Here is a 275,229-nt window from a genome sequence, read left to right as displayed (position 1 = left end):
TGGGACCAGGAGAGGATAAACGTCTGTTTTACCCCCACCCCGCCCGCCCTGTCTGTGGTGCCTGTGATAGCAGCCCCAGGAAACTAGCACGGCCACCACGACAGTGCTCAAAGACCCCTCATTTCTAAAGCCAGAGGGCAGACTGTGCCAAAAGTCAGGCCCAAGATTTGACTGTGGGCATTGGAGCCTCAGCCCGGCTCCCGCGCTAGAGCCAGGGCCCTGGCAGCAGAGAGGAAGATCCCTCGACCGGATGGGGACTTGGTGGAAGCACCTGAGATCCCTCCACCGCCAGCCCCGCTGGGGACCAGCTGCCCTCCACCCAGACACGCAAAGGCCTGGCCTGAAGGTCCACCCTGTGTCCCCTCTGCTTCCAGGCAGGTCACTAGGGTCGAGTCTCGCGTGGGGAAATTCTGTCCCTGCTACAGGGAACGTGGAGTGTTCTCCAAGGAGCTGCCAGCCTGGCTGGTGCCAGCAGCAGGACCCAGGAGAACGCGCAGAGATGGACACGGAGGATAGAGAAGGGACAGCAGAAGAGGCCGGGTGTGGGGAGTTTATTGACACGAGGGCACTTCCCACATCCTGGTGAGGATGCCCCCATCCGTCCTAATATGCTGCTGGAACAGCTCCTTGCAGCCTGGCCATGACAGCGGCCTGCGGGAAGCCAGCGGCCTCAGCAAGTCGTTAAGGGAGAGAGGGGCGAGCTGGGCCAGGCTCATTGGCAAGATCACAGAGCCCCCATCTGGTAAGTTTCCCTGGGGGCCCCGCAGGACACTCCTGTCACTAAGCAATAAGAATGCACTGCAGAGGGTCTGGTGGCCTCCCTGAGTGGCTCAGTGTCCTCCCCAGACCAGCATGTCTGTGGGATAACGGGACCCTGGATTTGTGGCACAAGGCAAGTGTGGCCCCCACGGAGCCCGGCCCATCAGAGGCTACACCTTGCTGTCCTGGGGGAGTGTGTTAGCATCTCCTGCAGTGCAACAAATTACCCCAAAACTGAGAGCCGTAACGCCGCAGACATTTATTATGTCACAGCTTCTGTGGGTCAGGAATCTCGAAACTGTGGTCAGGGTCTCTGTCAAGGCTGCAATCAGGGTGTCAGCGGGGCTGTGGCATCTCTAGCCCCCGACTGTGGGGCTCCCCTGTCACGCCCGCCCCTGGCTGTTGCAGGCCTCCTCGGGCCCTTGTGGCTGGGGGGCCTCAGTCACCTGCCGGGGGCCTCTCCATGGGGCAGCTCACAACACAGCAGCTGCTTCTCTCAGAGCATAAGAGGGAGAGGCACGGAAGCCACACTTTTTGTAACCTCCCTGTGGAGGTGGTGGCCCGTCACTTTTGCCACGTGTCGCTTGTTAGAGGAAGTCCTGTTCACACTCAAAGGGAGAGAATTCACCAGGGTGTGAATTCCAGAGCGGGGATCACAGGCCATCCCCTCGGCTGCTATGGGTGGGCAGCCAGGGAGGGTCATTGACCAAGACACTCAAAAAAGATCGGGAGCGAGCGACCCTCACCGACGGTCCAGACCTGAGCCTGGTCTCGGCCAGCTGCGCACTGGAGAGAGGAGACTGCGCAGACCTTCTGAGAGCTGTAGAGACAGGTCTGAGCTGACCTTGCCACCAGGACAGCAAAGGTACCATCAGGTCTCCCTGCTAGGTGGGGGATACAGAGGCAGGGTTTGGTGTCACCCTGAAAGACTTAAGACGCAGGTTCCTGGAAAAGTTAAACACAGCGTGACCACATCACGAGGCAATCCCACTTCTGGGTACACGTCCAGAAGAACTGAGAGGAGGGACACGAAGAGACCTCTGTACTCCCATGTTCATGGTGTGCTATTCACAACAGCCGAGGTGCAGAGGCGACCTGTGTCCGCCGAGGAACGAATGACAAACGTAGCATGGTCCATCCGTGCAATGGAGCGTTGTCCAGCCTTAAAACGGAAGGCATGTCCGACACACGCTGTTGTGTGGACGAACCTTGAGAAAGGTGTGTTAAGTGGAACGAGCCAGACCCAAAAGGACAAATACAGTGAGACTCCACTCATGAGGTCCTAGAGTGGTCAGGCTCACAGAGGCAGACAGTAGGACGGGGGCTGCCAGGGGCTGGGGAGGGGACAGTGAGCTGGGGTTTGATGGGACAGAGTTTCGGTTTGGGAAGACGGAAGGTTCTGGAGACGGGCGGTGGTGACGGCTGTATAATATTGTGAATGTGTCCGGTGCCACTGACCAGGGCACGTAAAAGTGGTTAAAATTCCTTGGGGCTGCAGGTTAGCTCAGTGGGTCCGAGCACAGTGTTGACAGCACCGAGTCCAGGGTTCGGATCTCTGTACCAGCCAGCCCTCAAAAGAAAAAGAAACGATTACAAAGAAATGGTGACAATGGACAGATTCGAGTTATGTATATTTTACCATTATAAAAAATTTTGTTGAAAGAAGAGTTAAGACCCGGGGTGGGTGCCCGTCACATCGCTGCTCATTCACGGGCATGATTCCTACAAAACCCAGATGGATCAGGGCAGATGCCGTGGGCGCCCTGAAATACCGTCAAGTGGCGGGAAGCGGCCATGTCCCAGAGCTGAGTGCCGCAGGCGTGCGAGGCGCAGAGACGACCTGGTCAGGGTGCTGTTCTAGTCCTCATCAGAAGGGACATGGTGCACCTTCCCCGGGGCCGGCTGCAGTGCACACTCACGGCCTCGCCTGTACTTACCACCCCTGCTGTCACCAACAAGCCTAGCATTTGGATATGTGCCATATTAGCTAAGATACTTTTGGTTGCAGGTCACTGGAAACAACCCAAGCTGGCTGGAAGGATCAGGGCATCACAACACTGAATGATTGGATTCGGCTTCAGGAGAGGCTTGATCAGGGCTCTGGCTCCAGCTCTCTGGCATCTCTGTCCTGCCACTCGATGTGTTGGTTCCATCCTCAGGCTACTGCGTCAGTCCTGTCCTCCTGCCGCACGTCCCCCAGAAGGAGAGAGAGCTCCTCCCCAACCTTCAAACTAAAGTCCTGAGTTGCCCAGCATTAGACCACCTGAGGTCATGCACCCTCTGATTCAGCCACTGTGACCAGGGTGTCCCAGAGCCTGTTAGCAGGATGGAGGGAAGTGGGTGACTCACGGCACCGGGGATGCCTGCGCTGCAAGGCTAGATGTGTGAACACAAACTGCTGGAGTGCCTGGCCAGCGAGAGAGGTAGTGGACCCAGGGAATTCTGTCTCCGGAGGCTTCCAGGCCCCAGCCCCACACCTGGCTGGGGAAAGGTTGGGAAGAGGCTTTACCAGTCTGCAGGCTGGAGTGCGTGGCTCAGCGGGGCCAGAGCTGCTCTCCCGGGTGGTCCCATGTGGCCTCTGCCGTGACACAGCCCAAGGAAGGGGCTAGAGCAGGATGCCTGGTCAGAGCTCAGACCTGTTGGAGCCACTCGCAAGGCCCAGAAGGTGGACCTGGAGCAACGATCACGTGGGGACTCAGGAGACTGAACCTTCCAGGAGCAGACAGGGGCCCTGAGTCCTGCCTGACCTTGACTAGGGGGTGGGTGGATCCCCAGGAGGGGGCAGCCTGCAGAGCCCAGAGTAACCAGAGCTCCAGGGATCATGGGAGTCTGGGGCCGAGATGGAGCACACGGACCTGTCATGGGAGGAGAGGCCCGCTAGGGTGCTGGGTGTCCCCAGAGAACTAATCACCCACCTCATCCCGGCCAGGGGTGGCCTCTGCATTGACCCTGGGAGCCAAGCACTGGTCCTCCGATTGCCACCACCTGCACTGGGGGACTCTCAGGGATGGGTGCTGGGGACAGAGGGAGGTCCTGGGCTTCCTGATAAAAGGCATAGGGGGTTGGACTGTCACCTGGAAAATAAAGCCAGCTCCAAGTGCCCCAAGGGCGAGACAGGACCCTCAGGTAGTCACAGGGCAGGAGGGAAGGGTTGGAAGCTGAAAAGGGGGTTGCGGAGACCCAGTGGACCCTGCTGGAAACTCAGCCAGGCCCTCCCTACACTCTGCCTCCAGCAGCCCCCACAACTACAACGATGGCTTCCCCTGTGAAGCCCACTCCCCCAGCCCCCCAGGTCCCATGTGAACCCCACGACCTCATCCCTAAAGTTTTTCACCAATGGCGGCAAGAACCTCCTTTCCACACTCAAATCTGCTGGAATCTTTCCTGCTGCAAACCCAGCAGGGAGCCTGGGCACAGACCCTCATGCTGGACAGACGGCCCTCAAGGCCCGGCCCCTCCTTCCCCGGCAGGTGCTCCGACCCCTCGGATCGGCTCTACGGGCTCCACCCAGTCGTCCTACAAATCCTCCGAGGCCCGATCAGCCCTCGCCCAGGGAGCCCCGGGCTGCCCACGCACTGTGTGTCCGTCCGATGGCCGGCGATCCCCCACAGGCTGGGCTCTGGTCTCTGCCTCCCTCCATGCCGTCAGCCCCGGGCCATGCCGGTGTCCAGCTCCGAGCCTGCCGGGCACTGGGTGCTGGCGATGCTGGTGACTGTACTGGGGCGGTGGCCTGCAGAGCCTGATCTCACACCGGGCCGGCCTGGCCTGAGCCCTGCTCCCACATGGCCTGGCCACCCTCCCTTTGGAGCTGCGCAGTCCCTCTGTGGGCGGCGGCCTGGGCCGGATCAGGGCTCCAGCGTTGGCAGTTATGTGTTTTCCAGACCATTAACGTTCTGGCAAACCCGGCAAGCCCCTCGGCCAGCTTCCCCTCGCCGGCTCCTCCGCCCGCTGCCCGTAACAGGCTGGGGCAGGGCAAGGGGCCCCTCTGCGGGGACGGGCCACCCTACGCCCTGAGTCCTGCCAGGCTCCTGCCCACTGTGGACGGCCGCGTCCTCACCCAGGGCCCACTGGCCGGGGGAGCCCCACCCCGGCCCTGCTGGGCAGCACCCCCATCCATCCGGGCTACACCCTGCTCTGTCCACCTACTGACCTTGTCCCCAGCCAGCCCTGTCCCTGACGCCGAGGCCTCCTGGCCCGTCGGCACCAAGCTGCTGCCACCCAGAGGCCACTGGGGGAGTGACAGGCTTTTCTTAAGGCTGCTGGCCAGCTGGGGGACCCACCCCCAAAAGCCTCCGCATCCTTTCTGCACTCACCTGCCTGCTCCTGTTCACCATTCACTTAGCTCTGCTAAGCCCAGGCCCTGGCAGGTGAGGACACAGAGGAGGGACAGGCCTCATGGTCAGAGGGACGCAGCCAGAGAAGACGCACCCAGCCTGCTCCTCATGGGGTTGACTTTCTAGCAGGGGACACAGCCAAGATGCACACAATTAAAAAAAATAACATCACATAGTGGAAAGTTCTGTGGAGGAAGCGGAATGCCGCTGGCTGTGGGGACCAGGGCAGACAGGAGGGGGCTCTGCAGGCCAGGGCGGGTGGGGCGGTGGGGAGGAGGAGAGGGGGGCACCTGAGCAGGGGAGGAGCTGCTGGGCCGCAAGTTCTATCTCAGGAGGGATGGGGGCGTGGGAGCAGGACGCACGGCATCAGCCTTGCACCTCAAGAGGCCTCCTGGGCTGCAACAGGGGTTTTTGTCTGTCTCTCCCCCGGAATGTGGCTCCAAGAGAGGAGGACCTTGTCCTCGGGTCCCCACCTGTGCTCAGAGAGGGTGCAGCACCCAGCACACAGCAGGTCCTTGGTAAATAGGTGGATTGAACTGGGGTAAGGACAATGTGGTCACTCAGAGCAAAGGGGATGGGATGGGGGCCAGGCCCGGGCAGTGGCTGGCATTGGCGTGGTTGTGACCTGAGCGGCAAGTGATAGTGGCGTGGGCATGACAGGAGTATGTGTGATGGTATGTGGGTGTGGCCTGGGCAACAGGTGACGGTGACGTGGCCACCAGCCTGTCCTGGGCAGGCAGCTCATGTTGACTCAGGAAGGCAAATGGCTCAGGTGGGGTCAGTGAAAGATCAGCTGGGGCTTTGCTTCCTGCTCTCGCTGGGGAAGCTGAGCTGGTGGAATGTGGAATGAAGCCACGCAGAGGAGACCTGGGCTGAAACAGGAAAAGAGGGATGAGCGAAGACATCGCTTGAGCACCTGGATCGAGCCATGCCTGAAAGCCTGCTGTGCCCAGACTTCTCAGTCATGCGAGTCAATACACTTTTTTTTGCACACATCAGTGTGAACTGGGTTTCTGTGCCATGTAATTAAAAGACTCCCAACTAATAAAGGGTCTGTGATCCACAAAAGATTGATAATTTTAGCCCCCTCTTTTTTTATATCATATTGTTCTTTTCTTATTACTTTGTTGGCACAATTAGTATATTAGGAACCTTTAATCATATAGTTTGCAAACATTTTCCTGGTCTGTTATTTGTGTGTATATTTATTTGTTTACAGAGTCTTTTGCCAGGCATATTAAAAAAATATATTGTATAATCAAATGTCTATCTTTTCTGTAATTTATAGTTTTTTATCTTGCTATATCTTTTTAAGGACATGTCCTTCATCAGATCAAGAAATTACTCTTCTACTCCTAGATTGCTAAGGTTTTGTTTTTTTTAATCATAAGTATTGAGTTGTATCACATGCTCATCCTGCAGCTGTTGAGACGACTGTGGATTTTTTTCCTTTCATCTTAGGGTGTAATGCAGATTACAGTCATCAGTTTCCTCCTTACTGATGAGCAGCTTCTGATTTTTGTTCTTCTGAGTGTGCTGAAGCCAGATGCCATTTCTGAGAAGGAAAAAGATGGAATGAAGCACATTTTTTTCTGAAATTTGCTTATTTGGGAATGCAGAACTCATCTATCTGTCTGTCTATCTATCTATCTATCTATATCAGTTTCCTGACATTGAAATCCAGATATGAGCTCAACGGGATCATGAAGTCTAACATTTTTTATATGCACCTGATTTCAATTTATTAATAGTTTATTTAGGATCAGGTTGGTCTCAATTTTCATTTTAGAGTTGAGATCATGCCAGCCTTCTGTGAACATTTTAAGACATGGATTTTTCTGTTCCATGAATGTTCAGTAACAATTCACCCGTAGGCTGGCCGGTTGGCTCACTTGGTTACAGCACAGCCCTGTAACCCCAAGGTCACAGGTTCAGATCCCTGCTACTAGCCAGCCACAAAAAAAAAAAAAAAAAATTTTGCCTGTAAAACAGCTAGATCTGGTGTTGGGGGTGTGTGTGTGAGTTTCAGTAACTTATATTGTGGATATGAGCAAAGACCACCCAAATGAGAACAGAGATTATTTTGTCTGGCAGAGGCTTGAAGACAGGCAGGGAAGGTGGAGCTTTGCAGGGGCTCCAGGCACGCCCCGACGGGAGGCTCTGGGAAGCCGGAGCAGGCTCGGCACAGCGGGTGCTTCTCTGCTACTGGATCGGGATGCGTATTTGGCTTTCTCTGGCTGGTCCTGAGTTGGAAGCAGGGACGAAAACTAGTTACGGATCAAGTCCTAACTGTTCTGGGCCGATGGCTGCAGAGGCTGTGGGGTGGGTGGGGTTCTATTGGCATATGTGGCCACTGTTGTTTATATGTTCAGTCTCTGAATATTTTTCTAGAACATTCCCATTTCCTCTTACCACTCAGATTTATTGGCATAAAGTTGCTTGTAGTATTCTCTTATCAGTTAATCTCTAAACTTCTTTAGTATGTTCTGTCTTTCATTGTTGATTTATGTCTTCTTTCTTTTTTCCTGATTGGTCATGTTAGAGGCTTGTTTATTTGATGTCTTTTTAAAGCACCAATTTTGAATTTTTGTTAATTTCTATTTCGTTAATTTCTGTTCTGGTCTTTTGTATTTCCTTCTTTCTGCTCTATTTGGGTTTACTCTGTTCTTTTTATAATCGCTTGAGTTGAATGCTTAGATAATGTTTTCCAGCCCTTTCAATTTCGTGACACATGTGTTTGAGGCTTCGAGCTTCACTTCAGGTACTGCTTTGGCTGCATCCCTTGAATTTTGATGTGTGTCGTTTGCATTGCTGGTCAGTGCTCAGTAGCTCACAATTCTGCTGTGATTGTCTCTTTAGAAACTAAGTTATTGACGGGGCCGGCCCGTGACTCACACAGGAGAGTGTGGTGCTGACAACACCAAGGCCACGGGTACGGATCCCTATATAGGGATGGCCGGTTAGCTCACTGGGAGAGCGTGGTGCTGACAACACCAAGTCAAGGGTTAAGATCCCCTTACTGGTCATCTTTAAAAAAAAAAGAAAGAAACTAAGTTATTGAGGAGTGTATATTTTAGTTTCTAAGCATATGGCAGTCTTTTTTTTTTTTTTGTCTCCTCTCTTTTTATTGTTGACTGACAATTCAATTGTGTTTGGCATGAGGAATGTGCCCTCTAACACCCTCTCTGACTAGTACGTGATTGATTTTTGTAAATGGCCTGTGGATGCCCAAAGCACATGTGTCTTCCTCGCTTACCAGGTGCAGGTCCTAGATGCATCTATTAGATCAAGACCATAGTGTTGTTCAATCTTCTTCATCTGATAATTTTTAAAAATCTGCTTGACATTAATTTATTTAAAATTTCCTATTGTATTAGTCCATTTTCTTTTGTTTATAACAGAATACCTTAAACTAGATAATTGATTAAAAAACAAAATTTATCTCTTATGGTTTTGGAGCTGGGAAGTCCAAGGTCCAGGAGGCCTTCTTCCTGGTGGGGGCTCTGTACAGGGTCGTGTGGTGACACAGGCAGTCACATCACAAGGGCTGACCAGAGCACTTTCTCTCCCCCACCCTTTCTCTTTTTTGTGACCAGTGGGTACAGGGATCCAAACCTGTGACCTTGGAGTGTAACACTGTAGAGCTCTTTTATTTGCTGTCAGTCCACACCATGATAACCCATTTAACCACTAACCCATGACTCCATGAGTGGATGAATCCATGCATGAGAGCATCGTCCTCACGACCCAGTCCCCTCTTCAGGGCCCCACCACTGGGAATCAAGCTCCTACCTGAGCTTTGGGGGGACAGACACCCAGACCACAGCACCTGTTGTGAGTGTGTGTGTGGTTCTCAGGTCTTGAGTCTTTTGCTTCAGCTTGTCTTGTTAGGTCCACATGCGTGCGTGCTTGTGACCTGTCTCTGGTGTGCCGTCCCTTCACCGTTGGGCAGGGGCTGTGGAGTAGCCTCAGCTTCCACCTGACCAGCCCTCGTCAAGTCTCCCTCGATGGGGATCCCGCCTACAGAGCGAATTTCCATTGTCCCACATTCTTGCCAACAGCTGACACCAGCAGACGTTTTAATTCACACTGATCTGATGGATGTGAAGTGATATGCCCTTGTTGCTTTAAGTAGCATGTTGTGAACAGACCTTTGAATAAAATCTGATATCCATGGGGAGGTTTGAGGGGGGCGTGCATCCATGCAAAAGAAATCATTCTAGCCGATCTTGGAAAAAATATCGAAACAAAATCCCAAAAACTGATGAGCTGATGAGCCACAGGGACACCGCCAGGAGGTGGATTGGTCGGTGAAGCCCAAAGGTCACCGCACAAAGCACCAGGAGTGGCAGAGGCCGCTCCAGCGGCCCGAGGCAGTTGCAGGAAGTGCAGCGCGCAGCCATGTGTCGCAGGCCAAGAGAACAAAGTGAACGGAGCAGAGGGACAGGCAGGGAGACGACAGAAGGAGCGTGCCCCGAGCTGGGACAAAGCACCAGACCCACATCCAGACACAGCAATGCTGGCAGAAGAAAAGGCTTCTCCCGTGGCTCTTTTTTGGGGTGAGGATGTTTTTCCCAGGAGCTCCCAGGGACCTCCCCTCACATCTCATCTGTCAGGACTGGGTCACACGGCTGTGCCACCGCGGACCTGGCCTGTCCCCTGTCTGGGCAGAGCGGTGGGCTTTGGGCCCTGATGACGTTACCCAGGACAGAAGTAGCAAGAGCAGACACGGGAGGGGCGTCCCACAGACAGAGCCAGGCTGTCGCCCAGACCCCCGTTCCCTAACTTGGGGAGCCGGGAAGGCTCAAAAGAGAGCGGACACCAAGAATCAGCAAACACAAGAGAAATGCCACCGCTGTGTGACAGAAGTGGCGATGGTAAACTGGCCAAGTGAAACTGAGGCCCAAAGCTGACAGAGCAGTTGCAGGAAGATGCCACGAGAAGCGTAATTAACCGCATCTCCGGAGACCTGCTGCTTCGCTCTCCCCACCGTGCCTGCCCGGGTCTGCTGCAGCCGAGGCTCGCGGGCCTCGTGGTCACAGGGTGGCTTCTGTGGCCTCTAAAGGCCACGTGCTGCTCAGTCACACACAGCAGGAACAGAGATTCCTTCCCGCAGAGCCGGCAGTGTCTTCCTGGCCCATCCCATGAGCTAGTGCAGCAGAGAAGCTTCCACCCAGAAGCTGCAACAAGCATCTCTGTTCATAACATCGGCCCAGTTTGGCCGACAGGCCCATCCCTGACAGATCACTGGTTTAAACCGTGCTGACTGGTTTAAACCAACAAGAGCCCCTGTGCTGGGAGCTGGGGGTGGGCCACTGCCCTTGAAGCCCAGGGACTAGAAGGGTAGAGGTATATCCCTGAAAAGCTACCAGGTGTTTTTACGAGAGGGAGGTGGCAGGATGTCAGGTGGACCATTTATGCACACCCAACACAAAATAACCCAGCAAGGCAGAAATGAAGCAGGTACGATGATATTAACATCAGACAAAATAGAAGTGAGGACAAAGATAATTACATAGGTCAAAGAAGGATGTTCTTTACTGAAAAAAGAACAATCTGCCAAAAGTATATGACAATCGGGAGTCAACACAGCTCTGATCATGTAAGGAAGGACTGAGATGCAAAGAGGATTTGATAAATCCATAGCCACAGTGAGAACTTTTCTTGGAGCACGGTGTTATAACACCAAAGTCAAAGGTTTGGTTCTCCATGCGGCACGTGTGCTAAAACCCAGGGTCTGTCACTGCGTTTTATTTTAGCCATTCTGATACATATGTCGTGATATAGCATTGTGGTTTTAATTAGCATTTTCTTCATGGCTCATGATGTTAAACATCTTCTTTGGCAGCTGGCTGGTTGGGAATTGAACCCTTGACCTTGGTGTTATCAGCACCAGGGTCTAAACATCTTTCCTTGTGCTTATCTACCACCTGTACATTCTCTTGGGTAAAGTATGTGTTCATGTTGTTTGCTCATTGTCTCATTGCTGGCTTTTTTGTTTTTTATATTATCGGCTTTTGAGAGCTCTTTATATATTCTAGATATAGGTCCTTTGTTGGATTTGTGGTTTGCAAATATTTTCTCCCAATCTGTAGCTTATCTTTCCAGCCTCTTAAGAGTCTTTTCACAGAGCAAAAGTTTTAAATTTTTATGAGTCTAATGCATCCATTTTCCCTTTATGGATCGTGATTTTGGTGTTAAGTCTAAGAATGTTGCTTAGTCCTAGATTCTGAAGATTTTCTCCTAGTTTTTTTTGTTTGTTTGTTTTTTGGCAGCTGGCTGGTGTGGGGATCTGAACCCGTGACCTTGGAGTTATAAGGCTGCACATTCTTTTTTTTTTTTTTAAGTTTTATAGTTTTAAATTTCACACTTCAGTCCTGTAATCCATTTTGAGATCATTTGTGCATAAGGTATGAGGTTTAGGTTGAGGCTCATATTTTTACCTATCGATGTCCAATTGCTCCAGCACCATTTGCCAAAAATCATTTGGGCAAATTTGCATGAGTCTATCTCTGGGTTCTGTATTCTACTCCATTGATCTATTTGTCTGTCCTCACACCAGTACCACACTGTCTCGATCACAGAAGCTTCATAACAAGTCTTGAAACAAGGTAGGTGGTTTTTCCCACCTTATTATTCTTTTTTAAAAATGGGGTTAGCTCTTCTAGTCCCACTGTCTTTCCATATACATTTTAGAATAATCTTGTCTATATCTACAAAATGTTTTTCTGGGATTTTGATAAGAATTGTGTTAAACTTACATATAAACTTATATATTAACTTGGGAAAATTGAGTCTTCCAGTCCATGAACATGGTATGTCTCTTTATTTGTTTAGATTTAAAAAACTTTTTTCATCAGCATTTTATAGTTTTCAGTATAAAAGTTCTGTACATGTTCTGTTAAGATTCATACTGAAATAATGTCTTTTTTTTTTTCTTCTTTTTAATAGCTGGTCAGTCAGAAACACAAATGAAACAACCTAGTGTTTGCAATTGGCATTGGAAGTGGGGGCAGGCTTGTGGGACTGAGCCCTCAACCTGTGTGATTCCTCACTATCGCCAGGTAGTGTCAGAATTAAATTGAGTTAGAGAATACCCAGCTGGTGTCTGCTGAAGAATGTGTCGCAGAATTAATTAATTGGTATTACTAGTTCACACTAGTATGTAGAAACACAATTGATTTTTGTATGTTTACTTTGTATCTTGTGACCTTGCTAAACTCATTGATTAGCTGTAGCAGGATTTTTTTTTTCTTTTGTAGGTTCATTGGGATTTTCAGCATAGACAGTTATGTTTTCTGCAAAGAGAGGCAGTTTTATTTTTTCCTTTTCAATCCTTTTATTTTATTTTCTTGCCTTATTGCACTGGCTACAACTTTCAGTACTACATTAAATAAGAGTGGTGACAGTGGACATCCTTGCTGTGTTCTGATATTAGAAGGAAAGCTTTTAGTCTTTCATCAAGTATAATGTCAGTTGTAGATTTTGGGGGGTTGTTTATCATGCTGAGATATTTCCCTTGTATTCATATTTTTCCAGAAATTTTCTTTTCTTTACATTTTTTTTTGTTTTGTTTTGTTTTGTTTTTTCCTTGTAGTGACTTGGAATGGAAGTTATTTTTTTCTAATTGTGAATGCATGTTTTATCATGAAAAAAATTTTTTTTAAAGATGACCAGTAGGGGGATCTTAACTCTTGACTTGGTGTTGTCAGCACCACGCTCTCCCAAGTGAGCTAACCAGCCATCCCTATATAGGGATCCAAACCCGTGGCCTTGGTGTTATCAACACCACACTCTCCCAAGTGAGCCACAGACCAGCGCCTATATCATAAAATTTTTTATCATGAATTAGACTTTTGTCAAATACTTTATCTGCCTCAGTTGATATCATTATATGATTTTCTTCTTTTCAGCCTGTTAATATGGTGGATTACATTGATCCACTTTGCATTCCACTTGCTCATGGTGCATAATTCTTTTCATATATAACTATATCTCTGAATTCTATTTGTTAATATTTTGTTAAGGATTTTTGCAACTATATTCATAAGGGATATTTGTCTATAGTTTTCTTATTTTGCATTGTTTTTGGTTTTGGTATCAAGGCAACACTAGCTTCATAAAGTGAATTAGGAAGTATTTCCTCCTCTTCTATTTTCTGGAAGAGATTGTGTAAAATTCGTCTTTAAACTTTTAGTATCATTTTCCAGTGAAATCATCTGGGCTGGAGATTTCTTTCTCTGGGAGTTTTAAAGTTACTAATTCACGCCTCATTTTCTTGGCGCCTCGGAGGCGATCAGCTGCTTCTAGAAGAAGCTGAATATCTCCTTCCCAGCCACCGGCTGCCAGAAGCTCATTGAGTGGACGATGAACACAAACTTCGCACTTTTTATGAGCAGCGTATGGCCACAGAGGTTGCTGCTGATGCTCTGAGTGAAGAATGGAAGGTCGTGTGGTCCAAATCAGTGATGGGAACAACAAACAAGGTTTCCCCATGAAGCAGGGTGTCCTGACCCATGGCCATGTCCGCCTGCTACCGAGTCAGGGGCCCTCCTGCTATAGACCAAGAAGAATTGGAGAAAGGAAGCGCAAATCTGTTCGGGATTGCATTGTGGATGCCAATCTGAGCGTTCTCAACTTGGTTATTATAAAAAAAGGAGAGAAGGGCCGAGCCCGTGGCGCACTTGGGAGAGTGCGGCGCTGGGAGCGCAGCGACGCTCCCGCCACAGGTTCGGATCCTATATTGGAATGGCCGGTGCACTCACTGGCTGAGCACCAGTCACGAAAAAGACAAAAAAAAAAAAAAAAGGAGAGAAGGTTATTCTGGGCCTGACTGATACCATGGTGCCTCGTCGCCTGGGGTCCAAAAGAGCTCGCAGAATCCGCAAACTTTTCAATCTCTCTAAAGAAGATGCCGTTCGCCAGTATGTTGTAAGAAAACCCTTAAACGAAGAAGAAACCTAGGACCAAAGCACCCAAGACTGAGCATCTTGTTACTCCACGTGTCCTGCAACACAAATGCTGGTGCATGAAGAAGCAGTGCACTGAGAAAAATAAGGAAGAGGCCACACAATATGCTAAAGTTTTGGCCAAGAGAACGAAGGCAGCCAAGGAAAATCTCCAGGAACAGATGCCAAGAGACGTAGCTGTCCCCTCTGAGAGCTGCTACTTCTAAGTCCGAGTCCAGTCAAAAATAAGATTTTTAAAGAGTAACAAAACAAGATCAATCAGACCTCAAAAAAAAAAAAGTTATTAATTCAATTTCCTTAATAGTTATGGGGCTACTCAGGTCATCTCATTTTGGATGAGGTTTGCTAGTTTGTGCTTTTCTAGGAATTGTTCCATTTCATCTAAGTTGTAAAATTTATGTGTGTACAGTTAGTTGTTCTAAATATTCTCTTAATATCCTTTCGATGGCTGCAGGGTCTGTAGTGATAGTCCCTGCAGTCAGCATTGCTAGAGGTTTGTCAATTTTATTGATCTTTTCAAAGATCCACTTTTTTGTTTCACTGAATTTCCTTGTTTGTCTGCTTGAAATTTCATTTTCGAAATGCATACTCATGTCTTTATGATATGATTTATACTCATATCTTTATTATTACGAATTTATTAATTTTTTTTTGGCGGCTGGTATGGGGATTTGAACACGTGACCTTGGTGTTATAAGGCTGCCTTCTAACCAGCTGAACTATCTGGCCGGCCCTCATATCTTTATTATTTCTATCTGCTTAGTTAGGGTTTATTTTTGCTCTTTTTTTTCTAGTTCTTAAAGTAGACTTAGGTTTTTTGGTTTTTTGTTTTTTGGATAGCTTTTTTTCCTAATACAAGCATTCAGTGATGTAAATTTCCCTCTAAGCACTGTTTTAGTTGTAGCCCACAAATTTTTATATGTCCTATCTTCATTTTTACTCAGTTTAGTGTATTTTTTAAAGATTTCCCTTGAGACTTCTTCTTTTGACCTGTGGAATATTTTGAAGTGTGTGGTTTACTTTTCAAACATTAGGAGATTTCCTTGTTTCCCCTCTGTTATTGATTTCTAGTTTGATTCCATTGCAGTCAGCTACATACTCTGTATGCTTTCAAGTCTTTTAAATTTGGTAAGGTTTATTCCCTGCTCAGGACATGGCCTGCCGTGGAATATGTTCCACGGTGCTTGAAAGGAAGCTGCATCCTGCTGTTGTGGAGTGGGGCTGTGAGCACTGCTTAGGTCCTGCCGGCTGATGGTGCTGATGAGGTTTTCTGTATCCTTGCTGATTTTCTGTGTAGTTGCTCTATAAATTGCTGGGAGAGGGGTGCTGAAGTCTCCACCTAGAATTATGGATTTGTCTATTTTTAAAAATAATGTCTCAGATAACCCTCAAGAGAAAGAGAAAGTTAAAAATTTTACATGCTCAGTAATGAGAGACCACTATTGATCGAAAACTTGTAGAATACAGCCAAAGTCAGTCTCAGAAGAAAAAAATGTGTAGCCTTAAATGCACAACTTAGAATGCATGAATGATTGAAGATAAGTCAAGTGACTAAAAGGATAATAAAGGAATACTATGATCAGCTTTATGCCAATACATTCAAGAAATCCCTTGAAAAACACAAACGACCAAAACTCACCAAAGGAGTAGAAAACCTAAATAGTCCTTTATCAAAGAGATTGACATTTTAGTTAAAAACCTTCCCACAAGAGAAATGGAAATGAATATATATACTAAAAGAAATTGTTTGCCGGGGGTTATAATTTTTTATTTTTTTGTGACCGGTAAGGGGATCGTAACCCTTGGCTTGGTGTCATCAGCACCACGCTCAGCCAGTGAGCGCACCGGCCATCCCTACATAGGATCAGAACCCATGGCCTTGGTGCTCCCAGTGCCGCACTCTCCCAAGTGAGCCATGGGGTCGGCCCATAATTTTTAAAAACTTAATAGTAAGAAAACAATCCAACTTAAAATAAATGGTCAAAATATTTGGACACTTCACTAAAGAAGACGTACAGACAGCAAGTAAGTAAGTGTGAAAAGATGCTCAATGTCATTAGTTACTAGGAAAAATGCAAATTAAAACCATAACGAGACACCACTGCATACCTACTGAAACAGCTAAACTTAAGAAAGATGACTACGCAGATGCTGGTGAATGTGGTGCAGTCGCACATGCCACTGGCCAGGATGTAAAACGGTGCAGCCACTTTGGCAGGTTCTTTGTGTTTGTGTGGAGGCTGGTATGGGGATCCGAACTCTTGACCTTGCTGATACAATAACATGTACCAACCAACTGAGCCAACCGGCCAGCCCATGTTTAGTTGGACGGGTTCTTAATGATATTTAAAAAAATACCATTCTACTCCTAGGTATTCATCCAGACAAATGAAAGTATATGTCTACATAAAGACTCTGCACACAGTAGTATTTATTATCATTTGTAATAACCCCAAAGTGGAAACAACCCAAAAGTCCATCAATAGGTGATAGATACCCAGCGTGTGGTCTATTCATCCATACAATGGAGCAAAGCTCAGCACTAAAATGCAATGAATTTTCAGTCCCTGCACCAGCCAGATGCAATAAATAAATAAATAAATAATAAAGTAAAATAAAATAAAAATAAATAAAATGTAAGGGATGATTGATGCCACAACATGGATGATCCTCAAAATAATTATGCTGAGTGAAGAAACCGGACAGGAGAAGAGCGTGTCCCCTGACCCCACTTGTACAGGATTGTGGACCTGAGCTGACCTATGGCAGTAAGAGCCAATCAGCGTCACCTGAGGGTGAGACGGGCAGGGAGGTGCCCACGGGAGGGGTCTCTAAGGGGCGGGAAGAGCTAATTCACAGATCAAAGGGCACGCACACCCTGTCCTGGAAATAAACTAGCAGGCAGCTGAGTCTGAGGGGCTCCCGCTTGCACGACTGAAATTCAAGGTCAAATGATTCTTCAGGCCAGGACTCAGCAAATGGGGGCAGAAACGGGAGCTGTTGCTTGTACTCCGGGGGTGGCGGTGGGGACGGGCCAGCGCCCAGCCTGGCCAGCAGGGCTTGGGGATAAAGGCAACCGGCCCTTGCCCTCAAACAGGATGGCGCCCCAGCCCTCCCTGAGCGCGACGGTCACCCTGGCCACCCGGTGCCCTGAGAACTCAGAACCCAACCGCCAGGCTGAGCGAGACTCCCGGCCACCCCGGCCACTCCAGTCACCCTGGCCACCCGGGGTCAGGGCTGGCAGGAGCTGGAAGAACGGGGGGAGCGCTCCAACCTGACAGTTCAGGAAGGAAGGTGCAGCCGAGAGTGACCCATGGCAGCATCAAGCCATGCACCCAGCCGGCCACAGGGCCAGGGCCAGGCTCCACGCAGCACCCCTGGCACAGCGGGGGCATCAGTATATCCCCCCCCCCCCACGCCCCGTCTGTCGTATGTCAAACAGCGCGTCCACCTGCACACGAAAGGCGGGGACAGACAAACCCTCAGGATGCCACCTCCAGCGCTTCCCACCGCGTTTTGGGGACTAACATCTCCTGTGGGAAATACTGTTCTGAGGACCAGAGCCTACTTCCACCTCACTTGTGTTTTTCTTTTCTTCTGTTAAATTCAAATATCGTGGGAAATACCCAAGAACGGTGACACTGGCTGTTTTGCGGGGAGGGTCCTGGACCGGGGTCTGGCTGGGAAGGAGGCGCAGGCTTCCAAGAAAACCCTCCTGTGCTGTTTGAATTCCTGTTGTGGTCCACGAACTACTTTTAAAAACAAAACAAAAAGCTATTTATAAATAGATTAAATATAGTCATGGGTTGCTTAATACAGGAACACATTCTCAGAAATGTGTCCTCAGGCGATGTCACCCTTATGCAAAAGTGTATCATGAAAGGAGCAGCAGTGGCTTTCCTGTCACCTGCACTGGCCCTCTAATTATGTCACCAAGTCGCTCCGTGCCTCACTGTCCCCATCTGTTAAGTGGGGATTAGAACACCTCTGCCCCCCAGATTGCAGGTAGGGTTGTGCCTGGCACTTGGCAGACGCTCAGGGAGTGTTAGCTCAATACCGCCCACTGTTATCCTGCTATGGGGACAGGTGGGGATCACTGAAGAATGCAAGAGTTCTAACGCTGACAACCACACTTTCACGTGGGGTCAGACCTAGTTTGTCAAATGCTCGGCTTCCTGTCTTAAAGGTCTGAGCCGCCTTAGGGAGGGTCACCCGTGGGTAAGCCGGGCACCCCTCCTGCATGTGCTCTGCAGTAGGTGTGTTAACGCCAGCACCACCACAGTAACATGCGTCGTGCTGGATCTTACACCTGAGGTCACTAGGCGGTAGGAATTTTTCAGCTGTTATCATCTGTGGGACCACCGTCTTATAAGTGGTCTGTCATTGACCTAAACACATCACTATGCAGCACGTGACTGTAACTCCAGCAGGGGGAGCGGGCCCAGCACGTCCCCAAGAGCCGCTGGCGGGCACGCTCCTGCTCAGACTGCCACACTCACCTGCTCCGCTCTGGCTCCTTGCGCTCCTTTGGGCTGATTTCCAGACTCCACCGTTGTCCCCAGACTGCCCCGCCACCAGCAGCCTCACTCAAGGATCCAAAACCCCACTGAGGCTCGTGGTGCTAACATCAAGGTCAACTACTCGGATCCCTGCACTGGCCAGCTGCCAACAAAAAATGTAACAAAAACAAAATCCTACTAAGTGCGGGTTTAAAGAGCAGGAGCAGTATGGGAACTTCTGATGAGTCTGTATGTCACAAAGGTGTCCCCAGACACATCCTCATGTGCCCTTGTGTCCCCAGATGGCCACAGCATCAGGCATGGCGTGAGCAGTGCTGGCATGGAGCTTAATATTTTCCTTTAATCAAATTCTCTTTTTAAAGTTAAGTATACTTATTTCTCTTCTAAACAAAATATTTAGTGAATGCTATAGTTAATATTTTTATATAACATTATAAATTATCAAATATTCTGTGATCCCACTTTGACAAAGCGTTGTCTATGTGTGTCCGTATCACTTCCTGGAAGTGGCGTGGACGGACATGGATGGATTTTCTAATTTGTTTTTATTTCTTCTTTCTACTTTTCTATATTGTTTGGGTTTTTTTTAAAACAGCTTCATTGAGACATAAATTCACATATCGAGCCCCTTGCCATAACAAGCTCTGAATAAGCAGCCTCTGCTTGTTCTCATTTGGGTGGTTTTCGCCTATTTCTACAAGTTTTATAGTTTTTGCTCTCATACTTAGGTCTATGATCCATCTCGAGTCAGCTTTTGCAGCAGGTGTGAGGCAGGGGTCCAGGTCATCCTCCTGCATGTGGTACAAGTTGTCCCAGCACCATTTGTTGAAAAGCTGCGCTTTCCCCATCCAAGTGTCTGAGCACCCTTGTGGAAATTTCTTGGCAAGTGGTTATCGTGTAACTTTCTGTAAACTATAAAGTCATTAAGAAAAATGATCTGAGGTTGACTGCTGAAATGCTGACACGGCACCAGGTTTGGAACTGTCCCCCTAATAAGCCCAAGTATGAATCAGTCAGCTTCTGGCCTTGGGACCACAGGACCTGCAGGCTGGGCACTAAAGCCCCAGGACTGAACACTGGGGCAACCCACCACTTTCCTCTCCCTCTCAGATTGGTTTTGCCCCCGACAGATGAAGTGTGCGGAGCCGCTGAGATGCACGTGCCCGGGGAGGGACTGCAGTTTCTATGGAAGGGGGCAGGGCTCTGCCGGCTGCACCCCGCGCTGCAGTGCGCAGTTGCCAGGCCTGCCTCGCCAAACCAGACCAGGCACGTCCTTCCCTCCAGGGAGCTCCAGGCGGGGCTGGGTGGAGGGAAGCGGGAAAGGGGAGGCTGGTGAAATGCCAGCTTCCCAGGTGACTCAGGTGGCCATGGCAGCAGGACTATTCCAGCACTCCCAATCAAAGCAGCTCTGAGAAAAACGTGCCCTCGAGTGTGCAGTTTCTGGAATTTGCCAGCCAGAGCTGCCTTTTTGGACTTCCCAGGAGTCCTTGTTCACAGGCCCTCCCCAGTGGGTTTCTAACCTGGGCGTTCAGTGCCGTGTGAAAACGTGAAAGCCTTTGTTTGCTCTGGCCTGAGGGTACTTTGGACCAGCAGGGCCAGTCCTGGTGCACCCTGTGGCCCCACCCCACCCTGATCCTGGAAGCCTGGCCTGGTCCTCTGCTGCTTCCTGTTGACCTCTGACACCCAGCCATACCCCGACCCTGGCCTGCGACAAGGCAGGAGGAACCACGCTCCACACCTGGTATTGTCACCAGAAACAGGACCCAAATCCAGATCTGGCAGTTTTAGGAAATTCGAGGATGGAAAAACAGGCCAACCACCACCCTGGGCTGCAGCCGACCAAGTTAGATAGGACAGGCGGCAGGACCAGACAGACTTGACTTATTAAAGGATGGGGCATACTGGAAAGATGTGAGAAAACCCGTTGCAGCCTGTGACCAGACTACACTCAAAACCAACTCTTAACAAAGTGCACGTGGCAACTGGTGTTGCTTTGCGTTGCTTCACCCCCCATGGATTTGTCACCCCACTTCCCCTGGGTGACGGAGATGCAAAGGATTACTCAAAGCCCATCTCTTCTGAGCAGTGAGAGGCCCCGAAGTGTTTAATCTCCCTTTGGGATGCTCAAGCAAGAGCCATCCCTTCCTTGGGGAATTAACACCGAATTGGGGTTCTCTTCCTGCATTTATTTTCCAGACCAGGAAGTTACAGGAAGAGACATAGGTGGGGTTATAGTTTAACAACACAGGCTGGTAACTTTCAGTGAAACAAGCCAGATGACATTACAGTAAGGCAATTAACAAAAGCTTGATCTTAGCAAACATTCCTTTCTACATCAGTCTCTCAGTATTTTTACATAACAATCAGTAACTAGTCTATCTCTGAACCAGCAACCTGTTGTGCCACAATTCTTTATCTTACACCAGAGACTTATAGCCTGAGGAAAATTTCCAGTCCTCTGCAAGGTCAATATTTGAAACTGCAAGGCTTTGGAAAACCAGGCCCTGTGAAGTACATATGCTTTTTAGTATATTTCACAATTAGGAGATCTGGCACCAACAGGGCATCTGAAGATATTAAAGATTTATCATTAAACTTACATATAGGGCTGGCTCATGGCTCACTTGGGAGAATGTGGTGCTGACACCACCAAGTCAAGGGTTAGGATCCCCTTACCAGTCATCTTAAAAAAAAAAATACAAAAACCTTAAATATAAAGGATCACTATTGTTACATTAAATTTTAAAAAGCTTATTTTTAGAGATGTGCTAATGCATTCCTTTATAAATGACACGGAGTCTGAAATTTCCCTCCAAGCAACCCAGCCAGTGGGGAAGGGCCTGTGGCTGCGCTCCCTACTGAAGCTGAACAAGTGACATGCAGGGTTTTTTCTTTTCCCCAAGCACACACCTTCATGGAGATAGAGTGGCTTTTAGTGTATTCACAGACCTGTACAACCATCACCACTGTCTTTTTTTTTTACACACTTGAAATGCTCCATAAAAGTCTCCTTGCCCCAGGCCCAGGACAGGTGTCCTCCAGCTTGAATGTGGTGCCCACAGGCCATCCACTGTCCCTCCCCTGCCTGCCCAGCCTCAGGCCAGCTCCAACCCAGACCTCTTGGGGGTCTGCAGGTCTGGAGGCAGGGTCTCCCCAGTCTTTGGGGGCTTGCTGCACAACTGGTCAGTGTCCAGCAGCCTAGGGATGACTCCAGGGGCACTTCCTGCAGCTGAGAGGGGAGACACTCACACCTGGGGTGCCCTGCAGCAGCAGGCGCTTGCTGGGAAGGGGTGGCCCTGTGGAGTCCAGGAACTCAACACTGGCCCAGACCCAACTCCAGCATCTCCACCCCCTAGCCTCACCTCTTTTCCCACCAATGCACTGGTTTTTCACCCCACCCCATACCTCCCAACGATTCCTCTGCCCACAGGCCACCCAAAGGTACACAGCTAGGGACAAAGCTCCTTTTCCCCCCAAGCCCTTGGCCCTGTTCCCCATAAAACCTCCAGAGGGCACGGGGGGGGGGGGTCCCACTACCCCTGGACAGTGAGTGGCCTTGGCGTGGCAGGTGAGTGGTATGTAGTGAACAGATGGGCGCAGTTCACAGGTGTTTATTAGCATCTGCTGCAGAGCTGTCCCCCAGCCCTTCCTAGGTGGGAACAGGGCTGAGGGGGCCTGGGGAGGCAGATGGATGCAGCCAACCCTGTTTTTGAGGGACAGGCTGGTTTGGCAGCAGAGCCTGGGTGGCCGTCTTTTGGCTGATGGGCTGCTTGGCAGTCTTATGGGGTGACCATTGTCCATACAGGGAGGAGCCCACTAGGACGCAACTGCAGCCCACCACCACTGAGTGTGGGCCCTGTTCCCCGGGAGCTGGGGCAGGAAGGATGCAGGTGGTGGGGAAATTGCGCAATTCTTAAAGACAGCAGCAGCCAGTTGGTGCTGAGAGGTTTTGGCAAAACTAACCAATGAAGCAACTGGGGCTGGATGTGGGGAGGGGCAGGGGGGACCTCAGTGACCCACACTGCCACCTGGGTCCTCGCCCTCCTGGGCACTCACTGGCCAACTGCCTGTTTGTTCGTCTCATGGGGGAGCAGGGCATCCTGGGGGGTCATAGATGCCTCCAAGAACACTAAAGGTACAGTCCCTCCCATGAGATAAAAGCACACTCGCACTTGCACACGCACCCGCACTTGCACACACACTCACACAGGTTGGGGAGTGACTGCTAGGCCACACCCCCACCCTGCACCCAATCCTTGAGGGAAGCTACTGGAAGACTGCCGGCCCGAGCAGCAGCTCAGGGACAGGAGCAAACCCTGGGCAACAGAAAGCCCCAGGGTCAACTGCGTGCTCAGGGCAGAGCTGGCTCACGGACCGCCCAGGACCCCTCCCCGAGTGAATCACTGGGGATGGGGAGGGGAGGCCACTGTAAACACGCTGCGGGAGAGCCTGGGAGTGGGAAGAGGTGGGAGTGGGGTGGGGGAGGTGGAGGTGGAGATGTGGCTACAGGGGGCTCAGGAGGGGAGGAAGGTCACTGGAATGAGCTCTGGCCCAGGCAGGGTCGGGAGGCTCAGCCAACCCGGCTGGTGGGAAGGGCAGGAGCTGCTGGGACGACAGCAGTTGCAGGCTTGGGTGCCGACCCTCCTGGACTCTTTGGAAGAAGCTGGCACTGGTGGCTGGGCGTGGCCCAGCCTGCTCCCATGGCCCCATCACGACAGCACTTTGATGCCAAAGTGCTTGCGGAGCTGTTCCAGAAACACGAAGGTGAGCACAGTGTGGGGGACCAGACGGATGCCAGCAGGAAAGAGGCCCTGGAAGGAGACGAGAGAGACAGGAGATGCAAAGAGCCCTGGAGGGACCCCCGCCTGCTGCCCCGCCCCCACCGCCCCCACCGCACCTTGAAAAAAGCCAGTGGTCCAAGCTTTGCTGTCTCCATAGCACAGTGGAGAACACCCTGCAGAAAACGCAGAAGGAAGTAGTGAGAAAGCTGACTCTCACTCGAAAGGCAGAAATCAACCCCCACCCCAAGCACCAGCCGGGCTCAAGGCATGGGCACGAGCCTGAGAGGCGAGGAGAGCAGGCTTGGGGGTCAACAGGCAACTACAGAGCCGAGGGCACGGGGGCCACGGCACCCCTGCACAGGGAGGGCAAAACCAGAACCCCGAAGGCACACCCCAGTGACCCGCGGTTGGGAGGGCTGTGAGCAGAACTGTGAGAGCCTGTGACTGGGCAGGTCAGGGAGAAGAGCAAGAGACAGAGACATGGAAACATTGGGAGTCGGGGGGAGCCCGAGGCAGAGGCTCAGCACTGCACCCCCTTACAGGGCCCTGAGCACAGTGGACTGGCCACCTCTGTCAACGTGCCAAAGAAGTCTGATGAAAATAAAAATAAGGCAAAAGACACTGAAAGGCACAGCCCCTTCCCCTGAGGCCAAGGGCTGTGCAGAGATGAGCGACAGAAAGGGAAAAATGCAGCAAATGAGGAGACAGCCCTGTCCCTAGGTCCCCAAGTGAGGAGACTCACCAGACCACGGAGCCCAGCAGTGCAGAGGCAGGAGCACTAACCCAGGCCCCAGCCACAGCCTGGGGACCTGGGCCTGAAGCCCCTGGCCCCACTCACCCGATACTCCCCCTTGGAGTTCATCAGGCGCGTCTTCAGCACGTCCAGGGGCTGGCACAGGAACGTGGCACACCCACCCTGGGGAGGGGGCTCGTCACCAACGGGCCTGCAGGCCCCCCTATCACCACATCCCCACAGGCCAACTCTGAAAAGAGCGCCTTGCTCTGACTCCCAGGAGGTGTCCCAAGGCTGTAGGACCTGGGGCCCCAGGGGGACACCAGAAACCGTACTGGCCTGGGCACCAGGCTGACCCATGAGCTCCCCAGGCTCCAGCACCCCTTGTGTAGCCCCAGAGAGCCTAGTGACCCACCCAAGGCCACTTGTTTCCTGGAAACCTCGCCTCACCTAGGCATCTCAGCCCCCCAGAAGGGGTCAGGGACCCCTGCCCCGCTGGCACTTACTGCAATGAAGCTGGCAATGAAGTGCGTGAAGATGTTGTCAGACAGGAAGCCAGTGCTGAGGACCAGCTGCTTGGCCTGGTCATAGCAGGACAGCTGCAGAGGGCACAGGGACAGTCAGGGCTTCAGGATGGCCCCCAGCTCCAGGGAGAGGTGAGGCCCAGACTGGGGAGGAACTTGCCCAAGGTCACTCACAGGCCACAGTCCTGACCCACCTGTGCACACCTCCCCAGCCACCACAAAGGGACAGCAGGTGGCCACCCAGGAGGGCTCTCAGTGTCCGCTCCTTGCTCTGCGATCCCTCTGAGGACAGAGGTCAGAGGCTGCAGACATTGCCCGAGAGCTTGACCCTTCACAGCCCTACCTGGCCCACGGTGACTAAGGCCCCGCGGCTGGATGCCATGGTCGCGCCAGAGAACAGTTTCTTCAGACCCTCTGCACGAGGAAGGGGTGAGGTCGGACACCCAGCCCAAATTCCTCGGGCCACCCCCCACGGTCCTGCATAATGCCCCTCGCCCCACCAGCGTCCTCAGCCCCCCGACCCCCAAACAAAGCACCTGCTCTGCTCACCTTCACGAGCCACGCGGTACAGGCCATCCAGGGCATGGGCGTAGCTGCCAGTGACAGAGCAGCCATGTGAGGCTCTCCCGGACCACTAGCTCCCGCGGGAGGGTCCTCCCGGGCCAAGAAGAGCCAGACCCCCACCACTGGTCAGGAGACCTCATGGGGCTGAGGGTCCCTCTCCAAGGAAACACCTGGATGCCAGCCCCTTTGGTGGGCTGCCAGCCCATGGCCATGCCCCTGTCCTGCTGGCCCCTTCCCCCCAGTTCACTCCGGTCCCATCTTCCCTGACAGTGCCCCTGTTGGGGGTCTTTATGTCACGTGCCCCTCCACGGCCTCAGTCTCCTCACTAACATCAGGCCCAAAACAGGCCCCGACTCATGACACCACTCTTGGGTGTCAGCAGGTTTGAGAGGAGATGGTTCTGGTCACCCCCAATCCAACAAGGCTCTTCCTGCAAGGAAAGAACCCAAAGGTCTGGGGGATCAAGCGACACCCCCCAGTGATGCCAGCACAGCCGTGCTTGGAGTTGTTCCTGAGCGCCAGAAGCACCCCCATTTCATGAGACTCCATGGGTGATGCACCCTATCGGGGTCCTGACTGGGTCACGGCGGAGCTGCTCAGGGGTCCCTCCTGGCCTTAGCCTCCTGCAAACCCAGCCGCCCCCAGGGGCAGAGCCCGGCCCTGCTACTCACTTGCGCCGCTGATTCAGGGGCAGCTTCATGTCATTCTGCATCCTGAAGCAGAACCACGTGCTCAGGAGAAGGTGTGGGGCACGGCGGCTGGATCCACCCACACCCTGCAGACCCCACTGTGGCGGGATCAGCTGGGCCCCACCCCCTTTCAGCAAGGATTCCAGGGTCCGTGTGGCTTGTTCCAGGCTGAACATGCTGCAGACCCCAGCAAGAGCCCCTGGCCTTAGGGGACAGGTGTGGGCAGGGGGCGCACCAACCTGACGTTGACCAAGTCTGCGGGAGTCCCCACAAAGCCTCCAGTTAAACCTGGGATGACACAAAGCCCAGAGTAAATGTGTGATGACTTGTGCTGTCCCTGGCCTGCCCACCTGCCTGCCCTGTGCCTTGCCCGCTGCCACTCACCACTGATGGAGCCCAGCAACACCTTCTCATGGAAGGGGAGAGCCCCCTGGCTGCCCTTGGTCATGCGGTCCCTCACAGACTCATAGATGGCGAATCGAGTGAGGGAGTAGGTCATCTGGGGAGAAGGGTCCGGCTCAGACGGACAGGCTCACCCCGCATCCCTCGGCCCTCCACACCCAGCCCTACTCGGCCCAGTCATCACCCCGTGGACCATGGGGTCACTGAGGGGTTCTCCCAAGGCCACAGAGCCAGCAGGTGGCTGAGCCAGTTCACAAATCTAGGGCCCCACCCTCCTCTTTCCACCCCTGGGCCTCAGTTCCCCTATCTGTAAGCAGAGCTCTCCCTGTGGAAGGCAGGACCACGCTCCACGCCCACTCTGGGGTCACCAGCTCCCCAGGCCCTGAGGAACCTTCCTCGTAGAAAAGGAAGAGGAAGAAGGGCCGGCCCGTGGCTCACTCAAGAGAGTGCGTTGCTGACAACACCAAGGCCATCCCTATATAGGGATGGCTGGTTGGCTCACTCGGGAGAGTGTGGTGCTGATGACACCAAGCCAGGGGTTAAGATCCCCTTACTGGGCAGCTTTAAAAAAAAAAAAAAAGGAGGAGGAAGAACCTAGGAGTCCCCCAGGGCACCCACAGTGGCCAAGTCCAGGTCTGCAGGACACGTCCAGAGCATGGGCTCTGGGACCAAGATCTGAGGGAGGTGAGGGGTAGGTGGCCCTGGGACGCTGACTTATGGGTGACAGAAAGGAAGAGCTTCGGGAGGACAGGGCCGGGGCTGTGGCTGTACCTGTCTGCACAGCGAGGCGCTGAGGCCGTTGTAGAGCGCCAGGACGCCGTCGGAGCGCACCACCCGCAGCGCCATGCCCGTCATGCGCAGCTTGACCTCCTGCTGCGTCTGCAGGTGCACCTGCCGCACAGGGGGTTGGGGGGGGTCATGCCTGCTCAGGGTAGGGCCCTGCTGGCACAATGGAGAGACCTGGGGGCCCAGGCTGGCAGAGACAGGGGTGGCGCTGAGGCTGCTGCCTGGAGCCCCCCGGCCAGCTCTGCTCTGAGACCTTTTCCAGAATGTACCGCTTTCAGACCCCCACAACAAGCCAGTGGGGTCAGTGCTACCAGTACCCCCATCTAGAGACGGGGAAGCTGGGGCGGGAGCAGTGAGGCCTCTAAAGGCTCTGTCTGGGGACTCCACACCCAGGCCTGGAACCTGCTCCACATTATTGTTTTACGACAGTGACACCACCAGCCAGGCCAGAGCCCAGGAATGTCCATGCATGGCACCCGTCCCTGGGGGTTCATCACTCCCCTTTTACAGATGAGGAAACTAAAACAGAGAGAGGTAAAGCATCCCCTGCGCCATAAGGATTTGGGCTCCAGCAGGCTGACTCCAAGGCCCAGTTTTTAACCACAACCACTCACTGAAGGTTTATGAGGACTCAGAGATAGCGAGGGGGCCTGAAGGAACACTGAGACTCAGAGGCGGCGGCAGAGAGGGCCTTGCAAGGTGGCAGAGATTCAGTGGGGCAGGGGATATTGGCCTTGGCCCAGGGAAAGCGCCTAGGAGCCGAGGGCGTGTGCGGGTGCATGGGGGGTGTCAGCCCTGTAACTTCCCCAACCTAATGGCTGTCACCACTCACAGGCCTCCTCCACCTGTCCTGGCCAGCTGAGGGCTCCAGGCAGAAGAAGGGTGGGCCGGGGACAGACGAAGAAGATCAGAGGCCACAGGCTCCCCGGCCCCAGCCCAGCACTGGCCCCAAGAAAGCAGGTCCACAGCTGACTGTGACCCCCCACATGCACAGGGAGCCACCCAGGGGATGGGGGCAGCAAAGATGCGTGGGGACAGAGAAGGGCTTCAAACCCAGCTAGGCAACAGAGAGAGTTGTCCTCCCAAACTGAGCCGGGCAGGATGGAGGGGCTGGGACGGAGGACAGGGTGGCCACTCGGGCAGCAGCCCCTGTCCAGGCGATAAGTGACTGAGGCCTGAGCCAGGATGTGGGGCAAAGTGTAGAGAGACCAAAGAGCTTTCAAACAGCTCTCAGACGGTCACCCCAGAGGCCCTGGTGAGCAGCCCTCAGGGGAAACCCAGGCCGCAGCCTCCCTGGTGGACACGGTCCACTGCACCCCAGCACGTGCTCCCAGGGACAGAGGGCGGTCACGCTTTCGTGGGTGGTGCCTTCCCTGATCTCCTCCAGGCCTGTGTTCTGCAGCAAAAGAGAATGGGGGACAGCGGGCCAAGAGCCATTGGCCTTGGAGAGTGGACAACAGCGCGTGGCCCCAGAACAAAGCCTATCAACACCCAGAGGACCAGTGAGTGAGGCTGGCAGGGCTGACCCTCCAGGACCCCTTGATGGGGGTGGGGGCTGCGGGGGCATCCAAAAAAAAAGTAAGAAAGATCCAAGGAGTTCCCGTTTGCTGCTACCCCCACCTCTCTGGTGGCCAGAGTGGCCTCTAAGCACAGCAGTGCAGGACTAGCAAGGTTTCATGTCCATGCTTGCACCCAACACACCCACCTGCTAACCGTGCCTTTGCGTGGTGACTATGTTTTCACTAATTAGAAAAGTCAATCCCCTCCCGCGAGGGACAGGCCTAGAGTCAGAGGAACAGTCCTGCACGTGGGATGTTCAGAAGGCCACAGGTGACTTCCTGGACACAGGCTGGCTTTGAGTGGTGGTTAAGGAGGGGAGCGGCCAGGCTGGCTCCACCTTGCCCACAGGCTGCCTGGTGACCACAGCCCCAGATCACAAAGCCTCAGGCCCTTTCTTCCCTGCCTGGTGGTGAGTCAGGGTTAGAAGCACCTCCCTTGGCTGGCCCTGGGGAACAAGGGAGCTCTGTCTTATTCTACCACATAAGCACTTTTTAAAAAGAAAAAGAGCAAAAAAACGCACGTCTGTTTCTTGTACTAAGGTCCATCCACTGTCGGGTGGGGACTAAGAGCAGGCAGGGTCGCCTCCATGTCACCTGGGGCTGGCTGGTCCTAACACCCCTCCCGAGGAAGCGGCCCAGCGCCTGGGTCACCCACTCGTTCAGGCCACGGCCCTCATTTCGCCTCCCACAGTGTGTGCTGAGCGCCCAGTAGCGTGGACCGCTCGGTCCCTGCCCTGGGTGTGCTAGACCCGCAGGTCTCCAGGTGCCAGTACCTGCGCGCCCCACAGGACCCCCCGCCCCCACTTTAACCAGGCACAGCGACTGTTCTCGAATGTATGGGCTGGGGGGTGGGAACGGGCTCAGAGACGCCAAGTGACTCGCTCGAGATCACACAGGCACTGAAGCGCAGTGCGGCGGGGAACGCCACTTGCACAAGGTCGCCGGGTGACCCCGGGCTGCGGGCCGCGGAAACTTCCCCCTCCACACAGCCTCCCGGCGGGCACGCTGAGGGCCGCCCGGGGGTCCCGGCCACCCGCCCCGCGGGGCCGGCCTCACCTTGAGCAGGTCCAGCGGGTGGGTGCAGCAGGCGGCCCCGCAGGAGGCCAGCCCCCCGAAGTACCAGCGCGACACGCGCACCTCGGCCGCCATGGCCCATTCGACGTGGCCCGACCCCGGCCCGACCCGACCCGCGCACCCGCTCCGCGCCCGGTTCAAAGTGCCGCGCGCGTCCGCGCCCCGCACAGCCAATGCGCGCGCGCAGCCCGGGGGCGGGGCCCGGAGGCCACACCCAACGCGTGGCGGAGCCGACGCCTTAAAGGGGCCGCGGCGGGGGCGCGGGGCGGGCTCCCGCCACCCCCAGCCGACCCGGGACCGCGCCTGGTGCGCGCAGAGCCCCCGCGGTTTTCGCCCCCCGCCCAGCCGGACGCGGCCCGAAGGTCACGGCCCCGACCTGGCCCCGCAGCCCTTAGGAGCCGGACACCCCCGCTCCAACTTGCACTCAGTGACCGCCGCGGCCGGAGGCCCGGCTCGCGTGTCTCCCGGGCGGGGGACACGTGCGCGCGGCCTGCGACCCGTGTCCATGGGCCTGCAGCTCCACGTCTGCCCCTGCCCTGCTGTAGGAGGGGAGCGGAAGAGCTCCTTGCGCAGTTTTGCGGATTAAATGAGAACTGGGGCAAAGGGCACGTAGGAAGGACTAGCCTGGCAGCCCCTCCCCCACGCCCAGAAAGCCCGGGGCTCTCGGCCAAGTCCAGCTCAGCTGTGCCTGGCTCTGACCACACCGCCCCAGGCAGCCACTCTGGAGGAGGCCAGGGAGGTGGGCTCTAGACTGTGTGCGCGCCAGGGTCGTGGGGCTCAGCGTCCAGCAGGAGATGCCCATCTGCATCCAGGTTCCCACTCTGATCCCGCCTCCCAGCAAAGAAAAAGGAAGGGCAAGTGTGCCCCTGCCCGAGGCCCAAGGTCGCACCTGCTGGGCAAAGTGAGATCCAAGTCCCCAAGGCTGCTTTAAGGCTGGGCCACACGGATGAGGGACCTGTGTCCTACAGTTCCCTCTTGTCCACTGCTGTCCTCCCCGCCACAGAGAGAAGACTGAGGGTATTGGGAAAACAGCTCCTAATCCTCTGAATCAACCAAAGACCCAAATAACGTGTCCAGCTTTGCCTCTGAGTACCCACTGATTCTCTGGCGGTGTCGGAGGCACAAGATGAGCAAGCAAACCGGCCATGTGTTTGCCTAAATCAATCACTTGGAGACAAAGGAGACTGTCTTCTAGAGCCACAGGTGGACTCTGACCCCGGAGGAAGTTGTCAGCTGAAGGTCTGGGGGGTGAGCAGCTGGCTGCAGAGATGGGGTCTGAGCCCAGAAGTGCTCAAACCTTGGTTTTGTCAGGTGCCTCCTGAGTGTGGCCCATGCGGACAGTGGGCTTTCCCTGGAGATTCAGATGGGTGCCAGGTGGACACTAGACCAAAACACGACCGAGCACAGTGGGCAGCATGGCACTGAAATCCAGGAGGAAACTGGTGGAGAGCACGTGAGAAACACTGCCAAGCCAAGGCCTGGGGCTCAACCAGGCAACCTGGAAACAGCTCTCAAAGCTACAATACACCATGAGAGACTCACAAGACAGTACATTTGTCTAAAAACCCAGAGCTAACAGATCCAACAGAATGTGGAAGTGGCCCCTGACAAAGAAGAGCCACATCTTTTTTTTGGCAGCTGCTGGTACAGAGATTGAGCCCTGGACCATGCTGGTATCAGAACTGTGCTGTGACTAGCTGAGACAACCAGCCAGCCCCAAGAGGCACATCTTAACAGAGATTTTCCAGGAGATTCCACTGTTCTGTCCTCTCTCCATGTTACCCGCACTCTAGGAATAGGAAAGTCATCCAGGCTGAGGTTGAATGGAGCTGTCACGACAGCATCCGCACAGCCTCGTTCAAATAGGACAGCCTGGCTCTGCGGCAGACTCAGCCCGATGGACGTCACGATTCCATCAGAACAAGGAAGCTGTTGCAGGATAAAACTTGTCTCACTCCTCAAAGTTTCAAAAGAGAATGTTTTGTTTTGTTTTGTTTCAGAATTTGGTGCAGTCTCTTGAAGTACTTTTTTCCATCCAAAAAATCTGTGTATAAATTTAATAGTTACCAAAACACTGACGGTGCCCCTGCCCTTGGATACGCAGTGTCAAAAGTGGTTAACAAATTTAAAACACGAAAAGATAAAAATGAGCCCTTTTTCTCTCTCAGTCTGGCTATTTAGGTAAATTATAAATAGACGGAGCCTCACTAATCCAGGCAACAACTACAGTTTTTGATAAGTAATTTGCAGACTCCAAGTTGTAGAGCGTGGCCAGCCTTCCAGGAAGCTTTTTCTTGTCCTGGTCTGTCTCTTAACTGCTCTTCTGTGGCATGGAGGTGACATCACAGCTACTGCTGTGGGCCTGGCAGGGGCTGGTGCGGGCAGAATTACAAGGGGTGACAGGACACGTCCCGTGATGTTGTAAATAGGAAGTTCCTAAGAACTTATGGACTTACATTTTAGTACTTTGTAAAGAATTCTTATATTAAAAAGTCCAAAATGAAGGAAAAGTGGTTAAAAAACAGAAAACTCAAGATCAACTTTATCTTTCTCTCTGTAAAAAATTTTAAGGAAACTATTGATTTCCTAATCTCCAGAGAAGGGGAAAAACAAGACAGGAAACAGGCTTCCACTTCAGCAAGAGATGGGGGCTGCCCCAGGGTCAGTCTCCCTCCTGTCAGCCAGGACTCAGGGAAAGGCCCTGGTCTTCCCCAGCCCTGCAGCTTGCACAGTTTGTCCAAGAGACCCGAAATTCAGAGGAGTCCTGCCCTGGAAAGCCAGGCTCCAAAAAGCACCCCTGCTGCCCTTTCATGTTCTGTCCTTTCTCTTTTAATTAGCACAAAGTTATCTCAGTGACACGCTCATAGAGAGAGTCTCGAGTCTTGGACTAAAGTCAGGTGTCGCCGGGCTGCTCCTTCTGCAGTCAGCCCAGGGGGACCTGTTTTCTTGCCTTTCCCGGCTCCTAGAGGCCGCCGCGCTCCTTGGCTCTCGGCCCTTCCTCCACCTTCGAAGCTGGCAGCAGCCAGTGGAGTCTTTCTCACACCCCATCACTCGGACCCCGACTCTCCTGCCTCCCTCTTCCACTTGTGAGGACCCTCGATGACACTGGGCCCACCCGGATGATCCAGGGTAATCTCCCATCTCAAGGGCAGCTGACCAGCAACCTTAATCCCCCTTTGCCAGGTGACATAACATAGTTGCAGGTTCTGGGATTAGGTCGTCGACATCTTGGGTGGGGGCTGGGGAGAGGGGCACGGCGTCATTCTGCGGACCACCCCTCTGTCTACAGGCCAAAGACCCTCCCATCAGGCAGAGCCCACAAATGCTTGGGGGAGTCCAGGCCCCAGACGCGCCACCTGGATCATGGCTTCTGCCTTCCCAAGCTCTCCGGTGTGGCGAGCTGGCTGCCGTGTCCCGGGGTCCCTCCGGCGCTGGCAGGCGAGGCAGGCTGTGGGTACACAGTGGTTGCCCGCGATGCACCGACTGCTCCAGAGCCCTGGCCAGAGAAGAGGTGGGGAGCGGTGTGGTTGCCATGGGAGCCTGGGTCGGATCCCAGTGTGCTGTCACCAAGAAGCACAGCAGTGTTCACGCGGCTGCGCCGAGAGCGCTTCAGTCGGGACAGTAACGCTTTTCCTGTTAGTGTGTTTTTCTGTCACCGGGACTTAGCACAAATGGAGCGCTCATAAGAATGGGGGTGAGCACACAGTGGGGGCCTGCGTGGCAGCGGTGCAGGAGGCAGACGAGGACAGGGCCCGGACGAGGAAGGCCAGTGAGCCTCGTGGATGGCTGTCCCGCCCAGGAGAGGCCCGACAGGAGCTTCCTCTGCGGCTGCCTCCCGTGGGGTCTCCAGCAGGCGCCCGCCGTGGGGCAGCTGTGGCCTCTGGTGCACGTCTGCCCACTGTCCCCCTCCTGGAAGTTCGGCAGACAGCCCCCTGGGAAGGGCCTGAGGGCTGGCCTCTCAGTCACTGGGTGGTCAGGGCCCACGTGTCCCAAGTGGGACAGCACCTCACAGTGTCAGGCAGGTGAGGATGGGGAGGGTCCTAAGAGGACAGACAACAGATTGGGAAGGAGGAGTGAGCTCTGTCCCCAAATCCACATGTCGAAGTCCTGAGCCCCAGTACCTCAGCTTGCGACTGTGTTAGAAGAGAGTCTGCTAAAGAGGTGATTACGGTAACCGAGGTCACATGGGTGGGCCCCAATCCATATGTCTGGTGTCCTTATAAGAAGGGGAGATCGGGGCACAAACACACACAGGGGGATGACCACTGAGGACACAGGGAGAAAACAATCATCAACAAGCCAAAGGGAGAGGCCTCGGAAGAAAGCAACCCCGCCACCGCCCCCATGACCTCACGTCCAGCCTGCAGAGCGGTGAGAGGACGCACTGTTGTCTGAGCTTCCCGGTCGGTGGTGATTGGCCACGGCAGCCCTCAGTGGTGATCGCACCAGCCTTGCACCCTGCAGGCCACTCCAGCCTGGTGCCCTGACCTTGAGGACCCCCCTCAGCCCTGCCACCTATGTCCCCTCATCTTGAAGTGGGGACAAGAGTTACAGGTATCTTCTAAGTGCTGTGAGCTCCAAACAAGATCACTGAAGCTTCTGGAATGGTGCTGGTGCCAGGGAAGTGCCTGATGGATGCTGGCTGCAGTCACCGAAGGACTTGTCCTCAGCCATGTAGGAGCCTCTGCCATGGTCCCTTGGCTGTGGGGCACCAGCCCAGAGTGGAGTGACCGCAAGCTGAGCATGGCCACCTGGGCATCACCCATCTGGGACCACATCCAGTGGCTCCTGAGCCAAGAGGAAGAGCCCTCTGGCTCCCACCACTGACTCACTGTGCCCTGCCTCGGTGGACCCTCAGGCACACCTGCAGGCTCAAGCTCAGCCACCACCTCCACTCTGGCCTCTGCCTGGGCTCGCTCCTGCTGACCAGCGGACCCCGCCCAGTCCTTCCCATCCCTTCATCTTTAAGAAGGAGCATTCCCCGCCCCCACCCACAGCCACTCAGGTGGCTGCCCCACCCATGCCATCACCCCCTTCCGTCCCCCACCCCACTGGCCTAACCAAGCCTTTTCCTACCCGCCAGCTCAGGCCCTGCCTTACCTGCTGTCCCTCCTGCCTCAGTCCCTCAGCCCAGGGTCCTGCACCAGCCGTGCCGCCTCACTGGGCAGGAGCATCCCCCAGGCTCCTCGGGCTGAGATGCCATCTGCCATCCTATGACATGGGCCTGAGACTCCTGCCACACACTGTGAAACTAAGTAAGGCACACCCTGACCCAGCCGATGGCTGCGTCCACAGGGAGGAGTGGAGGGGGCATCTCCGTGGCTTTGCAGGAGCTTCTCTTTGGCCTCCCTTCAGTGGCTCTTCCGGCCACCCCCTGGCTGAGAGGCAGGGCCCATGGGGGACATGGGGGCAGGGAGGCTTTGCCCAAGAATCTTAGCCCAGGGGGCCCTCCAGGGAGGACTGGCCATGGGGGTGAAAAGACTTGTGGCCCTGAGGGCTCTGTGCCATCTAGGAGGGGTCCTGGGCGAGGCTCACCCTACCAGGGTAGGCCCAGAGAGCTACCCGCTCCCGCCTGCTTTCCACGGTCCTGGCCTTTGCCTGCCTCCCTTGGTCAATGTGCCCCACAGAGAACAACCCCCCTTCCAGCCTGCTTCCCCACCTCTTTAGCAGCTGCCAGGGACAACCAGTTTCCACACCCAGCAGCCCAGAGCTTCATCCAAGCCCAGAGTGGGAGGGAAGCCAACGGCTGGGCTGGCAGCCAGTCAGACCCAGGACCCAGGCCACCACAGGGGCTGTCACAGCACAGGTGGGAAATGTAGCCAAGGATCCAGAATCCAGGCGGGGCACATTCACTTCACCAACCAAAGCCCTCCTGTGCCCACCACGTGTAGGAGCAGCGAGAAGAAGAAAAGACAGCAAAGGAGGGGCACCGAGTGGACTAGCCAGCACCTGTGGGTGCAGCAGGGACCCACTGCAGGGGAAGGGGTTGGGAGTGTGGCTGGATAGAGGTGAGGCACAGAGCTTGTCCCTGGCACTGCGGCATGACCACCTGCAGGAAGAGGGGCCTGGGGCGGGGACAGGCCCTCTGAGGCACTTTCACACAACCCAGCTGGCTGCAAGAGCCCCAGCCAAGTGCAGGACCCCCATTCTCGTGCCTGCGAAGGGAGGAGGCTGGCGACTCCCCAGGCTCTGCAGAGAAGATGACAGAGGTCACCAATGACGACAACCAAAGGCAAAGTGCAACCCACATGGATTCCTGTTGCTGATTAACAAAAACTTTTGAATTGGGGGAAAAAGCAAACGACGGGCTAGCAGTGAGCAATCTGAAAGGAAATTAAGGAGCCCATTCCGTTTTCCACAACACTGTGCAGAAGGACAAAACACCCAGGAACAAATCCAACAAAGGAGGTGAAAGACTCATGTACTGAAAACTGTAAAACATGGCTAAAAGCAAGAAGACTCAGACAGATGGAGAGACATCCCATGTTCTAACACTGCTTAGATGGCAGCACTCCCCAGTGATCTACAGATCCAGTGCAAACCCTATCAAAATTCCAATGGCCTGTTTTGCAGAAATAGAAAAACCAATCCTCAAATTAATGTGAAAGTACAAAGGTCCCCAATAGCCAGAACAATATTGGAAAAGAAGCAATTAGAGGATTTTCACGTCTTAATTTCAAAACGTACTAAAAAGCTACAGTAGTTGAAACAATGTGGTAGGAGCATAAGAATAGACTTACAGACTAACTGAATACAATAGAGAGCCTGGAAATAAGCCTGAAGGTCTGTGACCAGTTGATTTTCCAAATGGGTGACAAGACCATTCAGTGGGTAAAGAATAGTCTACCGAATGGTGCTGGGATGACTGGAAATCCACAGGCAAAAGAATGAACCTGGACTCTTACTTCAGACTGTGTGTGAAAACCAACTCAAAATGGATCAGTGACCTAAATCTAAGAGCTATAGGTATAAAACACACAGAAAAAATGGTTTTTTTTCCATGACCTTGTATTTGGCAATGGTCTCTTAGGTTTGAAATCAAAAGCATGTGCAACAACAACACACACAAAAAAATAGAGAAATTAGACTTCATAAAAATGAAAGACTTTTGTGTATCAAAAGACATTATCAAGAATGGGAAAAGGCAACCTACAGAATTGGATGAACTATTTGCAAATCACGTATCTAATAAGGGTTTAAAATCCAGAATAGATAAAGAACTCTTACAACTCAACAACAAAGACAAACAACCCAATTAAAAATGGGCAATATGGACATTTTCACAATGTTAATTCTTCCAACCCGAGAGCATGGGATAACTTTCTATCTTCTTGTGTCCTCTTTAATTTCTCTCAACACTGGTTTGTAGTTCTCATTGTAGAGGTTTTTCACACATCCTTGGTTAACTGTATTCCTAAGTATTTTACTTTTTTGGTGGCTATTGTAAACGGGCTAGCTTTCTTGATTTCTTTTTCTGCATGTTCACTGTTAGAATATAGAAATGCTACTGATTTCTGTGTGTTGATTTTGTATCCTGCAACTTTGCTGAAATTATTTATCAACTCTAAGACTTTTTGTAGAGGCTACACCGTATACCAAAACAAACTCAAAATGGATTAAAGGATTAAATATACACTCCGAAACAATAAAACTCCATAAAGAAAACAGGGGAAACACTCCAGGAAGTAGGATTGGGTACAGACTTCATGAATACGACCCCAAAAGCACAGGCAACCAAAGGAAAGTAAACAAATGGGGTTATATCAAACTAAAAAGCTTCTGCAGGGGCTGGCCAGTGGCTCACTTGGGAGAGTGTGGTGCTGATAACACCAAGGTCACGTGTTTGGATTCCATATAGGGATGGCTGGTTGCTCACTGGGTGACTGTGGTGCTGACAACACCAAGTCAAGGGTTAAGATCCCCTTACCGGTCATCTTTTAAAAAAAAAAAAAAAAAAAAAAAAAACCTTCTGCACAGCAAAAGGAACAATTAACAGAGTTAAAAGACAACTGACAGAGTAGGAGAAAATATTTGCAAAATATACATCTGACAAAGGATTTATATCCAGAATATACAAGGAACTCAAACAACTTTAAAGCAAAAAAACAAGTAACCCAATTAAAAAATGGGCAAAGGAGCTGAATAGGCATTTCTCAAAGGAAGATACATGAATGGCCAACAGACACATGAAAATATGCTCAACATCACTCAGCATTCAGGAAATGCAAATCAAAACCACACTGAGATACCATCTCTCTCCAGTTAGGATGGCTAATATCCAAAAGATGAATGATAAATGCTGACAAGGTTGTGGAGAAAAAGGAACTCTCATACACTGTTGGTGGGACTGCAAAATGGTGCAGCCTCTATGGAAAATGGTATGGAGGTTCCTCAAACATCACCATATGACCCAGCTATTCCACTGCTGGGAATATACCCAGAGGAATGGAAATCATCAAGTCGAAGGTACACCTGTGCTCCCATAAGTAGTGCAGCTCTATTTACAATAGCCAAGCGTTGGAACCAGCCCAAGTACCCATCATCGGATGAGTGGATACTGAAACTGTGGTATATCTACACAGTGGAATACTACTCTGCCTGCTATAAAAAACAATGACATACTGCCATTCTCAGCAACACAGATGGACTTAGAAAAAATTATATTAAGTGAAATAAGTCAGGCACAGAAAGAGAAATGCCACGTGTTCTCACTTATTTGTGGAAGCTAAAAATAAATAAATAAACACACAAACAATTGACAGGCACAGGGAAGAAGACACAACAATCACAATTCCTTGAACTTGTTAAGACAAGTGAACAGATATGATGTTGATGGGAGGGAAGGAGGAATTGGTAAAGGGACACGAAAATCAACTACATTGTATATTGATTAAATTAAATTAAAAATGGGCAAAAGACTTGAATGGACATTTGTCCAAAAAAGATACACAGATGGCCAATAAGTACATGAAAAGGTGTTCAACCCTATTAGTCATTAGGGAAATGCAAATTAATAAGGCGAAAGATTTATGCGATCTGAAGAGAAACCAGAGTATGGGGAAATGCAAATTAAAACCACAATGAGACACCACCTCACACCTACTTGAATGGCTTTAATAAAAAAAAAAAAGTTAAATAACGGAACATAAGCATTGGGGAGAATGTGCAGAGACTGGAATCCTCACGCACTGTTTGTGGTGATGGAAAATGCTGCAGCTGCCGTGGAAACAGCGTGGTGGTTCCTCAAGAAGTTAAGTGTAGTGTTGCCACATGACCAGCAATCCACCCGAGATGTCTACCTGAGAGAAATTAAAATGTGTCCACACAGAAACTTGTACAGGAATGTTTACAGGACATTATTCATAACAGCCAAAAGGTTCAAACAACCCCAATGCCCCTGAGAGGATGAATGGATACACAAAATGTGGAATATCCATACGATGGAATATTCCTCGACCCTAAAAAGGAAGTTCCGCCACGTACTGTAATGTGATGACTAGAAAACATCACACCAAGTGAAAGAAGCCAGACACACAAGGTCACCTGTACGATTCCTTTTATACAAAACATCCAGAATAGGTGAATCCACAAAGACAGAAGAGATTAGTGGTGAGCAGGGGATGGTGTGGGGAAACGCGAGTCACTTCTTCACGGCTATGGGGTCATGAAAATGCTTTGAAGCCAGAGACGGTGGTCGTGCAACATTGCGAACGCTCCAAACCCACTGAACTGGGCGCTTAAAGATGATCAACTGCTTGTTATGTGAATTTCACCTCCATTTTTTTTTTAAAATCGAGAATAAGTCAACCTGACACCAGAGAATGCAGCTCCAGTGCATGTACTTGGGCCCACCCAGTCTGGATGAGGAGCTCTGCTCATGAGAAACAAAGTCTCTGGAGTCAGCACAACTTAAGGGGCAGGGTGGAGACACAAGATGCTCTGGTCTGTTTGTGTCCCTCCAAAATTCATGCTGAAACAATCTCCAATGTGACAGTATCAAGAGGGGGCCCCTTAGGAGCTGGGTCGGGCGTGGGGGCCCCTCCCTGGTGAATGGGGTTAAGGCTTCATAGGAGGCTTCACGCAGCTGTGGGCCTCTCCACCCTCTGCCTTCCGCCAGGTGGGGAGTATCGACAGGAGCCATGTTGGAAGCAGAGAGCAGCCTCGCCAGACACCAGCCCCACCGGCGCCCTCATCTTGGACTTCCCAGCCTCCAGAACTGTGAGAAAATAATTTTCTATTCCTATGAGTTATCCAGTCTTGGGCATTTTGTTACAGCAGCATGAGCAGACCAAGACACAAGAACTCACCAGGAACAATAAGGGGCCAGGACTCAGGGGACACAGATCCAGGCCTAGAAATGCATATCTCAGACAGGGAGGTGTGCAGAAGCCAACAGCCCCGGCCACCAGCCCTGTGCACTTTTGCAGCCTTGGGTCACTGCTCTGGAGGAAGTCACACGGTGAGAGGCCTGTGTGGCCAGGCTCTGAGGCCTCCTGCCCACAGCCACGTGAGTGAGTTTGGATGCAGATCCTCCAGCCCAGGCAAGCATTGAGATGAAATGGCCGACAGCAAAGCCTCCGGGTTCTGAGGTGCACCGTGCAGTCGTTGTCTGCTGCTGCATAACAAACTACCCCAAAACTCAGCAACTGGAAGCAACAGACAGTTACGCTCTGCCACTGCAGTCGAGGGGCGGGCTTCTTGGACGCAGCTCCCTGCTTGTCAATACAGGAGGCAGCACAGAGCTGGAGGTGGCTTAGCTGCGTGATCTTAGGGTCTCCCAGGACATTGCTGTCAGGCTGTAAGCCAAGACACGGGCCACCGTGTCTTTAGTGACCCAGTCTCGGAAGTGACCGGCCGTCTCTTCTGTCCTGCTCTACTGGTCACTCCAACCAGCGCAATGCCATGTAGGAAGGGGCGACACAGGCCACTTGAGAGCCTGGCTGTCCCACACAGTCTCCGTGGGTAGCAACTGATGGTGCCTCTTCGCACACCTGTTTCTGCCCACTCCCCGTGGCGTCCTCCTGCCCCTGAGGCCGGCCTTCTCGCCCCTCTTCGCTCTCCTCAGACAACCCCACCCTGGCGTCCTTCCCAAGCTTCAGATGCCAGCCACAGCCATGCCCAGGCCTCTGCATGCGGCCACAGCACAACCCAGACCCGCTTGGCATCTTCCCCCCGGGGAGGCCCCGAGCCAGAACCTCTCGGTGTGGTCCGTGTGCCCCACAGTGGGGTTCAGACCAACCAGCACCACCTCCCCCGGGGCCTCTGCAGCTGCCTGGTGGAAACCCCAGCTCCTCCTCGGGTGGGTTCCTCGACTCCCCTGTGAAGTGGGGAGGGTCCCATTGTCCTCCTCGCAGGCTGCTGAGGACTGAGGGGCACGTGTGCAGTGTAGACCCCTGTGTGTGGTCGGCCACATCATCTCCTCAACTGCGCCCCGTCCACCCAGTTGCTTGGGCCGAAAGCCAGTGCCCTTCCAATGCCCCTTGCCCCCCGCCGCCTCCCACCATCAGCAAGTCCGGAGCCCCCCTCTGCCCATCCACCGTGCTCACCACGAACACCACTTGGCTTCCAAGCCCGTTTCCCACCATGACCCCCTCTACCCACATCCAGAGTGACCTGTAAAAACCCAGGTGAGATCTGCCCCTCCCGGGTGAGGGCCAGCAGCCCCCAGCTGGCATGGTGTCGAGAGCAGACCAGCTGCTGCCTGCAAGCCAGCTCTTCCTGGCCATACACTGTCCCCACGCTGTCCCTCTGTCTGTTGCGCACGCTCCTGACATCAGAGGCCACTTTCTCAAGGAAGCCTTCCCTGATCACTGACACAACCTCCTCCCACCCCGGCCACACCATCACACCACCCTGAGACCCCCTGCCATGTGCAAACCCCATGCAAGGGACCGCACCCTCACAGCAGGGCCCACCCTGGTGGCTGCTGAATGAGTGAATGACCTCGCCAAGCCCAGGCAGACCCTGTGGCCACAAGGGCCTTCCTCCCCGTCCACCCCTGCTCACCACTGGCTTCTTGGGCCCCCCTCCCTGGGTTGGTGAAGGAGCCAGCACAGAGGCCTTTGCCTGCCTGGTGCTGGGGTCCCCCCTGCCCATCTGCCACCCTGGATCTGAGGATGCCTGGCTACGCGGCTGCTCGGTGTCCAGCTGTCCTGCAGCGCCACCACGTGGCCACCGCGTACCGCTCCCTCGGCCTCAGCTGGGAGTTGCTGCTGCTTACCCCAGCCTTGGGACCTCTCAGGGGGACAGACAGCCAGGAAGGAGGTCGGGCCCGGCTGCACCTCTCCCTGTCCCCAAGAGAAGTGTCTTTACCCGAACCCTCTGCAGCCTGGCACCCCCACTCTTTTGGTCCCTGAGGGTCAAACCACCTTTCTTCTGTGCTTTCCTGGGGCTCTCAATGTAGCCCCGGCCTCGCTCAGAGCAGCACTCCCCTCCAGGGCTGGCCCCGGCCCCTCCCAAGGACACTTTGCCTCAGGGGTCCAGGCTGCCCGTTGGTGTCGGTGCCCAGGGGTGTCCACAGCAGCAGGTCTCTCCAACACCCTATTTGTGTCCTAGCACCAACATTTTCCGGGCTCACACCAATCCCCTGGGAATTTGCCTTGATTCGTTTGACTTATTCCAGAATGTTCTTTGGGCTCATCCCTTATTCTCTACTCCATGTCACCACCTCCTTGTTCTGATCCTCAAGACCCCACCAGGACTCCTGGTGACTCCACCTTAACACTCTGCGTCGAGGCCACCCAGCACCCTGCCCGTCCCGCCTGCCTCTCACTGGCCCTGGCACTGTGATTGACAGGTGCGGCCCCCAGTTCATGTTCCCTGCAGTGTCCTGGCCCAAGCCAGGCATCGGCATGCACCCCAGGCATGTCACACTCCACGGACAACACATGGACAGAAAAGCACCTATTTAGGACAAATGCTCCTTCCTGCCACTCTCTTGCACGGGTTAAATGGAAACTGCCAGCGGGGATTGGCTCAGGCATGGGCACAGCTCCCAGGCCGGGCTGGTCATTGGTCTTAACCCCACAAGGCCACTGTGGGGCCAATCTTTGGCCTAAACTGGGCTGGGTGGAGCCTTCTTTGGAGTTGAATGGGATCCTGAGAAGGTGAGCCGCCCCCTCTCCACCCAGCTGCCCAGACCTAGGAGGTCCTGGCTGGAGAGGTGCAGACCAAGGCGGCCAGAGGAGTGGAGATAAGGGATAGAGAGTCCTGGGATGGCTTCCCACGCTGGTCAGTCAATTCCTGCACCCAAAAGGCCTGGGGGCCACCTGCACTTCCCCACCCTGCCCAGAGCCTCTGGCATTGGCGCTGCGGGCACCCACTGCACCCAGATGTCCTGTCTGTATTATCCGCTCCTCACAAGCACCACGTTTTCACACCATTTGCCTCTGTGTGTGCATGTCATTTAAGGGCCACCTCAAATGCCACCTCCTTGCTGCTATCTCCCCTGGTTACCCTTGGCCTTCCAATTCCACGTTCCAGCCTGTCTGGAAGCAGCTGGGCTCCTCACTGCCCCTACTGCTGCTGCCCCGGGTTGCAGGGGCTGGAATCTGTTAGCAGGACTCCAGGTTGGTTTCCACAAGTAAGAAGTTCTCTCTTGAGATGTGGAAGGTGAAGAAGAAAGTCTTCGTCATTGTGCCCTGGCAATGGTGGCCGCTTGATGGGCTTTGGTGGGGCATGACGTTGTGCAGTGGCCTCTGGGCACGCACACTTGGGGCTGGAGGCAGCTGTGACCATCTCCAAGGGTTTCCTGCAGTCCCTACAGTCTCCTGGCTCTCTGATAGCTCACCATGTCCCCCAGATCCCAGGGATGGAATTCCCTGACCTTCATTCCTCCAACTCCTTCAAAGATTCTGAAGCCCTTTCTTTATTCTCTGTATTAAATACCTTCCTGCTAAGGGCCGGCCTGTGGCTCACTTGGGAGAGTGTGGTGCTGACAACACCAAGTCAAGGGTTAAGATCCCCTTACCGGTCATCTTAAAAAAAAAAAAAAAAGAAAGAAAAGAAAAAAGAAAAATGACTTCTTAAAGTCCATAGATTGCATTATCCAGCGCTACTCCTGAAAGTACCACCTTTGAAAGACAGGACTCCTGCCCACTTCAATCCTCTCTTACATAATCCAGAGGAACGAAGTCAGAAATGCTAAGGCCCATGCATGACACATTGCAGCCTATTTTAAAGGTGTGCCTGCTCTTTGGGGAAAACAAGTCTGCTGTCACCACATCCAGGCCGACTCCCTGAAGGAGCTGGATCTGAATGACAGAGCAGGAGGCAACTGGGGAAGATTCCAGGTGGCCGCACAAACCTTCTCAAGTCTCCTCCTGTGGATTCGAGGCTTCCTGGCTTCCCTCCCATCACCCACAAACGTGCCCAGTGCACTGCAGCCCAATACTGTCTTCATTAATGAAGACTACTCTCTTGGGCTGCAGTCACGTGAAAAAAAGGGAGGAGGTTCAATGGTAAGAAGCCACCTTAGGACAGTATTTCAGCAGACCCGAGCAAGACATTTAAACGTTTAATCTACCACAGAGCTGGTTAACCAGGTTCATAAACCAAAGAAAATCTTCCTGATGAAATGCCCACCGGTTGGCACTGGGAACAAAAGACTAGCAGGCATCTTGAGGGGCGGGGTGCTTCCGGTGAGGGTGCAATATCTCAGCTCATGGCACTCTGCCTTGGGATCATCACTCCCATCTTGTCCTTATTCTCTTGTCCTGTTCTTTTTTTTTTTTTTTTTTTTTTCGTGACCGGCGCTCAGCCAGGGAGTGCACCGGTCATTCCTATATAGGATCTGAACCTGCGGCGGGAGCGTCGCTGCGCTGCTAGCGCAGCACGCTACCGAGTGCGCCACGGGCTCAGCCCCTCTTGTCCTGTTCTTGGCAGACTTTTCCACTCTAAGAAACCCAAGACCAACCAAAGTGAGTTGACAGGGACCCTCAAGCACCCTCCTCGAGTGGCTTAAGAGGAAAGCACTCGTAAGTCACGAATGACTCTACTGGTAATGAACTGTATTCATGTCAGCATTTTCCATGCTATAAGTAAGATGTTACCACTCCCAGGGGCCGAGGATCTAATGCTTCCAATTAAACTACCAAACTAAGACTGAACCAACTCAAGGACCTGGGCACAGAGGAAGCCACAGATGCTTGAGCAGACTTCCATTCTGAGGACGGACGGCACTGCCTTACACTGTGAGGAAGCTAACACTCTGCATGCAGGAGAAGCTCTACACTTAAGAGTGAGTCAGAAACTGGACATCCACATGGCTTATTCCAGAAATATCAATACACACTTTTGTTTCAGTATATATCACATCTTAACACAGTACTTTAATTTAGGCAACTAATACATGTCCTCCTTTCTCTACAGAACACAGGTAATTGTTTACTATGAGGCGTAGGCTACTCTGAGTGGCCTTAATGTGAAAACCGAACATAGTTAAAAAATCAAGAGCCTACAATAAACTCCCACCTCAGCTCTCCAGCCTTGGTATCATACAGGCATCTTCCTGCTGCAAACAGCATGTGTTAAGACCACAGAGAATCTCACAGCTGGAAATACTGAAAATGCTCTGAAAATTGAAGGAAAAAAGTTCATAGAAAAATAGAATTAAAAGATGATAGGAATCAGAGGCTGGCCAGTTAGCTCATTTGGAGAGAGCATAATGCTGATAACACCAAGGTCAAGAGTTCGGATCCCTATACAGGCAAAAGGAAAATAAAAAAAAGATGATACAAATCCCTTCATGACCTTTTTGAAGCACTCGTGTAAATGACGGTACTGATTACAAGACTAACACGTCTGAAGTGCTTCTGGGCCCCAGGCTTCTCCCGCACTTTATACGGTTTCCTCATTTAACCCTCTCACAGGCACCAATCTGGTGGAGTCATCGGCGCTGTCCTCACCTTATTGAGAAGAAATCAAAGTGCAAACAGAGCAGTGACCTGCCCAAAGTAACACACCAGGCTGGTGGTGGAGCTGGGATTCAAAACCCCATGTGGAAAACGTGGATGTTTCTGCCCCCCAGTGCTGAAGAGGTACCTTCTGGTCCATGTGAACCAAAGTGCTGCTTTGCTCCGGAAACTTCCCACAGTGGCCAGGCCTCCCCTCTGCAGCTGTAGTTCCTTCAGATCATGGGTCAATTATACATCCAGGGCTTACCCCACCATACTGAAATTACATTCTTGGCTTTGAGCAGACACTTAGCTGGGCCAGATCCTCTGGGACTTGGGATGGACGAGATGAGGGCTGGGCTAGAGACCACCAAGTCAGGAGGTCCTATGAGCATGTCCAAAAACAAATACAAGCAAGGAGGAAAGGCAGGCACTTTGGGTCTGGCATGGATAGGTCAGAAGTCCAAGATGGCCTTTCCATACCACATAAAAAGCGTGCGTCTCTAATGCCCCAACCATAACGTGACAACAGCATGAGACGGTCAGCTGTTTGCACTACATGGACAGCCACAAACGTGGCAGGTAAAAACACAGGCGCTGGAGGCACATATGCTTGTGCACGTAAATACACGGCAAAACATTCCGAAGACAAGAGGCACTGGAGAGAATCCTGTTGTGATGGATGGCCCCACCCACCTGGTGCCAGCAGTGTCCCCAGTCTCTGTTAACAATGCTCCCCTCGGATGTGGGTGCAACTGGGGAGTGCTGTGGTGGTTCTGCTCCCATTGAGAACCCCTGGGTCTGAAGTGGAAAGGAATTAAGTTATGGGTACGGGGTGGTGGCAACTCATGAGCTGCCACCCGCATAGGGTTAGAAATGCACGTGAGGAGGCAAAGGCAGCTTCCAGTATCCATGATGCAGCTCAACGTGACCAGTTCCGAGGTTGGTGGTCATTTTCTGGCAAATTCTAAGCACAGTGAAGTGCTCCTCATTCTGAACGTGGGTGCCACTACCCTGAACCACACCAGCCATGCCCCTTCCTGTCAGGACACAAACACAGTGGTCACCTCCCTGTGCATATCATTTCTCAACAGTCCATGTTCCTTAAGGAGGAGCAGTGCCCTGGTGCTCACACTTCCTACAGAGAACTGCATGAGTGGCTCTGTAAGTCAGTCACTCTTTTCAGGACAGCACTGCCAACTACGTATGTCAGAAGTAGAGGCTGCACATGGTCACCGGGCACAGGCACATGGTCACCGGGCACAGAAACCCCGAAGTGTATGAAAGGTCACCCTGGGCTCTGACACCATTTATTTATATCAATACAGAGTTTTAAGCAGGTCGACATCCAAAAAGTATGTGGTTAAGAATTAAACCAAACCTGGAAGGTTCTAAGCCAAAACAGTTACATTCCAGGCACACAGAAGCAGCAGAAACGAAACCAGATTTTCATCCAGCACACACACACGTCTTCCAGTAAACTGACCTGCAAAGAAAGTACACGTCATCAGTTTTTATCCTGCTTCACCAAGTCTGAATATTTAAAACTACTGACACCATGAAATACTCTCCAAAATCTAAAGTCTTCCTTCCACCCAGAACATGATGCGGAAGGTGCTCTGGGGATTATGAGCCATAAGGACCTTGTTTCTCTCCGCCCCTTGTCCTTCCAAGTCTATAAGCACTGCTAGAAGCCAGGGCTGGTCACCTCCCACACAAAGCTGTCACTGGGACTTCCTTACCATGTCACTCCAGGCTGCCCGCTGTACGCCACTACCTGTGGCCTTCCTCAGAAACCCGCCAGTAACAAAGCCATAATAACCCTGAACTCTGACATTCAAAGCCCCCTGCAAACCCACACCAACCTGCATATTCCTACTTGATCTTCCTTACCTTCCCTCTACCATGTATTTCCCGTGCGTGGCCTCACTCGTGAGCTCCCCATGTCCCCAAGCAATTTCATGCTTCCTGCTTTTGGTCACGTTTCATCAGCTGGAAGCAGCCCTTATTTCCCCACGGGGTCAAATCCGCTGAGGGGCCCCACTGAAAATGCTCCTTCCTGTTGTTCCGTGGCATTTACTGACATCTACCTCACTAGATTCTAAGCCTCTCAACACCAGGGACTATGCTTTTCTTTACATACTGCAGTGGATTGAATGCCCCCGCCCCTCAAAGTCACTGAATGCAACAGCTTAGGGTAGGAAATCCTATTATGGTAATTAAAAGGTGGGGCCTTGAAGAGGTGATTAGATTTTGAGGACCATGCCCTAGTAAATGGATTAATTATGGTTGTCAATGGTGTGGTTCTGAGAGCTTTAAAATGAGAGCACGTGAGGGTCTCTCTCTCTGCTCCACCATTCTGCCATGTTAGACCTCTGTGTCACTGTCACCACCAACAGGGCCTTCACCAGATATGGTCCCTGGACTTTGGACTTCCCAGCCTTCAAAACTGTAAGCAATAAATACTGTTTCTTTACAGATTACCCAGTTCTGGGTATTTTGTTATAAGCAAGAGAAACGAACTAATACACACACCCTCTGAGTCATATGATATAATGCTTTCACCATTGCAGGTACTTAAATGTGCTGGAGGTGTCACTTCTCAGTGTGTGTTGGCAACAAAACAAGCATGGACAAGAGAAGGAAGAATGCTGCTTCATGAAGGAGCAGGCTAAATTATAGCCAAGAAAATAAACATAAAATTTCCAGTTACTATGTTTAAATCAACATGAGGATTCTCCCCAGAGTGGAACTTGTCTCAGCCTTTATCAAAGAAAGGAAAATGTGTAAAAGGCATCTGCGTGCCATGATTCCCATAAAGGCGTCAATGCTCCCTCCAATGCATTCCAGACCTGCGCTGTCCAACGCAGCAGCCACTGGCCACACATGGCTATTTACATTAAAGTTAAAATTGAAAATCCAGCCCCTCAGTTGCGCCGGTCACGCTGCAAGTGTTCAGCAGCCACATGTGGCTTGTGGTTGCTCTGAACAGCACAGATATAGACCATTTCTGCCATTGCAGAAAGCTCTGTTGGACAGCACTGCTCTGTACATAGTGATCTTTTGAAATTAAAAGATTTTTGCACATGATCCTCTTGTTTAAAACTCATGCCAGTATCCCACTATTCTTGGGACAAAGACCAAAACCCTCACATGAACCACAAGGCCCTGTGTGGCGTGGCCCTTCCCCACCTTTCCAGCTGCATTCCATACCACTTTCCATCTTGCTTTCTGGGCTACAATGGCTTTCTTTCAGTTCTTCCAACAGCCACATTTGCCAGGCCATGGGCCTTTGTACATGCTGTCCCCCGGCCCTCCCAGCAAACTCCTGCTCATCCTTCAGAGTCCAGCTTAAGGGTCCTGTTTCAGGAAAGCCTTCCAGTCTCCACCAGGCTCCTGGTCATATATATTCTTATAGGACTGTGCTTTCCTTCAGAGCATTCACCTCGGCCTGAATTATACCCTCTTAAGTGTGATCAATAAACCTTGTCTTCCCAACTGGGCTGTAGCTCCCTGGTAACGAGGGTCATGTCTATTTTGTTCATCTCTGTGTTCCTAACACTTAGCATGGTGCCTGGCCAAAGTATCAACAAATATTTACTTAATGAAACAAAGGACATCAACATTGTCCATGGAATTTTCAAAACTACCGGCTCTGTGACGCTAACTACATTTAGTTTCTTCTTTCAGCGTTAAGTCCTGTTTGCAGTATCATACATGATCATCGAACTGCTGCTGGAATGCTCACACCTGTTACTGCAAGTTCACAACCCAGGAAAGACGTCTCTTGGGAGTTTACTTTAGGTCAGGGTCGGGCTGCCTGGTACAAGGCTGCACCCACACCAGGCAGGTTCAACAACACAGGAGCCTTTCCCCAGACCCTCTGCCTGAGAACACTCCATACTTTACATACCTGGGTCCCCCAAACTGAGATCACTCGGAAAGCTCTCATCGACGAGGAACACGAGGAAATCATCACTGCATCCCTTCACCCAGTCATCGGGGGGCTGGTTCTTTCTCATTTCCTGTGGAAACCCTGGGGAAAAAATAGTACAACGTGCTCTAAAAGGACAAAAGTCACTGATGCTTAGCACAATCCCCGGAAGCCGAGCTAACCCTGCGGGGACTCCCAGGCTCTTCGGCGGCCACAGCGCCTCCCACAACCCCTCCCTCCGATTTCGGTGGCCGCATTCCCTTTGTCTCCTCCCGTCCAAGCCCCGCTGCTACAAGGAGCGCAATCCCTGCAGTCCCGGCCCCGCGGAGAGCTCCGGTCACCCGGGCCACGGCCGGTTAGGGCCTCCCGGCCCCCTACGGAGCTTCGTAACCGCCCCGGAGCGGGGCCCGACGCCGCGGGCTGGGCCGGTGGCAGCGGAGGCCGCGGCCAGGGCTGGCCCGCGTCGCCCTGCCGGCCGGGAGTCGGCGACAAGGAGGAGAGGAGAGTGGGTTCCCCTCGGAAGGTACACAACACGGGTCTGAACTCGCTTCCCACCATCTTGGGCGGAAGCAGCCCGGAAACGCACTGCCGACCGGAAGTGTGGGCTTACCATCGAGACAGCAGCTAGAGGGCCGTCTTCGAATTTGAATCTGGGTCCTCCAAGGCGGTGTTAAAGGGACCGCAGCCAGAGAGGTGGCATTAACGGAGACGAGAGCCGTGGGGGGAGGGGAGGGCCCTAGAGCGAGGGAAGCAGAAGGGACATCCCGTTTCTTGAAAGCCTTCTAGGTGCCTGGAGTCCTGAGTGCACAGTCCCGTTACTCCTCATGCAGCTCCGGTGCGCCAGAGAGGCTGAGTTACTTCCGGAGCGCCGCCAGGACGTGGCAGAGCCTGGTTCAAACCCCAGTCCTTCTGCTCCAAACCCAGTGCTCTTTTCACCACTATCCCAGGTGGACGGGAGAGAAAGCTCGGAGGGGCTACTTGACGATGAAGGCTGACTTTGCCTACTGGGACATTGGCTGAAACTCCTCTCCTCCCCCCTGATTCGGGGATGTGAACCCTTGACCTTGGTTTTACAACACCGCACTCTAACCACTGACCTAACCAGCCAGCTGCACTAGTCACCTTATTCCTCCAAAAGATGAGCACTTGGCACATTCCCAAGAGTTCAATGCCACGACCAAGGAAGGATTTGCCGGGGCTGTGGGTATTACAGAACCTTGGAGGATATCAGAGATCACCACCTTCCTTGGCTTAAACCATTCACCAGCACTCTGCTTTCTGTAGCAGAGTCACAAACTAGCAGCGTGGCCCAGCTTGCCAGATGGTTGGTTTGATTCACAAGGGCTTGTGTGGAGTATGCATAAAGCAAATGTACTTCACAGGGCCTGGTTTTCCAAAGCGTTGCAGTTTCAAATATTGACCTTACAAAAAACAGGAAATTTTCCCCAGCGTATGCAGTCTCTGACATAAGATAAGAATCGTAACACAGCAAGGCTGCCGGTTCAAAGACAGACAGGTTACTAATTGATAGTAAAGTCAAAGACAGACAGGTTACTAATTCATAGTAAAGTCAAAGACAGACAGGTTACTAATTGATAGTAAAGTCAAAGACAGACAGGTTACTAATTGACAGTAAAGTCAAAGACAGACAGGTTACTAATTGATAGTAAAGTCACTGAAAAGTGCTGGAGGGAGATGGAATGTTTGCTAAGATCAAGCTTTTGTTAGTGGATCGACTTAATTGCATGTTACCAGCTTCTATTGTAAAAAGTTATCAAATCGTGCCTGGCAAAACCCCACCAATGTCTCTTCCTGTAACTTGCTGGTCTGGAGAATAAATGCAGGAAGAGAACCCCAATTCGTGGTTAATTTCCCAAATGGAAGCAATGCCTCGCTGTTGAGGGCGATGGGAGATTAACCCCTTTTTGAGGCTTCTCACTGCTCAGAAGAGATGGGCTTTGAGTAATCTTTGGCGGCTCCGTCACCAAGGTGGAAAGGGGTGACAAATCCGTGGGAGGCAAAGCACCAGGTTTGGGTTTGTTTTATGCCGTTAGGCGGGGCAGTACTCTCTGGTTAGCCACAGGCCCTCTCCAGGTTTCTGGACATGGGTCTGGGTTTCCAGCCACTCCTTGAGGTTTCAGGTCCCTCCTTTATGCCCTCCCCTAGAGGAAATTTACTGTTGCCAGTTAGACCTATTTTCAGCACCAACATGGGAGAAATGAGACCACAAAGGGCTGGCTCCTGCAAATCCAGTGGCTGGGCATGCTCAGTGGAGAGGGGGTATGTAACCCTGGTAGCTGAATGCCCTTCCACTGCAGGAGCTGGAGAGCACAGAATATTCTCAGATATGTCTGGTGCCTGTGGTAGGATTTGACCCGTGAACATGCTCCAAGAAGAGACCAGCTGAGCATGTGGAAGACTATGTCACACAACTGGGAACCTTTTTTATTGAATATTCATTAGACAGTGAAACTATAAAAGCCAGATGACAGCAGAAGGCAGGGCTGGTGCTCACTGTCCTGGAGGGAGCCTGCACTCTGCCTGTGGAGTGCGTATTTCTGTCTGTTTGTATCAAACTTCCCTTCAGGGAGCAGCTGCTCCGTCTCTTGAGCCAGCCTGCACTCAGTACTGAACTTTAACTTGTGTATTGCTTGCTTTTGTGTTAAACTTGGTGTGAGCCCTGCTCAGTCTCTGGAGCTATGCCACTCTCTCTCTCTCTCTCCCCCTCTCTGTCAGATCTGTAACTCTTCTTTGTTACATTGAAGCTGTTCTCACTTTGTCCTGTGACTCCACTGGAATTCTTTCCTCTGGCAGAGACAAGAACCCGCCACAGGAAAGGTGGGAGGATGGGGTGGGTTGAGACCGACTACTGGGACCCCACAGACATCAGTCGGTGCTTCTCGAGTTGTGTGATCTCTCACGCCAGCACCACCCGTGAGTGACCAACCAATACCTCCCTGTTTTCTCTGTCTCCTGCGTGGGCCAAGTGTGATCATCTGTCCCTACTAAAAATTTAGCAAACAAACACCCTGCCCTAGAAGTCTCCCTCTATGAAATTCAATGTCATCTAATTATTGTTTCCACGACTCTGTTATGCCTTTAAAAACAGGAGTTTTATAGTTTATCTGGCTTTTTCCTATTCATTGTGTTGAGCATTGGGCTATTGCAACATTGATATCCTCATGAGAAGCTAAACTCATTGCACATTTGTTTTTTAACAGCTTTTATTGAGATAAAATGTACATGCCATACAATTCACCCATTTAAAGTGTGTGATTTGGGGCCGGCCCGTGGCTCACTCGGTAGAGTGCGGTGCTGATAGCGCCAAGGCCCCGGGTTCGGATCCCATATACGGATGGCCGGTTTGCTCACTGGCTGAGCGTGGTGCTGACAACACCAAGTCAAGGGTTAAGATCCCCTTACCGGTCATCTTTGAAAAAAATAAATAAATAAATAAAAAATAAAGTGTGTGATTTGATGGATTTTAGTACACTCAGAGTTTTGCAATCATCAAGCAATTGCAGAACACTTTCATTACTCCAAAACGAAATCTCTCAGTCATCATCCCCAATTATTCCAACCCCTCCAACCCCAGGCAACCATTAATCTATTTATTTTCCTACAATATCCTCATTTGGGACATTTAATAAAAAGGGTATCATACATTATGGGGCACTTTGTGACCGGCCGCTTTCATTCAGCATATTGTTTTCAAGGTTCATGCAAAGTTGTAGCATGTGTCAGTACTCCAGTGCTTTTTATGACTGAATGTTTATTTACATGGATATCCCACATTTTGTTTGTTCATTCATCAGTTCATCGACACTTGGCTAGTTCTACCTTTATTTTTTTTTATTTTTTATTTTTTTAAAAGATGACCGGTAAGGGGATCTTAACCCTTGACTTGGTGTGGTCAGTACCACACTCACCCAGTGAGCGAACCGGCCATCCGTATATGTGATCCGAACCCGGGGCCTTGGTGTTATCAGCACCGCACTCTCCCGAGTGAGCCATGGGCCGGCCCTAGTTCTACCTTTGGACTGTTGTGAATAATGCTGCAATGACCATTTGTAATTCAAGGTTTCGTGTGGATGCATGGTTTTATTTCTCTTGGCATATACCTAGCAGTGGAATTGCTGGATCATATGCTAACTCTACACTGAATCATTCGAGGAACTTTCAGCCTGTTTGCAAAGTGGCTGCACCATTTTACAGTTTTCCCAGTCGTGTGTGAGGGTTTTAATTTCTCCATAGCCTTACAACACTGTTTTTATGCATCTTTGTGATTATAGCCATGGTAGTGGGTGTGAAGTTATATCTCATTGCGGATTTGATTTGCATTTCTCCGATGACTACTGATGTCAACCATCTTTTGATGTGCTTATTGGCCATTTGTATATTTTCTTTAGAAAACTATGTATTCAGATTTTTTGACAATTTTAAAAACTGGGATATTTAGCTTTTTATTATCAAGTTGTAATTGTTTTCGTATATATTCTGGATACAAGCTCCTTCTAAGATATAAGATTCGTAAAACTTTTCTTCAATTCTGTGGTTTTCTTTTCACTTTCTTTCATTTTTCTTTTCACTTTCTCGGTGGCATTATTTGAACCACAAAAGTTTTAAATTTTGATAATGTTCAATTTATCCATTTTTTCTTTCGTTGCTTATGCTTTTGATGTCACGCCTAGAAAACCATTGCCTAATCTAAGATCATGAAGATTTACACTTATGTGTTCTTCTGAGAGTTTTATAGTTTTAGTCCCCCCAGCTGGGTTTTGAGACATCCGAGGAGAAAGGTTGCTGGGACCCAGAGCTCATGCTGGGAGGAAGGGGGTGCTGTGGGCTGAGAGGAGGAGCATCTGGTGAGCAGGAGTGACCTGGATGGGACCCAGCTGGGAGTGGGCAGCTATGCTCCCGGGATCAGTGAAGGGACCTCGAGGAAGGGGGTGAGTGGGTGGGTGTCTTTGGAGGTGGTTTCTGAGATGAGAAAGTCTGGGGCAGAGCTGTGAGGAGCCTGGAAAGGGACCGTGAAGTGTCACACTCTCCCCTGCTGTCCGTTGCTCACCCACCTCCTGAGCCCTGGGGTCCTATGCCCCCGGGTCAGGGGTTGAACTGGCACAGGAGGGTCCATGGCAGAGGCTGGAGAGCAGCCTCTCTGCTCTGCTGGGTGCCACGAATTCTGTGACAACCACCATGAAGGGTCACACAGGAGCTCTATGGGTACCAAGCAAGAGCCCCCTTGCCCCCATTTCCCCAAGGGGTGCCCCTCCCTCGGGTGGGTGAGGCCAGGGATCACAGCTTTCATTGTGACTCCTCCCTTCCCTGTATTCTGGCCACACCTCCATTAGCATCATCTTTCTCATCCACCAATGGGCTGTGAGCATTGAGGCCACGCCCACTTCACTGTTGCCTCATGCCTGAGCTCACATCAGCTCTGGCTCAGTTGCACATCTGGGCTGTCAGCTGAAGGAAGCAATTCCCCAGTGCTTGGATGATGGTGATGCGGCCCCCCCTTTCCGTTTCCTTGCCGTAAGATGTCAAAGGAAACTCGACAGAGGAAATTGGCTGTGGCCAGGAAAAAGGTATGGCATGTTGGGTCGAAGGACCCAGACCCAGCCCGAAGCCCCTCTGCTGGCAGGACAGGGGCAGGACTTTGTGTACTTCTGAGGTACATGGGGCTTGCCCCTCTGCGCCTCTTGACTCCCCTCACCAAACTCTTCTCAGCCACCCCTGTCCCCTTAGCAGCCCAGCCCCTGCCCTCGCCAGGCACCCCCTGTCATTATTGCTTGGAGCCCGGCCTTTGACCTGATGAGCCAGTCCCCCAAGTGTTTTCACCCTCTTTCCAGCTTCTCTGGTCATGGCACAAATTTCCGTTAGGAAGGGTACTCAGAACTAGGGGACTCAGGACCAAGAGAGGTTTCTGGCTCCCTCACTTCCTTCACTTAGACATTGACAAACTGAAAAGCCTACACCTCACCAGTGGGCTCAAAATGTAGACAATATCTCAGGGTGGCAATTGGGAGAATGGATTTGGTTTGGTTTTCTCCCAGGTTTCTACTCTCTAGAGACACTTTACAATTTATTTCTGAGTCTGTACCTCACATTAGAATTCCCTAGGGTTCTGGGACCAGAGCACCTTTCAGTCAGTGCTCTCTGGAGGGAAATGTGTTTATTTTTTTTATTTTTATTTTTTTTTAAAGATGACCGGTAAGGGGATCTTAACCCTTGACTTGGTGTTGTCAGCACCACACTCAACCAGTGAGCGAACTGGCCATCCGTATATGGGATCCGAACCTGGGGCCTTGGTGTCATCAGTACCGCACTCTCCCGAGTGAGCCACGGGCCGGCCCCGAAATGTGTTTATTTTCTGTGGAACAAATCCTGGACAACTGAACTTCACAGCTGGAATCTTGCCCAAATCATCTGAATCTGGGGTGCCACAGTATTCATCGGGGGCATCTTTCTGAAGCATCAGGTTTGCTTGATTCTTTTGAGAGAGAAAAATCCTATTAATGTACTTAGGGGTGACATTCGCCTAGATTTGTAAGATCATAATAGACTTCTCTCTGAAATGATGCTTGGGTTGTCCTCTTTTTGTTAGGTCCCCAGATCCCTAGGTGTGTGCCCTCACTGACTTCTGCCATTAGGATACATTGATGTAAATGTCTGAGAAGTGCTGGTGTGCAGCTCTCTCAGCTCTGTAAGAGAGGACCCCAATGTCTGATTTGAATTTTGCCACCTGGAAGCTGCTGATTCATGATAAAGACCCAGAAGACTGAAATTAAATTCCATTATTGCCTTTTTTTAGTCATATTACCAATCCATTTCTTCAGCCATTTAATGATCATTACAACACCTTATAGGGTTGCTGGTGGCATTAAATCAGATGGTATAAGTAAGAGTATTTTGTAAAAACTGTAAAGTAGGATGCCAAGAGCAGGGGCTTAGAGTTCTGAATATGACTGCTTTTCCTTTTCACAGTTAAGAGATTACCAACAGAGAAACAGCCCTGGTGATTCTCCAGCAGCAAAGAACAAAGTGAAAAGTGGCAGTAGCCCTGATTCAACCACTTCTGGGGGTTGCCAGTTGCCTAAGGAGGTGAGTCTTGGCTGGTCAGGCTCCTGGGAACAGAGGGCTCAAGGGGCAGTAGGGGGTAATGGTAGGAAGTGTCAGGGACAGTTTAAGAAGTCTGGGTGTGAATCCTGCCTCTCCCTCTGCTAGGGATATGATTTAGGACTCTTCTCTGAGCTTCTCTCTTGAAGCTGTGCACACAAAAATGGACACCGAGCTTGGCTGTCTCATTGGGCCCTGCTGCAGGAAGCACAGGATGATGTTGATAACACCAAGGCCCAGGGCTCAATCACTGTACTGGCCACCACCAAAAAAAAAAAAAAAGGTACAAGCTGAGATCCACTCAGGAGGGGATGGACGATGGGGAGAGAGACCTCGAGAAGTGGGCAGAAAGGGGCTACAGAGGGAGGGCCTGGTCCAGGTCAGGCAGGAAAGAGACTTTCACCAGTTGATGGGGAAGAAAGGACGTCAGAGGGCTTTGCCATTGAGGGGACAGCACGTCTCCATGTGCGCTCTCATCTCTTGTAGCCCACATCATACATCACTGGGGAGGCCTTTGTGACATCAGTTTATGTTAAGGAGCTAGAGGTAAGTGTCCCTGCAGGCCAGCCTCCAGACCACCTCCCATGGTGGGATCTGGGTGCCCCGCTGCCAGGGGAGGCAGCCCCCACTGCCACCCCTAATGATTGCTCTCTCTACCTCTCTCCCCAGACCTCCTCCAACTCCTCCTCTCTGCATGTGCCACAGAGCTGGTGCCTAGATCTGGCAGTAGCCCAGCACTCCAGCTACATAGAAAACAAACATCGAAGGAGTATGATCCAGGAATTGGTAAGAGTCCAGTGGGGTCTCCTGATTCCATGCTGCCAATCCTGGGCTCCAATTTCCCCTTGGGGCTCTAAAGAAAGGGGCTGGGGACCCTGGTGCCAAGGGAGAATGGGGTGCTGGGGGGCCTAGTTCTCAGTGGGAGGGACCCTAGACCATGCAGCATGGCTCTTTCTGTTGCTGCCCTGTCTGCCCACTCTCTCTTCTCCAGACATCCCTGCTTGAATCCTCACCACACATACCCTGGGCTGTCCCTCTGGTGGAAACACTAGGCTGTTGTCAGAAGCCATGTGTTCCTACCCTGGCTTAGTTCCTGCTTTGCTTTGTCATTGGTTAATCCACCTCTCCTGCCTGGGCTTGAGTATCCTGAGATAGAATTAGAGGGTGTCAAAGGTCCCTTTCAGCTCTAAGAATGAAAGATTTCTAGGTACACTTGAAACATCAGGGAGACTGGGATCTTGCCTGTCCTTTTCAATCCTGGATTCTTGCTATTAAGAACAGTCCCTGTCCCATAGTGTGTGGTTCATGGTGAATACATGCACACTTGTGAATCACAAGCTGGAGGAAGGGTAGTCTTTCCTTTCTCAGCCTCCATTTCTAGAGGTTCGTGGTTGTCCTTTAAAGAGAATCCAGATTCAGACATTCAGCTCCCTGCATTTATTTTCCAGAACAGGAAGTTACAGGAAGAGAACAAAGGTGGGGTTACAGTTTAAGGATATAGGCTGGTAACGTTCAGTGAAACAAGCCAGATGACATTCCAGCGAGGCAATCAAGTCGTCCTGTCAACGCAAGCTTGATCTTAGCAAACATTGCTTCTTACATCAATTTCTCAGTATCTTTACATAACAATCAGTAACTAGTCTGTCTTTGAGCCAGCAACCTGCTGTGCCACAATTCATTGTCTTACACCAAGAGACTTACAGCCTGAGGAGAATTTCCTGTCCTTGCAAGGTCAATATTTGAAACTGCAAGGCTTTGGAAAACCAGGCCCTGTGAAGTACATGTGCTTTTTAGTATATTCCACAAAATGAGATCATGGGCTTGGAAATGCCTTGAAAAAGATGTCAAGTGTGATTCAGGGGGAGGAAATATTACTGCCGAATGGTTACTATAGGTGTCAGTGTTAGTGCGCCCCGACTACATCTTCTCCCTGCTGAATCCTGACTTCACCTTTCTGTATTTGCAGTCCTACCACGACTTGATAAAAGAGTGAGATGCTCCCCACCGCACATGGAGTATAATAGGTAGGAGGGGGAAGGTGGATGGCAGGTCTGGGGGGCCTCAGCATGGGGGATGGGGTGGGAGGTGGGAGGGTTACAGGTGAGCACAATGAGGTGGATGCACAGGTTTCAACATGTGCAGAGCCAGGCTGTGGTCCCAGCTGTGCCAGTGACTCACGTGTGGCCTCAGACAATTCATGTCCACTCTCTGGACTGGTACTTGTGACTCTTGGTTCCTGGGGTCCCCTTCCCATGCCATGGTCCTCTGGTTGTGTGTCATAGTCACTGCCTTGATCACCAAAGTGATCCTTTCTGTTCCTCATTCTTCCCATTCTCCACCACCTCTGGCCACAGGAACAATGATGTGGACCGCAAGTGTCGCCAGTCCCAACTGAAGGGGAAGCTTCAGGTCCTTGTGATGGAGAACGTGGCCTTGCAGCTCCCTATGGAAAAACTCAAGTCATCCAAGCTCCTGCCACAAGAAGTGAGTGTCTGCAGCACAGGGTTTTGGTTTTATGGGGGTGGGAGTAGAGAGGAAGGTGGCAGCCTGTCCGTTCTGCAGCCACTCCCTCCATGGCTCACGCCCGTCTCTGGGCAGGTGCACACTTCGAGGGAGGGGCATGGCCTGAGTCACATCCAGGAGCCAGAGACATGCTTGGCTGATATACGCAGGTGGACAGGTAAGCTGGGACTGGGGTGGCCTAGGGGCACGTGAGGGAAGAGAACGAGGTGTGTGCCAGCAGATGGCAAGTCTGCTCGCCTGAGCCTCAGTGTCCCCCATCTGCAAAGAGGGGTGGGGTGCCCATTGTCAGCGACCCACAGTTGTCTTCTGCACAAGAATGTAAAGAACTCTGTTTGAAAGTGGTTTGTATGATTGACCATCATCTGGCCATAAGGAATGATTAGCCAGGAAGCCATGGTCTGGGGTGAGGAGCCTGAATTAGCAGCTATGGGTCAAGAAGAGGGTTTTGTGAAACTCCAGAGACCAGAGGCCCTTCTCATCCAATTCCTTTCTCAGCAGAGCCTCCATCCCTGAAGCCTCCAACAGGGCCCACCGAGGAAGAACGGTGGCTGCAGGTGGAGGCTGAGCAGCTGGAGAGCCTGGTGGGTCAGTTCCAGGCTCAGGTAAAGGACAACGAGGGTCTGAACCACCTGAACCAGGAGCAGGAGAAGCAGCTTCTGGAGCTGGGTTGGGCTACTGGGCTCTGAGGCAAGCAGCCCAGGCAAGTGCTGGAGGGCATGCAGCACCACCACACCACCACCAGCTGCCTGCTGTCCCAGGCCCGTGAACTCCAGGAGCATGTGGCTAAGCTGTAGACTGGCCTCATCAGGCTGGTGTCCTACCCGCCCTGCCAGCCTGCCCTCCACCCTCAACCCCTGGGCCTTTGTTTCCCCACCTGTAAAATGGGGTGGTGGAGGCCTCACGTGAAATGGTACCTAGGAAGACACCTTGTGAGCCAGTGTCCTGTGCCCCCTTCCCTGTGCCATGGGTCTCCATCTGCATCAGGTGGCCACTGATTGCTTCTCTCCACCCAGACCAATTAGAACAAGGAGGTCACCAGTGCACTGCAGTCGGGGCAGCATGTGAAGATGTAGCTGGCTGAGAAGTTGGACCAGAAAAAAACTGAAGTAAGAAAAAAAGAGGAAAACACCAAGATGAAGGAGAAAACACCCAAAAGAAGAACAAAATACCCAAAAAAGTACAAAATACCCATAAAAGGAAGAAAACACCCAAAAGAAGAAGAAAACAACCAAGAAAGGAAGAAAACCCCAAGCAGAAGAAAACAGACAAAATAGGAAAACATCCCAAAGAAGAAGAAATTACCAAAGAGGAAGAAAACACTCCCAAATGAAGAAAAAACCTACAAAGAAGTTGAAAACACCTAGAACAAGAAGGAAACACCCCAAACAGGAACACCCCAGCAAAAAGAAGAAAACCACAACATAAAGAAGAAACTCCCCGAAAAGAAGACAACCTGAACAAAAGAACCCAAGAGAAGGAAGAAAAATCTCCCCCAAATAAGAAAACCCCAGCAAAAGAAGAAACCTCTCCAAAAGAAAACCCTAAAAAAAGAATAGCCTCTAAAAGAAGAAAAAAAAAAAAACCCCAAATAGAACAAAATCCCAATGAAAATAAAACTCCAACAGAAAGAAGAACCCCCAAAAGAAAAAGATCCCCCCCATGAAAACAAGAAAAACATCAAAAAAGCCCCAAAAGAAGAAAAAAACCAGAAAACCCCAAGAAAAAGAAAATCCCAACAAAAAGAAAACCCCAACAAGAAAACACGCAAAAGAAGAAAACCCCAGCAAAAAAAAAAAAAACCACAACATAAAGAAGAAACTCCCCCAAGAGAAAACCCCCAAAGAAGACAACCTGAACAAAAAGAACCCAAGAGAAAGAAGAAAAATCTCCCGCAAATAAGAAAACCCCAGCAAAAGAAGAAACCTCCCCAAAAGAAAACCCTAAAAAAAGAAAACTCCCATAAAAGAAGAAAAACAAAAACCCAAATAGAACAAAATCCCAATGAAAATAAAACTCTAACAGAAAGAAGACCCCCCAAAAAGAAAAAGATCCCCCCATCAAAACAAGAAAAACACCAAAAAACCCCAAAAGAAGAAAAAACCCAGAAAAGAAAGCCCCAAGAAAAAGAAAATCCCAACAAAAAGAAAACCCCAACAAAAAGAAAACACCCCAAAAGAAGAAAACCCCAGCAAAAAGAAGAAACCCAAAATAAAGAAAACCAAAAACTCCCCAAGAATAAAACTCCCACAATAACAAGAAAACCCTAAGAAACCCTCCCAAAAGAACCACCCCCTAAAAATAGAAACCACCCCAAAAAGAAAAACCTATTGAAGAGAAGAAAACCCAAAAAGAAGTGAACCAAAAAAAAAAGGAGAAAACAAAAAAAAGGATAGAAAAATACACACAGAAAAAAAAAAACAAAAAACCCAGAAATACAACAAAGAAGAAAAATAGTAAAAAACCAGAGAGAAAAAACAAGAAAAAGAAAAAAGAAAAAACATAAAAGAAAAACCAAAAATAAAAAAATAGGAAAAAAAAAAGAAAAAACAACAACAAAAAAAGAAAGCAGCACGGTGCCCTTCCCAGTAGTCCAGGCTCCCTTCTGGGGCCTGTAGGGGAAGACCAGTACAATTGGTCCCTTGGGTAGGCAAGGCCAGGGGGCCCAAGGGTCAGGCCAGGGGGTCTTTAGTGCCAGGGCAGGCCAAGGAAGCACCGTTAGTGGGAGGCCAGACCAGGCCAGGGTGGCCCTTCACACCAAGAAAGGCCAAGGGATTCCTGGACAGGCCAGTTAAGGGGGCATTTAGGCAGTGCCTTTAGTGGCAGGGTGGCCCTTATGGCACTGCCCCAGTAGGGGCAGACCAGTAAAGAGGGGCCACATGGCAGGCCAGGCCAGTGGGTTCCTTGGGCAGAACAGGACAGGCCAGCCATTAGTGGTAGGAGGCACTTGGCAGCATGCCTGGCCAGGGCAGGCCTTAGTGGCAGGCGAGGGCACAGGGGCCCTAGGGGCAGCCCAGGCCATGGGGGCACTTAGCAGAAAGCAAGCCAAGACAGGACTTGCCAGGGTGGTCCTTGGCTCTGGGCCAGTATGGGCCGGGTGGGCCCATAGTGCAAGGCCTGGCATGCTAGGGGTGCATTAGGGGCAGGCCAGGCAGGGACAGAGGAGTCTTAGGAGCAGGCAAGGCCAGTCTAGAGGGTCCCTAGAGGCAGGCTGGCCCAGTGGGTCCCTAAGGGCAGACCAGCCAGCTGGACCCCTTGGTGTGAGGCCAGGCCAAGGAAGCACACAGGGCAGGCCTGCCAGGCCAAAGGGTCCCCAGGAGGGCCAGTCTGGGCCAAGGAAGCACTTGGAGTAGGTCTGGCAGGTCCTTAGCAGAAGGGGGACCTCAGAGGCAGGGAGGCCCTGAACAGTAGGCCTGGACATGGAGGCCCTTAGCAACAAGGGTGCTTGGCCTGGCGGGCCCTTAGTGCCAGCCCAGGACAGGGAAGCTCTGAGGCAGTGGGGGTCTCGTACAGGCCTGGCCAGGACCACCCTTAGTGGCAGTGGGGCCATTAAAAGGGGGCCTGTCCAGGGCAGCCCTTAGTGGCAGGCCAGGAAACGCCAGAGGTGCTCTTAGTGGCGGGGCAGGTGGGGGGCCAGGGACTCTCTTAGAGGCAGAGCAGACCAGGCCAAGGGGGTCCTAGGGGGGCTCTTTCTTTCTTTCTCTTTCCCTTCCTTCCCTTCCCTTCTTTCCTTCCCTTCCCTTCCCTTCCTTAGACAAAAGGGCTGGTGGTGTATTTGATGTTGAATCCTGACACAAGTTCTGATTTGCTGTCTGTTAGGTGGAATGGGGCTCATCTGGTTTCTGCTAGTGTTGAAAGGAATCATATCATGGCTGGAGGCCATGACGAGAGGATCAATCATGTAAATTCTTCAGTGGTGATGAGGAAGGGTTGACAGGGTGTAGGATCTATTTGCAAGTAGGACTGATATGAGGATGATTTCTAGGGTGACTTAGTATGAAATTGTTTGGGCTACTGCTTGTTACTTATCAGTGGGCGTCCGATCTGATACAGGCTCCTGCGGGGAGAACAGGGCTCTTGTTACTCACGTGAACAGCATCTCTTCTGTGTAGACACAGATGGATCTAGTTGGGTGTTAGGAGTTTGGCTGTGAATGATGTGGAGTAAGTTTTGTCATCGTTGAACTTGAACACTTTCTTAGTTGGTGGCTGCTTTTAGGCCAACAGTGGATGGCTGGTGGCCACTCTCTATAGGGGGCTGTGCCCCGTGTCTACAGAGCTGCGCCCCTTTAGACCAATATTGGAATTTACACTTAGAGTAGGATGTGCTTTAGGTAAATCTAAAGTTGAACCGAAATTCTGTGCTGGACAAGCAGCTGTCACCAGGCTCGGCTGGCTTTTCACCTCTGCTTGTAGGTCTCGTCTCTACTTTGTCACACAGATGGGTTTGTCCTTATGACCTCCCTGAGTAGCTCATCTGGTTTTGGGGTTTTTGGCTAAAGTTCTCTTTGTCAAAGTTATTCTAGTTAATCCATTACTAACTTCCTTCCCTCCTTCCTTACCTCCCTTCCTTTTTTCCTTCCTTCTCTTTCCTTCCTTTCTTTACTTTCTTTCTTTCCTCCCTTCCTCCCTTCCCTGCTCTCCCTTCCTTCCTGCCTCACCTTTCTTCCTTCCCTCACAGCCTTTTATTTTCTTCTTTCTTTCCTTCCTTCCTTCTTTCTTTCTTTCTTTCTTTCTTTCTTTCTTTCTTTCTTTCTTTCTTTCTTTCTTTCTTTCTTTCTTTCTTTCCTTCCTTCCTTCCTTCCTTCCTTTCTTTCTTTCTTTCTTTTCTTTCTTTCTTCTTTCCTTCCTTTCTTCCTTCTTTCTTTCTTTCTTGGGGTCCCTATGGTCTCCAGGCCAGGGGAGCCCTTACTGGAAGTCAAGGTGAGACCAGAACAGGGGGTTACTTAGAGGCAGGTCATTCCGGGCCAGGGGGGCCATAGGTGGGCTCTTTTCTTCCTGCCTTTCCTGCCTTCCTGCCTTCTCTCCTTGCCTTCCTTTCCTCATTTCCCTCCCTTCCCTACTGTCCTGCCTACCCTGCCTTCCTCCCTTCCTGCCTTCCCTGCCGTTCCCTGCCTTCCCTGCCTTCCGGCCTTCCCTGCCTTCCCGCCTTCCCTGCCTTCCCTGCCTTCCTGCCTTCCTGCATTCCCTGCCTTCCTGCCCTCCCTGCCTTCCCTGCCTTCCATGCCTTCCTGCCTTCCTGCCTTCCCTCCCTTCCTGACTTCCTGCCTTCCCTCCCTTCTTTCTGTTCTTGTCTTTTCTTCCTTCCTTCCTTCCTTCCTTCCTTCCTTCCTTCTCTCTATCTGGGGGCTCTCTCTCTCTCTTATTTCCTTCTTTCTTCTAGCTCACCTGTGTCCCTCCTGGCCTGCCCTGCCATTAACAGGCAGGAGACCCTGGTCTGGACTCCCCTTGGGCCCCCAAGAAAGAAAGAAAGACCCCCCCCAGGGCACCCCAGCCTGGCCTGCCTCTAAGAGACGCCCTGGCCTGCCTGTCCTGCCCTACCACTAACGGTGCCCCTGGACTTTCCTGGCTTACCACTAACGGTCCCTGGCAGGCCCCCTGCTAAAGGCCCCATCCACTATGGGTGAGCCTGGCCAGGTCTACAGAAGAGACCCACTGGCTGGGCTCACCTCAGGGCTGCCCTGGCCTGACCGGGCCCGCTTCTAAGAGACCCCCAGGGCAGGCCAGGCCAGCCCAGGGGTTCTCTCACAGGCAGGCCAGGCCAGGGGGACCATAGCACTAAGCAGGCCAAGGGAGCTGTGGGCCAGGCCATTCAAAGAAGGCCCTTCGTGTCAGGGCAAGCCAGGCCACGTGATCTGTTAGAGGAAGGCCGGGAGGCTCTTACCACCAAGAGGGGCCAAGGGAGCCCAGGAACAGGCCACTCAAGGGCAGGCACTTAGCGGCACGGTGGCCCTATTACAGTGGCCCACTAGGGGCAGACTAGTAATGGGAGGCCCTATAGCAGGACAATTAGTGGGTTCTCGGGCAGGAAAAGCCAGGCTGGCCCTTAGTGGTAGGAGGCCCTTGGCAGCATGTCTGCCTAGGGCAGCCCTTAATGGCAGGTGAGGGCACAGGGGCAGGCCAGGCCGTGGGTGCCCTTAGTGGAAGGGAAGCCCAGGCAGGGGAGCCCATAGTGGCAGATGAGGCCAGGACAGAGGTGGCCCATAGTGCTATACCAGGACAGGCCAGCAGGGCCCTTGGGACAGCTCAGGACAGGTCAGGCGGTCCTTGGCTTTGAGCCAGGCTGGGCCGGACCAGCAGGGTCCTAGGTCCAGGCCACGTTATGGGGGAGCTGGGGTAGGACTACCTGGCCAGGGGAGCCCTAGTGGCAGGCCAGTCTAGGCCAAGGGTGACCTAGGAGCAATCCAGGCCACTCTAGGGGGTCCATAGGGGCAGGCAAGGCCAGTGGGGCTGTTAGTACCAGGCCAGACCAGGAAGGCCCCAGGTGCAGGCCAGCCAGGTGACCCCTTAGAGCCAGTCAAGGCCAAGGAAGAACTTGAAGCAGGCCTAGCAGGCGCTTAGCAGAAGGGAGGCCATTAGTGGCAATGGGGCCCTGAATAGTATGTCTTGCCATGGAGGCCCTTAGCACCAAGTGTGCTTGGCCAGGCGGGCCCTTATTGCCATCCCAGGACAGAGCAGCTCTGAGGCAGTGGGGGTCTCATGCAGGCCTGGCCAGGACCACCCTCAGTGGCAGTGGGGCCATTAAAGGGGGGCCTGTCCAGGGCAGCCCTTAGTGGCAGGCCAGGAAACGCCAGAGGTGCTCTTAGTGGCGGGGCAGGTGGGGGGCCAGGGACTCTCTTAGAGGCAGAGCAGACCAGGCCAAGGGGGTCCTAGGGGGGGCTCTTTCTCTCTTTCTTTCTCTTTTTCCCTTCCTTCCCTTCCCTTCTTTCCTTCCCTTCCCTTCCCTTCCTTAGACAAAAGGGCTGGTGGTGTATTTGATGTTGAATCCTGATACAAGTTCTGATTTGCTGTCTGTTAGGTGGAATGGGGCTTGGCTGGTTTCTGCTAGTGTTGAAAGGAATCATATCATGGCTGGAGGCCATGACAAGAGGATCAATCATGTAAATTCTTCAGTGGTGATGAAGGAGGGTTGATAGGGTGTAGGATCTATTTGCAAGTAGGACTGATATGAGGATGATTTCTAGGGTGACTTAGTATGAAATTGTTTGGGCTACTGCTTGTTACTTATCAGTGGGCGTCCGATCTGATACAGGCTCCTGCGGGGAGAACAGGGCTCTTGTTACTCACGTGAACAGCATCTCTTCTGTGTAGACACAGATGGATCCAGGTGGGTGTTAGGAGTTTGGCGTGAATGATGTGGAGTAAGTTTTGTCATCGTTGAACTTGAACACTTTCTTAGTTGGTGGCTGCTTTTAGGCCAACAGTGGATGGCTGGTGGCCGCTCTCTATAGGGGGCTGTGCCTATGTCTACAGAGCTGCGCCCCTTTAGACTAACATTGGAATTTACACTTAGAGTAGGATGTGCTTTAGGTAAATCTAAAGTTGAACCGAAATTCTGTGCTGGACAAGCAGCTGTCACCAGGCTCGGCTGGCTTTTCACCTCTGCTTGTAGGTCTCGTCTCTACTTGTCACACAGATGGGTTTGTCCTTATGACCTCCCTGAGTAGCTCATCTGGTTTTGGGGTTTTTGGCTAAAGTTCTCTTTGTCAAAGTTATTCTAGTTAATCCATTACTAACTTCCTTCCCTCCTTCCTTACCTCCCTTCCTTTTTTCCTTCCTTCTCTTTCCTTCCTTTCTTTACTTTCTTTCTTTCCTCCCTTCCTCCCTTCCCTGCTCTCCCTTCCTTCCTGCCTCACCTTTCTTCCTTCCCTCACAGCCTTTTATTTTCTTTCCTTCTTTCCTTCTTTCTTTCTTTCTTCCTTCCTTCCTTTCTTTCTTTCTTTCTCCTTCCTTCCTTCCTTCCTTTCTTTCTTTCTTTCTTTTTTTTTCTTTTCTTTCTTCTTTCCTTCCTTTCTTCCTTTTTTCTTTCCTTCTTTCTTTCTTGGGGTCCCTATGGTCTCCAGGCCAGGCGAGCCCTTACTGGAAGTCCAGGTGAGGCCAGAACAGGTGGTTACTTAGAGGCAGGTCATTCCGGGCCAGGGGGGCCATAGGTGGGCTCTTTTCTTCCTGCCTTTCCTGCCTTCCTGCCTTCTCTCCTTCTTGCCTTCCTTTCCTCCTTTCCCTCCCTTCCCTGCCTTCCTGCCTTCCCTCCCTTCCTCCCTTCCTGCCTTCCCTGCCTTCCCTGCCTTCCTGCCTTCCCAGCCTTCCCTGCCTTCCCGGCCTTCCTGCCTTCCTGCCTTCCCTGCCTTCCCTGCCTTCCTGCCTTCCTGCCTTCCTGCCTTCCCTGCCTTCCCTGCCTTCCTGCCTTCCTGCCTTCCCTGCCTTCCCTGCCTTCCCTGCCTTCCTGCCTTCCTGCCTTTTTGCCTTCCCTGCCTTCCCTGCCTTCCTGCCTTCCTGCCTTCCCTGCTTTCCTGCCTTCCTGCCTTCCTGCCGTCCCTGCCTTCCTGCCTTCCCTGCCTTCCTGCCTTCCGGCCTTCCTGCCTTCCCTGCCTTCCCTGCCTTCCTGCCTTCCTGCCCTCCCTGCCCTCCCGGCCTTCCCGGCCTTCCCGGCCTTCCCGGCCTTCCCGGCCTTCCCGGCCTTCCCTGCCTTCCCGTCCTTCCTGCCTTCCTGCCTTCCCTGCCTTCCCTGCCTTCCTGCCTTCCTGCCTTCCTGCCTTCCCTGCCTTCCCTGCCTTCCTGCCTTCCTGCCTTCCCTACCTTCCCTGCCTTCCCTGCCTTCCTGCCTTCCTGCCTTTTTGCCTTCCCTGCCTTCCCTGCCTTCCTGCCTTCCTGCCTTCCCTGCTTTCCTGCCTTCCTGCCTTCCTGCCGTCCCTGCCTTCCTGCCTTCCCTGCCTTCCTGCCTTCCGGCCTTCCTGCCTTCCCTGCCTTCCCTGCCTTCCTGCCTTCCCTGCCTTCCCTGCCTTCCTGCCCTCCCTGCCTTCCTCCCTTCCCGGCCTTCCCTGCCTTCCCGGCCTTCCCGGCCTTCCCTGCCTTCCCGGCCTTCCTGCCTTCCTGCCTTCCCTGCCTTCCCTGCCTTCCTGCCTTCCCTGCCTTCCCTGCCTTCCCTGCCTTCCCGGCCTTCCTGGCCTTCCCGGCCTTCCCTGCCTTCCTGCCTTCCTGCCTTCCCTGCCTTCCCTGCCTTCCCTGCCTTCCTGCCTTCCCTGCCTTCCTGCCTTCCCTGCCTTCCCTGCCTTCCCTGCCTTCCTGCCTTCCCTGCCTTCCCTGCCTTCCTGCCCTCCCTGCCTTCCTCCCTTCCCGGCCTTCCCTGCCTTCCCGGCCTTCCCTGCCTTCCTGCCTTCCTGCCTTCCCTGCCTTCCCTGCCTTCCCTGCCTTCCTGCCTTCCCTGCCTTCCTGCCTTCCCTGCCTTCCCTGCCTTCCTGCCCTCCCTGCCTTCCCTGCCTTCCCTGCCTTCCTGCCTTCCTGCCTTCCTGCCTTCCCTCCCTTCCTGACTTCCTGCCTTCCCTCCCTTCTTTCTGTTCTTGTCTTTTCTTCCTTCCTTCCTTCTTTCCTTCCTTCCTTCCTTCCTTCTCTCCTTCTTTCTTTCTGGGGGCTCTCTCTCTCTCTTATTTCCTTCTTTCTTCTAGCTCACCTATGTCTCTCCTGGCCTGCCCTGCCATTAACAGGCAGGAGGCCCTGGTCGGGACTCCCCTTGGGCCCCCAAGAAAGAAAGAAAGACCCCCCCCAGGGCACCCCAGCCTGGCCTGCCTCTAAGAGACGCCCTGGCCTGCCTGTCCTGCCCTACCACTAACGGTGCCCCTGGACTTTCCTGGCTTACCACTAACGGTCCCTGGCAGGCCCCCTGCTAAAGGCCCCATCCACTATGGGTGAGCCTGGCCAGGTCTACAGAAGAGACCCACTGGCTGGGCTCACCTCAGGGCTGCCCTGGCCTGACCGGGCCCGCTTCTAAGAGACCCCCAGGGCCGGCCAGGCCAGCCCAGGGGTTCTCTCACAGGCAGGCCAGGCCAGGGGGACCATAGCACTAATTAGGCCAAGGGAGCTGTGGGCCAGGCCATTCAAAGAAGGCCCTTCGTGTCAGGGCAAGCCAGGCCACGTGATCTGTTAGAGGAAGGCCGGGAGGCTCTTACCACCAAGAGGGGCCAAGGGAGCCCAGGAACAGGCCACTCAAGGGCAGGCACTTAGCGGCACGGTGGCCCTATTACAGTGGCCCACTAGGGGCAGACTAGTAATGGGAGGCCCTATAGCAGGACAATTAGTGGGTTCTCGGGCAGGAAAAGCCAGGCTGGCCCTTAGTGGTAGGAGGCCCTTGGCAGCATGTCTGCCTAGGGCAGCCCTTAATGGCAGGTGAGGGCACAGGGGCAGGCCAGGCCGTGGGTGCCCTTAGTGGAAGGGAAGCCCAGGCAGGGGAGCCCATAGTGGCAGATGAGGCCAGGACAGAGGTGGCCCATAGTGCCATACCAGGACAGGCCAGCAGGGCCCTTGGGACAGCTCAGGACAGGTCAGGCGGTCCTTGGCTTTGAGCCAGGCTGGGCCGGACCAGCAGGGTTCTAGGTCCAGGCCAGGTTAGGGGGGAGTTGGGATATGACTACCTGGCCAGGGGAGCCCTAGTGGCAGGCCAGTCTAGGCCAAGGGTGACCTAGGAGCAATCCAGGCCACTCTAGGGGGTCCATAGGGGCAGGCAAGGCCAGTGGGGCTGTTAGTACCAGGCCAGACCAGGAAGGCCCCAGGTGCAGGCCAGCCAGGTGACCCTTTAGTGCCAGTCCAGGCCAAGGAAGCACTTGAAGCAGGCCTGGCAGGTGCTTAGCAGAAGGGGAGCCATTAGTGGCAATTGGGCCCTGAAAAATAGACTTGGCCATGGAGGCCCTTGGTGTCAAGTATTCTGTTGTAGCCACACAAAATGGACTAAAACAGTAAATCGTACCAGGAGCGGGGTACTGCTTATAACAGACACTTGAAAATGTGGAAATGGCTTTGGAGCTGTGTGTTGCAGAGCATTTGGTAGAGTTTGGAGGACTCAGAAGAAGAACAAATGATGAGGGAAAGTTTGGCATGTCTTAGAGACCTATTAAATGTTGGTGGGCAGAGTGCTTATGGACATACGGATTGTAAAGACCATTCAAAGGAGGTCTCAGATAGAAATAAGGAGTTTATTGGAAACTGGGGCAAAGATCACCCTTGCTGTGATCTGGCAAAGAACGTGGCTGCATTGTGTCCATGCCCTAGGACTTTGTGGAAGCTGGAACTTAAGAGTTGTGAACCAGCGTATTTAGTGGAAGAAATGACTAAGCAGCAAAGCATTAAGGAAGCTGCATGGCTACTTGTAACAGCCTACTCTGAGTTATGGCAGCAAAGGCATGACATAAAGCCAGAATTGGAAAGGGAAGCAGAGCGTAAAGATTTGGAAATTTTGAAGCCTGGTCATGTTGTAGAGAAGAAGAGAGCATTTTCAGAAGGAAAATTCAGTGGTACTAAGAAGATTAACACAAAGGAACAGGATTATCAAGAGAAGGACAAAAAGGCCCTGAAGGCATTGCAGAAGCCTCTGGGGCCAACTATTCAATTTCAGGCCCAAAGATCTTGGGAGACAAAACGGTCTTGGGGAAGTGGCTTCAGGAGCCCTCCATGGTCTCACTGCTCAGGGCCACCTTGGGAAACTGCTTCTAGCACCAGCACCCCGGCTGCTTTGGCTGCTCCAGCTGTGGCTAAATTGGTCCCAGGTATGGCTGGACCTGCAGCTTTGAAAAATACAAGCCAGAAGCCTTGGTGGTGTCCACGTGGTGTTAGGCCTTCAGTCTCACAGAATGCCAGAGCTCGGAAGGCTTGGGAGCCTCCACCCAGATTTCAAAGGATGTATGGAAAAGTCTGGGGGCTCAGGAAGAGATCTGTCACAGGGGCAGAGTCACCGCAGACAGACTTCACTAGAGCAATGCCAAGTGGAAACGTGGGGTTGGAGTTGCAGCAGAGACCCCATCAGCACCATGTCTAGTGGAGCCATGAGAGCAGGACCGCCATGGAGACCCCAGACCTGTGGAGCTACAGAGTGGAACAACAGCCTGGGATTCCTGAAGTGTTGCCTGCAAGCAGGAAAGCCATAGGAGCAGAGCTGCCCAAGGACTTGGGGACTCAACCCCACACTAGCACGCAGAGGACATGGAACACGGACTCAAGGTGCATGATTCACCATCTTTGAGATTTAATGCTTGCTCTTGGGATTTTGGACTTGCTTAGGACCTGCTACCCCTGTCTTTTGGCCTATTTCTATCTTTTGGAATGGGACTATGTACCTTATGTTTGTCCTACCACTGTATCTTGGAAGTAGTAACTTGTATTGATTTCACAGACGGGACTTTAAACTTTGGACTCTTGAGTAGAAACAAGTTAAGACTGTGGGGGTGAAATGAATGTATTTGCATGTGAAAAGGACACAAGTTATGGGGGACCAGGGGCAGACCATGCCATAGTGAATGGATTGAAAATGGTGGTCAGGGGTGTGGTTCTGAAAGCTTTGAAAGAAGAGCACCTGTGAGTCTCTCTCTCTCTCTGCTCTCTGTGTTTCCATCATCTTGCAATGTGAGACCCCCGGGTCACTGTTGCCACCACCAGATGGACTTTGTACTTCCTAGCCTCAGAAACTGTAAGCAATAAATTTCATTTTTCTTAGTAAATTACCCAGTTCTAAGTATTCTGTTGTAGCAAGACAAAACAGACTAAAACGGGGGCCATGAGTCAGGCAAGGCCAGTAGGTCTCTTGTATGCCTGGCCAGGCCTGCCGTTAGTGGCAGTGGGGGGCCTTAGCAGCATGCCTGGCCAGGGCAGCCCTTAGTGGCAGGTCAGGAAAGGCCAGGGGTGCTATTAGTGGGAGGGCAGGCCAAGGGGGCCCTGGGGCAGGCCATTCGAAGGGGCCCCTAGTGGTAGGCCAGGCTGGGAAGGGGAGGGCCTTAGCAATGTTTTATCATTTATACTTGGCCAGAAAATTTTCTTTTTCATTAAAGTATCATACATACATTTATGAGATATTTATTCTAATAATTATCCTGATTTTTGTGGTTTCTTCAGAATTTACATTTATGTTTTTTTCCACTCCCACATTTGTGTATTTTTATTTGAGTCAAATTTATTTCATTAAACATTGAAAGTGAATACATGGTTTTTGTTGGGTTTTTAATTATTCAAATAAACAGCTTTCAGATTTATTAGTCTGTCAATTCTGTCATTATCCCCTCTCCTGATAATTTGATTTCATTTTTTTGTGTTTAGTACATCCATTCTCCTGTGACTCTTAGGTTAGTCGTTATCTTCTTACCTTCTTATGATGAATAAGTACTTTTAGAATATTTTGATATTTATTGTTTAATAATGACATATAAGGGTGTGAGTTTGCTTTAGAAAAGAAATTTGACTTTATCTGCTTCGTTTTAGCATTTAACTATGATGGACTTTAGTATGATTTTCTCCTCTTTTCTTTTTTATTCCCAGTCAGGGTTTGCCAATTTATTGGGGTTCTTTAGTCTGTGGATTGATGTGTTATACCCATTTTGGAAAATCTTTGGCCATTACACCTTCAGTGATGGCTTCTGCCTCCTTCTCTCTCCCGTGTCTGTCCCTCTCTGAGTCCAATTACCGATGCGCAGTTGTAATGAGGTTCATCCATCTCTGCTTCTTCTCTCTTCCTCCAGGAAGGCCCTTCAGGGATTTGGATGGAAATCCTAGTAGGTCACTGGTCAACCATGAAAGACTGTGGCAAATCCACTTGTGACCTTTGGAGGTCTCAGCTTGCTGCTTTAGCACCCATGCCCTGCAGCTTGCAAATGTGGCAAAAATCTTGAGGGACCAATCAGCAGGCCCTGTCGTTCTGGAGAAACATTATCTCCCAAGCACTTTGAGATTCAGGCAGATTTTACTCTGACTTTTAGGAACCCCTGGCCTGGCTCTTCAATCCTCCACGGTCATCCTCAAAACACAGAGAATGTCCTGTGGAAAACACCGACCATGTTGGTGCTTCTCAAGTCATGTGATCTCTTTTGCTAGCGCCAGCCCTGAGTGAGCAACCAATACTTCCCTGGTTTCTCTGTCCCCCACATGGGATGAATGTGATCATCGGTCCCTGCTGAGAATTAGCAAAAACCCTGCCCTAGAAGTCACCCTCTCTGAAATTCCAATTCATGCAATTATTGTTTCCACAACTGTATTATGCCCTCTGGTTGACACAGCGATACATGCTTTGCTTTTTTGTTCAATTAGACATCAGTCCTGAAGCTCTTTTCATTACCAATACGTGACTTCCTTAATTTTTATAAAAGTTAATAATGAGGGCCGAGCCCGTGGCGCACTCAGGAGAGTGCGGCGCCGGGATGCAGCAACGCTCCCGCCGCGGGTTCGGATCCTGTATAGGAATGGCCGGTGCACTCACTGGCTGAGTGCCGGTCACGAAAAAGACAAAATAAATAAATAAATAAATAATAAAAGTTAATAATGTATGTTTATGGAACCGCTTATCTCTAAACAGACACTGGCTGGTTCTCAATCTTTTGCTACCAAACCTGCGCAAATGAATATAGAGATAAATTTAAATGGACCCAGTATAAAAGGCTTGAGAACTCCTTCCACACTAAGACTGATAGCAAAGCTGGGGAGGTAGTCATATCATATGCTAAAATAAATATTTTTAAATTGTACATCTTTTCACTTGTAAATAGTTCTTTAAAATTTTTTAGTGAGGTGTATCATGCTTAGAAAAAATTACATAGAATGTTCTAAGTTTAAACATTAATGTCACATAAACTCTGCAGACTGGACACACACTAATGACTAGACTGTGCAGATGTCAGGCTCGCAGTGTGTCCATCCTGACCTCAATTCCCTCCTCTCCCCAGATGTGACCACTACTCGGAAATTTTATACTTATTCTTTTTGTCTTCACCATCTATCATGTATCATTAAGAAGTGTTCTTTTTAACTTTGCCTCTTTTAACCTTTCCATGAAAGGATATTAATAGAATTACCCCGAACATGGTCATGGCTGGTTTTACTGCCCAAGTTTGTTTCACACACCACGCTCTAACCAACTGAGCAAACCGGCTAGTCCTCACCGTAAGTTTTTTGTTTTAGGGTAGGGGCAACAATTCTGTTCTGTTTTACTCTATTTTGCCAGTTTACATAATACCTAATTAAATTATGTAATTGTATAACAAATTCGACAGGCATAAAAAGGTTTGAAAACAACACCAGTGGCTTTGGGCAGGCATTGGGGCTCACCTGGTTGGAGCAGAAGTTGAAGATCCTCCCCGAGAGGAGCCTCCAGGCTTGGATGTCCCTTTGGCCACGGTCACCAATCAGGGTATTTCATGGAGGGGATGGGGCCTTCCTAAGCTGGAGAGCCCAGGAGATGGACGTCTGCTACACTGGCTGCTGTTCGGTGTTGTGCCGTTCTCATCAGAACCACTTGGGGTGGGAGAGGGAAGGGACAGTTCCCAAAGGAAGCAGAGGCGATGCTGCCAAAAGAAGCTGCCAAAAAAAGATAAAAAGAAAAGAAGCTGGAAAGGTGTCCTGTCAGGTGAAAACCAAAGGTGTCTACTCCACAGCCTCACTTGTGCCCTCTGGTGGTGGCTCTCGGTGGCACAGCTGGCCACAGGTGGCATCAGAATAAAACCAGACCGGCACCTGGCAGGTCTTCTCCTGGGGTTAAAGCCCAATTGTTTTCCCTCCTCCTCCTGTTTCTACTTCATTAGAGAAAAACAAATCCCAACAAACCACACGTTCACCTGACAAGTTAAACCATGGAGAGGCATGTGAAGAAAGAGTCCACAGTCCCAGTTCCCAGACCAGTCCACGGCCAGATAACCAACAGCCGTGTGTGGGTTCTCTGCAGCTCTTCAGGCTGAGGAAAACACATGCAATGTGCCTGTTGTCCCATGCATGTTCCTTGAAAGTGGACTTGGCACTCGAGGCCCTGCGGGCCCAGCTCCACCTGCCCCGTCAATCTGACCTTCGGTTTTATTACCTTTGTCCCCACACAGACCCCTGCTCTGGCCATCCTGGTCAGCTCAGCCTCCAGACAGTCCCTGCACTCTCCCTTCAGCAGAGCCAGCTGTCCTTTGAGGCCAACTCTGGTCCCAGGTGAAGGTTTCCTCTTGGATGCTCTTTAGTGCCAATTCTCTGTCATACTTACCTGACACATCCTGTGACACCTGGGGCTATTTGTTATGCATCTTCTGATGACCACATCTGGTCTCCTATTGAGTGGGACTGTTCTCTCTAGAGGCAAGACGTCAGCATCCTCAGCCTTATGGGGAAGACGTGGTTTGCAGCAAGAACCTTTACCCATTCCCTACATTAAGGCTAGAGACAGGGTGGTACCCCAGGAGGAACCCCCAAAGGGGGAAGTGTTGCAGGCAGTAGAGCCCTATATCTGGTATCCAGGTGGGTATGGTGTCCTTAGAAGATGGGAGACAGGAGGGTCAGAGATAGACTGGAGATGTGAGGATGGATGCAGAGAGAGAGAGAAACGTGAAGATACTGAGCTGCCGGATTTGAAGGTGGAAGAAGGGGCCAGGAGCCAAGGAGAGCGGGCAGCCTCTGGAAGCTGGAAAAAGCAGGGAAACAGATTCTCACCTGGAGCCTCCAGAAGGAACCAGCTTTGCGTACAGCTTGGTTTGTCACACCTAGCTACAAGGGAGTTTGGAAAGGTACCTTTTAACTGGGTATTCTGTCCAGCCAAACTCTGGCTAGAGTCACCTCCAAAATGGTGGCAGGGGAGTTCCCACAAGCCCCAAATCTTCTCAAGATGGGCCCAGTTGGGATCCCAAAGAAAGAATCAGCAAACACCAGGGTGATCAGCCCAAAGCATTTATGAGGGGAACTTGCATCCAGAGGGCTTCGGCGGCATCCTGATGGACTCTGAGAAAAGAGATGCTCTAACCACAATGCCCATAATGAAGGGGTGGGGGTACGTAGTTCATATGAGGGTTTAAGAAATTGGGCTCAAGAGAAATTTCTCTCACTGGTGGGAGCAGAGTGCCGCGGCTGGAAGCCAGGGAGGCAGAGCCACGATGTCCTAAATCAAGGGCCTCGCGCCCAAGCTAGACGGGAGGAGACGAAATAGAAAATGCGCAAGGACGTGACCCCCTCCCCCGGAGTTTCCTTACCTGCGTGGCCTGCTGCGAGCCACTCCTTTTATCTTGGAGAAATTGGACAGCACGCGAAGGTGGGCAGTGCGTGTCAATACTTGATATGAAGAACCCGGTCACAGTTTCTGCTCCCACCTGCAAATGATAGGCCCAGAAAGGCATGAGAGGCTCTGGTTGAGCGGGCATAAAAATCCCACTTGTAAGAACAAGTGTGCTCTGGTAACTGACCTTTGTAGCTAAAATATAAACTATTTGAGAAGTATGAAAAGAAAAAGAAAATTTGGTTCAGGGCTGAGCTAGTTTCTATGTGTTCAGCAACATGGTTGATCTCTCAGGGTTTTGATCAACAACCTAGATAACGTCATCAGTGCCTGGAGTTCAAGGTCCTGCCTGGGTTCAAGCCTGCTGGGGAACACACGCAGCTGGTTGGGCACAGAGGGGTCAAGGCATTCATGTTTCTTGGTCAGGACACAGAAAGAAAGCAGGGATCATGGGAGACCCTACACCTGGTGTTCTTGCTGCCAAGAAGGGGAGAGTGGCTACTGGTTGGTGACTCATGTCTCTGCTACAAACGCTTGCAGGGGTTGGTGGCTCGCGGGTGAAAGGGCCGGGCACCGGCGGGGACTCGGGAGGCGATGTCTGCTGAAGGGGCGGATGCGCTTCCCGCTTTCTCTGGACGCCGAGCGCGCTTACACCTGCAACAGGGACTCTGCAGGTCGGGAGTGATCAACCGGTTTACGAGACCCTTTACTCGGATTGAACAAACAGCCTCATCGTGCAGTGACGCATCTTGCAAAAGTCATGATGAAGAGGAGAAAACAGTCCCCGGAATGCTCAGAGTGCAGCCTGACAGGCCGCTGAATAACTTCCACTGCTCCGAATGACAACTCTTTATCCCCTTCTAGTCGAGTGGCTTAGAGAGGCCCAAGGGGACTCTGGCAAAGACCTGTCACTCCTCTGAGAGGCTCTCAGTCTCCTTGCCCAGGGGCTGAGGGACTGGAAAGCAGGTCTGCCTCTGCATCTGCACACCAGGGCACTCCCTGTTGTGGTCCAGGGCTTCCTGGGGTTTGAATGCCACAGTATCACAGGACACATGACCTTTGCACTGACGCCCCCACACGTGCCCGTTTCGGGAGGAGAGTGTCCAGCTGTGGCTTTGTAGAGCCAGACCCAGTCCACTGCCACCCCCTCGTGATCCCCAGCATCACTTCTAACCACTTCTGATTTCAGCCTGACAACAATCACACCCAGCAGGGACTATGATTGCCATCTCCATTTTGCAGATGAGAAAACTGAGGACTAGAGGTTAGGGATATAGAGCTGGCAGAGCCAGATTTTAAACCCAGAGTGGATGCTCTTAACAGGACACCACACCAGCAACCTAAGCCCTCTCCAGAGATGATTGCAAGGACGGGTGCAGGTTTAGCAAAAACAAAACAGGTTGCCCAGTTATGTATAAATTTCACATAAACAGTATATTTTTTCAGTATAAGTGTGTCCCAAATATTGCATTCTATACTTTATCTGGCAGCCCTAACTGCAAGGCAAAAGCCGCAGTACCCCTCTGCACAGTACCCCTCTGCACAGTACCCCTCTGCACAGGCCTGAGAGAGGAAGCAGCCATGGGACAGGAAAGGTAATGACATGATGTGGGTGTGCAGGATGAGTGCAAGGCTGTCCTCAGAGTCTCCGTGGCTGAGGAACCCATTTCAGAGAACGGGCATAACCACCCCCAGGCTCAGACACAAGCTCTCCTTAGTAGCTTGTGGCTGGCTTGCGGAAGGTGGCAGCGGCGGCTGCCTGGCATCTGGGATGCTTAGGGCAGGGGAGGCAGAGGAATGCAGGTGTGCTGGGAGTTGTGGGGGTTGTGGGCCCTGCAGCACAGCAGCCGGCAGGACCCACCCAGGACCCAGAGCCAGGAAGCGAGCCCCACTTTGGCCCTGATAGCTCTCGGGCAATGCTGGGCCCAGAACGCAGCTGTGTCTCCCTCCTGCTGTTCAGGTGGGAACCAGACACTCAGGATCACCTGGTGCAGGAGCCACCTGTGGGGGGGGGGCCCAAAGCCCGCATAGCACCCCACCCTGTGGTAATGAGTGCTCCCTCGTATTATGTGGTTCTACTGCTGGGGCTCTAATCATTTGACCTCACTGAATCCTCATACACCCCAGGAGGTGGCCACCATTCACAGCTCCATTTTACAGATGGGGACACGGAGGCTCAGAGACATGAAGATCATGAAACCAGTGAGTGACAGAGCTGGAGACTGAGGCCCCATCTGAGCTCTTGCTTTTAACCACAGCACAACAGACCACTCACAAGTGTCCTCCCATGTCAGGATACACTGAGGTGTGTCATCGATTCAACCCAGTCTCAGCTTCCATTTTAGATCAACAGATGAAAGGTAACAGTGGCCCCTTCAGCCCACTGAAGGCTCTTCCTGGGAACTCTGGGCCTCACCTGCAGAAAGCTCAGAGGGGCTGTCGCCAAGCCTGCAGGAAGAGTGGCAAAACTGTGCCTGGGAACACGCACTGTGAGGGAAGTGTCCCTCTGCCCAGGTGCGCGCTGAACTGGTCTCAAATGCCCAGGACCAAGTCCCAGCTCTGCAGCTTCCTCTCTCTGTGTGTCTCCGTGTCTGTCTCATCTCTCTCTCTCCATCCCTCCCTCTTTTAACTGAGGCAAGTTCATTAACCTCTTGCCTCCATCACCTTTTCTTTAAAATGGGAATAGTCATTTAGAACCTCACAGAACTTCTGAGGACTCAGTGAGGGTTCATTTGTAAAAGCACGTAGAGGACAGGCAAGAAGCGCCAGCTGTCCCAGGGAGGTAGACAGCACCCTGCAGGGTGACCGGATACTCTAGTTATTGCTGTCCACAGCTGAGAAAAGCCCTCAACGTCGTGAGCTCATGCGACCCCATTGGGACCCTGCACTGTGGCTTTCGGGATGGATCTGACGGATCTGAAGCTGCCCGACCGAGAGAAATAAAACGCTGGCACGTAAGTTATTTTAGGCTTTTTAGGAACCACATTAAAAAGGTATACGGACTTCGGGCCAGCCCGTGGTACACTCGGGAGAGTGTGGTGCTGAGAACACCAAGGCCCCGGGTTCGGATCCTATATAGGGATGGCTGGTTGGCTCACTGGTTGAGCGTGGTGCTGACAACACCAAGCCAAGGGTTGAGATCCCCTTACCAGTCATCTTAAAAAAAAAAAAAAAAAAAGGTATACGGACTTTGATTTGCAGCCTTCAGAACTGTAAGGAATAAAGTCCTGTTGCTTAATCCCAAAAATAAAAAAATAAAATAAAAAGAAACACATGAAGTTAATTTTAACAATATGTATAATAATTTGTATTTAACAATATGAATAATACTTGAAATTTTATTTAACCCAATGAATAAAAAATATGATCATGTCAACATGTAATCCTGTAAAAATTACTAATGAGAGATTTTACGTTCTTTTTTTTTTTTTGTATTAAGTCTTGGAAATCAGTGTGTTTTTTATATTTACAGCACCTCTTAATTCATTAGCCACATTCCAGGTGCTCAGCAGCCACAGGGGGCTTGTGGCTGCCACAATGGACAGTGCAGATCTAGGACCTGGTGGCTACCCAAGCCCAACCCCCTCATTGTTCAGATATAAAGGGAGGGAGGGAGGGAAATTGACATTGTCACCTGGCTGGCTATGTGCCAGGCTTTGTGCTAGTTGCTTTCATGTACAGGACATCGTTTACCCTTCAAAACAACCCTAGGACCTAGGTTATAATTGTGCTTATTTTTTAAAGACTCAGAAAAGTTAAGTGACTTGCTTGAGGTCACCCAGCAAACAAGAAACAGGGTCAAAATTTTAAGCTTCCAACTCTCCGACTGCCACCATGGTCTGTTGACACCAATGATGTCCTTAAGGTCACCCCAGTGGTCAAACTCCAAATCGGCCATTGCTTCCTATCCCCCCACGGCCTCACACTCATCTTCCCCCCACCTCTGACCCCAGCCTTCTGGCTCATCGACCTGCTCAGGGTTTTGGCTGCTAGAAAAGCTGGTCAATCCCAGTAATGGCCAGTCCTGTCCTCCCAGACCATTTCCCCGAGGCTGCTCTTCAGGGTAGGGCTGGGAGGCCTGGGGAGTTGTGTGACTGCAGAACTCTCCAGGCTGGAAAAGCACCTGGCAGCTGAAAGTAGACGTCTTCCCTTACACTTTCTGTAAGAGGACCCAGCTCGGAGCCTAAGCCTCTCCTTACGGTGCCTGGATTTAGCTCTTGGGCGATGGGGGGTGGCATCCAAGCAGCCCAGAGCCCACCCACGTCATGCTTAGAAGCCTCTGGGGTGGCAGCTGGTTTCATTGCTATTAAACCTATTTATTTAGCTGGGCACTTTAAGAGGCCTCTGTGATTACTGTCACTCTGCGGGACAGCCAGGAACCAATTTTCCGAGGATGACAGATTTCCTCTCATTTATTGCTCTCAAGCTGTGGGTTCCTTCCATGTCCTGGAGCAAAACCCTTTAAAAAGATGCCATCTCCTGGGACTCCCCCCCCTCTCTGGGGTGGAGGGGGCTTAGAAAGGGGAGTTGTCCTGGGCTGCCCCCACTCAGCAACTTCTGCAAAATGGTGGGGACATTTCAGGAGCCTGAGGAAGCTGCAGTTCTACCCACTAAGGCACAGAGGAAGCCAAGCCAGGAGGAGCAAGAGGTGGGAAGGGTGGAGAGTGGAGGGTGGGCAGCCAGCTTACAGCTGCCGCCTGGATGTCCTCAGAGACGTGGTTCTCAGCTTGGGCTGCACATCAGCACCACCTAGGAGCTTTCAAAGACTACGGAGCCAGGCACAGAAATTCTGGTTTTATGGGTCCGGGTGTGGCCTGGGAATCAGGATGTTTAGGAGCCATCTAGGTGATTTTGTTATACTGGAGGTGCCCTAGATGGTCCTGCAGGTGTGAGCAGACCGAGATGGTCCCCTAATAGATCTGCAACATAACCAGCACCATTTTAGACAAGCCCAAGTACAAAACGGCACCGTCCACCTCCTCCCCTGTCCTCCCCCATTCTCTTTTACAAGAAGCCTCATGGTTTCAGAGAAAATGAAACTTTTGGTGTCTCCACATGTGCAGAAGTCTCCATTCCCATGACCTAATTCAACCCCCACCCTGGAATTACATCACCCCGCTCTTGGCGCCAACATACCTATATAAGCTCTGCCACCCCCATGCCTGGTGCTGTCCCCTTTTCAGGGCAGCCCTGGGCGGCCTGCCACTCTGAGCACAGCCTGGCAGATTTCTTTCCTTAATAAAGCTTGAATGGTACCCAGCATCTCGGCTCACTTTCCTTCACCCCTATCAAGAGAATTTGTCCAAGACTTGGAAATAGGCAAAAGAGACACCGGCACACTTTTAGTGCAGGGCCAGGTTTCAGGGATTGCCTGTCATACAGTAGTCTATACTTTTGACTGTCTTTCTACTGACTAGTGTTGAAGCAAAACACTTCAGTCCATCAGGAGATTTGTGAGTCTTTTATTTAGGTTTGCATATCGAGGAAGACCACCTCTCAGCCTGAGATGCAAGCGAGGAGACTTTATAGTTGCAAGTGCAGGAAATTCTAAGCTGTAAACAAATTCCAAACACTGGGCGAAGATGGGATGGGTAACTGAGGGTGAAACACGGAACAAATGCTTTCTCAGGCCTCTTATGCTATTCACGGCCACTCTAACCCAGGCTCCTCCAACACATGACTTCCACGTGCTTAACAGACTGACACACTGTGTCTCCCAGGACTTCTCTGAGCAGTGTCACCTGTGCTTTCTTGTCCACGCAATGGGTTTCTTGATGATAACAAATGTAAGAGTCTCTTTGTCAAGCAGTAAATTCTAACAAAGGCACAGCTTCTTGGGCTAGAAGAAAATAAGTCAATTAAGTTAAAAAAAAAATTGTGGTTCTTTTGTTCTCCATTCCTGGCCTCTTTTCTTCCTCGTCAGGAGGCTATTTGACAACTCTGATAGGGGAGAAGTTGAATAGCAGAAAACTGAGATGATTCTCATCCATAGCAATGCAAATGGACTCCGTCCTGCAGAGATACAATTAGTTTCTGTCCTCTAGAGGAGATGACCTTAAACATTACATTTTATTGCCCTATTGGACACCGACCAGATCTGCATCTAGCAGCAAATTCATCCCAGTGTCCCGATTGCCTATAAACCGATTTGGATTTTCAAATTCTCCTTTACGTCGATCTTAACCTATTTGTTCCCCACTAATTAACGAGTGGAATAAAATTATCTATACATGTTCATTCTATATTTGACAGTCGTGTTTTCAATATTTTGAAAATTATCATTTAGCCACCCCGTCCCTTTGGGAGAGCAGGTGCTTCTCCCTGTCCCCTCAGCACCTGACACAGCACCCCGTGGTGTCTTGATCCCACTGTGCTGTCTCCCCCCACTGCCTCCTCAGCTATTCTCAGGGGCCCGAGGGCCTTCATGTCACCCTGCTGCTTGTGTCTTAGGATGTTTGTGTTCCCTGCATCTGGGCCAGGGTTGGGCAAGGAGGAGGAACTCAATAAATGTTTCTGGAGAGCCCCATCCAGAGGTCATCAGCACAGATGACCCAGCTTCACGCCATCGGTGCCCAACTCACTGTTAAAAGATGAACTTCAGGCTGTTACGGAGCGGACTGGACAGAGAAGCAATCGACACTCAGAGGGTTGGAGTCAGGTACTTTATTATGCAGACAGGCCCAGATGAGCTAGTGCTCCAAGTCCTGAGCCCCGAGCTTAGGTCTCACAGGGTTTATATAGGCAGACTCTTCTGGGTTTTTAAGTTTCGTTTTCTCAGCATTCATGTGGCTAATACAGCAGTAAGTTTTGGCTTCTCAGCATGTGGCCAGGGCGGCAGCTAAAGCGATAAGCAGGCCTGGTTACAGAAGCAAGAATGTGAGCAATTGATTAACAGTGGGGCTGATGCAATAAGCAAGTACTATTTCAAAGGCAAAACAGGCCACCGAGAGAGTTAATTTTAATTTCTCCTAACAAGGCTGGCTGGTTAGCTCAGTTGGTTATAGCGCAGCCTTGTAACACAAGGTCAAGGGTTCAGATCTCCATCCCAGGCAGCTCCTCCCACAAAAAACACAAACAAAAAAAGGTGAACTTCAGCACATTAAAATGTAAAGAGTTTATTTGAGCAAACAGTGATTCATGAATTGGGTACCACAATATAGGGGTTCGGGGCTCCACTGACAAGGCACAAGGGGGAATCCTTTATAAGGCATGGGCGGAAGCAAGACAAAGAAAATATTTGGTTGGTTAAAGTGAAGCCAGTGCCTCTTTAGAGGTTAGTTGGTGGCTTCTGGCTGGTTAAGCTTAAGTTTTGTTTTACTGTTTATACTGAGTTGGGTTTCAATTTGCTTTCGTAGGGAACCAAGTGCTGGAGCTATCTCTGCCTAACGGCCTCCCAGTTAATTTTTTTCAACATCACTGAGATATCTCTTGGCCCAAACCGCCATGATTGTGACCCTTACCTCATCCTCGGTTAGTGTCCCAGAGGTAAATCCCAAAGGCGTTGTCTCTGCCCTAACACTCCCACTCCCTCCGTTTCTGCTTTGCTCTTTCTCTTCCTTCCATGATGATTTTCTCTTTCCTTTGAAAACTTTTAATTGCAATTTCTGGAACTCTCTTTCTGTAGTGAAGAGACCCCGACCCCTCCCATTTTCTCAGTCTCTTCCTGGAACTCTTTCTTTCCTTTAGGAATTATTTGGTGGTAGCAACAGCAAACAACTCAAGGGGTACATGTACTGTAAGGATGGAAGGAAGTCTGAAGGGATGACCCCGTCTGTCCAGTCTGCATTGGCCTTGAAGCCAGGCTGACCCTCCTGACCCCCAACCACCGAAGCCTGGGTGGGCGCATCCCACAAAAACGAGGAGCCAACGCCCAACTGCTACTCTGGGTGGTTGCTCAGGAACATCTCAGCTTTCCACATCTAGAAATGTCTTTATTATTTTTGGTCATTTGCTTTTTCTTGTGAGTTTCATAATCATGTTGTCAAGTTTTATGAAAAACTCTGTTGGATTTTTGATTAGAATTGCATTGAATTTTTATATTAATTTAAGGAGAATTGACATCTATATAGCATTGTCTTCCCATGCATGAATATGAATATCTATTCATTTATGTCCTTCAGAAAGTTGTCTTATGTTCTCCATATGGCATGGCATACTCTGCTGTCTCCATATTTTCAATGGAAATTTATTTTTATTTATTTATTTAATTTTTTTTTTAATAGATGACCGGTAAGGGGATCTTAACCCTTGACTTGGTGTTGTGAGCACCACGCTCAGCCAGTGAGCTAACCGGCCATCCGTATATGGGATCCGAACCCGGGGCCTTGGTGTTCTCAGCACCACACTCTCCCGAGTGATCCACGGGCCGGCCCCTGGAAATTTATTTTTTAAATTAAAATTTTCAGTTGTTCCAGTGGCTATTGTTTGTATATAGCATTTAGTAAATTATATTTATTCTATTGATTATTACTACCAATATAAAAGTACCACAAACTTTTTATTTGGATCTTAAACCTAGCAATCTTAGTGAGTTCTGTTATTAATTCTAATAGTTTGTAGATTTTCCTGAAATTTCTATGTAAGTAGTCATATTACCTGCTGGAAATGCACACAGGGGCAGCCAGAAACGAAAGGAGTCACAGAACACAGCAAGTGCACCCGGGAATAGAGCCTCTTTTTGAAAAAATGGTGGTTTTGTCAAACTGTAAGTTAGAGGATTCACAAAGATCCTCAGATAGTTCATAAAGATTTGTTTGCAAGCCCTCGGGGCTGTGGGACAGGTTGGGTGAGGCCACTGAGAATAGGGCTGTCCAGCCAGGCCTTTGGGGTGGGATCTGGTGCCCACGGCACAGCACATGCTGGTTCCTCAGCATGTAGTGGGGGCAGGGCAGGGCAGAGACAGAGCCGCTCAGGTGGCAGTTGATCTGGCTTTGTCCTATTTGACCTTTCAACAACATAGATGAAGACACAGAATGCTCGTCTGATCTCTACCAGGGCTGGACGGACAGTCCCAGTGAGGTCTGCATTCTGGATGCACGGCAGACCCGCCCTCCCAGCAGCTGAGCCCAGTCAAGGATACCAGGGCACACCCACCTGACACCAGTCACACCACACCTGCTCTCAGTTGTGAGGCCATTCTTTATAAGCCACTTATAGCCTGGAGCAGGTCATGGGGAGATGAAGAGGCCAGGACCAAGGGGTCAGAGGTCCCACTAGGGGGCCTGGTTGAGGGGGCTCCCTGGGAAGGGTGAGGCCCAGGCGTGGCCAGGTGAAGAGCCTGGGGACACCAGCAAGGTCACAGGGATGAGAGCAAGCTCCCAGAGATGGGCTCCTCGTGAGGGGGTGAAGTGGACCCAAGTTAACCCAGTGGCCCCTGAAGTGTCAAGGCCACCCTCGGGAAGTCCAGGATGGAGTGGAGGGCCCCCTTATTGGGGTGGGAAGTCTGGCTCCTCACCCCAGGACTGTTGAGAGAAACCGCAGCCGGATCTCTCAGAAAGATGAGTAAACTTGGATTAGAAGTGGCCTTTCCAGACCTCAGGAGGGCCTGGGCTGGGGCTGTCCTGAGCTCAGAAGTTCACTGCCTTCCCTGGGAAGGAGAGAAGAGTTCACTGCTTTCCTGCTGAGAAGAGACGTTCCGGAGGCCTGCTGCTGGGGAACCACTGACCTGCAACAGCAGCTGTGCTGGCCCACGGGGACCGCCAGGGCAGAGCGCAGCCTTTGCCTGCCCAGCAGGTCAGTCAGGGATGCCCCTTCTCTGCAGGGGGCCCTTGGGAGGGCCACAGGCCATGTGGGGTAGGGGTACACCCACCAGAAACCTGCCATCTCTCTGCTTCCCCACCCCCCACCATTGTCCAATCCTGTGGGCAGTGCTCCTGGACACACAGTGTCCCCTTCTGGTCCCAAGTAGCCTCTCAGTGGGGGCTTTGAAAGTGTTCTTCCAACAGGGGGATGGAGGACAGAGGGTGCCTCCCATGGGCTCTCCGCACCAGGCAGCACGCTTCCCAAGGTGGGTGCTTGAAATGCCCTGCAGTCCCCTGCCACACTGGGCCTGAAGCCCCCAGGAGTTGGCTTCCAGTCAAGGGCCAGCTGAGGAGGAACCTGCTAGCCCTCTCCTAGGCACTGCTAAAAACAGCCGGCCTGAGAAAGGGAAGCAAGGCCCCTGGCCACCTTTGGCCGGTCTGATAGGCCGAGCCGCTTGCACTCTGCACCAAGAGGCCTGTGGCCCGAGGGTGGCCACCAGAGCCTGTCCATCACCAGGCCACTCCTCACCTCATCCATGGGGATGACCACCACTCCAAGCCTGGCCCTACCACTCCCAGTCCCCTTGTCCACAAGTCCCTCCTGCCACTCTGCCCAGGTCCTGGAGCCCCCACCTAACGGCCCCAGAGGGAAATCCCCAACCCTGCAGGTAGCAACGTGTGACCACCATTCTGGGGCAAACACCTGGGCTGGGGCTGCACGCAGGCTCGAAGACTGCCTCTGTTCATTAGGCCAGAGTTGCATTTCTTGCTACTTTAAGAACTATCAATATCTAAAAAGATTTCACACCCAAACCTCACCTTTTGGCAGATTGACCGCTGTGCCTGTATGGACAGCACCGCTGCAGGGTCTCAGAGGACAGGCCCCTCCCTGCACAGGGGGACTGAATGCCTGCAGACCCTCAGGCATCCCACTGGGGATGAGAAGAACAAGCCTAAGGAAGGCCCAGGCCACAGTAGCCCAGACAGCCCCTCACCAGCACCCCCAGAAAAGGGGCTGCACTGCCCACAGCAGCAGCCCAGCCGAGAACAGCACTCCGCTCACATCAAGCCCGAACAGTGTATTTGTCTCAGTGGCCATCAGAGCAGCACGTGGTAATGCACACAGTGTGTCTGGAGTCGGGCTCCCTGGCGCTCCCGCAGGCAGCGGCTGCCCCTCCCGCCCCATCACAGTAGGTCCGTCCTGTCCTTCTGGCCACCTGGCGCCCGTAGCTCTCACACCCCAATTCCCCATCTAGGGGCCTGGTGCTAGGACAGTGTGGCCAGGGCCTCGTCCGGGGTCCCAGAGACCCCTCAACACAAGTCCTCGGAGCCTCGGGCTATTCCAGAACCACGGTGCCGCCCACCGCCTCCAGGGCCGCCTTGATCTTCTCAGCCTCAGCTTTGGCGACGTTGGCTCTGATTTCCTGGGGCAGGGACTCCACCAGCTTCTTTGCCTGCCGGAGAGCAAAGCCAAAACCTCAGGGGCCCTGGGTCCCCCCGGCCAAACCCACCCCCGAAGGGCGGAGAGCAGCGGGCGGCCCCACCTGCACAAGGTTGATTCCCTGCACGAAGCTCTTGACCTCCTTGATCAGCTTCACTTTGTCCACGGGCTTCGCCTCTGTCAGGCGGACGGTGAAGTGTGTCCGTTCTTTTCGTTTGGGGATGTCTTCCTCTTCCGTGGCCTTGGGGAGCAGGAAAGAAAGGGGTGGCAAGGAGAGAAACGACAGGGTGTAGCAGACACCACCACTGCTGGGCTGCCCCGTCCTGGAGCTCAGAGTGACATGCAGGCACAGATCAGGCAGAGTCCCAGACTCAGATGGCCCCAGCAAAGCCTGCAGTTGGAGGTCAGGTTGCCCAACTAATCAATCTCTTAACTAATCAGTGCTTCTTCCCCCTTATCCACTAATTAGAACTCAGACCTGGGCCTGTCACCCAGAAATGCTTCAGTCTTTGCAAAGACTGTTCGAAAACGTGCCTCACACTCTTCTCCCAACACGCTACTTCCCTTACTCCTTAAAAAGTTGTAACTTATTGAGACAAGAGACAACAACACAGAAAGTGCTTTGAGATAAAGAAACGTTACAGAGAAGTGGGGCCTCTCCAGTTCTCAGCCAAGCCCAAGCATATGTACCAAGGACAAACTGACAACCACTTTAAGTCCACCCTCACCAAGTGACTGTGAGACAGAGGAGCGTTACATTCTCTTGATGTGAGACGTGAAAACACAGCATCCCCCATGGGTAGGGCCCTGTGTCCCAACAGTAGGGGCATCCCGGTTTGGGCCCACCGCTGCTTATAAATGGCGCCTCCCTCAAAAGTATTCCAGTTCGGGCTGGCCCGTGGCTCACTCAGGAGAGTGCGGTGCTGATAACACCAAGGCCATGGGTTCGGATCCCTACATAGGGATGGCCTGTGGCTCACTTGGAAGAGCATGGTGCTGACAACACCAAGTCAAGGGTTAAGATTCCCTTACCAGTCATCTTTTAAAAAATAAAAAAGTATTCCGGTTCAGACAGCACGTTACAGGGTAATCCTATCGGAGCAGTCATGCTATCTACTCTTACCCAAAATATACAGTCTGAATCTAACCAGCCTTTAAAGCTACCTCCAGTTCTCAGGGGGTAGAAGCGGGAAGATGCCCCATGGGAGTACCACACATCCGGAATGGGGACCTCTCTAGGACCTGACCTGGTTTCCTGAGCAGGGGAAGGGGCTGAGGGCAGGAATCCCGATGAAAAAGGCTTAAGGGATCCACCGACCCGATGCAAAGTGTGACTGCAGGGCTGTGGGTTTCCTCGCAGAGACCCAGGAGATGCCCATTACCGCCCCCGCCCACTTCCTCCCCCTAGCCCGTTCCAGTCCCCTCCCACGCTCTAGCCTGGTGGCCCTTGTGCTGTGATTTCATCTGCTGGGAACTCCTTGCTGTCCTCAACCCCTTCAAGCCTTCCCTTGAATCACCTACTCACTGAGGTCTTCCTAGAACTGTTCCCCGTTCTAAGCTTATTTCATACTTACAACACTCCGCTATTTAACACAACCCCTTCCTTTTTTCTCTTCTTTTTTGGCTTATTCTCTGTTTCTCTCCATTAGAAATCCTTGGCAGGATGGGGGTCCCGGGGTGCTGCAAGAACCCCCACAGTGGGAAGCATGCACAGACATGCAGGCTGCAGAGACTAATGGCAGCTGCAGGAACCGAGACAAGGGACAAGAGAAATGCAGCCACATGATGTGAGGGCAAAGGTGAGCCTCCTTCCACCCAGGACCCCAGCTGAGCTCACCTCAGGGGCTGCAGCAGCAGGGACAGCACCAGGCACCATGCTGCCCATCGGCATGAGCCCCACATCCTGGATCTTCAGCGTTTTCTGCAGGGACAGAGAAGAATGGTTTCAGCAGCTGCTTGTCACACCCAAAACACACCAAAGGGCAAGACCGGCGCAGTCCTTGCATCTGGGGAAGCACTTTTGACAACTTACCAAATTCCCCAAATGCACCAGGAACAGGACATAGTGTCCCCCAGCCCTCACTCCCAGCCCCTGGTCTGTACCAGCCTCTCACAATACCTTCAGGAGCTCGTTGAGGTCAGAGATCTCCAGGAGCGTGAGGCTGGCAATGTCCTGCACCAGCTGCTGGATCTTGGGGGGGTACTCTTTGGGGGCATTATCCAGGGGTGCACCGGCGAGGGCCTCGCCCATTCGATGGCTGCTGCTCCTCATCTGTCGCGCTACACAGACACGCGGCACCTGCTGCCTACCCCCCGCCATCCACAGAGTCGTGAGCCGTGGAGGGGGTGTGCACAGAGACCAGGGGACAGGACAGAGACTGGGGGACAGGTGGGTGCCCTGAGCTCAGATCGATGATCACTAGATGGGAAATCACCGGTCTCCTTAGTCCCCGCCGAGGGTTCTTAGACCTTAAGGGGTCCCCAAGGATAAGGGGACTTCCAAATTACTTTCAATCCTTCAAAGAGCACTAGAAACCCACGAGATTGTCCGCAGTAACGCTACCCAAAGCGGCAAGCTCTGGTTTGAATGAGCTACACCAATCCAGCGCGGGTAAAACGGCTACTTGGGTGCAGTTCACTGCACAAAGCCTTCCACATCGTGGAGCCCCCGGCCACAAGCGCCGGATCCACTCACGGGACTTTGCTGCGGAGGAAACTGAGGCCCGGAGGGAGGCAGGGACTCGTCCAAGGTCAACCGGGCCGATCCCGGCACTTCCCGCGGCACGCGCGGGAAGGGGATGCGTACGGGGTGGCCCGGCCCCTCCACGCCCCCGACGGGGCCCGCTGAGCCGGGCCTGGGCTGCCGAGGGGCCGCCCGCCGCGCCCCGCGGCCACCCCCCACCCGGCCCACCGGCCGGTGCCGGAGCTCAGCGGACCCGCGGTACCTGGCGAGGCGGAGTGCGGCGCCCCGAAGCGCGAGACACGGCCCCAACAGGGGACGAGCGGCCGCCGGCAGCATCGGTGCGCGGGCGGGAAGGTCACACGCGGGTCCCCAGAAGCAGGCGACGCTCTAGCCGCGGGGCTGCCGGGAATTAGAGCTGGGGAGGGACGCTCTAGCTGCTAGGCCGTGGAGCATACGAGCTGAAGAGGGACGCTCTAGCCGCCGAGGCCGCGAGCAAACGAGCTGGGGAGAGACGCTCTAGCCGCCGAGGCCGCGAGCAAACGAGCTGGGGAGAGACGCTCTAGCCGCCGAGGCCGCGAGCATACGAGCTGGGGAGAGACGCTCTAGCCACCGAGGCCGCGAGCATACGAGCTGGGGAGAGACGCTCTAGCCGCACTTCCCGCTTCCCTCTCGCCTCCGAGTCACCCACAATGCGCCGCGCAGAAGTGGGCAGCGTGGCGCCGCTCTCAGATGCGCTTTTCTGTGGTCCCCGAGGGCGCGGCGAGGGCTCGGCCCGGCCCTGTCCAAACAGCAGTCGGCGCCCGTTCCCCTGCTGAAGCCGCGACCACCGCAGGCCGCCCTCGGCACAGCCCGCCTGGAGGCCACAGCTGAGAACGGCGACGCCCTGTCAGTGCCCGGTCGGCCTGTCAGGTCGCCCGCGCCGGGTCCGGCCCCTCCTCGCCCCGGGGCTCCCCTCCCGATGAGGAACAGCCGAGCCGGTTGGCTCCGGGCGGGGAAGTGCGTCGCCTCGGGGAGGCAGGAGGCAGTGGCAGGGGCGGATGGAGACGGCCCGACTGCCGCGAGCTAGGCCGGTGGAGGGGCCGCATCCTCAGCTGCCCCCTCGCCCCCTCTGAACACACACTGATACCTTTTGAATTGCATTTTATTATCGGCGGGGGAGAGATGACGGATGAGAAGCAGAGAAGCTAGAGAGGCCTGAGGCCTCCACCCTCGGCTCTGGAGAGGACCCTGCAGGGGGAGCCCGGGGAGCCATGCCTGGACACCATAGTGCGATGGCAGATCACAGGCTGTGACCGGGCCGAGGGTCCCCACTCCAGCCACCCAAGACTTGACACAAGGGGCTGGGGGCTTCCCCTGGAAGGTCTTTCCCTCCCATCCTTCCTCCCCAAGGCCCAGCCCTGGGGAAAGAAGTCAGGGACCACAGCAGGGAGCCTAGGAGCCAGCGGGCTGAGGACAGAAAACGAGGAAGGCTCAGAGAGAAGGCCACCCCCTACTCGCACAGAGAAGGAACACTACAGGGCAGTGAGAGGGAGGCAGGGGAATGCCAGCTAATTAAGAGACGGAGGCGGTTTTGGATGAACTGTAGTGTTACTCTGGACGGTGAGCTTGCGGCTCGGGGTCAGTCAAACGAGATGAGCTGGGCTTCACTGCCCTGTGCTGGTGGCCCCTGCGCGGGTGTCTGCTGGGCCACAGGGGGCTGCTGCTGGGGAGGGCCACCAGAGGGTGCCATCTGCGTGGGAGGAAAGCAGACCCAGGCCACTGGCCTTCCCTTCCCAGGCCTCAGTGTCCCTCTTCCCACCCACGAGGAAGGCTTTTGTCCAGAACACACTTCATCCCAGTGGAGCGTGCACACTCACAAGAGTTGGTAGTCAGTGTCTGCTGAGGGGTGCTCCTGTGGCCTTTGGCTTCAAGTATATCCGTGGGTTTTACCAGCTACAGATGTGGATGTGTGTGTGTCTGCCTTTAAGACTCGTCTGTCCTAATTCTGTGTCCTGAGAAGCAGGCCCCAAGTATACATCTGTCTCCCAGGGAAGCTAGTGTACAGGATGGCCTACTGGGGTCGGGGACCCATGAGGCCCAAGGCTGCTCAGTGATGCCACTGGGAGGCAGGCCCAGGAATGGCTCACCTGCTGGTACATGGGCTGCTGTCCCGCGAGGTAGGGCTGCTGGGGCGGCAGAGATGCGTCTTGGCTGGGGAGAGTGGTCATGAGATTCTGTGGAGTAAAATGAAGCCCGATACTGAGAAAGCAGCTCCGTGATCAGATAGGGGGATGGAGAGAGCAGAAGCAAACACCGGAAAAGCCCAGAAAGATGGTGCGAGCCTGCCAGTGCCCACTGGCCTCACCAAAGGACCCTCGACCCCGTCAACTTCCTCCCCACCCCACGGGCCCCAGTAGTGCCTCATGTGGCCTCCTCACCTGCATGTTGTAAGGCTGGTAGCCCATGGAGACCGACTGGCTCCCCATGTAGCCCACGGTGCCAGACTGTGGAGGCTGGGGGATGGCCGGGAGGCTCTGTGGGGCCTGGGAGGCCACATTCTGTGGAGAGAAGGGGTACCATGGGAGAAGGGGCTAGGGGTGGCAGTGGGCAAGAGGGGCAAAGCCTCACATGCCTACCTGGTAGCTTGGCGTGGGAGTGGGCTGGTAGGACGAGTATGCAGGGCTGGCAGTGGGCCCAGCCTGAGGGGCTGCCTGTGCCCCAGTGGCCCCCGCTGGGTACATGTAGGCGCTCACCATGCTGGGATCTGTGACAAACAAGACAGATGAGAGGGCTCAGCTGAGGGGTAGGGAATTGGGGGAAAGGGCGTCCTGGTCCGAGCTTTCTCCTTTTTTTTTTTGTCTTTTTTTTTGTCTTTTTGTGACCGGCTGCACCGCACTCAGCCAGCGAGCGAACCGGCCGTCCCTATATAGGATCTGAACCCGCGGCTGGAACACTGCCGCGCTCCCAGCGCCACACTCTCCCGAGTGCGCCACGGGGTCGGCCCCCGAGCTTTCTTTTTCATTGTGACTTTCGAAACCAACTCAAGTCTCACATTCTCAAAACAGGGACACAAACAAGCAAAGATGGGAGGAGGAGCCTGAAATGGAATGGACTGGAAGAAATGAACCAGACTGCATTTGAAATGAGTGACAGTCACACTGGAGAGACCAGTTCTGAACCCAACATCAGCTCCACAGCCTCAGGCTACAAATGGGAGCTACAAGCATCAAACCCTAGTTAGCAGGCATCTCTTCCACAGTGGTCTGAGTTAGCATTCCTGCAACTATTTTTTGTATGTTCCAGGAACAAGCAAGTAAATGCACAGAGGACAAGCACTGGAACTGGAGGTATTGGAGTAAACTCATGATTTGTGCCACATCTATAAATGTGCATGTTCACGCATGCACATGCACACATCTACATGTGTCTGTACATACATACATGCTTCTTAGCTGTCTGCTGACAAGCCAGCACCTAGATCTTGGCTTTTAGACACAACTCTCCACTAAAAGGAACCAGGGCTCTCTGGAGAAATGGCTGATACCAGGGCTGAGAATATACAGGTCAAGCACAGAGTATCTAACTGTACCAGAAAATAAGGAGCATCCAAAAAACGATGGGCTGTGTCAAAGGACACAGGTGCCAGCTGATGGGGCTCCCATGGGCCACACCTGGGACAATTTGAGCATTAAAATAAACACTGACAGTGAATTAACTTCATGAACAAGATAAGAGCCCACAAGTCCATCCTGATATAGATGACAATAAATAGGGGGAGGAAAATCTCCTCCTTCCCCTGGAAAGACAAGGGCAGAGTCAGGAAAGCATCATTTGGCAAACAGCATAAGGTCAGGCAAAATTTAGCAAAAAAAATGCTAAAGCTAGTGTGTGAGCGTGTGAGGAGTACCAGGACATTTGCAAAGTCTCAGCGTCTTTCCCGGAAGACCCTCTATTACAAAGAGAAAGACGCTGACTATACAGTGCAGACACCTGCAGGTCCCACCTCAACCACATGGCCAGTGATGGAACAGAGTGATAGCAGAGGCCTCCTCATGAACGCAGCACACTTCATGCCATTTTGACCAAAAGTGCTGCCCCTGAATGTCATTAAGTGGAAACACCAGACAAATCCTAACTGAGGACAGTGTGCCCAAGGACAGGCTGTGCTCTTTGGGAAGTTGAGGAATGTTCAAAACCAAAGGAGATGAACGAAGTGGGACAGCGGAATGTCATACAACTGAGGCTTCCTGCTGGTACAAAGAGCATTTACTGGGACAGTCTTTGAGAGCAGAAACCAGCTGTGGAGGAGGTCACAGCACGGCCCTGGCACCTCCCAGCCGTGAGCGAGCACCCTGGTTGTGGGAAGGCTCACTGTAGCAGTCAGGTAAAGGGCATCATCCTTTGCCATCTACTCTAAAACGGTTTGGGAGAGAAAATGTGTGCATTTGTGTATGTACATGAAAAGAGAATAAAGCAAAAACGATAGAATGTTTCCACCTGGGGGATCTGGAAAACCCTTTATACCATTTGTAACTTTACTGTAAATTAGACTAAAATAATAAAGATCTGACAACTATTTCCTTTGTGAAATCTGGAAACAATGTGCACACGTTACATGCATAGGCCTGGGGCTCATCTCAGCTGGCCCGGACCCCCATCCACCTTACCTGCTGCAGTGCCGGGCATGCTGGGGTAGGGGCTGGCAGTGGCTGGGGCCGGCTGGCTCATGTACACGCCGTGCATGGGGGAGCCCTCCACTGAGCCTGCTGGGCTGAAAGTGCCTGGGAAGCTGGTTGGGCCTGACGGCTGATAGAGCACGCCCCCGGCCGCGGGCATCGCCTGGAGCTGGGGAACAAACGAGATGGCTGTGAGAGCCGGTCCTCAGCCAGTGAGGCAAGCCCCTGGGCAGGGTAGGGCAGGACAGATGGAAGGCCTGCCTGGGCATAGGGCAGCGCAAAGGCAGGCATCTGGGCACGCATCTGGATGGTCTGCTTCTGCTGCTCCAGGCGCATCTGCCGCTCCTTCTCCTGCTCTTGCAGACGCTGGATGGCCATCTGCCTCTGCACCTCCAGGTACTCCTGTGGCAGGTGACAGGCAGCAGTCAGGACAGCTGGGACCTCCCCATGTTGTATGCCCAAGGGCTGGACAACCCCACAGCACCTGCTTCTTCTGCCGCATGATCTCGAGCTTCTGGGCCAGCTGGATCTGGCGCTGGCGCTCAGCCTCCTCAGCTGCCCTGCGCAACTTCTCCTGGTGCTCCTCACGCAATGCGCTCAAGGCCCCCCGGGCATCGCGGATCTGTGCCAGCTTGTCCTGCAGCCCCTCGTAGTACACTGTGGGCAGAAAAGTGTCTCTGACCACTTCAGCCTAGTGCCAGGAAACCAGGGGTGGGATGGACACACGGACAGCGCCTGGACCTCCCTGTGCTCAGCTGGTCTCAGGAGTCAGCAAAAACCTCGCCCAGCCCTTGCCCAGAGGGCGCTGCTGGCACTGAAGCTCTGGCTGGGCTGGGCATGGCCCATCATTAGGGCCACGTCCTGTTGAACCCTCTTGCAGAACCCATGGCCTCAAGGAAGGCCTCGTGTCCCAGGAGCAGCCAGGGCCACCACTGCCCACAGGAACGTAGGGGTGCCCGGGACACCTACGCCTGCGCTCATCCAACTGGTTGAGCAGCTCGAGCAGCTGTGGGTGCATGCTGTTGATGGACTGGAAAAGCGAGAGCACGGCCGAGTCATTGGTGATGCTGCGCCCGCGCATGTGGTTGCTCTTCATGCGGTTGACGAAGGTGGTGACGGCATTCTGCAGGGCCTTCAGGAACTGCTCGTGACTCTCCTCGGTCTCCCCGTTCTGGTACTGCTGCTGGAGACACGAGGTAGGGCCTGGCTGAGCATCGCAGAGCCCCCCATTCTGGGGACCACCCTCCCTGTGCAGGGACTGCTCTGCTGGGCCTCAGCAGCCCCACCTGTGAAAGAGCCAGGCAGGTCCCAGGAGGCGCCCAGGCTGTGCTGACTCTGGAGTGGATAATTGATCTGATCCTCACGTCAGCCCCGTGAGATGGGCACCATTAGCATCCCCATTTCACAAATGAGGAAACCAAGGCCCCCAGAGGTTAGACTCTTATCCACCAATCGAGCACTGGTCAGGATGGAGCTGGCTCGAGGCCCTTCTGCCCTGGTGACACGGGGCCTGCCTCCCTCTCCAAGGCCCTGGTCTCTAATGCTGAGGGCCGACAAAGCCTAGAAGCCCCAAGACTCACCCAGCTGGTTCTGGGCTGCTCTAGAATACACGGATCTGTGTTTGTCCACAAAGAGTGGCCTGACCCCTAGACCACAGCCCAGCCCAGACAGGTTCTATCATGAGAGGCCACGATACGTACACCAGGGCCAGGGCCTGGGTGGACTCCCTCCCTCTGGCACGGCCCTCTCGTTAGGAAAGGCACCTGTGTTGCGTGCCCAGTGCTCTGTATGCAGGGAGGCTGTGCTTTCTCCTGGCTATGGAGGGAGCCACGGCTTACCTCACTAAAGAGGCCTCCGGACAGAGCTATGGGCTGAGAGTCTGTCTCCGGGAGGGGAGTCTGGAAGAGAACAGCGCGTGAGTGGGGCCTCCAGCCTGTCCCATATCCACCCGTCCCAAGGGACCACAGACCAGCAGCACTGAGCACGACCCCCTTACCTCCACCACACTGGCTGGGGCAACATGCCCCTCCCCGGGCTGGGTGGTCGGCTCCGTTAGGGGTATGGGAGCCGATGGTGTGGGGCTCTTCCGGGCCTCCTCCTGCTTCTTCTCCCAGTAGTTCCGGTTCAGGTACCGAGCCAGCTGCACAGCAACAGGGGAGGTCACTTCTGAGGACCAGGGGCAGCAAAATGACCGCGCCACACGCTGGTGCCCTTACCTCAGGGTCAATGTCCTCAGCCAGAGGTGCTGACGAGTTCTGGGGAGATAAGGGGGGATCTGAGAGGATCACAGGAGCAGCAATGGAGCCCCCAAGCAGTCACTCAGCAGGAACCCAGGTGGTGCCACAGTGATGGTGGGTCCTGGAGGCTGACCACAGCCTCAGCCTCCCGCCTGGGTCCCCGGCTCACACCACACACTCTGTCCTGCACTGTGGTGTATAAGTGAACATCTTTCCTTCTCTTTGAGATGACACGGTTTTAATATTCCAGGAAGGCCCATGACACCACCACATACCACGAGGCCCTCACATCAACAGCAGCTCACAGGATGGGTGCTGGCTCCAGGGCCAGAGCGTGGTCATCCCACCAGCCCTCATGCAGCCCTGATCATGGGGCCCAGGAAGGAAAGGGGCTTAACTGGGTGTGCTGGTGGCCAGGCTATTCTCAGCCCCTGGGTGTGCCTATGGCCTGGCCACTCCACAGAACCCTATGGAGCTTGCCTGTGACTTTCTAAACCTTCTACCCGACACTGCCTCATGAAGCAGGATGCATCTTCACCCCTATGTAAAGAGAAGGGCTGAAGGGGATCCCCTGGAAAGTGAGTCTGTGAAAGAGATGGGGTCTTGCCAGCAGGGGACCTTTCTCAGCATCCCCAGTCCCTATAAGGGTGGTCTGGACCAGGAAAGCAGAGCCGTGGGGGTCTGGAGCCACCAAGTGGCTCCCTGACACCTGCCCACGTGGACAGGAGCTGTCCTCCCCGGGCATCCTGAGGTGATGCATCCTCCCGCTCGCCCTCCCATCCCGCGTGGGCAGTGGTCCAAGCCAGTCTGGCTGAGCCAGAGGGTGGGCTCACCACAGGCGAAGAGTACAGGCTGCTGGCGGGGGGCGCTGATGAGGCCACAGGTACAGGCTCTGCCTTGGGGTACACAGTGTACGTTGACTTCTGTCGCTGAAGCAGAACCGGGAAGGGAGTGCCATTCAGGGGAGCACGAAGCACTGGATGAACGGTGGAGCCTCCACACACTGTGGCCCCACCACAAACACCTGGGTGCACCCCCAGAACCCTGAAATTTCCCCCTCTCAAGGCCTGGTCCCCGCCCAGCTCACCAGCCTCTCCTTCTCCTCAGCCTCTGACTGCGACAGTGCCAGGGCCAGCTGCAGCTCCTCTTCCTCCTGCAGAGCCGTCTCGTCCCTCTTGGGGGGCAGCTGAGGACAGACGGGGCTGGGTAAGGTAGGTTCCAGGAAAGAGGTGCCCATGGGACATTGGGGGGCTGGTACCTGGGACTGCTGGGACAGGGGGCTGGTCAGGTACTCCGCAGGCAGCTCAGTGGTGGAGGTGGCCTTTCCTTCTGCTTTCCTGGAGGCACAATAGGACACTGCAGGTGACTGCATGCCAACGCTACCCCTGCCCCCACCAAAGTTCTCACCAGCCACCCAGGGCTTCCCTCTAACTGTCCCCAAAGAGCAACAACAGTGGCTGCACAGGCCACACGTGGCTTAACAGCCACACTGCAGGGAACAGCAGGTCGAGGCTCTGGACTCTCAAACCAGCCATTGAGTCTGGATGAGTCACTCAGCCTAAGCCACAGCCCCTCTCCTGGACATGGAGATTCCAAGTACCTGCCTTGCTGGGCTGCGGGAACGTGAGGCAAGGCCCTTTCTAGGGCTCCCAGAATGCTGACCACAGCATACTCTGTGCAACCAGCAACAGGTCTCACCCCAAGAAGATGCCAGAAAGAGCAGCAACACCTTCTATCATTGTGGAGTCAGTTTTCAAGAGTTCTACATGTATCACACAGATGTTCTCCAGAGGCCGCTGCAGCCCTCCTTCCAGTGCAGACCAGGGGGCTGCTGAGGGCCACATGGTCACAGCACAATTGGAATTTCAACCCACATGTGCTGAGCCCTGTCCCCAGCAAAAACAGATCCACACAACACCCGGAGACGGGAGAATGGAGTACCGACTCGTGTAAAGGAGATGACAGAGGCAGGACCCTGCCGCCCTGGGCCCATCAGGTAACGACCAACTCAGACAGGCATTGCCCATGGGCGGGAAAATGTGCGGCCATGGGGACAGGGCACAGACAAGGGCTCAGGGCAGTTCTTATCAGTTACCGGAAGGAAGAGGAACTTCCCAAGGAAACAGCCTCCAGATGCCACTTAGGCCAGCAGTCACTAATGTGTCCACCCACCAGTCACAGATAGACTCAGGTATACGCACTGGGAAGGACACAGCCTCACCCTGGGATTCCTGCCAAAAGTGCACGACCTGGCACTAAGCATGAGGCAATCTCAGAAAGACCAAAGCGGAGGGACACGCTACAGTGGCCTGGACTCCAGAAACGTCCACCTTGCCAGAGGCAAGCCGAGGCGCTGTGGAGACGCAACAACCCACAAAACACTGTGTGGCACAGGACAGGCCCTGATGGGCAGCAACTGCCACAGAGGACGTTGCTGGGCCAAGGGTGGAACTGGAACACAGCCTTCAGGTGACGTCAGTGCCACACAAGCGACCCCTGTCCCAGCGACGACTGTGCTTTGCTTATGTGGGAGGACACTTTCATTCTTAGGACATGCACGTGGAAGCTCAGGCATGAAACCACACGATGACTCGCGCGCACGGTCAAAATAAAGCATGCTCATGTATGACCACGTGGACACCCGCAGGTGGGCGGGGGGAGAAGGGCTGACCAAGCAAATACAGCGATCCACCAAGCCCGTGGGAGCTGGGTGAGGGCACCCGCACACGAGCTTCCCACACTACCCTCGCAGCTTTGCTGTAAGTTTTATTTCCAAAAGCTAAAACAAACCAAAAAATCAACCCAGGTGACTGGCCCGCCTATCCTGTGGCCTTGTCCACCCTGCCCCTGCCCAATTTGGAGTCTAGGGCACTGGCCAAGGAAGGGCAGCCACCTTGGTGCTCCAAGGGGCACTCACTTGTTCAGCTGCTCATAGCAGGGTTCACATACGCGCACCTCCTTCTCGATGCCAAACTTGGGGATGGTGGAGTACTTGGAGGAGCACTTTCCACAAAAGATCTGCCCACATGCCCGGCAGTGGTGCTGCGAGACAAGTGGAACAGGCCCGTTACAGGTGCCAGGGTCACCCTGGCCTGCCTGCCCAGCCCAGACACTGACGATGCCGAGGCTGGGCCACTCAGGCAGAGATGGGCGGGGGTGGCGTCAGGATGAGCAGAGCGATAGCCGGGAGGACACAGAGGCCCTGGGGAACTGGACACACTGGCAGGAGTCTCAACTTCTGCCATCAGAAAGGTCAAGAAGAACATGCATGGGCTTTGCCAACAACAGAAGAGCTTGTGCGTGTGCAGTGGATGCAGATTCTGCTCAGACACCCCCAGGGCTCCAGCATCCCCACTCGCTGCCTGAGGTCTTTAGCAGGAGGGAGAAGGCAGCTTGAGGGGTCAGAGTCCAAACAAGCTAAGTTGCCTAAAAACACGGCTCCCTCAGCCACAGCAATGCAGAAGACTGATCCTGGCCAGGACCTGAGCCCCAGGCATGGGATATTCTGATCCCGAATGAAGCTGGACCTTACCAACCTCAGCCAAGGGCACTGACCATCACTGGCACTGATTCCACTCCATCTTCCCGAACCACCAGATTCCAGCAGAAGGGTCAGGGCCACTCAGCTGGGGACCTGGTGTCTGCACGGCCATGCATGAAGGCGGCAGGGGATAGACCACGGGGCAGAGCCCCCCACCCCCAGGCAGGCATTCACCTTGCGGGTCACCACTCCGAACTGCACTCTGCACCGGTGGCATTCCTCAGCATCCACCCAGTCTGGGGCCTGGAGGGTAGGCAGAGTCAGGACCATATACAGTCCCCCACTGCCGCCCACCAAAAAAACTCCCAGAGGTGGCAGAACTTCCTCCATGTCCCATAGATGGGAAAAGGACCCAGAGAACATCCCAGCATGGGCAAGGGCAGCTGCCTGGGCAAAGGCAGCTGCCCGGCCCAGGAGACAAGTCGCCTCAGCCCTGAGGAAGGAGACCCTCCAAACGGACTTCTTCTCTGTCAGATGCGTGACATCAAGACTCCCCAGCTGTGGACCACGTCAACATCTGCATTAATCATGCGGACCCACAGCAGAGACCAAAGGCAACTTGGCCGTCCCCTGAGCCTGCAAAGCCGTAGCGGCGCTTCCCACTCAGACATGCCCCCACCCGTCTGAGACAGAAGCAGCTCACCCACCACCCCCAGGCCAGCGGCTCCCAGGGCCCCTCCTTACCCCTCAGGAGCCCTCGCACCAGCCTGCCCGGGACTCACCCTCTCAGCAGCAAACATGGCATCACTTTCCTTGAATTCCGGGAAAACGAATCCTGGAGAGAGGAGGCCGCGGTCATGCAGGGGCCAGCCCTCATCCTCGCAAGACCTCTGACAGCCTCTTCCTAACTCCCAGCACCCACCTTCCCAGACAAGGTGACGGGAGGACACCCAGAGCCCTGGGCGCTGAGGGAACCCTTTGGGACACAACAGAGCGACTATTGCCCAGTGAGGGTATCTCAGTCAACGGGACAGCCCCTGCCCCACCCAGGCTGGCGTCCCCATGGGGCCCTTCATGTTCAGTGTCACGGGTGCCCACTCTCCTAAAATGCTGCTCCCACCCATCGTAGTATCTCAGCTTGTCTCCGTAATAGCAGCCCAGCCTGTCTGGGTCCCCACCCTTGGCTCTGCAGCCAGAGCTCCCCCTGCTCCTGAAAACAGAGGCTCCCAAGCTTCTTGTGAGTACAGGAAGGGCCTTGGAATCTCTCCCCCGGAATGTGGGCCTGAGCACAGGCAAGACCTGTGTCCTGTGTCCAGGCATCTAGAGGCTGGGGCAGCGCTCAGAGCACAGGGAGCCGCCACCCCTCCAGCCCCAGCACCACAGGACGAGTTCCCGGCTCCCGTGGCCAAACCTACCACCCCCAGGGCCAGCCTCTGCCCCACGCTCTATAGCCATGCTCGGGCCAACTGAGGAGCTGCAGACGGGGGCAGGCCCGGCCAGGCCCAGAAAGAGCCTTGGCCCACCTCTCTCATTCGCCACCAGCACGCTGAGCACTAGCAACTACGTCCTGAGCCTGCCATCCCTCTCTGCATTTCACCAGCTCTCCATGGCCACCACAACAACCAGGAGGAACACAGACAGAGGAGCTATTTTTTTTTTTTTTTTTGTCTTTTTTGTGACCGGTAAGGGGATCGCAACCCTTGGCTTGGTGTCACTTGCACCGTGCTCAGCCAGTGAGCGCACCGGCCATTCCTATATAGGATCCGAACCCAAGGCGGGAGCGTCGCTGCGCTCCCAGCGCTGCACTCTCCTGAGTGCGCCACGGGATCAGCCCCAGAGGAGCTCTTCAAAAACATCTCAGCTGCCGTGGCCCAGCCTGAAACCCACCGGTGGCTTCCTGCCACACTCAGAGGAACACCAAACCCTAAACCACAGCTCAGGAGGCCCCAGGGAGCAGCCCGGCCCAGGCTCTCCCCCGGGCAAGCTGTCTGCCTTTCTGTCCCTTCGGCAGGCTGACTGTGCTTTGGCCCAAGGGCCTCTGAACCTGAGGGTCATCTGTGAGGTGCTGGACCCTCACAGTGTCTGCTCCCAACAGTTCGGATAATGGCATGCAAGGCACCTCCTCAAGAGGTCGTCCCTGACCGTTCAGCCCCAGCTGCCCCAAGGGCCCTCACTACTCTCTAGAATGGGCTTGTCTGCTGACTTGTCATTTATGTGTTGTCTGCCGTCACTGTCCCCCGCTTCTCTTAGAGCATGATATCCAGAAAGGCTGGCACTTGTCTGAGCCCGTCCTGCCTCCACCGTGAGGACCAGCCCATCTGTCGCTGCCCTGCGCCACTTATGCCTCTGTGGTGTGACTCCTCTGGCAGAGCAGCCCCTCAATTCTTGGTGGCCGTGTTCTGCACCTCCAGCTGGATACCCCACCCTGCCCTGACTCACCCTCCACCTTCATGATCTGGTAGGTGTCCTGGACCACCTTGTACTTGGGTTCATTCCGGAAGGCGTGTGCCCAGGCCTGGATCAGGTACAGGATCTTGTTTCGGACGCTGACTTCCACTTGCCTCTGCAAAGCAGGGCAGAGGGGGTGAGGAGGGCTGCAGAAGACTCAGGGTGCCATGGAGGTCTCAGCATGAGCAAGCACTGGCAAGACTGCCGTGCTGACAGGACGGGGCCGGCACACAGGTCAAGGGCAAGGTCCTGAGTTGGGCGCAGGGGCTGTGCACCAACCCGGTCCCAGGCCCCCGTCCACACTTGCTCTGGCCACAGCTCTTCTCTACACCCCAGAGAAACCAGGGAACTGACTGGAGTCAGGCCATGCCAAGTCCCTGTGCTCACACCACTGGTCTCTTTCACTCTTTGCTCACAATACCCTGACCAGCCTCAGGTTCTCCTGGGCCCATGACCATCACTTGGCCCCTGGCTCCAACTGACCTGTAACAGGCAGAACCAACCAGGCCTAACCAGTGAAGCACCGTGACAAGGCTGAGTACACAGAAATGCTATCGAGCCACCCATCCCTGCTTCCAGTTACAGCCAGGGAGAGGCAAGAGAGCAGCCACTCCCAAAATTTCTCCAGGAACAGGGTGGGCTCCAAGCCCTCAGAGCTACCATTTCCCCCAGGTGAGAGCACAGCTCAGTCTCAAATCTAGAGCCCTCCCAGAGAAGCTAGATTGAAAAGCTGCTTCAAGGAGACATTGAGGACAGCTTTCGTGCCACGTTCAAGATTTTTCTGCAATCTGTCTGCATCCGACAGCGGCCCCTTTCCCTACATTACACTGCCCACCCCTCCAGCAGATCGGCAGCACAAACAATGTGAGCGAGCAAGCCAATGCGAGGAGAGAGCCAGGCTCTGACGCCTTCTGCTCCTTCAGCCAGGACAGAGCAGGAAACTGGCCAAGGTGACCGGTTAGGGCCTCTACACAGCACAGGTGTCAGCCTGGATCCCAGGGCGGGGCCTTGGCAGAGTGGGTCCAGGGCAGAGCCTCCTGTGGGACTGATGCCCGTGGGTGGCAGCGCAGGGGGCAGGAGCAGCCCCACCTGAGTGGGACGCCCTGCACCACCTCCGCATCACTGCCCATCACAATCCCTGCAGGAGCTCCAGGGATAATCCCTTGGGGGTCTGGAGGACTTTCCCTTCTCTGCAAAGGCAGGCGTGATACCTGTCCTCTCCAGGCAGCTCTTTGCTCCTCTGCTGTCTCCCTCATGACTCCCCCTCGTGGTCACACTTGAACTTACGTGCCCCCTCCCTGCCCCTCCCAGGCCCTGGCCTGTGGACCTGGCCCCGTGGCCTTCTGGGCCTCCATTGCCAGCCTCTGTTCACACACTCAGCCCACAGCCACAGCTGCTCTCACAGCAACTTCCACCACCTTCTCTGCCCACCAGTGAGCATCCGTCCACTGCCCTTCAAGACTCAGCTCCAAACCCTGCCTCCTGAAAGCCTCCCCAGCCCCCCGAGAAGAGTGGTGTCTCCTCCATGCCATAAACACACACCCTGTGCCAGCTTCCGTAACACCTACCCTCACCGGACTGAACCATCTCTCCCCAGGTCTGAGCACAAGCTCGCAGAGCACAGGGCCTACAACGCTCACTCTCCACTCCCTGCCACACTGGGCACTGCTCCTGGTGCGTGAACACCCGGAAAAGCAGAGGTGCCAGCCCAGGTGATGACACCCGCACCCCACCCCCAGCCCAGCTCCACCAGGACTCTACCTTCAGTAGCTCCTTCAGTTCCTCCATGGTCTGCTTGTTGGCCACCTCATCGTGGACTGTCTGGCCACAGTTCTTGACCACCGACTCCATCACCTGAAGACCCCAAGGAAGGGAAGGGCTTCCCAGTGGTCAGGGCAAAGACCCCTCCTCCTCCTGGACAGGCCCACCACTCCATGAGAAGTCAGGCCTCCGATGGGGCCCTCAGGCTATGCAGCCTGCCAGGGAACCCCAACAGCAGCTCCTAAGGCAGGAGGCAGCACCCAAGCTCAGATGCTCCCTCTGTGGCCCTGTCTCTCTGCCAAGAACAGCAATGAGAGCCAGCCTGCACGTGTTTACTTGTGGGCCACAGACTGGAGAAGCAGCCTCATCGCTCCCTCCCTGTCTCTCCCTTAGGGTGACCAAGCTCTGAGGTGGCACTGCTCACATCTGCGCTCATGAGCACTCAGGCTGAGAAGGGACCACACTGCTTGCTGTGTGCCCAGGAGGGCGGGCACCCTTGAGGCTGGCAGTCAGAGACCGCTACAATTTGGGAGTCTAGTTACCTCCAGGGCGTACAAAGCCACGTGTGGATTCTTGTCATTGACTTTCTTCTTGATGGAATTCACAGCATATTTTGCCCTGAAAGAAAAACAACACTAGCAAAATAGAGAAAGAGGAGAAAAGAAAATAGTCTTAGCAACTAGGTGACAAAAAGCCATCCACCATCTTGGTCTTTGAGAACCGCTAAGCAAATGTTAACCATCACCAAGTTCTACGGACAGAAACCCAGCACACAGACCATGCCGTTCTCCACTTAAGGGCCTAGCACAGTCAGCTGAATGTTGGAGGAACAATGGGCACCAAGCGACCTCTGTGCACTGCGCAGCCGCCCGTCGCTTACTGTGTGTCCCCCTGGCGGATCAGGTCGCAGATCTGCAGGATGGACTCCCAGTCGGTCTCCAGCAGAAGCTGGCTGGTTGCTTTGTCTGAGAGAGAAAATGCCATTGAGGGGGCCTGTCCTGCTCTGATTCCCTAAGCAACCCCCCAGCTCAGGAAAAGCAAAAAGGGACTCCCTCCGTTCCTCTTTAAACATTTGGGCTGAGTGGGAAACCCTGTGAAAGTCCTCATGAAACACGTGCTGATAACCATGGAAGTACCGTCCTCCCAAAAGAGAAGCAAACAGAGCGAAGATAACGGACAATGCCTGTGGCCTGCTTGCTGCTCACCAGGTGCCCTTCCCAATAACTTGCGTGTATATACTCATCCCACTCTCACACCACACCATGAGCCAGGTACTATTCCCATACGCTTTGCGGGTCAATAAAAAACTGAGCAGAGGGCCGAGCCCGTGGCGCACTTGGTAGAGTGCTGCGCTGGGAGCGCGGCGACTCTCCCGCCGCGGGTTCGGATCCCATATAGGAATGACCAGTGCGCTCACTGGCTGAGTGCTGGTCACGAAAAAGACAAAAAAAAAAAAAAAAACTGAGCAGAGAGGCGAGGTCACTGCCCTAAGTCCCACTCACAGCTTATCACAGGGAGAGCTAGGATTCACTCTTAAACAGCAGGCTTAGCTTAGAGTCTCCGATTACTCAGTTGTTTGACCCCTCAGCTTAGAACTTAGCTGAGACGATGGCTGGAGAGACTTGCAGCATGGATTCCAGTCCTTAGCCTCAAGTGCTTTGTGGGATGAAGGCAGAACTGACCTCCAGGAAGGCCAATCCCACTTACACCTATTCTTTTCACACCGCTACCACCTCTGACAAACAGGCCCTCTGAGGTGCCACTGCTCCAGCTCTGCCTGCGTCACCTTCCCCAGAGACACAGAAACAACCTGACAAACTCTGTCCACTTTCAATACACATTCAGTAGTCAAGTTCTGGATTTATCCTCGAAGGGCTGGACCACCCCCTAAGGCGAGATACTTGGCCTACGTGTCCCAAGAGCAAGGCAGGTGTCCCACCTGAGGTCTTCTCCAAAACCACACTTAAGAAAAAGGCAGGCTTGGGGCAGACCACTTGGACATTCAGCCTGCTTGTCCCCAAGCTGAGCACACTCTCAGTAAGGGCTGGGAAACATGTACGTAAACATCATTTTTCCTCCTAAAATTTGAGAACTCTAGGAGGCTAGGACAAAATCAGCTGTCACCTCCAACAACAAAATAACGCCGCCCTAAACCACCGGGCGCTCTCCGGGACCGGCCCGGGCTCCGCGGCCCCACCCCCGGCCGACGCCCGGGCCGCAGGCACGCGAGGGATCTCGGCGTCTGCCTGAGTCACCCCTCCGTGACTCAGGACGCGCTCACTCGGCCGGTGCCTGCCGGTCCCGGGAAGTCGACGCCCGGCGCGAGCAGCAGGACCGCGCGGTCCCGCCGGCGCCCGGCTCCCCACCGCCCGGCGAACGCGCCCGCGCCGGGGTCGGCGGCGCAGCGCAGAGGACGCGGCCCGGGCGACGGGCGGAAGGCGGCCGGTAGCGCCCCTTGGGCCCGCGCTGACTCCGCGCCTGCGGTGCCCGCGGGCGGGGGCGCGTTACCTAGGAGACGCTCGAAGGTGCCGCTGCCGCGCCCCATGTCGACCCTGACCCGAACCCGACCAACGCCGCGGGCGCTCCCTCGCTCCGAGCTGGCGCGCCCCCCGACTTCCGCTTCCGTCTTCCCCGACCAGCACGCACGCGCACGCCGCCGCCCCGGCGCGAGAGCCAAGAGGAGGCGGGGCCTTCCGCTTGCCCCCTGACGCTATGCGCCGATTGGGTCGCGCCCATGGAGACGGTGGGCCCCGAACACCAATGAGCAGTGCGCAGGCTAGGCCAACCCAATGAGAGCGGGCGGAGGGCAGGCCTTGCGTCGCCACGGCGCCGAGCGACGGGTGCCGGGAGGGCGAGGGCCGGGATGTGTCTTCTGCTGGGGGCCACGGGCGTCGGGAAGACGCTGCTGGTGAAGCGACTGCAGCATATCCTTCCGGGGCGGGGCGAAGCGGGCCGAGGGGCCGGGGAGCCGGGGCCCGGGACTCCCACCGCCGCCCGCTCTGGTCCTTGACCGCCGCGCACAGCTGAGCTCCTGCGACCGGAAGGGCGAGCTGGGGACGCCTCCTGCGACGCGGCCCACGGTGGGTGTCGCCGCCGCGGTGTGACCGGGGCGCTGGGGGCAGCCCTCGATGGCGCGGGTTTGCGGGCAGCGGCGCCCATGCTGCTCTCGCTGCAGCGCATTTTCCCCGCAGGTGGGCGCTGACCTCACCGACGTCGCGGCCCGGAAGAAGGTCACTGTCCGCGAGCTCGGCGGGTGCATGGGCCCCATCTGGCGCAGCTACTGCGGGGACTGCCGCGCTCTCCTGGTGGGTGTTCGCAGCCCTCGAGCCCTCTAGGGGCCGCCTGCGTCCCGCACCTCCCGGCCCGCCCGCCTCGCCTGACTCCAGCAAGCGACGACGCCCTTCGGGGTCGCGGCCCGCTGGTTCTGCGCGCTGGCGTCGGAGCGGGGCTTGCGGGGGCAGCGTGCGTTCTCGACGGAGACCGCCGGGCTCCGCGATGCCCTGCTCCCCGGGAGCGTCTTCTATGTCTGGTTTCTGATCCCCGACCAGGCCCTTGCCCCACATTCCAGGATGGAGAACTGGCGGCCACGGGAGTACAGAGGCTCCCGTGTAGGAGAAAACAAATGCGTGACATCGGGTCACCCTCTAAACTTCTTTATGTTGCTGCCTGTTTCCACAGCCCTTTGTTAAAGTCATTTTGCTCTTCCTAAAGGCGGGTCTGTAACACGCAGGAAACGTGTTTTGGTGAGGACTGTCCTTCATTGCTGCTGACGTCTTTTTCTTTCGCAGTTCATGATCGATGCCTCTAACCCCACCCAGCTCTCTGCATCCTGCGTGCAGCTCTTGGGTCTCCTCTCTGCAGAACAACTCTCAGAAGCATCGGTCCTGATACTCTTCAATAAAATGTATGGGTCTATGAGCCAAGGGGGAGCACGGGGGTAAGGGGTCCCAGGGAGGAGCATTGTTCCTTAGGGAACAGGTGCAGCCGGGGGTCAGGGGCAGGTCTGTGGTATCCACCACCCTAATGGTAACTTCTTCAACTACAGTGACCTACCCTGTTATATGACCATAGAGGAAATTAAGTCATTAATCAGGCTCCCAGACATCATCGCCTGCGCCAAACAGAACATCACCACGGCAGAAATCAGTGCCCGGGAAGGCACTGGCTTGGAGGGGGTATTGCGCTGGCTCGAGGACACAAAGAGAACCAACAGTTGACCACAAGGCGGAGAAACGAGGCTGGCCTGCTCTGTGGAGTGGAGGCAGAGGATGGTGTTGCTGGGCCTCTGGTGGTTTTTCTTATGGGGCAGAATGACCCAGCGTAGTACTAGATGGTAGAGTTTTGTGCCAAGTTGCAGTGATGGGTAAAGTGAGGCACCCAGAATGTGGAACTGCCTGATATCTGTCCTCTGAATGGAAAGACTGCTTCCAGGGCTGGGAGGAGGACAGGCCTGCGGGTGACTGTACATCCTGCTGCCATCCTGGGACAGTGCTACTGGGATTTGTTCCCCTCCCGCCACAAAACCCACTGGACTTTCCCCAAGATGTTTGGACTGCCACTGAGACCTGGTCTCCTGACTGCAGTATAAGTCCCAACCCACTTGAGTTTCTGCTTCCCTGACTGCGTGTCCCACCCAAGACAACCCTGTGAAGTGGACGGGGTGAGTCTGGTAGTAAGAACCAAACCCTGAGTTAGAAACAAGAGCCAGCGTTTTCCTCGCTTTGTTTGTTCAGTAAATGTTTATTCCCTGAGGTGTCCACACAGCAAGTGGGGTCCCACAGGCTCAGATGAAGCATGGAAGGTGGTGGCCAGGGTTCCCCAGTGTCCTGTCGTTGCCTTTTGTCTCAGCTGAGGCAACTTGCAGAAAAACACTCATTGCGTTGGTGGGCGCATGCATCAGCGATCTGGGCCTGCTGTAACAAATTCCACAGACTGGAGAGTTTAACACAGAAATTTTTTCTCACAGTTCTGGAGGCCGGAACTCCAAAGGCAAGGTGTCAGCAGGACTGGTTCCTTCCGGAGACTCTGAGCAGAATCTGTGCGTTGCCTACATCTCGTGGCTGGCGGCAGGCCTTGGTGTTGCTTGGCTTGTGGCCGCAGAAGTTCAATCCTGCCCTCATCTTCCCATGCTCTTCTCTCCTTTTGTCTCTCTGTGTCCTAAGGATATCCATCGTTGGAAATCGAGGATGATTCTTAATTACATCTGCAAACACTCTTTTCTCAAGTCACCTTGGGTGTTTCAGGGGTTACACTTGGGCGTATCTTTTGGGGGCCATTGTTCAACCTACAATAATTAAATAAGAAACTCTCTGGTCCTGAGTATGGTTGTGAGTTTTCTAAAAATTTTCTAAAAATGGCTCTTCCTGTCTCAGCCAGCAGTTTGGGCTCCACCAGCCATGGGAGGAGCCCAGGCACTTGCTGTCTCCTCAGCACAAACTGATGGAGCAGGAGGCCCAGGGCCTCAGCTTCTCGTCGTCCATTTTGCTGAGGGATCTTTGTTCAGATGGAGGGTTGTAAGTGCTGCCCAGAAAAAGCTCTTGGCACACACTGCGGGGCAACACAGGCTTGGTCTCTTCACTTTCCAGTTGAAGGAGTGGACCCTGCAATGCTTCTCGTTGGGAGGGTTTGTCATTGGCTCTCGGCTGCACACAGCCTGTGCCGCTGCTCAGTGCCACCTTCTCAGACGCCATGTAAGTCATATGTGCCACTTCATTCCTGGCACACCACCGAATAGCCACAGACACACGTGGTCTTCATCCTGTTGGTACTGTAGGGGCAGGAAGGTGTGATCCCTCTCCTCACCCGTTATAAGGGTCATGGCCAACACTCCTGTAACAGACAGGTGAGCAAGAGAAAAGCATACACCTAATCAAAGTCTGTGTGACACGGGATCCTTCAGAAATGAGGAACTAAAGGCCCAGGGAAGACTCCATTTTTATGCTGAGATTCCATGGAGCGAGCAGCTGTGTAGAAATGTGATCCGGTCACAGACAGTGGGGAGACCCAGCAGGGTCTGTTCAGATTCTTCTTGGCCTCTGTAGAATTCATTCCTCCTGGTATGGGGCAGGACCTCTCTGGAACGAGGGTCTTCAAGGGAGAAAGGAGAAAGTGACCTTTCTAGGTTTTATGCTTTGCTTTGTGGGAGAGGTGTTCTGGATTCTATGACTTGCTTTGTGGAAGAGGAATTTTGGCTTCTATACTCACTCAGTACAAAGGGGTGGGAGACAAGAGGGCAAGAGGTCAGGAAGCTTTGCTTCTTAGGAGCTTCGATCTTCTGCAGTTCAAAGTACCCAGCACACCACGGCACCTTATTTTGAGGTAGCATATTCTGAGCCAAACAGTAGGTCCTTGCAAATTTCACAGACAACTTGAGACCCCAAAAACTGGCTCTCAGGCGTCATCCAATTTCAGAGGACTTAAGCAAAGCCTGGTTAAAACCACTAGTGTTAGAAGAATCTTTTCAAAGTTGAAATTCACATTGTTCAGCTAAGTGTTGAAGAATCCCAGACATGGGTTTAGCATGAATTATGAGTTCTGGGGCTCTTCCCCCACGTCTTTGGCTCTTGAGCGCCAGCAGGCTTGAAGCCCCCCTCGGTTTGACCAGTCTCACAATACCTGACCCCTGGATACACCTTTCGGCTCAAGACAGGTGTGTTTTACAGCAGCATCTTCACAGTGGGGCTGGTATAGGAAGGATTGCTGAGGAGCTAACCAAGTGAGAAACCCAGGCCCCTAAGAAGCCTCATGGGAACCCTGCTGCTCCAGCCCCCAATCTGTCTAGGATGGGGACCTTCACCTCTGAAGACAGTTTAGAGCAGCCTGCCCTGTGCTGGAAGGCAGTGAGACCCCAGCCACCCCTTTGGCTGTGCCTGTCAGTGCTAGAATTTTGCCCTTCCTAAGCAGACAAGCTCAACACTTGGAGCAGGGCCTAATGGAAGGGGAGATGGGGCCTCTGCCCCACCATGTTCTTGCTGTGGGGCATGAAAATCCAGGTCCTGAGGGACAGGCAGGAGTACCTAGGGATTTCAGAAGGGTGGTGTAAGGCATCTCAGGGCCACCAAGCTGGGAGTGGAGGTGCTCCTGCTTGATGGCCAGCTCATTTCTCAAGTTGCTTTGAGAGATGTTTCTTCAGTTAGGAGGAAGTGCCTTTCCTGAAGAATTCCTTGGGCTGGACATGGTGACCCTGAATAAGTCCTGAGGAACAGCAGGTTTCCCAAGACCTGAGTTGGAGAAAGAGCCTGTGTTCTGGGCAAGCACTAGCCGGTGGGTGGCTGGGTTTAGACAGGCAGAGCCATGCCTAGGGGCACCCAGGGCAAAAGTGATTCCTGTGACATCTAACATGTTTTCCTGGACACTATGCTGAGCTGCTGCAGACACCACTTGGTTACGTGAAGAGGGATCCAGCCACAGGGGCAGAGCCAGGCCTGGAACCCACACTACCTGACTCAGCTGTCCTTTCAAGATGGGATGCAGGCTCTGAGGCCATGGCTCTTAATCATTTGGGGGTCACAAGCTTCTTGAGAATCTGAGGAAGGTGCTGGATGCTCTCTCCAGAAGAATGTGCCAAGCACATGCACACCACAATTTGGTCACAGTGGCAGGAGGCTTGCTCAGTGAGTGGGGTGAGCTCTCAATGACAAGGTCCCACTTAGGTCTGGGCCCCCTGCCCCCCAGAGAAGCTGGCTGTGGTGAGGGTCTGCAGGCCCATCTGTAGTCAGTGTTTCCCTTCCCCAGCTCAGGGTTCCGAAACCCAAGCATGCACCAGAACTTCCTAGAGCTTGTCAAACAGATCGCAGGGCCCCAGCCCCGTCCTGTGCAAACTCAGCATGTGAGACTTCTCTATTGGGCTAAGAAATAAAAATTCAGACTTTGCTGCATCTGGCTGTGGCCCCGCCATGTCCCTGGTGTTGGCTCCACACAGCCCCTCTCGTAGATGCCTGGGAAGGAGAAGGGGAGGGAATGTCCCTGGAAGAAAGGGGCCAGCAGGGCCGAGCTCGTGGCGCACTCGGGAGGGTGCGGTGCTGGGAGCGCGGCAACACTCCCGCCGCGGGTTCGGATCCTATATAGGAATGGCCGGTGCACTCACTGGCTGAGTACCGGTCACGAAAAAGACAAAAAAAAAAAAAAAAAAAAAAAAAAGAAAGGGGCCAGCAGAGAGGCAGCCACAAGGAGAGTGGTGAGGCCCCACCTACCCCTGGCCGAGGCATCACAGCCTCTCTGGCTTGGCTGCTCCATTCCAATGTCAAGTCATGGAAGCTGGAAAAGCCAGAGGCGGCTGCCTCCCTCTACCAGGAAGAAGGGCAACAGTCATGGTGCTCACCTGCACCCTCCGCTGCCCAGAACCCCCCAAATTCTGTGTGAATCAGTACTGACATCCCCAAAGTGCAGATGTGCCACTGTCCAGGTGTCATATCCCAGATTGGCTCAGGGACACAGGGTCCTCCATGCGTGAGAGCCCAGGACAGCAGCAAGGCTGGGCCCTGAGCTGCAGCTATCAAGGAGCACCAGCTGCAGCACAGACCTTCCACACCAGGGCAGCAAGAGCAGGGAGACCCACGGCAGACACAACGGACAGAAGGCCAGTGAAGGCCAATGACAGAGGAGGAGCAGGATTCAGCTGAGATTCACACAAGAGGAAGGCTTCACAGAGAGAGTTGAACAGGAACCACTTCATCCAAGGCACATGGCGGCACTTCCAGCACATGCCTTGGGTGGAAGGTCACATTGCCTCACAAACCTGCACACAAGTGTGTGCCATGCCATCTGCCAGCGGCTCTGCCCCACGGTTTCCTGATCAGTCCGACTGGCGCTCCGCTGCGGCCTGCCTGAGGCCCTAATACTGCTGGGTGCGATAACTAGACCCACTCAGAGTCGGGAAAACAGGCTGACGTGCAGCTGTCACCTGAGAGCAGAAGTTTAGCCAGCAATTGATGGGGGCTGTGATCAGTGCCTGCCACAAAGAGCAGGCAGTTGTGTAAAGGGGTGGGAGATTCCGAAGCTGAGGAGTGCCAGCGCCTCCCCTGCGGCTCCCAGATGTGGCCACGGATCCTCCTCCGCATGCCTCAGGCCTAGGCTCTACCTTCTCAGGTTCTGCTTTCATCCCAATCAACCTGATCAAAGGCCAGCCCACCAGGGTGTCCCTTTCAGTGGAAGAGGGAGGAGCTCGGTGCCTGCTGAAGCACTAACAGCAGCAACTGAGAACACTAACACTTTACCAGCTGCACATGTCCATCACTCCAGCATCAACAGCACAGGTACAGCCACTGAGCAAGCAGGAGCCCTGCCACCCAACAGCCACGTGGGACCTGGGGATGAGTTCCAGCTACTACAGTGCCAACCCACACCCCTGGCTGCCCTGACACGGGGTGGGGCCACCAACAAGAGCATCACGGCAAAGTCATTCACCAGACGAGGAGCTGGCCAAGGGAAGGCAACAGCCCCAATTTCAAATACAGTTGCCCCTACTTAAGTTTTTTAATTTTAAAATAAACTTCATTCTAGAAAACACACACTTGGGAAAGAGTAGAAAGAGATCACACCTCCCCCTGACCCCGTAGAGTCCTGGGGAGTCCAGGGCTCCTCCCACACCCCCACCCTCCCACCCAGGGTGTAGCAAGTGGTGGGCTCCTGCTGGATGGGAGACTAAGTTTGGAGCCACATCCCTCCCTCTTCCCCATCTGCCCTTGCCTGGAGAAGCCAACAGCCTGGCCAGGCCCTGCCCGGGGCGTTGCTCTCAGCAGCCAGCTCTCTAACTCCAGCAGCAGCAGGCCCAGCTCCAGCCCTTGCCCTCCCAAGTCTCTTCAGACCCGCCTGAGAGGCCTGCCCTGCTCTCTGAGACCTGTCCTGAAGGCAACAACCTTTTCCTACACTTTTGGTGTGGGTGCTGTCATCAGTCTCCACCATACCAAGCCTCGGTGGGGCTCCACCTGCCTCTGCAGGGACCATTACCAACTGGCCTGATGTCACGGTCCCCCCACAGACCCTGGAGGTGGTCTCCCTGCTGCCCAGCAGCCCTGCCCCGGGTCTTTCTTCCACTGGCCGGCTTACCTGCTCTGCCTGGCTCATGCCCCTAGCTGTGCTGCTTTGTGCTGTGCTGTTGAATCCACTGAGCTGACCTAAACCAGCAGTTTCAATAATTAATTGGCATTTAGGGTCAGGATCACAGGATTTGGCCCTCCCTGAAGTGGCCCTGGGTTGTCTGAGCCTGGACTTCTCTGTTTCAAATGAAGCTGTGAGTGATGTCAGGCTCAGGGCCATGAGGCACGGGATCCCACTGGCAGTGCGTCTCCACCATCTGCAGGGCCCATCAGTGGTCACTCACGAATAAGAAGTCTTTAGAGGGGAAACATGAGAGGAACGACTGGAGACCTCTCCCCACACTGAGCTGGACTGTGAGCCCCTGGGAGTCCCGGAGTGAGTCCAGGGAACAGGATCTGCCCATGTGCCCCCATCCGCCAGGGCGCAGCAGCCCCCAGTGCTAGTTTCCCAGGAGAACGGGCCAGGCCCCGGGTCTCTGTCCATCATGGCGCGCCAGCGCCACCTGCCGCCGCTGCCTCAGCCTCTTCAGCACTCTGTAGGCCTGCACAGCCCGCTCTCGCTCCTCCCCCATGATCCGCTGTCGGGCCAGCGAGGTGGCCAGAGGCTGGGACACACCAACAGGGCTCAAAAGCGTCCTCAGCATGAGTGATTTCTTGGCAGGCTGAGGAGGAGAGGGGGAAGCGTGAGGCCCGGGCACGGAAGGAAGGGGGCTAACAAGGAGCTGCAGCTGACCTAACAGCTCCAAGCCCAACAGACCAGCCCCGCAGCAGACAGCGCACTCACCAGCCAAGGCTTCCGCTCCCTGGAAGCATTGGGGACACCCCCCCAGCCCGATTACCTGGTCCCTGCTTGTGCTCCTCCTAGGCTTGGCAGTCAGCTCTGGGGGCTGCAAGACGACCTCACCAAATTTCACCGTGTCTAGAGAGACAAAGCACAACTGAGTCCTGGCACCCAGAGCCACCATCCGCCTGTCCACCGCGCCACCCGCCCCTCTGGGCCAGGACACGGAGCACTGACTCATCGCCTGGTCCAGTGGCTGTGGGACCCAGGAGAGACCAAGAATGCCCCCTGCAGCTGGGACTTGTAAGGAACAGCAGGCCTGTACCAGGCCCCATCAGAAGAGCTACCTCGGAGCAGCTCCTGCTCTAGCCTTTCTGCCGCCTTCGCCTCCTTTTTCTGCCGGACTTTATCCAGTCGCCGCTTTTGGAACCTGGAGAAGAAAGCGAAATGCTACTTGGATTCCCAAACTCTCATTTCATCCAAGGAGGTGGCAGAGGTCACCCCGCCCATGAGGGGTGTCCCGTGGCAGAGCTGGGAACCAAGTCCACCTGTCTATCTCCAAGTCCCCTTTCCCCCTACCACCCCAGACTCACAGCTGCCCAGCAGAGAGGACTCAGACCCAGCAGAGCCCTCTGAACTTCCCAGCAGGTGCTTTTCAACAGGGACAACTGCCCCCCAGGGAACATTTGACCATCTGACAATGTCTGCAGACATTCAAGGTTGTTACATGCGTTGGGAGTCACTGGCACCTTGTGGGTAGAGCCCAGGTATGCTGCTGAGCACCCTGCAATGCACACGACAGCCCCCACCAAAGATCATGTGGCCCCAATTGTGCTGCTGAGCCTAAAGGACCTAGCGCAGTACCATACATGTGCAACGGCACTTCCTGTGACTCTGGAATCTTAATGTTTAATCACAGTTCTGGAGATCACTGTGGCTTCAGGCTGTATCTGGGACAGACTTTGACGTAATTTTCATTGGCTAATGTGACTGTAAGTCTTAAAAGGATTCAGAAACAGGGAGACTCAACAAAGCTGAAAACCATTTCCCTAACTTTCACAGCTTTTAGAGAACCAAAAAGGCATGTCCTCTTGCCGCCACATGGAGGAATATGCACCCGTGGCAGTGTTGTCCTAACTTCTGGTGAAAGCCTGGGCTGCTGAATCTGAAGAGTTGTGGTTAGAGCATCTCAGAAAGCCCTTTTTGTTGAAACCATCTCCCCAGCACACGGGCAGGCCAAGGAGGTGGCAATGGGAGGAGGTGGCAGGGACGGGGAGGGATGAAAACCTGCAGTGGGATTTCTACTGGTGCTGGACACCACCCTTAGGAACTGCATGAGGAGCCCATCTGAACCTCATGACACTGTTATCTCGACTATAAAGAAAAGCCAAGGTCAAGAGAGGTCACAGTATTTACACAGACGACACAGTCAAAGGCTCTCGAATCTCTTTCAGGCCAGGCAGGGGAGCTGCATGTTGGCCTCACACCGATCCCCACAGTGTCGGTTCCCGCGAGGGCTGGCAAGCTCTCCTAAGGCAGGCACTGAGACATCTTTTTTCCATTTTCCCGCAGCCACCAGCCCAGGGTCAGCTGGCCTTTGACCTCATTTGGCTCTTGGGCCCCTTTAATACTTTTCCAGAGAAAGGTAAAGATAAAGCGAGGTCCTCACAGAGTGTTGAGGTTTCACAGCTTCTCCGAACCACCCCCTGCAGCCCCCAGGGTAAGAAGCTGGACATGGAGTAAAACACTCAACAACTGACCGTACTTTTCACGTCTTCCCCTAGTTTCCCTGAGTCACCTTGCTGCCCCATAGCAACAAAATCCTGTCACTGCAGAAGACAATCTTGGGAACCCACAGCCCTGCCTTCCCCAGGCCTCCAGGGGTAGATGCTGACCCCCCCGTGGCCCCCCACTCACGCTTTCTTCCGCTCTGACTTCTCCTTCTTGGCAGCAGCCTGTGCCTCTGGCTGCCGGCTGGCCTGGTTCTTGCTGAGGAACAGCACATGCTGGGCCTCCTGCTCCATGCGTTGGATGTAGGCCCCATCGGACTCCCACTTCCCCTGCTTGAACTTGGGGATGGCGATGTCTGGCTCCTCTCCCTTTGCTTCCTTCTCCAATGTCTGTCTGAAGGCCACCTGGGCTGAGGACAAAGGGAGGCCTCAGAGGTGCGGTGTGAGGGCAGGAGGGAATAAAGAGGGCCAGGCGGGTGGCCCATGCTCATCTCCCCTCCCAAGGCCGCAGGAAGGGAAGACCAGGCTCCAGTGGAAGCAGCCCAATCATCCTGAAGCCTGAGGGAATAATACAGCAGCTAAGGAGGATCTAAAATGCCAAGCATGGGGCATCCCTAGGGATGTGATCCCCTCAGCCCACTGGTACATGTCAAAGATGTCCTCTGCAGCACAGCTGAAAAAGAAAACGAGAAACAACCTAAGTGTCCATCAACAGGTGACTGACTGAGCGAATTCTCCTCTGCTCATCCAGACCTCACCGCACAGCTGTTGAAGGAAGCCCAGGAGAGCTACGCGGAGGGAGGCAGGAAGACCTGTAAAATCCACCGTATATGGCAACGCAGGACATAAATCAGTACAGAACATGGAAACATTCACGGTACTTCCCCTAGGAAGGTGATACAAGATGAGCGCAGGCTTCCCTGAGGGGAGGGCTCAGAGTGACAGGGAGGCAGGCTCACGCTTCACCTCAGACCTTTCAGAACTGTTGGCTTTTGCCATGGACGTGGGTTTATATTTTTAAAATAATTTAACAAAAAGAAAACTGCCAATTCAAAGCAGCACAGATCAAACCAGGCTACCCCCACCCGCCCAGTGCCTCCTCCACACCTGTGCCTCACCTCTTTGTCTCCCCACCCCTCTGGCAGCCTTGCTCCTCAATGGAAAGCCTGAAGTCTGCATAGAGACTACAAACGGCACTGCTGCAACATCGGTCCCACATGTGGGAAAGCAAATGTGTACATATGTGAAATGCAAACACACTGACACTGTTTCCAACCATGCCCAGAGTGCTATCTCTGGATGGCAGAGGCCAACAGGTGGACACGCTACCCAGCCAAGGGGGAGGGGGAGAAAGGTGAGAGGAGTCTGATCAATCTTCCCCATTAAGCTCCCGAATCCATCACTTCTCTCAGTCATGACTTCCAGCACTCTGGTCCAAGAAACGGCCACTTCTCAGTGGCAGCAGCTCACCAGCACACCGTGTCCACTCCCACCCCCTCCATCGTTATGCAGTAATCTTTCTTCCTTTCTCGAAATAAATCTGAACCGTCCATTTCCTGCTTAAAACCCTCTGATGGATCTCCACCACTTCTCTTGGGGGAGAAAGGTCAATGCTCCTTACATGGCCCCTGGGGCCCCATGAATGGCTCCTCCTCACCCACCCCCACAAGCCCCTCCAAGCCCCTCTGGAACCACACTGCCACCTGCTACCAGCTCTGCTTTGCCCTGGCAACGCTTGCCTTCTGTCAGTCCCACTTCCCACAGAACACTGGGTCTTGGCATATTTCCTCCACCTGAAACGCCATGAAGTACAGTGATTCATTGCTTAACGATGGGGGGGATATGCTCTGAGAAGTGTGTCACTGGGTGATTTTGTCATGTGAATATTCCATGTACTTACACAAACTTGGACGGTATAGCCTACGGCATTCCTAGGCTAAACGGTCTACCATTATCATCTTAAGGGACTGCCGGGGCCCGTCGTTGCCAGAAACGTTGCTGTGTGGAGCACGACTGTATTTGGCAATTAGGCGACACAGACACACAAAGCTTTGCTGCCACCAGCATGGCCTGCACCTACCCTCCTTCTTCCTCTTCTTGTTACTGATGGGGTTTTTCATCTCCTGGCGGCTCCTCATAATCTCTCGGAGTCGGAAAGGGATTTCCTGTTCGTCCTGGTTCTTGGGCTTGCAATTCACTTTCTTCTTTTCTTTGCTGGGCAGAGAACACAGGGGTGACACCCATCCCAAGCAGAGCAAGGACAGACTCAGAGAAACGGAAGCTGGGTCTGGACGAAGGAACTACAGAGGTCACGTCTGGCTGCAGTGGTGCGGGCCACCCCAGGGAGCAGGGCTCTTCCTCCGCTTCTCGCCCAGAGCTGTCCCTGCGCTGCGGTTCACAGGGAGCAAGGCGCTCCGAGAGCCGGGGAGGCCTGTCACCCTGACCTCACGCCTGGGACGGGGCGAATGCAAAGCCAGAGACTCACTCTGCCTCCACCGTCCAACCGATCTCCGCGGAGCATGGCTGCGGGCACCCACACTGTAGGGCACTAAGCCCGACCCGGGGGAGAGGGTTCACGAGAGAGAGCGCCCCAGAGGGAGGTCCCGGGGAGGGCACCCACCCGTGTTGCCCGGGCCGCGGGGCCGAGTGCTGCTTCCCCCGCGGCTGCTGCTGCTGCCGCTGCCGCCGCCGCCGCCGCCCCGGACCCCCAGGACCCCCCGGACCCGTTGTCCCCGCGGGCGCCGCCGCCCCGCACTCAGTCCCCGCCATCTCCAGTCCCGCGCTCCCGGCGAAGTCACTTCCGCCCTCCTCGCAGTCCCGCCCCGGGCTCGCCACTTCCGCTTCCTGCGCACAGCCCCACGTTCATTGGAGCGCCGCGGCTCCCTGGCGGGCTGGGATTGGCCAGGGCGGCCGCCGCTCACGCGCGGCGGTGCCGGGGCTGACCGCGGGCTATGCTGCTTCGGAGCGCGGCCGGGGGCAGTCGGGCTGTGGTCGCCGCGGTGAGCGGCTCGGCAAGTGCCCCGGCGGGGGCGGGGCCCGGGGACGTCCGTAGCCGCGGTCCGAGGGCCCCCGGGCTTTCCGCACCCGCCGCGCGCCGTCTCCTCCAGCCGTGGGTCCCGACAGTGAGGAAGGGCTGGTGTCCTCGATGGAGGGGTTGGATAAATAAGTTTGTAGCCTGTCGCCGGTGGTCGTGGGTGAATGGAGCAGGGGAGGGGACCCGAGGGCTGGGCGGGGGAAGGAGACGAGGCCGCGCCAGGGCCTCTGGGGGATTCGAGTCTGAGGACGCGATCACCTGAGAGACCTGTGCTGCTCCTGTGACAGAGGGAAACACGGACTAGTCAGGACGGTCGTCAGAGGAGACGCTGTACTGGTGGGGGAGGGAGAGGGGGCTGTCTGGCCAGGGGCTGTCCACAGAGCAGCGGTCACTTTAGCTGAGGTGCCGAGCTCTCCCCCATCTGGAGTGCACACCGGAACCAGGCCCTGAGCCCTGCACTTCTCAGGAGGCATACCATGCCATCCTCGTACCAACCATTATGTCCATCTTAAAGATGGGAACACTGAGTCTAGAGAGGTGAAATAATGTCTAAGGGCACATGGGAAGGGAAGAAGCTGACAAGAACATGGAGCCACCTGCCCAGTGACAGGAGGGCTGAAATTTCCCCAGGGCTGGGGGCCTGCAAGGCCTTACCAGCCTCCTGGAGAGTCACATGATTATCTGTGTCCTTAGGGGGCACGCTGGCTGTCCAGCCAGGACTACTGCCAGAGGCTTCCTGGAGATGGCAGCGCTCTTCGCAGACACCATGCACAAGTTCAAGCCTGTGATGGCCGCAGAGAGTTCAGTACAGGCCACGTGGAGGTGGGCTCCCGAGCAGGCACAGACAGCACCCAGCAGCCTAAGGCCACCCTTCCCAGCAGGGGCCCCTCGGAGCCCCCATACTCTCTGCCACCTGAGCTCCAGCCCCCCACGAACTGCTGCATGAGTGGCTGCCCCAACTGCGTGTGGGTGGAGTATGCAGACGCCCTCCTGCAGCACTACCGGGATGGTGGGGAGCGGGCCCTGGCTGCCTTGGAGGAGCACGTGGCGGATGAGAACCTGAAGGCCTTCCTCAGGATGGAGATCAAGCTCCTCATGAGGGGTGGAGGCTGAGCCAGTCCTGCTTAACACCCTCATCCCGAGGAGCTCCAGCCCACAGCTTCTGCTCAGGAAGGAACGCCTCCTTTACCCGTACTCCCTTATGGGCTCTGTGTATGCAAATGAGTAGGAGGAATTACTGACTCTCCCTGAGAATAAATGAATTCTCTGTGGTGGTAAGCAGGATCCTTTTGCACTGTTGTCTGTAAGGCCTGTGCTGCCTCGTCAAAGAAAGCAGGTCCAGGTTAGCATCGTGCATCTGCTGAGTGCCAAATGCCTTCAGCAACCTGGGAGGATGAAAAAAGGCCCCATTTCCTTGAATATTCAAGTGACAGTGACCCCACGGGCCCTTTCCATGCCAGGCCCCAGTGTCCCAGAAGTCCTGGCACAGGTCAGCTCTGGTTACTCTGGACGTGCAGCTGGGGGAGGGCCATCTGATCTTAGGACATTGCTGTGGTAAGGCCCTTGGCAGCCATGAGTGCCACAGGCAGCCTGGAAAGTGCCTTGTTGAGCTGCCATCAGTCCCCTGCTGGGGTCCTTGGGAGACACCCCATCGAGGCCTCCGGGGATCAGCCCTCAGGGACCAAGCCCTTCCAACCCGATTAGCTATGGTCCCAAGGCAGTAGTTGGGGGTGGAAGGACCAGCAGGCCTTGAGTATTAGCTCCAGGACCAGCTACCCTGTACCAGTCTAGGCGACGGCACCGTGGCCCCCGGGTAGGGCATCTCAGGGCCCTCGCTACCTGTCCCCCATCTCCCAGTTGCCCTATTCCATGGAAGTTTGCCACCTTACACCTCTTTCCCAAGCAATTCCGAGCTCTAGTTACCAGTGGCCTGGTCAGGACCGGGGTTAGATGTATTTATACCTGTTTTATCTCCTCTTATTTAAGGGAAAACTGGGACTGTAATGCAAACTCACAGAGGGATTTTGGGCATAGGGCCTTTAAGGTAAAGCCAGCGTTTCACATGGACATAGAGACCTGTCGACACTAGAGTAAAACCACGAAGCTGTGGATGTGGTGACTTCCTGATGGGAAACAAGATATCTGTTAGTTCAGGCTGTCACCTTGAACAGCTATCATGTCATCACGAACCACCCAGGGTTCTGGCTGGGTTTGGAGAAACATGATTGTACTGATGTGTGTCTACTAGACCCTAGACTATCAGAACATATAGTCTAACACTATTCTCACACAGATTCAGAAATGGGAAGAGATTTTCCCCAAACACACAGCAGCATACAGAGGAGATTTATCTCAGAAAGACATAGCAAGAGGTTTTCTAATTCTCGAAAATATGAATATATAAAAGTTTTTCTGTATTTTCGACACATTATGTATATACGTGTGCATATGTGTATATATACATGTGTGCGTGTGTGTTTGCATCCTACCCAGTGGTTCTTACGAAACTAGCCTTATTCTGGAATTTGACAGTCATGGCAAAGGCCAACGAGACCTTGCAGTGTGAAATGTCCCCAAAAGAAGCCACTGGCCTTGCCCCTTGCAGACCCCCCTCCTGGATGTAAAACCTGGCGGCCGAGAAAGCCAGCACAGTGTCCTTGCCAACACCACCACACAGGGACGAATCTTGTGTTCCTCCATTCCACAGGTACTTGTCGAGTGTCTGTGAAGTAGCCACGCTGGCCTGGACACTGGGACCTGGTGGAAATCCACTGCCCCATCCCACTCCAGTGTGGGAGACAGATTAGCACAAGAAGTATCCAAACATGCAAACATAGTTAAGTGTGATGAAGGAGAAAGTTCTGGCTGCCAGGAGGTCCTATGAAATAGGCACCCTGGTCTAGTCTCAGGAGTTGCCTGAGAAGTGACCCTGGGCAGAGCTTTGAGGCTGGGGGAAGGGAAGAGGCACAGGAAGTGCACCGCACAGGGGACAGCAGGTGCAAAAGCCCTGGGGTGGGAGGAGCTTGGGGACATGGGGTTAGGGAGGTAAAAGAAGGCTGAGGAGCGGACGGGGCCAGGCTGCACAGGGGCTTGGGAGTCACAAAGGCGGGTTGTTCAGAGATCAGGAGCTGGGGGGGTGCAGGAAAGCAGGCAGGGCCTTTCCTCTTCCTCCTACTCCCTTTGGGAGATGTGGCTACAGGAGGGAGCACCCCGTCCTATCCTCTCAGGCTGCTCAGGAGCACACCGCCCCTCCCTATCCCCACCCCATCTGCTGGGTGTCCTTCCTTTCTGCCCTTGACTGCACCTGATCCCCCTTTCTCCACCCCCAACAGTGGTCCCCTCCCTCAGGGCCCAGCAATCTCATTAGTGTGGCGTCAGAGAGGGGAGTCCTAAGCAGCTCACGGGCTGCAGGATAAATGCCCAGGTCAGTGCCCCACTGAGGAGGTCAAGCCACTCACACCCATGGCTCCCTGAGGCCTGCCCAGCGCTCGGTGAGTAGTGACCTCCCCAAGTGGGTGAGTCTATCTGCCCATCCACCCAGGGTGGGGAGCGAAGGGCCTTCACCCCGCAGCTGAGGTCTGGGTCTGTGGAAGTCCACCCACCACCTGTTCTTCAGGGGATGCCCAGCTGATCACCTCTAAACTGGGCCAAATGGTGGTGGTGTTGCTGCCCCAAGGCCAGTGATGGTCTGGTAGTCCCAGGTCACACCCAGTCAGCTTGAGTGGGCACCAGTCACAGTCCATGAGGGGCCAGGGAAGCTCAGGCAGCAGTTTTCATGGGGATGGCATCCAATCGTTGGAGCTCTGTGGGGCCCAGGGCTGCCTGCCACAGGCCCATGGCCTGGCAGGAAGCAGCCTGGCTGGGCCTACACCATCTGGGATGTGAGTTGTGGCTTCTGTGAGTCTCAGCAGCCAGGACCACCGGGCTTCTGCACCGCGGTTCCTTCCAGGCTGGTGCTGGTCCCAGGGACAGAGGCTGAACCTTAGGGAGGGAAGGCGGCATGGTGATTCCACTCCAATCCCAGTGCCCAGGCACAAACCACAGCGCATTCCTCCCTGGAATGGGGCCACCTATCCTTGCCCCCTGGTCGTCTTAGCCCTGATGCACTAGCAAACCGCTGGTGGTGGCCTCAGGCTGGAGTCAGGCATCCCAGCCCAAGACCAGGGGGCAGAAAAGGGGACCCCAAGAGGTGGCCCCTGGAGCATCCTCAGGGCCAGGGGGCAGTGTTTCTTCTCCGAGTCACACATATAGCTTCAGAACCTTCTGGCAGCACAAGGGGCTTGCACCAGCTCCTGGGAGATTAGGAGTCTCCCTCTGGTGTTAACAGGCTTAGAGGAAGCTGAGCTCCCCTTGGCCAAGGTCACTGGGGCTTAGGGCATCTGGGGAGAGAAGGAGGAGAGGTCATCTGGGCAGCAGGTGCAAGGACACTGCCCTCTCCAGTGTAGCTGAGGCCAGCTCAGCCACGACCAAGCCGGGCAGCTCACACCGCACCCAGAGCAAGCTCCAAGCACAGCAAGTGGCCTGGGAATGTACCCAGCAGAGGGAAGAGCCGCCTCCTCCCTCCCTGAGCCTCAGCTTGTCCCTCTGTGAAATGGGGTCAGGAGGGCAAGGGTCACATAGCTCAGCACAGCGACCCATTCTGAGACGGCCCCTTTCTGAGGGCGCCCCTGCCTGTGCATCTTGCTCTCCTGGGTGCCTGGCTCACACTGAGAGACTCAGGGGGCCTCCATGCATGGGTGGACGGTGCTGACAGCATCCCAAGCCCGAAGGATAGGCAATAAACACAGAATGACGAGTGCATAACTAAGATGAGCAGGGCTGGCCAGGTAGCTCACTTGGGAGAGTGCGGTGCTGAGAACACCAAGGTCAAGGGTTCAGATCCCCGCACTGGCCAGCTGCCAGAAACAAGCAAACAAAAAGGTGAGCAGAGATAGGCACACACTCGTGAACAAGCCAGGAATTTGTGCTGATATTTGACATGAAGAAGTAAATCAGGGCCCCAGGGCACAGAGTCAGGGAAGGCCTCCCTGAGAGGGGACCTGAAAGGCTGAGGGGCAGGAAGGGAGCGCCAGCAGCAGGCTCTCTGCAGAGCCTGGAAGGCAGGAAGGTGGCTCACGTGGGCCTCATTCCAGTCCCAGCAGGAGATCCCAGAGGGCTTCCACAGAGTGATTCAGACTCTAACCATGCTACTGTGGGGTTGGGGATGCAAGGCAAGGAGGAGAGGGGTTGCAGGCATAGAGGGGTCATGGGGTTGTCAGAATCACCTGCAAGAGGAGGTGGTGAGAGGTCCAGGTTTGGGGCATGTCATGGGCGGGAGGGTGGGTCTGGTGTGGATTGGACGTGTGGGCGGGTACGAGGGGGCCCAGGCTGCAAGGGAGATGCCTGAGTTGTGTGTGGCCGATGGTGGGGCAGGGGTGTCCACCAGGGAGACAGGAGAATGACAGTGCTGGGTGGGCCCCAAGTGAAGAAGGCAGGCCAGCACCCCCAGATTGCGGACTGCTGTCTGGACCACATCGAAGGATGACAGGGTGGGTCTCATGTCTCGGCTCCTTTGCTCTGGTGGGTTGAGATCCCTATGGGGGGCCGGAAGCAGAAAGGCTGACTGGGACCCTGGCCTGGCTTGCCCCAGCGCACAGTGTGAGGGAAGCCAAGGGTCTCCCTGCCTCTGCCATCCTGGCCATGAACCTGGAGCCACCCAAGGCCGAGTTCCGGTCAGCCACCAGGGTGATTGGAGGACCCGTCACACCCAGGAAAGGGCCTCCCAAATTTAAACAGCGGCAAACCAGGCAATTCAAGAGCAAGCCCCCCAAGAAAGGCGTCCAAGGGTAAGCAGAGCTGCGGGAAGGGACAGAGGGGAGGTGGGGGGCTGGGGAAGGGCTTCAGCCACTTTCCTGGCTGAGGGTGGTTCCTATCTTCATAACTGGGGGTCTGAGCAGGGATGCAGGAGGGAAGAATGGGGACTATGGGTTCCTGTCATCCACATCCTCTGCCGGCTGGGCCTCCAGCCTGGTGCCTGGTCTCCTAGGAGGGCTGGGACCTGACCTCGGGCCTCGGGCAGACCGAGCCACTGTCCCTTACTGCTCTGCCCTTGCAGGTTTGGGGACGACATCCCTGGGATGGAAGGCCTGGGAACAGGTAGGACTGTGTTAGCACCAACCCAAGGGTCTGCGCAGGTCCCCCCAGGCATGCCCGGAGCCCCCCACAGCCCTCACAGCTGCCAGCCCCTGTTTGCACTTAGAGCACTCCCCCTTCCCAGCTTGGTCCTCCTTTCTTCTCCCAACATCAAGCTTCAGTTTCCCTGAAACGAGGTGCTTCCCATTTGGTGGATTCACCAGGTGCTTGGGTGAGGGGTCCGGAAAAAGAGACACCTTGCTTCCCCCGCAGCAAGGCCCACCCACGCCCCATCTCCTCCCTGGGCCTGCACCTGCGCTCTCCCTGGAGCCACTGTGTCTTGGGAGGAGGGCTCCCCACCTAGGACCTGCTGTCACCCTTGGCAAATCTTGGATCTTCACTTGGGATGTGGGAAATGGCCATGGGGATGGGGTGATCCCCGGCCCTGGGACCCTCCCTGACCCACGGGCACCCTTCTCCCGCAGACATCACAGTCATCTGCCCGTGGGAGGCCTTCAACCACCTGGAGTTGCACGAGCTGGCCCAATACGGCATCATCTAGCACCAGGTCCTCGCCCTGCTGCCCTCTGCAAACCCTGCTCAGGATTCCTGTCAAGGAGCCCCCATCCCTAGCGCAGGTCACACCTGGACACCAGGTGCAGCAGTGACCCCAGGGCTCCAACACCAGTTACCCAGAGCCCACCACTCCCCCCAGGACCTCTCCAGGCTGGCCAGACCCTGCTTATCTTCCAGAGACACGGGCCCACCCCCCTCAGGTCTGCCCTCGAAGTGGGTCTGGGAGTCTCCCCTCTCAGGGAGAGGGGGCAGTAGACCCCAGCCCGGAAGTCCAGTAGATCCCAGACACTGCCTCCTCATGGCTGGAGAGGCAGGGCAGGGGCCCCTGGAGTGCCCCCCGCACCCCAGCCCCCCATCTTGCCCATCAGGGGGTGAGGAGAAGCTCCGTGTCCCCACAGCCCTTCCCAGATGGGTGAGCTTGGTGGGACACGAGGGTTGTCCTGGGGTACGGTGAGAGAAGGAGGCCCCTCCACCCTCATCACACCAGCTCTCTAACACCACAGCCACACTCGCTGTACCCGTCTCAAAGTAAAGTCAGTGTGCCCTCACTTGTCTGGGGTGTGTCTGCGAGTGTCGCCTCGGCAGGAGGGCAGGGTGGGGCAGGAGGGGCGGGCCAGGCCGAGGGGAAGAAAGCTTGTGAGATCACCCCTCACTGGGCCTCAGCAGCCGGCCCTGTCCCAGTCAAGGCAGGGACTGGACGCACTCCCAGTGGCCGTGGTCAGCGAGGTGTGTGGGTGGACAAGGCCCGGTACCAGCACACGCTGCAAGGCAGGAGCTTGGATCCCCACCCTGCAGGTGAGGAAACTGAGGCACAGAGAGCCAGGCAACTTGCTCAGATCACCAAGCCAAGCCATCCTAAGGCAGTGCCTACTGGGCCCGGGACTTCCACTCCCAAAAGGGGCCAAGCACAAGCATGTGCTGCCTTCGTACAACAGCCAGGGCGCTCAGGAGGTCCCTCTGCCGTTCCACTCACACGAAAGTCACACATAGGCCACGCTGATCCTGGTGTAGGCGGAGCCCGGCTGACCTGGGGATGAGCCTGGGGGCTCGGGATTTCCCCACCTTGATCTGGTGGAGGGTCCACAGGTGTGTAGATAAGTAAGCATTCTCACTCTGTCTGGCCGGCTAGCTCAGTTGGTTAGAGCTGGTGCTGATAACACCAAGGTCCACGGTTTGATCCCTGTACCAGCCAGCCGCCAAAAAAAATAATAATAATTCTCACGCTGAAGATGGGTGCAGTTTACTGTATGAATGAATGATACACCTTAATATCTACTACGCCCGCAAAAGCACACTGTGATGACCGGAATGGGGGAAGCAGCCCCAGGGGAGAGAGATACCAGCTGTGGTGTAGAGGTGGGGACCTGGCAGGGGGGTGCTGGAAGTGGGACTCAGAGGCAGTGGCTCCGGACCAAGATTTCATCCAGCCCCCTCCCCTCCGTGCTCTTCCTGCCAGGCAGACACCCTCGGTGCGAGGCACACGTGGCCAGACACTCAGACCATGGAGGGGGTCTGTGAGTAAGCAGGCGGGGACTAGTTAGCTGAGTCAGACAGCAAAGGGCTCCGGAAACCAGAGTGAAATCAGGGAGTCCATTCTGGCCTGGCCCTCAGGGAAAGGGGACTCTGGGGTACTGGTGGCTCAGCAGGTGGAAGAGGCCCAGGCGTCCAAGGTCACGTCCATGAGCACCCCACGGTGGGTGACTCTGACACTGTCCCTGGGAGGGGAGGCCCCAGACCACATCCTAGGGCCCCCGCCTTTCATCCCAACTGCTGGGGAAAAAGCAGCACAGTCAGCCCCGGGAGGGTTTAGCAGAGACCTGGGCACCAGGTCTAGGGCTCCGATGGACAGCTCCAGCCTCCCTGACAGCTCTGGAGGCCACTGCCACCCTCTTGCGGATAACAAGGGCTCTAATCAGCTGGGTGGCCAGCAGGAGCTCCACCCCCTGCACCACCACAACCACGATCATGTAGCTGCCTATTGCTGAGAAATTCCCATGCAGCCACTGCCGGAGTGGGGGGCCACAGCCCTCCAGGTACACCACTCTCTGAGCTGCGTCCTTGTCCAGGCCCAGGACCCCGAAGCCACACTGGTCGTTGATAGAGGCTCCGTCTTCCTGGGGGTTGATGCAGCAGGAAGCAGGAAGGCTGCAGGCCTGCACACCAGGAGAGCTGCAGTTAAAGTACCTGCAGGAGCACGCAGGTGTCAGCTCTGGAGGGAGGACCTGCTCTTCCTGGACCAGGCACAGAGCTGAATGTCTGCTATGCACCCTCAAACTTCCATGGCCACACACAGGCACAGACACATGCACAGGCACACACAGGCACATGCACACACACGGCACAGATACATGTGCACACAAGCACAAGCATGCACACAGGCACACATGCACACACAGGCGTACATGTATATATACACACACAGTACCCAGCTGTCTATCCCTGTGCCTGGCAGCCCTCTTCACTGAGGGCAGGTGTAGTGGACATGCTGGCTGGAAGAGAAATACTTAGTGAGACGGTTGAAGGGGAGACAAGCATTTGATGGGGGTGGGAGTGAGAGAACTGTGCTCAGGGTACACTGAGGAGGTGGACTGAGCTCTGGTGGAGGCTCTGGAACGTTTGTGGGTCGTAGAGGAACAGCAAGGGTGCAAGAGGCAGTCCTGGGCAGTGACAGAGGCTGGGGGCTGGGGAAGAGCCTGCCAGGGGCTGGAGAGTGCTGCTCTCATCGCAGGCCTCTGCTTCAGGGAGCCCTCGGTCCCTTAGCCTTACATTGCATCCAGGGCCCTGCACACAGGCCCAGGCTTTGTGGGCCTGGACGTGGCCTTTTTGGACCCCCCGAGCAGACCTGCAGGCTGGTCCCCCACACCCCCTCCACTGTCTCAGCTGCTAGCAGAGCTTGCTGCCCTGAGGCAGGAGAGGTGCTACCATAAGTCCTCCCGGAGCTGCCACTGATCCAAAGCCTCATGTGGCCAGCAAGCAAGAGCAGCCTTGTGGATGCTGTGTGGGGTGCCTGGTGTGTGGGAGGCCCCAGCATGTTTTAGCCACCATTGGTACAAATAGCCAGTGCTTAAAGAGTCTCCATTGACTCCATCTCTTGTGGTTGGGTGCTCCTGCAAGCACATACAAGAAGGTGGCGGGAGGGAACACATGCCATCTGTCCTGGCTTTGCATGAACAGGTGCCACTGGGGCATCTGTGCACTGGGGGAAACAGCAGAGCAGGTCACCTCAAGCAGCACACAGAGAAATGCTGTGTTGTGTCCCCAAACAGACGTGTGATCCCACGCGCACATGCACATATGCACTCACACTCACGCACAGGCGCACAAGTGCACACACATGCACTCACACATGTGCACACATACTCACACACACGCACAGGTACGCACACACGTGTATACATGTGCACACGTGGACCTGCACATGCATGCACAGACCCACACACGCACACACATGCACACAGGGAAACCATTGTAATGAATGGCATCCCGGATTGACCTAAAAGCTATTTTCACTTGATATTGAGATGTCTTGTGTGATGGAAGAGAAAGTGTCCCTCTGAGTCTGCTGGCTGGTATCCACACTGGGGTCCCTGTGTCTGTGGCCCTGGCAGAGACTGTAGGGAGGCTGGGGCCTGAAAGTCGGCCATAGGGGCCCGTTCAGGCTCTGAGCCTGTGGACCAGGGAGAGGCAAGTGCCCCTGCAGCTCAGTGTGTGTGCACATGTGTGTGAGTGTTCGGGAGTACATGTGTGGGCATATTTGTGTATGTGTGTGAGGCTGCATTCTGTGTGTGCACATGAGGACATGTGTGAGTGTGCACGTCCATGTGTACACACAAGTGCACATGCATGACTGTGCACATGTAAAACCTATGACCATGAGAGGTATGTGTGCACGTGCGTGCGTGCTCACACGTGAACATGTGCAGTGTGTGCATGCATGTGAGCGTGTACATGTGAGTGTATGTGTGGCCTGGCCTCCCCTCCAGCCCCAGTGAACCTGCTGGCTGCCAGGGCACCCCTTTCCCTCAGCTGCCAGGGACTCACAGGTTCTGCTGCCAGTCCTGGTAGGATGCCGCCCCGCAGCACTGCAGCCCCAGCTGGACTTGGTCAAGGAGGAAGCGCAGGTCTGGGTCTTCCTGGTAGTGGGTGATGGCCATGCGCAAGGTGTGCTCCAGGCTGTCCTGCAGTGGGCCCCAGAGGGCCACCACCAGAGCCCCCACCAAGGCTTCGAACACCAGGAAGGCAAGGACAGCCCCAGAGAAGCAGCGCAGCAGGCAGGTGTTCTCGCAGAGGGCACCCAGGCAGCCAGCCAGGCTCACGGCACTGACTGCCAACCCCCCCAGCACCAGCCCCAGCATGGGGTCTGTGGGCAGGGGCCCTCCCCAACCACTTTCCAGAGACCCCTTGACAGCCAGGCCCCAGAGCCCTGTGGCCAGTGTCAGCAGGCCCAGCAGGGAGAAGAGGATGTTGGACAGGAAAATCAGATACTTGACACAGCTGCTCCCCACAGGGAGGGAGGGGGCTGGGTCTCCCCCAAAGCCTCTCCTGGAGACCTGGCACTTGGCCCCAGGAGGACAGCAGCTGCAGCCCCAGGCTCCCGCCTGGTCCTCACAGGGCTCTGGACCTGGGCAGCTTGAAGTGGGTAGACTCTTCACAGAGGATGCCAGCTCCTGGCCTGCTGTGTCCTGCAGAGGGACGAACAGGGAGACCTCACTGGTGAGACCACTCACTCAGATCCCATGACAATGGGCAAGGGAAGAAAGCTCATGAGCAAGGGATCAGGAGGAACCCTCGAGGGGTGGGAGGAAGCTGGGTGAGGGAGGGGGAGGGGAGACCTAAAGACCTGGACAGCCAGGGGCCTTTCGGGCTTGTCCTGCTAGGCTGGGCAAGAGACAGTGAAGGTCCCAGCTCTGCCACCTGCTGATTTGCGGGCCCCAGCCTCTGTTAGAGCAGGGTGGCGCACTTGGGAGAGTGTGGTGCTGATAACACCAAGTCATGGGTTAAGATCCCCTTACCAGTCATCTTTAAAAAAAAAAAAAAAAAGATCAGAGTGGTGACCACATCCTGCAAGGTCCATGGTGAAGACCAAGTAAAGCGGTGCCCAATAAATGTGCCGCCTCCTCTCCCCCACCCGTGTGATGGACGGGCTGACTCTGGTCTCACCCAGATCAGGGCTCCTGACTTTCCTGCCGTGCAGGCAGGGCTGACTTCCCTGAGTTTGAAGCAGCCTCTTTTTGGACTGGTCTGAAAGGGCCTGCAGCACTGACCTTGTGTGGTCACAGGAGGGGCTGCCCCACCCAGGCCAGGAGGTGGAGGCCCACCAGGCAGAGGAGCTGGCCCATATGGCCGTCCTTTCTGCCTCCTCCTCTGAAACCAGCCCCGGTGCCCTGGGATCCATCCTGACAGCCCCACTAACTGAGCCCCCGCTGAGCATGGACGTAGTGCTGGGCCCTGCCACGGAGGACACAGCAAGGGACAGGCTACAGCCCTGCCCACCAGGCTCCCAGGACAGGGAGAGGGCGGCGGGTGACCAGGGAGACCATTTGTGGGATGCAGGGCCTTCCAAGGGGCCTGCCTCGTTTGCTGGCTGGACGCTCAGCTGGTCAAGCAGGTGTGTGAGGGGCTTTCTGGTCTCCCTCTGCCAGGGAGGAGGCAGCCCCACAGGTGCCCCATTCTGCAGGTGACAAAGTTTGATTTGAGGGAAGAATTAAGAAGCTGTGGCCATGTGCCCCAGCAAGGATCTCCTTCCAATCCAGTTTTGGCAGAAAGAAGCTGTCCCTGGACCCCCAATGTCTGCCTCTGCCACGATGGCTCATTTATTCTGAACACGGAGCAGAGGAGAGGAGGGTTATTTATCAGACCCCCAGTCCCCAACAATTCAGTAGGAGCAAAAGGACAAGTTGCTAGTACCAGGTTGGTCAGACTGGGGCTATCGGTGGCCACAGGCATCCACAGCCAGCTCTTTTACCCCCTCTGCTCCCAGAGACAGAGGTAGCCCCCCAGATCCTTAGGGACACCTGTCATATCCTGTGACCAGAGGCTGGAGCTGGGATGGGAGAACCACAGCTGGGGGGTGGTGCCTGGCTAGTAAAGCCCCCAACCACAGTCTTAGCCGTTCCTCTGTTGGCATCCACCTGATGCCAAGCCCCCATGCACGAGGCTTGTGGAGGTACAGGAGAGAGGGTGAGCAAGAACCCGGCCCAGGGGCATCCCAGGGGACTTCAGGGCTGGGGAATATCCCCAACTCAGGGGCGAGGCCACTGGGGCACTGGATTACCTGGGACAGCAGGGGGCTCCTTTCACCCTCTTCCATCCTCCACGTCTGGGAGGGCAAGCTCTGTAGCACCGGCACTGAGACAAGTGCGCTGGTCCCTCTCCAGCGGGGACGGGGACGCAGGGGCTGGTGCTGACTGTGTCCCTGGTGGTTCTGTGAACCATGAAGCTCAGGGAAAGGGGAGCACGAGCCCCAGCCGGATGCCAAGTGGATCATGTGAGGAGTCGCATGTTAGGGCTTAGGGCAGCTTCTGCTTGTCGAGACACAGACGGTCTTGCTTCTTGGCCCCAAATTCTTGGCCTTGGCTCTGCAGATCCCCTAAGAGCTGTACAGGCATGACTCAGGTGAGACTGTTTGGGTGCAGGCCTCAGCTCTGCAGGTTCAGTGGCTGCTCCATCAGCACTCCCAGGGGGTCCGACACCCACAAATGGGTTCAGAGCAGCAATCCCAGGAGACCCACCAGCAGCCTAAGTGCCAATTTATTCCTCCAGTTTGTTCATCGCAAGAAAAAATGCAGTGTTGGGCCGGCCCGTGGCTCACTCGGTAGAGTGCGGTGCTGATAGCGCCAAGGCCCCGGGTTCGGATCCCATATACGGATGGCCGGTTCGCTCACTGGCTGAGCGTGGTGCTGACAACACCAAGTCAAGGGTTAAGATCCCCTTACCGGAGCATGTCCTCCTGGTTTTAAGTACATGGGCTCGGGGCTCCCCCACCCTCTGAGCTTCTCAGGAGTAGGACTTTGTCGTGGTCACCATTGTATCCCAGTGCCTGGAAAGACCCCAGCCACACAGCCACCATGTGGACCAAAAGTGTGCTCTGAGGCTCTCTAATGCTGGACCCCCCACCCACCACTAACTCCATGCGACTCTGGGCACACCCCATCCCCAGGACTCGCTGGCTCTATTTGGGATACGTGCAAGGTGCAGATGTGCATGTCAAAGTTGTTGTGGGCTTGCGGAATGTCTGGAGGCCTTGTGGGAAGAGAATTCCTGGAGACTCTTTACACATGTACTTTTGTGACCAGAGAAAGGGTGACCTCCCAGATCCACCGCATGCCCTGTGCTGTTTCCACCACCCCCTCCCCCCACTGGTGTTTCAGCTTCTTTTGTTGGAATTCAAGGCCCAGCTTCTCATCTTGACCGTATCCATCCAACATTGTTCTTGCTCTTACCTTACAATCCGGCCACATGGGCTGCTTGCTGGCCCCACATGGCTGGCGCTTGTGTGCTCCCAACCTATGCCATCACCTGAAGTCCCCTCACAGCCATCTCTGTGTCCTGAGCCAGGGTCAGACCACCTCCCCCATGAAGGCCTCCTCCTGGCCAGTGAGTAGCAGCCCACCCTCCTCACTTTTCCATGTCTGCTATTCTGTGCTCGACCCTGCTTTACTTGGTAGTAACCTTTGTTCTCTCTTCCCATCTCCACACCAGCTCCCCACAGAACAATCACCCAGCTGAGCTCAGCCCAAGGCCTGATCTGCAGAAGTGGCTGTTGTTTTAAGACCCCAAGTCTTAGGATAGTTTGTTACGCAGCAGTATTGTGATGATAGACAACCGATACAAGCATTTATTATAAGCCAGGGACTGTTCTGAACCCTGGCAGCATGGCAGTGAAAAAAACTAATGATCATCAAGAGCTTATATTCTTGTCCAGGGGGAAGTCATAAAATAAGCAAAGAGAGAGGTAAATATATACATGACCATATTATACATGACAATCATGTTATGAAGCAAAGTCAGGAGGGTAAAGTGTGCTGAGGGCGGGGGTGTCTCCTATTAGGCAGCTTAGGACGGCCTCACTGTAAAAGGATGTCTGACTCCCACGTGTATACCCAAAAGAATTGAAAGCAGGTGTTCAAAGAAAACTTGTACACTCATGTCCATTGCAGTGCTAGTCATCACGGTTAAAAGGCGGAAGCCACCCAAAATATCTGTCAACTGATGAATAAGTAAATTGTGGTCTATCCATACAATGGAATATTATTCAGTCATAAAAAAAGAATAAAGTTCTGACACTTGCTACAACATGGATGGACCTCGAAAACACTATGCTAAGTGATGTAAGCTGGGCATAAAAGGTCACATCTTGTATATTTACATTTATGTAAAGTATTTGGAACAGGTAAATCCATAGAGACAGAATGCAAACTGGTAATTGCCAGGGACTGGAGGGGGGTGATGGGGACCAACGGCTTAATGGGTACAGCTTTCCTTTTGGGGTGGTGAAAATGTTTTGGAACTAGAGAGAGGCGGTGGTTGTACATCACTGTGAATGTACCGAGTGCTACTGAACCATAGACCTTAAGAAAGCTAATGTTACAAGAATTTCATCTCAACTAAAGCTTTCATTCTTTTTTTTTTTTTTTTGTCGTCTTTTTTTCGTGACCGGCACTCAGCCACTGAGTGCACCGGCCATTCCTATATAGGATCCGAACCCGCGGCGGGAGCGTCTCCGCGCTCCCAGCGCTGCACTCTCCGAGTGCGCCACGGGCTCGGCCCTAAAGCTTTCATTCTTATCTATTTTTTTGCAGCTGGCAGGTATGGGGAACCAAACCCTTGACCTTGGTGTTCCGAGCCTGTGCTCTAACCAACTGAGTCAAGCGGCCAGCCCTCATCTCAATTAAAGAAGACAGAAGACACTTAAGATGGAACCTGAGGATGTGAAGGAACAAGTCATGGGTTTTCTCTGGCTGAGTCCCCAAGAGGCCGGCTCTGGGGGAGATCACTGCGTGAGAAGTCGACAGGGTCTGCCCTCGGGATCAGGGTCTGCAGGCAGCAGAGTTGGGTGAAGGGAGAAGGTGAGCTGTCACAGGTTACAACAATGGTCCTGGTGGGTCCGTGAGGAGCTGTGGAGCTGGGATTGGCCTGCAGAGTTGTCCCAGGTGGGACAAGGGGCTGGGCGGTTGTACCCATCGGCTGTCATTGGGCTTGGGCCACTTGAGGAAGGGACTGTGATCTTGGGCGAGGCAGCTCTCTTCATGCACAGAACTCAACATAGAGCTTCTAGCCACCTACACCCTCTGTGAGGGGAAGTGCATGCTTTGTCCCAGGAGGGGGTCCTGGCAGTGCATCCCAGCACATGCTGCACTGATGGAAGGGGGCAAGTGTTTCCGGCACCAGTGAAGTGCCTTAGTGGGATTACTGGGAGCACGCCGGGCAGGCTTGAGGGTGGAGGCTGCATGGATGTGCAGGGCACGTGGCACCCAGTGGCGGGAGAGACAGCAGTGAGATGACAGGGTCAGATCATGTGGGGCCTCACAGGCCTCACTGAGGTCTTCAGATCTTACTCGGGGAGATAATGGAGGTTGCTGAGAAACGAAGCTCCACTCTGTGATCACTCAGTCGGCTATGCTGCAGGAAGAATGTTGGAGCAAGGATCAGAGCTGGGGGATGGACCTGCACGTCCAAGTTTTACTCTCCTCTTCCCCAACGGTGACAAACCCAGACATTATCAGTTCCTGCATCCACCTCCATGGCTAGGCTCTCACGGTGACGGTGACAGATCCTCTACCTCCATCTCAGTCCTCTCCTCATATTGGGTAACATTTGAATGAAATTATACTTGCCAATTACTGTATGGGATGAATTGTGTTCCCCCCACTACCACAGAATGTGACTCAGATATTGGGCCTTTAAAGTCCCTCAGGGTGGGCTCTAATCCAATGTCCTTACAAGAAAAGGTAATTGGGGGAACACTTACTCTACTTTATAGAATAAGTTTTCTGATTCTAGAATTGCAATAAAACCAATTGAAATCTTTAAATTTGTTGTAATGTCGTCCTTTGACTGATCTAGTGACCACTGAGGGACCTGAAGGAGGCTGCTAATGACTTCAAGACCCCTTGGGGAAGGCAGAAAAGACACTGCTAACCCCTTTTTCTTCAAGGGGTGGAACACTGTCTTCCTCAAGGAGCCCTGAGAGTCGTGAGGGGGTCCTCTCAGGCCTCAGCTCTTCTCTCTTTGCCTTTTTGGCCTCTGGGGTACCAAGGGTTGGGTGCACTGTGAGAGCATGAATGTGGGGTACCAAAGGTTATTTTGCATTGTGAGAATGCACCCGATCTTGGGGAACCACGGGTTGGTTTGTGCTCTGGCAGGGCACACGACCTTTGGGTTTGAGGCTGACAAGTCATTGGTAAAAAGGGCCGTGTTTAAAGGTAACTGATAAATAGAAAAAAAGAACAACGACAACAGAACGTAACTGACAGTGGCTGCAGTAAGTGGTTGTTACTGCAGGGGCTGTGAACTCTGGCTTTTGAAATTTGCGGGTATGTGGGTTCTTTGTTTTTCTTTTCTTTTCTTTCAATGTATAAAGAAATGAGGTTTATTTTTTGCAGTTTTGGAGGCTGGGAAGCCCAAGGTCCAGGTGGCACATCTGGTGAGGGCTGTCTTCTGGGTGGGAACTATCTGCAGAGTGCCAGGGTGATGCAGGCAATCACCCGGCAAGGATGGCCTGATGGCCTTGGCAAGAGCAGTTCTTTTTTTTTTTTTCTTGTGCACTTAGGTAAGGGAGGCCTCAAGTGTCTGGCTGGATCAGACAGAAACTGGAAAATGATTGGCTAAGTTAGTCAAGGAGCTCTCAGAGCCAAATCCATGTTAGCTTTGAAAAAACCAAGATCCACCATCAGAATGCGATCCTAATTTCTAAAGATCTGAGTACTCTGCCTTCTGGTATGCCTGCCTGTTTCATGTTTAAGAATAAAGGCCATGGAAGCTGCAGATATTTACAAAAGTGGCAAAATCTTACTAAAAATAATTCAAATTACGATGGCCATTATGTAGAACATTCCTGATGAACAACGCTGTCCTTTAAGACCGATTAGTCCCCTCCCACAAGCAGCCACTGCTTTCCGGTTAGTCCTGTTCTTTGTCCTGAGAACTTGGCTTGACTTTCTGCCTGTTGGGGGCATGTGCAGGTAGCCAACCAAAAGATTGGGAACCCCAAGGATATGGCGGGACGGAAAGCAGGTTGCACCCCGTTTGCGACTAGACCAACTGTTCCAGCTCTCAAGGCATTATCTAAGTCTTTCTTTTGATTGTTTTTGGGAATGGCTCTGGGTCTTGGAAGGGCTAAAGTGCATTTAAAAATAAGGGTACACAAACTGGCCCACCCAGAAGTTCCTAAAAAGATTTCAAAAAAAATTTATTATATCTTTAAAAGGCTGTTCACAGAAGATTAAATGAAGAGCTTAAGTTACTAATTGATGAGATCTCACCTCAAAGGCAAAAGAGAGCTAAAGTATTTCTAAAAGTTAGGCCCTCAGGACAAACATGCAGAGAAAACAGTTTCTTTGCTCTGCTCCTTACTGTGCTCACCCCACACTCCCCAAGGAAATAATCTAATTAAGAAATAAGCTAAGTTGGAAAGACTGCCTGTGGAACTAAATTGCAACCCAAATACAACTTCCTCTTTTTTTTTTTTTTTTTTAAAGATGACCAGTAAGGGGATCTTAACCCTTGACTTGGTGTTGTCAGCACCACACTCTCCCAAGTGAGCCACGGGCCGGCCCTCCAAATACAACTTTCTGATGGCTGGCTATTTTGAAACTCTTTGTAAAAAACCTTACATCTGTAAGGGGAATATCCATTTGTAAAGGCATCTCCCTCTCTGCACCAAAACCACTAGAAACTTTTGCAAAGAAGACATTGACTTAAAGTTTCATGGCAAACATTACCTTTGTTTAAATTGCTTTTTCCAGACAACTTGTCTTAACTGGGCCTTTACCTATACCTTCCTTTGTTTGTGCAAATAATACTGCTTAGGTCTAAGTTATGTAAACTGTCTACCTTGCTTAATATGGGAGCTGTCCCTTTGGTTTTTAAAAATTCTTTAAATTTTTTTGGAGGCTGGCCTGTAACAGGAATGAAACCTGGACCCTGGTGTTATCCACACCATGCTCTAACCAACTGATGAGAGCCATTTCTTTGGAAGAACAAATTTAGAGTTGCCTGGCTAGCAATTGCTTGGGGTCACGGAATGGGTGATTGAAGGATTGATAGTCTAATGTGGGAAAGTATTTAAAAACTGGCAAATGAAGAATCTTAATGAAAGCTGTAAGATTAGTTTCTGTCTGTGTGTGCATATGTCTACACATCCATACATGTTATATGTATGTGATATTTCTCTACCAAAATATATGAAAGAGCTCTAATTAATTGGCTTTTAAAAAGTAGGCTTAGGGGCTGGCTGGTGGCTCACTTGGGAGATCATGCTTACTGGCCAGCTACCAAAAAAAATTTTTTTAAAGTGGTCTCAAATCAAATTTTATCTAAAAAATAATGTGTGTGTGTGTGTGTGTGAAGAACCTAACTCAAATGCTTTTTAGTTCACGTGAGTCGGGTAAATCTTAGGTAAACAAGATTAGTTTACTATTTTTGGGTTAATGTAAACAACCGTGTCTTCTGATCAGCAAAGCACCCATGTATTTAACTTTAGGGTTCTTGCTTAGGTGGTGACTTGCCTACCATCCCCCTGCTGTAAGAATGGTTAACAGGAAAATAGCTGGAGATGACGGTTAGTTTTGTACAATGTCTCACTGAATTTTCTTGAACAGTTCAAGCATGGTTGTTAAAATAAGTAAATTAGGCCTAAATGTTTACAAGTTAACTCTTCATAGTTTTTTCTTTATTTTTTTTGGGGGGGGCGGCTGGCAGGTACAGGGATCTGAATCCTTGACTTTGGTGTTATAACTAAAAAGTCTTTTTGGTAACTTGAAACGTTAAGGTGAAATTAAGTAATAGATACTTATTAAATATCTGGGTCATTTCTTTTTTTTTTTTTTCTTGTCGTTTTTTCGTGACCGGCACTTAGCCAGGGAGTGCACGGGTCAGCCCTATATAGGATCCGAACCCGCCGCAGAAGCGTTGCCGCGCTCCCAGTCGCTGCACTCTACCAAGTGCGCCACGGGCCGGGCCGGCCCTCTTGCTCACTTCTAAATAAGTTAATTCTCCCAGAACAGGGCCAGAGGAAAAAAAAAAAAAAAAAAAAAAAAAGTTAAAATACTAACACATTAAATATGAAGCACAAGATTAAGGTTTGTGCTTTTTTTTGGCTGGCTGGTCCAAGGACCTGAGCCACTGGTGTGACAATACCACGTTGGTGTGACAATACCACGCTCTAACCGAGTGAACGTGGTATTGTCACACCAGCCAAGTTTAAAGTTTTATGTACGTTGACATCTTGTCTTTTTTTTTTTTTTTTTTTGGCAGCTGGCCGGCATGGGGATCCGAAGCCTTGACCTCGGTGTCCTCAGCACCACGCTCTCCCAGGTGACTGCTCGGGTTTTCCATCCAGAGAACCTGTCATGAACAAAGTCGCCCTCCGGAGACGGCCTCGACCGCGACGCGGGGGCCGCGCACGGGGCGGGGCTGGCGGCGCCCTCCTGCGCGTGCGCGGGGCAGTCGGCGGGCGGAACCTGGTTTCCGGGCCGCGCGCCCCGGGGAACGTCTTGAGAGCAGCACCGGACGTCGGCGGCCGGCGGGGCCGGGCGAGCGAAGCTGGAGCGGCGGTGGCGGCGGCGCAGGGAGGCCGGGGCCGGGGCTGAGGCCGGGGCTGCGAGGCCCGTGGGGCGGCAGGCGGCGGCGGCGGCCCGGGGCCCGAGCGCGGAGGCGGGAGCGGCGGCCATGGCCGAGAGCATCGTGAGTGCGGCCGCCGGGCGGGCTCGGGGACGCCGGGATGAGGCAGCAGATTCGCCGGCCGCGGCCTGAGGGAGGCGGGCGGCCCCGCGCCGGCGCCTGCCCCCCCCCCCGCCGCCCCAGCTCTCTCCGCGGGGCCGGGCGCCCTCCCGCCCTCCACCCCTCGGCTTCTTTCCGTCCCTGCCCCGACCGGGCGACGCGCGGCCCGCCGCCCGGCCTGGGCAGGGCAGAGCAGGGCAGTACCGGGCCCGGCTGCGGGGAGCGTGCACCGCGTCGCCGGGGACTGCTGGGCCTCGAGGGCCCTCCGGCCGCTCCCCCGGCCCCTCAGAGCCAGTTCTGTCCTTCCCTCCTCTCCTGCCGGCTCTCCTGCCTCCTCCGTCATCCCAGGAGGCGCCTGGTCGTGAGTCGCTCAGAGCAGGGCAGTTTCTGCACGTGGGACGTCCAGGAACTTCTCCCTGCGAGGGGCGGAGGACACAGGAGCTGGCGGGTTCTGCTCCTCGGCTGCGAGGAGAACCTGACAGCCCCCTGTCGAACAGGAACGCTGTCAAAAGGGTTGATTTCACTTTATACCTGAATGAGGAATTGTCACACTCCCTTCCCCTTAAAGTAAGAAACGTCAACGAAAGATGAGAAAACGAACCAGTCTTTTGTTAACTTGTGGGAAGGTCCCCTCATGAGCTCATTAAAGGACCCTGGTACGTGTGACAGGGGCAAAATTAACAGACCAGTTGGACAGAAGAATTTTGGTTACCATTAGGGAGTACTTGGGATTTGGGGGGAAGCAGAGCAGTGTTGGGTGACAAGCAGTGTTCATGCTTGAGCACTGAGGCAGCCTCTGCAGTTTTGCCAGCCATCCAGCATGGAGAGGGCAGCCCTTTCTGGATGTCCCGCTTCTCCAGGAAAATCCCGCTCTTGAGCTTACAGCTTTTCTGTCACGGTTCCGTCTCTTAGTTCAGGGTTCCTCCTGTCTCTTTCACGTTTCCCAGTCTGGAGACGGGCAGAATGTATAAATGGCCCAAGAGAAACTTCAGAAACGTTGACTCCTTTTAAACATAAAATTTGCTAATAATTGGCGATTTTGCCTAGAAATAGGTTAGGAATTAGCACTCAAGTCTGCTTTCAAACTTTCTATTTATTATTGCAATTTAACTGTGTTAAAGTAGCCATCGACAAGTGAGTTGTTTCAGATAAGAGCTTTTTTCCACTAGTGTATATAAGGCAGGTCGTATTGATAGCTTTGGGTCGGTCTCTTGTCAAATTCTCAGATTGTAGGGAATTAAAACAGACTCGGCTGAGATTGATTTCAGGGTCTGGCCGATTAGCTCAGTTGGTTTAAAGTGAGGGGTTATAATACCAAGGTCAAGGGTTTGGATCCTGCCGGCCACCAAAAAAAAACCCAAAAAAAACCTTACAAGTGAAATTAATTTCAAAAGTTTTTTGTGTGTAGGAAGTGGTCTTTTAAAAAAATTTCTGTCTGTATAACTGGTTTGTATATCACCAACTTTTCAACTCCCTCAGGAAGTATTCTGGCTGATATTCTTATAAATAGGGAAGCCTAAGTTACCGAAGGTATGTGTCCATGTTGCCAGGTCTGTCTCCTCGGTGTATTTTATTTTGTAGACTATGTGAAAGGTCAAGCCAGAACTTTCTTCGGTGTGAGTTATGTTTGTCTCTTGTTTAATACTGGATTTGGTTTTGGAAACCTGGACTCCCATCCTTGTTGTAGAAGATCGAGGTGGATGACTCACCATTATTATTATTATTTATTTTTTTTGGCGGCTGGCTGGGTGTGGGGATCAGAGGATCTTCTTCTTCTTTTTTTTTAAAGATGACCAGTAAGGGGATCTCAACCCTTGGCTTGGTGTTGTCAGCACCACATTCTCCCAAGTGAGCCACGGGCCGGCCCTAGAGGATCTTCTTAAGCTTGAGAACTCTTCAGCCTGACAGTTCCTCAAAGAGTGGAGGAGACGTGCTCTTGTTCCTCAGTGATCAGTTAGAGGAACATTCACAGAATCTCAGAGAACAGAGTTCTTCGCTTTTGACATGCCTCAGTGTTATAGACAGATGTTAGAAACAAGTAAATAGAAGTATTTATCTAATGCTGTGTATTATGAGAACATTTTTCCTAGGTATTGAATCCAAAATGAAGTACACTAGAAATCAGAAGTCGAAAGACTTCATCTGTATTCACATTTAACACAGATGAGTGAGAGAATTAAACAGATGTGGCTAAGAAGCAAAAAGATATAAAATAATGTCTTAACAACTGGGATATTCATAGGATTATTCAAAACAATATTTTTAAAGTTTAGAACACGTGAGGGCAAAGCCTTTTCAGCCAGGTGAAAGTTATTAGAAAGTGAGAGACAGGGTCACACTATTTTAGGAAAATCTAGATTATCCTGAATTAGTTTTTTTTTTAAAGCTGACCGGTAAGGGGATCTTAACCCTTGACTTGGTGTTATCAACACCACACTCTCACAAGTGAGCCTCAGCCGGCCCTATCCTTAATTAGTTTGATAAAAGTGGACAATGTTTAGTAGACTGGGAGCCATTGTGGCACTTCCTCAGGTATCGTGTAAATCTTTTTTTAAACAATGGCTTGTGACATTTTTTGTCTACATAGCACTGTTTTAAATTCAGCACACCATCAGTAACTTCTGAGGGGAGAAATCACAGCATGAGCATTTTTGGGCATATTCCTGTCTGTCTTTCCTCCCATCCCCCAGGTGGTTGGAACAGCATATGTCTTGTTTGCAGTAGGGCATGCCATTTCATGCTCCCTGACTAAAGCATGGACTTGTACAGTTGGCCAGGTGTGATAACTCACCTTCAGAAGGGCTTTGATCAACATGAAAATCGATGTTCTTTGTCCAGTAGTCTTCTAGGCCGGCCAACCTTTTCAGGCTCACCATGGAAATATGGTTTTAAAAACCCTACTCATACTGGCCAGCTGCCAAAAACAGAACAAACAAAATCAATAAAAACTCTACTAAAGAACCCAGTCATTGTGATTCATGGTGAGATTCTGTTTTTTTTTTTTTAAGTTTAAAGAGAAAGAAAGTGTTTCAGAAATACTTTTTGTATTAGTTCATGTTGGTTAGAGCATAGTGTTGTAACACCAAGATGAAGGGTTTGGATCCCTGTACCGGCCAGCCACCAAAAATAAAAATACTCTTTGTATATAATGGTTAAAAATCGAAGTTGTATTTTTCTGGGTGAGGCTATAAGAGTTGGCAATCAGGACAGTGCTCTTAGGGTGTCCCCCATGTTGATGAGTCTCACCCCTCTGGTTCATCTTCTAAAAAGATTGAGTTGGGTATTGAAAGGAAAATGGTGAGGTTTGGCGTTAAGTTTCAGCGATCCAGATGCTGAAGACTACAGATCTGAGTCATAGTAATAGATCAGGACCTCACTAGGCTGGTCAGTCACCGTCTTGTTTCATTTACAACAGATAATCCGTGTCCAGTCCCCAGATGGGGTGAAGAGGATCACGGCAACAAAGAGAGAAACAGCTGCAACATTTTTGAAAAAGGTATCTGTGGCTTGGGTGTTTACCTTCCTCATCCTTTCCATTTTCCATTGAGATTCCCATCTACACGTTTTCTCTTTTCCTCATTTCCTAATTCCTCCCACTGCCAAGTTGTCTGATGTGGCTTTTCTCTGTAGTGGTTGGGTGGGATTGCTACAGCATCAGATGTGTGTCACAGCTGATCACTGCTTAAAATTGTAGGACCAAGACCCCAAAGGTAAGCGTAAAGGTATTTCCCAGGGGTAATATTTGTGATAGTGAAAATTTGGAAATAAGAAAAAAGATAACTGTCGTCTATCAAAGGGGAATTGTTAAAAACGTGTAGAATGATCCCACTCTGTTTTTAAAAAATTAAAGCCACGTGCACACATCTGTGTGAGCACAGAAAGCAGTGTGAGGGAGCACAAGCCAGACTCAAAACGGGCAACCCAGGAGGAGAGGTCTGAAGTAAGGAGGGTGGCTTTTGCTTTAGACTTTATACCAGAGGTTGGCAAGGACCAGCCTCCTTTTTTTTTTGCAATAGATCTCTTGAAATTTATTCCTCATATGTAACTGTGATTATGTATCCTTTGACCAATGTTTCTGGCCTCCTATTTTTGTAAGTAAATTTTTCTTGGAACACAGCTATACTTATTAGTTTGTATGCGTATGGCTGCTTTTGAGCTATAGCAGCAGAATTGAATAGTTGCATATAGAGACTATATGGCCCATTTTACAGAAGAAGTTTGCCAGCCCATTTTATATATTTCTGTGTTATTTGAATTTGTTCAAGCAGGTGTTACCTTTGTGTGATAAAAACACAGACAGACACTTCAAAAAACTTGTGGGAAAATGGAATTGAAAAGTAGTGTGAATTTTGGGGGGAACTTTTTGAAGCACCCTCATATACTCATATACAATTTTTCCTTTTTCAAAAGTAAAAAAGTTTTATGAACAAAGCCAAATTATATATACTGTATAATGTCTAATGCATATTAGAGCAAGAGGGAATCTTCAGTGTTATATAGTCTAATCTTTTTATTTTCACAAAGGTGGAGATTGAAGACTGGAGAAGTAGAGTTTTGCTGAGGATCACACTAGGCCTGTAATCTATCAGTGAAGTCACAACTTATTTGGGAAGTTTGATTTCTAGAGTACGGTTGCTATCATGTTTCCAGTTGCAGTAGTTAAGTGACCATATTTATAAGAATAAAAGGAAAAAGAATTAGGTGCAATAGATAGCAGAGAAGAGAATCTACAAGTCTTCAAGAAAATTTTAATAATCTACTCATTGCTCTTTTAGTGGCAGCTAACCATATCAGCTTGTACCTAGGGATATTATGATTTAATAAATGCTAGAATTCTTTCTTTTTGGGGGGCAGCTGCCAGTACAGGGATCTGAACCTTTGACCCTGGTGTTGTTAGCACCACGCTCTAACCAACTGATCTAACCTGCCAGCCTTAATGCTAGGATTCTTGGGAAATCATCTGAGACAAAGATTAAGTAGCAGTTTTTTAGAAAATTGTGGGGATAAACACCAGAAATACAAGGAGGACATAGAGTTGTCTACTTTTCTAAGGTTTTGTGATAGGGAGATTTCTTAAACTTTAGTCTGTAGTAACCACTTAGAGATAATGATTTCGTTTTTGTTTTTTAATGATTTTGTTTTGTTTTTAACTTGAGGTTTTTGTGCTTGGTATAAAATGTAGAATTGTCAAACAGGCTAAATTCAGAAGGTTTCAGAGAAACCTAAAATGCAGTGTTGTCATTCTAACTTTGTTTCGGAAGTGTTCTGAAATTCTGGTTATTTCCCTGAGGGTGGTTCTTTGTTGTCTTGCATAGGAAAGTACAGACGTGACAGCTAGTCACTGGAAGTGGAGTATGTGAGCTGTGGTTTAGAGTTGACTGCTGGGTCACTGAAGTCACCGTCAGTACACTAGTCATTGCTTAGGAGAAATTTTCTTGAGAGTACTCAAAAACAAACACATTAATTACTCTGAAGTATGTTTTCCCCCAAATAAAAATTCTTTCCTCTGATTATGAAAATAATGTTTCATTATAAAAGGACGAGCAATACAGAAGGTATAAAGAAGCAAGTAAGAATCACTTGTAATTTTACCACTCAGAATAACAATTTTTAACATAGCGTGTCTTTACATCTGCTCATGCATGCGTGCCCACACACATGAGGACACTTCAAAAAGTTCCTTGGGGGTGGCTGGCAATCTAAGTGGTTAGAGCACAGCCTTATGACACCGAGGTCACAGGTTCAGATCCCCATACTGGCCAGCCAACAAAAAAACGAACAACAGGGGCCGGCCCGTGGCTCACTCGGGAGAGTGCGGTGCTGATAACACCAAGGCCCCGGGTTCGGATCCCATATACGGATGGCCGGTTCGCTCACTGGCTGAGTGTGGTGCTAACAACACCAAGTCAAGGGTTAAGATCCCCTTACCGTTCATCTTTAAAAAAAAAAAAAAAAAAACGAACAACAAAAAAAATACTTTACCTTCAGTACCTAAGATTGCGTGAATTCCTCTCTGCTTGAATTCCCCCAGAATACCCTGAAATTCCCAGGCCTGTCGGGAAGTGAAGTCCTTTATTCACTGCAAGGCTTGTAACCACGTATTCAAGGTACCAGGCCAGGTTTTCAAGGAGGCTTTATAGGTTGGCCAGTTAACTTGGGTGGAGTGCAGCCTAGTAAGACCAAGGTCAAGGGTTTGGTTTCCCATACTGGCCAGCTGCAAAAAAAAAAAAAAAAAAAAAGTTCCTGGAAGAATAGAATTAAAAGGTAATACAAATCTTTCCACGAACTTTTTGAAGTACCCTTATATCTACTCATATGTATATACATACTTTCACCAAAATAGGATTGTACTATACTATTGCTGTATTTCATTAGATCTAAGACACTATTGAGTTTAATAAGAAATGTCATGTACCACTAAGAAAGAAAAATGGTCACACCTGCTTTTCCTTGTCATTTGGAATTTTATTTTATACTTACATAAAGTGCTTTTTTAGACTTACTTAGAAGTTATTTTAATCACATATAATTCTTATGCATACATAAAGTGAAATTAAAGGCATAGAATCTGCCTATAATATCACATTCAGAATCTTATTTTATATACATCAAGTTTACCTCAGGTGGGAATATAAAGTTTTTAAGATTTTAATCACACTCTTGTAAGACTCTGCTGAGGTATTTTTTAAATCCCCAGTGCTTTATGTTAGATTTCTGTACCTGTAGATAAAGAAGGCAAAATATTCATAGGAGTACCATAAAAAAGCCTCATACTCTATGCATATTTCTGCATCTACCAGAAGTGGGACTCAGCACATAGGAAGTGCTGTTTCCGGCCGTCCTGTTCGAAAACGCGGCTCCTTCTCTGTCCTACGAGAGACCTGCATAAAGCAGAAAGCTCTGGTCACTTAGTATTAGGGGAGGTAGCTTTATTCCACACTCAGTGGGAAAAAAAAGATTAAAAGATAACTTCAAATCACCTTTCCATTCTGAAATTTGTGAAAGTGATGACAGAAATGTTCTCAAGACAAAATTAGGATTTTATATCAGATGTACTATAATTATTTGATACCTTCACTTTCATCATTCCCTCATTCCCTTTCAGGTGTCACCTTCACCCAGTTGCTCAAGCCAGAAATCTAAGCCCCACCTTGAAGTCCTTCCTTTTCCTACTCCATGCCCTCCCCTCATCCTGCCCATTAGCAGGGGCTGCTGATGCCCACAGCTGGAAGGTGTGCTCTTCCCTCCATCCCTGCTGTCCTGGCCTTGTCTCTCTGGCAGAGTGCTGTTGAGAAACAGGGACTCAGTGACCCCCTGCCCTCTGCCCCATGGCTTTCCATGGCTCCTGGGATGGAATCCAAAGTCCTCACAACTCACGTGGTCCTGTGTGTCTGGGCCCCTGTCTACCTCGCCAGCCTCATTTTGCTTACTGGGCTCTGGCCTCTGTCTTCTCACTGCCCTTACTGCCTCCTGGCCTTTGTCCTAGCTGCTCCTGCCTGCGGTGTTCTCTTTGGCTCTGTGCGTGATGGCTTACTCTCCACCTTTGGGGCTCTGCTCATCTACGCCTCTGCAGAGACCTCTGGCCTCCCATTGGGAGTGGGCTCTCCTGTGGTCCTCCCTTTTCCTCTTCTGTCATAGTGTTTATCTCAACCTGTAATTCTTGCCTTTGTTGACTTTGTCTCCCCCATTGGATGGTAAGATCTTCAAGAGAGGGTCTTATCTTTTTTAATCCACTGTTGTGTTCTGAGCACCTGGAGTGGAGCCCAGGACATGGGACTGCCTGACACCTGCTGATGAGCCGATGAGCATTCCCGGCGTCCAGCAGAGCGCCCCGCCCAGCAGGCATTTGTGGTGGAGTTGGTGGCATCATTCTGCCCTTGTCTCCCTTCTGTTGTTAGGTGTCAGAAACGGAGCTGGAGTTTTACATTTGGTTTCAAAGTAAAAATTAAACTTTCCAAACGTGGCCATGGTCTTGCTTCAACCTCTTCAATGTCTCACACAGTTTTATCATTCACACGAGACCTTTGCTGCTTTTTGGCCATTTCCCTGATGATGACACCTGCATGAGCACTGTACATTTTCTGAAAAGAGTAAAATGACAAGAGGATTTGGTTAATGCTGAGCAGTTTCTAAATCTAGTCAGTATTCTTCTAGTAATACCTGATGTATGTGTGGTATGTGTACTGATACTTAAATATTTTATTAAATCTCTATTGTTTGCAACTTTTTAGGTTGCAAAGGAGTTTGGCTTCCAAAATAATGGCTTCTCAGTTTACATCAATAGAAACAAGACTGGAGAGATAACAGCATCATCTAACAAATCCCTCAACTTGCTAAAAATCAAGTAAGTGCCCGGTGTGGAGAACACGGGGACTGGGAGACCTGATGACCTCCATTACCTACCTGAGGTGGTCTGGTTTTATCCCCTTTCCTCCTCATGCTACTTGAGTGTGGTCTATTAACTGATACAATACAGGCGATTGTGTTGCTTGCCAGGTATTCAGCAATTATCCTGAATTTGCAGTTACAGTTGAATGGATTTGATTGACTGTAGAATTCTGGAATGTATGTCACTGAAGAGAAAGAGTTGCTGTCTCAGGTCTGCGTATGCGGTGGGATAAGCTGCACACTCAGCTGGTTGTTAGGAGCGAAAGACCTTGGACGCAGCTCTATGGGAGGAAATCATGTCAGCCCTGTGTGCCAGGTTGGAAGGGCCGCTGTGTGTGGCCCACTGTCCACTCTGTAGTGTTGGCCAGTCCCATCAGTGGGGCTTGCAGAGACCTCTTACTAGAGCCTGCTGCTTGTTTTTGTAAAGTGTTACTGGAACACATGGCGTTATCGGTGGCTGTTTTCACGCTTCAAGGGCAGAGTTGAGTAGCTGTGACAGAGAGCATGTGGCCTGCAAAGCCAAAAATATTTACCATTTGGCCCTTTCTAGAACAAGTTTGCTGACTCCTGTCTGCACTGTTTCGGCACCTGCTCACGTGTCAGTGCTCAGAGCCCTTATGCTCAGCTCAGCACTCAGCTCAGCAGTGGGTTGTCAGCTTTCCCCTAGGGCTGCAGGTGGCATGTGCTGCAGCCAGCGGCCGAGTGGTTTGGAGAGGCTGTGGTTTTGCTGTGGCTGTCCCTGTGCCTATTTACTAGTCAGAATAATGGGCTGTTTTGGCAATTTGGTCATTTCTAGGTTTACAAATTAGATATCCAGCATTCATTTTTGTTCTTCAACAAAGATTTATTGGGCACCTACTGTTTGCTTGCTACCCCTGTCGTTAGATGAAGCCTTCCGTTGTTGCTGCTTCTCCATTTCCAGAGGGGCCAAGCGACATCTTTCCTTTGAGCTTGTAAAGGGTTTTGTTTCTTGGTAATCATTTCTAATGAGTGGTGCATGAGTGTGGGTTCATGCTTTACCACTCACTGGGCTTTGTGCCTTGGGGAAGTGGCTGTACCTCCCTGGGCCTCAACATCCTTGTCTGCGAGGGGCACGAGGGCCTCCTCACGTGGTTGTATAGCACCTGCACATAGTGAGCACTGAACAAGCCACAGCTGTTTTTTAAAACTATTCTGATAGTTAGATGCAGGAAAGGGAGGCTACAGATTGAAACAGCTTTGAGGCAAAGCCGTCAAAAAAGTTGTAATGTTGGTTTAATCCTGGTGCTGTGAGCTATTCCAGTCCCTCTGGTACTGGAACAGTTAAACAATCCTAGAAGTACACTTAGAGTGTGTTTTTCAGAATTATCCTAGTGCATCTTTTATTTTTATTTTTTTATTTTTCCTAGTGCATCTTTTAAATGATAGTCGTAATACTTACTGACCAATGTGGATATAGACTGAGAACCAAGTTCAGTCACTGCTCAAGAATTGTCTGACTTGAGAATTGTCTGAAACGTGCCTTTGTTTCATCTGTGTTTTTAAGAATGATGGTTCCTTTCTTCTAGCCACGGTCTTCTGTCTTCGGTTATTGCTGCTTACCACTTGATCATAATTCTAATTGTTGTTCCCGTGTAGATGATATATTTTTTTCCCTTCTGGCTGTTTTTAAGATCTCCTGTTTGGAAAGACAAATACCACATGACCTCACTCATGTGGAAACTAACAAGAAAAAAAAAGATTGATATTATAGAGGCAGAGAGTAGAACAGTGGAGACTGGGGAGGGGAGGGAAGGAGCGAAAACAGGGAGAGGCTGGCCAATGGGTACAAAACTGCACTTAGATAGGAAGGATAAGTTCTGGTGTTGTGTTGCACAGTAGGGTGACTGTGGTTAACAGTTAAGTTTTGTATGTTACATAATGTCTGGAGGAGAGGCTTTTGAATATTTTCACCACAAAGAAATGATAAATGCATCAGGTGATTGATACGTTAACTACCCTGACCTGATTGTTTTATACAACATATATATGTATCAAAATGTCAGATTGTACACCGTAAGTATGTACAATTACAATGTGTTAGCTAAAATAAAGAAAAAACCATCTGTTGTCTTAGAGTCCTACAGTTTCTGTTTGATTTGTCCAGGTGTGGATTCATGGTTTGTGCTGTGGTTTGAACATCCCCCAAGCTCACATTGGAACTTACCCCCCAGTATGGTGGTGGGAGGTGGGGCCTGTAAGAGGTGATTGGATCGTGAGGTCTGTGCCCTCATGAATGGGTTGATCCATTCATGGAGTAATGGGTTGATGGGTTAATGGTTTTAATGGGTTGTTGTGGGTGTGGTTCTGATGGCTTTAAAAGGAGAGCGAGTGAGCAGGTTAGCTCTCCCTTGCTCTTGCCTTTCTTACCATGCAATACCCTGGTCGTCATGGGACTCTGGAGAAGGCCCTTATCAGATATGTTCTCTGGGCTGTGGACTTCCCAGGCTTAAAACTGTAAGAAGTAAATTTTGTTTCTTTATAAATTGCCCAGTTTCAGGTATTCTATTTTAAGCAACAGAAGCGGACTAATACACTTTGTTTAATGCTATCTGGTTGTAAATCGTGCTTTCTATATCTGCAGATTCTGAACTGCAGACTTGCATATCACTTCTGGAAAATTTGTAGCCATTATCTCTTTAAATATTACTTCTCCCTGAGTCTCTCTATTATTTCAGTGGATACATTTTTCTCTTTTGAATATTCTGTTTGATTTCTTTTCAAATGTGGCTGGTCATTCTAAAGAAAACTTTTGAATATGGAACATTTTAAACATATGTGGAAGTAAACAGAATGAGTCTGTGGATCCCCACGTGCCTTCCCCCAGCTTGTGGCTGGGCTGCCCACACGCACCTGTGCCAGCCTTGCTTCTCTCCCATCGCTTGGCCTTTGTGTTCCCCTTTCCTTTCTGTTGCTAAGTAGAACACGTACCAGGGCCGGCCTGTGGCTCACTTGGGAGAGTGTGGTGCTGACAACACCAAGTCAAGGGTTAAGATCCCCTTACCGGTCATCTTAAAAAAAAAAAAAAAAAAACATAGAGCACGTACCAAAAACCTCCAAGAACAGTGTATGTTGTGGTGGATGATCCTAATGTGGACACTGCTGCAAACACAGCCAGGTCAAGAGAGAGTGTTGCCCGGCCACCCCAGAAGCTTTTCCCTGAAAGTGCCCACTATTCTGGTTTCTACAGTAATCATGTCTTTGCATTTCTTTATCCTTTTATTATCCGAGTGTCTATCCCTAGACACGATGGTTTGGTCTTGCTTTTAAAGAAAATTTGTAGGTCTTAATCTTTTAATCTTCAAGTTCTTTTTTATTTTTAGTTTTTGGCACTGGCTGGTACAGGGGTGGAACCCTGGACCCCCTGGTGTTACCAGCACCATGCTCTGAATCACCTGAGCTAACCAGCCAGCTTCTTTTCCTTTCCTTAAAATGTATCTGATGAGGAACTCTGGCCATTGACTTGTGGAGTTTCCTACTGCCTGAGTTTTGCTGATTTCATATTCGTGGTGCTATTTAACGTGACCCTCTGGGCCCTGGATTTCCTGCTGCTTGGAAGCAGGCTGCAGAAGCCTGGTGGACTCAGGCCAGTCCCTCAGCAGGACTGCATGGGTGGTGTGCTCTTTCATCAGGAGCCACAGCGTGTCTGGGTCTCACTTTTCACACTTTTTCGATGTAAGCTGCATTGATGTTCTCTGCCTAGGTTAATTAATTGACAGGGGATTACATGATGGTGCTGTTCGAATTCTATGACGTAGTTTTCATTTCTTATCTGGGACACTTTTAAGAGATGCTCCCCCTCATCTGTGATTTGGTTACCGAGAGGTCTGGTTCATGTAGAAAAGGCAGGGCGCTCATTCCCAGTGGGCTGGCCATTGTTCCTACGTCCTTCAGTGTACAGAGCTGGGTAATATAGTGCTATTTTTGAAGATAAAATAACTCGTGTTTGTGCTGATATTTCCAATTTTATTTAACCTCTCTGTTATATCTTGCTGAGACTCCTGGTTCTCAAAGACACAGGGATGGTAGAATTAGGATGTCTCTGCTTACTCGTTGGCTTCCTCCTGGTGGGTCAGGGGAGTGGTAGAGGCTGCAGGGCTGTTTCCTCAGCTCTCTCAGCTCCCTAACCCCCACCCCCAGGCCTTCTCTCTGTCCACCCCGTGGCCCTGCCCTGCTCAGTTTTGCCTTCGCTCCTGCAGTTGGCCCTATCCTAAAAGAGCTGGAAAATTCTAAGGCATTATCTCTTTATTTATTTTGGGGCGGCTGGCTGGTTTTGGGATCCGAACCCGTGACCTTGGTGTTATAAGGCTGCACTCTACGCACTGAGCTAAACGGCTAGCCCTAAGGAACTCTCTCTTTAAATATTACTTCTTCCCCATTCTCTTTGTTATTTCAGTGATTACATTTTTAACTTTTAAATATTTTTTTTATTTCCTTTCTGATCCGGCTGTTGGTGTGGAGCACTTACAGGGCCATAGTGCTCCAGGCTCCTTCTCATGTCTGCTCTGCTCTCATGGCTGCCAGCCCTCCAGTGAAGACCACTGTGGTGGGGAGCCCCCTGGCTCAGGCCTACTGGACATGTGGGCCGGCCTCGTGGCTGCTGGGGGTGTGTCTGCACCAGCTTGTGCTCCTACCCTGGCTTTATTGTCGCCGTTGTCCATGGGTGTGGCGTGCTGTCTGCCCATCTGTGTGAGGGTTTTGAGAAGAGCCCCTGGTTCTGTGCCCCATGCCAGCCCACTTCCCAGAATTCCACTTGGTTATTTTGGGTAGCCTGTCAGTCACTTTTTCCATTCCATTGTTCATCTGACATTTCACATGAAAGTGTTTTTTTTTTTTCCTTGTTTGTTTTGTTTTGTTTTTGCAGCTGGCCGATAAAGAGATAGAACCCTGGACCTTGGTGTTAGCAGCACCACGCTCTGACCACCTGAGCTAACTGGCCAGCTAAATGTTTATATTATGTATCTCATAATTCTAACATGTGAGTACTTGCAGTCTGTTTATTGTTGTCTCTGTTCGTTCTTGCTCTTGGTGGCTTGTTGAGTACATTTGGTTTTTGTTGTTGTTTTGTTCTGAGAGGTTACGTTTGGCCAAACTTGGTCTTGTGGAGTCCTGAAGGACCTAGATTTAGTGGCTTTTCTGCAGAGAAGGTTTGCATTTGCTTCTGTTGGCACAAGGGGGTGCTATTGACCCACAAATCCTTCAAGGGGATTTCTGTCTTGGGGCTTCCTGAGCCAAGGAGTGTTCCTAGTTCCACCCCTAGATGCATGGCAGATCAGGCTTTTGGTTACAGAGCCTCAGAGGTGGCTTTTGTTTCCTGCTGTGTAGTAGATGGAGGCAGATTGGATTTCTCCATGGTTCCTATTTTCAGCTGGTGTTCAGTTGCCTGGTTTCATATGGGAGTTTCAGGCTCACCAGCTAAAGCTGCTGAGGAGGCTCAAGGCCTCTGCTCCCATTGCCCAACGAATGACTGTAAGCCCAAAGCTCTGCCTTCCTGGTGGTGGCCTTGGCCCAGAGGGTAGCTCTGAGCTCTGTGCCCTTTTGCTGTTCTTGTTTGAATGTACTGCTGGGTTTTAAACCCTGAGTATTTCCATGACTTTCTTTAGAGCTCAGCAATGTATTTTAGAGTCTATTTGTTAAAATTGATTTAGTGTCTGAGCCAAGTATTTTATAGCTGGAGGGTGTTTAGGAATATCTAATCCACTGCTAGAAACAGAAGTCTCTGATTACAGTTTGGCAATTTTATCACCCCTAAGTTATGGAAGAAAAGAGAGGAGAGGACAGATCTATTGAAGAACTACAACCAAGCCTCTTAATGTCCGTGTGTCCTTGCAGTTTTGTACTTTTGACTTCTGCTCTTATTCTTTCATTTTAATGTTTATTTGTACATATCTGCGGGGTACAGTATATCATTTCGATATAGGCACGTACTATATGTTGACTCACTCAGGGCAGACAGCAGAGCTTTGGGCCCATTCATCCACCATGTCCTTCCTCCGCCCGCGTTCCCCTCCCAGCCTTGGTGACCATGAGTCTACTCTCTACTTCTATGAGAACCATGTGGTATTTGTCTTTCTATGCCTTGCTTACTTAACATGAAGGTCTCCAATTCCATCTGTGTTGCTGCAAATAACAGTATTTCTTTAATTTTCTTTTTTTTACTTGATAGCTGAATGGTGTTCCATTGTGTATATTATGCCACAGATTTTTTTATCCATTTTTAAAATCCATTCATGCATTGATGGGCGTTTAGGTTGATTTTGTCTCTTGGCTATTGTGTTACAGTGAACATGGGAGCACAGGTGTTTCTATGATATATTGATTTCATTTCCTTTGGGTATGTACCCAGTAGTGAGATTGCTGGATCATAAGGTAGATCTATTTTTAGTTCTCTGAGGAACCTCCATACTGTTTTCCACAATGGCTGTACCAATTTACACTCCTACCAGCAATGTAGGAGGGTTCCTGTTTCTCCACATCCTCACCAGCGTTTGTTGTTTTCTGTCATGTTGATAACAGCTATTCTAACTGGAATGAGATGCTATCTCCCCGTGGTTTTAATTTGCATTTCCCTGATGAGTAGTGATGTTGAGCATTTTTTCATATGCCTGTTGGCCATTTGTATGTCTTCTTTTGAAATGTCTGTTCAGGTCCTTTACCCATTTTTTAATTGGGTTGTTTTTTTGCTGTTGAGTTGTTTGAGTTCCTTACATATTCTGGATATTATCCCCTTGTCTGATGTGTGCAAACACTTTCTCCCATTTTGTGGCTTGTCTTCACTTTGTTGATTTTATCCTTTGCTGTGCAGAAGCTTTTTAGTTTAAAGTAGTGCCACTTGTCTATTTTTGCTTTATTTTCCTGTGCCTTTGTAGTTTTGTTCAAAAAAGCGCTGCCCACTCCCATTTCATCTAGCGTTTCCCCTATGTTTTCTTCTAGTAGTTTCGGATCTTAACCTTAGATCTTTAATCCATTTTGAGTTGATTTTTTTGTTTGTTGTTTTTGCTGGCTGGTATAGGGATCAAAACCCAGACCTTGGTGTTATCAGCACCACACTCTAACCAACAGAGCTACCAGCCAGACCATTTTGAGTTGATTTTTATATATGGTGAGAGAGAGGGGTCTAGCTTGAATCTTTTGTATGTGAATATATGGATTTCCCAGGATTGTTTATTAAAGAGGTCCTTTCCCCGGTGTATATTTTTGGCACCTTCGTGGAAAATCAGTTGGCTGTAAATATGTGGGTTTATTTCTGGGCCCTCTATTCTGTTCCCTTGGTCAGTTTGTCTGTTATATATGCCAGTACCATGCTGTTTTGGTTATTATTGCTTTATAACATATTTTGAAATCAGGTATTGTGATGCCCCCAACTTTGTTCTTTTTGTTTAAGATTGATTTGGCTGTATGGGGTCTTTCGTGGTTCTGTACAAATTTTAAGATCTTTTTTTCCTATTTCTGCAAAGGATGTAATTGGTATTTTGATAGGGATTGCATTGAATCTGTAGACTGCTTTGGGTAATATGGACATTTTGATGATATTAATTCTTCCAGTCTGTGAACAGGGGATATCTTTCTATTTATTTGTTTCTTCCTCAGTTTCTTTCACCAATGTTTTATACTTTTCATCATGGATGTCTCTCACTTCCTTGATAAAATTTACTCCTAAGTATTTCATTTTTTTGGTAGCTGTTGTGAATGGGATTACTTTCTTGATTTCTTCTTCAGATATTTCATTATTGGTGTATAGGAATGCTATTGGTTTTTTTTTTTTTTTTTTTTTTTGTCTTTTTCGTGACCGGTACTCAGCCAGTGAGTGCACCGGCCATTCCCATATAGGATCCGAACCCGCGGCGGGAGCGTCGACGCGCTCCCAGCGCCGCACTCTCCCGAGTGCGCCATGGGCTCGGCCCGGAATGCTATTGGTTTTTATGTGTTGATTTTGTATCCTGCCCTTATACTGTATTTATTAGTTCTAGAAAATTTTTGGTGTAGTCTTTAGGGTTTTCTGTGTATAGGATCATGTCATCTGCAAAGAGGGATAATTTGACTTTCTCTTTTCCGGTTTGAATGCCTTTTATTGCTTTCTCTTGCCTTATTGCACTGGCTAGAACTTCTAGTACTATGTTAATAAGAGTGGAGAATGTGGGCATCCTTGTTTTTTTCCTATCTTAGAGGAAAAGCCTTCAAATTTTGTCTGATCAGGATGCTGTTAGCTGATGGTTTGTCGTATATGGCCTTTATTGTGTTGAGGTATATTCCTTCTGTGCCTAATTTGTGGAGTGTTTTTTTTTTTTTTCCATCATGAAGGGTGTTGAATTTTATCAAATGCTTTTTCTGTGTCTATTGAAATGACCATATGGTTTTTGTCCTTTCATTCTGTTGATGTGATGTATCACTTTTATTGATTTGTGTATGCTGAGTCATCCTTGCATTCTTGGGATGAATCCCACTTGATCATGGTGAGTGATCTTTTCAATGTGTTGTTGAATTTGGTTTGTTAGTATTTTGTTGAGGATTTTGTATTTATATGCGTTAGGGATATTGACTGTAGTTTTCTTTTTTTGTTGTGTCATTTTCCAGTTTTGGTACAAGGCTAATGCTGTTGGAAACATGACTTGTGGCAGCATTTTTGGAAAGCAGCAGGTCAGCAGTTTCAGAAGCAAAGGCAAACTTTTCAGTCTAACAGGGCCACTCCTGAAAATCTGCCCTATAGAAGTAAAGCTGCATGGGCATCTGACTGTGGGTGTTGGTGGGTGTTGGTGGTGGTGGCAGAAACTGGCAGGCTGTGTGCACATCCCTTGGTGTGGGAGCGCAAGTGAGTGATGAGGCAGCCCCTCTGGGGAATGTTATGCAGCCATTAAATGTGGTAATTAGACATAGACCACTGGTATTTGGAGAATTTTGTTAGGGGTTGTTGGATGAGAAAAGCAAGGTGTAAAATTATGTCTCTGGTAATCCCATTTTTGTAAAGCAATGCTAACCCCTACACATGTCTGTGCATACCTGTGCGTATGTGTACATAGAGAAAGAAATGGAAAGATATGTACTATGTAGATAAAATATGGGGAGGGGAGGAGCCAAATAGAGAGCAAAGGAATGAAAGAAGGAAAGTAGGAGCCAAGCAGAGAATGAGAGGGGGCGACTGTCCTAAAGACCCAAAGATCTGTTGTGACTGTGTACTCATTTATGTAAAATCAAACGGGCATGTCGACGCGTGTCAGAAGTTTTACAATAAAATGGTAAGAGAAATTAAATTACAGAGAACCTTTTGCTGATCCTTATAATGCCAAGGAATATAGGACAGATGTTAGAAGTGAATTCTGTTCTCTTAAAATTGAAAACTTTGTTATTCAGACTTTCAAGGTGGTTGCCATCTGCTTTTTGCAGATGTCGGAATTCACATATTCACGTTGGTATTCTGTGCAGCTCAGGTCGTGGAGTTAAGAAAGGCATCGACTTAACGTTTGTCATTTGAACAGGCACGGCGATTTGTTGTTCCTGTTTCCCTCGAGCCTTGCTGGACCCTCATCTGAAATGGAGACATCAACCACATTGGGGTTAAAGGCCTTTGGAGCTCCCAATGTGGTGGAAGATGAGATCGATCAGTACCTTAGCAAACAGGATGGGAAGATTTACAGAAGCCGAGACCCACAGCTGTAAGTGCTCCATGGGAGTCCAGGGTCCTACATGTGATGGTCTTAATGGGTCAGTATAGGGAAATATTTATAATGTTCCATTTCAATAAGTATCTGATGAAGAAATCTAAGTTCAAGTTTGACCATCTATTTTCAGATTAAATTTTACTTCAGGTTATGTTGTTAGCTTTCTATCAGTTTGAATCTCAGAATATGTTTCACATAAAAAGCTTTGAAGTGTTTGGATACTAAGAGATTTGAAAGGTATCCGGGGGAGCTGGGGGACCTTAAACCAAGTCTTTACCATGATGTCCCTGGAAATACTGGATTCTTCTGGTGGCAGAGTGGGGCTTTAGCAAGTGACAGGCAACAGAAGGGAGGGGTGTCTGCCAGTGCAAGGTGCTTGTTCAGATTTTCTCCTTTAATGGTGGTAGGATGACTTTGACAATTTATACTAGTGTGTTCTGCCATCCCTGTAGTGAGTGTTATTTCCAGAAGATGCTGCCCTTTGAATACTCACTTTCCACCGATGGTGATATAGAATGCTCACGCATGTGTATTTTATTTTGTTTATTTAGATTTTTTTGTTTATTTTAGATTTTTTGCAATTCTTTTTAAAGAAACTGGTTAGAAACATCTGAGTTTACACTCAGTAATGTGAAATTATCTGAGCAAAGGTTGTTTGTCTCTGCAGTGGAGTCTTTTTTTTAACTGCATCACTCTGTAAACGTGATGGGATGCTGACATTGAGATATTGGGATTCCAAATGCTGCATTAGCAACTTTTATGTCTTAGATTAAAGAGCCACAAATGGTGCTCAGCTGCAGTTGGCATGGAGCCACCTCGTAGCCACAGTGATTAGCCCGCGAGTCTCGTTTGTTTGCATTTTCGCCCAGGAACTGAGTGCTTGCTCCCTTGCACAGACTGAGGCTTCACGGCTTCATTAGAGTCTTTTAGAGAAAGAGAGAGAGAGAGAGTGTGTGAGAGAGTGTGTGTGTGAGTGTGTGAGTTCTGACCTATCATTGGTGAGAGCCTGCCTATTAGGAGACATAGGAGGGCGTCTCTGCTCGGAAGGGTAGAACTCACATGCATCTAAGCATTCTAACCTCATCAAGAGGGATCTCACTGAGCCCCGGAGGGACTGTATCTTGGCTGTCCACCCCCCACTGCCCTCATCAGCTAAGCACACCTCTCCTTTATATTGTACGGGTTGAGCTTCCGTGGCTGCAACTGTCCGAAACTCAAATGGCCAAAGCATCCTTTATTATACTTTTTCCCAAAAGGTGCATGAAGTGGGTGTTTTCAAAAGTTGGGTTATTTATGCTCCACTCTCAGGGTTTTTGCCGTGTCCATGTACCAGCTTTGTTACTATTAACATTTTCATTTAAATTGACTTCAAGTCCATTTGCTTTTATTTGTAGTTAGTGTCATTTTAAGCAGTTAGTGTCCATGAAATCACAGGTTTGAGTACTGGTCAGTTTTTTCCTATACATAGCAAAATAAATGCTAAACTATTAAAGTAAAATGTTCATCCACATGCCAGTGGAATATAATTGCGCATGGATAGGAAAGCACTTTGCTAATGCACGATGTACATTTTAAATGTCAGAAATATTGGGGGTAGCAACAGAAAAGTAAACATACTTACAGCAGTGCCTTTCTTCTGCCCTTTGCTCTCCTCAGATGCCGCCATGGCCCGCTGGGGAAATGTGTGCACTGCGTCCCTCTAGAGGTGAGAATCTTTGCAGAGTGAGCGCCCAGGCCAGCAAGATGGGCTGCTGATAGACAGAGCTGTCTGAGTACTTTCTCTAAGTCCCTGCATTTAAAAGAACTTATCTATTTATTGCCCTGGGCCTTTTATTCTCACTAGTGCAGGCTGCACAGAGAGGATGAGCCTTTATTTATGGGAGTGACCTTCTTGGTGGATTATGAATGGCTCAAGCATTTGTATTGCTGTGACAAAGAAGAGCATTTACAGTGGGCTCCCTGGATACTCCTTTTAAGATCGGACACAGAGCTGGGCCTGCCAGTTGCCTGCTCATCACTGTTTTGATTTACTTTACCTTGAATCTCACATCTCCTCTACTGATGTGTCCCGATGAGATTGAGAGTTACCATAATAATGCTGACTGGTAACTGGTTAATGCTAAATTTACAGCAGCAAGGCCAACCCGATTTTCTTCAGAAGATCCTCTTGTGGCTTTTCGTTTTGCAGAATTTTCCTGAAACTTATTTGACTTTGAGTTTTTTGTATTTAATAGAGATTCATTTTAATCTTGAAAAGGTAACTGGTATACAGAGAAGAATTTGGCTCTGACCTAGAACAATAAGTGAGAACCCAGCACCCATTTTCCTGCATGCCCTCTGTGGCCCTGGCTTGTCGAGGCCATGCTGCGCGCCAGTCTCTCCCTGTGCCCTGGCAGGTATGTGACCATACTCACTCACTCTGTGTGTTTTGGCAGCCATTCGATGAAGACTACCTGAACCATCTTGAGCCTCCTGTGAAGCATATGTCCTTCCATGCCTACATCCGAAAGCTGACCGGAGGGGCCGACAAGTAAGTACCTTGCTGTAACCTGATGTGCATGAATTCTTGTTGCTGGATCTGGCAGTTGTTGCTTATAGCCACTGGGCATGTGAATGCAAAAAGCGCAGACAAGAGTGGGACACAAAGCGTTGGAATACACGAATTTTGTCCTGATTCTAGAAAAGAAATAGATGAGTAGAGACTGTGTCAGACACCCTGCTGCACATCGCAGAGCTCAGAGCCTGGGGCTGGCGATGCATGCTGGCACTGACCTTCCCCTCGCTCACAGCGCCTGGGTGAATCAGCGTCTGAGCTCATCCCCTGCTTTTTAGAAAGAATGGCCACACCGTAATAACCTCCTCTCTTGCACTTTCCCTTGAGCCCTGCTTCTTTATCAGCTTAGTTTTCGCAGCTGTGCCAGGCTGAAGCAGCGGTGCTGTTGCGGGTTGGGCTAATGGTGCCACTGCAGTTGTGGTCTACACCTTCAGCTAGTGCAGGCAGCCTTCTCTCGGCTCCTGTGTGCAGGTGGAACAGTGTCCAGAAAGGGGTGAACCAAGAGCATTTTGGTTTCTTTTAAAATACATTGCCTGCTGGTCTGTATGCGGCGCCTGTCTGTTTCATGTGTACCTGACCGGAAGGTAACAGGCTTGAGCCGTTGTTCTGTAACTCCTGCCAGTGCCACAAGAGGCGGTGGTGGCTGAGCCATGTCAGCAGCGTTTGTGAAGAATGTCACGTTCACCTGATGGTAGCTTTCCTCTGATGGCCCGTTGACATCCTAAAACGACTTTTTAAAAATGTTAGACCAGGAGAAAAAGCCCACCATAAACTCTCTTGCTTGTCAATGGGGAAGCTGTGGGACTCTCTAGACTCAGGCGTGAGTGGAGATTTACTGTGGTGGAAGGAACTCGGTCAGCCTTTGTCTAGGTGAGGGAATATAGTGTCCCGTGGGGGCACGTTTGTAGATGTCATTAACACGCAGACTTGGCGACAGAGTCATTGTGACCTAGCTGCTGTGTTACCAGTGCACCACTGGCGTGGGAAAATGAAATGGCTCACCCCACATGGTGAGTGTGTAAGGTTATGCATGTGCTAATCAGCTCAGTTCAGCCATTCCACAGCACGCACGTACGTGGAAACGTCATGTTATGCACCTTAAATGTGTACAGTTTTTTGTCACTTATACTGCAGTAAAGCTGGAAAAAGGAAGAAAAGAAAATATAATTATTGGACTCTTTCATGAATGAGAAAACAAGTCACTGGTACAGATTCACCCCAAGTCCAGCAGCTTCTTGTTTGTCTTCTAACAATAGTTTTTATTTTAGCTAAAAGAGTGGGGATATCTTTGTTATGTATCCTAATCATGTTTTTCCTATGAATAAGAATCTTTACAAATGTGTTAATACTGGGCTAATGTCAAAGTTGCTGATATCTTTTTTGTTGTTTTTGGGAGGGGGTTTGGATGGCTGGCTGATACAGGGATCTGAACCCTTGACCTTGGTGTTACAAGGAGGTACTCTAACCAGCTGAGCTAACTGGCCAGCCTTAAAGTTACTGATAAATTAATGAAACTTACAAGAGCCTCATTTCCTCTAAATGGCACAGGTTTGATCAGTAGGTATTCTGCAGTATTTTTGAAAACCTTCATGGTAAAAGTAGAAACTGTATTTATATAGGAAAATATTTGTGTGTTCCTATACAGTGTAAGTGTAGGGGACAGAAGCTAGCTTTTTGAATGTGCTAGAACTTTAGATAGAACTTCCATTAGCATAACTTTTAGTACATTTTCCCTGCTGCTGCCTACCTCATGCTTGGCCTGTTGGAACACTGTTCAGGAGGTATAAGATATTTAACATAGTTATTCCCAGTCTCCTGCTAAACTTTTCACCTTTGTAATGTTTAATTAAGTTGCTTCTCTTCTTATTCAGGGGGAAGTTTGTTGCCCTGGAGAACATCAGTTGCAAGATTAAATCAGGGTGCGAGGGTCACCTTCCCTGGCCAAATGGAATCTGTACTAAGTGCCAGCCAAGTGCCATCACGCTGAACAGACAGGTGAGACGGTCCTTGTGTTGTCTGCATTTGTTTTCATGGCTGAGAGATGGAAATTTCCAGAAGAGCTTTTCCTTGGAGAGGAGCTAGCAATGTATTACTCATAGCAGATTCTCTGTTGTTTTTTTTTTGGTTATGTACCTGTGATTTTATTTCTTCTTTAGGGACAGGGTTGAGGGGAAACAAGTTTTGACTGAGAAATAACTTTTTAGCTGAAATTGTATCCCAGAAGTTTTAAGTTAAGTAGTAGAAGAGAGGGAAGCTAGATACTTGGTAGGCAGGGGCCTAAAGCTGCCTCCGCCTTCCCTCTGCACCCATGACTTCCTGCCCCAAACCACATGACAGTAGGGAAGGGAACTGTTTCACTCTTTTTATTCTGCTCGTTAATGGTCTGGAAGAGGAACATAAAGGAAAGGGTTACCGCCACGAGGCTCCAGAGGACTGAGGGTGCACGTCAGGCACTCCACTTTCTCCATCTGAGACAGGGTCTCGAAGACCCGGGATAAAAGGCTGGAATGTAGCCGTGTCAACTCTGTGTGCTTCTGGACCTTTTCCAGAACTTTTCTGTCCAGTTGTCACTGGCGAGTGACGACAAGGCCACACCCACAGCAGCCCTTCACCTTTCCTGAATGAGTGTTGTTCGACCAGCGCTGCATGTGATTTTCTCCGCATGCCTGGTGGAGCCACCCTCGAGAGTGGCTTTAGCCTGGAAATTAGAATGTGGAGCACACTCTTCTGCCACCACAAACTTTTCCACCGGCCAGCACGGCAAATTTGAGGCACTCACTGACAGCTTCTTCTCCCGCATGGGAGCTCTGCTTGGCAGAGCTTTGAGGTGAAAGCACAGAGTAACCAGCAGTGGTGGCAGCCCCAGGGGAGGCCAAGCCTCCCAGCCTCTCTGATATTTTTTGATTGATTGATTGACCCTTTTGTGAGAATGATACATTGAAGACGTAATTTGTGAAATTCCCAGCTCTTGCATGCGTAGAGTGGGAGCCTTTGGTGTTCTGCTCTTTTGGCTCCTATGGAAGCAGAATATTCTTGGTGATTAAAGTGCTTGGTGGTTATGGCTTTGCCTTTAAGAAACTGTGGCTCTGGAGGTTGGTAACGGAGCCTTCCTGGGCCCAGCTCAGGGCACCTACCCAGGCCAGGTTACAAGGAGAACTCAGCTCAGCAGGACATGTTCTGGCCTTTCCCGCTCTTGCTGCTGTGCCCTCTGAGCACAGCCCCCCCTTTCTCCTGCCCACCCACGTCCAGTTCCACAGAGAGAGTGCTGTGGCCCCCCAGGCTGTTTGGAAACCAACTCTTCCTCCTTCTGTTCTTTTGTTCCTTCTTGAAAACTACCATTTTTTGCCCTAGAGATTGTAAAAACTTGCATTTTAGGTTAAGTCACAGTGAGATTAATTTAAACGTATTGATTGATGAAAGCTGTCTCCAACCCTTCTTGCACCCTGGACTTGGAAGCAGTCTGAAGGCAGGGCATGTTCTTAAAGCTTGATTTTTGCGTTTTTTGGCTTGTTTTTTAAAGAACTAGGTAAAAAATATGAATGGTTTGTACTAGAACATTCCTTATTTTTGATGGAATGTTTTCACTTAGCCCACTGTTGTTAACTTAACTCTACAGAAATACAGACACGTGGACAATATCATGTTTGAGAATCACACTGTCGCCGATCGCTTCCTTGACTTCTGGAGAAAGACAGGGAACCAGCATTTCGGGTACTTGTACGGACGGTACACGGAGCACAAGGACATTCCCCTTGGCATCAGGGCCGAAGTGGCTGCCATTTACGAGCCTCCTCAGGTGAGCCACATGCAGAGCTTACAGTCTGTGCAGTCTGGTCCTTTGTTTTGAAGGCTGTATGGGATGGATGCCCTTTCCAGATTTCATCTTGCCCTGTTTGCTTTCTCATTTGTGTGCTCTCTGTCCCTTTCTGTACATACACTTGTGCGTGCACACATATACACACACACATAAACACAAACATAGGCACATGTGCACAATATTTATTTTCTGAATTACTGGAGAGTTAGATCATGACTCCTAAATACTTCAGTGTGTATTTCCTGAGGATAAGGATATTCTCTTACATAACTAGCCCATTTATCAACTTAAGTAAACAGAACAAGTAGTGATGCATTTTTTTTATCTGCTGTGCCATCTGTGTCCCGGGTTTCCAGTTGCTCTGATGGTGTACAACAGTTGTGCTAGCTCTTCTCTTGTTCTTCTGCATCCCTTCCCCCCAGGCAGAAGTCCGCTGTCTTAGGAGTGGCAGAATCAGAGCATCACAGAATTACTCGTGTTCTTCACCCCATGCCACACGCCCCAGGCTCAGAATAACCAGAACATCACCAGAATGACGAAAACTACCAAAATAGGACTGAAAATGGTTTTAAAATTTTTTTGGTAGGGATGGAGAGGAGGAGAAGGATCTTTAGTGAATGTTCTGCTAGGGCTGTATAGCCAGTCACGGTTCATTAAACTCATTGGAAGGCCTTCCTGTATGATTATGCTGCCAACCCATCACACATTTTATCTTCAATTTTTAGGAATTGGTGTGTATATGTATTAGTCCGTTTATGTTGCTATAACAAAATATGTGGAATCGGGTAATTTATAAAGAAAATGAAATTTATTTGCATACAGTTTCTGGGTCTGGGAAGTCCAAAGTCCATCTGGTGGTGGCAACAGTGACCCAGGGGTCTTACATTGCAAGATGGTGGAAGCAGAGAGAGAGAGAGAGAGAGAGAGAGAAAGAAAGACAGACAGACTCTCCTCTTTTAAACCATGCTCAGAACCATGCCCCTGACCACCATTTTTAATCCATTTACTACTGCAGGGTCCTACAATCCAATCTCTTTAAGGCTCCACCTTTCAATTACCATAATAGGATTTCCCACCCTCTTAACAGTCACAGTTGGGGCTGTTTCTAACACATAAAACTTGGGAGACAATTCAAGCCTCAGTGAGTTTTAGGGGAACATAATTCAATCTACTGCAGTATATATATACGTATGTATATATATACATGTATATTTTTGTGTGTGTGTGTCTGGCCAGTACTATATATGTTTTTTAATTTGTGTTGTAACTGTGTAAATATTTATATGGTACATTTTCTTACATACATTTTACTGTGAAAACAAAAATGTCTAAACATGTTGAATTGTAGTTAATGATGTGCATGCTGTCTGCAATTGTCTTCGAAATCCAGCAGAAAGATAAGATGGATTGATGGTTGAGAGGGACGGGTAGAACATAGTCAATTTTTATGACTTAATCCAGGTGGTGGGTATATGGGTATTCCCTGTAAAATTCTTTAAACTTTGCTATATATTTGAAATTTTTTATAAAAAAAGTTGGAGAAGAAAAAAAATTTGCACAGTCCCAAATTTAGTATACAGAAACTGTATTCCTCTTTACCCTGTGTCCTGCCTTCCTTGTAGCCCCACTTTTAAAAACTTTTTGATTTGACCTCTGAGGTTTGATTTTCTTTTTTTTTTTTTTTTGGTGGGTGTGTGTGGGTGTGTGTGGGTGTGTGTGTGTGTGTGTGTGTGTGTGTGTGTGTCTCCGTCCTGTACAAGGATCTGAACCCGTGACCTTGCTGTGCTCTAACCACTTGAGAACCCAGCCAGCCCTAATTTTCTTTAATGTAAGCAAATACACACAGATTCATTACTATACCCCTTTGTTTTTTGTGTGTATACCACACAATACACACTTTTTTCACCTTCCACTGTATTCTAGAGATCGCTCCGTAGCTGGCCTGCTTCTTAGATAACCCGACTTGGGGGGCGTGGGGTATCCACAGCTATCGCTGGGGCATGTATTTCAGATTCTGCTGAGCAGGGTCTGAAATTGCAGGCTGTACATGGATGCCGGTTGGTGTGCAGGTTTATTTGTGGTCTGTGCACAAATGCATGTCTTCCCTGGCTATATGTACAGATTTTAAGTGTAGTCGACCCACTTTTGACATTTTTGCTATTTATATAGAGCTGAGGATGTAGTGTTTCCTGAGGCCTTTTGTGATGGTTCATTGCTGAAGAGATTCAAGATGGCAGCAGAAGCCCTATCAGAGGAATCTCTGTTATCTGACCCTAGGTCACTGGATGTGCTCTGTAATCGGGATGCTGCTTTTGAAAGCACAGAATATTCAAATTCAGTTCTGTAGAGGGTCTCTTTCATGGAAAGTTTAACAGTTGTATTAGAAGTATAATTGAAAAAAATGTTGGAACAGACACACTGGCGCTCGGACTGATAACGGCACCATCAGAGCTCCCAACTGGGGTACCCTAGAGGTTGAAACACTTGACCTTTAATAGCCTCCAGCTCATTAGAAGTTGAAGCTCATGCTGCCACATGTCATTAAACAAGTACTTTTTCTTAGATTTGTTCTGAGTTTGTGATTTGACCTATACCCTGGAGGTATTAATGATCTCCATATGGGTAATACCCAGTAAACATAAAGTTCTTTGTTATTTTGTTAGAATTTGACTAATTTTCAAGGATATACCCAATTAATATAACTCAGTTTGGATTAGCTTCCCTTTCCTATTCCTATGGCTGGGGTTTCTGCTCAAAATGATACTACTAATGATGCACGAGCTGCACTTAGTGAAGATTAAAGATTTTGGCAAGACTTGCCCACTCCAGGAAATTGTGTGTCTGGTGGTGGGTAGAGGTCACGTGTGAGCTAGCCATAGCCAGGGCTCAGTTGCGCCCTGAGCCAGTGCTCTGGCTCCCACCAGCAGGTCACTGATCCTAGATGCCTTCTCCCTTGCTCGGGGATGCATGTCTGCAGCTTTCTCTGTGGAGTCTGCTCTGTCTCTAGTTTAGTATCTCAGCTTCGAAGCCAAGCAGTGTCCCTGCAGGGGTGGCACATGAGGTTTCCAAGGCTGTTTGCTGGGAATAGCTTCAATCTTACCTAGCCAGACCTGTTTGGAGTGAAGCTATTTATCCGAGGAAGTTTTGAAAATAACTGCATTTCCCAGTGAAGGAGCCTTTTTAGAGTAAACAAGCAAACAAATATGTAGAAAGCTGTCCTTAGTACCAAACAACCACACACTCAGTGTGGAACCTTCTGGCACACACCCTCCTGAAAGTTGCACTCTGGTCTTGCTGAGCTGTGATTGAAAGTGTGTCGCAACCCAGCATGGGAGTAGCTGGGGGGTGGGGGTGTGCTTCACTGTGGCCATGGTTCTCTTTCCTGGCAAGGAGGAGACTGGGAGTAGAGCTCCTGCTCCCTGGCCCTCTCTTCTAAGTCTGTCTCTCTCTTCGCCTCTTGACAGATTGGCACACAGAACAGCTTGGAGCTTCTGGAAGATCCGAAAGCTGAAGTGGTCGATGAAATTGCTGCTAAACTTGGCCTAAGGAAGGTACTGAGGCGTTCTGTCAGCCCATGGGCTCTGGGGGGACCCATGCTCTGTGTTGGGGAGGTCCAGGGGGCCTCCTCGGGACTGATCTCCCCAGCTGCACAAGGTCAGGCGTAGGCTCCACACGTTCTGAGACCTTGCTTGTGTTTATTGGGCACCAATAGTTTTTATGTCCTTTGGACTTAAGTGGGGACATTTCCCTGAGCATTAAAAAAGTGACCCCAGTGCAGGAGCTGTCATATCACACTTCTTGAGGACTGCTTCAAGCGGGGAGGAAGAAGCCGCAGGAGTAAGACCCGGGAGGTGGGGGGCAGGGGCTGTGAGCCAGCTGTGCCCCTGCCTGCTACACTGTGTCCACACATGAGTCCTCTGAGGTGTGGCTCTCCCTTCATGGAGCTTGGAGGTGAGCATGGCTGAGGTTGAAGTCCCATTTACTTTCTGTGTAATGCTCTCGGAGTCAGCATCTTGGTGTAGGGTCATGTTTTGGTTCAAATTCTGAAAGTTCTCTTGTTCAAAAGAAAAATTGGTCCTTTTTTTTTTTTTTTTTTTTTTTTTAAGATGACTGGTAAGGGGATCTTAACCCTTGACTTTGTGTTGTCAGCACCACGCTCTCCCAAGTGAGCCAACCAGCCATCCCTATATAGGGATCCGAACCCATGGGCCTTGGTGTTATCAGCACCATATTCTCCGAAGTGAGCCACAGGCTGGCCCTGGTCTGATTTTTTGACCTATGTTTGGTATAAACTTATAGTTCATTAAATAATTATAATAGGAGGTCTTGAAGTTACCTAAATGCCTTTCTCCAGAACATGAGTTTTGTAGCCCTTATTTATCTCAGCTTAATTTTGTTTCTGCTTTATTTATTGCTTAATTATATGTATCCTTTAAGTCTCATTTTCTCCATTATCCTCCTCCTTGGGTTTTTTATTCATTTGGGCATTTTTTTAAAGACAGCGAGGGCTGACCCCGTGGCGCACTCGGGAGAGTGCAGCACTGGGAGCGCAGTGACGCTCCCGCCGCGGGTTCGGATCCTATATAGGAATGTCCAGTGCACTCACTGGCTGAGTGCTGGTCACGAAAAAGGCAAAAAAAAAAATAAAGACAGCGAAAGTCTCCCAGTGTGCCTGGTCATGTCTGTGGGAGATGGATTTGAAGGGTTGTGTGTCAGGGTTGTGCTGGAGAGGGTGACAGGTGGCCAGGTCACTCCTAAGGGCAGGAGTGAAAGCTGTGCCTAGATTCTAGTGCCGCTTGTCCAGCCTTCTGATCAGCTCGTGATTAACGAGGTAAACTGGCTGTGAAGGTCTTGGGCAAAGGCAGGCCCAGTGGTCACAGAGCACACAGGCGCTGTTACAGTGGGACATGTAGGGGAGTCCAGACCCTGCCTGAGCTACAGGACCAGACTTTTGGGGGCCCCGGTGACGAGGATTTCAGATCCTTGTACCCATGGATGCTTCCTTCTAGTCCTGCCCTGCAGCTCCAATGAGCAGCTGCATGAAGTCTCCATTAGAGTACCCACTTTTATTCTAAGTGCCTCTCTCCAGGGATCCTTTTTTTTTTTTATCTTTGGAGTGTAAGTTCTCTTTTTACTGACTTTCTCTTGATCTCATTTACCACTGCATCCCTTGCATTCAGCACAGTGCTGGGCACAGAGTTGGTGCTGAGTAAAACTTTTTTTTATGGATAAATGAGCTTGGTTCATTTACCCTCATCTCTAATCCAGCAGCAGCAGAGGGAGGGTGGCCAGATTGTACTCAGCAGAGTTTGAAAGCCCTGATGTGGCCGGTCTTCTGACTTGAGGACCAATTCATTTCAATTACCTTGGCTCACAAGCAGGAGTCTTGGGCTGAGTACATTCTTCTTACGCTCCCTGGGAAGAAGCCAGAAGAAGTTAGTCATTTGTTTTAGGGAGATATTTAAAAGATACTTTCCTTTTTTATTAAGGTTGGCTGGATATTCACAGATCTCGTCTCAGAAGATACCCGAAAGGGTACAGTTCGATACAGCCGAAATAAGGTGAGGTGGAGACATGAGTCCGCTTAGCCCTGCATCCGGGTGACTGGCAGTGCTGGCTCACACTCTTGGGGTCTCCTTGCCCATCTAGTTCTAGCCTTCAGACCACATTATTTTTCAAGACAGTCTTGATAAATTCAGACTGTGTCTGTGGTTTCTGTCTCATGGAGCAAAACCCACCTTACCTTTACAAACCAGGTCAGCCTGTGGGGTGGATTGCCTGGTTCTTCTGGTCTTATGAGTTGTGGGTGGTTTTAGATGAGGTCAGAGTGGCCAGGACTGACAGGTATTGGGTTCACCGTGGGTTTTGGGATGTTATAGTTGAGTTCTCACTATTTTCTTTTACCGGTAAGGGGATCTTAACCCTTGACTTGGTGTTGTCAGCACCACGCTCTCCCAAGTGAGCCACAGGCCATCCCTATATAGGGATCCGAACCCGTGGCCTTGGTGTTATCAACACCGCACTCTCCCAAGTGAGCTAACCGGCCATCCCTATATAGGGATCTGAACCTGTGGCCTTGGTGTTATCAGTACCGCACTCTCCCAAGTGAGCCATGGGCCATCCCTATATAGGGATCCAAACCCATGGCCTTGTTGTTGTCAGCACCACACTCTCCCAAGTGAGCCAGGGGCCGGCCCTGAGTTCTCACTATTTTCTAAAGAAGGAATAGGAGCACATTTTGACCAGGTGCTGTGAAGTTTGATGTGCTGCTTCTCTTCCTCTAGGACACCTACTTTCTGAGTTCAGAGGAATGCATCACCGCAGGAGACTTCCAAAATAAGCATCCCAACATATGTCGACTCTCTCCAGATGGACATTTTGGATCCAAGTTTGTTACTGCAGTGGCTACAGGTATAAAAGCGACAGAGTTGTATTGTAGATGTTACTACCTTGTTGATATAGTTGTTCCTCTTTTTGATAGCTTTTCATCATGAACTTACTTACAATAGATTTTCTTAATGGACTGTGAGACATGGATTCCTCATCTTGTTTTTATTCGCGAAACTAATGACAGAGTCAAGACCTCAGCCTCACTCTCCTCCAGCCAGTGCTCTCCCTGCAAGTCCAAGGGGCTTGAGCTTGGGGCAGCCTTTGCCCTTTTCCAGGAACCAAAGATTACTCTCGTGTTTCTCTGTGTAAGAGAAGAGGGTTTAATGTTTCCATAACTTGTTTGCTTTTGACTTTATGAATGGACTGTCATTTTAAGAAACCATTTCTGTAAAACTTTTTTGGGAGTGCCTGTGTGTGTATGTGTGTGTGTATGAGTGTGTGTGTTGTTTTTTATTATATGTAGTGTACGTCATAAATATATAATAATAGGGCTGGCTGGTTGGCTCAGTTGTTCAGAGTATGGCCTTGTAACACCAAGGTCAAGGGTTCAGAACCTTGTACTGGCCAGCTGCCAAAAAAACCATAATAATAATAAAAGCAGAATTTCAGCATAAATATATAATAATAAAAGGTTGTAGCTTATAAAAACATGTCACCAAATCTTTTATAACATACTTGAGATGCTGTTTCAGAAAAAAGCCAGACATAGGACCATATAATGTAAAAGGAGCAGGGATTCAAAAATTTGAGAACAAACTCATAAAAACGTAATCTGTTTAATCAGTTTTTTAAAGTAAACAGTAACCTTAATCCTGTAAAGAACTGGTTTCTACCCTCAAAGAGATGATAATCCAGTTCATTCTTAGTAATCTCCTTCTCCCAGTTCTGTAGAAGAACCCCCAATTTAACAAGCACCAGTTTACAAACAGCCCGATAGGTAAATAAGTAGATCACGCCTGTTACCACTGCCATAGGAACCATGGTAACAAAAGCTTGTGCACCACCAGGATTTTTAAGCTTTGCTCTATGTTACCAAGCTTGCAGTCCCTTGATTTGAAATCGCTTTAGATTGACAGGTGCCTTCTTTTTGACATGAGTTTCTTCTTAAGCAGGGAGTGCACATATCCCACGTTAATTACATTGTTAACTTTTTCACAAGTGATTTAATTGAGTCAGATTTATTTTCCTGAATTGTTGCTCAGGTCAGATGTTTAAGGGAATAGATGGAAGTTTTACTAGGATTGAAGGAGAGATAGGTCATTCTGCATCATAGACACCTTTAGCAGGGCAGACTGGGCAAGGGGAGGTGTCACAATGGGAGAATGGGAGGACCCAGATAGCTGGAGAACGGCTGAGACCTTAAAGCAGGGGCGCTGGACTCTGTGTTTGAAGAAGGGGAGGAAAGTATTAGCTTTCTTTTGCCGGCATTACATGACTTTACTCACCCCCACTCCCGCCCGCATTTAGGCTGATTTTCTGAGTATAGTAGTTTAGGCTGGTAGTTCTCAAACCTATCAGACTCAGCGCCCTTTTTTTTAGAACATCTTGTGACACCCCTTTCCTTTGCAGAAGTAAAATTCATAGAACAGAGCCTGCTTACACATAATCCTACAAAGGAAAGCAGAGGAATATCCTAACTGTACTACAAAGGAGAAATAACAGGAAGAAATGTGTAGTGAAGTTGTACAATCCAGCCCAGTGGTGCTTGGGCTGACATATGATGAGGACGGCATGGGGAAGGAGTCAGTGCTGACATGCGGGTGAGGGGCTCTGCCCAGGACGTGGCTTCCTGAGACGTTCTGGGCAGAATAGTGTACCCTTCCCTCAACTTAATGAGCATGCAATCCTAGGGAATTCAATGTGCGTTGAGTCTGTGTTTGTATGTTCTTGTGGTTACTAGTCTTAGACCATTATAAATTGGGGTTATGCTTATGTGAGAGTGTAGGTAACACTCAAGGAAATGTGGGAAAGGAGCAGCTCTTTGTCGTGCAGACTCCTTGTGCCTGGTTCCAGCCTGGAAGCTGGGAGTTCCCCCATCAACCGAAACACCTTCAGAGATTTCCAGAACTGCTGCCCTCCCTGACAACTGCTGTTTAAGCTTCTCTGGGCTCCCATGGTAACCTACCCCTTTTAATTACTGTTTCTATGGGGAGATTATTCCATGCCAAAGGAACTGGCACAATTTTAGAATTATAAATAGTTTCTAGCTTGGGGGATGCAACTTTTGATTATGGAGTCATACCTCTTGTTTGTTGAGAGTTGGGAAATCATATATAGATAGATCATCTGTGGAATTTTTGCCTTCAAGATTGACAGTTTAAGGTTTTGGAACTGTGAGACAGTAAATCACCTGATTTATAATAAGATCTGCAGTCAGGGTCCTTTCATGTCTGTGCTGAGTTGTCACCACTTCCCTCTTGAGAAGGGCCCCTGACTGAGAAGAGTGGTTATCCACGGCATTGCAGAACTGAATCTGTGTTTCTTTTTTTCTTTCTTTTTTTTTTTTTAAAGATGACCGGTAAGGGGATCTTAACCCTTGACTTGGTGTTGTCAGCACCACGCTCAGCCAGTGAGCAACCGGCCATCCCTATATGGGATCCGAACCCGTGGCCTTGGTGTTATCAGCACCACACTCTCCCGAGTGAGCCACAGGCCGGCCCTGAATCTGTGTTTCTAATCATCATAGCTCAGATGCAGGTTTCCTACCTCCAAGGAAAGTGTGCTCTTTCCCTGCCTCAGGGTCTCATGGCATGGCATGTGGGGAGTGCCTTATTAGACAGGAGTGTGCAGGACTGCATGTTTGCAGATAGCAAGGGGTACAAGGAGCTTTTTTGGGCAGAGCTCAAGTGCTACTTGAATGAGGGGGCCTCACCCCCTTGCCTCCATGTCTTTGGATTCTCCACCTGCCCCCTTTAATTATACGAAGAACTCCTCTGGCTTGAGACCCTCAGAGGGAAAGAGCAGTGACTGTGTGTGGTGGTTTGCTCGAGCGAACGTGAAGGAGTCTTGCAGCAGGATAGTGCATTGCAAAGCCCACGTTTAAGCTGCACACCCTGGTGTCATCGTCTTGTGTGCTTGTTGTCTGGAACACACTCAGCTCATGGCTGAGCAGGTTGCTTTCTGAGGATCTCAAGAAAGCATCTCAGATTCAACAACAGCTAAGTTCTTTGTGTCACTGCCCCTTTCTCGGCCCGGTGGTCCACCTGCGTGTGGATTTCCTGATTTTGGAGGGAGTGACAGTGAATTAGTCCAGCCTCCTCTGGGTCTTGGCCAGCAAGAGGTTTTGGCAAGATTAAGTCAACCCATCAGGACATGCAGTTCTTGCCGATCCACATGGAAGGGGAGTTCTTGGTTCATCTCAGTGAATTTACCTTTGGATGCTATCCATGTGGACTGTTTACTTTTTTTTTTTTTTTTTAATAACCTCCAATCGTACAAATATTGCTTTCCATTTTTTCTCTCGTTCTCAAAGTCGTATTTTTCTTTCCCTAATGATCTATCGCACTTTAATGATCAATATAAAAACCAGTGCAGGTGTTCAATGCCCACAGAGAAACAGTAAGCAAATGTACACATGGTGACTCCCCCACACTCCATCCAACTGTCACCTTCACTCCTTCTAAACCAGCATGCTCATTTGTGGTGTGGTGTTTATTCCACTGGACACACTGGAGCGGTGTGTGCCTGTGTTTGCTGCTGAGGTATTAGTGGGCATTTGCCGCATTTGAGTTGGGGCCAGAGTGAAAACACTAGATTTAGTAGCTGGGGCCTTTGGAGCCCATCTGACTGGGCATTTCAAAGCAGCCTGTGTGCAAAGACGAGCAGACAGGAGGCCCGGGTTTGTCCTCTAGGAGGCTGGTTCTGCTCCGTCCTTCACCTTCTCTGATTGCTTGGCCCTGAGGTCTGGTTTCTGATACATGGTTGAAAGCCAGATAGACTAAATTTCTGCTCCCTAATAGTAAATTATTCTGTTTTGGTCAAACAAACTGAAATAGAGACATAGAAGTTTTTTTATTCTCCAAAGCCATAAGAAATAACAGACATTGGAGTTGTCAGAAGGTGGCCCCGATTCTAGAAGCTCATATGTGTGGCAGTGGATGCCCACCTCAAGCCCGGTCCTTTCTCAGCGCAGGCCCGCCTTGTGTGGCGTTACCCATCCCTACCTTTAGGGCTTGGTGTGACTTCATCACATCGATCCCTCTCGGTTGCTGTTTGTGCCGCCCGTGTCCTTACCTTAAAGTCACTCTGGAGGCTTTTCTGGAGTGGAGTTTAGGAGAGAGGTCAGAAGTGAATGGTGTGGAGGCTGAGGCAGGTGCGTGAAGATGCGGGGCCATGGGGAGACCCATTACCACAGCCCTGGTGGCCCACAACCTCACAGTGTGAGGGTAGTGCCTAGTGGTGTTGACTGCGTATGTGGGCTGTGTAGCTTCTCTAAGGCAGAGACTTCCGTTCTGCACAGTGCAATGATCAGTGCTGTTTTTACTAAAAATAGTTCCTGTTTTGCTCTCCTCCCATCCACTCCCTGCCTCCAGATGAACCTGTCTCACCTCACATTCGCTCAGTAACAAAAGCTGGCTGGTATGTAAGGGCTCTGTCGTTTATGCCCCTGGTGTTATTAAGAACCAGTGGCCTGGGTGCTTGATGCTGCTGAGCACGGCTTTGGGGTGGGTGTTGGAGAACATGTCACTGGTGGCACCTGAATGGCGATGAGCCACTGCAGCCTGTCTGGATACTGTGTCCACCCCTTGTGCTCACCCGTCAGTTGACCACTCATCATCTTTGAATTCGTACCCAAGACAAACCCTTGAGGGTTTGTTTTTTCTGTGGGTTAAAAGTGAAGAGTAACAGGTAAGGACCAGTTTTGAATGTTCTTGGGTAGATTCTCTTTGAAGGTCTCTCTCTTACAGGTGGTCCCGACAACCAGGTCCACTTTGAAGGGTACCAGGTGTCCAATCAGTGCATGGCTCTGGTGCGTGACGAGTGCCTGCTGCCCTGCAAGGATGCCCCTGAGCTCGGCTATGCCAAGGAGTCCAGCAGCGAGCAGTACGTGCCTGATGTGTTTTATAAGGTAAAGACACGGCGGCTGAGGAAGAATCAAGTGCATGGGGAATGGTGTGAGCCTGTCTTGGACTTTCCTGATGTTGGTGCATTGTGGATGTACTAGGTGTTTGTCAGCTGTGGTTGTTCAGAGCCCTGCTTGAGAACAAGGCTGTCTGTCACGTGTCTGGGGCTTGTTCTTGGCTGCCCAGGTGTCAGGGCTGATAACTAGAAGTGGGACTTAGATGCACTGGGTTGGGGACATACAGGTGTAACACCAGTTCTGACCACTGCAGCACAGGTGACTTCAGTTTCTAAAGATAAGAAGACAGAGATGTTTGGAGACTGTTTTGAGAACTCCTCCTGGTATGGCCATGCAGTTTTTTTAGTGGTTCCCTCCCCTTTAGGGACTCCAGTTACACTGTAATCATCTTAAAGTTACCCACAGTTTCATTGACATTTGGCTCATTGTATCTCCATCTTTTTTCTGTTTCATTCTGGATAGTTTCTATTGCTACATCTTCAGAGTCATCAGTCTCTAGTTCTGCAGAGTCTGATCTGCAGCTGTTCTCATCTAGAATATTGTTCATCTCAAACACTGTAGTTTTCATTGCTAGAAGTTTAATTTGTCATTTTTGTTTCCTATGTTTTCACTTAACTCTTTAAACATACAGGGTACAGTCATAATGAGATTCTAATGTCCTTACCTAAGGGTCCCGTCACTTGTTGTTCCTCCTGGACAGTTGATAGTGGGTTATAGTCGTGGTCACTTTCAGGTCCTCATGTCCTGTCTTCATACCCGTGTACTGTCTGGTATCTGCAGATGTTGTCTGCTTTCTCTTTGGAATGTCTTTCCTCTCCACAGGTATGGGGAGTGTTTGTTTTGTGCTGCTCATCAAGAAACCAGGCCTCCAGAGGGCCTCTTCATCAGAGAGAGCTTCCCTTCCTCCAGTGGGGAAATAGGGTGCTGGGCTGTCCTCCTCCAGCTCTGCAGTGAGCAGTGGGGCTGGATCTGACCTGCATTTTAGGAGACTGTCTGCTCTTGTTCCTCCCCTTTCCTAGTAGGTAGTCCTCCGGGGTTTCCACTTGAAAGCCTGGTGAGCTCTTTGTAAGATGACCGCCCACCTTAAATCTTTGTCTCCTTGGCCCCGAAAGACAGTGGAAGATGCGGTCTGACCTTCTGAAGTATTTGGTTTGTTTGGCTCCTGCCTCATGAAGTTTAAATGTGTGGGCACCCTGCCCCAAGCACCTTAAAACCTTTGCAGCCATCTCGAGGGGAAAGTGGCTGCATGCCAGAAACCCTGTGTCTCTTGCTTAGTCGCTGCAGCTTGTGTGAGAGCTGGAGTGTCTGCTGGACCCCTATCTCCCAGCAGTGGCCTTCTGCTAGGAACCGGGGTCCTTCGACCCCAGTGCCATCAGCCCTTCTTGCTGGGGCCTCACACTCTTGCCTGGCACTTTTTCAGGCCCCCCTCATCCCGTGAGATGGCAGGAGCTGGTGCTCTGCCCTTCAGGCCTGTCTCTGAATTGAGTGGCATCTTGTGGGGGAATTAGGTTTACCCTGAAAGCCTTTTCTGTTTATTTTATTTTATTTATTTATTTATTTATTTATTTTGTCTTTTTTGTGACCCGTAAGGGATTGCAACCCTTGGTATGGTTTCGCCCACAGCCCGGCCATTCCTATATAGGATCCGAACCCGCGGGAGCGCTGCTGCGCTTCCAAGCGCTGCACTCTCCCGAGTATGCCACGGGGCCGGCCCATCTGTTTAATTTTTTTTAACCGTGTGAATTATCAGTCGTCTTAGCACCATTTATTGAAAAAAACCCTTCTTTTTAATCTGTGAAGCATCTGTCATCAGTCGTCTCCATGAATCATGGGTGTGTTTGTGGACTCCACTCTATTCCCTTGGCCATGTTTCCCTAACCAGGACCAATACTGTGCTCTCTTAACCACTGTAATTATAGCTGTTCTTTGTACCTGATGAGTTACAGCCCATGTTGCTGCTCTGCAGGAGCTGACTGTCTTTGGCCCTATACTCTTCCGGCTGCCCCAGAGCTAGCAGGTGTTGTCAGGGTTTCACCAACACCTCACAGGGCTCTTCCCTCTGCGCCTGGTGAGGCACTGCTGCACTTGTTTCAGTGTGCTCTAATTTCTCCCAGGAGGGTTTTTCTGCACGAGGACCTCATCCGCCAATAACATTGGGTCATTCCTAGGCATTTTATATACATATGTACATATATATGTGTATATATGTATATATTTTTTTGGTGGCTGGCCAGTATGGAGGTCTGAACCCTTGGTGTTATAACACCATGCTCCAACCAGCCAATCCTATATATTTTTTCACATATTCCAAAATAACGTCATGTTTTCAAGCTGTTGCTGCTTGAAACAGGTGCAGTTTGTGTCCAGCAGCTTTGCTGTCTGTCATTCACTCTTACAATGCATGTGTGCAGTCAGGCTCTCCATGCGTAACAGTTCTGTGTCTCCTTCTCCCCCCTCAGCCCTTCCCACTCTTTCTGGTGTCCTGTGCGGGCTGGGATCTCCCAGTGTCAGGTGAGAGTGGAGGTTGCTGGCAACTTTGTCCTCTTCTTAGTCGTAAAGGAAGTATTTGCAGAATTTCATTACTGGCTATGAATTTGCTGGGGTTTTTTTTTTTTTTTTCTTTCTTTTTTTTTTTTTTTATATATACCCTTTAATAGGTTGGACGTTGGCTTTTTCATTTCCTTGTCTTACTGTAAGTTTTTTGTCATAAACTATGTGACATTCCCCATCACTCTCTTGTTTTTGTAGATTGCTTATTTGCTCTGTTAGTGGGAACAGTCTAGAAGTACTTTCCAAAATTGTTTATAGCCCTTTAGGATTTGAGACACTCATTTTTCATTTGTTTCAGGAAGACACCAGTTTGAGCAAAAAGAACTGTAACAGCAAACATTTAAGTAATCTTTTTAGTCTTCCTGTGGACTTTGTGGTTGAATTTAAAATGTGCCTTAGAAACAAGACCTGCACCAATATTTGTCTAAGACTGTTGTTCATCATGGTGCTTCTGTGGTAATAAAAATTGGAAACAATCGAACAGTCCAATCACAGGGACACTAAATAATAATACATCTGTGTGGCGGAATATCAAGTGATCACTAGAGGCGCTTGTTTGCAAATTATTTAAAGATGTGGGGATAAAACTCATGATTTAAAATTAAAAGTGTACCTATATATAGAATGTAATCCCAATTTTTTTTGGTTTTTGAAGGCACGTGTATATGTTTACATGTGCACACATGATTATATGTGCATTCAAACATGGGATGGGAGTGGAAGGCCTGAATGTCCATGGTGTGAAATGCATGTCTGCACCTCTCGTCTGTGCCGTACAGCCTCGTGTGCAGACTAGAAGAGGTGGACACAAGATACCTGATGGTGGAGAAGTAACATGAAGGCCTTGCATATAATATCCCATTTGTGTTTTTTAAAAAGCACAGGTGCAGGTAGATGGCTGTGCAGGGACAAGAGGCTTTTCCTGAGGTATCAGCGTGCTGTCGCCTGCCTCCGGGGCAGTCAGGTGGGCGGGAAGGAGCTTTCTGTGCTCCTTCTGCAGCCTGCGAGTGTCCTGTGGTAAACACTGATGCGTGTAGTGTAGTTCCTTCTCGTTTCTTTTTCTTTTCTTTTAAATTAAAAAAATAGAAGTGTAACTATACAGAATCAGTGAGTACGTTTATTGACTATGTGGCCAAATCATACTGTATTTAAGTAGTCTTATTTTGATGGCTACTTCAGTTATTTCTGGTGGTTGTTACAAACTGTGCCATGTTTAACGCCCTCGTGCATAAATCCTCAGAACAGAATTGCTGGGGCAGGTTTTTGAGTTTTGATAGATATTCTAAACTTGCCCTCTAAAACGGTCATACTAGCATTTCTTTTTATAACCAGGAAGAGGAATTTAAAATAAATTTCATCCATAAGTGCACACACAGGTGTGTTGCACATGCTGTGGGTATGTGGGCACTCGGTTGGTGGCCGTGGCTCACAGGGAGCGTGTAGGCAGTGCTGTGGGGTAGAGCTGCAGGGTGAAGCGGTGGGCGGTCCTGTTGTGGAGGAAGCCTGGCCCTCACAGTCTGTTCAAATCTGGAGGCTGATTGCTGCCCTCTGCACATCAACCTCGAGAGGTGCCACCTTGGAGCCTCCATGAAGGCTGCAGAGCCCAGTCTGGTGGTGGTTTTGTCAGGGCAGGCTTGGAACTTCCTTCTGTTTGCTGGCCGAGCACAGATAAGTCTCATACCCGTGTTCAGACCAGACTCACACAGCCAGGCATGCAGCATTTGACTGTCTCCTCCCTTTTCCTTTAAAAATAACATACTTAGATCCTTAGGCCACACAGTGAGCTGTTTCATTCAGCTTCCCACTGAAGATAAAACTCAGTTTAATGCCCTCATGATGTGTCATTCTCTAAATTCTAAAATTGCAGGTGTATATATATAACATGCATGTGATGTCACTTTTCCCCTTTAATCCCTAGGCTGCTCTGCTTCAAAGGCCTGTTGTCTTATAATGTTACATAGTAAGACACACCCATTGTGTGGCCCCTTGTGGGCCATGGTGTTGCAGCCTGGGGGACAGTGCTGGGGCTCCTGGGAGTTGTAGTGCTATGGAAGTGTCCCCAGGGTAAGGCTTCCAGTGGGTTCCATGGCTGCTCAGCATTGACTGAAGGCTCTGTGGAATAAAGTGTCCTGGCCCCTGTGTGTTCTTTGGTGCAATGAGCCCCACCTCATATCTCCTGCCTGACACTAGGGTTTGATGGGTACACCTCACAAGCCCAGTCTTTCGGTCGTCATGTCACCAGCACATCTTGAGGTGGTCTTAGGAAGCCTCCCAGTGCATAGCAAGGCTGCTAACACTGCTCATAGGTCTAAGCTGCTATTACTGCACCTCTGCTTTGAGGATGTTCCTTCCTGGTGCTTGTGTTAATATGTGCAGATACGCCAAGGGGTTACTTAAGACTGTTCTGCTTACAGAGATCACTTAATGTCTGTGTGAGATGTGGCCTTCACATCTGGAATCTGAACAGTGCACAGCTGTGGCAGCAGCGTGGGCGTGCATGTCACGTGCTGCTGGCCGGCTCCACCTGGGAGTGCGTGCTCGCTTCTCACGGGGGTCTCCTCTGCTTGATTCACATAAACATGGGGGAACAAGCAACTCCAGAAGACAGGCTGCTCCTGTGGATTAAGTTGGCTGTCCCCTCTCATCGCCCGATCTCTGGAGTAGACGAAGGTGTTTTAAGCCTCTGGGACTGGGATAATTGGCTGATTGGACTTGAGGAAACCACTTAGGAACAGGTGACAGTTAGGTATCCTTAACTGGGAGACTGGTTTTCACTACTTACATGACATGGTGATTTTGTCAACTGTTTTTTTTTTTTTTTTTTTCTGTGACCGGCACTCAGCCAGTGAGTGCACCGGTCATTCCTATATAGGATCCGAACCCGCGGCGGGAGCGTCACCGCGCTCCCAGCGCAGCAGCACTCTACCGAGTGCGCCACGAGCTCGGCCCTTGTCAACTGTTTTTGTTTTGTTTTGTTTGTTTGTTTGTTTGTTTGTTTGTTTGTTTGTTTATTTGTTTATTTATTTATTTATTTATTTTATTTTTTCTTGAATGTCCATTTTAAAAATGTTTTTAAAATTTCCATTTTCTTTTCCTTAAGCAGTAATCCCTGACTTCAGTGGAAACAAGCTGGCAGACCTGGGAGTCCCATGGTAGATTAGCCCAGGGACCTGCTTGTCATGTTGCACTCTACGCTGCATCTCTTCCAGATACCCAGTGTTGCACCATGGCCCTTGCAGGCCGTGAGACTCCAGCAGGCACAGCCCCTGCATGGATGCTGCTGGGTGTCCCATGGGACCTTGGAGTGGCAACAATCTGCAGCAGAGCTGGCTCTCCTGCCTTTCCTCACCACTGGAGCACCCTTGAGGGGCTGTGTTTATTTGCTGGCTGTTGTTGGCTCTGTAGATGACACTGAAGTGCAGACCTTTTGTTTAGGCCCAAGGGCTGTGTCATCACTGAGCTCTTGGTAACACCTCCCTTGTTTGCTCCCCAGGTGCTCCTGCGCCATCCATTCACCAGTATTTAATGCCTATGAGTTAGCAGCCACCCTGTCCATGGAGAATGGAGTAGAGCTCCCTGTGTTGCGGAGACTGTGCCGTAGCAGGGGGCAGCATGCTGTCAACTGAAGTGGAACAGACTGAGTGGGATCAGGAGTGTGGCAGAGGGTGTTGTCGTAACGCAGTAGAGAAGGTGTCAATTGAACCAGCACTCGAAGGCAGTGACGCTGTGGGCCTGTGGGTGTCTGGGAGAGACTATTCCAGACAGAGGCGGCAGCCTGTTCCCAGCATGGGGAGTGACAAGCTGAGGTGGCTGGTGCCACCGGGGCAAAGGAGGAGGGGTGCGTGTGGAGCCATATGAACTGCTGGGAGGTGGGAATCTCTTGGAAGGTGCTGAGCCGAGGATCCAGCACCCAGACTCAGCATGTAAAAGATCACTCTGGCTGCTGGGCTGGGGATTAGACTAAGGAGACAAGGGCACAGAATGCAGTAACAATAGTTGTGAGTCCACCTCGTTCTCCTGGCAGCCGGAGCAGGTGGTGAGCAGTGTAGGTGGTAGGACGTCTGGGTAAACCTGGAAGTTAGAGCAGCAGGGTTCCTGAGAGGCTGAGGTGTGGCGGGAGCCAAAGAAGAGGCGGATGGACTCCAAGGTTTTCGGGCCAGGCAGCTGGAAGGCCAGGGAAGGATGTTGGGGACATGTGACATGTAACTCCGCCATTGCCCTGGAGGAGGTTGGTGGGGTAGACAAGGGTACTGCTTGGGAGAGTGGCAGACTGCTGCTGGGCAGGGAGTCTGGGGTACTGAGATGGTGCTCGAGGCCATCATCATGGAGGGATGGCCAGCTGGGGAGGGAGAGAGGAGGAAGCCTGGGCCTCTGTCCTGGAGGGCACATGGGGAAGAGTGGGGAGGGAGAGGAAGTGGCTGTGTGTTGGGGTCTTGAGGAGCAGCTTTTTTTTTTTTTTTTGTCTTTTTCGTGACCGGCACTCAGCCAGTGAGTGCACACCGGCCATTCCTATATAGGCTCCGAACCCGCGGCGGGAGCGTCGCCGCGCTCCCAGCGCCGCACTCTCCCGAGTGTGCCACAGGCTCGGCCCTTGAGGAGCAGCTTTAAGCGAGGCGAGAGGCTGGTGAGGGTGGGTTTGATGGGGAGGGTAGGGTGTGGACACATGTCAGCACAGACAGCTCTTTCGAGGAGTTTTGATCAGAGGGCAGGAGAGCAGTGGATATGTGTTGTAATGAGATTGCTGCCTGGGGCTGCCTTTCCTTTTTCACTTAGTCCTGTTCGTGTGTATACTGAGCACGTGCTGTGTGCTGGGTGAGCACGTCATGCTGGGCCCCTCTCCTCACAGGCTCTGTTGCGGTGTCTGCTGGGGCAGGGCAGGCACAGGTAGGGTGTCCCAGGGCAGAGTGCACTTGGCCGCACACCTGGAGAGTACTGTGTATCCAGGGGCCCATCCAACTGGAAGGTAGTTTGCGACAGGGGAGGTGGGCAATAGGAAGCCACAGATTTGGAAGGTGGGTTCTGGAATGTTCCTGCTGGATGTGTGTGAAGAGTGGCCTGGAGGTAGGAAGCTTTTGCAGCAGTCCCAGCATCAGATGCTAGCAGCCTGGTCAGGAGAGGGCAGTGGGTGGAGACCTGAGGGGGGACTGAAACCCAGTTATGAGATACAGTGGACGGGCCCTGACACCAGGCGGGGTGGGCAGGGGAGGCGAACTCTCCATATGGAAGGTCCATCCTGGGGGACAGTGTGGGGAACGTTTTGCAGTTGGGGAGCCCCTTGAGAAGGCTGGTATTGTCCATGCTCCAGCCGATACTCCAGCTGTTCTGGAGCTGAGAGCCCCAAGATCTTACAGGGACTAAGGGAGGAGCCCAGGGTCCGGCCAGCGCCCTGGTTTGGGTGAACAGGTGGGTCCTGGTGCCTCAGCAGAGCTGTGGGTATATGGGGGAGGTTAGTGAGCAGGCACTGACATTGGGGAGTGAAGGTGGACTGAGGCAGGGCAACGGCCAGTAGGCAGTTATTGGTGAGGTCCAGAAGCTCAGGAAGGAGCACGGGCTGATGAAGCCGTTGTCAAGGCCATCTGCATAGAAAGCCTCAATCAGGCTGGCAGGCTTAGCTCAGTTGATTAGAACATAGGCTTTGTAATACCAAGGTCATGGGTTTGGGTCCTGGAACTGGAAAAAAAAAAAAGTAAAAGAAAACCTCAGTTAAAGCCCTGGAAGGCAATGAGACAAGCTGAGATAGTTCGGAGGAACAAGCAAAGAGGGTGCTGGACAGACCCTGAGGAACATGGTCTGCAGGGCTAGCTGAGGAGGGGATCTTGGAGGAAAACTGAGAGCCAATGACTGGAGAGGCAGCGGGGGGGGGGGGGGGGGTCCTGGCATGAAGGATGGTGCTGGGGCTGGCTTTCCTGAGAGCTGCGCTGACCAACAGCCTTGGCAAGGGCCGTGCAGTGCTGGGGGCAGGCTGTGCATGGAAGCAGCAAGGGGCCATTCTGATTTCAAGGAGCTGGCTGTGGAAGAGAGAGGGCATGTCTGAGGGGCCCAAGCAACTCCACTCAGCAGGACTTGCAGTGTGTTCTGGCATCTGGCACTATGGACAGTGCAGTTTGTGGACCATTCTGTAATTCCTTCTTTGTCTATGCTCTAAATTACTTGGGACAAATTCCCGGCACTGGGATTATTTTGTAGAAAGACACCATATATTTTAAGGGTTTTATTTGTCCTCCCAGATTTCCTCCAGGAAGGCCACACAGTTGATACTTGCAGGCTGTGCTGCAGACCAGCCCTGCCCTCCTTGACCCTTCAGCCAGCAGGGACTGGGCGAGGTCCAAGGCCCTGTTCCCTGTGGGCTTTCGAGCACAGAAGCCTCCTGTGCCTACTGACTATCTTTGTGAATCACTACTTCCTGTGCGTAGGTAATGAGCAAGGTGGCCCATCATTATCTGTGTTAATTTTTTAGGTCTTCATGTATTAACCCTTTGTCATGTGTTGCAAACAAATGCCAGGCTTTCATTTTCTTTATATTTTTTATACAAAGAAGCTGAAGTATTTTCTGATTTCAGACATACATTAGTCTTTTTTATTTTTATTATAATTTCTGCCTTTATCATCATACTTTAGAAGTAATATATTTACTTTGGAAGCTATATATTTACCTAGATATTCTTTTAGTGCTTTTCTGATTTAATTTTACTTTGAGACCCATTATCCATCTATGTATTATATTGGTATGAGGCAGGAATCTAGTTTTATATTTCTCTGGATGTTTGCCCAGGTGACCCAGTACTAGCATTTGTCATAGACCAGGCACCCACGTTGTTTTGTGTCTTATTTCTGGATGCCATCCTCTGTGCCATTTATCTGTACAGACCAGTCTTTTATCATTATCTGACCATTCTGCTTACTGTGGGTCCATGGCACGTTTTGTGTTTAGTTGGAGCAGAACTCTACACGTTGCAACTTCATTGTTTAATTTTTTTAGTTTTATTTTTTAATTGTCACTTAATAATTATACATATTTATGGGATACACAGTAATATTTTTATACTTATATACACTGTGGTGATCAAATCAGTGTAATTAGCATATTCATCACTGCAAACGTATCATTTCTTTGTGATGAGAACATTTGAACTCACCTCTTCTAGCTGTCTGAAAACATACAGTAATCCATTGTTACTGTACTCCCCTAGCACTGCTATGGAATACTAGGACTTATTCTTTCTATCCAGATGTAATTCTGTATATGTTAACCAACCTCTCCCTAATGCAACTTTTAAAACTAATGTTTTTATTAGAGGAGATTGTGTTTGCTTTCAGCATTACTCAGGATAGTTTGTCAGTTAATCAAGAAATTGCCAGTAAGAGGAGAGATTCTCAATATCATATTAGCATAATCCCCATTTAGGGAAAGGATATAGGGGTCCCTGAAATCTCTGGGTGTTGTTTTTCTTTCTGATGGAAGTGGCGAGTCTGCTGTTGGGGTCAGCCCCTGAGGCTCCAGGGCTCCATGGCACTGGCTGGGAACACTGAGATCCGAGATCAGTGTAGGTGGACTCGGGCTCTGGCCCAGCCTCTAGCCATACTTGCTGTTAGATCCCAGGGAGGTTCCTGGTCTTTGTAACCCGTTGTTCCTCATCATGTGTTGGGAACAACAGGTGTGCCTATGGCGTGTGCTGTTGTGAGACCAGGAGATCCTGTGCATGTGGTGTCCAGCCTGGACCAGCCACAGAGAGCACCTGAAAGAGGCCAGCTGCTGGTTCTGCTTGCATCCACCAGGTGCTCTGCAGACACTCCTTGACTGGACTGCTTCCTCCGTGGTGCATCTTTTAGGCACCATATCCCAAGAGCTTTGCTTTTTTTTTTTTTTTTTTTTTTGCTTTCTCTGTGTAGTCTCATGTCCGTAGCTGGCGCCCCACATTCCACTCCTGCCAGTTCTTGGAAGAGCAGCACGTGCAGGGTTTCATTCACCTCTTCTAAGGCAAGGGTGCCATCCATCGGTGGAATTGCTCTTGTCTGGGCACAGAGCCCCCATGTGCTTTTGACCTAACAAAGACATTGATCCCTGGATTTCTCTTTGATGTCGGAACCATGGCGCCACTACTTCCAGACGCAGCCTGTAGCAGGCGCTGGGGACACTGATTTGACTCTCCCAATGTTTTGCTCCAGGTGGAGATGAAATTGCTGACACTTTGGCGGCTGCCAAACTTAGAATTAAGACGTCTTCCTCCCAGCATATTCCGTCTGACATTTGCTAAAGCCCATAAAAAGTAATTGCCTTTTAAAATGGTGTTCAGGGCTAGGAATTGGCTGGCAAGAGCATTTGAGTGAAGGCATGAGGGAGAGATAGAAGTTACCTGTCTTTTCCCCCAGGGAAGAAGAGGGGAGGAGACAGCACCTTCATTTTCTTGGGGAACAGAAGAGGTACAGTTGGGTAGTTAAATTTGAAAGAGAACAGCAGGACACAAAAAAGAGAGAGGGGGGCATTTAACAAGAAAACTCCCCAGAGGGCAAGATTAAAATGAACAGGTGCTGGAAAAATGTTTCTGCATATTAGAGCTTAATTAGATTTGAAGATGAATTCCAGATGGGCTAATTATGTGTGAGTTGTTGCAGGTTATTTCTTGTAGGGGCAAGTGTGTATTTTTGGAAATGGTGATTTAGTTTGATTGGATTTGATTCCTACCTCCTACCATATCTCCTCCATCAAGAAACTGCCTCTTTGGGGGCCCCAGGATCCCACTTAGCAGACCTCACCTCTCTGGCGCCCCCATCACAGCCAGCAGAGTCTTGGAATGGGGCGGCCTGTCCTGACCACAGCAGCCACTCGTCATGGGGAGGGACGAGCAATCCTTTCCCTAATGGGGAAGAAAGTAATCTTGACTTAAGAGGAAGACAGGCAAAACCATGTGTCTGCAGGAGTGTGGCATCCGACAGGGCACAACAGCCTGCTGAGAGTAAGGGCAGGGCCACAGCACCCTGTGTAGCCAGCGGCTGGATATATTTGGACCATTTTTTCTGGAAAGGCAAAAGGAACACATTCTTTTGGCAGCTCTCTAGGCTGTGAATAGAGAAAAGGGGAGGGTATGGATAAACTGAGACATATTTCAGACCAGAAATTTAAGTTTTTAAGCAAGGAACAGGGCCACATGGTGCCTGTGGACTTCCCATTAGGATAACGGACTTGGTTTGACTTAGGAACATCTTGTGAGGATTGTCTCAGAAGGCGGCAGGGCTCCCTGATGTCCTCAAGAAGGCATCGTGTGCTGGAAGTGCCCTCACGTCACCTGCACACCTCGGGGAGACATGCCGGGGACCAGCTTGGGTCTGAGAGCTTCAGTAAACATAAACTTTTATGTAAGGCCCTATAATTGGAAATTATGGATGTATAATTTATATATGACTCAACAAATGATTTATATGATGTTGTGATGATTTAGATAGAAAATATGACCTCCCTTGCAGAATCTTTAATGAAAAGCATCAGTTCTTATGAGTTTATTTCTAGAGCTCTGTTTGAACTCAGCAAGTTTGACATAAATCAGATCTAATTGTCATTTTATGATTAATGAACATATGCTGGCCATTTTTCCCCATAATTAAACTTTATGTTCCGTGCATCTGACAAAGCAGAACAAGTTCAGACTTTGACAGATGGGGGTTCTGTGTCTGCATATTTGTGTGTGTGCTCGTTTCTGCATGTCCTTATTGTACTGACGTATGAGGGCTGGGTTTCCATGAACTTGGTCATTCAGAGTGGAGAGCTTAGAATTAGCGTTCAGAGGCGAGGCTTCCAGTGCTTGTAGAGGGTGCAGAGGACACAGACCGGGCCTGAGGGCAGCACGGGCCCCCTGCCCATCTCTGATGTGCCAGGCTGAGCACTATATGTGTGGGGCTGGAGGCACCCAGGATCCTGGAATACTATTGCTGTCCTGGGTTGTAGCAGCAGGAAAGAGCTCCAGGAAGTGATGGAAGGCAAATTTGCTGCAAAACCACGCACCTTTCCTTTCTGCTCTGTTTAAAAGAGTTGCCACAGTTTAAAAAGTGAGACATGCATGTGAAATGGAAAACATATCACTGTCACCTTCACTCACGGCCATTCACCTTTGATTGTTTCAGGACATAGACAAGTTTGGCAATGAGATCACCCAGCTGGCCCGCCCCCTGCCTGTGGAGTATCTGATCATAGACGTAAGTGCTCCCCTCATGCTCAGACTGGGTGGGCTGACCAATTAGGTGCTTTGGATGTCAGGACGGCTGGGTGGTGGCCGCTGGAGGGAGGTGGCGGTGGGTGCTGGAACGTTCGCGCTCTCTGCTGATGCAGTGTCTGGCACAGAACAGGCACGTAGGAGGTGTTTGTTGAATCATGGAGCACCCAGCATTCTGAAAAGCTCACAATTTTAAGGGCTTTTCTTTTAGTTTCAGGTTTTTATTTCCTTGAAAACAACCTAGAGTTTAACTTTCCAGATCCTAAATTGGAGATGGAAGATCTCCCCCTGCCCTAGACCCCTGGAAAGCAGCAAGCCCCAGAGGCTTGGGTTTGAGTCACGAGAGTGTCTGAGCAGTCTCTCTCATATACGCTGTGCTCGGCTTGTGGCTGCCAACCACCCAGCCTGTGCAGGTGCTGCTCTGTCACAGCACAGCTGCTGCAGCCCATAGCGAGCAACGTGGGGACACACCTATGACTCACTGTCCTTGAGGGAGGGGTGAGTGTGTTTTTCTGAGTGGAACTCCTGGAGCCAGGATGGCTCTGCTGCATCCTCCCAGAGTCTCAACTCTTTCTGGAGGCTCTTTATGGTCATGTAGACACAGCCATGCCAGGGGCCAAAGGGCTGCAAGCCCAGTGGGAGAGAGCCGGGAGCATTTGCAGCAGCCCATGCAGCACAGTCAGAGCTGGAGGCGGCTCATTTCTGACACTGCTGCCACACCAGGGTCTGTGCATCTGAGCTTGGACTCGGGACTGGCATGTGATGCAGACAGTAAAATATCATTGCATTTGGAGCGGTGAGTCCCCACGAGCCAAGCTCCGTTCAATGCTCCATTCCAATTGACAGCTCCCAAGAACACATTTATTACCTAGGCCATAAAGGCATCTGTTTTTTAGACTACCTAGGGTGTAATTAAGATGAAACCAGATTGATGGAACATACACTCAGAAGGAGTCGGCATGATTTAAAACCAGCTTTCTAAGGTCTTCTCCCTCCCCAGCGGCCTCCCTCACCTCTTTCTGTTCCTTTTGTAAAGGAAGTTCTTGCCTTAGAACCTTTTCCTGTGGTACTTAGTTGCTGAGGGAGCATTCCACCCTGGGATACCCAAGCTCCCTATCCGTGTCAAAGTGAGACATGGGGAGTCCCTTGAAAGCAGGTGCCCAAAGCAGTGTGTGCAGCTTCTTGCCCAGGGCCGGAGACCCACAGGCACAGGCCTGGACCAGGGTCATTTGCTGTTCTGAAAACCTTGGGATGGCGTGGCTGTTTCTGGCAGGGAAAGGTATGAGGCAACATTTCCTGGGCTTCTGTGGAGCTGCTGGGGCATCGTCTAGCTGATGGACATGGGTGGGGAGAGGGTATAAGTGCAAGACATCCAGATGCCCCCCACCTCCTCCAGCAGGATGTTGGGGATGGTCACATGGGCCCCGTGGGCTTTGTTTCTGTTACTCTCAAAGGACCAATTATAAGACACACAAAAACCTCTCTTAATTCCGCAAATTTATTTACTAGTAAGTATTTTGCAGTTGCCATCTCTGCTTTCCCAATAGTGGGGACCCGCGCAATCCTGGGCTTTTGTCTCTGCAGTGTGGACAGCACCTCCACTGCCTGTAGGGTCCTGCCTGCAGCTAGGATCCAGCACCAAGTGTGCCAGGCCTGTGCCAGGTGCCTCACGTGTGTGAGCACAATGAGTCCTCACACCAGCTGTTGCGGGGAGGCACTCTGGTCACGTCTGACAGAAGAGCAGAGTGAGGCCCAGGATCCCTCACGTCGGGGCTCCGCAGCCATTGTGAGGCCCTACAGCCCAGTCTGCAGCCTTCACCATGCTGCTGCATGGGCTTGTCTATGAGGGACCAGCTGACTCGGGTCAAAGGTGCCACTGATGGCTCAGCATGTCCCTCCAGAGCAGCTGGCACAGCTCAGTCCTGGGCCAGCTTCCCTGCAACAGCTCGCTGCCTGTGCTGGTATAGAAAACAGATGAGAACAACACTTTTGTTATTTCAAAATAGTCCCAGAGGAACCAGAATAGCTACTCTAAATCTGGAGGAGGTGCTGCTGCCAGTGTCATGTTGCGAAGGAAGCTATGTTGACTGAGAAGTGGTTGATAGCACATGCTGGTGTGCTTTGGGGAAGGGGGGGCATCTGCTGAGAGGTATAAAACCTGTATGTATATTGATCCTTACACATTTGCCACTGTCCCTATAGCTTCTATTGATTATATGTTAGATGCAAAGTGCCCTCTGTCGTTACGAAAGCCTGTCTGAGGGACAGGAAGGACTTAGCTCACCTTTTGATATAAGCTCTTGGCTCCAGCTCACTTATCTACGAGGAAAAGAGCAGAGCTGTGCCCTGAAGTCCTCACAGCCTGTGATTCTCATCCCTGCCTGGAAAAGCCATGAGCTCCCTGGCGCGGCTCCCCAGCCCAGGGTCTCAGCAAGCTGCCTGGAGGTCGCTGTGCTGCTCAGAACCATCACTGGCTTGACTGCATGTGCCCTCTAAGCCCAGGGACATTAATTCTGTGCCTCTTGAACAAAGTCATCTCCTGAGATGTCCCCTGGGCTTCTCAGTTCCTTTCCCGTGGTTCCGTTAGCGTGGACGGGTCAGCCTTTAGTACGTCCGTGTATAAGGAAAGCAGCTATGTGAGGCGCAGACGGCAGCTTTGGCTGGGATGCCTCGATACGGCTGGAGTCAGGTACTGTGGCAGTGGGGTGCAGAGCCAGGAGCTGCCCATGTGTGTGGTGCAGTTTCAAAAACAAATGCTTGCTTTTTTTGGCAGCCAGCTGGTACAGGGATCTGAACCCTTGACCTTGGTGTTCAAAAACAAATTCTTTAGTTTAATGCCCAGGTGTCAGAATTTCAGAATTTTCATTTAGGGATGACACTAATAGTTAACTATTAACTGTTCTTTTCAAACTAGAGCTTGTAGGATCTTTTGGAATTGCTGTGAGTAGTTAACGCGGACTTGGAGTGTTGGCCCTGTGCTGCTTGGAAGTGCTGGAGGGTAGTCCACACCCTGTTTTCAGTATAGTTCCTCATGGGCTTATGTTTTTCTTCATCAGATCACAACGACTTTCCCCAAGGATCCAGTTTACACTTTTTCTATTTCGCAAAATCCATTTCCTATTGAAAACCGGGATGTATTGGGTGAGACACAGGTAAGCTCTTTGTCTTTAGAATCATAATTTACAGTAACTGCTGATTGTTCATCTAGTGTATTATTTTTTTCCAGAGAGCACCAAGCTTTCAAACTCTCCTGATTTATTCTTGTGACAAGGCCCAGTTTAATTCTCTTCTAGGATTCTGTTGATCACCTGAATACCTTCTCCGTGGATGGGTGACAGATAACACAGAGGCAGATCTCCTTAAGTCCTTGGGCCTGCTGATTTGCCACAAGTACCATTCTCCATCGATTTCTTAATTTTTCCAAAACTTATCTGTCACTTAATGTCCTCTACCAACAACTTTTTATCGTTTGTTAGTAAGCATATCTCTTTGTGGATCCCATGGAAACAGAGAGGGTCTTGCATCCCCATCTGACCCACCGCTTTGTCTTGTCATCCTGCTGTCTTTCTCAGACACTGTCCAAGCTGTGTGGCCACATGGCCCAGCCATCTGGGCCTTCCAGTGTGTGCTGTTTGTCTACTTGTCCAGCACGGCTCTGTTCTGGCCCTGCGTGCACCGGCGGAGCAGACCAGACCCAGATGGCTGTGGCTGCTGTGTGCATGCTGTGAAGGCAGTCTGTGTGCACATGTTTGTTCTTAGATCTTGGTTTGTTACAGACATCTCAGAAGGTAGCTGGGCTGGACACAGTCTGTAAGAGGTTGACATGGCTGTTGACAGAGTCTTTTCCCTCTCTGGCTCTGGTCTCCTCGCTGCCATCTCCTGGGAGATGAGGACCAGAAGCTCATTGCAGCTGTTTGCTCCTGTTTTCTTGGACCCTCTCTGTGGCAAAAGAAAGAAAGGGAGAGACATCTCTCAGTGTTAAGTGTATTTGATTGTGTTGTAGGAAATGGCTCTCTTTCTGGGTCTGGCACTGGGAATTGTAATGGAATGTTCATGTTTATTTCCTTCCCTCTCGGCCTCCTTCACTCTAGGACTTCCATAGTTTGGCCACCTATTTGTCCCAGAATACCTCGTCTGTGTTCTTGGATACCATCTCGGATTTCCACCTCCTGCTGTTTCTGGTCACCAACGAGGTCATGCCCCTGCAGGTAAGGGTCCCAGTGTGCTGTCCGCCTGAGCACCTGGCTTTGGTGGTCTCCAGGAGGGCTTTGGCTTTCCTCATGAACCAGACGTAGCTGGGAAACTGGACTAAAGCTTGGTGTTAAAGGTCGCCTCCCCCTCACCCTGCTGGAAGATGAATTTGTTTGCCTTCAGCATTTTCATTGAGCGACTGTGCCCTCAACGATGAAGGACGATTTCATCTGTTACAGTCACGTGGGAGGTAGAGGGGATTTAGCTCTGTCTTCTAGCTTAGCACATCATGTGTCGGAGATTCCACAGTTAAGAAAGTTCCTGTCTTAACAGTTTCAGAATCACAGCCTCTGCTTTTTGCCATGTCTCCCCTCCTCCCAATCAACTTGGGTTTATTGCCTTGGCCTAGAAGCCTTGGCCAGTTTCCAGGCACCAAGTTCACAGCTGCACAGTTGGCATTTTTAAGACACACTGTGGGGGAGAAGGGGGTGGGTGCTCTGCAGACAGTGCTGCTCTCTGCGGGGCATGGGGTGGTGGATAGTGGGTGGCTCTAGCCAGGAGGCCCTTTGCGTGTGCTGCTGTGGGCATCCTTCCACTTCAACCTTTTTCCTCTGCCTGAGACCCGAGGAAACACCAGAGAGAAAGTCACACATTCTTTCTGAGCTACTGATACCACTGACTCAGTACCTTTTCCTGAAGATGACAGAATAGAAAGGTTCCTCCCTCCCCAGGGCTTTTCTGTATCAGGTAGCCTACAGCAGGTCCTTGTCCTGCCAGGTTTATCTGTCTGTATTTTGTCCCCAAACCACTCACTCTGATGGCTGATATCAGGTACCATGACTTTTCCCACCGTCTGTACCTTTCCCAAATCCGGCCAGGGAGCCACACCTCCTGGTCTCAGGTTCAGGCACAGACACTGCCCATCTGAGTGGACAGGTGGGTGGTGAAAGGTGAGGCTCCCCCTCCATTGGGCCACCTCGCTGGTAAACGGATGTTGTTCTCCCCCCATCTGTTAGAAGACCTTTCCTGGAGGTATGAGAGCCCCTGAAGGCTTTATACACCTCTTGTAGCATGAATGATTTTAATTCCCTGCACTTTTATCCTGGAGATCTGGGATACAGATTTCATATTTACAGGCATGATGGAGACGCACGTGAGGCAGAGGGTGAGCTGCGCAGGAGAACGGTGGGGCTCACAGCCCAGACCTGGGCCATCCTCTGAGCCTGCAGGACGAGGGATGAGAGCTTTTATCCTCCAGACTATTGAACACACTCTCAGCCCCTGGCAGAGAGAGGCATAGACGCCCACTTGGGGCTATTTGGGAAGAATTTAAATTTTAGCCCAATTTAGCACTTGCATTTATAGACCTAAGTTATGGCACTTTACATTTTATAGTTACGGTCAGTAAGATTTTAAATTCCCTCTGAAATATATCTTGATGTTGAGGAAGAAGAAACTGTTAGCAAGAGTCTGTCTGCCTCAGGCAGAGCAAGTGGGACCTTTCTTCTGGCTTCCTGCAGGACAGCATCAGCTTGCTGCTGGAGGCTGTGAGGACCAGAAACGAGGAGCTCGCCCAGACGTGGAAGAAATCAGAGCAGTGGGCCACCATTGAGCAGCTCTGCAGTAAGTATCCCCCACCCCCACCCCCGCCACCAAGCGCTGGAGCTGGACAGCAGACACACTGCAAAGCTCTGTGCTGCCCATTCCGCCCTGGGCTCCTGAGCAGATGAATCCTGGTGGGCACTGTGGGTGACAGCACAAGCGTAGGCTGGACCTCCCACCAGGCACATGGCCATTTTTGTCACGTACCTGTTGGCCAGGCCACAGATGTTAGGCCTACAGCTCTGTCCCAGGAGCCGTTCAGGAGGCGCTGTAGATGAGCAGAAGTGTTGTGTATGTACAGGTACTGAGAGCACAGAGCCCTTGGTCTCCTCAGGCTTTTCTTTCTTCTCCCGCCAGTGCTCAGTTAGCACTTTCTTACTGGTGAGGAGGAAGAGGTGTGAAGTACCGTACTCTTCCTGTGAGGTGAGCTGTCCTGGAGGATATTACAGGCCTGAGGCAGGTGCCTTGTGTCTCTGGATGAACACTCTACCCCAGCGAGGACGTCCCAGCCCTCATCTCCGCTGCTGCACTGGTGCCCCCACTACGCCGCTGCAGCCTTCTTCCCGTGGCCTTTACACACACATACTGCAGTTCTCTGTCAGAACAACCTTGAAAAACTTAAAAGTGTTGATACCATTTTCTCAATCCATTGAGTAGATATTGGAGTCAAAATTAGCCAAGGAAAACTTCATTGGAATCTATGCCACAAAGGAGCCTGGTGGAGAGAGAGTTCTCGTGCTCTCTTGATAGCAAATTACCTAGAAGCGCAGTGGTCTTCAGAGTCTTAGTTTTCTTTTTCTGCAGTTCTGACAGCAATGCCAGTCTGATGGCTGGCTAGATCTGCCTTATATTCTTCCTGCCCTCAAGTTTTGAAATACTGCTCAAATCTTCTAAAACAGGACGTGCCCACCAGACTCCCTTAAGTGACACCTGTGGCCTTGTGTTCCTGTATGTACAGTGGTGGGGGTGTGCTGCTCTCACTGCCCTGCAGCCCAGCCTGCCCCTCACATTCCCTACGTAGCTACTCCTCCCCAGGGATGTATTTGGATCCTTCACACAGAAACATTGATTACAGCAGCTTTAGTGTTTTGGAGTCCCGGACAAGCCCGTGGCTCACTCAGGAGAGTGGTGCTGATAACACCAAGGCCACAGGTTCTGATCCCATATAGGGATGGCTGATTGGCTCACTGGCTGAGCGTGGTGCTGACAACACCAAGTCAAGGGTTAAGATCCCATTATTGGTCATCTCTAAAAAAAAATAAACTAAAATGTTTTGGTGTCCCACTCAGCCTGGAAAGACTGCCAAAGAGACTGAGCACAGGGAGGCCAAGAGGGTGCTGGTGCCTCCCCTAACCCTGAGGGAGGGCAGCTGTCCAGGCCATTGGCCTCGTTGAGGGAGAGGAAAGAGTCTGAACACTTGGCATGTCTCTACCATCACCATTAGGTGCTGGGCTCCACCCCCATACCTAGACGAGGTGAAAAGAAACCCAAGCTCGAGTCAGGAGGTGGCAGGATGGTAGCATCTGCATCCACTGCCTGCAGCAGCCTGTACAGGGAGAGCTCCTGTGTTCACCAGCCCTCACTTCACTAAAACATGTTGTATGATTGTCAAATTGTATCCACAAAGGTACTCTACCAGTGCAGCTCAAATGACCATGTGCAGGGTTGGTAATGGAAATTAATACTAGAGTGCATTTGCACAAGTACCACAGGACACGAGGCGTCCAGGACAGCATGAATGGAAGTCACGAGAGCCATGCTGCAGCGAGAAGAGCTGAGTGTGTGGGAGCGTGCATCTTTCTGGGTTGGAGATGTCAGTGTTCCTCAGACTGATAGCACGTTCCCAATCAAACACCCTCAGTAGAATTTTTTCTCCATAAAAATTAACGAGTACTGAAATTTATCTATAAGAGGGCCTAGAACAGCTGAGACAATCTTGAGAGGAAGAGTGAAGGTGGAGAACCTGCACATCCTGACAAGCTGCTAAGTACTTTACTATAAAGTAGGTTTTGTGTGAGATGATTTTGCTCGACTCTAGGCTGGTGTAAGTGTTCTGGGCCTGCTGAAGGTAGGCTGGGCTAAGCCGTGAACTTTGGTAGTTTTAGTGTATTAAGTGCATTTTGACTTAAGATGTTTTCAGTGTGTAATGGGTTTATCAGGACATTACCCATCCTAAGCTGGGGAGCATCTGTATAAGAAGCTCTACATATTGATAATCAATAATCAAACAAAAAGCCTCAGCAGAAACTGGGCAAAGGCCTTAGACCTTCTGCAGTAGGAGATATCAGAATGGTCATTGTCATTAGTCGTCAGGGAAATGCACATTAAAACAAGTGGGACACACTACACTTTTGTCAGAGTGACACAAATTCAAAATCCCAACAGCACCCAGTGCTGGTGAGGGAGTGGCATGGCAGCTGCTGCAGGCCCCGGCAGGGTGCACGTGGTGGATGCTCTGGAGAGCTGTTCAGCAGCTTCTTAGAAAGTTCACCTGATATGTCTACCCTGGCACCCAGCAGTGCCCCTCCTAGGTTTTACCCGAGAGAAATGAGAATGCAGGTCCACAGAAAGATCGTGCAGGAATGTTCACGGCTGCTTTGTTCATAGTAGCGCAGAACTGTAAGGAACCCACATGTCCAGCCACAGGAGATTAGGGTGTTCACACAGAGCAATAGTCCTTGGCAACTCAGAGGAGCAAATGGGCATGCTGGAGGTCAGGGAGGCGTTTCCTGCTGAGGCTGTGCCAGTTGAGGGCACCAGTGCTGCCGACAGCCTCTGTGGCGCCTGCTAAGTGTGAGCAGGACAGGCCACTGTGGGGGTTCTCAAGCTGCCCGTACACACACTGTGGAGCCTCAGGTCGGGTGAAGTGCCTTCTCTGTGCAGAAGTGACGAGCTGGCTTCTCTTCCCTCCCTGCAGGCACAGTTGGTGTACAGCTTCCAGGCCTCCACGAGTACGGCGCTGTCGGCTCCGCACACACCGCCACGGCTGCTATGTGGGCCTGCCAGCACTGCACCTTCATGAACCAGCCGGGCACGGGCCACTGCGAGATGTGCAGCCTCCCTAGGACTTAGGCTCCGGCCCACTGTAGCCTGGAGCCTTGCGCGACATGTTCCCTGTACAGCCCCACTGCAGGCAGCCCTGAAGGGGCGGGGGCTGGCTACCCTGGGGTCTCTGACCCACTGAAGCTTCTCAGCACCGTTCTTCCCTGGAGAGACGGAGCCACGGCTGGTGGTCTGCAGGCTGAATACAGTCTCCAAACTGGAAATGCAGAGCGGCCCCTCCCGAGAAGGTCCCACATGCCTCACCCAGTTATTGCAGCCCCACTGCAGTGGAAGGACCAAGCACCTCTAAGTCATCACCTGGAATTGGGGTGCAGGGCCAAGTCACTGCTGCCATCCAGCTTTCTTCTTCCTTTTTGATGCTTCCTATACCCCCACCCCCACCCCCGTTTTTTGGGTTGGGAGCGCTTGGTTGCCTCTGTGTCCGGTTGTTCCAGGCAGAAGCCCTGCCTGTGGAGGCCGCTTTTCCTCTTGCAATAGCCATCGTCTGGTGGACACTCGAGTGGCCTCTTGTCTGCTTGATCCACAGGTTAATTTGCTGCCCACCCCTTTCCTCCTCACCTAACGTCCAGGTGGGATTTTAGAGTCTGCATTGGTTGTAATAACAGTTATCAGTAGTTCCTGCCCAGAAGACTTTTATTTATTTTTTTTAAGATAAAAACTGCACCAAGGGCGGGGGGGGGTGAGAGTGACTAGTTCCCACTTCCTTCCTTCCTTTAGTGAAGCCCCTTGTGGGTGTGTTCAGGGTGGGTGAGTGTGGGTGGGGGTACTGTAGTCAGTTCTCTGAAGTAAACCTCAGTGCCTGAGATTTTTCTACCAAGCCACACAGCTGTGACAGATGTCAGCATGGCAAGCTGAGCAGGAGCAGAGTGGTGGCTCTTGCCCAGCAGGCGGTCCCCCCAGATGGCCCAGGTGGGTGAGCTGGGTGCCCAGGACTGGCTCTTCTGGTCCCCTGCCCCACGCAGTGCTCCTCTTCCCACTGCCTCGCCTAGCCCCTGGCCATTGAGACGGGCCTTGGGGGAGGGCATTAGGGGCCTGGCCTCTTGTGAGGGCACCTTGGGACCTCTGTGGGGCACTGACCAGTTAATACTGTACTGACAGTGTGAGGTCTGGGCAGTCCAGATCAGGGTCATGGTGGGGTCTTACATGTGTGGTCTCTGAGTTTTCTCTGTAGCTGGGCTGTGGCATGGCCCTTCCCTCAGGGGAGTGTGGGCATCTTGATGCCTCTTTGCCTTAATGACAGCTGAATCTGAGCTGCACTGCGCCCATGGGAAAGGCCGGCCCAGCCAAACTGCTTGGGGACTTCTCTGTCTGCCCCGGGGGTTCAGTCCTGTGACCTCGCTCATCCTTGGCACTGTGGACAAAGAACACTTGCCTGTCAGGTTCTCATGTGACCAGGGCTGTGGCTGGTTGTGCACCTGGCATGGGACCGCAAGTGGAAGGCCCAGGCAGTTCATCTGCTCCTGGGACTCAGGGCTGATTGGCGAGGCCAGGAGAGGTGGGGAGCAGCCAGGCTGAAGTAGACTTCAGTGGCAGTCATCTCCCTCCTGAAAGCTGCCCTGGCTGGAGCTTCACCCTCTGTCTCATCTGGTCCCACAGATCAGCCATGAGACTGGATGGCCTGGGTGCCCCGGGGCCCTTTGCTTACCTGTGTGTTCCAAGGACATTCATGCTAATTCCGTTTCCCACCACCGGGCAGGCGCTGGGCAGCACAGACCTCTGGAGACCTCGCCGCCACCGCTGTCAACACCAGTTCCTCTTCCATGCGCTGTCATCTTTATCCACCAAGCTAGTTTCCTTGTGTCCTCAGCCAATGTTTTCCTCACCTTGAAGTTCTGGCATCCACATAACTCATGTTTTCTTTTGTCTTAGCTAAAGAAAAAGCGTGATTTCTCGGTTCTGATTCTGAGTTACTCTTTGTTCAGTAATGCACTTTATTTCATTGTCCAAAGAAAGTTGGAGCCAAATGCACAGGCTTGGGGGTGAGCTCTGCCAGGGGTTCAGGTCCTGGGTGGCTCAGCCACCTCCTCTTAACAGGGGGCCCCCAGCCCCACATCTCCACCCCTGCCCTCAGTGTGGACACATCTGCCCATGCCAGTAGCCACCTAACCCAGAGGGGGTTGACCGAGCGCACACCTGCCCAGGTGAACACACAGTAGTTACCACATCTCCTGGCCCAGAGAGGAGGTGGGGTCTTGCCCCAGCCTGCCAGACCTCAGCTCACTTACCACCAGTCTGCTTCTAAGATGTAGGTATTTCTGCTGTGGCTCTGCCTTGGGCTGACAGGTGTGCACTGCTGGGTTGGATTAGCATTACCCTGGCCCCAGCCCTGCAGTGGAACCTAATAAAAGCACCTGAAGTGACTGCCCCGCTCCCCGTGTGTTGTTCTATGCACTGAACAGTTGTCCACGAGTGCCTGGCATCTGTTCTGTGTGGGATAATTTGATAAACTGTTCCCTTGAGATGTCACCATTTGCTGCTGTGTTTGGACCAAAAAGGTAGGGACCCCACTACCCCAACCCGCTCCTGCCCTGCCTGGCCTCCTGACACTCTTCCAGTTTAACATTTGCGGAGAGGAGCAGTGTGTCCCATGTTAAAGGCCTGGCCTCTCAGACATCTTTTCTGCCTCTTCCCCTTACCCCCCAGCCCTGTTGGCCAGGTGGCTGCTCCTGGGTCTCTGTCGTTGGATGGGTGCACATGGCCAAGCAGCAGAGGGAGGCCAGTCCAGGAAGCCCCAGACTGCACAGGCGCAGCCAAGAGTGAAGCCTGCAGGCTGGCATGCAGCCTCCCTGTGCCTGAGTTACCTTCCTGTGTGGCTGCAGAAAGCATACTGCGCATGCTCTCTGGTTGGGCACCAACCTTGGCATCCACTGTTTAGCTCCACTTTGTCCTTTGGTCAGGTGATTCATTGGCATGAATCACCTCTCCTGGCATGTTTCTCCTCTCGCTGCTGGGTCCTTGCTGCCCCCAGCACAGCCCGCAGGGCACTCCCCCAGTCTGGTCTGTGATTATGCAGGTTCTCCCTGTAATTTGTCCTTAAGATGATACTGACTCCAAATTTGGCATGAGCTACACCGCCCTTCAGGGGTGTGCCCTGCTACCTCAGGCTCCCTGCTGTGAGGGTGTATACCACCTCACCCACCCATGCAGAGACGCCTCACTCACCATCACCCAACACTGGCCAAGGGCCGGCCAGGAAGCGTCCTGAGCCCTTTCCTTGTGTCGGGTAGGCTCTGTGATCACAAATCCTGTCACAGAATATGAGGCTGGGCTTGGGGCTGACAGCCTGCTAGTCCCCAGGGCAGAGGAGTGGCCCACAAGGGTGAGGCCTGTGCAGTTCAGCTTGCCTCCAGCCCAGTCCACCTCTTCCCCCACGTGGTCATGTTCTCTAGGACAATCTTTGTGGGTTTTCTTCAATTTTGGTAGCCAGCCTGGGAAGATTAGGAATTGGTGTGACTCAAGGATTGTGGACAGTCTTGGAGGGTTAAACTTGGTGGTCCAGAAGACCAGCCGAGAATACTTGTGCACCCTGTGGGAAACTCAGACTGAAATGCCCTTCGAAAGGAGCATGTCCTCGCTTCTCAGTTCCAGAGGCCAAGTAAGAGCCGTCCTTCCTTGTGTCCCCTCCCCCCCTTCCCAGCACCAAGGACAGCATTTCCATCCAAAAAACCTTCAGCACAACCCTGGAAGCAAAAGTAGAAAAAAGACTCAGGTCCTGTCTGATCAGTGAAACAGTGGCTGTCTGTTGCCCTGGGGTTAGTGCCCACCCCAGCCTGAAAAGATCACAGCCTGACTCAGCAGACTCAGCTTAACTTCCAAGCCCAGGGAACAATTTTATGGTTGGGCCCCTTTCATGTGCCATGCCTGGCTGTGCCCCTAGACGCCTTTTCTCACGGGTGTCTGGCCCTGGAGCTTTTCGGATTGGCTTCTTGAAGGGGTAAGGGTGGATCCTTGGTCTTCCACTTTGTAAAGGCTACTGCAGGGATCCCCCAGGGTGGGCGAAGAAGGGACCCTGGGCCAAGCAGAGGCTGCTCTCGGGCAAGGAAGAGCGCAGGGCCGAGCTGGAAACCCGCTCCCTTCTGGGCTCCAGCTTTTGTGTAAATGCCTCGATTGGGTTTCGGAGCAGCTGCACCCTGCAGGAGAGGAGTCCAGCAGGGGAGGGGGTGGGGCAGCGCCCGCTCCTGTTGCCCGAGGAGCTCTGAGCCAGGACTCGGGCGGGGTGGAGCTGGGTTTAGACAGGAGTGCGCCCGCCTCCATGCCTGCACCCGCCAAAGGGATTCCGGCGATGGGGGCTGGCTGAGGGTGAGGGTGAAGCCAAGGCGGGACGCCTCCGCCCTCCCTTGCTGGACAGCTCTCCACTTCCGACGGGGCCGCAGCCAGCAGGGCACCAGGGCTCTGGGGACAGCTGCTGGCCAGAGAGCGGCCGGAGCTCTACTGTGGAGGGGAGACTCGAGACCCGGGGTTTCCCGAACGGCGCCCGCAGAGTGGACACCACCTCCCTGCGCCGGCGACAGGATCTGCCGGGCCCCGCTCCCCGCCCACTCCAGGGCCGTCCCCGCCCAGGTCCCGTCCCAATCCCCGCCCACTCCGGGCCCCGTCCCCGCTGCGTTGCTTTACGGCGGAGGTCGCGCTGCGCCGTGGGCGGCCGTCAAACGGCGCGGGCTACCTAATCCGGCCGTCGGGTTGCAAGATGGCTGGCGCCGCGCCTCGGGTCCACTACCTGGCGGACTTCTGCTGCCCGCTTGGAGGCCTGGCGGCAGGCAAGCCCCGCGTGCTGTGTCACGAGGCGGAGGTCTTCCTGTCCACCGGGGGCGAGCTGGTCTACGTGTACGACCAGCAGGGTGGGCTGCTGACTGTGAGCGCTGGGCCGGGGTGGGGCCGGGGCGGGGCCGAGGCGGGGGTCGCGCCGCCCCTGACGCGCTCCTCGCCCCGTGCAGGCGGCGTACAAGTTCCCCGCGCAGGTGTGGCACCTGGAGCTGCTGGCCCCGCGCAGGGCGCTGTTGGTGCTGTGCGCCCGGCGGGGCCTGTACTGCGTGCCGCTGGACCGCCCGAGCAGGTGAGCGGCCCGGGCGCCCACGCGGACGGCCCTGCGTACCGGCAGCGGCTTCGACTGCGCCTCCTGCTCGCAGGGCGTCCTGAGCAAGCGGAGCCCAGACGACCGAGTCTGCCTCCCGGGGCTCGTGGTCTGATCCTTCACGGTGGGCTTCTAGAAGTGGGAGGAGAGCCTGCGGTTGGTAGTGGCAGGACAGGCTTCGTGAACCCTCAGTTCGCGACTGGAGGAGACCGTCTGGGTCAGAAAGTGAGCCTGGGGCAGCCCGGCTCCTGTCCCCAGCGCACGGCCTGCCGGCTGCGGAGCTGGCGCTGTGACAACGTGTCTGCACTGATGAGAACTGTCAGTCCAGGTTGGTTTCGGAAGCCTCGGTACTTCCTATCAAGCTTGCTGAGCAGAGTCTCTGGGGCGAGTGGAAGGTGGCTTGATGGACAGACCACTGAAGGGCTGTGACAGTCACTGTGGGGGCCCATGATCCGACCTGCTCCGTGCCAGGTTATCGTTAAAAGAATGCGTGAACCCCACCCCACCTGGTTCTGACCAACCTTTTCGTTGTTCTCGGAGGTCTGCAAGCCAGGATAACGGGGACGACGAGGACGGTGAACTCCCTTCTCTTGTCATCCCTGTGGACCCAGACACCTGCGTCCTTCCAGATACCACACTGTGCGCTTTCACTGTGCTCAATGAAGTGTTTGTCACCTTGGCACAGGGCCCCACCCAGTGGAAGATGCAGCTGTTTGAGTGTCCCTTTCCTGGGGAGGACCCCCATCCAGGAGGCCAGATCGGTGAGGTGCAGTTATCAGTCTGCACACCCCCAGGCGGGGTCCCTGGGAAACCCGAAGTCCCCCGCTTCCTCCCGGTGCTCTGCTGTGCATTGCCGCCTGGCTCCCAGGTCCCACATGGCCACCTCTGGGGCTCCGGGGGCTTCATGCTGGAGGAGGCCCTCTTTGGCCTACTCTTTGGAGCTGACGCCACCCTCCTGGAGTCCCCGGTGATCCTCTGTGGTCTCCCCGATGGCCAGCTCTGCTGTGTGGTCCTGAAGGCCCTGGTCACCTCCAAGTCAGCCCCTGGTGACCCGAAGGCCCTTGTCAAGATCCTCCACCACCTGGAGGAGCCTGTCATCTTCATAGGAGCCTTGAGGACAAAGCACTGGGCGGCGGAGGAGGTGGAAAATGTGCACTCTGACTGCCTGGTGGCCCTTGGTCACCATGGCCGGACTCTGGCCATTAAGGCCAGCTGGGATGAGTCAGGGAATCTGGTGCCGGAGCTGCGGGAGTACAGCCTCCCGGGGCCTGTGCTCTGTGCTGCCTGTGGTGGGGGCAGCCGCATGTACCACAGCACCCCATCGGACCTCTGTGTGGTGGACCTGGCTCATGGAGGCACCCCCATGGACCCGGAGGAGCTTGACAGGCACTCAGGAGGCCTGCCCCCTCTGCTGTTCCCAACGAGCTTGAGCATCTGCAGCGTTGTCACTCTGTCTGTGTCACCAAGGGCACCTGAAGGTATGAGCTGCTGCTTAAACACAAAAATGCAAAACCTTGGGGTGGGACTGCCCTTTTTGTCTTCTGTTCCTGGCACATTCCTGTCCTTGCATAAGCCCATTGGGTGCAGGCTGATCCTCACCTGGCGCAGCCTGGCAGTTATTTCACCTCTCATCTCGGGGCGGAGGAGTGGCTGGTTTTGTGTGTTCTCCGTAGGTCTAGGGCAGGGGCTGTGCCCTTAGTTGGTTACAGACTCAGAGCATACTGCATCCGGGTGACCAGTGTGAGAGCGTTTCTCCTCACAGGTCTGACTTAGAAGGGGGTCCAGGGAAACTCCACTGGTTCAGATCAAGCCTTTATGTTCCTCCTAAAGGCTGGAAAACGCCCTCTCGAGTCACCGTGTGGTTGCCATGACCCCACTCTGGACTGAAGGCAGGTGGCATCATAGAGCTCTAGTTTTGTGTGTTTTCCCCAGACAAAGCCAGAGAGCTCTAGCTGTGTTTGCTGGGTGTTGGGGTATGAGGAATAGCTCCCCTCCCTGGTGTTGGTTTCCAGTTCAGGAGGCCTGTTAGTGCATGAATAAACCCTGCCATGGAAAACATTCACCACAAGAGAGGGGCTCTGAAGGGAGAAGCCACACTCTCCGCCAGAGGCAGGGAGGGTGGTGGGTGTGGCCGGGGCCCAGGGTGCCAGTGACAGCTGCATCCACTGACTGACCTCAGCTTCTTGGCCTCCCCACCTCGGCAGAGCCATACTGGGTACAAACAGACCATACACAAGAGACAGAACCTCTGTCTCCTGGGTCTCCTTAAGGGGCATTCCAGGTCAGGGGACATCATGCTGTCCTTGGGGACCTTTTCCTCACTTGGACACTGGCCTTGGCTTTTTGCCAACATCAGTCCTGAAACCCAGAGGAAACATTACCCACTGTCATGACAGCTGGCCCCTCCCAGCCTGCTGACCCTCCCTCTGTGTGTCCATCAGGTAGTGCTGAACTCCTGGCCCTGTCTGCCAAAGGCCGCCTGATGACCTGCAGCCTGGACCTGAACTCTGAGGTGCCTGGCCCTGCCAAAATGACCAGAGCAGATGCAGGCCAGAGAATTAAGGAACTGCTCTCTGGAATTGGCAATGTCTCTGAGAGGTGAGCAGCTGGGCTCTGGCTCAGGCAGAGGCTGGTGCTGCAGTCCTCAGGAGGTGACATCCTTAGGGGAGCATGCCCTCTGGTCTCAGTGTCTTCAGGTGGGTTTCCTGGGTCTGGCTGTCCTCCAGGCCTGGGTGTCCTTGAGTGGTAACCCTGTTGTGGGCCCCGGACAGCGTGTGGTTTGGTGAAAGTGTGCATTTAAGGCCATTGCTCCATGGCAAGCCCAGCTGCCTCCAGAACACGAGAGAGACCTCCTACTTCTCAGCGCCCCCCATGCCTGTTTCCTGGTGGGAGCATGGGAGACCTCTCCTGCTGACTCCCTGCTCTCAGCAAAGGGTCCACCAGACTTTTCCTCTTACCCTCCCTCAGTGCTGGCCCACAGGGGACACCCAGAGAGAGAGCTGCTCTTCTCACGCCCCCCTTGACTTCTGTGGTTCTGAGAGCAAGGGTCCTGTAGACTCCAGGTCCCTGTGGTTTAGGGCTGTTTCCATAGTGCTGCTGTGCTCCTGGCTGTCGCTGTGAAGTGCTGTCAAAGAGAAAAGGGGCCAACTAGGAACGTTTGGAGACCCGGGGGTGGGAGACAGTGCCAGCCCCACCAGAGGCACTGTGTGGCTCCTGCATGGCCCTGACATGGGTGGTGGGCTTCTTGAGTCTGGAGGGTTAGCTCAGGTCCACTGATGGCATCCTCCGTCGTCTTCCTCTTGTGGCCTAGAGGAGGGGTTGGGTCAGACTGCTGAAGGCAGTTTCGAAAACTTTCCACATGGGTGGGGCAGAGAGAGATGCTCCCTGGGGCCAGAGGGGCTTGCTCCTCAGCCTTGGCGCACACCCCGCTGCATGCTTGTTGTGGAAACAGGTTCTGGTTCCTTCCAACCTTCGGGGTTAGGACGTGGTTTCCCTCTTCTTCCCCGCATGCCACATCTTCTGCTCTTTGCAGAGTGTCTTTTCTGAAGAAGGCAGTTGACCAGCGCAACAAGGCCCTGACGAGCCTCAACGAGGCCATGAACGTGAGCTGCGCGCTGCTGTCGAGCCGGGAGGGCCCCAGACCTGTCTCCTGCACCACCACCACTGCCTGGAGCCGCCTTGAGCTGCAGGACGTGCTGATGGCTACCTGCCTGCTGGAGAACAGCAGCGGCTTCAGCCTGGACCAGGGGTGGACCTTGTGCATTCAGGTGCTTTCCAGTACCTCTGCCTTAGACCTGGACTCCGCCAGCTCGGCTATCACCTACACCATGCCTGTGGACCAGCTCAACCCCGGCAGTCGGCGGGAGGTGATACTGCCCCTGGGCCCCGGCGAGAACGGCGTGCTCGACCTGCCTGTGACCGTGTCCTGCACACTCTTCTACAACCTTAGGGAGGTTGTGGGTGGGGCCCTCACCCCCTCAGACTCTTTTGAGGACACCTTTCTGGATGAGTGTCTTCCCACCGTCCTACCTGAGCAGGAGAGCGTCTGCCTACCCCTGGGCAGGCACACAGTGGACATGCTGCAGTGCCTGCGCTTTCCTGGCCTAGCCTCACCCCACACACAGGCCCCCTGCCCACTTAGTGCCACCACTGACCCTGTGGACACCTTCCTGGAAATGCTTCGAGAGCCGGGCAGTGAGCCAGCAGGCCCCGCCTCCCTGCGGGCCAGGTACCTGCCCCCATCAGCGGCCTCCATCAGGGTGTCGACGGAGCTGCTCAGGGCTGCCCTGGAGGAGGGTCACTCAGGTTGGTGGTACCGACTGGCCTGCCTCCGGCCTCCCCAGCTGTTCCTGGGCAGCCTTGGCCCCAGCCTTCTGAGCTCTGCTTTTAGTGAGCTGACTGTGCCCTGTTCTCTGTTCGAGTTGGCTGTCATGTTGCTCTCCCACCACGTTCTTTTAAATTGTGTTTAAAACTATTTATGGAAGTATAACCTAAATAGAAAAAAGTAGACATGTCACAAGGGAGCAGCTCGGGGCATTTCCACACAGTGAGCACCCAGGGTCCAGCTGTTGCTGACTCCATAGCTCTGGAACTAGTCAGAGGCCTGTCGGAGCTCTCTGCGAGTGGGTGGGTGTGCAGTCCGTTCTTGGTTGTGTCTGGCTTTCGCTCCCACTGTGTGTGTGTGTGAGACCCTTCGTCTGGTTGCGTGATGGCTATATCTTGTGGCAGGATAGTGTCCTGGTGGGTGGTTTCTGGATTTGGGCTTTTACAGAGAGAGCAGGTGCAGCCGTCCTCATGGGAGTGTTTGTGTCTGGAGTGGAATCACCTGCTCTTAGGAGCAGCCACTGTGAGCACTGGCAGTCCCTCTCCCAGAGTGAGGTTTTAATCCTTGATTAATCAAATTCCTGACCGCCACCCCACTGTAAAACTCCTTCATCAGAGAAAGTCAGGGGCTTGGTCTCCTTCCTTCCTCCCGGTTAACGGGCTGGGCTCCCTGCTTGGGTGGGGCTGGGGCACCCGGGATGTATAGGTGGCCCTGGGAGGGGACAGACAGTTTGAGGTGACCACCCAGGTGCTCATTGGCACCTCTCTCCCCCAGGTGTGTCCTTGTGCAGCGCCACCCTGCAGTGGCTCCTCGCAGAGAATGCTGCCGTGGATATGGTGAGGGCCCGAGCACTGTCCTCCATCCAGGGAGTAGCCCCAGATGGCACAGACATCCACCTCATCGTCCGTGAGGCAAGCAGGGGTCGGCTCGCCTGTCTGTGGGGAGATGGGCCTCAATGCCAGCAGTTCTCAGAGAGGGGTCCCTGCACCTGCAGCACCAGCATCACTGGGCAGCTGGGGCAAAATCAGACTCTTGGCCCCACCCAAACTGACCCACTTAGGGGGTGGGGCCCAGGGGTCTGTTTTCACAGGCCCCCCAGAGGATTCTGATTTGTGATCAAGTTTGACAGGCATGGCTGTGATGGTTGCCCTTTGTACTCAAGCATACTCCACTCAGGCAGGGACAGCCTCGTACTCAGGTGTCCCTGAGGACCAGCCCCCACTCCCTGCACATTGCTGAAGTCATAGCATTTCCCAGCTAGACCACCAGAGAGCGCTGGGCCCCATCGCAGAAGCCACTAAAATGGGGCTGCTGGTTCCCCAGCCACTCCCTCTCATATGGACTTTCCTTCCTGGGACCCTTGTGGCAAAAGGGCCTGGGGTCACATACCACTGTCAGAGGCTCTTGGGCAGTAGCCCAGGCTGCCAGGACCCATGTGTGTGCCTGAGGATGGTGGGTGGAGACTGCCGGGGCTCGGAGTCTATGCCTGGAATTGAGCCACGTGCCCTGGGAGCCATGGCCTCGCTGCCTGCTGTGCAACCCGTCAGGCCAGGTCAAGGCCAGTGTCTAGGATGGGGCGTCCCCAGGCCCTGATGCTGGAGTCTAGCGGTGGCTCTGCAGGTCAGTGGAAGGGGGGTGCTTGCAGCCCCATGGAAGAGCTTCTGGTAACATGGTCCTTCCTAAGATCCCCAGGTCCCAGGGTCTTGCCTTGTGTCCTGTGTATAGAGAGCAAGCCAGGGCTTCCTGGCTCTCAGTCTGTCCTTGCCAGACTTTGTTCTCCAGCTCAGTGCGGTCAGAACCTCCTGAAGGGCTCTTGGTTGGCCATGGATAGGCCCAGTGGCTCCCTGTGTTCACACTTAAAGTCCTGACCCTGCTGTCTGAGGTGATCCGTGATGCCTGGCTTTGCAGGGGCCTCCAAGGGCATGGGCAGGGTTCATGTGCAGCCAGTCCACCCAGGCGTGATCACAGCAGTCGCTGCATTCTGGAGCACATGCCAGTCTGGCTCATGGCCCTGGAGTGGATTCAATAGGTCTGGTTTCTGAAGGACAGGAGTCTTTCTGGACACATCTGTCTCTAAATGGGCAAATTTCTTGCTGTTCATTGGCTGGCTCGTTCTTCAGAGAAAAGACCCAGCCTGGAGGGGGCCCTTTTGCACAGATCCCTGTCTGCCACCAGGGTGTAGAGGGGCAGTCTGAGGCAGGGAGTTGGGGCCCCCAGGGCCTCACTGCTGCCAGCTTGGGAGGCTCCTGTATTGCCCGAGCCACCCTTGGGACAGTAAGTGAGGCTCCCCCTATGTTGCAGGTGGCCATGACTGACTTGTGCCTGGCAGGGCCCCTCCAGGCCGTGGAGATCCAGGTGGAGAGCTCATCTCTGGCCGACATCTGCAGGGCACACCACGCCATCATTGGGCGGATGCAGGTACGTCGGCCACCTGTACCTGGCTGGGAAGGAGGCTCTAAAGAGTTGTGGGCAGCTCGTGAGTTCCTGGCATGGGACTGCGCAACTGTGGGCAGCCTCAAGGGGTGGCAGGAAAACGTACCCCATCTCTGCTACCCAGTCCATGTTGTGCAAGTGAGTTGTGGGCAGCGGGAGGCATGTGGGTGAGCTGCCCCCTGGGGGTCCCCTTGATCCTTTCTGCGGGCATCCTCAAGTCCAAGGACTGCCTGAGCCCACGTGGCCAAGAGGTTTCCATTTGTTACCTGCGAGGTCAGCCTGCAGCTTCCTCGCTTCTCCTGGCTGAGCAGAGGCTGTGTGAGAGGCCGTGTCCTGGGCATGGACCCAGGACAAGCTGTCTGCTCGCCCTGAGCTGCACATTCTTGCCAAGAGAGCAGACAGCAGCCACTGCCACTTGCAGCACTCGGGGTTCCTGGTGCCGGCGCCAGCCTGGCCAATGACTTCTGGCGCTGAGAAGCATCTCCCCGCAACTGTAATGAAAGTCTACATGGTACCCTCAGCAGGGTGGCCCTGTCACCACCTGCCTGTTCAGGCTATGGAGTGGCCTTGGCCCTCAAGGAGGGGTCTGCAGTGGCGACTATAAATCCGTTGTGAAGGCTGTTCCAGTGCGGCCCTGCGGCAGCCTCCCCAGGGAACTCACCAGAGCACACTCCCTGGTTTGCAAGCTGAGCCTCAACGAGCCTTCCCGAGGCCAGCAAGGCTCTGAGTGCCACTGCTGCTGGAACCCGCCAGTGCACTGAGACACACCATGATCCCAGGCCCTGCCTGGCCCATGTGGGTGGGCAAGCACCTCACGAGAGCTCAGATGGTCCACCCTGGTGGTCAGATCCCACAGTGCTGTGACCCCACCAGGACCCCAGAGATCATTTTATGGCCGCCCCCAGACCCTGATCTTTTCACGTACAGCCATGACCTCACTGTGACCCCAAAGATTACCTCTTGTGGTGCCATGGCAGGGCTGGCCATAGTGCAGCGCGTAGCTTCATGCCTAGGCTCAGGAGTCTAGTCCTGAGCGCTTTGAGCTGGGGGTGGTTTCTAGGGCAGTGGTGTTGCCTGTCAGAGGAGGCTCTGCCCACTGGGAACCCAGCCTCAAGAACATCCCCATCCCCTGCCGAGAGCACAGATCTAGCTTCTGGTTTCTGGTAAGGACACCTGTTGTACGGGGTAAGGGTCCATCCTCGTGACCTTATCTTAATTTGGTCATCTGCAGAGACCCCATTTCCAGGTATGGGCACATTCTGAGCTACTGGGGTTAGGACCCTGTGTATGAGTTTGAAGGGATGCAGGCTGGCCTGTGGCAGGGAGCTGCTTGCATGTGCTCCCTTGACGAGTCTTTCTGTCCTCTGACAGCGAGACGCCACGGCCTGTGCTGCGGAGGTGTTCTGACACCAGCACTGACCGCAGCTCAGCATCTCAGGGTGCTGCTGGGATGTGCAGCGTCTGTCGTGGGCAGCTGTCCCTGGAGTGTCGGGATCTCTTCTGAAGTCACTTTACCTCAGGGGATCATTGGTAGCCCCTGAAGAGGCCATCGGGGGCCTCACTGTCCAGACCTGTCTGAGAAGTCACATCTGAGCCTGGGGAGCAAGCTGAGCTTGCTTCAGAAAGTGGGGGTGGGCCCTGCTGAGTGATTAGCACATGGGCCAGGTCGGGGGGCCAGGAGGGACAAGGGGAGAAAGGAGAGAACCAGCAGGAATTCATTGCTGAGCAGCTCGCAGCTGGGCTCATGTGTTCCGCTGCTCTGCAAGGAGCGAAGGAGGGGTCCTGGAGGAGCCCACGGGACAGTGGGACAGAGTAAATGGAGCAGACATCAAGGTGGGAGACGAGATGGAGGGTTTTGGAGCATGGGAGACAGCAAGAGGGAGAGGACAGGTGCCGAGGCCCAGCCAGCCTCCAGGAACAGGTGGGGGAAGTGCCCCCGTCCAGCGTGCCCCCCCATGTCTCCCAGATGATGGTCATGGCGCAGGCTGCCCAGCGCTCCAGCCCACCTGACCTCCGAGTGCAGTATCTCCGCCAGATCCACGCCAACCACGAGGTGAGGTGCCCAGTGCCCCGTGCAGCCCCCACCCACCTGGGTACAAGCAGTGTCCCCAGCCGGACCCCTCTGGAGACACACACACATGCTCAGATGGTGCCAGCCTAGCAGGGCCTGCTGAGTCCTCCCAGGGTAGGGGGCCAGGTTGGAGCAGTCAGGTCTGCCCCCTGCTTCCCTTGTCCTGCCAGTTCCACCTGGAGGCACAGTCTCCTTGGCCCGTAAGGTCACAGATGAGTGTTTTTTCTTGAGGCACCCACCACCCTAAGGACGGATTTGCACGTCGTGTGTCCCAGAGAGACACACGGGACCTGAGCTGTGGTTGCCCTGCCTGCAGATGCTGCTGCGGGAGGTGCAGACCCTGCGTGACCGGCTGTGCACGGAGGACGAAGCCAGCTCCTCTGCCACTGCCCAGAGGCTCCTGCAGGTGTACAGGCAGCTGCGCAGCCCCAGCCTTGTCCTGCTGTGACCGGGGCCTCCCTCCTCACTTCCTCCGGCCCTCTCTGACACCCACAGTGCCTTCGTGGTTTTACAGAGAAAAACCTGGAACGCGAAAGGCTCCTTTCCCGGCACTAGACTCAGGAGGCACACGCTGGCCTGGCTAGAGCCGCGGAAGGTCAGGGAAGGCGGGTTTGGCCACCGTGGAGGAGAAGGCACAAGCGAGTGCACAAGGGAAGTGGAACGTGACGCAGGGTCTTCTCGGACAAACCAAGAGAGCTTCTGGGCCCCATTGGGCTCTCCGTTGTCCATCCCCCACCCTGGCCTGGGCTGCGTGTCCTCTGTCCTCATCACTCCCGCCCTCGTGCCCAGCAGCTGCTGCATCCTCTGTCTCGTCACTGCTGGGCAGTCTTTCTGCCCAAACCATCAGAGCCACATCTCAGCGTCCCTCCACTGACATGCTAGGGCCCCGACAGGTGGCGAGGGAGAAACAGGGTTTCCGGGGCTGAGACTTGGGTGGGAGTGTGGCTGCGTTGTTCTCACGGCTCCTGCCTCGCTGCCAGAGCACCAGGCCACCCTGCCAGGCAGCACCGCCCACACCTGCCCAGCTGCCCACTCTGGCGTCACCAGGTGGGTAGACGTTCCCAACCACCAAAGCACAAGGACCGTGAAGGGGTCCCTGCAATTGCCAGTGGCTTTGTGCCAGCCCAAAGAAAGTGGCCGTGGCCAAAGCGCTTGAGGTGCTGGCAACCTCAGGGTCACTCAGGGTGGTGCAGAGGCCCAGGGAGCCCTGTGTCCCAGTCCCCCAGCCTCTTCCCTTAGCCTGGGCAGCAGCCCAGCTCTCGGTGCTGGTGTTTTCACTCTGGGGAGGGTGGTGACTGTCTTCCTGGACCCCCAATGCGGTGCTCTGCGCCCACTCCTGCCGGAAGTGCTGTCCGCGGTGAGCACGCTGCCACGGCTGGGAGGTGCTGCTTTGCTGTCACAGACAACCTTTCCTGTGGAGTTTCAGGCCTCGGCTGGTGTCTTTACTCACGTCCACCCTTGCTCAGCCCCACCCACACTCTCCTGGTCCCCTCTGGGCTCCCGCCAGAGCCACTGCTCCTCTGGGTGTTGAGCCCCACCAGATTCTCCTAGGCCCTGTGGCCAGCAGGGAGTGCCCAGCAGTGGGTGACACCCCAAGGAAGACCCTTCCCTGCAGTGCCCAGTTACCACCAACAGGGGCTGCCCTGGCTGTTCAGGACATGAGGGTCTGTCCTGTGCGAGCTGGTCCCCACCCTCGTGTCCACCTCCATGGAGGCAGAGGGGCCAGCAGAGCGCTCCAAGTTGGCGTATGTCTCCCTCTCAGAGCTCGCCCATCCGAGGGGGGAGAGGGGTCTCCAGGGAGGGAAGACAGGAAATGGGGTGGGCTCAGCTTCATGAGACCCTTTGGAGTCTCCTACACACCCGGCCCTTTTAGCAAGGGCTGCCATCTCATTAGTTAGGAGTGCCACCTTCCCCAGGGCTCACCGCGGGCCTCTGCTGGCCTGGGAGGGGCCTGCGCTCCTTAACAGCCTGTCCATAGCTGTTTCCAGGGCCACCCTGCCCCCTCCCCATGTGGGAGCCTCCAGCTCCAACCACTGCCCTGTGCTCCTGCCCTTGTTCTGAGTAGCACAGGGGGATGCAGTGGCCAACTCAGCCCCTGCATCTGAACAGACAGGGCTCTGGAACAGACAGCCCTTTATGAATGGGCAGAGGAGTGCACAGGGGCCTGCCCTGGAGAGGAGTGATACGTCTCGGGTTGTGCTGGCTACTGTGCCTCAGACTTGATGCCTCTCAGTGTTCCCAGGCCCTGCCCCAATGCCCTTCCCCTCGCCATCACAGGCCACATGGATCTCAGAGCTGATAGATATGGGTCGCCTGTAGGGCTGACCTACCTAGATCCAGCTAGATGCCAGCAGGTCGCAGGAGCCCAGAAACTGGAAGAGATGTCCCCAAGGGGCCCTGCCTGCCCTTCTGCCCAGAACAGCGATGCTGTCCAACTTCAGCTATGCAGGGGATCAGGGGTCACCAGCATGGCATGTGGAAAGGCAGACACCAGAAGGAGGTCACCCCTTGGGCGCTCCAAGAGCCAGCAGAGGCTTCCCGCCGTGTAGTGCCCGACCCTCTGTTGGGGTGTCCTCCAGGGTGCTTTGGAGGCACCCGTGCCGGCCTGTTTCTAGTTACACAGGAGCAGCAGTAGAGCGAGAGGTGGCTCTGCCTGCTGGCCGGAGGCCTGCGTGTGCAGACGCGGGACGGTGATCCAGAGCAGACAGTCTTAGGTCAGGGGTGCACATGGTAGTCTCCAGAAGGAGAACTGCAGATGCATACTCAATCCCAGAGAGGATGTGAAGTGAAGTAGAAATTTGACAGCAGGAGAGGTAGGACAAAAAGAAAACAGGCCACAGGACAGCGGGCCCTGCACTGGGCTGTCCACAGGAAACCCACTGGCAGCACCAGACACGATAAGAGCGCAGGGGAGGCCTTGGCTTCGGGAGGAGATGCCGCTCTGTGTCAGGCCCTTCCCTGGGAGGTGGGCGGCCAGCTGGCTGAGGAGGGGCTCCAGCAGAGGCTTGGACACAGCTCAGGGTGTGTTGGCCCTCCACCTTTCCAGCCTTGGCCACCTGCTCCCACCCAAGTTCTGGCATGACATTGATGCCTCATGGTGCCTTGGCCCAGCCTGTGAATGGGGTGAGAATAGCTCCTTCTCGCCACTGCAGACACATGCCTGGAGACTACCTGAACCGGGTGTCCACCCACCTTGGCCTCAGTAGGTCTCTCCCCATCCCAGCCTGAGGACTTCCAGGTCCTCTTCAGGCCTGCCCCTGCCTCCTGCCTCCATCCCTGGCTGCAGGGTATGGATGCGGGGCTCCAGTGAGAGTCAGTCTGAGTAGGGTCTGTCGTGGCCATGCAGGGAGACCCTCTCCTCCAGACCCTGTGGAGTGAGGGGATTGGAGGGGACAGGCTCCAGCCACTGTGGCTTCTGATGCCTCCATCTGCCTCAGGCTTGGCCACTACCAGGGACCACCTGCTCCTCGCCCACTCAGGCTCCTGGGGTCTGGTCCTCCAAGGCTTAACCCGCCCTGCCCACATGACCCTGGTCCGGAAAAGGACCACTGCTGGCTCTTCTTTGTTCCTAAGGCAAGGGGGCTGCCTTCCCAGCTGGTCCCCTCCACCCCAGGATGCCTTTTGGCCCCTTCCTCCCATCCCCATCTCCCCAGAAGTCAATCTACACTCTCTTTCTGCTGCCCCAGCTGACCCTCTACTTGGCTCGCTCTGCTGGACTCACCCCTCACTAGGCCTCACCTCCCCCGCGTAGCATACAAGGGCAGGGGCTGCCCAGGGTCTGGGAAGGGGCGTGGGCATGGGCAGGGGTGGCCTCGTCCGCCCCTGGGCTCTAGGCCTTGGCTCAGGCTGCCTCCCACCTCACCCCCCAACCCCACCTGCCCCAGGGCCTCAAGATCTGTGGCCCTGCCCCCAGCATGGGTGAAGTGCTGCCTAGTGGGAGTCCTTTCTGGGTGCCAGCTGGCTTGAGGAGACAGGTGGGGGAACCTGTGGGGCTCCCGGAGTAAGTGCATTCCTAGTCCTGCTTGGGACGTGGGTTTGGGGACGGGCGTGGCTTCCCAGGTCTCCCTAACACCGTACCCCTGGGGGAGAGAAGCAGTGATGTGAGGACACGCTGAGTCCACAGGCCCTAACCCGGGGCCTGGAACCAGGCTTCTCGAAGCTGCCCCGACCCCGCCACCCACCACCCCCGTCCGGCCGAGGGGACGTGCGGGGGATTCTCTCTCGGTCTCAGGAAAAAGCGGAGTCCTGAGGCATGACAGCAGCTGCGACAAGGGACCAGAGGAAGCCCAATGCGGAGGCTGTCCAGGAGGTGTGAGGGCAACTGCCCACGGCAGGCAGGGACCCCCGACGGGAGGGGCGGGCCGGGGCCAGGGAGGGACCGCAGCGAACCCCGAAAAGGCCCTCCGCGCACGTCCCCCGCCCCGAGCGGCGCCAAGCCCAGGAGCAGCAGCTGCGGGACAGACGCGTTTAATGCGGCCGCGGCCTCAGTACTCCCAGAGCGCGACCCCGGCCGGCGCGTCCGCGTCCGCGCGCAGCAGCCCCGAGGCGCCGCCGCGCAGGTACTTGCCGCTGCGGGCGCGGATGGCCAGGCGGCCGCGCTCGCGGAACTCGAAGAGGAAGTCCTCGGCGCGCTCGCCGTCGCTGCACACGCTGCCGTGGCTGCCGGTGTTCCAGAAGCCGCCGCCGCGGCCTGCGCGACCGGGAGGGGGCGTCGGCCCGGGCGCCGCTGCGCGCCCCGCACCGGCGCGCCCCCTCCCCCTGCGCGCCCTGGCCCCGCCCACGCCCCCCCGCGAGCCCCGCCCCCGGCTCCGCCCACGCCCCTTTGTGCTCCGCCTCCGCGGCCCCCGCGCGCACCTCGGATCTGGTAGGCGCCGTCGCTGAAGCTGAGGTGGAAGACGTCGTAGACGGAGCGGTTGGTGTCCAGCTGGTTGGAACCGCGGTGGTGGCAGACGAAGCCGTCCAGGCCGCGCAGCACCAGGAGGGGCCGGTTGATGAGCTTGAGGATGAACTCCTCGTCCTTGCCTGGCGGGGAGAGGGCGCTGCTGGGGCCGCCCTTCCTGCCACCTTCCCTGTCTGGACCGGGTCTAGCGGCGCCCCTGGGGAGAGCCACAGCCCTGGACTTGGGCACCCGACTTGGGGACACAGATCTGCCATTGCCATTGCAACCTTGGCAAGGTGCTAAATGCCAGGGGGCCCTAGGGGTCCCCAAGTGTGCGGCAGAGATAAGGACGTTTTGGGCTCTCACTGCTCTCCTGATGTCAAAGCCAGTCATCTGGACTGGCAAGTATGACTATTGCCAGGACAGCAGCAGTTCCACGGAGAGGGCAAGGGGCCAGCTCTTGGTGTAGATGGAGTCTCCGGGCTGGCACTGGCCGTGGGTAGAAAACCCAGCCCCAGCCCCCCAGGCAGGCAGGGAGTGCGCACCCACAAAATCGCTGATAGCTGCCAGCTGCCCGTTCTTCTTCATGCACACATAGCGCCCATTGCTGGCTTTGAGTGCCACCCGCCGGCCACGCCACTCCATCTCAAACAGGGTGTTGGCAGAACTGGAGGGAGCAGGGTAAGGTCCCCTCAGTGCAGCTGGAGATTGGGGTACAGGGTCTAGCCTCCCCATCTCCCTCTGGTCCCAGGGGGTGGGACAGGAGCCTGCCTTCCCCTGACACTCTCACCACCAGTAAGAGCTACTGCCCCCCACCCCGGTGGTCATTTCCCCTGACTGCGCTGCTACAGTGGCCCTTGTTGAGGTGGAAGTGGGGAGGTGTGCACTCACACTTGTGTGGCTGTGGCCTGAATACCCCCATGGGTGACCAGGGTCCAGTAGCCCCCGGTGCTGCAATAGAAGGTGCACTTCTTTGTCTCCTGGTCAATTTGCATCAGGAAGGTCTCATGATCCAGTTCTTCGTCCTGATTGGCTGAGACGTTGACCCCTGGAGGGAGGAGATGGGGAAGCCCCTCACCCCTCTCCTGGGGCGGATGGGGAGGCGCGCTTTGGGGGAACCCTTGAAGCCAGAGGGGGTCTCATCTAGAACTCTCTGGACTTGAGAAGATCTGGAAGGCATCTCTCAGAGGGTGGGGGAACCCTGCCCCAGGAACCTATGGCACTCTGTGGACCCCTACACACTGACCCCCAAGGGACCCCTGACCCAGCTCCTGCCACCCCCAGGAGCCAGGCCCTTCCGTGCCAGCAAATCCTCCACTCTCTGCTAATCAGAGGGTAATCTGCCCTGTTCCCTCGACCCAGGACTTACCCCAGCCTCTATTTATAACCCACTCCTAAGCTGCTGAGTGGGCACAGTGGGGGGTCTGTCCTTCCCCACACCATGGCCTAGGTCACAGCCAGGGACTAGGGACCACCCCCGGGCACTAGGCAGGGGCCGGTCTCCTGTCACCTCTGTGGCCTCCCCACTCGCATGTGCTTAGTCTCCCAGGATCCCTGGTGGAGGACCAGGCCACCCAGGGTGGGGAGCCGCAGGCAGGCACCAGGGCCTCCCCGGTATCTTCCCATCAACTGAGTCCGTGGCTTCCTCCCACACACCGCACCCCTGTTTCCATGGCAGCAGGTAACTTTGAGTGGCGTGACAGATTGCAGAGCCCCCATGAGGGCCTGAGGGTGGGGGCCAGACCCTGTCCAGCCTTGTCACCAGGGAAGGAAGGGCGCCAGGCAGCAACCCAGAGTGGAGGGGCTGGCATCTGCTGCCTTTCACCAGCTCCCAAAGCCCCCAGGCGGGGTCTCCCTCACACTGATCACTGCCCCAATGCAGAGCAGCAGCCGGCAGCCCAGCACTTGACCACTGTCCCCACCGCCGCCAGCTCTGCTGTCCCAGCCCAGGATGGCAGTGAGCAAAACAGACAACAGCCCCTGCCCTCGTGGCGCTTAGAGTCAGCGGGGAGTGACAGACAGCACAGAAGTCTGTGGGTCCTGGTGGGGAGCAGGTGCCTGAGGTGAGAGCCGTCCCTGCAGGCGTGAGGGGGTAGCAAGGCCAGAGGTCCTTGTGGGGCCCGCTGCCACACCCTCTAATGGCTCCTGTCACTGTTGCATCTACCAGGCCAGCACTGGCAGTGTGTCCCCAACATCAACCCGCACACCTCCGGACAGGATGCTGTCCAGGGGCCTTCCCCACACAGCCTCCTGCTTCTAGGGAGCTGGCCCCACAGCGGCGGGAGGGGCGCAGTCCGGGCTGGTCTGGGCAGTGCTGGGCATTGCTGGTTCTGCCCCCTCCGGAGGGGCTGGCCGAGCAGCGTGGGGTGGCCGGTGACCTTGAAGGAGTGTCTGCTAGGATTTAGGGCTTGTTTTCTTACTCCTAAGAAGACACAAACAGAGCCAGGGCTCCTTCTTCCTCTAGACGTGTCCTGTCTGGACGTGGGGCCTGGAGCAGCGGCAGCAACGTCGTGAACATGAGGGTGTCACCGAGGTGAGAGCTGACCCCAAAGATGGTTCAGCCTGGAGGTCAGAGGAGAGAACTCCGGCGCCTGCCTGGACTCCCACTGCCCCACGGCCGCCGGGCTCTCGTGTGTGACAGAACCAATGTCCCTATCGCTCTGGACACTCTGTGGCCAGTGTTCTGTCACTGGCAGCAATAAACACTGACCCCTGTGCCACCCGTCGGCACCTCCGCGTCAGTGAAGGTGGCAGTGGGCAGACTCTGGCTGACAGAGCAGCAGAAGGTCATCAGGAGGGGGAAGCAGGCAGACCCGGTGCTCACAGACGCCGGGGGACGAGACGGGTTCAGGGGCGACTTGAATCAAGGCGCAGCCGCGGCACAACCCACCGCCCCAGCTGCCTTGGAATCTCGGGTGACATCCGCCTCCCCCACGACCGCTTCCTCCCGTCACTGGTTGCCAAGTGAAAGTTTGAAACATCTGCTAGGCCGGGTCATGTGCCCCCAGCCTCGTCGGCAGGGAGGCCAGTGCTGGTCCTTCTGCGTCTGAGGCAGGAGGCGGGGGGGGGGGCGCCTCTCAGCAGGGGGTCTCCTATCAAAGGAGCGGAGTCAGATGCAGGGCAGCAAGGGACCGAAATGTGGTCCCCACGGCCACCACCCTCCTCCACCATCACCTCCACTGCCATCGTCACCTCCGCCACCACCTTCCCCTCCACCACTGTCACTAACATCACTGCTACCATGCTCACTCCCACGGCCGCTGCTTTCGCCACCACCATCACCACCCTGAGTCTCTCTCACAAGCTGTCTGCTAACAAATACGTTCGTGTCCAGCGTTCCCTTTGACTCTCAGAGGAAGCTTTCTTTCTTTTTCTCTTTTTTTTTTAAAGATGACAGGTAAGGGGATCCGAACCCTTGACCTGGTGTCGTCAGCACCAGGCTCTCCCGAGTGAGCCGCGGCCGGCCTTGGAAGCTTTCTTACTACCATGGCGCCCGTTTAACTCATTTAACCAGTCAAGCCTTGCCAAGCATATGGGTTAGAACATGGTGGGCTTGTGCTGTCGGGCCTGTGATGGGAAGGAAGAAGCGTGGCTGTGTGTTCACCAGCAAACCCCAGTGCCTAGCTATGTGCCAGGACCGGAGCTCCCAAGGTGACCCAAGTGCCCCTCACTGTGTTGGCCAGGCCTGAGGACCCTGACTGCAGGTGCAGGGCGCTGTGCCCACGGCTAGGCTTCTCCCTCAGTGCTCATGGCTGGTCCTCTGCCATATGGAGTATATGCTCAGATCCCTCAGGTGAGGCGGGGTGCCCAGGGAGGCTGGACATCCGAAGGTCGGGCCAGGGGCATGGTGGGCACATGGGAGCTACCAGGAGATGGGCACGTGGGGGGAGGATCTCCACACACCGGCTGTCACCCCATCACGTCGCCTGACCTCAGAGCTCCGGGTCAGGTGTGCCCAGCCACTTGTGTGCATGGAGCCAGGAGCACATGTAGAGAGCGCCTGTGACCACTGGCCTGTGCCAGGGCCTGGCCCCCCAGCAGCTTGGGGTCCCTCTGGGACCCTCTGCTTCCTCGTGGGGAAGTGGGAACTGCCCGTGTTCACCCCACAGGCTGCCGAGGGGTCACATGAGGCAAGCGGCCATTGACCTGGGAAATGGGGAGGCCCAGGCCACACCCCACTGGGGCAGAGACGGCAGGGCCACCTGTGTCCCCCAGCCCTGGAGATGACTCTGAGGCCCCCACCCCTGGGGCCGTCTGAGGACCCTGTCGGCCAGGCTCTTGGGGGTGCTGCCCCGCTCCAATCCTCCGCTGGCTGCTTGCCCTGCCCCCGCCCCAATTTCCTGTAAAGCCCAGAAAGTGGGGTGGCGGAAAAGAAGGGAGGGACAGGGCCTGCACCCCCTGCCCACCCACCCCTGGCTGTGAGCCTCACACACCCCCCTGCTGGGCACTGCCCGCCCCTTGCCTACATCTCTCCAATCTCAGGTTCAGCAGCTGCCCAGCAGACCCAGGGCTTGGCTGAGACATTCCCCAGCTGTCCTGGGGAAGACCGGTCCTCTTTCCCTCTGATGCTGAAGCCACCAGCCCTGCACAGCACGCCCCGGGCATGGGCCGAAGCCCACCCACCCACGCTGTGTGCAGCCCCCCATGGCCCACATGGACGCACACCAGCCCAGGGCGGACACACAAACACACAGACACGACATTGCTCCCTAGGTCACCCCCACACGGCCCCTCCGAGAGGTTGGCCGCCTGCACCCTCCTTACCCTGCCGCACAGAGACGTAGCGCTGGTTGGCAGCCACCAGCACCACCTGTGGGTGACTCTCTTCCAGGTCGAAGAGCTCGTCCTTGCCGGGCCGCGTGTTGCGGCCGGCCTTGAGCGTGCCGGCAGGCCCCACGGGTGCCAGGTAGTGGCCTTCGCAGTCCTTGAAGGCCAGCTTGCCTGCCTTGAACTCGAGCGTGTAGCAGGCGCGGGCCTCAGGCTCCCAGACGAGGCGGCCGTCGCTGCGCAGGTAGCGGCTGTCACAGGACTTGAGGCAGTACCGCCGGCTCTGGAAGATGAGGGTGAGCAGCGCGTCCACGCCCCACGGCATGTCACCGTCCGCTGCCATCTCATCCTCCTGCGGGCACAGGTGCACGTAGCGCCGCCGGCTCACGCTCAGCAGGTGCGCCTGTGGGTGGATGGCCAGGTGCACTGTCCACAGCTCGGCCGGGGAGATGGCCGTGGCGAAGCAGGACAGCCGGTCCTCCGTGCCACCGAAGAAGCGGCGGTGAGGCTCCGACTGCAGCACCCAGCGCCCGTCGGGCTGCGGCAGGACCAGGAAGCGGCAGTCGCGGCCCGGCCGCTCCGCCTCGCAGGCCACACGCCCGTCGTCGCCGGCCGACAGGTAGCGGCCCAGGTGGCTGCTGCGGAACAGCAGCGCTGCACCCTGGCCTGGGTCCGGCTCCAGCAGCCAAATCTGCTTCCTCTTGAGGCTGGGCGCCGAGGCGTTGACCTTGAAGCCGAAGCTCTCAGCGGTTAGGTAGCGGTCGCTGTCGTTGACGAGGCCAAACTGTATCTTCAGCACCTGGTGCAGACCATTGGTCGGCATCTTCGGGCCAGCGGGTCCCCGAGGGGCTGGGACGCTCTCTCTGAGGGCTCACGGCCCCCGCTGGCCCCTGGGGGCCCGGCCCAGCCCCGCTGTGTCGCCGCCTCTGGCCCGTGGCCGCTGCAGCTCTCGCAAGAGGTGGCAGCAGAGGGCGGGCCGGGGGCAGGGCAGCCCGGAGGTGCGGCTCAGGGGCTCAGGGGCTCAGGGGCTCAGGAGCTCAGGGGCTCAGGGGCTCAGGGGCTCAGGGGCTCAGGGGCTCAGGGCTGGCGGCTGCCTTTCATTACCCTCAGCTTGGATTTCGGCCACTCCCGGATTGCACGGAGGCCGGAGCCAGGGCAGCGGGGCTGGAGGGCAGAGCCAACCACCCCCGTCCTCACCGGCGGCAGCCCTGCCCCACGGCCTGAGCCCTGCACCCCGCTTCGTGGCCCCGCTCTCCCTCTCCGGCCCCCCACCTGGGGCCCCTGCCCCACCGCACGGACACTGCCCAGCCCTGCTCCTTCCCGACGTAGAAAAAGCTGCCCGATGGAAAACTCACAGCACGGCCGCAACCCGATCGCAGCCCTCTGTCCTGAGTGGCCGCCAGGCCCGCGGCGGGATCCAGTTACTGCTTCTCTGATTCCTGCTGCCAGGAGCACGGCAAGGCCCCCCCCCCCCAGCAGCCTGCAGCCCCCTAGGCCGGGCCCTGGCTTCGCGGTTCCTGCCCCAGCCTGCAGCTCTGCAGCCGACAGCTCCGTGCAGTTGCCGGTTGGCCTGGGCCCCGGGCTGTGAAAGTGGCAGGAGAGATGATCACACCGGGGCTGAGGGCCCCACGGCCCCCATCTGTGGCACCTCGACCTGAGCCACGGTGTGCTGCACTGGTCCCACAGAAAAAGCTCCTGGCTAGAGAAGAGCAGCTGTGCCTATGAGGGACTCAGTGACACCCATCCCCAGGACTGCGTGAGTACCCCACAGGCATCAGGCTGCTGCTGGACCTGGGGTCAGAGGACTGTCCAGCTCCCAGCTCACTCCTGTGTGCCCTGAGCAAGTCTGCAGGCCACAAGGCCGCTTCCTCCTCTACGTTGATCTCAGGGTGAAGCCAACCCCATGTGGTCTTCGGTAGACTTGCTGGGTGGCCTTGGGGACACTGGAACTGCCACTTACGTGGCCGGCGCAACTGGACTGGCTGCAGGTCTTTGTGGATGTGGGTCCAGGGTCCGTTTGCCCGGTGCTCCCAGAGGTGGCCCTTGGAATCCGGCAGAGGGATGAGACTGGAAGCTGGCCACACCTGACTCCCAGCCTGCCTGCTGCACCCTCCACCCTGAGCCCGAGGGGGCATCTCAGTGGGGCCGGCTCAGCTATGCCCTGCCTGCCTGTCTCCTGCACCTGCCTCAGAGGCCGGGAGCCAAGTAGTGAAACCAGAGCTGCCCGGCCTGGGCCAGGGCCAGCCTCGGTGTCCTCTTATACAGTGTGGGACTTTCAGGCCTCTACGGTGCAGCTCCAGCTTTGCCTCCAGAATTTTGCCCTGTCCTCCTAGGCCTGCCCGCCCTCAAGTGGCCTTGGGTGGGGCCCCATGCTGTGGGGGTCTAGCTGGGCACACGTGGGCCCCAGGCAGGCGGGTAGACAGGCACAGTGTCAGGAGTCCTTCCTCCATTCTTCAGCCTGGGGCTGTGACTGTGCAGGGCACGTGCAGACACTGAGGAAATGCAGGGTCCTGTCCCCAGAGCAAGGCATGGGGAGGACTCATGCACACATCCTCCAGTGTGGCACAGCGCACACCAGTGGGCAGCCACACCGGGGATGGTCTTTGTCTGCTTCTGTGGTCCATGCTCATGGGGCACTGACGTGTGCATGACCAGCCTGTGTGGAGGCACTGTTGTAGGAACACACAGTCTGGGGTTTCACCCCCTCCCCAGGGACGACACCCTGACACCCATACAATCCCTCCACAGTTCCCAGGAAGCCAGGGACCCAGGCTGAGCTGCAAAGCCAGGGAGTGTCCCTGGTCTGGCAGTACAAGCTGGTGATGCCCGCACCTCGGTTTCTCTTTGGACCCCAAAGGCAGGGCTTGGTTGGTCTGTGTGTGGTGGGGGGAAGCCTGAGGGTCAGCCATGCCCCCAGTACCCCCGGGTGTGGACATGGGCCATCCCTCCACTCCCCCAAGTCCAGCCAGGCTGCAAAGGGGACTGGGACATCCCATCCCTCTGATTAGCATAATGGGCTCATTAGCACTGACGGGCGCTGGCAGGCACCACAGGCATCAGGTGCCTGGTGGGTGGAAGCCTGGTCGCCAGGCGCTAAGTGGGCCTGGCCCTGGGCAGCTTCTCAGTGGCAGAGCCAGAAGTGGTGGAGGCCCCTCAAGTGCAGAGCTGCATGGCTCCAGGTGGGGTGGGACTGACCAAGGGGTGTGAGCCAAGGGGGACTCTTGGGCCCTGGGGGAGGGGATCTGGATGGTGGCCTCCAGCCCAGGCTTCCTTGAAGGCGGGCAGGATTCCCCCTTCTCCCAGCCCCTGCCTCAGGACCCAGGCTCGCCCAGCTGCCTGCTAGGGTAATGTTTCCTTTCTAGATCCCTAGCCAGGTTTCTGGCACACAGCAGGTACTTAATAAGTGCCTGTGATTGTTTGATGTGGGGTCTGGTTCTTCTGTGATGGGCTGAGCTTCTGCAGATAAGTGCAGCATTTTGCATGTGTGTCTGTGGGTGTCTATGTGCGGGTGCCCATAGGGAGGGGCTGGGCTGAGGCTGCCAGCCCCGGCCCCTGGAGATACTGCCCTGGATCTCAGCCTCAGAGCCCACTCACAGCTGCCCAGTAGGATGATCAGGCCGTACACTGCCAAAAGGAGCCTGTTCCCAGGATGCCACTCACGCCCCAGGTGTATACTACTTGAACGAGCCCATGGCATGCCTGGGCACTCCAGCCCCCCTGCAGTGTCCTCAGGTGGCAGGGAGGGCCCCTCCCATGGAACCCCACACTGCTGTGTGGTTGTGCACCGCGCTGGAGGGTGCCCACATGGCCTCCCACTTGGGGTGCACAAATGTGCCTCCCCCTGTGGCCTGTCGAGTCTGCACTCCGGGGACATCCAAAATCGCTGCCACTGTGGGAGCCCCATTTGCCCTCCCTCCCCAGCTCTAACCCTGGGGTGTGGAGGCCTGTGCCCAGTGTGTGCCCACTACCCAGGCTGCCATTGTCATCCACTGGACAGGCCTGGGCATGGATGTCAGGCCACTCCATGCACCAACTTAAATATATTTGAGTTGAGCAGGGGACCCCTTTTTCTGATGGGCACCAATAGGCCATTTGGGTGAGCAGTGCCCCTGTCCCCTAGTTCAGGGAGTGGACAACCACAGATGGGTATAGAAGGTGGGCCCTCCTGGCTACAGCTGGGTCTGGAAGGCAGGGATTACCTTAGCCATTAGAATCCCCAGCAGACAAAGTCAGGGCTTGAGCCTCAGCCCCCGTCCCACTTAGTGAGAGTCCAGCTGGGGCCAGGAGCAGAAAGAGCCTCGAAGCCCCCCAGGCCCCTGGTGTCCACCTTAGAAGTCTCAGGAAACTTCCTTTCCCAGGATGCTGGGGGATGCGTTGCCCTGGCCACTGGAGGGTCCCCTCCTCCTCCCCCCCCCCACCTAGTTGGCCCCCTCTGGGGCTATGCAGGGAAGGACCCTGGTCCCCCATATCTAAACCGCTGGCCCTGGATGCTAGAGCCCAGCCCGGGCTCCTGCAGCACGCTACCTGCTGCCATGGCAACCAGCATGTGCTCCAGGCTGGGTGCCTAGTGACGCTGATGCTAGTGGTGTGAGCTGGCACAGGCATGCGGGTGTGGGCTTGGGGAGGGGGCAGCTCTCCACCCAGCTGGCCTGAAGCCCTGGAAACTGAGAAACAGAGCCAGGGACAGCCCCATGGCTGAGGGCCACACCCTTCACAGCCCAGGTCTGTGACCCCCGTTCTTGCTTGCGCTGTCCTCCTCACAGGGGATCAGAGGAAATCCCCAGCACCCCACCCCACTTCCCAGTGCCCCACCTCAGCTCTAGGCTCTGACTAGCTGCCGTTGACATCTCTGTTCCCGATGCATCCCCATGAGATCTGCTCTCCTCCTCCCCCCACAGCCAGGCCACGCTGGCCAGCCCTGCATGAAGGAGGGCCACCCTGTTGGTTGGGGCACTGCTCGGCACAGCCCAAGACCCTGATTTCCTCCTCCTGGTCTGCACCCGGGGTCCCTCTCGGCAGGGGCCTGCTGTCTGCATTGTTCCGGAAACAGGGGCGAGGGCTTGGTTGCCTCATGATTTTTTCATGGCTGAGCTCTGCTCCTCTGCAGTTCCACTTACACAGCGAGGGGGGCCCCCGCTTCTCTCACCCTGGCCTGGGTTGGTTTACTGAGGCCTGCAGGCCCGGTTTAGGGTGACAGGCTCCTCTCGGTAAAGCTTGGGGGAGTGTTGGAATGAAGAGCTTTAGACTGTGCCGTGTGTGCCTCCTGCCCGCCCCGTGTGAACACCCCTATTCCCCGTGCCCCCCGTCTTGGCAAGCAGCCAGCCAAAGCACTGCTCCTGCAGTTCTCCACCCGCTTCAAGCAGAGAGCTGCTGGCTGGGCCAGAGAAGCCCTTCCCTTGAGACTGCCAGGGTGGAAAGCTGGTACAGCCTCCTGGGTTGGTCTCTTGTAAAATCATAAAGTCAGGGTGGGGGCTGTGCCTGGGACAGGAGGAGGAAAGGGTGCCTTGTGGGGCAAGAGGTGGAACAGGAGAGCCTGGAGGTCTCTGGGCCCTGCCAGAACACCCTGGGCCCAGCAAGGCTGACCACAAGAGCAGAACTGAGGGCGTCTCAGCAAGGCCTGGTGCCCCATGACCACTGGGCAATCCTCCAACACCCAAACCCCAGGACCTTTGCATATTCCTGGGACTGGAGAACAGCATTCACAAGAACACCTGAGAGTGAGCCCCTGGCTGCACGGAGCTCAGCGTAAGGACCAGAAAATAGATGGCTGTTTATTACCCAGCCGGGTTCACAGGTGCACAGCCACAGACGTGCCAACGCGTGGTGTGGACGGCCATGAGCCCGCAACTCTGCAGCTTCTGCCTAGCCCCCGACCCGAGTATATTCACACATGCACACATACACATACACACAGTGCCACATCTACCTGCAGAAGCTCAGCCAATCACCTAAGAACCATACTGCCCACATCAAACAATCACAGGCATTTATTGAGTACCTACTGTGTGCCAGAAACCTTGCCAGGGATCCAGAAATGAATTAAGTCCATCTCTGACTTCTGGGGCAAAACAGAAATGGACCCTTCACTGTTCTGCGGAGGGACAGGCTCTGCACATAGCTATCGTCACAGTGCCAAACAGTCCCCATGGGGTCTGTGCTGCACCACTCAGTGCAAGATATTAGTGGTGATCTGCTTTCTAGAAAAGTCTTGTTGCCCATAGTTAATGCAATACACAGCACAGAGAGCAAGGGAGAAGCCTTGGGAATTAAAAATATGATAGTTTGTGACAACAGAATGTGATACATGATCCTGGATTAAATCAAGGAAAATGCCACAGAGCACATTGTTGGGACAAGTGACATTATTAAATATGGACTGTAGGTTAAATACTATCATAACGATGTTAAATCTCCTGATTTCGATCACTGTATTGTGGTTATGAGACAATGTCCTTGTTCTTAGAAAAAACACATGGAAATATTAAGGGCATCATGCCTGAATCCTGCTCCCAAACGGCTCAGAAATACAAAGCGACAGAATAGTGAGAAAGTGCAGGAAAACGTTTAAAACTAGGTAAGTTCAAAATTATTTTTTAAAAAAGGTTGAAAACTATAATAACTAAAATGAAAAATTCCACCAAAGGGTTAGAAGTCAAGGAAATATCCCAGAAAGCAAAAAAAAAAAAAAAAAAAGAAAAAGAAAGAAAGAAAGAAAAGCTAGAGATCATAGAAAAAATAAGAATACTAGAGAATTAATCTAGGAGGTCTACCACCTAATTAATAGAAATCCAAAAATGGAAGAGCAGAAAAAAATAAAAGAGGAAGCAAAGAAATGGTCAGAGCAACACTACAAGAAAATTCCCAAGGCCTGCGGGATGCTAGTGTCCGGCCCGGAGGCAGGCGAGGTGACCAGCGCGGGTATCACCAGGCACCGCGAGGAGCTGGAGGTCAGCAGGAGAAAGCCTCAGAGCTCCCAGAGAAACACAAAACAGTCACGCACATTGGATCAGGAACCAAACGACAATCATCTCCCAACAGCAACAGGACAAGCAAGAGACAAGCCTCCAAAATCTGAGGTGACATTTTCAACTTGAAATCTCATCCCTTGCCAAGCTACTCATGGAGGGAAAGGGCGAAATACAGGATCTGCTGATCCATGAACTCGAGATGTCATTCAAGGGCCAGCCCCGCCCCTCCCCTGTCGGGCGGCCTGGGGGGTCACCTTACCACCAAGCCTCATTCTACCCCGGGAAAGCGACGTGAGGACTGGGGGAAATGGGGCCCATCAAAGTGCCAAGCACATAACCCTCAGGAGAGCTGCGGCTGCTGTAGCAGGGGCCACATGGCAGCAGCTCCCCGGGAGGATTCCTTCCCACTGTCCTGCTGGACACATGGATTGGGCCAACCAACCTGTCCAACCCCAGGAGGTGGAGGTCCCACCTGGCCACCTGCCCGTGGTAGTTGTCTGTCCATCCCTGGTAATGACCAGACCCCACTGGGTTCTCCGCAGGGTTACCCTTCTCCATCTGCAGGGTCACCTCCTGCATCTGTCCTCTGCTCTTCACACCACCCCAGGGCATTCAGTCCATGGTCCCAGGAGGAAGTGTGACTGTAGTGTGGCATTCAAGGTCCCCCTGAGGCTGCCACCCTATCTGTGCCCCCGCCTACCTTCCTGGAGCTAGCCCAGCCCCAAACAACATGGCCCCACAGCTCACAGTCCTGGGGGGGCCCCTTCACACCCTGGAAAGGTTGAATAACCCCCCCGCCCCCCGTCCCCAACCCCAGCCTCCTACAGCCGGAAGAGAGAAGAGCAGTGTGTGGGGGGGCTCCTGGCGCCACCTTTTCCTGCTGTGTGACCTTGAACCAGCCTCTCAGCCTCTCTGAGCCTCCCCTTCCTTTTCTTGGAAATGGCCATCTCCTGGGGTGGCCGAATGGCTGAAATAACCCTCTGTTGCCCAGTAAGCAGACAGGGCATGGCAGCTGGCCACCAAACCTCCCCGGGCACCAGTCTTGTATCCAACAGACCCATCCGGCCCCGGGATTGCTCTTGCTCTGGGGTCCCTTAGTGGGTGCTGTGTGCCTGGGTCATCCCGCCTGCACTGGCCTTGTCTGGCAGGGAGCCCAGGCCCTGGCCCTCCCCTCGTCCTCTGTGCTGGGTGTGGGCTGACCCCAAGCCCACCTTCCTTGTGCATCAGCACTGGCTGAGGTCACCTTGGCAGGCGACGGTGACTCAGCGGCCCGCCCAGAGCCCAGAGACCCCGCCGGTGGCTGCGGGGGTCCCTCCTGGCCAGCGCCCGGGCAAGGGCGGAGGGGAAGCAAGCGGCAGGCAGGTGCCGCCGACTCCGTGCCTGGCCCTCCGGCCCTCGGCGGTGACGGCGGGACCCACCTGGCGGCCCACCTGGGAATGACACCCGCCGTCACGCCCCCCCTCCCCCCCCCCCCCCCCCCCCCGGCTTCCCACAGGGCCCACGCCAGGGGCGCCATCTCCTGGCATCTGCGAGCTTGTGCGCCTGGCAGAGCGTCCTGGCTCCCAGCCGGCGCCCTGTCCCCGGGGTGTGAGCGGAGGCGAGACCACTGGGCGCGAGGGACGCCGAGCGTGCGGGGCCTCGCCTGCGTGTTTCGGGGCAGCCTCTTCCGTACTGCCCCGGCCGCAGGCTGGCTTTCCAGGCGGGCCCGCCACGTGTCCCGGGGACACTGGCGCTGACCCCAGAGGGCGCAGGGCAGCGCGGTGCCGGGACAGGCTCCGGGAAGACGGGCGGCCGCGCGGACACGGAGCAGGCAGCCCGGCCGGCCTGGCGAGCGCGCCCCGGGGCTCCGCGCCCCGCCGCGCCGCTGCCCTCGGGCGTCTGGAGGGCGGGGAGGGGGACTCGGCCCAGGCCCGGGTGTCTGGTCCGAGCGTGGGTTCCACCCCAGCCGGGCCCCCGCCTCCGTCCATTCTGCGCACGGCAGCCGCAGCCTGTGGGTCAGTGGCGGGGGTGACAGAGCGCCGCCTGCCGGCTCCGGGGCAGGGAGAGGGGCCCCGCCCCGGGAGGAGTCAGGCCTGGGGACCCTCCTCCTCCCAGCCCTAGAGCCATGTCTCCCCTGCATGCTGGAGTCAGGGTGGGGGACAGCTCAGAGTCTGCTCCACTTGCTAGGCTCTCCTTTGTCCCTTCCCTCCTCCAGGGCTGACAGCCCCTCCCTCTCCATTCCGCCTCCATTCAGGTTTCCTGCCCACATGTAGGTGCCAGGTGCTGTTCCAGTCGCAGGGGACATCAGCTTCACCATGGAGCACAAGGGGATGTGCCTCAGAACCTACACTCTGGGCCAAGGGTGGGACATACAAACCATCAGTCCATGGGACTTGATGGGAGGCCATGGATGGCCAGGTCCTGCGGGGAGGAAGCAGCCGTGGGAAGAACTTTGGGGGCAGAGGTCAGGGGCTGGAGGACAGTGACTGAGGGTGCAGTAGGCGGCGGAGAGCCCATCCTGAGAGCCCCCAGTGCCAGGACAGGACTAAGATTCTTTCATGAGGCGGTGCGTAGCCATGGGGAGTAGCCGGGATGTGATCTGCAACATGGGAAGCAATTATGGGAAGCAAGAGGCCGGTGGCAGGGCCCAGGCTGCTGGGGGAGGACAAGTGAGAGAGGACAGGGCCACCAGGGCACAGGCAAGGACATGCATGGTGGGTCAGAGATGTGCCAGGAGTGCAGTGGTCTGAGGGGACCCTGGTTTCTGACTTTAGCTGTGTGCCGAGAGGGCACTGTGCGGGGAAGCAGAGGGGGGCTGGAACATCTGGGTTTCACTCATGTTGCAATCTGCGAACACAGCTCCACTGAAAATAAGCAAGGGCAGAGGTGGAAACAAACTTCCCCACAGTGGCTATCTCTGGGGGGGAGGTTGGGGGCTGGGAAGGGGGTCAGGTGCTTGTGAGGTGGGGCAATTTCTTGCCCTGGGTGGGACCCACACCAGCATCCATGACATAATTATTATTATTATTATTATTTTTTAAAGATGACTGGTAAGGGGATCTTAACCTTTGACTTGGTGTTGTCAGCACCACGCTCTCCCAAGTGAGCCACAGGCCGGCCCCTCATGACAGTTATTCCTGGTAGTGCTTACTGATCACACTTCACAGCAGAAAGGTGAAGAGCAATTCCAGGCCACCCTCTTTGAGTCCAGACAAGGGTCACAGCTGGGTCTGGGGCTGTGCCCTTGAAGTAGGGAGCAGCCTTCACGTCCCAGTCTCAGGTCTGACACACGGAGACACTGAGTGCTTCTTACTGAGCACCAAAAACGGAATGCCTGGGGACATCAAGGCCAGAGGCCTGGCGAGCCTCAGCGGGGAGGCCTGGGGGGAGGGTTTGCTGGGCCTCCTATCCCTAGATCTCTTGCCCATGCAAAAGGACCACGAGCCTCAGACCCCTGGTGGGCCACACACCCTCATATATCTGGCCCATCTCATTTTTACAGAAAGTAGAGTACAGTGAGGCCACACAGTAGGCACAGGGCCCAGCCCAGAACTTAGGTGTCCTGGCTCTCAACTCAAGGTCTTTCCAGGGGGGGTCCTTGGTTCCTGCGACACCTCAGTGGGGAGATGCGGAACCCTGGATAGGGAGCCAGCAGGACTTCTGTCCTTAAAAGGTGTAGAGCAGTGGGGGTGGAGTGGCCAGAGGAACTCCTGGTCTAGGTGTCTTTGTCACCCAACCCCCCAAACATCATGCGGGGTGCCCACACTGCCCCTCCAGAACACTCTGACCTTCAATAATGCAACATGCCCCGAGTTCTGGCTTACTACCCTGAACCAGGAGACTGCCTCAGTGTCCTTGCCTGTAAAACAGCACAGTCTTGGAGCCTTGTCCGATGCTGAGAACTGGACAAACAGGCAGCACCCAACTCACTCACAGCTGCCTGAGGGGTTCCACAGCAGTGGGAGGCTGGTGCAGGGGTACGGGGGGAACTAGAGTCCCAGGAGACCTCTGGCCAGCTGGACTTTCTGGGCTTCAGTCTGTGCAGTACTGGCAGGAGGAGAACCAAGCCCCAGGCTGATCACCAGACAGGAGACAGAAGTGCAATCCCAACCTTGTCCTTTGAGCCACAGCTCAGAGGCAGACAGGCCAAGCCACAGGAAACTGGCTTTGTCCTCCAGGGCAGCCCTTGGGACCACTGTTCCAAACAGAGCCCACTCCAGGGGCTGTCCTTGGGCCCTGGAAAGGGCTTTAGGAAACAGGACAATCAGCTTGCATTCCATCTGTCTGCAAAGGGCTGGGAGAATAGGAAAGTGAGCAGACAGGAGGTGAACTTTGGTTTTCCTTGGTTTTTAAAAAATTAACCTTTTAGGGCTGGTTGGTTAGCTCAGTTGGTTAGAGTACAGTGTTGATAATGCCTAGGTCAAGAGTTCAGATCCCCTTACTGGCCAGCTGCCGAAAATAAAAATTAACCTTTTATTACGGGATAATTTTAGATTTACAGAAAAGTTGCAAAGACTGTGAGAGTTCCCATCTCCTCTTTGCCCAGGGTCCCCTGATGCTAGCATCTTACAGAATCGTGGCACAATCGTCACACTGAGAGGTTGACCTTGGTATTATTATCTGCACGTGATCTGGGTTTCACCAGCTCTTCCACTACCGTCCTTTTAATGTTCCAGGATCCAACCCAGGATCCTGCATCTGGCGGGAGAGGAAGGAAAGCAATTCCTGGCAGGTGGAACGGCAGAGGCCCAGGCTAAGAGTGCGGACACATGACCCGGTTCCCTGCGCCGTGTGTCTGACATGTAACCTAACAGTGGGGAGGTGGTGTCGCGGTGGGGGCGGGTGGGTAGTGGTCTGGGGGACCATGTCAGCAGGTGCAGTGAGGACCTGGAGTCCAGGAAGCATCCACGGAGACTGAGACAGGGAGATGACGGGCTGACACGGGTGCCGTGGAGGAACACAGTGCCCAGGACCTGGGGGACAGGCCCTGGGTTAAGTCTCACCTCTGCCACACTGCCCAGCAAGGTGACACCACCTCTCTGGGCCGCTGTTTTCTCATCCCTTAAATGGGTGGAATATGAAATGAGGAGACACAACAAGGTCATCATCAAAATCCACCAAAGCCAGCAGTGAACTAGAAACAAAAAACCACGTCATTTCTCCGAGCTCCGAACCTCCATCCTTAAGAGGGAAGGACCCACCCGCTTCTGGCAGAAGTGCAGCTGCTCCTGGGGCCTCCCGGCTCACCCCGAGCCAGAGGCTGCCGCCTCCCGAGGGCCCCCCGCAGGACGCCCGGCCGGGCCCGCTCCCGCTCCCAGAGGGCTGGGCGCAGCCCCGCAAGCCCCGCTTCCCAGAGCACAGCCTGGCACGGCCCCGACGTGACCTTGGGCGAGGTCTCGCACCGCCCGGCTGCAAACAGAAAAGTCACAGCGACGCCCCCCGCCTCCCCGGCATCCGCCTCCGCGCTCGGGCCCGCGGCACCCGGGCGCCGCCCCTCCGTCCCCGGGGCCAATCGCAGGCCTCCTTGACTAAATAAGGCGAGGAGCGCCGGGCCGGGCGCCCCCCGTCCGTTACTTCCGCCCCCCGCCCGGCGTGACTCAGGCCGCAGCGGGCGGGGACGCCCTGCCCGGGCCACGGGCTTCCCGGCGGCGGCGGCGGCGGCGGTGGCGGCGGCCGGGGGGGCGGGGCTCCGGCGGCGCCGAAATCGCCAAATATGGCCGCGCGCCGCCGCCCCCTGCCCGCACACCTGGGCCGCACCTGACCGCCCCGCCGCGTGACACATCCTCGGGACAGGGAGTAGCGCCCCGGCCCCGGCCGCGCCCCACCCCCCCACGACCCTTCGGGCGGGCCGGCGACTTCCTCGCCTGCAAGGTGCAAGGTCGGGGAAGAGCAGGGGACGGGGACGCCGGGCCCTTGGGCCACTGTCCCCTCCGCATCTGTCTTCAGAAGCAGCCCGGGAAGCCGGTGCAGCCCCTCCCGGCTCACACTCAGACAAAGGAGCTTGAGGAAGGCGGAGTCCAAGGAAGGGACAGGCGACCCCCATCCGCGGCTGGAGCTGGGGAGGACACGGGGTGGGTGGACACGGCGTGAAGAGGCTTTATGAGTACTTCCCACCGTGTCCCTCGGTGTGTGACTTCGCGTCCTGGGATTCCCCCGAGTGGAAGCCCCCACCCGGGTTCTCCCAAGGCGCCCCGGGAAAGTCTGGGGGGTCAGGGACCCAGCACCCTCCCTGCTGGGCCTGGTGGCACGCTGGCTGCAGGGACGGGTCTTGGCATTGGGGTGACTGCAGCCCGCAGGTGAGCTGGGCTGGCTGCTCTGCCCTCTGAGCCGGTGTCCCCATCCCACAGACGGGATCAGGGCTGAGGGCGCCCGGAGGCAGCGTGAGCGGGACTGCTGGTGGGGAGCCCGGCCCCGCACCCCACCTGTGACCTTGGACGAGTCCCTCGCCTCACTCTGCCCGGCCCGACTGGCACCCCTCCCTGGCCAGCGCTCTCCCCTATAACTCTACACCAATTCCAGAAACCTGCAAATAAGCTTCAAGAGGCCATAGTGCCTGGCTCCCCTCTGGGTTATAACCAAAGCACTGGCGCCAGAGGTGACAGATCTTCTGGAGAGCCCACTACCAGGGGGCAGTCGGGGTCGGGGCATGGAGGGCCAGCATGGCGGGGGCCTGGGGTCCACTGCAGCCCTGGCCCTTTCGCTCCCCCTGAGCCCGCCCAGGACCACCTGGAAAGTCAGGATTCCCTTTCCCTGCCTCAGTTTCCCCATAATATCCACAGGTGACTAGAACGAAACAAAGCCCTTCTATTGACTTCTCAGTGGATAAGGGTGTGGAGTGACCTCAAACCCGGACCGAGCCCGCGCCTGGGGACAATCGGGCCTGCGGTTTGAGAGGATGGATGTATCGGGTTGGGTAGACAGGGGTGTCACCTCCGCCGCGCCACCAGGGACCATGGGCAGGGACCCCTCTTCCGAGAGGAGGCTACGGTGGGGAACGGGCAGCTCCTCCCCTACCGTGACAGGGGCGAGGTGACGGCTTCCTGGGGCTGCCACAGGTCTCTGGCCCAGGGCACTGGGAGGACGGCCGGAGGGGACCCCCACCCTGACCCTCCCCCAGTCGGGCACCAGCCTTTGAGGCCCGGGCTCCCCGCGGAGCCCGAGGGGAGAGCTTGCAGGGAGCGTCCCGGGGAGCAAAGCCCCCAGCGGGGCCGGGACCTCGGGGACTCACCCCAACTCGGGGCGCGGCCCGCCCGGGGCCAGGCAGTTTCGGGGTGCAGCCGGGCCCTCCCCCACCGAGCGGCAGTCCCGGGGCGGGGCCAGGCCAGGCGGCCTCCGGGGGTCGCTGGGAGGGCTGCGGGGCTCAGCGGCCCGGCCCCGCCCGCTCGCCAGCCCGCGCGGGGTCTCGGGCGCGCGCGGAGGCGGCACGGGCGGGGCCGTTGGCGAGAGGCGCGGGCGGGGGGCGGGGCCGGGCCGGGGCCCCACGTGTCCCTGCCGAGCGGGCCAATGGGCGCCCGGCTTTCGGAAAGATCGCCATATATGGACATGTTCTGGGGCCGCGCGCGCCGCCGGCCCGCGCGCGCGCCCCGCTCCCGCTTAAATAGCGACGGGGGAGGCCGCGTTCGGTCTCACTCGCCGCCGCCGGCCCGCGTTCCGTGTGCTCCCTCCGCTCCGCCGCCCGCTCCTCCGCGCCCGCCGCCTCCGCCGGTAAGCGCCCCGCGCATTCCTCCGCGCCCCGCCGTCCGGTCTCCGCGCCCCGGCTAGGCAGCTCCCTCCCGTCCCAGGGACCCGGCCACTCACCCCCGGGAACAAAGGCGGCCCGGCGGGGGGAGCGCGGCCTGTCCGCGCCGTGGGGGGCGGGGCCTGGGCCGCAGTGCGGGACACCCGGCCGCGCCGCCGCCGCCGCGGGGGATGGGGGGGAGCCTTACATAAAGGCCGGCCGCCGGTTCCGCACGGTCGCGGCCGCCGGTTCCGCACGGTCGCGCCCGCCGGCCCGGGGAGACGAGGGCCGTCTGAGTCGGTCGCGTCTCCGGGCAGATCGCAATGGAAGAAGAAATCGCCGCGCTTGTCATCGACAATGGCTCCGGCATGTGCAAAGCTGGCTTTGCTGGGGACGACGCCCCCCGAGCCGTGTTCCCCTCCATCGTCGGGCGCCCTCGGCACCAGGTGAGTGCGGGCGCCCCGCCCCGTGGGTCCCCGCGTGCGGAGTCGGTCTGCGCACGGGCGCGGCGAGCCTGATCTCTGCCTCCCGCAGGGCGTGATGGTGGGCATGGGCCAGAAGGACTCGTACGTGGGCGACGAGGCCCAGAGCAAGCGTGGTATCCTGACCCTGAAGTACCCCATTGAGCACGGCATCGTCACCAACTGGGACGACATGGAGAAGATTTGGCACCACACCTTCTACAACGAGCTGCGCGTGGCCCCTGAGGAGCACCCCGTGCTGCTGACCGAGGCCCCGCTGAACCCCAAGGCCAACAGGGAGAAGATGACTCAGGTAAGGGTTGGGCTTGGGCGTCTCTGTCGCCTTTGATCACAAGTCGTTTTCTGCTTAGCTTTGTTTCCTGAAATTCAAGTGTTTCTTTCGATATTTCCAGGGTTCTGTTCTTCTCCTGGCATTTCCTTCCTGAAGTCTCCAGGTTTCTCATTTGTGTGTCTGCCTGTGTTCTTTTCTTTTCTCCACACATCACATTTTGTGGCATGTGCATGTCGTGTGAGCATGGGGTGGCCATAGGCTCTGCCTCTGCTTGAGGCACTGGCTGTTCCTCCCCAGATCATGTTCGAGACCTTCAACACCCCGGCCATGTATGTGGCCATCCAGGCCGTGCTGTCCTTGTACGCCTCTGGTCGCACTACTGGTATTGTCATGGACTCCGGAGACGGTGTTACCCACACGGTGCCCATTTATGAGGGCTACGCCCTTCCCCATGCCATCCTGCGTCTGGACCTGGCTGGCCGGGACCTGACCGACTACCTCATGAAGATCCTCACAGAGCGTGGCTACAGCTTCACCACCACGGCCGAGCGGGAGATTGTGCGTGACATCAAGGAGAAGCTGTGCTACGTTGCTCTGGACTTCGAGCAGGAGATGGCCACCGCTGCATCCTCCTCCTCCCTGGAGAAGAGTTACGAGCTGCCTGATGGCCAGGTGATCACCATCGGAAATGAGCGGTTCCGGTGTCCAGAGGCACTCTTCCAGCCCTCCTTCCTGGGTAGGTGTCCAGGCAGGGGGCATGAGTTGAGGGCTCCCCACAGGACAGGACACCACCACTAAGGGAACGCTTTATCCCCTAGGTATGGAATCCTGTGGCATCCACGAGACCACCTTCAATTCCATCATGAAGTGTGACGTGGACATCCGCAAGGACCTGTATGCCAACACAGTGCTGTCTGGCGGCACCACCATGTACCCGGGTATTGCAGACAGGATGCAGAAGGAGATCACTGCCTTGGCACCCAGCACCATGAAAATCAAGGTGAGTTGAATGGTTGGTGGTTTCTAGCTTGGCGCTGGAGGTGGTGTCGGAAAGATAGTGTGAACTAAAGCCACGCCCTGCTGTCTTTTCAGATCATTGCCCCCCCTGAGCGCAAGTACTCTGTGTGGATCGGCGGCTCCATCCTGGCCTCGCTGTCCACCTTCCAGCAGATGTGGATCAGCAAGCAGGAGTATGACGAGTCGGGCCCCTCCATCGTCCACCGCAAATGCTTCTAAGTGGACTGCAAGCAGATGCGTAGCATTTGCTGCATGAGTTAATTCCGAAGTATAAATTTGCTCTGGCAAATGTATACACCTCATGCTAGCCTCACAAAACTGGAATAAGCCTCTGAAAAGCAATTGTCCTTGAAGCTTGTATCTGATATCAGCACTGGATTGTAGAACTTGTTGCTGATTTTGACCTTGTGTTCAAGTTACCTGTTCCTTTGGTGTATGTTTAATACCCTGTATATATCTTTGGTTTAAACCCTTAATACACGGGGCTTGGTCACTTGGTGGCTGAGTGAGAACATGGCTTATGGAGAAGTCCGTGGCTTGGTGAGTCTGCGTGACCATCAGTTTGTTGATCTGTGCAGGGTATTAACATGTCAGAGCCAACTATTCCAGCATTTCTCTAGAGGCTGGCAAGAGTTCTTGAATCAGTTGTCATTTCTGTCTTGCCGGTCTGACAGGATTGGACCAGTCCAAGCCTTAGGACCCAGGTTCCTTTCCTACCTGATGTTTTCCCACCAGAACACCATGGGTGGTTACTTGCCTTGAGTTGGAAACGGTTTGCATTTACACCTGTAAATTTATTCATTCTTTTAATTTATGTAAGGTTTTTGTACGCGATTCTTAATTCTTTAAGAGATGACAACAAATTTTGGTTTTCTACTGTTACGTGAGAACATTAGGCCCCAGCAACACGTCATTGTGTAAGGAAAAATAAAGTGCTGCAGCAAACCCACGGCTGGCTCCTGTTCTGGGCAGTGGCAGCTGGGTTGGGGGAGAGACCTGGAGGATGGACGTCCTGTGTGGTAGGCCACATCAGCTGGGTGTCACGGTCTCTGGTGAAGAAAAGGTGGGACAAGTTTGATTCCTACCAAACTAGAAGGGTAGTTGACATTTTAAGAACAAGGAGGCCTCAGTTTTGGTGTCAGGATGAGACAAGAGCAGCAGTAATCTGCAGGGGGGCTGCATGAGCAGGCCTCATGATGCACGGTGGGATGGGGTGGAGTTGGCTCCACGCATACCTGCAGGAACCCTGTGGTAATTCCAAGTTGCAGGCCAGAACAGAAGGTGAGGAGGTCCCAAGATGGCTTTTTTAAAGAAAACCTAGTTAGTGGATTTTGAAATCCTGGCCAATTTTTTGTTTGGCTCAAGCTTGTGGAACAAGGGGTGGGTGGGGGCCCTTTGTAGCAATTCACTGGTGTTTTCCCAACCCTCAGGTGGTAGGGTCTATGTAGTTGGGTGTGGGATTGTAGATTGCTTTTCATTGGATAAGTTTATCAAGAGAGTAGCAGTCATGGGATTCAGTAGTAGAACCTGATTACTGAATCCTGGCATTGAGATCTGTTGATAGCAGGCAGGTCACCTGGTGTAAACCTGGCACATTGACAGGAGCCTTGTCCTTTAAAACTGAACCTTGTACTTGTGCAGAGCTTTCAGGGTCACAGACACCAGGTGAGAGGAGGTGAGGTTTGGTGTTTCTAAAAGCAGACCCTAGGTTTTTGTGACTAAGTTTTTGAACTTGGAGTATTTTGAAGTGGATTATCAAAATTTTGAGATTGGGTCAGAGAGATAAAGTCACTAGGTTTGAAAAAGTTTAAGGATTTGGAAGAACTTCCTTCTGAAATATAAGGAAAATTTCCTGTTAAAGCAGCTAAAGAGGTTGTTTCTGCAGTCTGGAAGCAAATCTCCCCCAAGCTGGGGTGGCGGTGCTTCCTGGCTCCTCCAGTAAAAGGAGGACACAGGGCTTCAGTCTCCAGGAGGATGGCAGGGGAGGCTCTGTTGGTGTGATGGGCCTGGAAGAAGCAAAAGTGGAGGGACTCTCCCTTTTGAGCAGAAAGTCCCTGCCAAAGCTTCCATGGCCTCAGGTCACAGCACTACTCTCCTGCTCGCAGCGACCCTGTGGCAGCTGGGAAAAATAGTGATGGATCAGGAATTACTATTTTCCCCTATGCAGCTTTTTACTTTCAGTCAGTACTAGGAAAATCTGATTTGCAACATGGGTAAGATGCTGAGTTTGAGTTGAATTGTACAGAATAGCCAGGGACGAGAACTTGGCCAATAAACCAAGAGAAGAAAGAGATGGCTGGGCCCGATCCCCGTCCACCCTTCCTGGTGCTGGGCCCAGTGGGCATGTCCCTTAACTCTGGGCTGCCCCTTCTCCCCTGCAAGCCAGGGGCAGTGCGCGCTCCATGTGGAGGATGTGAGGCCTGTCCGTGGGCCTCCTGGAAGCCCTACCCTGCATGCAGGAGGTGCCACGTGTTAGTGCCTGCTCCCCTTCTGTGGTGGAGCAAGGTAGACAACACTAGCGTTCTGGGGACAGTAACCAGATGTCAACCCCAGTAGGTGTTTCCCGTGAGACAGGCTTTTCTAGGCTGAGCGTGTTAACAGGACGGGGCACAACACCCTTAGCCTACTAGGTAGCATTTATCCACTTTAACCAAAAAGAAACCTCACAGCCAAAGACAGGCTGTGAAGGGAGGCTGGGACAGTGACCCCTCCCTCAGACACCTCGTGAGGGTCTGTGGACGTCACTTCGGGCCGGGCAGGAGACCACCCCACGCTGGCACACACACCCTGCATCAGCACCATTTCCCCAGGCGGCGCTGCCTGCCGAGTGCTCCAAAACGCTAACTTGAGAAAGGAGAAGGGGCGAGAGGGAAAACGTGTAGCCACCATGATTTTTAAAACTGAGTCTGATCAAATCAAAGCAAGACATAGATAGTCTTTGCCTACTGCTACTACTACAAAGGCAGGACCTCACCGACAAGGTTAACAGATGCCTGGGAAGCAATGTCTGCAAATTCTGGAATAAGAGAGTAGCAGCTAGAATGCAGAGAACCATAAATGAACAAAAAGTCAGGAAACTACAGAAAAATGAGAAACGTGGGCCGGCCCGTGACTCACTCGGGAGAGTGCGGTGCTGATAACACCAAGGCCACGGGTTCGGATCCCATGTAGGGATGGCCGGTTAGCTCACTGGGTGAGCGTGGTGCTGACAACACCAAGTCAAGGGTTAAGATCCCCCTACCGGTCATCTTTAAAAAAAAAGAAAAATGAGAAAAGAGTATGAATAGGTAGAAAATAAACTTCAAAGGCTAACACCTGTCATCAAAAAATATAAATTAAGCCAGAAATTAGACACCACTTTACACCCATCAGATGGGCAGAAATCAGGAGATGGGTAAGCCAGAACCCGTCACCACTCCCTGGGCATGCGAACCACAGCCATTCTGGAGTGCCACATGCAGGCTTCCAGGAAAATCAAGATTGTGAGTACAGCCGGTTTTCCACATCCGTGGGCTCCGAATATGGATTGGACCAACCTCAGATTGAAAACATTTGGGAAAAATTCCTCAATGCTCCAAAGAGTACAACTTGAATCTGCCATGTGCTGAGTAACGTGTTGAATCCACACGAATGAATGATGTGTACGCATCGCACTGGGTGTTATAAGTACCCTGGAGATTAAAGCATATGGGAGGATGCACGTAGTTACACGCAAACAGTGTGCCATTTTATATCAGGGACTTGAGCATCTGCAGATTTTGGTAGCCGCAGGGGGTCCTGGAGCCAATCCCCCCAGGATACTGAAGGAGGGATGACTGCTCAGTACATCCTACAGCTCCCAAGCCCCACTCCTGGGCACACACCCTAGAGAAAAAAGGTAAACCCAAAGCTCTTTTACTGTGCACATGTGGCCCTGGGTGGTTTGGGCCGTGCTTGTTCCTCGAGGCTCAGCCCACTTCCCTCTAGCACCATTAGACTTCAAGCCCTTAAGTAAGCTCTTTCAGGCCTCAGGACCTTTGCACATGCTGTTCTTAGACATCTCTCCGCCCCTACTTTTTTTAGGGAGACTCTCAAGGAGAACTTGCCTGACTATCCTGTTTAAAGTAGGCTTCTCATTCTTGTCTCTGGTCTCTATTCTAGTGTTATTTTAGCAGGTTAAGATAAAATATTGCTTGCATGTGGACAAGGACATGCACGTTTCTGCATGAGGGCTGTGGGTGACTGAGCCTTGGTGGGTACACACCGCTGTGCAGGTGGGGAAGGAAGAGCTGGCGGGTGACTAAGCGTGGTTGCCCCTCAAGCACTGCAGAGTGAAAACACGCTAGAGACAGCAAGCTCTATCTCGGAGCTCCGCTTATGTAAACAAAAATATGTGTAGGGCTGACCGGTTAGCTCAGTTGGTTAGAGTGCAGTGTTATAATACCAAGGCCAAGGGTTTGGATCCCCTTACTCACCAGCCACCAAAAAACCCACAAAAACTAAAAACTAAAAATGCATGCAAAAAGATATGTCTGATAAGTGTAGTATCCAGAATATATCAAGAACTCCTAAGGGCCGGCCCGTGGCTCACTGGCTGAGTGTGGTGCTGACAACACCAAGGCAAGGGTTGAGATCCCCTTAACCGGTCATCTTTTTAAAAAAAGAACTCCTACAGCTCAACAACAACAAAAAACAACCCAATTTAAACATGGCACAAGGCTTGAACAGGCATTTCATCCGGAGCAGATACACAAACGGCCAACAAGGGGTTGAAAAGACATCAACATCACTAATCATTACAGAAATGCAAATCAAAACCACAATGAGATACCACTTCACACCCACTAGGATGGCCATAAAAAACCCACAAAGATGGGAAATAGCGTTGGAGAGGATTTGGAGCAATTGCCGGTGGGATGTGATGTGGTGCAGCCGCCGTGGAGCACAATTTGGCAGTTCTTCAACTAAACATCGGATTACTCTTGATCCAGGTACACACCTCCAGAATTGAAAACAGTCACCCAAACATACACTTGTGCATGAACGTTCATAGCCACGCTGTCCACAGCAGCCAAAAGGTGGAAACAGCCCAAATGTCCATCAATTGATGAACGCGTAAGCACAATATGGCGCATCCATGTGGTAGAATATGACTCAGCCACATGAAGGAGTGAAGCACTGACACACGCTGCAGCAGGAACAGACGCTTAGTGGAAGACACTAGTCACCAAAGGCCACATATTGTATGATTCTGTTTATATGAAATGTCCATGATAGGCAGATCCATAGGGACAGAGAGCAGATGAGGGGCAGAAAGAGGGGGCAGAGTTTCTGAGTTTCTGTTTGGGGGGATGAAAAGTTCTGGAACTAGACAGAGGTGGAGGTTGCCCAATTTTGTGCCTGGACTTAATGCCACTAAGTCATGCACTTTCAAATGGTTAAAATGGTAAATTTTGTGTTATGTATTTTTTACCACAATAAGAAATATTTTGAGGCCGTATGCACATCTGAAGACATATGTAAAGCCCACAAGGGTCTGTGCCGATGGGGAGGGATGGAAACGGGGATGGAGCGTGTGCAGGAACTGAAGAAGACACCAGGGGAGGACCGTGTACGGTGGACGATGGACGAGCTGTGAGCTGGCTTTCCAGGTACGAAGTAAATCAGGTCAGAGCATCCGACATTCCTCGGCCTCGGAGGGGTCCCCAGCCCCGCAGCCCATGGCAGCCGCCCTCCCCGTGGGACTCCTGATGGGTGAGGCCCAGGCCACCCCCAGCTCCAGGGCGCTGTGCTGACCTCGCACGGCGAGGCATTTGGAGGGCGGCACATGCCGGCACACATCGGCACCCAAGCACGTTTGCAGGTTAAGGGAGATGGCTGCAGCGAGGCTGTCACTTTGTTCTGTGTTGCAAGAGCCGTCTATGGACTCAAAGAAGGGCAGGTGCTGCTGAAAGGGGCTGGGAGCATCTTTTCTGGGCTCGGCACCACCAGGGATGTTCTCCCCCATCCAGACTGGGACTGTCACCTCACCAGCCCGCAGCCCCCGAGGCCAACGCCACCTGCACAGCAGACCGTCCTGCTGTCACTCTAGCAAGCGTGAGAATGAAAGCTTTCACAAGTCATCCTGCAGAGACACCATGTAGCTCTCACGCCATCCTAACAACATTGTATTTATTATTTTGGGGGAAGAACTTCTGTAAGTGAGAGCAGAAATTTTTTTTTTACCATTAATCATCTAAAATTAAGTTTTATGTGTTCCTTCCAGCCTCTGTCGGCTGCTAGAGCTGGGCTTTCTGGTGAGAGTCCCTGCAGAGGAGCCTGGCCTGGCGGACGCTGGCTCAGGGCGAGGGGGGCTGGGGCTGGTGGGGACGTGCCTGGGAAACCGCCATGTGCCTTTGCAGAGACCACCTTCTGAGTGGTCCTCTGGGCTGCATCAACTCAGCCTTGCCCACACAGGTTTGCCTACCTGCCCATGGAACTCTTTTCCTCATTGCATGTATCTGTCGTTTTCTCTCCTTTTTTTTTTTTTTTGGTGGCTGGCCAATGTGGGGATCTAAACCTGTGACCTTGTGTTACAAGGTTGCATTCTAACCAACTCAGCCCTAAAAATAAAAATTTTATAATATATATATATATATATATATCTTGGACAGCTGGCCAGTATGGTAAAATTCTTAATAAAACACTTTTATTATGAAAAAATAATTCTCTCTTCTAACAGTGCAAGGACCCCCATGTGCCTCCTCTCCATGCCCCCTCCAGCTACAGCCATCACCCCTTTATGGCCACTCTGGCTTCCTCTGTACCCACCCTCACCAGGGGGCTATTTTGAAGTATTCCCAGACATCGTCTATTTCTTTTCCTTTCTTTTTTTTTTTTTTTACAGATGACCGGTAAGGGGATCTTAACCCTTGACTTGGTGTTGTCAGCACTACGCTCTCCCAGTGAGCCAACCGGCCATCCCTATATGGGATCCGAACCCGTGGCCGTGGTGTTATCAGCACCGCACTCTCCCAAGTGAGCCACAGGCCGGCCCAACATCGTCTATTTCATACATTAGTATTTCACTAGGCACTTCTAAAAGATAAGGACATTTTTAAAAAACATAAACACAGTATCATCCACATCCCCCACCCAAATTACTGATAATTCCTTAGTATCATTAAATGTCCAAATTTCCCTGATTGTCTTAAACTTTCTTTTGTTTTACTGTTAGTTTGTTCCAATTGGCATACAACTAGGTGTGTACATTGCATTTAGTTGCTGTGTCTCCTAATCTCTGTTAAATCTGTTAAACTCTAGGTTCACCCTCTTTTTTTTTTTTTTTTCTCTTCCAAGTTATTGAAGAAGTCAGGTCATTGTTCCAGAGAGTTCTGCCTCTCTGTGCTTTGCTGGTGGCTCCTTGTGGTGTAGTTTGGTGTGTGTTCCTCAGTCCCCTGTAGTTCCTATAAACCTGCAGTTAGATCCAGCTCTAAATGTCTAAACTGTTCAGTTCACTCTGATTCAGGTTGAGGTTTTTTTTTTTTTAGTGAGAATAGGACCAACCCCTATTTGTCAGATTTCAGACACACGAGCTGCTGGTCTCTAGCATCTTCCAAAAGTGGCCAGTTGTTTTCTTATAGCGTTATCACGACTCACTGATTTTGGCATACTTGATGTGTTTCAATCCACTGCAGTGTTAGCCTTACTGGCTCTCAAAGTGTCCTCCTCCCATCTGTTGGCACCTGAGTCTGTTCCAAGGGACCCTGGTGACCTTCCTGGTGACTTTTGGCAGCATCGCCGCTCTATGGTGTCCAGGGTGCTCTGGGATTGTTCACTTCCTGGCCCAGAAATGAGCTGTCTCCCTAGGAGCCCTGGGTCCTTGTGGGAAACAGTGTTTAGAGACCACAATCTGAGCACACATCAAGTTTTCAATGTCTTAAATGCCATTCAGCATAATTGACAGAATCTTCTGGAACGGATGCCTCCTTGGAGATGTGTCCCCTGTGCTGGGAGGCTCAGTGCACCCCTGAGAGTCTCCCCTTCCCCAGGGTCCCCAGGGTCCCGATGGGGGACAAAGACAAAGGACGTTTCTAAAGTGCCCGGCCTTCCTGCAGTGCATGTGCGGCGCTACCCACACACCCAATGTTCCTCCAACCCGAACCCCCCTTCTCCTGGCAGGAGACGGATGTTGTGTTTATTGATGCAGTTTCAAGTTCAAGGCTCTGTCCTCCCAAGGTCTTCCCAGAGCATGGAGATCCCTGCAAGGAGGGGTTCAAGGGGCTGCACTGGAGAAGCTGGTCTCTGGTGACAGAAAGACTTCTTGGCTTCCAGGATGCTTGCCTGGCTGGAGGTGGAGGCCGCCCCACACATCGGGCCCAGAGATTGTCCCACGGGGTGTTCTACGTGCAGCCTGTGAGCCGCCCATTGCTAGGGCTGCCTGCCGTGCACAGAGCGCCCCACACCCCCACAGCCCCCTTCAGCTATGCTGGCCGCAGCCTCGGCCCCCAGCCGCTAGTGGTCTTTCAGACGTCCTTTCCAGAGGAAGCTCCCTGCTGGGGGTCCTTCTGGGGTGCCCGCTGGGGAGGCCTGCCATGGCGCATGATTCCCAGGGGTCTTCTCACATTTTCTGGAGACTGCCCCTCTCTGGGGGTGGTTAGACTTCCTGCCCCATGGATGGCGAGCTTGGCAACGAAATGAGAGGGAAGGAGCTTTTGGAGCCAGTGTGGGGCTGGCCCCGCTCTTTCCCTCTGGCCTGGGACCGCAGACCTCCAGCAGGGGCTGCTCCATCAGCCTGGAGGTCACAAGTTCAGACCCCCGTACCGGCCGGCCGCCAAATAAAAGCAACGCAGAGAAAAAAAGAGAACCAACCAGGGTGGACATATGGCTGGAGAAAGCAAGAAATCCTGTTGCTGTAGATCAGTGAGACCGTGGGCTCATGTGTCACCCAGCATGACCCAGCCTCTCCTGCCTGACACAGCGGCACAGCGGCGGGGCGGGGGGCGACCCGGGCGGCCCAGCAGTCGCCACCTGTGCAGCCATGCGCGGCCTCCCTGCACCGCTCAGCTCCTCGCAGCAGCACATGTCCCAGCTCTTCAAGGCCTGAGTCACTTGTCTGTCTCCCTCCCTGGCCTGCAAACAGACACAACATAAAATTCATCCTTTTAGACATTTCTAAGTGTGTGATCCAGTGGCCTCAGTTACCTTCACAGTGTGGTGTGGCCGTCCCCACCGTCCACCTCCAGAACGTTTGGACCCTCCCCCAGGGAAACTCCTACCTATTAAATATCAAACTTCTGCCCGTTTTAAGGCCGAAGAACGTTCCTTTGTATGTTTGGGCCACATCTTGCTTCTCGTTTGTCTGTCGATGGACTCTCGGGTGGCTCTGACCTCCAGCCACGGCGAATGTGCTGCTGCGGGCGTGGGGTGGGTGTCTGCTCAAGCCCTGGCTTGGCTTTCAGCGTTTGGGGTGCACACCTAGAACAGGGATTGCTGGGTCACGGGTAGTGCTGATGACCTTTGTGAGGAACCGACCAACGTGTCCCACAGCAGCTGCAGCATCTCACACTCCCACCAGCGGTGCCCCAGGGTACAACGCCCCCTCCTTGCTGACCTCTGTTTTCCGCTGTTTCGATGACAGCTGTCCCAGAGGCTGTGCGCAGCGCGGGCTCGGATGCAGCTCCCAGGACCCGAGATTCCTCTGAATTCACAAGCAGACTCCATCCCTGCCTTTAGGGGCAATAAGACAAGGTCACCAGGGAGACACTGAAGCTCAGAATTCAGAGAGCAGAACTGAAAGAAGGAAGGGACAGGTGGCCTATCTGGAGGGGCCCGGGGACTGTCAAGGTGTGGAGGGCTATTGAGGATCAGCTGGCACCTGAGCTTAACCTGCTGGGAGACCTTCAGCCCGTTACCACGCAGGCCAGGCTGGGCGCTGAGGGCAGAAGCCCCGGCTACGGGCCGCCCCCCTCTGCCCCGATCCCCAGCTGAGCCCACGCCCTTACGCCTCCCTTCCTGTCCCGGCAGATGCTCGGGGGAACGCCGAGGCCCCTGTCTCGGGCCCCGGTGGTGAGGTCTTGTCTGTGGACAGACAAAAGCCCTCTCTGTCCTCTCATGGTGGCCTCCTTGCTGCCCCCTGACAGCCTGGGGACATCCAGGCCCTCCCCATGCCTGGGATTTGGTCTCCCCAGAGCAGAGGCTGACGTCGAGCTGTGAGTCCTTGTGAGCTGCTCTCTCCTGCCCTCCGCTCGGACCCCCCACCTGCTCCCAGTGAGGTGAGTGACCGGCCGGTGGCTCAACCCTATCAAGGCCAGACCTCAGCAACGGCGAGTGCCCAGGACTGGTCCACCCTGAGCAGCTGGCCAGCCCGCCCTCTCGCCTCCCCCTGGTCCCAGCCACCCCCACTCCAGCCCCTGCTACTCATCTTCCATTCTGGAAATAAAGCTTGGGCTTCTGGAAGAGGCTTGGTCATCCCCAGGCACTGGAGGACTCAGGCATCATGCACTGGGGCACACCCACTGCTGTAGTCAGAGGGGTGCAGGCCCCCGACATGGCTCAGAGCCCCTGTCCTCTGCCCCATCCCTGACTGAACTGCAGCCCCGACAGCTGGTCCCGTAGCTGTCCCTTTGCTTTCTTGTCCTTGCAGCCTGGCGAGGTGCAGCTGCCAGCTACTGAGGACAAGGGGCCCTGGCTCTTGCAGATTGGCTGGCTCCTGCCAAGGCAGCAGAACTCAAAACTCCCTGTGCCCAGGGCTGGGTGGCTCCAGGCCCCAGGCAGGATGGGTGGAGCCAGGCAGGCCCCGGGGGCTGGGACAGCTTTCTGATTTCCCTGTCTGGCTTTGTAGGGCTGGTGTGGAAATTCAGCAGATACCTCGGTGGTGTGAAGGGCCTCAGAATCACTGGTTACTCAAACTGTGACCAAAACACTTTGTCACCTTGGATGGGCCTTGTCAGAGCACCCATCCCACATAAGGGTCCCCACAATGCTCAAGGCCTGTATAGGACAAGTCATGCAGAAATTCTACCTCTGGGCAACAGACATTTGTTTTATTTTTTAGGCAGCTGGCCAGCGTGGGGAACCGAACCCTTGACCTTGGTGTTATAAGGCTGCGCTGTGACCAACTGAGCTCACCGGCCAGCTTACAGACACATTTATTTTAAAAAAGAATGGTTAAAGGGAGGAATTGGTAAAGGGCCATGAAAATCACCTACATTGTGTATTGATAAATTAAAAAGTAAATAAATATAAAAAAATTAATAAAAATTGAAGAAAAATAAAAAAGAATGGTTATGTCTCATTGCAAAGGTAGAATATTTGGAAAATAGACAAATATAAAGGAAAAAGTTCATCATAACTAACAGGGTAAAAGTTTGTTATGATTTTGGCAACTTATCTTACATCTTTCTCCTGTGCTTTAAAAAAGAAAAGACAGATATCAAACTGAATATTCTATGCTATACCTTGAGTTAAACATATATTTTTATATTTTTCTTTCTTTTTCCTCCCTTCCTCTCTTCCTTCCTTTTATTTGTAATAAAATTTTAATTTTAGAACAGTTTAGACTTACAGGAAAGTTGCAGACAGTACTGAGAGTCCCATCCACCCACCCCCAGCTTCCCTCTTGTTACCTGCTACATTTCTTACATTTTTTCTCATGAATCATGACTTTGGCGTTGTATCTACAAACTCATTGCCTAACCCAGGGTCACGTATATTTTCTCCTATGTTTTCTTCTAGAAGTTTTATAGTTTTGCGTTTTACATTTAAATCTATGGTCCACTTTGAGTTAATTTTTGTGTGAGATCTAAAGTAGGGGCCTGGGTTATTTTCTCCCATCTGTACATCCAAGTGTTACCATGTGTTCTAAAGACTGTCTTTCGTCCACTGCGTCTTGGTCAAAAATCACTGGATTATAATTGTGGACACAGAGGACTGATCCATTTACTTGCTGATGGGCATTTGGGTTGTTCCTAGCTATTGGCTTTTACAAATAAAGCTGCTTTGACCTTTCGTGTACATGTCTTTATGTGAATATTTGCTTTCATTTCTCTTGAGTGAACACTTAGGGGTGAAATTGCTGGATCGTATGGTAAGTGGAGGTTTAACTTTATAAGAAATTGTCAAATGGTTTTTCAAAGTGGTTACATTATTTTACATGCACACCAGCAACACGTGAGACTTCCGGTAGCTCCACATCCTTTTTAACACTTGATATAATTTGCATTTTCCTGATGGATAATGATGTTAAACATCTTTTTATATGTTTTTGGCCTGTTTTATTTCATCTTTTGTGAAGTATTTGTTCTAATCTTTTGCTCTTTGTGATGGTTAATTTTATGTGTCAACTTGACTGGGCTAAGGGATGCCCAGATAGCTGGTAAATTTTTTTCTAGGTGTGTCTGTGAAGGCTTTTCCAGAAGGGATTAGCATTTGAATCAGTAGACCAAGTAAAGAAGATCTGTCCTCACCGGTGTGAGTGTGTGTGGAGGGCACCAGCCAATCTGTCGAGGGCCCAAATAGATCGAAAAGGAGGTGGGGGGAGGTGAACTCTCTCTGCTTGAGCCAGGACATCATCTCCTGCCCTGGGACATCTGAGCTCCTGGTTCTTGGGCCTTCAGATTCTGGGACTTAGCCCATCCCCCAACCTTCTCAGGTCTTCTGACTTAAACTAAATTACACCATTGGCTTTCCTGGTTCTCTGGCTTATAGACTTGGCCTCTGTAATCTAATGAGCCAGTTCCCATGATAAAGCTCTTCTCATACAAGGGTAGTTCAAAAAGTTCATGGAAAGATTTGTATAGACATGTATCTATCTTTTATTGGTTCTGTTTCTCTGAAGAATCCTGACCAATGCATCCGTTTCCACTTTTATTAGGTTGTTGGTGTTTTTATTATTGAGTGGTAAGAGTTCTTTATATATTCTAGGTACTAATCATTTCTCAGATGTATATATTGCAAATAATTTCTCTTGCCCCATAGCTTGCTTTTTCATTTTAATGGTGAATTTTCAAAAATAGAAGTTAAAACTTTTTGAAGACTAATTCCTCTTGTCATTAGTGCTTTTTGTGTCCTACAAAAAAGGTCATCAAGATTTTCTCCTATTTTTCCCTCAGATATTCTATGGTTCTCTAGCTTTTACATTTAGATCTATGATTTATTTAAGTTAATTTTTATGAGGTCAAATTTCGTGTGAGGTAAGGGTTCATTTTTTTCAATACAGTTATCTAGTTGTTACAGCACCATTTGTCGAAAAGACTTTTCTTTCTCCATTGAATTATCTTGGCTCCCTTGCACAATATCAACTATATATATGTGGGTTTATTTCCAGCCTCTCTGTTCTGTCCCAGTGATCTCTACATTTATTCATATGCTGGTACCACACTGTCTTGATGGGCCTTATATTAAGTCTTGAAATCGAGTAGTGTAAGTTCTCCAACTTTGTTCTCCTTTATTAAAATCATTTCAGCTATTCTAAGTGCTTTGCATCCCATATAAATTTTAGAATCACCTTGTCATTTTCCACAAGCAAAAGCCTCCTGGGATCTTGATTAGGACTACATTAAATCTACAGTTCAATTTGAGAATAAAGAATAATTGACATCCTAACAATACCGACTCTTCCAAATAATGAGCATGTTACATCACTCTGTCTATTTAGGGCTTCTTTAATTTCTCCCGGTAAGATTTTGTAGTTTTCAGTTGAGGGATGTTGCATATCTTTTATTAAATTTATTCTTAGGTATTTTATGGGTTTTTGGTACAATTGAAGGGGAATTGCCCTCCTCCCTTCCCAATGCTCATTACTAACATGTAGAAACAGCAACAACTGATTTTTGTATAAGGACCTTGCATCTTGTGATCTTGCTAACTCACTTGTTAATTCTATAAGCAGATTTTGTACATGATCATGATCATGTAGTCTGTAAATAATGAATGTTTTACTTTTTCCTTTCAAATATATTTGCCTTTTATTTTATTTTATTTTTATTATTTTTGGCTTATGGTAACTGGGTAGCATCTCTAGTACAATGTCAAAAAAACTCAAGAGGAGTAAAGAGAGCAGACATCTTTATCCTTATCTCATGGGGACACTTTCAGTCTTTTATCCTTAAATATGGTTAGCTGTAAATTTTTCACAAATACTCTTTACCAGGTTGGGGAAGTTCTCTTTTATTTTTATTTTGATGAGAGTTTTTATTTAAATAATAAATAGGTGTTGAATTTTGCCAAATGATTTTTTTGCATCATTGAGGAAATCATGTGTTGTTGTTTTTTTCTTTTTATTCTGTGATCACTGTAAATTACATTGATTGATTTTTGAATGTTAAACCAACCTTATATTCCTGGGACAAACCCCACTTAGCCATGACGTGTTATTCTTTTATACTGCTGATTTGGTTTGCTAGACATTGTTTCTGCATCTGTGTGCAGCAGGTTTACAAATTACATGTTTTTCTTTCTTCCCCATATCACCTCAACTTCTTTTGTTTTTTCTTTCTACCTGATGCAGTGGCCACAGGACCAGGGCTGAAACTACAAGAGCTGGAAATAGGAATGATTTCTAAGTAAGAAACTGTAACTATGTTTTCAAACTTTGTGTCAGAATTCCCATGCAGTGAGGGATTCTCAGACAGCAGAGAACCAGGTTACCACAGCTGGCATTCACCAAACATGCTCCATTCCCAGGGGCTTGACAACCCCAACGAAAGTAGAATCCCACAGGCAAGAAAGAGGTGGGGACTGACTATTGGGTGGGCAACAGGACTGCCTGCCACAGGAGAAAAGGCAAGATATTGGGAGGGTCACAGTTTACCCAGGGTAGGGGAATCAGGATCAAGGTTGTGTAGCTGGGTGCAGAGTCTGAGGTCCTGCTGCAAAGGTAGACAGGAGAAAACAACCTGCTGCTGCTGCTGCTGCTGCTCCAGCCACTCAGCATGGACGCTACCAATACCAGACCCCAGATGTCCAGTAGACCCACTGCCCACCCTACCACTACCACCATCGCCAGAGCAGGTTCTGTGCCACCTCTACTTACAGTGTAATGGCATTGTATGCTTCCAATTCAAGGTTGCAGGTGGACATGCCTGATTGGTGGAGCCTGGGACATGACTGAGTCCTAACAAAAAGGGATGCTGGGAAAGTGAGCATCTAGCATTTTCCAATTTTATACTGGGAGATCAGGTCTGCCTTGTGAGCTGGGGACTGACCTCAGGTGAGAAGACTATTCCTTATACCTCCGGGGAGCATAAAATGGCAGAAGGTTTTGGAAAGTAATTTTGTAATATGTATGAACAAGCTAAAAATGGCTATAACCCATCGCCAGTAATTTCACTTTAGGTAATGTCTGTTAAGGACGATGGTCGGAATGGTGGGGAATGTCCAACACCCACGTCACAGTGGCAGCAGCTGACTTGTCCAATGAGGAGTGTAAGTAAATCTTGATCCAGTCATCCTACAAGGAACATTTAATAACCTGGGGGAAATGCTTAGGTCTTTGGAAAGAATAGGATGTACATGCAGTTGTCTTGACAAAGTCATGCAAGGTCTTATTTATTGAAAGCAGGAGACCAGTTGCCCAGGCCTGCCTGATTTGAAATTTGTTGTCAAAAGTATTTGAAAGATTCCTTATATTTAAACAGAAATTTCACCATGAAAATTAGGTAAAGTCTTAAAATGCAAATACCCTTAGAGAAAACTAAAGGTTGGTTGGCTGAGAGGTTTGGAGAAGTGGGCATTCCTGGACAAGTTCACAAAAATGCATAGATAAGAATGCTTATCCCTGGATGTGTATAATATTAAGAAACTTAAGGACACTTAAATGGCCACCAGTAGACAGGTGTGTAACTGATGGTAAATTCCCATGATGGAATACTATGTAGCCATGAAGAAGGTATCTAAGTGTAATGACAGAGAAATATGTCACTAATATATCAATGAAAGAAAAATCAGATTATGGAAAAATATATCATTTGATGTGTATAAAACTATTTTAATATACACATTACAAAGTATAGAAAGGACTTCTGCTTCTGACCATCATGGGCTAACTGGTATGGGACATGCCCTTCTGCCATAAACAAACAGAAAACTGGAAAGAAAAAAACATGAAGCAACCATTTTTAGACATTGGACAATAGGCAGTCCAGGATCGTGATCCCTAAGACAATGAAGATAATGATGTGAGCCCTACAATAGTCTCGGTTTTCTACCTGCGGTTACTTTCTGGATCGAGGCCCAGAACACAGAGGTCTTGTGAGCTGAGATACAGAGATTGGTGTTTGGCAAGGCTGAAGTGGTTGGAATTTACAAGGCAGAGTGTCTAAGTGGAGGTAGCTATGCAGAGAACAAGCTCTGGAAATCTATACACAGGTCCCCTGGAGACTTCTGCTGAATACTAAACTATGCATGTATACAAGGTAACCCCACTGGACTCAGCACAGAAAGACTACTGTAGAGCTGAAAAGCTGAACAATTCCCAGAGTTCACATAGAACTGAGAGACATTTGGGTTCCCAACAGACCTCATTAAGCACTTGTGGCCTTTAGTGAAGATTCCAGAAGAGTCTTAGTAGCAAGTCTAAACTATCCCAGAATATAAGACTGATCTAAACTTACTCTAACAAAGATTAAAAATAAGCCTCAAAATGATCAAGCTGCTCTGCAAGTCAAAACTAACTTCAACACTCAAAACAAAGAAACAAAGAAACAAACAAAAAGACAACAAAATTCAGAGACTCAACAATACAACAATTACAATGTCTAGCATTCAATGAAGAATTACTAGACATGGGTAGAAGCAGAAAAATGTGACCCATAACCAGGAGAAAAATCAGTCACTAGTAATAGACCGAGGTGTCTATAACAATAATTTTATGCTGTCAAATGGCTAAAAGAGAGAAGCTTAAATGTTCTCATCACAAAGAAATGATAAAATTTGCTAACTACACTGATTTGATCACTACCCATTGTATACATGTATTGAAATATAACTCTGTGCCCCATAAATGTGTATGATCAATACTCTTCTCCTTCTTCTTTTTTTTTTTTTTTTTTAAGATGACCAGTAAGGGGATCTTAACCCTTGACTTGGTGTTGTCAGCACCACGCTCTCCCAAGTGAGCTAACTGGCCATCCCTATATGGGATCCAAACCCGCGGCCTTGGTGTTATCAGCCACACACTCTCCCAAGTGAGCCACGGGCTGGCCCTATTACATTACAATTAAATAAAACAATTTTAAAAAAAGAAATAGATCATGATATGAGAAAGGGGATGATGGAATCAGCAAACAAGAATTTTAAAACAGATAGCATATCTGTCTATGAATCTAAATTCATTTTCATGAATTTAAAACAAAATGTGAACATAAGAGAGAAAGGGATGATATAGAAGAAGCCAAATGGAGGCCGGCCCGTGGCTCACTCGGTAGAGTGCGGTGCTGATAACACCAAGGCCACGGGTTCGGATCCTATATAGGGATGGCCGGTTTGCTCACTGGCTGAGCGTGGTGCTGACAACACCAAGCCAAGGGTTGAGATCCCCTTACCGGTCATCTTTTAAAAAAAAAAAAAAAAAAAAGAAGAAGCCAAATGGAACTATAAAGCTAAAATATACAATATCTGAAATTTAAAATTAGCTGTATGGACTTAGCAGATTTTGGGGGTGGGGGGTAGGGGCAGCTGGCCAGTATAGGGTTAACAGCAGATTAGACAAGCAAAAGAAAACATCGGAGAGCTGGAAAACACAATAATAAAAACTATCCAAACTAAACCAGAGAGAAAAAAAGAAAGAAAAAGAAAAATGAAAAGAACCTCAGTGACCTGTAGAGCAATGTCAATCAGTGTCACATACATGTAGTAGAAATCTCAGAAGGAAAGAAGACAGAAAAAAAATTGAGGGTACTTCAAAACGTTTGTGGGAAAATAGAGTTGAAAGGCAATATGAATCTTTCCATGAACCTTTTGAAGTACCCTCATATTTGAAGATGTAATGGCTGAAAATTTTCCAATTTGTTGAAAACTATAAGCCTACAAATCCCAAGAAAGATAAAGACAAAGACAAAGAAACCCACATCAGGAAATAGCTCGATAAAATCTTTGAAAATCAGTGATAAGGAGAAAAAGCTTAAAACCAGGCAGGGGGAAAAAAAAGACATTTTATTTAGGGAAACAAAGATAAGAATGACTACTGACTTATTGCAAAAAACAATGCAACCAGAAGACAATAGAATGACATAGTCATGTGTTGCTTATTGCAGGGATATGTTCTGAGAGATGCAACATTAGGCAGTTTTGTCATTGTGCAAACATAACAGAGAGTACTCACACAAACCTAGGTAGTATAGCCTACTACACACCACTGTTGTATAAGCGGACCATCATCGACCAAAATGTCATTATGCATTGCATGACTGTATTTAAGCTACTAAAAGAAAAGGAGAGCTGTCAACCTAGAATTAAATCCAGAGAAAATGTCCTTCAAAAATTAAAGCAAAATGAATACTTTTTTAATCAAACAAAAGCTGAGATAAGGTATTGCCAACAGACCTGCAGTTAACCAGAAATGTTAAAGGAAGAGCTGCAAACTAAAAACATTGATGACAAATGGAAATAAAGAGTGCCCTCAACAAATTGGAAATATGTGGGTAAAAAATATATTTTTGTTTTTAATTTCTTTAAAATACAATTGACTTTATCTCTCTCTCTCTCTCTCTCTCTTTGGTGGCCAGTATGGTGAGCCAAACAATTACCTTTAAAGCAAAAATAATAGCAACAGAGTATCAGGTTTTAACACATTTAGAAGTAATATATGGCAAAATACCTCAAAGATAAGAGGGAGGAGACGGAAGTATAGTATTTTAAGGTTGTTACATTATATGTGAACTGGTTAAATAATACTTAAAGGCAGATTGTGATATGTTAAAATGTATGTTGTAAATCCTAGAGTGTGAAACAGGGACATCAGGGAAATCTTTTGTTCTGATATTTGATCTTTGGTTCCACTTCTGACACCAACTATAGGGATGGGGGAAGAGAGTGTTTTTCTTACTCCCACACACTCTATACAACACTCCTAACCAGATTGTGAGGATTTCTCCCTACACACCAAGCAATTAGTTCTCTAGTGAACACCAACTGGGTGTCCTATAATTCAATTCAATTCTGACATTATCCACTCGGAGATAACTTCAGGTCCCACATGTTAAGGGCTCAGTCCCACAAACTACCCCTAGTTTAGATGCCACTCAAAAGACCCAGGTTGTAACTTGTGCTTCTGACCAACTGGCTGTAAAGCAGAGTCTCCATAACCCCCTCTTCAGGTTTTATTAATTTAATAAAGTGTCTCACAGAACTCAGGAAAACACTTTACTTACACTTACCAGCTTATTTAAAAAAAGATATTACAAAAAATGCAGATGAACAGCCAGATGGAATAGATGCACAGGGTGAGGTATATGGGAAGGGATGTGGGACTTCCATACCCTCTCCAGGCTACCACCCTTCAGGAACCTCTACTTGTTCAGCAATCTGGGAGCTGCAGAACCCTGTCCTCTTGGTTTCTTGTGGAGGCTTCATTACCTAGGATGAGTGATTACATCATTGGCCACTGATGATCAACTCACCCACCAGTGATCAACTTCAGCCTCTCTCTCCTCCCCAGAGGTCTATTCCCATTCTCACAGGTGCAGGACTAGTGGGCTATTTTTACCACCAGGCAATATAGCTACATTTACTATTAACCCCAATTTTGCCAGGGAGATTAAGGCACAACTTGCCCCAACAGACTAATCATGTGGCCTGTTCTGGCCAAGGAAGCCCGCGGGAATCTGTTGCAGGGACGTCTGGGGGACGTGCATCTTTCTCCAGAAGAGGAGACAGATGTGACTTGTCTCTTTGTCCTTCCTTCGTGCCTTGATTGTGGAGGCATATGTGGTGTTTGGAGTTCTAGCAGCCACTGTGCAAGCCATGAGGAGAAAAGCCCACCTGCTAAGGATGTTGAAGACTGAAGGAATCTGGGTCCTTGATGGGGACAACCTCTGATCTCCAGGTTTCTGGTTATATGAGAAAAATAAGCCCCTATGAGTTGAATCTCCTGCTAATGCGGTATTCTGTTACTTGCATCTGAATCTAACTAGTTCCACATTCTTACCTGGATGCACCGTGGGCATACCTCTGCAGATAAATGCATGTATTTGCATAATGCTTTATGGCTAACAAAGCCTCCCGCTTTTATTGATTACAACAGACACTGTTGTAATTAGGCTCTGGTTATCACTCAGGACTCTTGGCTGTACTCAACAGATCCCAACCTCGGGTAACAAAGTGAGAAAGATAGCTTTGGGGACATGATCTGGTAGCCCACTGAAGCCACAGGAAGACTGACAGCCCTTCTCAGAAGATGGGTAGGAACCCAAGGAAGCAGGTGACCCACCTAGGTGCACACAGAGTAGTCCGGTGAGGGGTCATCCCAGCTGTACCATCCGCTGTGGGATCCAAAGCTCTCAGTGCAATTGCTGCTGATTCAAGTAATCTCTCACTCTTTCCTGTCACTACCTTGAGATCCAAAGTCCCCATGGAAATGTTTCAGCTCCTGAGCATGGGCTGAGCTGCCAGGTGGGAGGTTGTATCTAGCCCTTTGGTCTTCAAAATGCAGGCCTCGCTCACATCAGGCCCCCCGTAGGCAACTACAAGCTTCAGGCACAGTTCAATCAGGGCTCCACATCAGTTTCTCTTCAGTTTTCTCAGCTCTGCCATTCCAGAGGTCAGTGTTGTGCTCACACTGGCTTCCCTTGGACACAGGGCAATTGCAGTGTCTTGGTACCTGCACCTGACCCCACACCGCTCAGGAGAACAGCAGGCACAACTCTGCGCTGATCTGTCCCAGAGAGAGCCGCGCTCTGATTGGTTGAGGCTTGGTGGCCTGAACCAGTGGCGGTGGAGGGGACACAGCATTGATTCCCACCACCCCCGTGCTGCTGGGGCAGCTGCTCCCAGCAGATGCAGTGCCTAATGTCACAGATGGTGGGGGCAGGCCCTGCTCATGGGTGGTTTCGCTCTAGAGAAGCTGCAAGTGCAGTTGTGAAGAACACGGCTCCAGAGCCAGCCTGCTGTGACTTGAATTCTGGCTCTGCCACTGAACAGTTGTGCCATCTTAGTGAAGTTACTCAACCTCTTTGTGCCTCAGTTTCCTTGTCTGTGTGGTGGAGATCAGAGTATTGGGGTACCTTTCTCACCGGCAGGTTATGGGAACCAGGGAGTTAACCTGTGGTACTGAGTCAGGGCTGTTGTCACCCAACCCCCTTTCTCTCTCTCTCTTTTTTTTAAAAGATGACCGGTAAGGGGATCGTAACCCTTGACTTGGTGTTGTCAGCACCACGCTCTCCCAAGTGAGCCAACCGGCCATCCCTATATGGGATCCGAACCCATGGCCTTGGTGTTATCAGCACCGCACTCTCCCAAGGGAGCCACGGGCCGGCCCCTCCAACCCCCTCCTTCTGATTAATGACAGAGACTGAAGAGTTGACTTGCATGCCCTGGGTCAGTGAACACAAGTACCCCCTGTGTGCCAGGTGCGTTGCTGGGTCTGCAGACGGCCCCTGGGTGTGCGCAGTTCCCTGAAACCTGGGTAATTCCTGCTGCAGGGGAGGGCCCTGCTCCATGTCAGAGGAAATGCCTGAGTGGGCAGAATCACCCTGGGAGGTGAGCAGGTGGCTTCCAATTTCTGGGCAAAGGGATCGCCGCATGCAGTGCATGACAGGAGGGCTGAAGTCTTGCAGGTGCGGGTGACAAGAAGTGCTGGCCAGGAGTCCCCAGGGAATGGGAACCGGCAGTGGCTGAGCCAGGGCAGTAGTGCGGAGAGCAGTGCGTTGAGGCTCCGTCCCAGGGCTCTGACCCCAAATGCAGGGCTTCAGCTGCTGCCCTTGTCAGAAGAGGAAACCTGTGTAGCCACGGCTCCGTCTGCCTCCTCTTCCCTGTTTTTATAACCAGCCTCTCTCAGGCGTGTGGCATCCACTCCAGCTGCGGCGTGTTTAGGTAGCATGTTTTTCTTCATTGCTGTGTAACAAACTACCCCAAAACTTAGGGGCATAAAGCAAACACCTGTTAGTTCACACAGGATCCGAGGTCAGGAGGCGCTTGCCCGGGTGGTTCTGGTTCGGGATCTCCTGTGAGATTGTGGTCAGGCTGTGGCCTGTGCTACATCATCTGAGGACATGGCTGGGGCTTCAGGATCCGCCTCCAAGCTTGTCCCTATGGCTGTTGGCGGGAGGGCTTGGTTCCTATCCATGTGGAGGAGGTAGATGAGAACGTATGATGATGGAAGCTGCAGCGTCTTCTATAACATAATCCCAGAGGTGGCCCACCTCCAACCAACACGGGACACTGTGGGAGGGGAAGACACAGGGCATGAGCACCCAGAGACAGACCATTGGGCCCAGCTTGAAGGCGACCGCCCTCAATGGTCACAGTTCTGTTTCTGTGCATGTGTGTGTGGCTGCCTATGTTTGTTTTAATATCCAATTAGCCAGTTTCATTATTCAGATGCCTCATGTCCATTTGGAACAAATCGAGGGTCACACCTACAAAGCAGAATGTGGCTCTTCCGAATCCCTTCCTGGGAGGTCCTTCGAGGTCGGATGGCCTCAGCCCATCTGGTGTAGACAAATAGTTTCCTTGGATACTGTATCAGTCTGTTTTGTGTTGCTGTAACAGAATACCTGAGAATGGGTAATTTATAAAGAACAGAGATTTATTACTTATAGTTTCTGAGGCTGAGAAGTCCAAAGTCCATCTGGTGGTGGCAACAGTGACCCAGGGGTCTCACATTGCAAGATGGTGGAAGCAGAGAAAGAGAGAGAGAGCAAGCAAGACAGACTGTTGTCTTCTTTTAAAGCCCTCAGAACCACGCCCCTGACCACCATTGTTAATCCAGTCACTACTGCAGGGTCCTACAGTCCAATCACCTCTTTAAGGCTCCACCTTTCAATTACCATAATAGGATTTCCCACCCTCTTAACAGTTGCAGTGGGGGCTAAGTTTCTAATACATAAAACTTGGGAGACAACTGAAGCTTCAGTGAGTTTTGGGGGGACATAATTCAACCCACTGCAGATATTTTCTCCAGTAAATACTTTTTTTTAAAACATGACCAGTAAGGGGATCTTAACCCTTGACTTGGTGTTGTCAGCACCACGCTCACCCAGGGAGCAAGCCGGCCATCCCTATATGGGATCCGAACCCACGGCTTTGGAGTTATCAGCATCACACTCTCCCGAGTGAGCCATGGGCCGGCCTCCAGCAAATACTTCTATTTGCTGCAAATAAACCCCTTTTTGTGATGCTCCCAGGCCATGCCTGTCTCGGTGAATACGCAAAAGAACCAGCAGGGCCCAAACTGTCCCCATGAGCCACAGCCACACTTTGTCAGGCCCAAGGTATGCGAGGGGTCAGTGCCCCTACTCTGGACTCGAGACCTCCTGACCCCTGGAAAGCATGGAGGAGAAATGCAAGGGGCCAGGGAATGTGCCTGACAAGGGCCTCCTGGCTGATGGGCATCTGGGGCAAATGAGCCAGCCCATCAAGGACAGCACAGCTGACGTCACCACACAGGGAGTGTCCCAGAGCCAAACCAAGGAGCGAGGATATGCCTTCAGCTCGGGAGACCCATTACATCAGCTCTCCAGGGGTCAGGAGGTAACTTGTCAGCTCTCTGCCCCATGCGGCCCCCATGGAAATCAAACAAGCAATCTTGCCCATTTCTAAAATAAATTAATGCATCAGTATAAAAAATGTCAGGCAGAGAGCAGAGGGGAGGGGCGGGAGGCAACGGAGCTGTGATTTATCGGCTCTTTAATGAGCGTTTCTGGCCTCGTCCAGCTTCCTCCTGCCGACCACACGGAGCCCACGGGCCACTCCACCGAGGTCGTGAGCTCAGCCGACTGCCCCAACTTGGCAGCCCCTGGCCAGGCCCAGAGCCAGGTTCCTCCCAGCTGGTGTCTCAGGAATATCAAGTACTAACTGCGTAGGGCCGGCCTGTGGCTCACTCGGGAGAGTGTGGTGCTGATAACACCAAGGCCACGGGTTCGGATCCCTTATATGGATGGCCGGCTTGCTCCCTGGGTGAGTGTGGTGCTGACAACACCAAGTCAAGGGTTAAGATCCCCTTACCGGTCATCTTTAAAAAAAAAAAAAAAAAAAAGTACTAACTGCGCTGGGAAAGAGAGACAAGGAAGGGGCCAAAGGCAGGCAGGAGGGGGGCGGCTATGCTGGCTCAGGACATGTCATGGGCCCACCCTCAGCCTGAGTGTTTCTTACACTGCAGGGCCTAAGCTCTGGCAGCCTGGCTCCCCCTGGCCTGGCCCTGACAAGGCTGAGTGGGGCCCGGGCTGGGTGCTTAGCGTGGAGCTGCAGGTGGATCTGCAGGGACCTAGGGCTGTGCCCTGCCTCCTCCTGTGGGCACCTTTTCCCAGCATCCCCCCAACATCCACCTTTGCCACCCTTTTTAATGTTTGTCAATTTGATACGGAGAAAATGACACCTCATGGTTTGAATTTATGTTTCTTTAGTTTTTGGAGGACTTGGGCATCTTTGAATCCATTTGGGGCCACTGGGAAGTGTCTGATGATCTTCGCCTATTTTCTGTTGAATGCTCTGGTTTCCCCTTGCTGATTAATAATGACCCACTGATATTTTGGGTGTGGTAACTTTTTTCTTTGTCAGCTGGACAGTGTGGGGATTGGAATCCTTGACCTTGGTGCCAGCCCTGGAGTGGGAATGTTTTGTTCTGTGTTATACACAATGGCCCAGTCTGTTGCTGCAGCATCAGCTCTGGTGTGGGGCTGGAGAGTTGACCCTGGTCTGAAACACTGTCTACAAATTTGGGTAGAAGCTTACAGTGGATTTATTATTTATTATTTTTATTCTTATTTTTTTAAAAGGATGACCGGTAAGGGGATCTTAACCCTTGACTTGGTGTTGTCAGCACCACGCTCTCCCAAGTGAGCTACCCGGCCATCCCTATAAGGGATCCAAACCCGTGGCCCTGGTGTTGTCAGCACCACTCTCCCAAGTGAGCCACGGGCCGGCCCTTACAGTGGATTTATTTATTTATGTACTTTTAAAAAGATGACCGGTAAGGGGATCTTAACCCTTGGCTTGGTGTTGTCAGTACCATGCTCAGCCAGTGAGCGAACCGGCCATCCCTATATAGGATCTGAACCCACAGCTTTGGTGTTATCAGCACCACACTCTCCCGAGTGAGCCACGGGCCGGCCCTTACAGTGGATTTATATCCCTTGTTTTGCTGTCAACAAATACTGTACCTAGAGAGGGTCTCCTGGGAGCAGGTTAACGCAGCAGGAAACACAAGGGGGCAGAGGGAACTCATATCCTATTCGAGGGAAAAAGGTTACTCAAGACAAGTGAACTGTGCAGTGGGTAACAGGGGGACACTAGCTCTGGAGAACTGAAATAAGGACTAGTCCTGGGAGGAGACAGGAAGTGGGGTGGGGGGATTAGAAGTATAGACAGGGGGCTGGAGAGGCACCTCTGAGAAGACCATATTTGAGCAAAGACTTAAAGGAGAAGATGGGCCAACCTAGATAGCAGGGAGAGAAGTGGTCCCTGGGGCGGTGGACAGTGCAAGGCCCTGAGGTGAGCACAGGTCTGGGTGTACTCCAGGAACTGCACGGAGGCCAGTGAGATGGCACCGGGAAAGCTTGAGGAGGTGGTCAGGTAGGTGGGGCTGTGTTCCTGGGAGTTCTTTGACTTCTCCTCAGACAGCTGGGTAGGCTGGTGGTCACTTCTCCAGCAGGGCAACGCAGGCAGGTGAGGAGGATTCCCAGCTTGCACACAGAGCGTTGAGCTAAAACCCAAGTAACCCGCAGAGGTTTACATGCCAGTTAGAGGCAGGGCCCAGCCCGGCCCTGGGTCCACAGGCCAGGGGTCTGCCTCTGCCCTTCCCTCCAGCATGTGGGGTTCCTGACTCACATCCAGGCAGCCTGGGGAGCAAAGAAAGGCCCAGTCCACTGAGGGTCTAACGTGGCCCCTGGAGGACTCACTGCAATAGGGGAGGGGAGGGAAGGAAGGTCGGGTGGTAGAAAGCTGGGGGTAGTGTGGTTCCTTTTTGCTGGTTAGGGAGCCGTGGCCCGCTGGCCTCTGGGTCCCTGCTGTCATCGTGGTCACGTCCCTTAAGTGCAGCCCCCAACTCTACACAAGACTGAGTTGCTGCGGCTCTGCCCCTCCTCCGTCTGCAAAGTGCTCCCGCGTGCAGCGGGGCTCCCCGGAGGGCTCAGTCTGCTTTTTCCCCTCCCTCTGGGCAGATGAGGCCGGGGACAGCACCTGCCAGCCAGCCCCCGCTGCCCACGGTCCTTCCTGGAGACCTCACCCGGCCGGCCGGAGAGCCCTCAGGGTTACCCTCGCAGGCTGGTCGGGGTCGGCTGAGGTCGGTCACACGCGAGGGGCTTTCTCCGAGTTGAGGCTGCGGGTCCCCGCGGCCTTTGTGCAGAGCCCCGCCCTTCGCAGCGCCCTCCGGACAAAGGCGTGGCCAGAGTAGCCACCGACGGCGGCGGGGTCCAGACGCCGGGTTCCAGAGGGAGGGGGACAGAGTACTGCCTGGGGGCGTCCCGGCGGTCCCGGGGCTTTCAGAACCGACGGGTTATCTCCTCGGAAAGGGCGGGGGTGGAGGCCGCCCTCGGTTCTATTAGCTGCTCCCCGAAGCAGGGCCGACTTCAGGAGACGCCCGAAGCCTTTTCTCTCAGCCTCGCGGAGGGGCTGGGGGAGGGGCGAGGAGGGGCAGGACGGGGGGAGGGGAGGAAAGGAGGGGGAGGGGGAGGAGGAACAGGACAGGCGGCGGGATGGGGCGCGCCCGGCCCGCCGCCCCTCGGTCTCGGCCCTGTCCGCTCCCGCCCGAGGGTAGACGGAGCCCCTCGGTCGCGGCCCTCGGAGGGGCTCTTCCGCCGCAGCCAGATGTCGCCCACCGCGCCTCCGAGGCCTGGCTCGCGTATCCCGCTCCCCTTTCGTACTGAAACGTCGCTTTCTTACGATAATGACAGCCCGGTCCCAGCACAGGGCGGGCGCGGGCCGGGAGCGGCCGGGACACTGCGGGACCCACGCCCGGCCCGCCGAGAGCCCACGCGACGCCCAGCCCTCACGACAGACGCCAAGGCGGGCTGCGCGGGGAGGACCCACTGCGCACGCGCCCGCCGCGCTTCCATTGCGCGCTCGGCCACCGCCCCGTGATTGGCCCGGGCGGCCGCGCTCTCGGCCAATGGGCGCGCGTCTCCCGGCGCGGCGGCCGCGGCGGGGTCGGGTACCTGCACCGGCCGCGGGGTCGCCCAGCCCTGCCGCGCCCCGCCGGTGGCAGAGCAGCGCCTCCCCGAGCACGCGAGCCTGTGCTCACGAAGCCACCACCGAGGTGAGCGGCGGCCACCCCCGGTGCTGGGGGGCGGCAAATGCAGGACGCCCGTCCTCTGTGACCCACGGATCGTGTCAACGACGGCAGCGTCTGCAATGACAGTTCTACTGCTTTAAAATTAAAGCTGCGTGACCAACGAGGGCGCTTCAGAAAGTCCGTGGAAAAACAAGAGATCACAGGAATCCTTCCAGGAGCTTCTCCATGTCCTCGTGAAGTAAGGTTGGCGGGGACGGGGACAAACTGGAGCCCCCGAGTGCAGCTGCCGCGCGGCGGGGAGGGCCTGACGGTCCTCGAGGAGCCCCCCACGGAGTGAGGGTCAGAGCGGTCCCACCCCGCACACCGCAGGGACCAACGGCAGCAGGCGACCCCGGTGTCCCACGTGTTCACCGCTGACTGCGAACACGTGGAAACAGACCACAAGTCTATCCACGGACGAAGGTGACAAGCGTGGCAGGTCCCTGCCGTGGACACTATCCAGTCTTCGGAAGAAGTTCTGACACACCAGCGTGGATGACCTTGAGAACATGCTGTGAGTGAGATAAGCCAGTCACCAAGGACAACACCGTGGGACTGCACTTGTGTAGACCACCTAGGACAGGCGGATTCAGACAGAAGGTAGACCAGAGGTTGCCAGGGCCAGGGGAGCGGGAATAGGGGGCTCTTGTTAATGAGCACAAAGTCTCCGGGACGATGGAAAAGTTCTGCTAATGGACGTTGTAAGTGTTCTTCATGCCACTGAATTGTACACTTAAAAATGGTTAAAATGGCCAATTTTATGATTTAACTACAATTTAAGATTTATCGTGTAATACACTAAAACCGCTGAGGTGTACACTTTAAATGGGTGAATCTTATGGTATATGAATTACATCTCAATATAGCTGTCAAGATTTGACGGCCATACTATTGGAAGCAGCGTGCACCGTCTCTGCCCCAAGGGTGCCCTGGGTCTGGGTGTGGCAGGACTTCACTTCTGAGTGTGCTGGGAGGCTACTTCCCTCAGAGGAAGGGTAGCAAAGCTTTACCAGGCGTGTGAGCCTTACGTTCTCAATCCCACTGAGCGAGCTGCGAGGGCAGGAGGCCTTAGTGGGATTGCACATGCAGAGATCATGAGAGACATATAGAGAGGCCCGAGGCTCCGACAGGCCTTGCTCTTCCCAGGACGCAACTCCAAATAATGGGGACAAAACTGGACCCAGCTCCTGCCCCAGGGCTCCCCCAGCTCCTGATCCAATGCTCCCCAGTTCCTCAGTGCTCCCCCAGCTCCTGACGCGGTGCTCTCCAGCTCCTTCCTCCCTTAGTCCTCCCCAGCTCCTGCCCCGGTGCTCCCCCAGCTCCTGCCCCGGTGCTCCCTAGCTCCTCCGTCCTCCCCCAGCTCCTCTTTTAGTCCTCCCCAGCTCCTGCCCCGGGGCTCCCCCAGCTCCTGTTGAGGCTCCCCAGCTCCTCCCTTAGTCCTCCCCCGCTCCTGCCACGGGGTTCTCTAGCTCCCGATTTGATCCTCCCGCCATCTCTTAACGTGGTGCCGCCCCGGAGTCCCCGACATCGCGCTCCTCCCATCCTGGCCAGGTCCCCCTCCCCGGCCCCGCCCTTTGGGTTCAGGCGGGAACTCCTGGTTTTTCCTCCCCATCCGAGCAGCTCCCTTTTTAGTTCCCGACTTGCCTGGAATCCAGTCGGCATCACGGGACCCTGCCGGGAGGGGCGGGGAGCGCTCTCCGCGAGGCGCCCGCACCTGGGCGGAGGGTCCCAAGGCCGACCCTCTTGGACCTCTGCCGCGCGGCCCTAGCTCGGGGCCTAGAAGGCGGCCGCCATCCCTGCCGTGGCCGCTGGAGGGCGCCGTAGCACCGCTACTCCCGGCCGGCCGGCCGGCTCCCGCGGGAGGGCCCCTGTGGCGGGCGCAGGAGGTTGATCTCCTGGTTCACGCCAGGTTTGTGAACCGAGGGCCGGAGCGGGAGGCTGCAGGGGCGAGTATAGACCATGGTCACCGGACCCACGTGGCGGCGACTCCCGTCTGGTGGCTGCACCGCAGCTCGCCAGTTCGGGGCGAAACTGTAGAAACGGCCCTGAGGACTAAGTCACCGCCGTTCATCTCTTCATTTCTGAGCCGACCTGTGAACCGCTGAACCAGACGGCAGGGCCCAGGCTTGCCTCTCGGGTCCCATCCAGGCCCATCCCCAACCCCTCGCAGCTCAATTCTGTACCCAAAGCAGAGGCGGGGGTCCTCAGCAGGTGACATCCAAGTGAGAACCAAGAGAGCCACTGTCACCCTCTCCCCAGCCCCCCTTCTTTTCTGCACTCGCCCCTGACTGGCCCGGAAGGGAGGAAGCACCCACACGGGTCCCAGCCATGGGGCAGCTGCAAGTGTCTCGTCAGCGTCCCCTCCCCACGGTGGAGAGCTGCGCTTTCTAGCCCTGGCCCCAGCTATTTCCTGGTGCTGCCCAGGAAGTGGGACCCTCAGCTAAAGCCCAGAACCAGTTGCTGGACAGTGCCCTTCCTCGGCCCCCGGCATGGGGCTCCTGAGTGCTGGCAGGTGAAGGTCTCTCGCTGACCACCGTGTCCTCCCTGGGTGCTTGCTGATGAGATGCCCGTCTCCCTCAGGTGGCCTTGTAATGGTCACATGACATCAGGGGACATCGAGGGACAGCCGTGGTCTGGCCGTCCAGGGTAAAGGTGAGATATCACTGCCCTGTGATTGAGGAAGGGCACTTCAGTGAGTGCCTGTGCCAAGGATGCCTTACTGGCCAGCTGCCGGTGGCAGGGAGTGGCAGGAGTTTTGCCTGACTCACGGAAACCCTGCTCCCCTGAGTGGCAGCTCTCGGAGACGCCACCAGCTGGGATCTTTGGGGAAGGATCTTTGTAGCCTTGCTGCCCGTGTGGAGTTGAGGCCTGGGAGCATCTGCTTGGGCTCCCGCGCAGTGGCTGTCTCTCGGTCAGCCAGGTCGCAGAGCAGCCGGCACTAAATCATTCTCAGCCTGCCCGAGGGGGCGGCTTCCGCTCCAGGTGGGTGACCCACGGCCCTCGATGTCACCCCTGCAGTCTGTTTCCTCTTTCCTCGGCCGCCTCCTCCAGTCTCATGGGGCAGCCACCACCTTCTCTCTCTCATGCAGCCTTCAGCTTCCGGAGGCCTCCTTGTGAGTGCCACAAAAGGCGGGAGTGTCCTGGGAGCTCTGGTGCCCCAAAGGGTCATAGGGCGGGAGGCTGAGAAGCCCAGAAGTGCCTGCACCTCAGATGGAGAAATAGTCCTGGGCACGGCTGGGGGGCCCGGCTGGGCCAGCCCCTGCTGAGTCTCCTCCCACACCGCCAGTAACTTGTCTTCTGCCTCCAAACAGCAGGGGAAAAAGTGTCTGAAGCAGGTCGGGGGAGACACCCTTCAGAGACCAGGCCGTCCTGCCCCCTTGGCCCTGCCCCTCTGCCATGCTCATCTGGCTCCCAGTCACCCCGATGGGCCTGTTTGACTGATTCAATTTGCCCAACAGTAAAAGCACTCCGCAGATGTCAGCCTCCATGTGCCCTGTCCCCGGGGAGTCCCAGACACCTGCCAAGGCCCTGGGGCTAGGAGTCCTTCCCAGGGCCACTAAAGTCAGCCTGCAGGGGAGGCTTCTGGTCCCTATGCTACTTGCCAAGAGCTGGAGCAGGTGGCTTGGTGCACCAGAACCGAGGACCCACCTATGGCTGAGGGACTGCTCCCTTGACAGCATGGAGGGAGAGGCATTCTGAATGCTAATGAGATTTGAAATGTCATCCTCAGGGAATTATGGTTTTTGTGCAGACTCCTAGGTCTGGGAGGCTGATTTTGGAGAGGACCCCCATTTTGGTAGAGCTGCCATCCCAGACCCTGGGCCACTGTCAGGACTCCATCTTTTCCATCAACCCGGGCTTGGGGGCTTTTCTAGGCCAATGGGAGTTGGAAGGGGGACTGAGGATTCCCAGTGGCCTGATTCCCTCTTCCCTACGGAGGAGGGGACCTCAGGCCCCAGTCTAGAGACGGATAGCCCTGTGCACAGCCTGCAGCACTGCGGCCGGTCTGCCTATCAGGGACGAGTGTGGCCACAGCCTCGCTGGGAAATGCTCTCGGGCAGTGTCCAGAGGAAGGTGATGGGCCAGGAGGACAGGAGATCCAGACCAGAGCCCCAGACCCCCCTGCCCAGCCCAGAGCCCTCTCTCCATGTCAAGGCCCCTGGCTCCTGGGGCCACCACCTTCCACCCCAGAGGGAGACACTGCCATGGACTGATTGAGTACAGGGGTGACGTAGGGAGCGTGTGCACAGCTGGCCATGCCGAGGCGGGGGCTTCTGCCCCACCCCACGCGGGCCACGACTAGGAAGGGGCTCCCCCTGGGAACGTGTCGGGTTAGTAAAGCCGGTCACCTCGTCTCCGCAGCTCCGCAGTGTCCCACGTGCCCGTCTCAGGAAAAGGGCAGAGCCTTCCAGGTCCCTGCCCTGTTAGACTTGAGAAGGACCCCGAGCTCTTTGTTGGTGCCCGGCCGACGGGAGACAACAGGAGGGGAAACCGAGGACCAAGCGGGGGCCTGTCCGAGGTCAGACCCCGCGCGGGCCGCGCTTCGGGCGGCCGGTCCGTGCCGGTGCGTGTGAGCCGGCGGGGTGTGGGGGCGTCGGGCGAGTCCCCGGCCCCCTCGCCCGCTCCCGGCCCCGCCCCCAGTCGGCCCGGCCCGCCCCGGGGAGGGCGCACGCGGCGGCGCAGGCCAGGAGGGGAGAACAAAAGGAGGCCCCGCCCCCTCCCCGGCCGGCCCGCCGCGGCCAATCGGCGCGGCCGCTGCCGCCGGCGACCTCGGATTGGCTGCGTGGCGACCAATGGGGTGCTGGGGCCGCGAGCCCGTTCGGCCCCACGTGGGGCGGTGCGAGGTGCTGTCCGCGGGCGGGGCGGGGCCTCGGCCACGTGACGCCGACCGAGCAGCCCCGGGGACCCCGCACCTCCCCGGTCGTCCCCGCCGCCCTAGGGCCCCGCGGGGCGCGCCGAGGCTTCCCGAATTCCCTGGGCGGGTGTCCTGGCCGCCCGGCTGCACACGCGGGAGGTGTAGGGACAGGCTCTCAGGGCGGGGACGAAGGGAGGAGTCCGGCGGCTCTGCCGTGCGGGGTTCAGGGACCGGCTCGTTCAGGGACTGGCTCGTCACTGACGCCTCCTGCTCTGAGGCCGCGGGACACCGGGGGCGGCCGGCGCGGGCGCAGGGGCCGGCCTCCCTCTACACTGCTCCAGGCGACACTCAGACCGGGCACTGGAGGACAGGTGAGTACGTGGAAAGTGCGAGAATTACAGGGAGACGTGCAGTGCCCGGGGCCGGCGACAGAGGGGAGCTGTGGCCACCCCAGGCCTGAAGGGCAGCGGTGGCTGTCGGAGAACCCGTCTCCACAAGCTATGACCTTGGAGAGGGGACACGGCGACCTGGCAGGAGGAGCCTGGCGATGCAGACTGACCTGGCTTTCATCCTGGTGCTGCGGGCTCCCCTTGGCTGCAGCTAGAGGGAAGCCGGGGCGGAGGAGGCCGCATTGATACTGTGCCTGGGTCAGCTTCTGGGAGCACAGGGCAGGGGACTGGAGGGGCACAGCAGGGTCCAGCAGCTGTTCTGAAGTGTGAATAAAAGCATCTTAGAAAACGTCGCTGTTTTGTTTTGTTTTGTGGGCAGTGACATACAATGTAAACGGAACAGATGTGCATCCTCTGCAGAGGTGGCCTCAAGAAGGGTGATGCAGGGCTAGGCTGAGCCCCTCCCTCCTGCAGAACCATCTGGAGCCTCCTCCAACCCAAGGGGACCTTCCGTGGAGGGCTCCCCACCAGTGGGAAGATGCCCTGTAAGTGATGGTCACAGAACGAGCAGCAGTGTGGTGAGGAGTGCCCCACAGCGCTGCTGTGGACCGTGCTATTCAGGCGCCTCCTCCTGCAGGTGTCCCTCCGAATGCTCCACTTCATCAGGTGCTTGCCCATCTCAGCCGGTGTCACAGGGCACTGCTGGGATCACAGTCCCAGAGCAGGGACTGATCCTCTTCAGTGTTGTCTCTCCACAGGGCTTACATGTGTCAGACGGTCGGTGTACACAGGGTGGGCGGGTGATGAGTTTGCCTGGGCAAGGTCTGAGATGAGGGCTTCCCTCAGAGGGTGTTTATTCACTCAGCAGACCCTTTCAGGGGGCCTTCTCTGCCATGTTGGGCTCAGCCTCAGGGGGCCCCAACAAGGAAAGGATGTAGCCCAGGTTTGGAGAAATTCGTGGTCCAACAGTGGCTACACACAAGTCCAGGGTGAGGCGGCTCAAGCCAAGGACCCTCAGAGGTTCAGGAGGGAGCGGGCTCTTGCAGAATGGGGATGGCGGAAGGACATGGCACTGAGGTGGCCTTAAAGGGCAAGTAAGACTTGGAGCAGTGGAGAAGGTGGAGGAAGGCCACGAGAAAGGGTGTGGCATCTGGGGGAGTCTGGCTGTGTGTATAGCTGGCCTCTGCCACTCGGGAGTCAGGGGACCTGGGCAAGGAACCTTCCACCGCTTGATTCTCCACCTGTCATATGGTGATAGTGATAGGACTGTTAGGCAGGCTGGAAGAGCAGATGCATGTGATGTGCTTGGCACAGTGTCTTGCACCTGGTAATTACAGGCTCAATAAATACACGTGAGCTGTCATTACAGACGTTTGTCGTAGTCTGGGAGGCTATGGTGGGTTTGGTAGGATGCAGGCTGTCAGTGTGGGGGCAGCAGGGAGTTTAGAGAACGGACATCCATCGCGTGTGGCAGACATCACTAATCCATCAGTCACTCTTTCCTGCAGAGCCCAGAGGTGTCCTCAGAGTCCTTCTCAGCACATTCTCCAGGCAGCCCCTACTAATCAGTCACTGCTGACACATGAGATGACCCTGTTTGCCATCCCTGACTCGACCAATATGAAAAGTTGGGATTTGATGGCTTGGATATGTCTGCTCCCAGTCTAAGCCCTCCCTGAGCCTGTTTGCCACGTGGAAGGAACCCTGGGCAGGTGGATGGGATCTCACTTAGGAGCAGAGAGATGGAGGTTTGAGAAGCTTGTCCTTAAAAAGAACCTCTGGCTTAGGGGTTCAGGATGTGCAGGTGCCCTTGGTACTGTCAGAACAGTTCTACCCAAGGCCAGGGAGGGCAGACAGGGTGGCACCCATCAAGGTCAAAGAGAGAATGGACCAGAAGGAGGTGCTGGAGGACAGGAGGATGGGAGCACAAAGGCTTGGCCTGGGAACGGCACAGAGCCCTGAATCTCGAGACGGGGAGTCCAGCATGCATACCCTGGACAGAAAAGGGGACATAGGAGGAGGAACGGGGCTGGCCTGGGAGTTATGGACAAGACTGTCCTGTGGAGCCATGCTGCACATCCCTGGAATTTGCCGCCTTGTTTTTAAAATTCTTCTTAAAATCTTGAGGTAAGTGCACCAATCTTAAGTTTACAGACCGAGTGACTCTCACGTTCATGCACACCCACACAGCCCTCACCACCATCTGGAGCCCAGCCTGGGGTCCGGAGGCTCCTTCGTGCCCCTCCCACCCCGAAGCTGGAGCGCTCTGACGGGCTCCCTGTCCCTGGAGCTGTGTGCATGCCCCTCCGAGGCTGGCCTCTCGCTCAGCACAGTGCTGCCAGCCTCCCCGCGTCACCGCATGTGCCTGTGTGTGTCTTTTGCACTGCTGTGTTGTATTCTGTTGGATGGGTGCAGCACTTTCATCCACCCAGTCTCCTGCTAACAGGCACTTGGGCTGTCTCCAAAGTTTACAAATAGTGCTGCCGTGAACATCCTAGTGTGTCACTTCTGGGTTTGTGCCAGGCTGTGAGGTTGCTGGAGAGGAGAATGTTCAGCTTTAGTAGAGGCCACTAGTTCTTTTTTTTTTTTTTTTCTTTGGACTGGTAAGGGAATTGCAACCCTTGGCTCGGTGTGGTCTGCACCACACTCAGCCAGCGAGCGCACCGGCCATCCCTACACAGGATCCGAACCCGCAGCCTTGGCGCTACCAGCGCCACACTCTCCCAAGTGAGCCACAGGGCCGACCCAGAGGCCACTAATTCTCCAAGTGACTGTCCTAACTGTCACTCCCACGAGCAGCATGGGTGGGTTCTGGTGGCCCTGCACCTGTGCCAGCACTCGGGATCATCTGTCCTATCCTGTTGCCCATTGACAGTTTGGGGGGGACATGCTCCACCTCTTAACTTTCTCAGTGCCCTGTGGATGGGATGCTGGGTTTCTGTCCCCCATTTATGGCCACCCCGTCTGCAAGCACTGAGCTGCTTGTGGAATTCCAGCCTCAATTCTTTCCTCATGTCTAAAACCAGAGCTCAGAAAATGAAATGCGGCTGGGGTGGGTGGCTGGAAGGCCCTGGGGCTTGGAGCTTCAGCGCGAGGTCAGGAATGGGGCAGAGAAAAGAAGAGGGATGGAGGGGGCCACTGTGGGCATTTGGGGAGGGGAAGAGAGGGGGACAGGAGCCCAGGAGCCGTTAAAGCTGAGGGGGTGGGGAGGTCGGTGGTGTCACAGGGTCAGTGCCCACACGAGGCTCACCTGGCGAGGGCTCACTGGGGACCTGCTTGTGTGCAGGCCTTGAGCTGGGCGCTGAGGACACGAAGGTGAACACCCAGGCAGGAGCCCTGCCTTCATGTTAATGACGGTCCTGGGGAGGCAGCCATCAAATAAATCCACAATAAATATGTAATTACAGACTGTGATGTGCACCTTGTTTCATGCTGGGGAAGGGCCTGACCTGGCAGTGACATCAAATTGAGAGTGAATCAAGACCTCAGAGACCACAGTGCCCTGGGGACTCTGAAGGGGCTGTCCCAGCACAGTGGGGGTGTGAGGTGTGGGAGGGAGTGAGGGCTGGTGAGTGGAAGTGGTGGGTGTGCACGGGCAGGGCTAGTAACAGAAGGGCAGCCATGAGGGATGGGCTGGACTGAGTCATGCCCAGTGCATCGGTCAGGATGCGATTTAGGCTCCACAGAAATAATGGGGACTTAAACAGGGAGACGTTTCTCTCTTTCACATAAAGCCTCCGGCGCAGCTGTGGAGGCTGCACAATCATCAGGGACCCAGGCTCCTTCTGTCTTGTGGCTCTTCCGTCCTGCAATGTGGCTTCCTCCTCCCGCTCCAGCCATCACACCCACATTCCAGCCAGCAGGTGGTGCTGTCCACCCTCGCTGGCTGGGAGTCATCCTGGGGGGGGGGCATCTAGCTGCAAGGGAGCTGGGAAGTGTAATTTTCACTCCAGATGCCAGGTGCCCAGTTCCACGTTGGGGGCTCCGTTATGAAGTGTCCACTCAAACATGTTCAGCCAAAAAGGGAATCCACCAGAATGGTCAGGCTTGGTGCTGGCCTCTGGGCCTCCGAGGACTCGGCTGTTGTCAGAGTTC

General features: G+C 53.0%; 12 protein-coding genes, 2 long non-coding RNA genes, 3 other non-coding genes and 1 pseudogene across 30 annotated transcripts; 8 read left to right on the top strand and 10 right to left on the bottom strand.

The window, feature by feature from the left end:
- Window positions 1-6,586: 6,586 nt before the first annotated feature.
- Window positions 6,587-6,657, top strand: LOC134365322 (small nucleolar RNA SNORD59). Its single transcript, XR_010022027.1, has one exon. It is a non-coding gene; the product is annotated as a small nucleolar RNA SNORD59 (small nucleolar RNA).
- A 3,890-nt stretch (window positions 6,658-10,547) lies between these two features.
- LOC134364479 (small ribosomal subunit protein eS6-like) lies at window positions 10,548-14,290 on the top strand (annotated as a pseudogene).
- Window positions 14,291-23,191: 8,901 nt separating this feature from the next.
- On the bottom strand, window positions 23,192-30,312 carry SLC25A10 (solute carrier family 25 member 10). 3 transcript variants are annotated; one of them, XM_063081128.1, is made up of 11 exons: window positions 29,677-30,312; window positions 27,047-27,166; window positions 26,258-26,372; window positions 26,113-26,161; window positions 25,856-25,897; window positions 25,170-25,213; window positions 24,964-25,034; window positions 24,603-24,695; window positions 24,202-24,279; window positions 23,480-23,536; window positions 23,192-23,393 (listed from the first exon to the last, which is right to left on the bottom strand). In XM_063081128.1, exons 1-11 carry the CDS (start codon window positions 29,767-29,769, stop codon window positions 23,292-23,294), a joined length of 864 nt encoding a protein of 287 aa, XP_062937198.1. In that variant the 5' UTR covers window positions 29,770-30,312; the 3' UTR covers window positions 23,192-23,291. The 3 variants fall into 3 exon arrangements, with proteins under 3 accessions (XP_062937198.1, XP_062937199.1, XP_062937200.1); XM_063081129.1 differs by having other exon boundaries at window positions 30,071-30,311; XM_063081130.1 differs by lacking the exon at window positions 29,677-30,312 and adding an exon at window positions 28,767-28,891.
- A 16,588-nt stretch (window positions 30,313-46,900) lies between these two features.
- On the bottom strand, window positions 46,901-49,985 carry LOC134364367 (uncharacterized). Its single transcript, XR_010021845.1, has 3 exons — window positions 49,863-49,985; window positions 49,501-49,623; window positions 46,901-47,073 (listed from the first exon to the last, which is right to left on the bottom strand). It is a non-coding gene; the product is annotated as an uncharacterized LOC134364367 (long non-coding RNA).
- Window positions 49,285-49,470, bottom strand: LOC134365333 (small Cajal body-specific RNA 16). The gene has a single exon (XR_010022038.1). It is a non-coding gene; the product is annotated as a small Cajal body-specific RNA 16 (non-coding RNA).
- Window positions 49,986-87,163: 37,178 nt separating the features above from the next.
- MRPL12 (mitochondrial ribosomal protein L12) lies at window positions 87,164-90,635 on the bottom strand. The gene is made up of 5 exons (XM_063080964.1): window positions 90,486-90,635; window positions 89,660-89,846; window positions 89,378-89,461; window positions 87,644-87,781; window positions 87,164-87,553 (listed from the first exon to the last, which is right to left on the bottom strand). Exons 1-5 carry the CDS (start codon window positions 90,557-90,559, stop codon window positions 87,437-87,439), a joined length of 600 nt encoding a protein of 199 aa, XP_062937034.1. The 5' UTR covers window positions 90,560-90,635; the 3' UTR covers window positions 87,164-87,436.
- A 719-nt stretch (window positions 90,636-91,354) lies between these two features.
- Window positions 91,355-107,423, bottom strand: HGS (hepatocyte growth factor-regulated tyrosine kinase substrate). 3 transcript variants are annotated; one of them, XR_010021852.1, is made up of 23 exons: window positions 107,314-107,423; window positions 105,686-105,770; window positions 105,348-105,423; window positions 104,806-104,898; window positions 103,036-103,159; window positions 101,379-101,431; window positions 100,831-100,899; window positions 100,033-100,157; window positions 98,374-98,452; window positions 98,203-98,301; window positions 97,949-98,044; window positions 97,095-97,133; window positions 96,875-97,018; window positions 96,717-96,776; window positions 95,848-96,061; window positions 95,363-95,535; window positions 95,140-95,280; window positions 94,870-95,047; window positions 92,839-92,966; window positions 92,641-92,760; window positions 92,350-92,436; window positions 92,080-92,214; window positions 91,881-91,952 (listed from the first exon to the last, which is right to left on the bottom strand). XR_010021852.1 is itself a non-coding variant. In XM_063080468.1 (22 exons), the coding sequence occupies exons 1-22, from the start codon at window positions 107,348-107,350 to the stop codon at window positions 91,842-91,844; spliced, it is 2,331 nt and encodes a 776-aa protein (XP_062936538.1). In that variant the 5' UTR covers window positions 107,351-107,423; the 3' UTR covers window positions 91,355-91,841. The 3 variants fall into 3 exon arrangements, 2 of the variants coding, with proteins under 2 accessions (XP_062936538.1, XP_062936539.1); XM_063080468.1 differs by lacking the exon at window positions 92,080-92,214 and having other exon boundaries at window positions 91,355-91,952; XM_063080469.1 differs by lacking the exon at window positions 92,080-92,214 and having other exon boundaries at window positions 91,355-91,952; window positions 95,848-96,058.
- Window positions 107,424-107,607: 184 nt separating this feature from the next.
- Window positions 107,608-110,121, top strand: ARL16 (ADP ribosylation factor like GTPase 16). Of its 3 annotated transcripts, XM_063080890.1 has the most exons (6): window positions 107,616-107,730; window positions 107,828-107,885; window positions 107,997-108,110; window positions 108,594-108,709; window positions 108,851-109,465; window positions 109,772-110,121. In XM_063080890.1, the coding sequence occupies exons 1-5, from the start codon at window positions 107,669-107,671 to the stop codon at window positions 109,020-109,022; spliced, it is 522 nt and encodes a 173-aa protein (XP_062936960.1). In that variant the 5' UTR covers window positions 107,616-107,668; the 3' UTR covers window positions 109,023-109,465; window positions 109,772-110,121. The 3 variants fall into 3 exon arrangements, with proteins under 3 accessions (XP_062936959.1, XP_062936958.1, XP_062936960.1); XM_063080888.1 differs by lacking the exon at window positions 108,851-109,465 and having other exon boundaries at window positions 107,612-107,730; XM_063080889.1 differs by lacking the exons at window positions 107,997-108,110; window positions 108,851-109,465 and having other exon boundaries at window positions 107,608-107,730.
- A 4,299-nt stretch (window positions 110,122-114,420) lies between these two features.
- Window positions 114,421-120,122, bottom strand: CCDC137 (coiled-coil domain containing 137). Its single transcript, XM_063080392.1, has 6 exons — window positions 119,974-120,122; window positions 119,434-119,567; window positions 117,541-117,763; window positions 115,971-116,053; window positions 115,682-115,761; window positions 114,421-115,504 (listed from the first exon to the last, which is right to left on the bottom strand). The coding sequence occupies exons 1-6, from the start codon at window positions 120,120-120,122 to the stop codon at window positions 115,283-115,285; spliced, it is 891 nt and encodes a 296-aa protein (XP_062936462.1). The 3' UTR covers window positions 114,421-115,282.
- A 137-nt stretch (window positions 120,123-120,259) lies between these two features.
- On the top strand, window positions 120,260-121,668 carry OXLD1 (oxidoreductase like domain containing 1). 4 transcript variants are annotated; one of them, XM_063081269.1, is made up of 2 exons: window positions 120,260-120,364; window positions 121,081-121,668. In XM_063081269.1, the coding sequence occupies exons 1-2, from the start codon at window positions 120,305-120,307 to the stop codon at window positions 121,498-121,500; spliced, it is 480 nt and encodes a 159-aa protein (XP_062937339.1). In that variant the 5' UTR covers window positions 120,260-120,304; the 3' UTR covers window positions 121,501-121,668. The 4 variants fall into 4 exon arrangements, with proteins under 4 accessions (XP_062937339.1, XP_062937338.1, XP_062937337.1 ...); XM_063081268.1 differs by having other exon boundaries at window positions 120,260-120,475; XM_063081267.1 differs by having other exon boundaries at window positions 120,260-120,547.
- A 4,398-nt stretch (window positions 121,669-126,066) lies between these two features.
- On the top strand, window positions 126,067-127,060 carry PDE6G (phosphodiesterase 6G). The gene is made up of 3 exons (XM_063081397.1): window positions 126,067-126,212; window positions 126,482-126,522; window positions 126,984-127,060. Exons 1-3 carry the CDS (start codon window positions 126,067-126,069, stop codon window positions 127,058-127,060), a joined length of 264 nt encoding a protein of 87 aa, XP_062937467.1.
- Window positions 127,061-128,864: 1,804 nt separating this feature from the next.
- On the bottom strand, window positions 128,865-133,401 carry TSPAN10 (tetraspanin 10). Its single transcript, XM_063080391.1, has 3 exons — window positions 133,349-133,401; window positions 131,116-131,756; window positions 128,865-129,258 (listed from the first exon to the last, which is right to left on the bottom strand). Exons 1-3 carry the CDS (start codon window positions 133,382-133,384, stop codon window positions 128,865-128,867), a joined length of 1,071 nt encoding a protein of 356 aa, XP_062936461.1. The 5' UTR covers window positions 133,385-133,401.
- Window positions 133,402-140,827: 7,426 nt separating this feature from the next.
- On the top strand, window positions 140,828-200,429 carry NPLOC4 (NPL4 homolog, ubiquitin recognition factor). 3 transcript variants are annotated; one of them, XR_010021887.1, is made up of 18 exons: window positions 140,828-140,979; window positions 144,431-144,511; window positions 149,247-149,359; window positions 158,895-159,071; window positions 160,734-160,782; window positions 161,513-161,607; window positions 163,503-163,626; window positions 165,248-165,427; window positions 168,913-168,999; window positions 170,938-171,009; window positions 171,733-171,859; window positions 176,746-176,906; window positions 189,585-189,656; window positions 192,730-192,825; window positions 193,765-193,881; window positions 195,385-195,487; window positions 198,384-199,055; window positions 200,226-200,429. XR_010021887.1 is itself a non-coding variant. In XM_063080947.1 (17 exons), the coding sequence occupies exons 1-17, from the start codon at window positions 140,965-140,967 to the stop codon at window positions 198,536-198,538; spliced, it is 1,824 nt and encodes a 607-aa protein (XP_062937017.1). In that variant the 5' UTR covers window positions 140,828-140,964; the 3' UTR covers window positions 198,539-200,429. The 3 variants fall into 3 exon arrangements, 1 of the variants encoding a protein (XP_062937017.1); XR_010021886.1 differs by having other exon boundaries at window positions 198,384-199,438; XM_063080947.1 differs by having other exon boundaries at window positions 198,384-200,429.
- A 2,787-nt stretch (window positions 200,430-203,216) lies between these two features.
- FAAP100 (FA core complex associated protein 100) lies at window positions 203,217-213,847 on the top strand. Its single transcript, XM_063080933.1, has 9 exons — window positions 203,217-203,381; window positions 203,464-203,582; window positions 204,141-205,078; window positions 206,042-206,198; window positions 207,133-207,905; window positions 208,699-208,835; window positions 210,226-210,342; window positions 212,324-212,410; window positions 212,745-213,847. The coding sequence occupies exons 1-9, from the start codon at window positions 203,217-203,219 to the stop codon at window positions 212,874-212,876; spliced, it is 2,625 nt and encodes an 874-aa protein (XP_062937003.1). The 3' UTR covers window positions 212,877-213,847.
- A 3,065-nt stretch (window positions 213,848-216,912) lies between these two features.
- FSCN2 (fascin actin-bundling protein 2, retinal) lies at window positions 216,913-222,897 on the bottom strand. Of its 2 annotated transcripts, none has more exons than XM_063081408.1 (5): window positions 222,072-222,897; window positions 218,199-218,355; window positions 217,816-217,974; window positions 217,283-217,485; window positions 216,913-217,118 (listed from the first exon to the last, which is right to left on the bottom strand). In XM_063081408.1, the coding sequence occupies exons 1-5, from the start codon at window positions 222,895-222,897 to the stop codon at window positions 216,913-216,915; spliced, it is 1,551 nt and encodes a 516-aa protein (XP_062937478.1). The 2 variants fall into 2 exon arrangements, with proteins under 2 accessions (XP_062937478.1, XP_062937479.1); XM_063081409.1 differs by having other exon boundaries at window positions 217,283-217,450; window positions 217,853-217,974.
- Window positions 222,898-233,532: 10,635 nt separating this feature from the next.
- On the bottom strand, window positions 233,533-234,350 carry LOC134365166 (uncharacterized). The gene is made up of 3 exons (XR_010021944.1): window positions 234,269-234,350; window positions 234,025-234,155; window positions 233,533-233,719 (listed from the first exon to the last, which is right to left on the bottom strand). It is a non-coding gene; the product is annotated as an uncharacterized LOC134365166 (long non-coding RNA).
- A 2,274-nt stretch (window positions 234,351-236,624) lies between these two features.
- Window positions 236,625-239,453, top strand: ACTG1 (actin gamma 1). 2 transcript variants are annotated; one of them, XM_063081332.1, is made up of 6 exons: window positions 236,625-236,725; window positions 237,056-237,184; window positions 237,273-237,512; window positions 237,789-238,227; window positions 238,310-238,491; window positions 238,584-239,453. In XM_063081332.1, exons 2-6 carry the CDS (start codon window positions 237,062-237,064, stop codon window positions 238,725-238,727), a joined length of 1,128 nt encoding a protein of 375 aa, XP_062937402.1. In that variant the 5' UTR covers window positions 236,625-236,725; window positions 237,056-237,061; the 3' UTR covers window positions 238,728-239,453. The 2 variants fall into 2 exon arrangements, with proteins under 2 accessions (XP_062937402.1, XP_062937403.1); XM_063081333.1 differs by lacking the exons at window positions 236,625-236,725; window positions 237,056-237,184 and adding an exon at window positions 237,613-237,654 and having other exon boundaries at window positions 237,464-237,512.
- A 20,338-nt stretch (window positions 239,454-259,791) lies between these two features.
- TRNAV-GAC (transfer RNA valine (anticodon GAC)) lies at window positions 259,792-259,864 on the bottom strand. The gene has a single exon. It is a non-coding gene; the product is annotated as a tRNA-Val (tRNA).
- Window positions 259,865-275,229: the final 15,365 nt, after the last annotated feature.

This window comes from Cynocephalus volans, chromosome 16, assembly GCF_027409185.1.
Source record: "Cynocephalus volans isolate mCynVol1 chromosome 16, mCynVol1.pri, whole genome shotgun sequence".
Lineage (NCBI taxonomy): Eukaryota > Metazoa > Chordata > Mammalia > Dermoptera > Cynocephalidae > Cynocephalus > Cynocephalus volans.
Note: the sequence above shows the minus strand (reverse complement) of the source record. Positions and strands in the feature narration are given on the sequence as shown.

Excerpts from the sequence above, each read along its gene's own strand:
- SLC25A10 (XM_063081128.1), bottom strand. The coding sequence starts at position 29,769 with ATGGCGGCCGAGGTGCGCGTGTCGCGCTGGTACTTCGGGGGGCTGGCC. Across the intron at positions 25,898-26,112 it reads GCAGACTTGGTCAACGTCAG|GATGCAGAATGACATGAAGC; the intron begins GTTGGTGCGCCC and ends GTTCTGCTTCAG. Across the intron at positions 24,280-24,602 it reads TCATTGCCAGCTTCATTGCA|GGTGGGTGTGCCACGTTCCT; the intron begins GTAAGTGCCAGC and ends CCCCCTCCCCAG.
- MRPL12 (XM_063080964.1), bottom strand. The coding sequence starts at position 90,559 with ATGCTGCCGGCGGCCGCTCGTCCCCTGTTGGGGCCGTGTCTCGCGCTT. Across the intron at positions 89,462-89,659 it reads ACCTCAACGAGCTCCTGAAG|AAAACGCTGAAGATCCAGGA; the intron begins GTATTGTGAGAG and ends CTGTCCCTGCAG. Across the intron at positions 87,782-89,377 it reads CTGCTGCTGCAGCCCCTGAG|GCCACGGAAGAGGAAGACAT; the intron begins GTGAGCTCAGCT and ends CTGCTCCCCAAG.
- HGS (XM_063080468.1), bottom strand. The coding sequence starts at position 107,350 with ATGGGGCGCGGCAGCGGCACCTTCGAGCGTCTCCTAG. Across the intron at positions 104,899-105,347 it reads TGGCTTTGTACGCCCTGGAG|GTGATGGAGTCGGTGGTCAA; the intron begins GTAACTAGACTC and ends TGGGGTCTTCAG. Across the intron at positions 91,953-92,349 it reads AGCAGCCCATGTACCAGCAG|ATGGCACCCTCTGGTGGCCC; the intron begins GTGAGCCATTCC and ends CCTCCCACGCAG.
- ARL16 (XM_063080888.1), top strand. The coding sequence starts at position 107,669 with ATGTGTCTTCTGCTGGGGGCCACGGGCGTCGGGAAGACGCTGCTGGTG. Across the intron at positions 107,886-107,996 it reads CTCCTGCGACGCGGCCCACG|GTGGGCGCTGACCTCACCGA; the intron begins GTGGGTGTCGCC and ends TTTTCCCCGCAG. Across the intron at positions 108,111-108,593 it reads GGGACTGCCGCGCTCTCCTG|TTCATGATCGATGCCTCTAA; the intron begins GTGGGTGTTCGC and ends TTTCTTTCGCAG.
- CCDC137 (XM_063080392.1), bottom strand. The coding sequence starts at position 120,122 with ATGGCGGGGACTGAGTGCGGGGCGGCGGCGCCCGCGGGGACAACGGGT. Across the intron at positions 116,054-117,540 it reads AAGTCAGAGCGGAAGAAAGC|GTTCCAAAAGCGGCGACTGG; the intron begins GTGAGTGGGGGG and ends TTTCTTCTCCAG. Across the intron at positions 115,762-115,970 it reads AGAGCAGGAGCTGCTCCGAG|ACACGGTGAAATTTGGTGAG; the intron begins GTAGCTCTTCTG and ends TTGTCTCTCTAG.
- OXLD1 (XM_063081267.1), top strand. The coding sequence starts at position 120,305 with ATGCTGCTTCGGAGCGCGGCCGGGGGCAGTCGGGCTGTGGTCGCCGCG. Across the intron at positions 120,548-121,080 it reads CCTGTCGCCGGTGGTCGTGG|GGGGCACGCTGGCTGTCCAG; the intron begins GTGAATGGAGCA and ends CTGTGTCCTTAG.
- PDE6G (XM_063081397.1), top strand. The coding sequence starts at position 126,067 with ATGAACCTGGAGCCACCCAAGGCCGAGTTCCGGTCAGCCACCAGGGTG. Across the intron at positions 126,213-126,481 it reads CCCAAGAAAGGCGTCCAAGG|GTTTGGGGACGACATCCCTG; the intron begins GTAAGCAGAGCT and ends CTGCCCTTGCAG. Across the intron at positions 126,523-126,983 it reads GATGGAAGGCCTGGGAACAG|ACATCACAGTCATCTGCCCG; the intron begins GTAGGACTGTGT and ends CTTCTCCCGCAG.
- TSPAN10 (XM_063080391.1), bottom strand. The coding sequence starts at position 133,384 with ATGGAAGAGGGTGAAAGGAGCCCCCTGCTGTCCCAG. Across the intron at positions 131,757-133,348 it reads GGAGCCCCCTGCTGTCCCAG|GACACAGCAGGCCAGGAGCT; the intron begins GTAATCCAGTGC and ends GTCCCTCTGCAG. Across the intron at positions 129,259-131,115 it reads CAGGACTGGCAGCAGAACCT|GTACTTTAACTGCAGCTCTC; the intron begins GTGAGTCCCTGG and ends GTGCTCCTGCAG.
- NPLOC4 (XM_063080947.1), top strand. Across the intron at positions 149,360-158,894 it reads CTCAACTTGCTAAAAATCAA|GCACGGCGATTTGTTGTTCC; the intron begins GTAAGTGCCCGG and ends TCATTTGAACAG. Across the intron at positions 171,010-171,732 it reads TTCGATACAGCCGAAATAAG|GACACCTACTTTCTGAGTTC; the intron begins GTGAGGTGGAGA and ends CTCTTCCTCTAG.
- FAAP100 (XM_063080933.1), top strand. The coding sequence starts at position 203,217 with ATGGCTGGCGCCGCGCCTCGGGTCCACTACCTGGCGGACTTCTGCTGC. Across the intron at positions 207,906-208,698 it reads CCTGGAGGAGGGTCACTCAG|GTGTGTCCTTGTGCAGCGCC; the intron begins GTTGGTGGTACC and ends TCTCTCCCCCAG. Across the intron at positions 208,836-210,225 it reads TCCACCTCATCGTCCGTGAG|GTGGCCATGACTGACTTGTG; the intron begins GCAAGCAGGGGT and ends CCTATGTTGCAG.
- FSCN2 (XM_063081408.1), bottom strand. The coding sequence starts at position 222,897 with ATGCCGACCAATGGTCTGCACCAGGTGCTGAAGATACAGTTTGGCCTC. Across the intron at positions 218,356-222,071 it reads CTACGTCTCTGTGCGGCAGG|GGGTCAACGTCTCAGCCAAT; the intron begins GTAAGGAGGGTG and ends TCCTCCCTCCAG. Across the intron at positions 217,119-217,282 it reads CGGCGCCTACCAGATCCGAG|GCCGCGGCGGCGGCTTCTGG; the intron begins GTGCGCGCGGGG and ends CCGGTCGCGCAG.
- ACTG1 (XM_063081332.1), top strand. The coding sequence starts at position 237,062 with ATGGAAGAAGAAATCGCCGCGCTTGTCATCGACAATGGCTCCGGCATG. Across the intron at positions 237,185-237,272 it reads TCGGGCGCCCTCGGCACCAG|GGCGTGATGGTGGGCATGGG; the intron begins GTGAGTGCGGGC and ends TGCCTCCCGCAG. Across the intron at positions 238,492-238,583 it reads CCAGCACCATGAAAATCAAG|ATCATTGCCCCCCCTGAGCG; the intron begins GTGAGTTGAATG and ends CTGTCTTTTCAG.